General features: G+C 41.8%; 5 protein-coding genes across 7 annotated transcripts; 4 read left to right on the top strand and 1 right to left on the bottom strand.

Moving 5' to 3' along the window:
• The first annotated feature begins 37,742 nt into the window (after positions 1-37,742).
• plekhh1 (pleckstrin homology domain containing, family H (with MyTH4 domain) member 1) lies at positions 37,743-65,984 on the top strand. The gene is made up of 30 exons (XM_041061494.1): positions 37,743-37,968; positions 42,494-42,676; positions 48,866-48,928; positions 49,541-49,690; positions 49,789-49,872; positions 50,145-50,226; positions 50,423-50,605; positions 50,810-51,573; positions 52,128-52,206; positions 53,214-53,305; positions 53,462-53,609; positions 54,128-54,264; positions 54,616-54,726; positions 54,992-55,078; positions 55,515-55,673; positions 57,315-57,395; positions 57,672-57,851; positions 57,971-58,082; positions 58,676-58,788; positions 59,897-60,073; positions 60,252-60,349; positions 60,480-60,657; positions 61,020-61,175; positions 61,646-61,743; positions 62,069-62,210; positions 62,386-62,528; positions 62,774-62,903; positions 63,176-63,259; positions 63,916-64,062; positions 65,073-65,984. Exons 2-30 carry the CDS (start codon positions 42,533-42,535, stop codon positions 65,223-65,225), a joined length of 4,275 nt encoding a protein of 1,424 aa, XP_040917428.1. The 5' UTR covers positions 37,743-37,968; positions 42,494-42,532; the 3' UTR covers positions 65,226-65,984.
• Positions 65,985-68,866: 2,882 nt separating this feature from the next.
• On the top strand, positions 68,867-151,944 carry slc25a21 (solute carrier family 25 member 21). The gene is made up of 11 exons (XM_041061521.1): positions 68,867-69,041; positions 69,173-69,260; positions 123,069-123,117; positions 135,093-135,176; positions 142,382-142,448; positions 143,234-143,293; positions 146,212-146,319; positions 146,447-146,611; positions 148,262-148,443; positions 149,850-149,902; positions 150,491-151,944. The coding sequence occupies exons 2-11, from the start codon at positions 69,191-69,193 to the stop codon at positions 150,550-150,552; spliced, it is 900 nt and encodes a 299-aa protein (XP_040917455.1). The 5' UTR covers positions 68,867-69,041; positions 69,173-69,190; the 3' UTR covers positions 150,553-151,944.
• Positions 151,945-155,276: 3,332 nt separating this feature from the next.
• On the bottom strand, positions 155,277-164,087 carry pax9 (paired box 9). Of its 3 annotated transcripts, none has more exons than XM_041061113.1 (4): positions 163,871-164,087; positions 162,708-163,322; positions 160,347-160,486; positions 155,277-156,346 (listed from the first exon to the last, which is right to left on the bottom strand). In XM_041061113.1, the coding sequence occupies exons 1-4, from the start codon at positions 163,941-163,943 to the stop codon at positions 156,092-156,094; spliced, it is 1,083 nt and encodes a 360-aa protein (XP_040917047.1). In that variant the 5' UTR covers positions 163,944-164,087; the 3' UTR covers positions 155,277-156,091. The 3 variants fall into 3 exon arrangements, with proteins under 3 accessions (XP_040917047.1, XP_040917048.1, XP_040917049.1); XM_041061114.1 differs by having other exon boundaries at positions 163,940-164,087; XM_041061115.1 differs by lacking the exon at positions 160,347-160,486.
• Positions 164,088-178,554: 14,467 nt separating this feature from the next.
• On the top strand, positions 178,555-179,623 carry nkx2.9 (NK2 transcription factor related, locus 9 (Drosophila)). Its single transcript, XM_041061144.1, has 2 exons — positions 178,555-178,714; positions 179,055-179,623. Exons 1-2 carry the CDS (start codon positions 178,555-178,557, stop codon positions 179,621-179,623), a joined length of 729 nt encoding a protein of 242 aa, XP_040917078.1.
• A 7,361-nt stretch (positions 179,624-186,984) lies between these two features.
• On the top strand, positions 186,985-188,793 carry nkx2.1 (NK2 homeobox 1). Its single transcript, XM_041060975.1, has 2 exons — positions 186,985-187,351; positions 188,120-188,793. The coding sequence occupies exons 1-2, from the start codon at positions 186,985-186,987 to the stop codon at positions 188,791-188,793; spliced, it is 1,041 nt and encodes a 346-aa protein (XP_040916909.1).
• Positions 188,794-203,566: the final 14,773 nt, after the last annotated feature.

Below are 203,566 nucleotides of genomic sequence, written 5' to 3'. Positions count from 1 at the left end.
TTTCAAAATCCACTTCCCCATTTTTTTTTCAGAAATAGCAATAATTCAGCACAAGCTCGACTTACTCAAACACTACACTAAAGTGTCAAGTGCTCAATGACTCAAATGAGCATCATGTCTTCATCCTACATGTCTGCAGAGGTTGTTTTTTCATTGAAGTAGTTTAATGAAACATGTTATAAAAACACATTTTTTTTTATTTTTTGGAACTCATAAAGTTTTGTAAACTTTAGATTTTCATGAATGACCAATGCATCCCATTTGAGGAAAACCTTTTTATTTTTCTTTAGGCCTCTTTCGGGAAATGCAGCTGATGATTCATAATTTTTATACACTTTTTATACACTCTCTCTCACTCCCATCATGAAAATATATGACACACGTCTATGACACATTCTTGTTCTTCTCCTGCTTGGTTTCTGGTCTTACTTTGGTTGCAAAAAATGGACTCATCAACACAGGCAGGCCCCCGTGATCTTCTCCAACAAGCCCCTTTCCTCTGTTGCTCACTAACCTCAAACTCCTGTCAATGGTTTCCAGCTGGCCGTGGCATGGCGGCTCTACTGGGAGAGGAGAAGCACTCAGCTGGCTCCAGGCTCTGACTTGTACACCGTCCAAGAGCCTTGTTCAACCCCCCCACACCCCTCTTCTCCCCTTACCCAACTCCACCCCCCTCTTTATTTGTTTAATTTGTGGAAAAACCCATAAACATTTGTGTATGATTTGTGGAAAGCGGCTGATGGGGAGTGTGCAGGCAGAAGGGCTGCGTATGTGTTTGTATTTGTCGTCCAAATTTCACATGCTGATTATGTCCAATGTCTTTAATGATAAGGTGAAGGTTATGAGGTATAAGGGCCTGAACTTGTGTAGTTAGCTTATTATTGTGAGCTGTTTGGTCTCCTACATGAGCTGGGTGATGCATCAGTGGCTGTGACTGAGAAACTGCTGAGAGGGATAACTTAAAGTCAGTTAAGAGAAAAGGGGGTAAGAAGACTCATTTTATGTCTTTCATGTTATTTTGATGAGTGCAGCTTTGGTCTGGTGGTGAGGAACTTCTAAATATAGCTGAGAGCGGTTCAGTAGCAGGGCACTGCTTGCGTCACCTTGGGTAAATATTTCTCTTTTGGCAACAGTTGTGTGCTCTAAACCTCGTTTTTTTTCCTGAACATTCAGCAGAAAAATCGAAGAGTGTTGGCTTTGTTCATGCTTGCAGGTGGCCTGAATTTAGGAAGTTGTTATTTAAAGGGCAGAGTCGATAAAACCAGGGCACATGACAATTTAATAAAAAGCAGGGCAAAGGACAAACCAAAAACCATCCAAATGTTAAAAGAGGTCAGGACACACATGAAACTGAGTATACGTTAACACAAAGATACACACGCACAACTTCAGTGTACTGTTCTGTGTGTTGGCTAGTTTTCTGTGTTTACTTAGCAGGAGTGACGGTGATGACAGTTTGTTGTCATCAAGGTCAGAGGTCAAATGGGGAGGAGGAGTGAGTCCGTGGGCTGCTGATGGAAAGACGTGGTGCTTTGTCACTCCTCGTGTCTGGTCGGAAGACTTAGTGTGTTTGGCTTGGCTTGAGGTGTGTGTGTGTGTGTGTGTGTGTGTGTGTGTGTGTGTGTGTGTGTGTGTGTGTGTGTGTGTGTGTGTGTGTGTGTTTGTGTGTGATTTGAGTTGCATGCATGTCTTTGTGAGTGCCTCTGAGTGTGCATACTCGTGTTTCTTTGCAGCAAGCCAACACAGTGCTGGGAAATGTGTGTTTTTTTTGCTCGTGTGTGTTCTGTGTGTGCGTGTGCACATTATGACTGTACAATGTGACACTGTGCATACTAATGCACAATGTCTGCAACATCAGCATTCATGCCTTCATGTTTGGTCTAATACCAATTTCTTTGATTTAGTGAGTTTATTACCTTGTTTCTTTACAGTTTGTGAACACATAATTGTCAGAGTGAACCATGTGCTTGTATCTCAGACAGCATAATGAATGCACACATCTAAATGTCATCCTTAAACGTCATACACATGACAAATGTCACAAAACCAAAAATGTTGAAATGTCAGTTTAGAAGTGATAAGCACTAATTTAATGTCTGCCTACTTGGAAAAAAAAATGGGAGCGTTTTGTTGATAAGGTGGAGCTGTTGACAAGTTATTTTGCCGTACCTTTCTAATGCTTTTGCCATCAGCTGAACCTCAAGGTTTGCTGAGTGGTTGTGTTCCAGATTCACTCGAGCACAAACATCAGAGCTTTGCATTAACACTGTGGTGCGATGCCTTTAAACTACTGCTTAGTCAGTTGTCCAGAGACCTGGTTTGGCCCAGAGCGAATCTGTGTAAAACCACAGGGTAAACATAAGATCAACCAGAGCAGCTTAGTCAGAGCACTTGTGCTTTACAAGAGCGAGTATTGAGGAGGAACACTGTGTTTTTTGTTACAGTGTCATCTGCCTCAACGTTAAATGACGGTGCAGCTTTGTAGGCCTCTTTTTGTAACGTTATGCTCATGGTGGGGAGTTAAGTCATGGGTAATAACTCAAAATTTGATGACCCACTAAGAATGCAAAAATCTGCCAAAATCCATTTTAAGGCAAGGCAGGTGTATTTGTACAGCAGCTTGCAACAACCTGGTGCTGATAGGCTTAATCATCACTGTGTTAACATTATATCTGACCATCAACTTTGTTTGCATCTACGTAAAACTTGCTAACATCAAGTTGCCATCAAGGCAGAAACATTTGTCATTTGCAGACGTTTACATATTTACCCTGTGTTTGATCTTTAATTGCCTCTTTAACGTGTTGGTGAGATTTGCAGACACAAAGGTGCTAAATCCTGATTCATCCACAGAAATACCTGACATCACCTCTTTTAAACCAAGGACCACCCACTTCAAACCAACACAGAAACTGCTGATGTGAAATAACCACAAATGTTCTAACTTGGGCAGAAGATTGTGAGTTCAAATAAAAACCCATCACTCATTGTGAGACGATGATTGGGAAAACAGGTTTTCAGAGCCAGTGTGTAAAATCACAGTGTATTCTTTGCAGAACAGCGGCCACTGTAGCCACAAGTGGCAATCACAGGGTGTTTGTCACATTGAATTTCCCTTCATTTCCCAGTATATACATTTATATTTTTTCTTTCTTTCTTTCTTTCTTTTTGCATTACCAAGAATCATTTGAGTCAGTTGCTTCAAAGAAAATAGTGGTGAGGTACCTTGTGTTTACTCAGTTTTTTACTTTCATTATACAGCTACCATCTTGCCGGTTACCGGTACTATTCAAAGTAATAATTATTCCTTTAATCTGCAGTTTCGTTTTAGCATAAATGCATTCATTAGTGTACGTGCATTACGTGGTACTTTTCTCACTGTGAATGACCTGAAACAAAGTCTCCATCTATATTAACTAATCTTGAGGCAAATGTAAGCTACACGCAGGGCTTCAGTTAATGATTATTTGCATTATTGATTAATCCCGCGACCGTGTTGTCTTAATATTTCTTGTTCACAGATATTCAGTTTACTGTCATGTGCAACAAAGAAAAGAATCAAATCTTCACATTTGAGAAGCTGGGGCTGACACATTCCTGGCATTTTACTTTGACTAGAATACAGTAATTATATGATTATTAAAATAGTTGCCAACAAATTTTCTGTTGATTGTCTAATCGACTAATCGATTAGTCGTTGCAGTTTTAATTACATGTCGTCAAATGTAAATGAGCTGTAACTCTGAACGTCACCTTCCTCTGAAATCCAGCTGAGATTCATCTCTGTGCACAGATTGTCTCTGTGTGACAGGACTTCTGTCTCCGACGTCAGACAGGTGTCCAACCGGTTGCTCGAGTCGGTTAACCCCGAGCCCCGGGCCTGGCTCTGGTGCCGTAACGCTGGAGGTCAGAGGTTAATGGAGCAGAGTGGCGCCGGCCAGTCATCCCCCAGGATCCTGGGTGGATTTGGTAAACAGTGAAGCTGTCACTACAGATTAATACTGAGAGGAGGTAGAACAGGGCCGAGCACACAGGGGGCTAATGGCTCCCAACTCAGCCATGAAAGTGCCTGTCTTCCCCATTCTCCTCTCTCCCTCACCCCCACAGATAAGCCCTGCAGGCTTAGAGAGCGGGAGGAGGAAGGGGGAGGAGGAGGACAGGGAAGAAAAAGGTGGAAAAGGAGTAAACTCAGAAAAGAGGAACTAACAAGAGGGCAATAATCACGAGTGCACTTGAGCTCTTGTACCACTGAAAAATAAAGAGAAAGGAGAGTAACATTTAAACGCTGTAAGACCTTTTAAAGCACTGAAAAGTTTTTGTCTCTTCCTATTACGTTAATGCAGAGCTCTGCCCCGAGGTCATTCCCCAGTTACAGCTGTAGAGGCACAACCCCAACTGCCAGCTCTCCTCTGTGGGGGATCTTTGGGGACTTTTTTTTTCTCATGAAGCGTATGCAAGCCTTAACACTATGGTCGATCTGTCTTTGCATCTCAGATATGAGGGGACGCCCCCAACACTTCATTTGCAACTTGTGTCAGGAAGGATATTGTATGTCATGTCACTGCAGTGTGCTAGATTGTGGTTACACTCTCGCCACAAGTCGTGCAACAGAGAAAGAGGAATTGAAAGATATGAGCCCTTGTAGGGTCTTATCTTAAAAGACAGTCTGTAATTACACCAGGTAGTAATAATGTCTGTGTGGTTTATTAAAACATGATTAACGCTGTTTTTCCATTTACACGATTTTTGGGGATTTGATCCTTTTCCATTTTTGTTTAATATTTTATTTATACACTAAAAGAAAAAAGTGATTTTTAAAAAGTGGTATTTAAATTATTTTAATTCATAACATGCTATCACATCAACAGACTAATAACTGGATAAATTTAATCAGTTTCGGATTTATTTTGGTGAATACATGTTGGATTCAGGAAATGTAACGTTCCTATTTTGCCTACCTACGCGGTTGGGTGGGTGCACATCCTCCAAACAAACAGGGGGCAGAATATTACCAGCATATCGTAAGAAAAAAGGAAATCCACTCTTTGATGGAAATGAACTCAGTATCACTATCACCTGGGGCTAGCTGGTTAGCAGGCTAACGTCTTTGACAACGTCCAAACTATTATTTCCTCTTTTTACACAGACAACGGATCAAATGACTGTGCATATTGTTAAAATGTTCACTTGCATTGATGAAGCCACAGATTACTGATCACCTGACTCTGTAGGTTCGATCAGCTCTACAGGGCATTTTAGCTTCTTTCAGTTCATTGTTTTGGTTCTCTGGCCCGCAACTTAACTGTTTTGATTCACTCTCTCTGCGCTCATCAGTATTGTTTCTGTGAAAAAACTCTAAAAACCAAGTACGGCATATCAAGTGTATATCAATATAAATTATAGGAGACAGGGGTTGGCCCTGTCACTGGTCATAGGCTCCTAGGAATCATCTACCGAGGCCCTCAGGGAACAGAAGTAGCATTCATTCATAAATATTTTACAACTCCACCACAAAAAGTAAGACCACAGTCATCTGCAAAAACTGATCCCTTGTTTATCAAGGGTAAATTTTTTTCATTTTCTTTTTTTTTTATCTTTGATGTCCATTTTGACCTGAGTCTCTGTCCATTTGTGATCCTGGTATGTGTGCTCATCGATGTGTAACTCTAACTGCCTAAGTGTGTGTGGCCTATCTGAAATAACTGTACTTTACTGTACACGGTTCCACTCATTCCCCCTCCTAGCTAGGATACCCCCTCCTAGCTATGTTGTCAGTTGGCCTTGTGGGGGATGGGGGGTTCAGAGCAGCAGAGGGGGTGTTTTGTCTGAGCATATTCCATGCAATACTCCATTGTACAGTCTTCACAATGGAAACAAGCCTTTGATCTTAGAGGGGTGCACCTCTCTCTCTCCCTCTCTTCCATCTTTCTCATCCTCCTCCTCCTCCTCCTCCTCTTCTGTTTTCTCTGTCTTTCACTTTTTTCCAGTATCAGCCTTGACCCTCCACATACCGCCAAGAGGGCCAAGAAGAGAGAAAGGAAATGAAACACTGATTGAAATGAATGAAAATGTAATGATGTGAAGAGAGTTCTGGAGGACGGAATACAAAGCAAGGAGGGGAAGCAAAAAACCAGTTGTTATATTCTTCTTGTCCTGCCTTATTAAAAGGCCCGGGGGACATACTGAGACAGCTCTTTGACAGATTGTTTGTGGTATATTGTTCAGCCCCCCTCATCTCTTCTCTGACACAGAGCAGGTGCTGTGAGGGTGAGACTTGAGCTGGGGATATGGAGGCTCAGTGATGGGAGGGTTTGGCTTGCTATATGGGCTGAAGGCTGGGAGTTTAGTGAGAGGTAGGGGGTGTGGGTCAAGCAGGACAGTAAAAGCCCCATACATCCCCTGATGGAGTCTGTCAGGTCAATATTTTCTGTTCGTTGTGACTGTACTGCTAATTCTGCTGCACCAATTCAACCATGTTGCCCCACCAGCTTCAGCCTCTGCAGTGCCCCTCTGTGCATGGCTTTGGAAAACAGTGCGCTTACCCCCCCGTCCCTAACCCTCCTTCCCAATAGCCCAATGCTCCAGTGAGCGTCTATAGATCCCTGGTTCTGCACAGCGTTGCATTGTCTCCCTTCCCTGGCCTTCTGCCAACAACCAAGCCAGCTTTGGAAAAGTTGTACTTCACCAGAGCCTAATCTTTTCTTGCTTCGCTTCTTTTCTTGCTCCTCGCCCTCCTCCATTCTTTCTTTTCTTCTCCCTGCTCAGCTATTTTCTTTATGCCAGAAAGCCTGCGAGTATTTACCGATGCACTGGCATTGAGGGTTATTGTGCTCGGGGCTGGATGGAGTGCAAAAGGCGGAGTGGAGGGGTGGTGCTGAGGCTGATGAATAAACAGGGACGTGCATATTGTACAGTAGACATCTGAGATATAGTCAGTACCATATAGTTAGGTAGGTTAAAGGCTGGTTCACTTAGCCATTCTGATCATTTTGGTTTTATTTGCCCAGGTTTTGAGATATCCATGCCTAAAAATTTCCCAATACAGTGGCGGTAAAAAGTTGGTAAACTGTGGCACTAGAAACTTTCAGAGCAACTTCTCTTTTCACAATTGTATGCCTGCTACTTTGGGCATTCCCCAGACCTTACTGTGAACAGTTTACTGGAACCGCTCTACTGAATAAACACCTTTGCAGACTCAACGCAATGAATCATCCAAATGGAAGAGACTATGTTCCTGAGAAAAATAAGAGACTCTGCTCTTTTCAGTAAATGTTCAGATATCCTCAAGTGCCCAAAAAACGCTCGAGTTTATGATTGTGTCGGGAAGGTGACGAAGGTGCCCTGACCCTAACAAAATAGTCACATCAATCTAAGTTTCGAAAGCAGTTACATTTTTGCTGTGGTGATTTGTAAGTTTTGGAAGGAGCTGATAAACTTCAGATCAGAAAACATTTATTTATTTGTTGTTATTCGGGGGGGGGGGGGGGGGGGCAGTCATGCAACAGCTGTAAGGGATTAGGGCACACTGTGAAAAAGAGAGAGCTTGGGAGAGACCCTGCTTCCTCTCTCACCTCTGCACACACCTCACCAAACGCTGCCTGAAGCGGGCATTCTGGTCGGCTTGTCGGGTACGGAAAGTTAAGCCTCGGCTTTGCTTAAAATTGAGTGGGAAAGGTGTAGGGGCAGGCATACTGGGGAAATAGCATCTAGGAAGTGAAGGCAGGAAACTGTGAAAGAGCTATCTCAAAACAAATAAAGGCAAAATGATCTCCATGGTGAGAAATCACACGCGATAAAAGAGAAATGCTTCTTTTCCTAATTAGAACAAATCCTTTAAAAGTCCATTTTCCTGACTTACTGTAACTCACTCCCTTTCTCAGTCACTCATTAACTCATTCTACTTCTTTCTCTCTCTAGGACATGATAAGACTTGTGTTTCCTGAGGGCGGCTCAGAGGAGTAGGCTCAAATCCGCTGGCCTATTCCTGCACTCCTCCACCCTAAGGTTGACCCCCCCCCCCCCCCCCCCCCCCCCAGCCGGCTCACAGTGTCGCCTAGCCCAGCAGCACCCACACCCTTGGGGGGGTTGCACAGAGGCGTGGAGCATCCCATCCCGGCAGCACTCTACATCCCAGACGTAAACACGGGTGACAAATGGGCCATGATATCAGGTATCAGGTGTCGGCGTGGAAGATTTATAAGGTAACAAGACAATGGGAGGGAGACACAAAAGGCCTCTATCTGCCATCAGTGCTGAGAGGGCCGCTTCCCCACCGCAGCAAAACCCACTTTGGTTTCAGCAGCCATGGAGAAAATCATTTCCCCTTTAATCCTCTCAGTTTTCTCATCCATGCGGTGCAGATTAGGTGTTCTCACACAGCTGAATCAGATGTCCGTGGCTCACCAGGACGACGTGTTTTGGAGCGCAGACTGAAGACAGAGGAGTCAGGCACAAATGGACTTGTTGTTATTGTGAAATGAAGGAAGTCCCCACTCATGGAAAAGGGAAGTGCAGGGTCAGGGAAAGCTTGGCCGGGGATGGATGGAGGAGGCAGTTGTCCATGTCATCCTGTTTTATAATCAGCGGCCGATCGACATACAATAGTCTTAACAGGAAACTCACATCTCTGTGTATTAAATCAGCTCTGAGGAGATTTGCACGATTTCGAAAAAACACACATCTTGTTTTTGTCAGTGAATCCTTCATAATAATGCACATGTGATCAGTTTGTGCTTACGTATCAGGAGGCGTGTGCAGGGAAAGAGTTGGAGCAGCAGTCCTCACAGATGCAAACAGTGAGGCAGTGTACAATAAAGTTTAATTTAAAATAGCTGTTACCTACATGCATCTGGTTCACTGTCACTGGCTTTTAGTGTTGATTTCAACACAGCAAGTCCTTTCATATCGTAACTACTGAGGCCACGCTGAGATCATATGTGTTGAATTTGTACTTTATGAGAAGTTAAATGAAATAAAGCAACATTAGTACCACATTTGAACTCCTACTATAGTAGGAGTTAGTATAAAAGTCAAATGACATATCTTCATCTTTAAGTCATTTGCTGAGCACAAACAGAAATTTTACAGATGCACGTTGTCTCATCCATCTATGAGTCATCAAGGTGATGACAGGTGAAAGAGGAGGTGAGTGTGTGTGTGTCGGGGGAGGAAGGGGTCGCAGGCGCCGCATGCCACGAGATCCACACGGATTCTCAAAATGGTGATCCTGACACGTGAAAGTCCTGGATGTAGAGGCCGCTGCAAACACTGCAGGCCCCCCCCCTCCACCCTCTCACGAGACACAATCAACTACCACCTCCACCTACGCAGCTGCCCTCAGAGGACATGAAACTGGAGACACAGTCAGCAGGAGTGAACCTCCCCACTCCCTGTCCTTTGTCTCCTCACAATGTGGAGCGGTACAGTGAGCTCTGACACCTAAAAGATTCCTCACACAGCTCCTCAGGAAAAGACTGGGGCTTTTGTAGATGTGTGTGTGTGTGTGTTTTGGTTTTTAAGTTACAGTCTTTTTGTTTGAAATTTCTTAAGTCAGACTCACCGTGACACACTTTCTTGGCATTTCTGTGCCGATAGGAAGTCAGTTCACCCAAATTAGAAACAGAAATACTCTTGTAATTTTGACTGAATCTATTTCATTGGTAGAAAGTGATACCAAAGAAAACTCCTGACACAGTTCAACAAGTCTGCCATAGTAGTGAAGAATTCAACTCTCAAGTTCCTCTCAGCCCTTCGGAGCGTATAAGCATCTTTTAGTTCATTGTTTTGGTTTTGCAGTCTGCAGCTTTAAAGTTTTGTTTCACTCTCACAGCTCGAATAATTGCTTTCCAGCCACAGCAGGCAGCTGTTTTCTGCGAAAGGCTTTGATAAACCCACTTTACACTACTTTCCCAGCATGAAACGGCAGTCCGACAAACTTAGCAACTAGTTGGTGAACACAGTGAAGCGTTTAGCAGCCAAAGCGCCAGATATTTCCCTTAAGAACTGGTGAAAAACCAAAACAGATTTAAACAGAGTAAATAGGAGACTTACATTTGTTTGTTGGCCAATAACTAACTTACTGCAGGCAATTTTTTTTGAGCTGTTGCCAATACAAATCAGTTTAAGAATGTAATAGAAATCACCCTCTGTGTCTTAAAATAATACAGAAGAAGACGGATCACTGTTGCACAATGCAGAAAAAATGACAGGAGTCAGGTTTATCTCACTACACTGGCAGACTCTTAAGACTCATTCTTGAAATGACTTGATAAGATGGAGATGGTGTGGTGACTATCCAGAATAATCATGACATTCTGTCTGTTAAGATGCAGCTGTTCAGTTATTCCAACCAAATGTCTTTTTTTTTTCTTTTTTTTTCTTTTAATGCTCCACAAACAAATGTTCATCCACCTCCAGGTGAGTGGGGTGACATAAATCTCAAAACTCTGACAAATAAAACTAAAAGTATCTGAACAGCCTGAATACCACAAGTAACAGCTCAGAATTTCTCTTTTTTTGTTTTTTTATTTGCCTTGACCCACCCCTTCACTGAAGTTATTTTAAGTTACAGGACATAAATCAAAGTATAATCCCATAATTGGTTCACTGACAGAATCTGTTTATATTACGTTATTTATTACCGAGGATCATCAGTCTCATCATTGCGCTTCAGTGATAGCCACAGAGCAACAATTTTCCACTGCGGTCTAAACATGGCTTCACACACCGAATTCTCAAGTCCCTTCAGTGGGCGGAGTTTTCCCAGTGGATTGCCGGCGCTTGACCCTGATTGGCTGATAGAGACAGTTGAGTTGAGTGACGGGCTGTCAGAGGGGATCCATCGGGGGGACAATGTGCCCACTGAGGGGCTCAGAGGTCAGCTGGCTAACAACGGCTCCAATGGCGAAGTTTGTTTTCTTGTGAGGAGCCACCCTTTCATGTGTGCCACTCATTATCAGAGCTTGTGCCCCCCGCTGCCCCAAACAAGGCCGTCTGTGTGCACAATTGTACGTGTGTGTGTGTGTGTGTGTGTGTGTGTGTGTGTGTGTGTGTGTGTGTGTGTGTATTTTACGAAAAATCTCTTTATATCTCCTAGTGACCCTGTTTTGCCAGAACTGGAGCGCATACAATTGGGAACCCGACTCAGGTTGACCTGAGCTGATCGAGGCTCGCCCGTGTTTTGTTTGGCATCAGAGAGGGGGCAGGAGGAATGGCAAAATGAATGCCCTTGTCTGTTTTATCTGGACAACCTTTATCACTTACTGTAGTTTTACTCTTGCTTTCCCAAGCCTATAATAACCACAGCCAGCATCTTTTCAGCTATTTCCAGCTGTCTGAGCTCCAAGCTTTTACATAATCAGTGTTGCAAAAGGACATACATCTTGAAAAACGCTGTGCAGATATGGAATAGTTCCTGGAATGTGGCGAACCTTGGGGTGATGTCGACAGGGGCAAATTTTTAGGAGTTGCCCGAGAGCAGTAAAGTCAGCAGAAACAGTGGATGTCCTGTGGTGGAACAGACGAGTGTAGATCAATAGCTTCGGGACCGGAGTGTTACTTTGAGCTGAAGCCAGATAGACACAGGCCTTTTGTGTTACCGATGAGAGAGGGACTAAGAGAGTGTATGAATTCATGGAGCTTGCATGAGACAAAGTGTGTATGTGTGTGTTTCTAATATTGTGTATGCACGTGCAAGAATGGCTGCGTGCAAACACTGTATGTGTAAATGAGGATGTTTGTATGCATTTCTGTGCTTGTGCGTGGTCTTTTTCTCTGGAGAAGAAAGCAGCTCACTGTCCTCATGCTGTCCCGAGTCTGACGTCTAGCCTGGTCCTGTCTGAAACCGGGTCTGCATGGCAGGAGCTCTGTGTCTCTGCATGCTGAAGCCTGGCCTTGTTCCCAGCTGTTTGTTCAGCTGGCCCACCAGCGGGGACACCAGGGTCTCAAAACCCCCCCTCTCGGGCCCAGTCGGACACCTCCGCCGCCGCACCCACCCAGGTCACCAACCTCCTGACCTTCTTGCCTAGGGGTTATTTGCTCTGAGGCCATCGTTTAAGAAGGGCGTTTTGTTCGGCCCTCATTTGGTCCACAGTCTTGGCTTATACTCTTGTCATCAGTGCCATTGATCTGCTCTAAATGAGCTGATTAGGGGGCCTGCAGTTTGTCCTGTTGAGTGGGCCGGCCTAAGCTTGGCTGAGCTGGGCTGAGCTCGGCAGGATGGGGAGGGGGTTATGGGGATGAGGGACAGGGGTCAAAGTGCACACAGAGCAAACACAGTTGGGCATTCACACTCGAAGATGCAACATGAAATTTGTGGTTGTTTGAAGAGGGTTGGATCAAGCCCGTTTGGTTGTGTTTGTTATGTCAGTTCCAGCCCCTGTGGTTTTGGTGATGGTGCAGCGCTCAGATCATTGTTGTCTCTGACAGCGCTCGCTTTGATTTTCACCAGTGGACATCACAAATACCTTTCACTTTGTCCTTTTGCTTTGTCAGGCTTCTTTTTCAGCTTAGCCATAAAGGTTATGCGAAGGTTTCACTGAGTTCATGCATGTCTGAGTGCAAGCATGCATGTGTGTGCATGAGCGTGTACATTCATGCAGTAATGTGTGTTAGCATTAGCTTCTGCTTATCGGTCGAGGGGCCTTATAATTACAGTCTTAGTGAAATCTAACTCTCCCACCACTCCCTGTATAAACTGAGAGTCCTCCCTCTTCTTGGTCAGGGATTAAGAATGAGGCCCTGCTGAATGAACTGCACATTACTCTGAGACATCCTTAACACTTGTCAAGGGGAGACATCAATAATATCAGAGGATTGGGGTTTGTCTAAGGCCCAGAGATAAGGAGAGGGGGGGAAAGCTAATGACAGACAAAGAGGGGTCACCTATAATTACTCACACAATTTGTCCTGGAAGCATAAACAGAGGAGCAGTGATTTGAAATAATGAAGAGTATTGTATATCAGTGTAGTGTGTACACATTGTGCACATGCGTGGTCAGAGACTGTCTTCATATATCTGAACTGAAACCGGCCTGGGAGCTACAATGAGGCCTTTGTTTGCTTGCTTGTTTGCTGCAAGCTGATATTTTCCACAGTTTGAGCAGGTTTATGGTGTGAAAACATTTCTTCCAGTGGGATAGTGAAACTGCTAAATGTGTTGGATGGGGACGTCATGTAATTACCCAGAGCGAACGAAGCCGTACTCTCCTGCCAAAGCTGTCTCTTTCTTAAGCCAGGCCTCTGTGCTATGCTGTGTCACAGGTCAAAGTTTACGGGGTCAGCGTGGACACTATGTCCTCACATCCGTCTTCATTAGAGGTCTGGAAGTACTCAGTGACCAGATCTCCTCCTCCTCCTCCTCCTCTGTATTTTCAAAACTATCTGTCCATTTCTGATAAACAGCCACATCAGAGAGGTCTTAGCAGTGTTAACACAGAGCTGCCTGACACGATCCACCAGTGAGACGCGGTAAACAACGCTTACTCGTTCCAACATGCCGCATCTGCAGTGACCAAAACATTGACTTAATTATTTCTTTAGATTTTCCTTTGTAATTAGTTTATTTTGGCCTGAAACACTTTTAGGTGATGCATCGCTTACATCATTGGAGATAAGTGGCGATGACAGCATACTTGAGCCTTGTTTAAGCCCTGAAATGAACGCACTGCAACTGCCAAGTGTCCATCACCGGCGAGGCAGCACACTGAAACCCTGCCTGCTCACTCAGTATAGGGTGATGTGGATAAAAGAGTCAGTTAAGTACCAGAAGTGTAACTTATAAAGAAAAAAAATTACTCCCCTAAGAGACACAAACTGCAAAGCTTGTCCTTTATTTCACATCAGACTGTAATTTGTGATGGCAAATTAGCGCAGACAAGGAAAATTGCACGGGTCTTAAAGTTTTATACATAACAGACTTTTAAAACTGCCTCTGTCCCTTTAAGTGTTGCAATTCAACACGTATTACAAAAACAACAAACTGTGTAAATGCTGGTCTACATTAGATGTACAGATAAGTGGAAATTGTACACCTTTATGGCAGTATGGCTCTGTGTTTGTGCTGCTAGATCTCTGTTTTCTTCCATGTGTTCGTTATGCTTGCAGTGTTGAGAAAGGTCCTACTAGGTAGGAAATAAGTAAATCTAAATACAGCTACACTAAACTCTGACTGATTATTAGTCGTTTCTTTCTCTAATCTTTGTTTTTTTATAATGCAACACATTGGATAGTTTTACGTCTTTGTAACTCTAAAATCTCTTCAAATGAAACTGAAATGAAATGAAAACCGGTCTTCAACAGCTCATAGGCAGGCACCCTGTAACAAAGGGTTTCAAGTAGACTTTGTATTAAGGGGTCACACGCATAAAAGGTTGGGAATCACTGCATTAAGGGATAACTTTGCAAAATAGAGCCACACAACATAGTTTTTAATAATTTATTAAACAATAGAAGTAGATGGGTGGATTTTGATACCTCCTGACAGAACCTGGCTGGCTGTTTCCCCCTGTTTCCAGTCTTTATGCTCAGCTAAACTAACCAGCTGCCAACTCCACCATCATATTTAATGGACAGATATGAGAGTGGCATCGATCTTCTTATCCAACTCTCTGCAAGAAAGCATATTTCCCAAAATGTCAAACTACGTATTCTTTTGGTCGAAAGTTTTACTTTATCCTGTAGGAAAGAAAAACACAGTGTATTTAATATAAAAAAAAAGTCATGACGTAGAGCAGTTGTTCCACTGTTACATTGGATTTCCAGTCCTGACTGTTACATACTGTAAGTTCAAAACAGCTGCTGTGGAAATAAGATCAAACACACGTCTCATTTTTTGAAATGTCAGAGCAAACCCACCAAATGCAAACTTTATTCTCTCGTCCTTTTCAGAATGACTGGCTGGAACATGATAACTCTTGTCATGTGGCTCCCACTATAGAGAACTGACTGGGTTTCATTCTGAAGTTCAGGAAATCGAGGCCCCGCAGTGGTACATCAAACTGGGCCCAAAACGTGGCTAAATTAGATTGAATCAGACACTCGACCGAGCCAGACCAGACACAACACATGAGAGGGGACTGTCCCTCTTCCTCCCTGAGGTCGTTATCGGTGCAATGACATCACTGTAGCTTTGTCTGTCTGTGTGTGACATTTCCAAATCTGTGGCGAGGCCTGGGGACAGAGAGCAGAGTAGCGATGAAGGGAACGAGCCGCAGAGAGTGTTAAAGACAGAGATAGAAAGAAGGATGCATTTACAGGGACAGCAGCAGCTTCAGAGAGAGGGAGAGAGAGAGACAGAGAGAGAGAGACAGACAGAGAGAGAGAGAGAGAGAGAAGGAATAAGGGAGAGAAAGCCTCGAGCTGTGGCTTGGCTGAACTCACCGTGAACCTCAGCAGATTTATTTTCTCCGGAGCCTGTTGCTTGCTCAAAGGGGGCCAGATTTACATGCCTCTCCCTGGGCTGCTGTGACGTTAGACTAGGGGAGCTGGGATAAGTGGACTGGAGGATTTTTGCGGGTTATAGGGGTGACACAGAGCAGCAGAGGGAATAAGGAAGAGGTTTTCTCATGGAGTCCACTTGCAAGTCCATTACTTGCTGCTTAGTAATCTGGCCTTCAGCTTCATGTGCCCTGGTGGAACATTCTTGCTTACCAGCTTTCCATCCTAATTAGAAACACTCCGTCCATTAACTGGGGTGTTTCATTTTAAACCCTGTCGTTCTTATTGATAGAGTTGGTGTGAGCCGACGGATCCCTGCTCTCGCAGCTCGCTCCCTGCATCCTCCTCTGTGGTGACATATGTGTGTGTTTTTGTTTTCTTACCATGATGGTTATGTAATTTTTTGACACAATCTGGTTTATGTAAGCGGTAACACAATATTCTGTACGCACACTCGTGGAGACACAAACACACTGACGTGGATGCACATGTGAACAAGCACAGGTGTTTCTGGACTGGTGTCATACACAACTCAGGCATTATATTACAGTAAAAATGAAGGTAACTGTGTGATGAAAGTGTGTTTTCCTATTCTCTCTGAGTTACGGTATTTAAAATATAGTTTTAATAACAAAAGATTTTCCACGTATCTAAAACTTCAACAGTAAATGTCAGTCTTTTCTGACAGTATATTACAATCAAAGGCCTCTTTCCAGACATTTTTCACTGATCAGTAACCAGACAGACAATATAAAGCTATACCAGTTACTTTACAGACAATAACCTTGTTAGACCAGAATGCAGTGCAGCCACAAGGAAAAAAGGTCATAATTCCTCAGGAAAAAGTATTTCTGTGCGCATCCCTATCCCTGTCCCAACTGGTCCACATAGGCTATAGTTAATACGACAAAGTCAGGGCCATTTTCTTTTTTTTTTTTCTTTTCATTTTTTAAAGGCATTTTGGGAAATGTGGAAAAAACCAAACACAGAAATATGTCATAGTTGGATTTATCCATAAATCTAAGATGACAGTTATCTCAGATTGGAGCTTGGAGCTTTTAAATTGTGCTACCAGAACACAAATTTATAACAAAATAATGAAAGACGCTGGGTGGATGGATTATGGGGAAATGCAGCCTAGAAGTTAGGATATCTCTAAATCTTTCTCTTGTTAATTCCCCAGCTTCATGGAAGTGCAGTTCTAGATCAGTAGAGTACCCCTTTGGGAAAGCTGGACATGGCATGCAGAGAAACCAGTCTTGTTGCCAGTTCGCTTCAGAAGCGCATTTGTAAAACGTTCACAGGACACCTCCAGCTATTAACAAGAAGGATTAGTTGCTATTCACAGATATTACAATGTAAAAAGTATGGGCAGAGGGAGCAAGGCCATAGACAGAGATGCTAAGGGTTGGTTTATGCTAGAATAGAACTAGTCCATACGATGTACAGCGAAAAGGGTGGAGACGCGATAATCATTTAAAAACCTGGGGTAATCACACATTTTGGAAGACATTCAGTGGTTTTTCACTCGGTTGTAGTGAGCCATAAAGACAGCTGTAAGACAGAAGTTAAAACTCAGCTTACGTTCTACCTCTGCTTGTGAGTTGAGGTGTGAAGAGGGTGTCAGTGTCAGATCGTTGGTTTTGGAATATTATAAAAACATCAGAAAGGTGTGGGGGGTTTCCAAAGCTGTTCCACCATCTAACAAACAATTCTGGTGAAATATACTTAATGATGATGTGCAGTGGACCGCACGAGTGTGGTATCGAGTTCTCATTATGCATCCATGGGCTTACCACCCATGACACTTTCTTAGTTGTTTGGAGCCAGATAATGTAATTTAGAGCAGTGTTATGGATTCTGGGTGGAGCTGAGGTGGGGTGAGGGTACAATAACCAGCAAAAATTGCGTTGTGATAGCCACTTTAGTGTGCAACGCAAACCAATAAAGGCAACCGCACCGCAAAACGATTTCAAAATTGCCACCAAAACACACATTAGAGGAAGTGAAATTACAAATCGCAAGCCTATAATTTGTTGTGAAAATGAATCACTTTGTTTTTCAAGAAAGACTTTGTAAATTTTCCAGTTCCTTCAACACAGCCCTTCCTTTTAGAGCCTGCTTTCAGTGGCCATTAGAGGAACTGCAATCCAAGGTGCAGTGCACTTTTTACACTGGCTGTAACAGTTTAACAAATACCAAACAGAAGTAGATGCCTGATCTTGCAAGCGGAGAAAATTTCCATGTCAGAAACATTAATCGGTATACTAAAAACACCTCTTTAAAACAAAACTCGTGTAATGCAATACATATTGTCTGGTTTTCCATTTAAGGAAACAAAAGAACTAACATATGATGCCTTGGAACGGTGACAGCTCTACATGTTGTTTCCAAAAGTTGACTTCAGCCTAATTTAAACAGGATTTCTACTTTTACTCCAGATGTACCTCGTGCACTGTAAGTGAAGAGGATAATGTTGTATGCAAGCTCACTCTGGAGCCCACTGAGGAAGAAAAGAATTAACTAGCTGTCCTGCACCTCTGACTCAACTCTCTGTGAACTGCTTGTGGGACCACGGGTCAGCGACTCTGGGGTTTCATATCATTTTTCTCCCTCCCACCACACTTCTGTTTTTGCTGGGGGGTGAGTTCAGGAGTGTTTGGGAGGCAGGAAGGCTCTTCTCAGCTCCTGATCCCAGAGCTCGCTGTGTCTGACACGTAACGCTCAACACGCCTGTAGGAGCGGCCCAGCTGTGACCCAGCGAGTGAGGAGGTGTGAGGGCGAAAGGCCAGACACGAGATAGGTGTAAAACATTAAACTTCAGCCCCGTTCGCTTGATTTGAATTTATTTTGCCTGTGTTTTAGCTTTGACAGCTAAGTAAAGGGGATGTGGGGACAAATAAATCCATAAAATGTATTCTCAGTTACTAAACCTGAACTGTGAACTCAACACATTTTCCAACGACGATTTCTTTTTCTTCTGACTGTTCAAATTCTGTCTTCCCTCTTCAGGCATGTTGTGGACTCTATAGAGGAACTATAGCAGATTACAAATGTGCAACGTGCATAGTTTTACTTCTCTAAATGCAAAGTAATCGCTTTGCTAGTAGCAATGCTTTAATATGCTGAGTGAGATGAATTAGCAATAATTTGTAATGTTGTGATTTTCAGCATGTGTTGTGAAATCAAAAAGAGAAGCTTGAGACGAAACTGACCCCTTAACAAGCAGCTGCCTGCTCACGGGGCAATTATTACAAAATCATGTTGTACAGTCAAATGTGGTTCAAACCACAAGAACTTCATTTCAACTTCAAGTGGAGAGGCCACAGTTTTCAAAGATATCAAAGATGCCGGGCTGAATTTTGAGGAAATTTGTATAAAATGATGTACACAACATTTAATTTGTTTCAGCCACACAAAAAACATGGTGTCTTATGGTTTTTATTTGTTTATTTATTTTTGTTTGCCGCCTGGAATCAGCAAAATAAGGGAGGGAAATATGTGTCTCTTTAGCTGCTAAATTCTCAAAGTCTGGGCCCAAACACCAAAACAATGAGCTGAAAGATGTTGAAACACTCTCTAGAGCTGAGAGGAACTGAGAGAGAACGCCGCATTATTACACTCCTACAGACTTCCAAAGTCACCAAAACCACTCATATACTGCACCTACATTGCAAGACACAAATATGTACAGACACATACACTTTTGTGCACACGTAAAGACAGCGTGGTGCTCGTCTTTTGGGTTCTTACCAGAACTACGTGCATACACTCACACACACTCGAGGCAAGAGGTAGGAGGAACAGATCAAAGTAGATGTGGTTAAAAAAGAACACCCAGGGACAGCCACCTCCACATAAACAGGGGATCTCCTTACTAAAAACAAAAAGGCCTGAGCAGCCAGCCCACATCCAGCGGGATGGGGAGGGGTGAAAGGGGCTTCAGAAAAGGGGAGGGGGAGATCAGAAAACATGTTACATGGGCGGAAAGGTAGAGCAAAATCATTCATTACTGTAATTACAACCTGAGCCCACTTACTCTTTCATTCAGCGGGAGGAGAGGAGAAAAGAAAAGAGGGAGAGGAGAGATTAAACGCGCTCACAGTGGTGTTTACCACACATTGGGAGATAACTCGTTCTATTTCTTTATTCAGATAAACACATTAAGGGAAAAGAAGGTACGTAACACACACTGCAGGGGTTCCTTAATCAGTTAGAGTGATGCAGTTTCTGTCAGTAAATTAAATGAGCTATGAAAGGCCTAAGTGTCTTCATCACGGTATTTATTTTCCCTCCCTGCTCTGAGTCATGCTATCCATCCCCACCACCCTTTACTCATTATACTTCTAAGTAGAACAGTGTTTGGACATTTAATATGTTTGACTACCAGATTAACTTATCTGACTTTGTTGTTTTCATCCATATGTGTCAGTCTGGACAGTTTATGACCTCTAAAGGAATAGTTTGACATTTTGGAAAATATGCTTAGGTTTCTTTTTGCTAATATATCATATCATCTTACCTTTATGTAACCGTTAAGGTGGCTGTAATCAGTATTTTTATAATAATAACTTATAAATAACTGTGAAACATTAAAAGGGTTGCCTGTTGCAATGAACCCACAGAGAATAAACATTCAACTCAGCTCAACTCAAATCATTTTAGTGTTTTTTTAAATTAACTGGTTTGATTTTCGGTGACAGTAGGCAGCTGTTTTCAGAAAAGAAAAAAACTCAGATAAACCAACTGTACGCTACCTGTCCAGCACCAAACTGAGGGCAGACAGACAATGTTAGCAATAAGCTAGGGAACATTTAGAAGCTGAAGACAAACATTTTCCTCAGGAGTGAGCAGGGATACTGAAAGCAGAACTAAAAAGAGAGCGAAAATCAGACTAGAATCCGTCATTTAGCCATAAACACAGCTCCAGTGAATACTAATGTTGTTCTGTGACTGATGGATGTGAAAAATAAGCAACTGTTATGCTTATTTGCAAACAAGTCGGTCAGCAGCTAACAAGTTTGCTATATGTCAGTGCAGTGTTTCAGGTGATTTCAGGTGTAAATATGAAGCTAGAGCCAGCAGGTGGTTAGCTTAGCTTAGCACAAAGACTGGAAACGGGGGGAAACAGCTAGCCTGGCTCTAGCCAAATGTTGCAGAATCTGCCTGTTAGTCTCTCTAAAGCTCACGTTAGGTTACAACTTGTTTGTTTAATCCGTTTCTGTAGGTGCAGGCTCTAGTCTCATCTAGCTCTCAGAAAGAAAGCAAACCAGTGTTTCCTGAAATGTCTAAACTATTCCTGTAAGTAGAAAAACAAAGTTGTACATGTATACCCATAAATTGTTCATTTTAGTCATCAAAAGCAGGATGTTACACTATGGCACACCTTTTTTTCTCTGTGCCCTTTAAATTTAAAATGATACACACAAGACCCAAGTAACCTTCTCAAAATAGAATAATGCCTTGCCTTTATCACTTTTATGTGACTGATTTTATGCCCTAAACTACTTCTGAGACTGTTTCGGCAGTAAGCTGACTCACTTTGTGACTGCAGCTTCCAGCCTCTTGTCTTTTTACTGCCTCCCCTCAGTGTGTTTACCTTGCTCTCATCTCCGTGTCCCCCGAGGGCTTCTTAAACACTGCCCCGGGTGTCCCTATAGGGAAACAAATGTGCTGTAGGGAGGAAGGGAATCAGTAGCCTAATACAATCTGAGGACAACAACAACAACAATTCCTGGAAAGTTCACCTAGTGGGGCCACGTTCTGCCGCGGTTTCAGCTGAAACTGTTTCCAGTCGTTCAGGAGTCCTACAGGTGTTTCATCTGTGCCAGGAAAAAAAGCCTTAAGGCATCTGGTAGCATTCATTCAGAAATATGATGCTATGAAAAGTACATAAGGCATGTGACATATATATTTGCATGTCTGTATATACATGTGTGGATGTGTAGAAAAGCAAGAGACAGAGAATATAACACAATACTATAATATTTCTATTTTAATTACGTTTCAAGCTCCAGGGAAGAGTAGACGGTTCTGATGTTTGTATGTGTGTGTGTTAGCAGAGGTCATGAATCTCAGTCTCAGGAAGAAATCAGATTTTTTCCCAGAGCACAAGGTGTAAACTCCTCATCCGGGGAGAGAGAGAGAGAGAGAGAGAGAGAGAGAGGGTGAATCTCTGTTTTCAACCAGTGCAGAGACAGAGCACAAGTGTCACCTAGTGGACAGAAACAGTACTGCATGCTTACTGACAAGGGCAATTCGCAGAAGTGAGGCTCTTCTGGGCAATCTCTCACTAACAGCACATGACCCAAGCAACAGGTCTTACCTCTTAAAGCATGCTCTCTGTACATTATTGTTTTATCTCTTTCTGTGTTAGTTATTAAGTTATTTTCTCAACATCTTATTTCATGCAAACAATCTGCTTATGTGTCAAAAAGAATTCCTCAAAGAGGTCAACATTTCCATTTTTGTGCGCTGGTGCACAAATGAGGAGGACGTAGTGCAGTCGAGCCCTCACTGACACTGACCCCTTACATAATAATGAATCTACATTCAAAGAAAGACAAGTGATGCCTTGAACCAACAACAAACTCATGTCAGTGAGATGACATGACTCATCTCATGACCCTTTTGTTCTCCACGGTCATGTAACAGCCAGACGAGTCTTGTGCTGCAAACGCTGCTCTGCTCCCATGATGTTGTGAGATGTAACAGCCTCATAGATATTACAAAACAAGTCCTAGACTTGGTCCATGAACACCAGGATGAAGTTTGTGGCGTCACTTTGCACCAGATTTCCATAAATTGGAGGTTTTCCTTCTTGAAGATTAGTCCAGTATTACATCATGCATATATCAAGACCTGCTGTTGTGATGTGAGGGCACAGGGCAGACCTACTTTTTTCTTCATTAAGCATTTATATTTATTTATATATTTTTTTACAGAGAGTGTATGTTGTGGACAGAACATCTGCATCCATCTGTGTGTTTGTCTTCCACTGACCTGAAACAGCTCCTCTTCTCTCATAGATGTCGAGCCTCCACGCCTTTCTAAACAGAATCCAGCTCTGAATGGCTGATTGTATCTACTCCTGTGAAGTTACGCCTCTGATCTTCTCTCCTTCCACCCACAAAGCCGCTGCCTCTGCTATGGCCCATTTGGTTACATACATAGACACACGTGCGCGCAGCCTCTATGTAAAAACGAACGTGTGCTCTGTGTAAATATGGATACACACAGTCATCATACGCACAAGCATCCAAGCAGGCATGCAGAACCGTACAGCAGCCTCTCGTCTTTTTTTCTGCTGACAGTACATCTGCAGCCCAGATGTGCAGCGTACTCTGAGGTGCTGCTGAGCGCAGGATGTTTTGCATTCCCTCTGTGGAACATGTGAGGCGTTCCTGTGGGCCATCCGTCTGGCTGCATTAGTCTGTGTGTCATGGGGATCTGTTTGCCTCGGCCCCTTGTTGGCTGGCTCCGGGGGGTTTGGGCACGTCCGTTAGCGTGCTAATTTGGGGCAGATGTGGGGTGCTGAATCAGGTGGTGAGAGGAAACTCCGGCCCTGGCAGGAGGGAAACATTGGCTACCCTGTGTGGTGGACCAGCCCTACGTAACACAATCTTCACAGCCTCACCTCCTCTGCTCCTGCATTTGTCACATCTGATGTAGAGTGTTATTCTACTATGCACTGGAGTGTATTCATTGTTTTAGGTTGTGGCTACCAAACACAATCGTCAGACAGTCACATCTCCAGTTTAGCCAAACTTCTTTGGAAGAGTGAACAGAGCTTAACAGTAATATTATTACAAAACTCTCTGTTCTTAACATCCATTACAGTAAAAACTGACTTTGTGGTTCAGCTTTTTCCTGGGAAATTAGAGATTATTACTAATGTCATGGGGGTACTTATTTTCTGTTAGCTCCAGATAAAGCTGTTTAGATACCCTAGCTAAAATTGTTGGCTTGTTGACAGCCTGTCTGATCATCTGACCGCTCGTGTTTGTTGATCCATCAGACTTTGCCATAACAGCTCCCAGACCTTAGTTATTACACTGGTTGATTGATTGAACGAATGGCTGAATGCTGATGGACTGATTGAATTCTTATGGTGGTTAAAAATACGCAATAGCTCTGCACAGCAGTAGTTACAGTCGCTGAGAATAAAAACACATTAAAGCACTGCATATTTCCAGTGTGGTCCTCCAGCGTACAACAAACAATTCAACACAACAGAAACAACAACGGCAGTCAAGACAAAACAAAAATACAGCGGTGGAGCGGCAAAGCTGGCTTGCTCCAAGTCAGACTACAAATTACTGAGAAGCCATCTTTTTGAGGACATGTTGAATACAGAAGGATTATTCCACTGTACAGCAGCAGAATAAAGACATTTTACCCAGCAAACTCCTTTGAAATGTTATTATAACAGATAAAAACAATGGCCAAAATTAAGATTATATGATAACAATAACACAGAAATATCTGTTAACAGTTAAAATCTCTTCAGAATTTGAAGAGAAAGCTAAAAAACTGTTCAAAATCAAAATCAAGAACTTTATTGTCACTGTGCAAGCGTAACAAAACTGCAGTTGCCTCAACCGCAAATGGTGCATTTGTATTTAACATTCACACATATTAACAACTACTAGTGCCTTCTACCAACTCCACACCGCGTTCCGAGGGGATCTCCACAGATTTCACATATTGAAATCAATTTTCCAGTCACAGGGAGCTTTATTCTGCCAACTGAGAAAACAGTTGCGTAATACACATTTTTTTTTTTAGCTCTGGGGAATCTCTGTCAAGTGTGAGAAAATAACCTAAGTGATTTTAACAGGATTAGATACACAGAAATCCTGTGTTAGAAACTGGGGTTTTGGATCTAATGAAAAGACGCTGCTGAGCTGCAGTGGGAAAAGTGTAGGATCCAGTCTTTCCAGTGACCCACATAAGGGACAAAAAGTCAGTATATCTCAAGGTCAGCTGCTTTGATTTTCAGTATTGTTTTTCTAATTTGACCAACGAACCCCAATTTTGTAAAAGTGCCAACAGTAATATTATTATAAACTCTCTGTTTGAAACAGAGTCCATCCCACATGGGATTACCTCTATTTATCAAACATCAAAAAATATGTAACATGCATCTTCTCATAACACGTATGTAAAACCAAAAGAAATTATATGAGTTAAAACATTAAACACAGAGCAGCAGCAGAAAAAAATTTCATTACCACCCATCTCCCTTATACCATCTGCTTTATGGTTGTCTGTTCATCAGCTCATGTCCCTGTGTCTTTGACACTTTCAACCCAAAGTTAGTCTCACTTTTCCAGCCCCAGCTTGGGACCTTGCACTATCCTGTGATCCAGCTCTGCCTCCCTGACTTAGTCTTTCCCATGTGTCTCTCCATGTATGTCTCCCACCTTGTCCCATGACTAGGCACACAAGTGCACCAGTACTTCACGCCGTTCTTTTTTCTTCCCCTCCTCAGTAGCATTTCTTCAGGCGATCCTTGCCGTTGGCCGGCGTCTCCACAGCTGGCCGAGAACAGATTCCAGCCACACCCGAGCAATTGTGGCCCTCACACCACCTGCTATCGGGTCATGGTCATAGAGTGAGCTGGCTCAGGATGTGTACTGTGTGTGTGTGTGTGTGTGTGTGTGTGTGTGTGTGTGTGTGTGTGTGTGTGTGTGTGTGTGTGTGTGTGTGTATGTTGATACACGTGAGTGCGTGTCTGCTTATAGGGCAGTAGAGGATGCTTTAACACAAACACACATAACTGACACAGCATGAGGCTCCATTGTGTCCTAATCAGTATACCAGGAACTGAATAAGCAGTATGTCCTCCATCCTTCGCTCCAGTTGACTGAGTACGACGAGATAGGAACAGCGAGAGACGGAGAGCTGGAATTCCCCTTTGATCAAAGTGTCCGTTATTCAATGGGATGTGGCGTTGCTGGGGGTGCAGAGCGGGAGGTGGCTGCTGGGGCTGAACGCAGGGAGAGAGTGCTCAATTGTCTTGTCCCTTTCTTTTTTCGGTTTGCTCACCCCCACCAAGAAGCCGATACCGAGGTCGCGACCTTTTGCCCCCCTTTCCTCTGCTGCGACGGGGCTCATATTTGAAGGACGCTTTCCGTCACATGTAACTGCTCAACAACCCCCTCTCAGAAACTTATCCACTCTAACTGTCTTACACAACTACTTGTCTTCCTTTTCACCCTGCTTCATTTTGGACGTGGAGAATGAGGCGTTGGCTGGGGGGGGTTTGGAAGCTTTTTTTTGGGGAGTAGATTAAAGACAAAACTGACAAGAAGTGGACAAAGGACAAATTGACTGTGTCAGTGTGAGTGTGTTTTAGTTATGGCAGCATCTGTTGCTGCAAGTGTGGTGATAGTTTTTTAAAAGGAACCACAAGCGTTTTCTGGGAACTGGAGGAGGGGTGCAGCAGAAGGGAGCTGTTTGTTTCCAGAGTCTGGTGTTATTTACTCTATTGTTATATCTGTGTACAGCCAAGCCATCAAAGACTGTGGAGCAGAACATTTGGTCATTAACACAACTGTTGTGTTTGACAGCTGTATAACACATTTTTCTCTTGGAAATGCCACATTAAGCAACACGCCTGCACAAAAGAAAAGCATCTGTAGTCTGTACAAGAGATGTCCTGAAATATTCGTCTTTTCCATTAACTCACATAGAACGTAACAGTGGAAAAACACAACAGCAGATATCATCAGCATGTGAAAAACATGACGCAGTGTTACCCATTGACATTTAAAAAAAAAAGAAAGAAAATCCGATTACAGCAATTTTTCAAACATGTGAGCTACTCAGAGTCCTTGGCTGACAATAGTGACATTGATTAGTCAGACAGATTAGGCTGGAAGTTGGTCTGCTGGGAAGAAGACAAAAATAACGTCGAACTTAGTCACATAACAACGCTGACATTTCACTGTGTGCAGTCATGTGTAGTTACAGAGGCCAAGGCGAAGCCACATTTAAATTTATAATTGACTTCACATGAATTTCTTGGGAAGATATGCAAACAATAGCGGCTGGAATTCAAATGTTATGCGTCTGAAATTATTGTTTTCAAACTTTGATGTCTCTTGTTAAACAGTATGTATATGTTAAACAACAGCTGCCTCATTTGTTTGTCAGTAAGTCATGTATGCACCACAAAAGCAGAGTATAATCTGTAAAAGGCAACACCTAAACTAGTATCACATCTCTAAACTGGAGCGTCAAACCTGTCTGGTAGTCGTGGTAACTGTGATGGGAGCGAAGTCGGAAGTTTGATGATGTTAAATTCAAGGAGGCTGAATGGACGAAGACTTTAACATGGGAGTCTGCTGTTTGTTAACTGTCAGTGCTGATTTATTTTTTGGACCACAGTCGTTCCCTAACCTTAACCAACTGTTTATTATCATCACTGTGATGACCAGGCTCTCCTAGTCCTTTTAACCCAAGCCACAATGATTCCCTGTATGTCCAAGTAGTTTTTGTGCCTGAACCGAACCAAATCTTAACCACGGCTTTGTCAAATCGTGAAGGAGAATTATTTGTCAGCAGTGATTTGTAATGGTTTTTTAAAGGTACAAGCAAATGATCTGATAATCTTATTATACTAATCTTATTAATGAGCAGGTAGGTAGGATAGGACAGTTCATCAATTTAACAGGAAGTACAAATGGGAACAAATGAATCTCCAGTGGGTATCAGAGATGCTGCAGCTCTGGCGGTCCCTTGTGGTGAAGATGAAAAAAGGATGGTGATAAAGGGCAGTACTTTTATTGTCCAGCAGAGGGCAGCAGCACTGAAATTATAGCATGGCTTGTAATTTTGCAGCTCAAACAAACAGCAAAGTGTGGTCACTCCTCCTGCCTCTTCCCCAGTCTCTGACTCTCAGTCTCTCTTTGCCTTTCACACTTTCCCTCCCTCCTTTATTCCTTTTCATCAGTCACTTTGATGCTCCTTCCTTCAGCTCTGTGGCTCTTTCACCCTCAGCTTCGCTAAAGTTGCTCAGAGACGGACAATACCACACAAGCAGGCGAGGGAAACCATACCATGGTCTGTTTCTTGAGTTGTGTAGCATAGAGCTGTTTTTCCTCTCCTCTCTATCCTTCTGTCTGCTCTGCCTGAGTCTGCTAAAACCATCACTCTGCCCCCCTCTAACCTACGCCCTCTGTTTTTTCTTTCTCCATGAGAACTGTTATTTCCCTCTCTCCTCTACATGTCTTCTCACCCTTTGCCCCACCTCATCTTTTTTCTTTTTTGTCCTCTTCTTCTTCCCATACTTTCTCCTCACTCATTTGTCTTCCCCTGTCACCTTCTCCCACTCCTCCACAGTCTCTGCTTTAATTCCCTCGTCATTCCTCTCCTCCACATCTATCTCCTTCTTCCTCTCTGTGACCAAATGCTGTCGGAGTCATTGACTACATGGGGATGACATCAGCTCCCCGCTCACTGAGATGAAAGACTCCGACATCTGATCTTTCCAGAAAAAAGGAAATCTTGGAGGGAAGAAGTGAAATGTGTGTTTGTGTTGCTCTGGCCCCCTCTTTCACCAGCCGTGATTTTTATTTCTCACACTCATCTGTCGCTTTTCCAGATAGAGGAGGATGCAAGGCTGCCAGGATACAAAGCTCAAACCCTCAGATTCATGTATGTGGTCTCCCCACTAATCTCAGCTTCATTACGTTATTGATTTATACAGTTCTTGATTGTGTTTGCTTGGCATTGTACTTTTACAGAGCTGTTAACGGGAGCGTGGTCAGAACCAATGCCCCATCTCGTTTCTATCATGAGCACAGATTTCCAGACAGTCAGCTGCTTAATGTTGATCTGTTTTTAAATAAACAATAAACACTCAACACAGTTTTTTAGCCATGCAAGTGACATATGTTGAGGTGTGTCAGTGTCCGTCAGTCCACTGCTGTTGTGCAGACAAATTAGTCTGCTAATTTGGTGGCTTGTATTACCGTGAAGACCAACAAGTTGTGTGTGTGTGCTGGGTATAGGTTTACAAACCTGTCATGGCTCTCTCTGCCCTGTTCCTTGTCCCTTGATGTCCTGTGTGGACCTCTGGTGGGTCTCTTTAACAACAAAGCCAGTTTGGTATGTGTTTGCACACAGTCGCCCTCAGTGTCTCCTCTCCTGCTCTGCAGAGGCTGGCTGGCAGATAACAAACACGTCTCAGCGCTGACTGAGCAGGGGATTTATGGCTTCATAAACGTCTGGTTTGGGGATATGGTTAGCAGTTTCCCTCCTGGAGGTCATTTCGTGCTCTTTTCTGCTCTGTCGACACGTCAAACAGCGAGTGACCAGTCTGCGGCAGCAGCATCTGTTGTGTGAATGTGTGGCAAAGATGATGCTCCTTAAACTCGTAGATATTCTTGAACTTCTTCTGATGTGTAAGTGTGCATACGTGATGTTTCCTGGCCAAATCAGACTGTTGTCTGTGTTAACGTGTGTGTGGTACTTGGTTTCATCTTGAAAAAAAACAAGGACGCGTTGGTGCTAATCCCTTTGTGGGGCATTCACACTCTTCCACTTCTTCTTCTTCTGGGGGTAAGAAGACATCACACTTTCAACAGGTGGAACATACAGCAGCAAGGCAGTGTGCTCATAACTTGAATGGAGGTCTGTGTGGGCCTCACACCTTCTCTCTGAACTCACCTCTCACCTCTCGCAACTCAGCACCAACACCAACAGCAGATGTATTCGCACATTCACACAGGCGTCCCCAGGGGACCAGCTGGAGGAAGTGGAGCTGGGGAAAAACAAAACATGTCAAATGAGAAAAAAAAAAGTTTCATTTGCCAGCTGTGACCCTTTGGAGGAGACACAAGGAGTATTTGTACTTTGATACTTAAAGTATCGTTTGTTTTAATAGAGTAGGATTTAGATTGGAGGAATTTTACTTGTCACGTAGTATTTATACATTATTCTGTTAGTTACTTTTATTTGAGGAAAGGATCTGAATACTTCACCACTGGTAAAATCATATAAAGTCTAAAGTTTCTTCACTGTGATGGCACCCAAACCTCACATCCTCTCCGCTTCACATCCTCTCCACTTGTGTCAAATGAGACGCTTATCAAAGCTGGATCTTATCATCTCTGCATGCGAAACACTCTCACTCTGTAGCTGCTGACACCGTGGCTTGTCACAGGGCAGGACCACAGCCAAAATCTCCCCCGGAGGAACGATGCCTTCAGGCCTGAGAGTCCCAGTTTACAATGCTGGGTTTTCTCCATTTCATGCTCTCATACTCTCCATTGTCCTCGAGCTTTCACAGCTCCCCATCCGTATGGTTTCAAAAGATCATGTGACATTGCCTCATCCTCTGTTTGCAAAACGCCCTGCTTCTTCTACCTCCACCCTGTTTTACTGTGTTTTTTCCAAATTTCTAAACACATATTATGCACGCTATCTGGCAGTACACTCTAATTCTATCTCTCACCCCATCGTTCTCTGACTCCGTACACTCTTTCTCACTTGATTCAAGATTTCCCTGTGTAAACAATGAGTGCATTGTGTCCGGACAGATCTTGTCTGTCCTTGGTGTTGGCTGTTTTGTCTGTGGGAATCACCATGATGGATTGCGATCCCGTCGATGTGTGCAAGCAGACATTTCCACTCGCTCTGCCTCACGCTGTTTTGACAGTCTGCAAACATCAATGAAGAGCTCCGGCCCGTCTTCCCCTTCGAGTAAAGACTGAGAATGCAGTGAGAATAACAGGCTCTAGTGGGCTTTTCTACCAAAGATGCGCTGATGTGTGAGTTTGTGGTGGTGACAGTCAGATTCAGTGCAAGAGAAAACTCATACTCCTCTGTACCCTACATACGAAACTACCGCCAGCAGCCAGGTAGCGGAGCTGCTTTCACTTTGCCATTATGCTGCCAAGTTTCAGTCAAGACAGTTTTTTGGACCTCCTAAAGGAATAGTTTGACATTTTAGGAAATGCGGTCATTTGGTTTCTTCCTTTATGCCGAAATATTTCTTGGCTGCTGGTTTCCTGGCAACTGTAATAAAACGGCCAGTTGTTGTTTTCAACCTTGGTTTTTTGTGCAAATTAAATAAACAGGATTTAACATGTTATATTCTTAGTTCTAAGCTAACTAGCTTCTGTATATATGTCAATCTTCTCACTGTGCATCAGAAAGCAAATAATTGTATTTCCTACAATGTTGCACTATTGCTTTAAGCTTTCTGCACTGTAACAGCTGCATAACGTCTTTTTAGGATAGCCTGGGGGTAAATGAGACCACCCCATAGCTGCAGGGTTCGAAGGTTGAATCCCTTCTTCATCAAAATGTCCCTCAGCAAGACACTGAGCTCTTGCCTCTGGTGCACATGTATGTTTTCTTAAAGGGAAGATAATTCCCAATTGCATAATCCAGTAAGGGGATAGAGCTTTAAAAGTATCAGATATGACACTGGAGGCTTGTCAGAGTGAAATCTTTTTTGACTATAGCTGTGAATTTGTGACCGCAGGACGTGAACGTGGCTAGTTTCACAGATCCAGTCAGGGTGAAAAACTATATTCAACAATTGTGGTCTGGTGGTTTGTGGATTGGCTGTGATTTGCACTCCAGCCCATTGTAAACACTCTGGCTGGGCTTACCTATGGTAAATCGCTGTAAAGCATGACCACAGGATTCTGCGTTGTAATTTAGATCTTTACAGGGCTTCGTCTTGCACACACAGAAGCGTACACTCACGTGCAAACACGCATGCTTTTTGTAAACGCAATGCATACCCACTTATGTCTTTTAGAGATACACACACATGCGTGCAATCCCACGTGCAGCTTTATGAAATGAGTGTTATTGTGAAGTGGCTAAACAGTCATCACTCCCTGGACCTGTGATTTAAGGATCACTGTCTGACCACACTCGCACTGTCTGCCTCCAAAGCCACTGTCACTAGGCACACTGCTCTACATCTCACTCACCAGGCGTATTTTCCAATAGCTCCTTAAGTGCCGATGATGTTGACAGTGTGCGCGATGCCAGCCCAAACCCCTGCTTTAATGTCTATTACACATGCCCAGTATTAAGTCACATAGTATGCTCACTAAAAAAATCGACTGGGTTTGAAGCTGGCTCCATTTGGGTCAAAATTCTGACACATCACACACACAACAGTGCAAAAGGACCAATGGGTTGTTTTTACCTGGTGTTAGTCCTGTTTTTGTTTTATATTACTGTTGACTTATTCTTCCAAAGTCAAAGCTTCATTTTGACTGAGTGATATAAACAACAAGCTCAAGTTTCGCCTTGAAGTGGCCGTAATCGACATTTTAATCATAACAGTATATCAAATGGCAGCTTGAATGAATGTGCAGGTCCTCTCGGCTTTAGCTCATTGTTTATCTGTCTAATCCACAGCTTTACCGTTTTGGTTCATTCTCAAAGCTCGTTTTTTTTTGGCCACGGCAGGCGACTGTTTTCGGCAGCAAAGCTCTAAAACCCACTGTTCATTACCTGCTCAGAAGAACAAAAACAACAAACAGAGTTTGTTGTTTTTGTTATCTCTGCTACTCTCTCCTAACCATAACCTAACCTAACCCCAGCAAGGCTATACAGACTTTGACACAAGACTGGCTTTTCACAACTATTAACATTTTTCATTTCCAACATGGTTGAACAACATAAAACAACTGAACTGAACTGAACCTGGCCCATACACTGGGTCAAATTTGGTGCCTTTGGTGGTTTTGTACCCATGGGTACTGGGTAAAGTTTGCCCAGTCATTGCGTTGGCGACCCAATGAGGTGGCCCAATTTTGACAGTGATTTTTAGTGTGTGGCGTTGGAGTGTAAAAACTGGAAGAGGTTCCTTGTATTTCTTTTCACAGCAGCGGCCAAAAAAGAGAGATGACCCCTACCTGCAACACTAGCCTTTGTAAACTTGAAGCCACACTGCAGCTCATCAAGCAGACCACACACAGAGCGAGAGGAAGCACGCCGGTGAAAAGAAATAGAGAGCAAAAAGAGGCAAAGGGGAGAGGAGTTAATGGTCTTGTTATCACAGAGGGGGAAAAAATGAAATGGTGAGTAGTTTTTTCCGCCATAAAAACTCATAATGTATGTTCATCAACTCCCCCCAGTGTCAAACGTGTTATCCTTTACATGTCTCATCCGTGGCACTGTCCTCTCTGTCTCTCACAGCGTTGCTGTTAAAGTGAGTTTGGTTTATTTTCTTTTTATATGGAGTTTCCATCATGCTCCACTCCCTCTGTGGTTCCAGCGCGGCTGGCCAAATGGCAGTAAAATGCTCAAAAGACATCAGAGAGGGAAAAGGAGACCTATTTGTTAGCCTAACAAAATCCTCAGTAGTTAAACAACCAGTCAACATGCGAGAAGAAAGGGGCAATGCTCTGCTTCAGTGCTGTTGTGATGAGCAAGACAAGTGGCGTGACAACAGCCGCAGAGGAGTTTCTAACCACCGTCAGTGTCTTTGTAGGAGATGGGTCAGTAGTCATTCAACCGACCTTTGGCATGTGAATTCAGTCATCTTTATTTATGTTGTGGGGGGATTCTTTTTATATACAAGGTCAATTACAACTCAAGTACAGTGCTGAAAATATGCAAAATACAAGAAAATAGAGTAAACACATAAAAACAAAAGCATAACTCAAACTAAAGAAGTTTTGGTCAAATAAAAAAAAAAAGCATGCAAAGTCATCATAAAAACAACTACTTTCAACTGCTGTGTTTGCTAAAATTACGGCTTTTAAAAGCAAGAGTGGAATGACTGATTGTAGTTTGAGTTTTTCCTGCAGTCCGTTCCATTTGGATGTGAAGTGAATGAAAACTGAAAGCAGATTTTTCCTTGTTTTGTTGTGGCTTATGGAACTAAACTGTCCTGACAAATCTGTGTCAGTGTACCCTCTGACTCTGCCTCTGAAAACTGGTGCACTGTGTGCTGATCCAGTCTGTCACCTGAGATACAACGGGAACCCGCAGGACCCAGAGTCTGATTTTACAGATATGGATCAGACATGGATTTCATAGTCTCATTTCCTATTGTAACAATAAACAAAGGCAACAGCAAATAAACAAGAAAGATCAACAAACTCTCAGCTGACATGTAGCAAAGAGTTATATATCTAAATCCATGGTCAGACCACTAGTCCCAGGAATTACGTCTACATGGGACGACTTTATTCGCTTTTCATTCACCACAACCACAATCTTTCCCCAAACTTGACCATATCTTGCCATGCGACATTCTAGAAAATATTCTGGGTGTAAAAAAAAGCATAATTTAAAGTAAACAGTAAAGAGCAATCAAAGGATGAAGCTATCCATATTCTACTTTATGTTTGTTTCTGTCAACAGATCCTATCAAAAGACCAAAACCAAAAATACTTAATCTGCACTGTCTGTGGCTCTCAGCCTCAAGCCCATTTGCTCCTACTGAAGATGTAAATCTTCAAGAGCTTGTCAGGATTTTATGTTTTAATTTAACTTTAATTCAAAAAATGGTCAATAATTTACTTAAACATCTGGGCAGTGTAGTTTTTAGCAAAAGTTACTTAATAAGACGTACCTTACGTGCATTTGTTAGGGGCTATTTTGAGCTGTGGATGTGTGTGTGCTAATGAGTCTTGCAGCAGTGTATTGGATGGACTTAAATTTAGTTATCGTGACCATGTTCATAGTAAAAAAGGAACATACATGTCAGCCAGTGTAACTTTGTCACTCACTGGTGGGTTTCTAATAGTATTTACACAATACAATGCAGGAGAGAAACAGGCTTAATCAGGCTTTGACCATATGAATAATAATTGCAGGATTCATTTATTGTTGGTTCTGGTGTTTTCACAAGATTTGTTGACAACAAGAAAAACAGAATGTCCTCAGTATTTAAAACTTTGCGTAGGATTTATCTGAATGCACTGTCATCCAGCACCTCATCTCAGCTCTGCCACTGGTATACAATGAGTCAGTTGGATCTCCCAGCTCTGCTCAGTGACCCGGTCACAGTCTGGGTCATCACACAGCTCTGGAGGTTAAATAGCTCTAAGAACACACGTTAATCTGCAAACACTTGGTGAAACTGGCCCTAAGCTCCCTCTCTACTGTCCTGCCTCCCCCTCGCTGCACTGGCAGCCGTGCCCTCGAATCGGCATGTAAACCATGTAGGCCTGACACCAGTTGTTTTGACTGAGAGCACTGAGGCACTGACTTATTGTGCAACACAAGGCACAGCCTTTAGCTTGGCCAGCTATAGCACCGAAATCCCTGCTGTAAACTCACTCCTCCCAGTTACAAATCGACCTCTTCCAGGATGGAATCTGGAAACAGTTTCTTCAGAAAGGTGCAGTTAATTATATCAAGGGGAAAAAAAAGAACTGATACACAAAGCAGAATGTATTTCACAGCATTGTTCCAGTGTTCCTGTGAAAACCCACACCCATTAGAGCCATTTAGTACTTCTGATAGAGACATATCAGCGCTGTGAATCACCACTTAAATCAAAATCATTTTCACTGAAAAGTCAACAATGGAATAAAGCCAGTAAATAGTCTTAAATTAACACTCAAGTTGTCTAAATTATGTGGCACTTCACATATTGTCTGAGCAGATTATGATAAGAGCTGTGATACAGTTTGATCCGAATGTGGGTCAAAAGAGAAAACATAGGCCTCTTTGCAGCTAGCTGGATGACAGTGTCAGCTTGTCGGTCACCACTTTTCGATGGATTTCCATAAAATTATGTTCAGGCATTCATGCTCCTCTGAGGATTAATCCTGTGGTGACACTGTTAATCCCCTGACTTTTAATCTAGCACCACGAGGAGTTTCACTTTTGTGGTTTTTCAGTGAAATGTCAGTAACTATTGGATGGGTTGTCAGGAAATTTGGTACAAACGTTCATGTTCCTCTCAGGATGAACTGTGATAACTCTGGTGTTGCTTCACCGCTCGTCTCAGGAGTCTTATGAAGCGGGTTGAACAGTGCATTTGTGCTGCTAAAGTGTTTTTATGTGAATGTATTTGATCTTGTTTCCATGTCACGCAGCCTCCTGGACCACATTTTGCACAGACCAGCAGCTGAGAAGTTCGTGTGATTATTTGTGTGCGTTCTCTGTCTGTCTGTGTCTGATTCTGTCTTCATGCATGCGCTCTGTATTTGTGCGTTGGGTCTACTTCAGTCAGTGGACGCAGCAGGGTGTGTCACACCACCACATGCTTGTTACATTAACACGCAAACTTAAAAACATCATGCCATCGTTCAGTTTCAGGCCATGTTATAACTACACATTTTAAATGCTTGACTCATACTAAGACCCTTGAAACTCTGTTGCACATCTGTACGACTTCTGATGTTATTTGAATGCAAAAGTAAGTAAGAAATTAAAGTGGATTATTTGGGTGTAACATGCAGCAAAGGCTCAGACAGACATTATAAAATGCTCCAGATGGAGATGTGCAAAGACTGCAGAGAGGAAACCGATCTTCCCACCAGGGCCACAAGTCTGCTTCTCTGATTAGACCCCATTTGTTTCGAAACTACACTGCTGATTAAAGCTGCTTGACTCTGAACTATTTCTGACATTTGAGGGAATCCTTGTGAGGTTTAGGGAATGAAGGCCAGAGCTCTGATGGGGATCTGAGACCTGAGTGCACTTGTGTTTTGTTGGTGTGGTCTCAAACCCCTGCAAATTATCCCCTCACAATTCTTTTACTACCCAGATAATGATTCATTACAGTTGCAAAGCTCCACAAGGTGGTTTAACAACTTTTGATTCCAGTAAAGCCCAGCCTGCAAGCCCTGCCAATAAACAAACATACTGTAATTAGGCTACTTAAAAACCTAAAAGTTGGACGTACCGCTGCTCACCCATGGTGGTCTTTAAATTCATGATTTTTAATCAAAGGTAATATATACAGACTGCTTCAAATTACTTAAACATGCAGCAACTCAAAAATGTTTGAGCTTCACTGTGCAGAATGTGACATATGTGCAGAGTTTGACACTAGATGACTGTTTTCACATTCATCTGCTGAAGGGGGAAAGTTTCTCTGTGTTTACCTTAAATCTAGAGTTTGAGACGTGTATGTACAAGATGATTTTGTGCCATCACTGAGGCTGGATCAACGGACCCAGGGCCCCGGACTCCAGTGGGCCCCAAAAGCTACGTGCTGTAGTAAATATTTAACTGCAGAGCCTTGAGGGTACAGTATTTGCTTTAATAAAGTCCACTAGCAACTTGGCATCATTAGCCTTATTAGGTATAATATTGTGGATGTGTCATGTTGAGGGGCCCCATGTCAAAATCTAGTTTTAACAGTTTTATTATTTTAGTTTTTGTTGAGAACAAATCGTGTAGTTTCCTATATAAAGTCATGTTCAATGAAAACACAAACAAACATGAATTAAGCATCAGCCAGCACAGAAGTAGTGATTGTGCTGGACTTATTGGGAATGTACAAACATATTGCACACAGAGGCAGTGGGGTGTGGGGGGGAGGGGGTTCAGCAGCACATTTTCCCATGGACATCGCAGCTAGTTCAGAAGCTAATCGTGGTCCAGTACACAACTTAAACAACTGTGATGTGGACATTTAAAAAACTCCATCCACCAATCCACCATAAACTCAGAATTAACTTTCCAGTCAAGTAGGAGGCATCTAAACTTCAAAATGAAATGTTGCACTTTTTTTCTATTTCTTCAGGGATATTCATGGATTCTGTCAATGATTTTTTTTAGTTAGGGAGCAGGAGTCGAGCTGTTTTTATGAATTTCTTAGAAATGCTAGCAGAATGGCACCAGGGATGGTAGCATTGATCTGTTGGTCGATCCACCACTTTGGTGCAGACTGAAATATCTCATCATCTATTGGATGGATTTCCATGAAATGTGGTGCAGACAGTCTTGCCCCCCCTCGGGATTAAATTTAAAACTTGTGGTGATTCATTGACTTTTTGTGTAGCATCAGCATCAGGTTAAACTTTCAATTTGTCCATTACTTTGGTTTATGACCATAACCTGTAAAACCAATAGCATTTCTAGATTAGTTTTATTTATATCTCCCCAGTGTGTCAAACTATACATTAAATCTGGTTCTGTGTGAAACTATAGGAGCAACAGACTTTTTCCTTCAGCTCAAAGAAACCCTCACTAGACTGTGTGTTTACATCCTAAAGGGAAAACCCAAGCCAGCCTTAATGCAATATCCTGAGCAGCTCCTGCACATAAGGGGGCCTGACTCCTGGAGAAATTTGATCCCGCATTGGGCCCTTTAAAGGAATATGGGATGAGTCTGTTGAATGGAGCTGTGAGCGAGTCCCGCTGAAGTCTGCGCTCCAGAGAAAGCCAGAGGACAGCAGCGGGGACGGGGGGCGACACGAGACAAGAAAACACCGAAGAGAAATGAATGAGAAGTGAGAGCGAGGAGAAAGTCGACGGAGCGAAGAAGAAGTTATGAGCCGAACTGCGAATTACCGGGGAAGGTGTCCGTGAGCGGAGAAAGCCGACTGAAGGGGGGGGGTAGACAGACAACAAAGTCACAAGGTAAAGTAGCTGTGAGGGGCTCCGCTGTAGGAGCACCGATTTATCTCTTTGCTTTTGCACGTTTACGCACTGATTTTGATGCACATGCCAAAGACGCACCAAAAAAGCACCGCAGCTGTAGCTCTGTATTTTGAGAGATGTCTGATGCTTGAACTGCTTTTTTTTTTTTTTTTGCTGACTTACGGTTTTACGGTTGCTACTATTCTCCTAAGCAGAGCGCGTCCGGCACACCTGTTCCTTGTGGCCTTTTTTGGACAAAATCCTGGCCACCGCTTGCCCTTGGAGGAGCTCTAACAACATTTATTAAAGCTATTTTAAGTCTGTAGTCCGAATTTGAAATGGGACTGGCGCATTTATGCGTGCCACACCTGCACAGCCTCTGGTAACGCGTTAGATTACAGCCCGCAACGTACATTTGTGCATCTGGAGAAGTCTTAATGGTCCGTACTGCTCCATACATCATTCTGACTCCTTCAACAGCAGCCAAAGCTGTTATATAACACCTTCCCTAGATAAAACATGAACAGAAGATATATATACTCTGTCATACTCTGTATGGTTAGGGGTGTCTTTCGCTGTAACTCATGCCATTTTTCCAAAACATATCCTTTCTCCATGCCCTGTAGGAGACTTAAAAGTGTATGTGTGCAGGACAGGAGAGCTGCAGAGGTAGATGTTTACACCTCAGCACAGAGGAATGTCAGGGCCTGTATTTAAAGCTGAGACTGATAATGAGTGTGGTCAGTTTGTTGAGGCCTGTCATTAACCTGCGCTGGGAGAGAGCTGCAGTTTTGTTTGCTGGCAAAGGTGGGAGGAGGAGAGGATGTGGAGGAAAGAAGGAGGGAAGGAAGGGAAGAGGGAGGAGGAGGGTGGGAAAGGTGCTGCAGGAGGAGAGGGAGGATGGAAAGTGAGAAGTGTTGGAGGAGGAGAGGTGAGGCAGATAGAAAGAGGAGGAGGAGTAAGACAAGATAGATAAGAAGATAAATGGGGTGAGGATTAAGATGAGATATTCATAACTTAAAATGTAGGCTGAAGACTTGCATTGGCCTCCATAGTGTTTTAAATGTCTGACCTGAGTAATTGCTCAGTTGAAATTGCCCTTTGAGTTTGAATTATGGCAAGATAACAATAAAAACTAGGGCAAATGTTATTTATAAAGTTTTAAAACATTCTCCTTTTGCACCCATTGACATCAACCTCTGTTTTCTAAGAACAGGGTCAAAGGTTAAGAAATGTGAGGGTGCACTGAAGCTTTCCCTCCTGTATTTATAGGAATATGTCCCAGCTGTAGTTGTAAAATGGAACCAAAATAGTGAGGTACTAATTTAAACAAGTGTGAGGCCTGCTTGACCGGATGGGAGTCGACAGAGGTCCCCCTTTGTTAAACATAAGGGGCCACTGAGGAGTAGATAAAGCAATATTTAACACACCCATACTTGACTCCTCGTGCTCTCAGATAATTTGTCTTGGTCTCCTTTTGTACACACAGAGATCTGCCACGCTGACACGAATCTGCAGCGACTGACCCAGATTTACACACATGCTCCCGTGCTGTCTGATGGGAGTCTTTTTTATTTGAAGTGTGGGTGTGTGTGTGTGTGTGTGTGTGTGTGTGTGTGTGTGTGTGTGTGTGTGTGTGTGTGTGTGTGTGTGTGTGTGTGGGGCGGGGAGGGGGGGTGCCAAAATGGGGGGAAGCCAAGTTGGACCTCAGCAGAGACAACAACAGCGGGGATTTGAAATGTCTGGTGGGGATGATATCACTGAACCACCTAATCACTTACATCACCACAGCTGCATGCTCAGCAGTGTGTCAGTGTGTGTGTGTGTGTGTGCGCGTGCGCACATATGTCTGTTTCCAATCTATTTCTGTGTGTATTGCCATCTGCATCTGTCTGTGCTCTGGTAAGCGAGTGCTGAAGAGTTACGGCTGGACGGGGGAAGAGTGTGTTTGAATACGCGGTGATAAAGGACGTTCTAGTCAATGGAAGGGCTGACTTGAGATTTGAACACGTGCTCCCTGCATCCTCTGAAGAGCAGCACACGCCCTCGATGCTTTTACTGTACGAGAAATGGCAAAGGTGCAGTCGCACAGCTAGAAGAAAAACATCGCACGCCGTACCCTTCCAAACAATTTTATGAAAATCCATGATATCTTCCACATTTTGAATAAAAGCTCTCCGTGCTGGACATCAAATCTCGCTCAGTGTGAGGAATAATGCAGTATAACTGTCAGTGCAGTCAGAGGAGAGCGGTTGTCGGCGGCGGCCGCTGTACAAACTGTCCTGCTGGGATCTTTGCGGTGGTGTTTCCATTCAGTCGTCTTCCCCAGTGTTTGCTCTGGCTGCGGCCGTGTGCAGGCTCTTGCAGCTAGATGGAAGTAGAGAAGCTCTCAGGGCCTTCGTGTCTGTCTGCAGCCAGGACAGGACTCACCGTTACGGGCTTCAGCTCTCTCTTGCACCTCCTCGCCAGCCCGCTTTGGGTGGCCCAAGCATTACCAAACATGGATCTACCATGCCCTGCAGATCCTGGAAAGCTTACTTTTGTTGTCTTCACTTTTTTTTCTTCTCCTCTCCTACCTGAATGTTTCCAACATTGGCATGTAGCAGACAGACAAGGTTTTGCAGAACAGAATAGCATTTATCAGATCATGTATGACAGTAGACCCAGTGGAAAATGGTCTAGGTGGTGTTTCTATAAACCGTCCCAGAGGGTTAGCATCGTCCTACGTTACTCCCACACACACATTCTTGACAGGATGGTGTTTTCAGGGTGGATTTTATCTTTACACACACTGATGCAGTGAGCTGAGAGGAGATTTGGCCTTCTGTAACCTCTGATTGCCTTCCCAGCTCTTCCTGCTCAAAAGAAAGTTTAACTTTGCACTTGCTGATTATTCAGTATTCATTCCTGGCACCGGCTGGCATGAGCTGTTACAACCCCTCCTGTGTCCAACAAGTAGTGAGTGCTAAAGGAATTGTTCCGGGGAGAATCAGCATGGCAGTGCTGAGAGTGTTTAACCAGCAAATGGCTTGTTTACACCCAGCTGTTATAGCTCCTGGTGGAGGGCCTGGCCTCCTCTGTCCTGGCTTGCCCCAGTGTGTCTCAGCAGAGCCTATTCAAACTGACTGGTTTCCCCTCTTCCCCATGCCAGCGTCCTGCTTTACTTGACCTTCATACTCTCCAGTCTGTCCCAGAGAGAGAGGCAGACGTCGGTAGCTGGACCTTGACTGTCCAGCCTGGGTACAGCGGTCGGCTGGCAAAACCTCCACATGCATGACTTCTGTAATTTGTTTGCTAGGCCTGTATTTATGAGCATGCTAATTGTAGGGAGCGCCATGGTGCAGTTATAGTTGCTGGACTTTGAACGTCTGCTGTTCTGCTGACAGTGTCTGGCTGCATTTTGAGTCTGTCTGTCTTTCTGTTTGAGTGCTAAAAGCTTTTCTAACTTCCTTGAACTTGCTTCGGTTTTATTTTAACTTAATGATATGTAAAATTTCTCTCAAAATCTCACAAACGCTCCCGTGAATTATAACCCCAGAGCTGATTGTTATGGCTACTCTTATCTCAGGATAATCAGGTTTTTATTGAGTTCGCACAGTAGGGCCTTAACCTTTGTGAATGAGTATCCTGCCAGAGAAAAATAGCCACTAGTCAATCCTCCTCAGGTAAAAATAACTTCAGCGCCCCAGTTTCCCACATTCAGGCCCTCGGCCCATTCATTCTCACACATTCTTTCCTCCTTTCTTTGCCGAGGCGAGCTGACGGCCCACCTCTCTAGCTGTGATGGGACTGTCATGCAGAAAGACACTATTGTGCCGCTCAGGATCTCGTTTCACTCCTGCCTTGTAATTAAGAAGGGATTGCATGGCTAGCGAGTTGTGGGGGGGGTCGGGGGGTGGGGGCAGGGGATTGGGTTAGTAGGTAATTTGGCTAAAAAGCAGAGCACTGACCTGCTTTGTGGCTGGCAGGCCTGGGAGCCGGCACGCATGAACCCAACTCCCCCACTGACACAGGGCCTCCCCGCTGAGGTTTTGTTCAGTGTGTGTGGGCATGCGGAGAACGCGGGAACTAAAAGGAAAGAAGGTTTCGGGCAGTGGTGAGCTCTCTAAGCTGTGTGTTTGTGTATAAAACGTGTATGTTTGATCAGTTAGTGTTTGCAGAACATGTTTCTCTGTGGTTATGTGTCACAGAGCAGTGCAGAAAGTGAGAGGAAGTTTTCATTAACTTCGTGTTATTGTGGACTCATCATTAGGGTTTGCTTTACTCACATTTCCTGCCTGAATCACGGGAAGTGCGGTCAGCGAGAAGGTTAACTTGTTTTTTTTCTCTTGAGCTATAAATGAAAACAGAAGCTTTATCACTTGAAGAAAGACCATCACAGGATTATTTCTGCATCTGAGGTTATATATAATTGGCTGCCTATTATTGAGATTTACAGTTAAAGTTAATACATTATACTCCTAACAGCAAATGCAAGCCATACAGACATGAAGTTTTAAATAGACTTGTTTTTTCTGTCTTTCAGTCCAGTCTGAGTCCAGAGGCAGAGCTCTGAATCCTCGCCATGGCCGATGTGCTGGAGAGCGGCGGGTCAGGAGCTGTCGGAGCGGTCAGCGTGGATTGGCAGAAGCGCTGCATTGCTCTGGAGATGCAGCTGCTGAGGTTCCGGCTTCAGGCGGGGAAAATCAGAGAGCTGTTGGCAGAGAAGGTAAGAGGGAACAGCGTCACGGGTTGTATAGCGAGCAGAGGCTGAACACTGAAGCTGTGTCTGAAATCACTCATACTTTACGCCATGGTGTGCTGATATTCCAGACAGTTATAAATTCAAAGGCATTTAGCCCTGACAGATGTAGAGTCACGTACTGGAATCCATTAGTGTACATGCCATGGACGTTTCTGTCCCATTGTATGACTTTTCAGGAAGACTATACCTTTACATTTACATTCGATAAGAAAAGCAGGTGCAAAAGCAGCTATATAAAAGAGCTGCCCGACCCTACAACCTCTCGTCTGACCATCAACTTTTCTCCACTGTAATCCTCATCCACAAAACTGGGTCCCCACTTAGATAGATAGAGGGATTTATATGCGAGGATGTGTGGCACGGGTGTATAACACCACACGGGAAAAGAGAAGATGTTTAACTACGCAACGTGTCACATGTTTTGCCTGATGACTTGAGTTGAATATGAGCTGAATGTGTAGCCATTTGAACCATGTTACTACTGTGGAAATTAGATTTAAGCTTGTCATCCTGCTTTCATCTGCAAAATAAGACGTGCCGCTAGATGTTCTGACTAACGGGATTCAGATCTCACTGCCCCATCATCATCATCCTCTTCTTCTTCTTCTGGCAGTGTCTTTAACTGTTTTTTGCATGAGGAAACAATTAAATCATGTGAATCAGTTAGAAATACAGGTGTGGATGACTGTATGTTTACGTGTGTGCGCAAAGACAGATGAGATTACTCAGCTTATTTGGTAAACACTTGGTCCACTCATTCTGTGTCATCAGAGGTTGGATATAGTTTCAGCCAAAATGAATATTTAGGGTTTAACTCATCACTTCTGGTGCTTCCCCTGACGTTGGGGGGAAATAACCGCAAGCCGTCGGCCAAATGCTTGTAAAGTTGTGGCTGTTGTAAAGCCTGACTACCAGACACTTTGGAAAGTAATCAACTGTCATCAGGAAACTCGGTCCAGTTCTGAAGATTTGTTGGTAAAAGAGTGGAAATGTTTGGATTAGAGAGAGGAGGAATGAGCTCAGTAGCAGAAAAACTGTTCTCCTGTCTTGACTTTTCTGCAGTTTTCAGTCGGTTCCTTTGTAACCTTACAAGTGGCCCTGCCTAATAGACTCAAAACAGCTTGGAGCTGCTTTTGTTTGGAGTGTCACAGTGGTTCACTTTCGGTATCATCTCTGGTTCTGGAGCGGTCGAGTGGTTCATTCAGTCAGTCAGCAGGATGTTTACAGTCCAAACATAACCCGGTGGCTGATAAGAGCTGGACGACTCCCTGCTGTGTCCTCTGTCAGGTTCTGTTAGGCCAGTCCATGCAGCACACTTACACTCTCAAACACACACACTCTTACTAATATTTATAACTCTGACAAAGTGAAAGAAAGTAATTGATAAATGGTTCTACTATAATAATCACACAAACAAGGGGATTTTTCACAGACTGGCAGGCTAAAAGCTCTTGTAACTTATTATGGATCTGTAAAATATAAATAAAAGACTTTTCACAGGATAAAGTTGGTGGTGTTTTATGAAACCAAACGAATCCTGCACATGGTCACTGAGAAATAACCCTGAAATCAGCATTTATCTTTGATTATTGTGCAAAACTAAAGATAACTGCTCCTACACTGCTACAGTAACTACTGTAGCAGTGATGAAATGGTGTATGCAGGACGAATGCATCAGTCGCTATTGATTTTATTAGAGGGAAATTATTTAGATGATGTCACCATTATCCCATAACCGCTAATAAAGCCATTAGATGCAGCATTCCATGCCTTATTAAAAAAGGGATGCAAACCTTGTGCGAACACACTGTTAGTGCATACTGTTAGCTCCTCATTTTGAAAATAGACTACTTACTTTTCTTTCTCTCTCTGTAAAAACACACATTAGTACAGATCATACACAATATTTACTGTTAAATGTTCCTTTTGGCCACTTTGCCCAGAACAGTAGATCCAGTTTCTGATTCATCTCTACGTTTTCTTTCACACCATCTCTCATAAACATACATGCAGGCACACTTTCACACTCACAGTGCTGAGCAGGGTTTAAGTGCAGGCCCGTGCTGCTGAGTGTGTATTTTTTTTTTTTTTTTTTGGTTGGGGTGGAGGGGGCGCTGAGTGACTACCATTCCGTCATGTTATTACTGTTTGGAAAGACTGCTTCACGCTCTTCATCTCCTCTCTTGCCAAGTTAGGAGTGTTTTACACATTGACCCACTTTGGTATGGAAAAACATGAAAAAAAAAAAAAGCTGACGTGGTTGCCTGTGACATGGCATTTATCTCCTAGCTGAGTGAGAGTGAGGGAGAGGAGAGAGAGAAGGAGATGCCCCGTTTGCCTTGTGAGGAGTGTAACAGGACGATTACTCTGTTTAGGAATTAGTTTGAGTTTTTACAGTGGGTTGGGAGTGTGGAATCGACGGCTGTCAGCTGTTAGCCTATAAAAGCTGAAACTCCCCCTTATAGAAAAAAACGCTGAAGGGCAGATTGGAAAAGTGACCAGTGAGAATATTTGGTTTACTTTTGGCACAAAACTGACACAACCTGGGGATCACTCATTTTAGCAGGATTCATCCTCTGGGGACCATGAATATGAGATATTTCAGTCTGCACCAAACTGGTGGACCAAAAGCCCAACATTGCCATGCTGCTAGCATGACTAAGATTATACTTGAAATATTTTAAGATGTTTTAAAAGCTTAAAAAGAGGCCACAATACAACAGCACTGCACAAGATTCAATAAACTACACTGACGAGAAAATAATGCCTTTACAGTTACAACCGACTCGCCTCATCACAAAACTAGACAATATTTCAAACAAATGAAAACATCCAGAATCCAGTAAATAACAAATCTAAACCACAGAGGAGAGCGATGAGGTTTACTAGTATCAGAATCAGAGCTTTGTGGAATTAAACCCAGAAACTTTGGTTCAGAGTTTCATTTGCTTTCCCAGAATATAGAAATACCTTATTCAGAGGAATTTTTAAATTGGGTGGTATCCCCACTTCAAGGTTTCCTTTCATTACTTGGCTAATCTAATACTGGACAAATTAGATTAATCTCCTCCATAAGCCTCACGTGGCCCGAGCAGCAAAACACTGCTATTTGACTCAGGCCAGTGGTATCAGTCAGTGACGAAGACTGCAGAAAGATCATTAGGTTCACGTTTGTGTGTATAAATATTTATTTCCATGAGCGGATTTGTTTGGATCAGCTCCTTTTAATAGTTCAACTGCCTAAGTCTGTGTTTCATGTTAAGGCTTTGCGGCTCTTTGTGGTCTTAATTTAACTCTTTAAGCATTTTATTTCTCTTTCCTTCATCTGCTCACTCTTACTTTCATTTTTGACCAGTGGTTTTAAACATTTAATGACTGAAACATTGGATATAAGAGTTAATGATTAAAGTCGAGATGCAGGTGGTTCACTCAGTAAACAGATACTTCCTGTTTCACTTTCTGTACGATGTAAAATAATGCTCTTTGTGACCAGTGTTACTGATGTGTAACATAATCAACCATAATCAAGCCATCAGGAAAATTAGATGTGGGCAATCTGATCAGATCTCAGTCAGCCAGTTTCTGTTAATGACAATAAACAGATATTTAGCTGTGACAGATCTGTTAGCTGCCTGAGAAGCAGATGATCTGCCGTCTGTAGCCTGCTCTCATCTTATCTCTACCTCCCTGGAGACAATCAGTCCCTCTGAAATTCCTCTCTAAAGCAGAGAGAGACAGCACCCTACTTCATTTACAAGATTAGAGCATCAAAAAAAAAATGAAGCCATTCAAATTAAGATTTATTTTTTTTGGGATAACAATCAAGGTCTTTGGAATAGAAGAATAAGCAATGACAGGCTTTAAATACACAGACAATACTTGTTAGTGAGATCAAGTCATTGTTGGTTTCATGGGATTCTTTGAAATAAGAGTTAAGATAGTGTAAAGGCACTTTTATCCTTTAAGGGAACAACTGAAACTGCTGATATGTGGCTCTGCGAAACATGACCCCCATCTCATCCATTTTCAGCCTTCTCAACTGCAGAAGTTAGTGTGTTGCACTGTGCCCTGACAGATGCTGGATAGCAGACATAGTTGTCTCACGCCTGCTCAGCAACTCAGGCCTGAAGAGTTGAACTCTGCAGTGCCTGAACAGCCAGAAACAGACTGACACCACTATCTGATAGCCTGAAGAAGCCATTTTACCATCTGATTGCTCAGACTGAGAAGGAACTCAACTCTACTTTTTGCTTTAAAATGTATATCCACACTATATAGCCATATACTGAGTCATCTGTAATCTGAGCACAACACGCTGTTGAGAGTGTGAGAAAATCAGTTATCAAGAGATCAAAGACATTTTAACAGTTATCTAAAAGTTACAGATTAATGGTCTTTAAATTAAAGATCAGAAATATTTAGGAGCCACTCATATATGTTATTTTCTCATCTTTCTACCCAGCTGCCAAAAAATTGCCTTAATGATCCTCTTTGATCCCTGTTGCAAAGCTAAAGCTGTTCTCCGCATAAAGTTTGCTGGAACAAAGTTTCAAGAGGCCCGATATCACAGCAGTCTCTCTTTTGAACTGAGTGACTTCAAACACTTACGCTGTTCCTTTTAACGTAGTACTCTCACTTTAATGAAGTAAATTTATGACTGTAGGCCCAGCTCCTGGTATACACACCCGCTCTGTTCAGGCTTCTGTTTCGGCCTCACGCTCACAGTGCCGGCTTGCTCACGCTTTAATCCAATGCCTCAAAGTTCAACCACCTCCACCTCCTGACCTCGAGCTCGTCCTCCAAATGAGATATGGCAGCTTTTGAGGCTGTTTGATGGCTTCCTCTGATGACCACTTCTCGCATCTGTCCAACACTGTGACCTCTGAGGCACTTTATATTCACCTAAAGTGCCTGCTTGCCTATTTTTGTTTCTTGAATGAAGAACAAATGGTGTTTGCTCTTCTCTGGCGGAAGCTCGGTAAAACCTTTGACTCACGACAGAAGCTTTTGACCTTGAGGTGAGGAGTCATCCAACCACTTACCATCAGCCTCCGCCCACGCCTGCCCCTGCAGATGCGCTCTGGCTTTAGTGAGTGTTAATCTGGCTGCGAGGCAGCATTCAAATATTGTGAGTAGTGGATTCTGGGAATGACGGGGCCTTTATGGAGGTGACGTGAACGCAGAGAGAAAGACAAAGGAAGAGGAACAAAGATGACAGGAGGAATTCAAATGCATCTCCCAAGCAGAGTGAATCCATTAGTATATTTGCTCTCCTTTCAACTGGGTCACTGAACTCAGAAGGAAGGGCGTCCTGTGTGGAACTGGTGTGTGTGAAAGCATTTGGGGGTATTTTTGCGCATGCACTCATGTCCGTGTGTGTGTGTGTCTGTGCGTGTGCACTTGCAGATGTGTGCATACTTGCAGGATGGGCAGTGTTTGCCTTTGAAAGCATGAGCATGCATGCTTGCACAAAAGGTGACGCAAGCTTGTGCACACACATACGAGCATTCTTCTATCACACTGTTGTTTGACCAGTACTAGTGGGAAAGATGTTCAGCTTGCTCTGAGGGCCTCTCCACTGTGTCTACAGTATCTCTGTGCCCTTCTGCTTAAAGTGCCACTCCTTTTACAGAAGATTATCCTGCTGCTGCTTCTCTCTCTTTCTCTGATTCGGCTGATGTTTGACCCTCTTTTATGGTGAATTCATAATGCCTTTCAGTTTTCTTTCTCAGACACTTTTATTCATGCATTCCTGATTCAGCAACATTTTGTTGATCAGAGAAGTTTTCCTAACACGGCTAGTCTGTTAAAACTTCCCAGTACATTAATCTTTTAAATGTCTTCCCTATGGCAATAGTGATTATGAAGGATTAAGTGTGTCTTCACGTGTGTCTGTAGGTGTGTGTGTGTGTGTTGACAGACTTCTGGCTAGGTGGTCTATCTGTCTAACATGGCCTTTTGTAGTAGGTTAAAGGATGTGTCTTGCCAGGACCTGTAATTCTAAGCTGTATGCGTATTAAATGTAACTGTTGTGGAGCAGAGGGAGTCCAGCAACTTTTAGGAGTTCAGGATTTTCCTATGAGCAACCCCTAACCCCAGCATCCCATACAGAGACTGACTGAACCATGCTAACCTCTTCTGTCTCTGTCACAGATGCAGGAGCTGGAGCAGAGGGTGACAGAGGCTGACCAACGGGCTGAGAGTGCTGAGAAACAGGTAGAGGGCCAGTTCTCACCCTTCCTTCATCCTTTGTTGTAATTGCATTAGTTCATGCTATATACATGTCCCTGTACAAATAAACATTAAACAAATGCCTTAATAAATTAAGGATAATTAGACTTTGTTAAAACGTGGCATTATTTTCATAGCCATTGTTCCTGCTGGGATCAGGGATCTGCAGATTTGGGATCCATAAAGTCACATATATAGTTGGATTTTGTGTTTTTTTTTTTTTTTTTGGATAACTAACCACTAATTAGTCAACCTTTGATGTGCCTTAACAAAAGCAGAGTGCGGTTTGAGGATAAGAAACCTCATACATATCACACATACTCTGTTTCTCTTGCCGCTGGGCTTAATTTCTGATTTGCTGTCATCACTGGCTGTTCCAGGTGTTTACTGTAGGTGGTAATTTAATTTCGCCCTTTCTCTAAAAAAAGAAATACCTAAGGGCTTAGAAACCTTTTTTCTCACCAGAGCTGGCAAAAAGTATCCTCCGTGTTTTCTCCTTGGCTTTGTCTCCTGCCCATCAAAACTAAACGAAGCATGCAAATTTGAGCTGTCTTTTGGCCGTGCTCGTGCATTCACTCCTCTAATTATCCATTTCAGATCCACGTCATGGAAGAAAAGCTGAAGTCTGCAAACGTACAAACCAGCGAATCAGAGAGCTCGTTGTACAGGAAGTATCAAGACCTGACCAATCAGGTTCAAGAAAAAGATGCTGCGATAAAGAGATTAGAGATGCAGCTGGAAAAACAGGTATGGACGGAGCCCTCAGATAAAGAACAGAAATGTCCATTTATGTTCAAAAAATGTAGGTTGAACTGATCCACACACCCTGTTTTCTCTGACTACAGATATTAGTCAGAGCCCAGGAGGCAAAAATTATTGAGGAAAAGGCTGCGAAGATTAAAGACTGGGTCACCTTTAAGCTTAGAGAGGTAAGCTCAAACATGTATAGGTGTTCCCCTGACTGAAGTCAGAGCCTCTGGGAAAGCCCTCACCCTGCTGAGAGACATTATCTATGTTTATATACTTAAGTGTTATCTGCAAAGTGTTGGAGAATATGAAAAGGCTTGTTTATAAATAACAACGTATGCATCTCTGAAACTGAGCAGTCATAAAATAAAAAAAATAATAATTGACGTATATGGATGCTACCGACTGCTCTGGCTTGTGTTTTATTATATATATTGTATGTGCCATGTTGCAGATGGAGCAAGAGAACCAGCAGCTGAAAATGGCCAACTTGAAGCAGACGGAACAGATAATGTTGCTGCAGGACAAACTGCAATGTGAGTACAGTGTTTAGCAAACTACACTATCAACATCATGATTTTATCTGATATAAACTGATCTTCACATCTAACTCTCAATAAGAAAGAAACAAAAAAACATTTTGATTCAAAGGACGAACTCATCACGCACTGGACATTCCCAGTGGTCTGGTTCAAAAGGAACTGAGTTTCTAGTGTTGTCTTTCTCTTCTAGCACTCTTAGAGAAACCTGCATCCTCAGGATCCCCTGCCACCTCCCCTGTAATGGATACCCACCTGGTGCCCAACAGCCCGCTGTTTCCTCCCAGCTGCCCCGGCACACCACCTGCCCAAGATGACAGCTGGAGACAGACAGGTCCGCGTGCTGCCGCCTCTAATATGAAGATCTCGCCAACAGGTGCGCTGCCCTCAGTTCATTTATCTTGGGATGGGTGGCAGGAAGCTTTTGAAGTGATGTTTCAGTCAAGATGGGCTGATCACATGACAGGAACAGAACCAGTAATGAAGGAGTGAACTCAAGGAGTTTTTGTTTGAATATTTCTTAAACATAGGCACATAGGCTGGTTTAAATCTAATTACACCAAATTCTCTCCCCTCTCAGATGTGAAAAGGCCTCCTGAGCAGGTCAGTATAGGGATTTGCCTCGGAGACCTTGATGCTCTCTCTCAGGGCCGGAGCAGGGAGGGTCCCAGCAGCCCTGTTTCCATCAGTAGACCAGAGCTCCCAGTATGCGCAGAGGGTCAGGCGGGTTGCTCAGACAGGGACAACTCCTCTGATGAGCTCAACAGCAAATTCCGCTCTCAGTGCCTTCACTCGTCTTCATCCTCTTCATCTTCATCCTCCGCTTACGAGATGGCCCACGGATCAAGCTCCCAAGAGTCGTCCATCAGAATAACACCCAAAAGCCCGCTTCTGTCGCGCTCCCCCTCTACCAACAACCCCTTCCCCAATCCTCCCCAGCCTCTGGTTCACCAGTCAGGCACCAGCATGACGTTACCCAAAGTACGGACCCCGCTCACCCCCAGAGACAGCATCCAGCTGGTCAAGAAGCACTACAGCCAGCCGCAGCCCAGCCTGGACAGACTTCACCACCTCAATGTTAACATAGACATCATGACACCATCCTCCACCTCCTCCACTCTTAAGAGCACTGGCACTACCACCTCGCCCTTCTCTCAGGTTGTGGAAGAAACAGATATTGATGATGGGCTTCCTGACAGCATGGACGGGGTGGTGGAGGGGTCAGGATCAGAGGAGTCATCCCGGGATGGAGTCTCCTTTGTGGGGCTTGCAGAGGAGCTGGAGCGGTTGGATCCAGAAATTCTCAAGCCACCAACGCCTCCTTTACACCGCTTCCCTTCATGGGTATGAGATACCAAATTTATCAATTCAGCTTCTGCATGTTTCCTGTATTATTTTCTGCTCTTAAAGACTTATCTGTCAGCATGAGCGATTCAGTAGGATCCATTTATCTTTTTTTGTTTCTGTCACTGCCCAAAGCTCAGGTCTTAGAAACCATTAGACATTAAATTAGTTTGACATTTTACATGTATTTGCTTTCTTGGTGAAGGCAAGATGAGAAGATTGGTACTGATCTCACATCTGTAGTAAATATGAGGCTAACACCAACAGCCGCTTAGCTTAGCTAAGCACAAAGACTAAACACAGGGGGAAACAGTTAGCCTGCCGCTGTCCAAAGGTGAAGAAATCCACCTACAACACCTCAGAGAGGAAATCTAATCTAAGAAAGCAAATAAATGTACTTTCCAAAATGTCAAACTACTACTTTAAAGATTTATTTAGCTGAGATCTTGATGCCAAAGTGTTGTACTGTCTAAAAGTGTTTCACAATGATGTTTTTAAGTGAAGTGAAGAGGAAAATTTCTGACTGTGTGTGGGGTTTTTTTTGCTCTCTACAGGAGAGTCGTATCTATGCTGTGGCCAAGTCAGGAATGAGAGTATCAGAGGCCAGTCCTGGAGCCAGGGGCCCTGGACGAGGTGAGTCTCCTGCAGCCAGAAACTAGTCATCCACTACACTAATATTTCTGCTGTTACAATGAAGCAATCAGAATCCAGTTATATTCACTACAGTGCAGCAAGGAAGAGTAAAAAGCCATTTTTTGGTGTGTAAATCTGTGTGTGCGCTCGTCTGTCTGTGTGTGTCCGTGTGAGCCTGGGTGGTGTTGCTTGTGGCGTGGGAGATGAGTCAGTACTGTGAAGTGACATGTCATTCAGCTGATGCTTAAACTGCTGTTGGGGGGTGAGTGTGGTCTGTTTGGATCTGTCATTGCTGCCTTTGATGTCACTTCCTCTGACCCGAGGCTCCACACACCTGTGCAGATGTGGGCTTTTGAGGAGCTGAGGTAGAATATGAGAGGAGGGAGGTTTAGACGAGCAGAGGGAGAGGCTGCTTTTTAATCAGCTGCAATGAAAGGACGTGGTCAGGGTGTAATTACTGCTGTGCTTTCTGTCCCGACATCATCCATTTTGTCAGGTTGCCGACAGTGAGGTTTGACAGCACTCTGACTATCGAATTTCCTGACTGCCAGGTACATGTAGCTCACTGCCTAACGGCTGTTGTGGATTAAGTCATAGCTTGCTCAGCTTATTCAGCTTCCTCTCACATTTGTGCCTTTAGGTGCATCTGTTGTTAAGGGATTTTGATGTCTGGCAAAAATAAATACCGTGAACAAGTTGCACTTTGTTCTTTCGCCAGCAGTTACTTCAAAAGCTGTGGTGCTGTTTCCAGTGTGTGTGAAATTAAAGTGGATTCCTTTTACAAATAAAAACATAAATTTACAGATATCACAGATGTCCTCTGCCTTGTTTGGTCTGGTATGACCAGTAGCTTATGTTGCCTAATGTGAGCTAATATTAGCAAACTTTAGATAAACAACGTTACAGAGTCAGTTTACTGACTGTAAGACTTTTTTTAATTTAAAATTTAAGACTTAACATTATTCTGTAATAATAATTGAATAACTGTTTTCCTGTTTATGTTGCAGGGTCCAATTTACCCCAGTATCCAGCGGCAGGTCCGTTCACCCAGTTGATCTATAAGAATATTAATGTACCAGTCTACACCACACTGAAAGGGGTGAGTGAAATGTTCTTCATTACTGAGAGCAGACGGTGTGGCAGGATCTGTGCTTTTCTTTCCATGCAGCTTGAAGAAAAGCTTGTCATAGCTGTAAACATCAGCCCAGTTTTCGTCTGTTTCGCCTTACTGTACTCTTTGAATTATTTGTCTCAGAAAGCCACTCAGATCAGCAGTGTACCTCTACCCGATGATGACTCTGGGTCAGAGGACGACAGCAGCTCTCTGGCCAGTTTACGGACCTCCATCCTGAGCCCGGACAGGAAGGGCAGCGTCCCTGGCAGCCCGCGTGCCGTCAAGAGAGGTGAGGGTTTTACATTACGGTGTAGGTTCAGAACAATGAAAACAAACTGATATAGCATAGTGTGACAGTAAAACATTAACTATAATTGTTTGGAGGAGCACCGTTCTGTCTGACATTTACCATTCATGCACAGAGAAATCCAGCATAAAAGAGGCAGCAATATGATTTTTTTTCAGTGCAACGTAATGGTATGCAGTTGCAAGTTGCTGCATTATAAGTATAAAAAGTGCCAGCAGAAAAAATAATGATACTGCTAAAGGGAAAGCAAAGCTCAACACTCAGTGACTACAGATACTCAACTCCGAAGCTCACATAAAATAAATGCTGGAATGCCTTGAATATCACATACTGATGTGTAAGAGCCTGGATTTTCCATTTAAGAGCCTTCTGTCTTCAACCACCTGTTGCTTGCTGGCTCTCAAACAAGACATGTACAATTTATTTCCCATGCTTCAACAACTTCCAGTAAGTCTTTCTTACTACACCTTTTTTTTGTGTGCCATCTTCTGTTCACCCAGGTGTGTCCATGTCCTCCATAAGCTCCGAAAGCGACTATGCCATTCCTCCTGATGCCTACTCCCTGGACAGCGATTACTCAGAACCAGAACATAAAGTCCAGCGGACCTCCTCCTACTCCTGTGAAAGCACTGGGCCTGTGAGTAAAGTCCTCTTTGGCCTGTGCTACTCAACAGTCAGAATGGCCAAAGAAAATAATCAGCCAGTTTAAATCCACACAAAATGCAAAAATCTAAATAATAAAGAAATGTTAAAGATGCTCAGATATTACATATAGCTATGGTATGATCTATCTGTGTATATGATTCTATTGCTATATGACTATGTGTTTCTGTGTTAAGCAGTTATTCTATACTTATTGTAGCAGACATGTAATTTCTTATTTCAGATGAAGTAGCTGCACATTCTGATTCAGATTTTTGTTTTAATAAAATGCCTACGGTAATCTAGCATAAATGCAAAAGCTTTTCTGTGCTGTTCGTGTCTGTAGGAGATGCTGGAGAAGTCTGGCTACCTGCTGAAGATGGGTAGTCAGGTAAAAGCCTGGAAACGTCGCTGGTTCATCCTGAGGAATGGAGAGATCCTCTACTACAAATCTCCTGTGAGTGTGTCTCGCCGTGGGTCTGCCTGCCTGTTTCCTTCTAAGGTTTTGCTGCCTGCACAGAAAACATTGCATGAATATTTCTAGATTTTATGTGTGTTTGAGTGCGGGTTAGCTGAAGTAAACGCACAAGTACCACCTCAACTCCCGGCTACTAAAGATGTACATTAACGCATCTCTGATCACTGCGGTTGCATTCTCCAGTGGGATTTTTGTATAATTAAGTAAAATGAAGACTTTTTTGTGTGCAAATGTTTGTTTTCAGAGTGACGTGATCAGGAAGCCTCAGGGTCAGATCGAGCTCAACTCGTCCTGTCGTATAGTACGTGGAGAAGGTGCACAGACATTTCAAGTAAGTGGAAAACATATCTCAGCTAAAGATCCCAAAGGTACTTAACACTGTGTAACAATAGTGAGAGACAAGCAAAGTACAATTTACGCTGCACATAGCGACTACCTTCTTCTACAGGCTATGCAGTGAATTGAAATTGGTAGTTGAGTTTTTATAGATCAACGATTTGAAAGAGTGTGGTATAAAAGAAAATAGAAAAAGACAGCTGTGAGAGTGCATACACAACTACACGCGCACCAACACTCTTATTATAGCTCTGCATCCCAGCAGAGCTTTACTGCTGCATACCAGAGAAGCAGCTTAAGATGACATCAGGTATAGCATTGGACAGGAATGTTTTCCTGGCTCTGATTCTGATCTCCTCTGACACGATGATGCTATCTCAGTCGACCTGGCTTAGCATTTTTCCCATATTTCTGCCTTTTCGTCTAATCAGTTGATTACAGAGAAGAAGACCTTCTATCTGACTGCTGATTCACCCAACATCCTGGAGGAGTGGATCAGGGTCCTGCAGAACATACTCAAAGTCCAGGCCAGCAGCCCGGTCACCGTGGAGACCACTGCCAAGCCCACCGTGAGAGGTTGGCTTACAAAGGTCAGGAGCCAGAAGTCGTGATCTGTCATTTAAACTTATCTTCAAATCTTACAGATTAGCCATTTGGGGAAATTCACTTATTGGCTTTCTGCTGAATGAATCTAAGCTGCTATCTTTAGCTTCGTATTCAACAGACTGGCGACTCTTCTCATCTAACTTTGAAGACATATTTGACATATTTATGTATAATATTAAAAGTTTATTGATAATTGACTGGGTCTATAAAATATTAGAAAACAGTAATAATGAGAATATACACTGACATCTTTAAATTGCTTGTTTAGACTTGGCAACAGTCAAAAACCTGAATGATAACACAGTTTACTATCATAGAAAACAAAGAAGAGCAGCGGGTCTTCACACTACAATAATAATAAGAAAGAGAACTTTATTTGCACAACACTTTTCTAACAAAGTCCTTTTAAAAAAAGACATTAGAAATGAGAGATTGTCTAGGAGATATAAAATCATGGAAGCCAGTTTTAATAGGTGATGTTTTAAAGAAAATATAGAAGAAGTGGTGAAGACTGTGATTATTTCTTTGCCCTGTTTCCTTTGCATAGCTGCAAGAGTTACAGGTTAGCCAGGCTAAGAGGATGCCTGAAATAACTCATTTTCAGGCTTAACGTCCTCTTTCAGACAGATATAGGAGTGTCTGTCACTGACGTGGGGAGGGTTTGACAGAGCACTCTTAAGGCAGATTCTTGAAAACACGTTTTCACGTTGGGACACGGCTTTAAGACCAGAGCTGCTGGAATTCTACAGAGCTCCTTCCCCCCCTTTTTCTCCCCCCGCCTCTCTCCCTGCCTTTCTTTAGCCAATGCCTGCCTGCTGGTAAAGTTAAGACACTTAAACATCTGACGGGTGTGTGTGATGGCTCTCTGACGGATGAGTGACAGCCTCAAGCAGAGATGATGGAGCCCACGTCCTCTCACTAACCCCCCAGCCCTCTTCCTGCGAGTCGCCTTTGATCTGCTGGTTATGACGTGATCTCAGTTCAGACAGGCGCTGCTGTGCCTCTCAGCACAGTTAACCCTGGTGACCCCGTTTGAAGGGATGCACAGCTGGCTTCATGTCGAAGGCATCCCCCTGTTACACCATCTCTCCATTTGTATTTCTAAGACTCTCTCAAAGAAGTCAGGTCCAGAGAGCGTTGCAGATGTTATAATTATCATCTGCGACTGCATTCCTGCTAAAAATGAAGTTGAAAGCAGCAGAAAAATCAGGGGTGGCTGGACTGTTTTCGTTTGGCAGGAATCAGTTGTTGCTTTGCTTTGGGACCCAAAAAAAAAAAAATCCAGCTTGGATTTTTAAACTGTTGTAGAAGTCACTGAAGCTAGTCTGAAATGATTTGCACACCCACACACTCCTGGGACATCTGCTGGTCAGATGTAGAAATCAGAAATTCCCTGACTAACATCTGTCAGGCTGTTTTTAAAAGCTGTCTGGTCTGAGTTTCAAAGAACACACACACACACACACACACACACACACACACACACACACACACACACACACACACACACACAAAATATATATGGTCTCATATTACTACTGTTTTGACAAATAGCCAGTTAGTCTTGGAAATGGTCCTGAAACTTTTCTCATACTTTTTTTTTTGCTGCTGTCTTTCTGTTTCAGGTCAAACACGGACACTCGAAGCTGGTGTGGTGTTCTTTGGTTGGAAAAGTCTTCTACTACTATCGCAACCAGGAAGACAAGGTTTACAAAACAAGTCTCTACCTACTCTTAACATGCTCTCACCTACTTTTAATTTTGTGGTTTTGTTCGCTTTTATTAAGATGTAGAGGCTTTAAAAGCACATTATCCTTAGCTGTTATTTTAATCTGTACAGAATATTAGACTTTTGATAAATAAAGGATGCGCACATACAGCTGTTAGCCAAGAAATAGAGGGATGTGAATTTAATATGTTACTTCATTCAAACACTTAAATTTATCCACATCAATATTTATAGAATTTATTTTTCTGCTTCAGTTGCCCCTGGGTCAGCTACAGATTCGGGAGGCGTCGGTACAGGAGGTGGATCGCTCCTGTGATTCAGATGAGGACTATGAAGCAGGAAGTCGAGGTTTCCTCTCCTCCCACTGCACCTTAGTGGTCCAGCCCAGAGACCAGAGTCCTACATACTTGCTCATTGGCACCAAGCAGGAGAAGGTACAGGAACAGGAAATGTCTTAATTAATCTTGAACTTTTATTCACCAAGAGAAACTGGATTCAAACCTGTTATTTGTTCACTGTTTGTGTCTTAATGAGTGTGTTTTATTCTATGCAGGACACATGGTTGTATCACCTGACTGTAGCAGCCGGCAGCGGTGCAACCTTCAAGGTGGGCACAGAGTGCGAGCAGCTGATTGGTAAACTCCTTGATGCAGAGGGAGACCCAGGTGAGAAATCTATATTCTACAGCAAGGAAGCTTCACTAGTATCCGATAAAGTCAGACCAGACGAGCAAACGTCTCTGGCTGGGCTCAGAACAGGGATCTTACAATTGCACAGCGAGCATCTTAAATCTGGACGTGTCCTATTCTTGCAGTGTCTTTTATAGCAAGCATACTTGCAGTGTGGTTTCTCAAGTAGCAGCATGTTTTTCAGAATTGGATGAATCATGAAAGACATTTTTCAGAAAGTAATTCATACGCCTTTTTTCAGGTAGAAGTACATCTGAGTTTTGATGCTGCATATTCTTTGTTGACAATTCTGAGCATATACATATACAGTGGGTGCATTAACTGAAGGGCTTAAGGCTTGCGAAATCTGTCTATAAGTGGTTGCAAATTTCCTCGGTAGCATGCTACGTGTTATTTTGATCCACAGCGTCTGACAGCCTTAATCCACACTGCAGACAGTGTTTACAGCTGGAGGACCGTGTGTGAATTTTTGTCAGCTGTTGAGTCATTACAACTTTGAAACTTAATCTTTATGTTTTTCTGCGTGTGTGTGTGTGTGTGTGTGTGTGTGCCTCTCCTCCTTTTCCCAGAGTCTGCCTTGTGGAGGAGCGAGGCCTTGAGCTTTTGTAAGGAGGGTCTGCGCTCGCCTCTCACCACTCTGCCCTCTGAAGCTCTGCAGACAGAAGCTCTCAAGCTTTTCAAGGTCAGTGTCTCCAACCCTCACCTCTCTTTCTGTCTCTCTCTCTGTCTCTTTTGTTCCATCCCACTCACTTGTGATTCACTTCTTCCTTTCATCCTCCTCTCTAAATCCCTCTCACCTTTTCCGCCTGCCCTCTCTCACTGCGAGGGTCTGTTCAAGACATCGTCCATCCTACTCCAGTCCCCCCCTCCCTCTTGTCCCCTCCTACTCCTGGATGCGCTCCGTGGCCCCCTTCTTCTCTTCCCTCCTGCCTCTAAACCAGATCAAAGGCTCGAGGACGAGGGCCCCAGCTCATTAAAAGTGTGGAAGAGAGATAATGGCCTTGATTATCTGCTCTGATTGAGGCTAACCGTTCCCCTGGTTTACAGCCAGTGTGAAAGGAGCCCTCTTTTAAGAGAAGACATGGGAGGTCAGGGCCTTCAGAGAGTGGCAGCAATGGATATGGAAGCCATAGGATTGGGGGGGGGGGGGGGGGGGGGGGTAGGATCAGAGCAGAACAGGGACCTTGTAGAAAGATGGCAGATCCTTCTACTCTCTTTTCAACTCTGCAGCCCTTGGTGCGCCCACCCAGGAGCCCCCTCCCTGCTTGACTCACGGTTCACAGCCCCATCAGCTACAGTAGGCCCGTAGGATTGAAGGCTGAATGGATCGGCTCTCTCTTTGAGCAGCCAGCCTTAAAAAACAACCCCAAACACACACAAAGAAAAAGGAATGAATTGAGGTGACATGCTTTTCAGTCTATTCAGTCTACGTTCTACTTCATGTCTTTGAATTATAAATGAATCTGACAAGACTGATGAAAACTGTTAAATTGGTTCTTTGTCTTCATCGATCACCGTGAATGAGGACAAAATAATGAAGTTCACTTTTCTTCCCTCACACCGAGGCTCTTACTGACCTCATGCCATGATATTTTTGTTGTTTTGACCTGAATATTAATATCGAACTGCATTCTGGGCCCTGTGTTCTATTTATTTTGCGACTGATTCACTGACAGTATTCTGTCTCCGCTAAGTTTAAAGTTTCTGGTGTGTGTTTGTCTCCACCTGCTGGTACTTCAGTGGAATTTAGTTACACGCCGAAAAATAAAACGTCTTTCCTTCTCCTTCAGTCCTGCCAGCTCTTCATCAACGTGCTGGTGGAGTCTCCATCTATCGATTACCACACATCGCTGGCCCAGAACGCTTTACAGGTGTGCCTGACCCACCCGGAGCTGCAGAATGAAATATACTGTCAGCTCATCAAGCAGACCAACCACCGGACGCCACACAACTACTCCCTCACACAGGTCAGACGGGCGCACACTAAAGACGAAGATGAAGGGAAAAGTGGAGAGAGAGAAAGAGTGTTTCTGGATTCTGGGCCACTGTTTTCTTATGATAAAAGAATTGTGTTTTTGTTTTAAATGAGATTCTCAATTATCCTGTAACTTAAAGTATTTCTTCTTCTACCACCCCCTCGTGTAGTGCTGGCAGCTGTTGTCTCTCTGTGTGGCTCTGTTCCTTCCTCAACAACATTTCCTCTGGTACCTGAGACAGTACCTACAACGCAACGCCGACCCAAGGTGAACTAACTGAAGCCTGTAGCCTTTCACCAATCCCTCACAGTACAGCCGAAAAACTCCACAAAACCTAAAACCTGTTCTGGCAGTTTTCAGTGCACTGTTTAGAGCTCCATCTCATTTTTCCACACAGGAGTGAAGTAGGGAAGTATGCGGTGTACTGTCAGAGGTCTGTGGAGCGAACCCTGCAGAACGGAGAGCGGGAGGCCAAACCTTCACGTATGGAGATCGTGTCCATCCTGCTGAGGAACCCCTACCACCACTCACTGCCGTTCAGCATCCCAGTCCACTTCATGAACAACACTTATCAGGTAACACATAACCAATGAAATACTCGCGTTCTGAATCTGTCTCGCTTTGATAGATTCTTCGTGAAAGTGCGTCATCTCCCTCATGCAGAGCATTGCTCACATGCTTTTCAGATGTGAAGCTCATCATACCACTGGCTTTTAACTCACTCAAAAGTTCCATCACTCATGTTGAGCAAGCTACAGATGTGATATATGATCTTTGTAAGATCAGTTCTGCATCACCTGTAGTGAAGGAAAGTAAAAGCAGCAGCAGCTTAGATCTGTAGATACCACATGCCGCAACTGGTTGTTACAGCTAAACTATTACTCTCCTTATCAATCGGTGGTTCATTGTGTGTCCTTTGTTTTCTCTCGTGCTATAGGTGGTGGGTTTTGATGGCTCCACCACAGTCGAAGAATTCCTCAACACACTGAACCAGAGGATTGGCATGAGGAAGCCTCAGCTGTCTGGGTTTGCCCTCTTCACTGATGACCCATCTGGCAAAGACCTGGAGCACTGCCTGCAGCCGTCTGCCAAGGTAAGACTGCGGGTCACTGAGCATAAGTGGATGGAGGAAACCTTCCATGCACCACTGAGGCTTTTGGCTTCCTCTGGCGTCTCAAGCCAAATCATTAGTCTCACGTTACCTCGTAATTTAGAGGATCAGTGGTTAAGTTAAGGACTATTTTGACAAATTGAGGCTGTCCAAACCTTTAGTGACTTTTTGATTTTCAGATGTAAGAATATTCCAGCATAAACTGTAATTTAATTCCACTCAATCACGATGAACGTTCCTCTTCATTTTCATTATGGTCAGCGAAACTTTTCCATAATGTTCAACTAGCCCATCAAAGTCAGTGAGTAGGCTACATGCTACGCAAGCAACAAGCCTTATCGGGCCAGTGATCAGATCAGTGCTTTTGGCTTTAGCTGTAGCCGCTGCCTGGGAAAATGAGGTCGAAGCTTCCATATGTCTGACTTGAGACTGACTTGTTTGCCTTTTGTCAGATCTGTGATGTCATTTCCAAGTGGGAACAGGCCCTAAAGGAGTTGCATCCTGGGAAAAACGAGGGGACACGGATTGTTCGACTGACATACAAGAGCAGGTAGGATTTCTATTGTCAGATCTGGGCTTTTCAAGATGGGAACAGGTTGCAACACATATGCACACATTACCTTGGCATTTTTTCTTGTGCGGTCACAAACATCTGTACAGAGAAAGGGCATTTAAAGCAAAATGTGGACCACACAATAAAAGCTGGTGATGTGATATGTGTTCTGCCATTTTCACTTTTTGCAGGAAATTAAAGCTCTGGGGTTGGATTTCCTGCATCTTGGAAATGAAATGAAGCGTGCATAATTTCAGCCTTTACCAGGAAAACAAGTTTCATGACGACTTTTTCTCACTTTTTCTCTTGTGTGCACGTACAGACTGTGTTTCAGATCTCAGGTGAAAGGAGAGACAGAGCGTGAGCGCCTCCTGCTGGCGTACCAGGTGAATGATGAAGTTCAGCAAGGCCACTTCCCTGTGAACAAAGAGCTGGCTCTTGAGGTGGCTGCCCTCATGGCACAGGTCTGTAAAGACTCAAGCTCAAGATACATAACAGGTTTTAGATGTATACATTGAAATCAAACATATTGGACTAAAAACACTTGTATTGTCATCTACAGTGCTGGAGCTTATCAAGAACTTTAAAACCAGCTTTCTCTTTCTGACCCTCTCTCTTCTTTCATTTTTCTTACTCCAGGTTGAACACGGTGACTTGGAGCGATCAGCTGCCTCTTCTCCTGCCAGTTCTTCTCAGCCTAAATCTCAGCTGATTCTCCTGCAGGCCTTGGAGCGCTTCTACCCCAAACGCTACAAGCAGGACTGCAGCTCAGAGCAGCTCAGGTAAAACAAACACTACGGCTATCCAAACAAATGCATCCCCCCACAGTTTCTTATCTACAACCTGAGAACTTGATGTCCTCATACAGATTTGTTTACAAATACAAAGTCTGAAAAACATTGTGGTGGCATGTCAACATGTATGTTAGGCAAGATGAGATCAGACACAGATTCTGTAGGGTGTTATTGTATGAATTCACCATAAAAAAATATATTTAAACCCACCAATGTTCCTTTTCTTCTTGCAGAGACCTTACTGAGCGTCTGGCCACTAAGTGGTCTTTGCTACGTGGGTGCAGTGCATCCGAGTGTGTGAGAATATACCTAACTGTGGCTCGGAAATGGCCCCTGTTTGGAGCCAAACTCTTCAGTGCGAAGGTAAAAAAAAATTTATTCAGTCCACTTGGCTCATTGTTATTTGTTTTCTTTCACAAACCTATTGAAAACAAGCATGGGCTCTTGATACAAACACCATCTTTCATCAAACATAAGCATATGCTTTTCTTGAACCCTGACATATCCCACCCATCATGGTTCTAAGCACAGGTCGCACTGGTTTGAGGCTAGGAAGCAGACCCAGAGAAAAAGATGTGGTGTTTGCTGGTATGACTTACACCTGTAACATGAACCTTTGCTTCCTCTGTCCACAGCCTGTCCCCCCCTCTCCTGTTGAGCAGAGCCAGGTGTGGCTGGCAGTCAATGAGGATGGACTGTGTGTGCTGGACTATACAATGGTGAATTTCAAACTTTGTAGAGCAAATACCTCCGTCAACACTGACCGTTACATAAAATGTGGGGGGAAAAATTTGAAATAATATTTATTTAGAACATTTTAAAGTTTAGAAGATCTGTTATTTCTGATATTTCTGTTTCTTTAGGGGTCAAAAAGTGAGATTCCATTCTACAACTGCAGTGCTCAGCTGGATTGGCCACAGCTTTAAAATTTTGTTGACCCACTGGTCTGGAATGATTTTTATTCTGTGGTGTTTCAAACACCAGAAATCCACAGGAAAATAAAATAGCCAGCCTCCGATTTGACATTCTTGACCCTGACAGATAGCAGTTCCAACATGTAAACAATGTTAAAGTGAGCTCTGTAATTTTCAGCCGCCCGTGTTGATCCATTTCATTTTTGGTCTGGCGGGCAGCGCTGCTCATGTGCTCCCAGAACGTCAGAGGAAAAAAGGCAAAGTGAAAATCACAATAGGTTCTTGGAAATTATATCACGCTTCTTCACACTCAATTTGCTCCTCAAAAAAGCAGAAACCAAAATGATTTCCCCACGTGAATTCCAAGCTCTATTCTGGGATCGCCAATAAAATCTGAACATGATCCCTGTTTAGATCTGTTTTACTACACATTTCACACTGGCCGTGCTTTCGTTTTTCAGCACACGCTGGCCACACACCCCTACCAGTCGGTGATCACTTTCGGTGGCTGCCGTGACGATTTCATGGTGGTCACGAGCCAGCAGAGGGAGCCCGGGGTCGGGAAGAAGAGCGTGGAGAAGCTGGTCTTTGCAATGGCTAAACCAAAGGTACGCCTCCTGTGTGCATCTGCACAAATCTTCAGCCTGACTGATTTATGGGTTTTCAAAACCGGAGCCGAGTTTCTGCTTTGCCTCCATGTGTGAGGTTGTCACTCGTCATTTTGTCAGACGATCTGAAGAGGTGATTCCCAACCAGGCATACTTGCACCCCAGGGAGGGGGACTTCTGCCGCTCGGGGGTGGGGATCTGTGGACAGACTGGAGCAGCTCAACTAATTGGAAAAAAATTGTGATTATTACCTGAACACCACATTTGGCCACCAAGTTAAAATTAAACAGTTAAAAGGATAAATGGTCAAATTAGCTAAAAGTAAAAGGTTAACAATAGAAATAGACAGCTATGGTAATGTTTAAGTTCTTAATATGCGTGGCTAACGGTAACAGACAAAAAGATAAAACAGATGAAGTTCAAGCTTCTGCTGCTAGTAGGACAAATGCAAACTTTATCAAATCAGGCTAAACAGCTGTCTGAGAGAAAACTGTAACAATATCCAGTTTTATATAATTAATAGAGTTAAAAACATCCTGTTAAAAATCAGTTCTAATGAGCATATTTGATGCATGACAGGTGGTGTTGATAAAGGAGTACTTGAGTTCATCTGATAAGGCTGCAGGAGTATGTCTTAACAAAGGGCTGGGAACCACACTAAAGCATCAGCAGCTGAGGCGTAAAGCAAATATGGGTGGTTGGATTGATCGCTCCAGGTGCTGACTCATCCATTTTCACCTGTTTTTACACAACTGAGCGCCAATGGAGAAAACAGGTTGTTTATCTTATTTTATGAGCACAATCTCCATGGAGCTTTAACACAGAGTCACATTACTACTGTAGGTGAAGCTAATGAGTGTAACTTCATTCTCGATTGCAGATCATTTGGGCTTCTCAGGTTTTCACATCCTCTGCGAACAATGCTGGGTCTCCAGCTCCCTGGAATCTAATGAAACACAATCGTACCATAATGTTAAAGCCATTAACCCCTCTCTGATCTGCCGTCTCAGATACTGGAGCTGACTCTGCTCATGGCCAGTTACATTAACCACTGGAACCCCAGCCTCCCGTCTGCCTCGCACCAGCCCCTCGGCCACTGGGACGTAGACAGCAGGCACTTCCCCGCCATGAACTACACCACCAAGGGCCCCACACTACTGTGAATTCTGCAAGTGACAGGAACAGTGAATACTACAGGGAGGCCTGATGACAGCAGTTACCTTTAAGTCTGCACTCACCTGGATTGGGTTGTGTGCGTGTCCAGGTTTCTCATTCTTACAGAACAGGTACTGGGAGATTATTGTTTTTTCTTATGAAGATTTAAATATAGAAATGTTACGGTTCAGTCTCGTTAGGCTATTTATTTCGACAACAAAAGAGTGTTTCTGCTCTGCTTAAATTAGATGTAAGGACACGTTCAAATTCATAGTTGAAAATGGACGTTATTACTGGTTGCCACTCGACACACATCATTCATTTTCCAGCCTTCAAGATCTGAGATTCTTTCAAATAATAAAAAAAACAAAGCTGTTGCCTGAGAGCCTGGCAGGCTGAAATACAGTGTTTGTTTGTCATTGTCATTATTCAGTGAATTTTCACACATACTTGACACTGAACCAGATTCTAAATACATCTAAGAGGTACTGTGCAATTAGAAAGGGACGGATAGGGTATGCAAAATGCTGATTCATAGATTTTAGTGTCTTAATTTGATATAATCCACATCTAATATTACTCTAATTTAGGGCTGCAACTAACACTTTTTTTAATCAATTAATCTGATGATTTATTTTCCCCATTTAACCTATGACTCCTGTAGTCCATAAAATATCAGAAAATAGTAAAATATCCACATTTGATTTGCTGGAACCAGGGAATTTTTGGTATTTCTATTTAAAAAAAAAAAAAAAAGACTTCAACAATAAACAAATTATCATTTTTCTGTCCATTGACTAATCAGTCATTCAACTTTAGCCAAGTACAATTTGATTTTCCTTTTAAAATATGGGGGTAGGGCTGCTATTTTTCCCTAAAGAAGTTAAGGTCATATTTGAGAAACCTTTGATAATCATTTAATATTTTTTTAATGTGAAAGTTAATATTTAGCAGGTCCAAAAAAGTGAACCTATGTGAACAACTTTGCTCAGATCACAAATTAATATTACTGGTACTCAGTGAGGTAATGGGATAGAAAAGGTATATTACAGTGTTATGTGATATACTGTATGCCTAATGCATTTAGCAGTGCATTGTGTTCATGTGTTCATTTTCTCTCAAACCTTAGAGACATAGTGTTTTCATAGTCCGGTCACTCAGTGTTTTAAAAATCAACAGCCGAATAAATACAAAGGTGACCAGTTTTAAAAAGAGCTACCAAAATTTTTAATGACTTGAACTTGTTTTGGATCAAACCACTGTCTTGCTCATGCCCATATTAGTTATTTATTACATTTCCAACATTTTTTGGCTTTTGCTTAAAAGGAAACAGTTGTTTTCCACAACTGTCACATTTCCTTTATGTAGCAGAGTAATTTAAGAGCAGAGTATGTTTGTTACTGTACCTGTAGTAGAATGTGTTACAGATGTTTGAAAGATGGTGTCTTTGTGTTGCCTGTTCTGTCTGTGTGTGTGGTAATAAAATAAACGGTACAATCCTATGATTATTTTTCTCTGATTTTCATTTTCACTCACTTGCCTTATATCTAATCTTATAAAGAAGTAGGGATGGGGCTTTACGCCACCAGCCTTCATTAGTTTTCATTCACAAATCATTATAGTTTCCATCATTCCTCTTCACTCTAAGACGTTATGTAATACAAGAGACCTTGTTGTGATGGGATCACCTGGTTTGACATATTGAATAAATCTTGCACAACTTTCCTGTTTCACCTTCTCTCATGTTGTCTTTTCCATTCACAGTGATTTGGCGTCGCAGCTGTTGTGGTTCATTGTAAGATGGCCTCTAAGGCTGATAATACTCACGTACTTAGGTTAAGTTTTGAATGCAGGACTTGTAATGGAGTATTATTATGGTGTGGTATTACTACTTTTATTTCAGGATCTGTATTTATGTTGCAGGTCTCCTGAAAACAAAGATGAAAGCATGCCTCTTAGTGGTTGCAAAAAATGAAACCACACTTTCATAATACTTCAAAATGTGAAGATCTAAAAATGTGAAGATCAGTCATTTTCTTGGGCTAGAGCAAAACTTTCACTGGCATTCCTTACAGTTTGCATTTTGCCAGTAAATATAATCTGTACAGGAAACACAGGGTTTGTGCAATAGTAACAAACTTAATATTTCATTCAAAGCTCCTCTTGGAGACAAAAAAGAACACTGTTTTCTACACACTATATCACTAAAATACGCCTTCTCTCATTCAACATGTCCATAAACTAAATACTTACCCTCTGTGCTGGTTGTACACAGCCTGCCCAGTCTACATGTTTTACTGGAGCTGAGGTTGTAGGGGTGGAAGCTGTTCTGCTTTTTCTTATCCAGGGGGGTCAAAGTGGTAATGGCATTTTCCTGCCAAATATATGCTGTAAATCCCACATTTTTATAGCTTGTCTGAAACCGTTGTTGTTCCATAGCTGCTCTTATTCAAAATGAAATGCTCGTTATAGGGCTCACTGCTGAAGTTCTGCGTGCCTTCATTGCTCATCAAAAAAGAAAATAACTTCTGTAATTTTTCCATGGTGCAGTTAGGCTCGGACCACATGCTTTATAAGAGTTTAAATCAAATTGAATTTAAAGTAAAAGATTCCAGTGTTGTGGTATAGATGAGACTGTTGTTACCCTCACAGTAAGCCCTTACAGTATTTTACTGGCTGGCTGTGTCACTATGCATGTTGTATGAATTATGAAAGAGGAATGATTTTAAAAACAATATTTACCTTGAATGGTGTGTATAAGGAGGGATGTGTGCGCATAGTTTAAAACTTATTTCAAATCATAAAAAGCCATGTGTTCTTGCTCAGAAGCATCCAGTGTAATGGCTTCTTCCAGAATCATTTCCATCACTAAGATGAATTTACTTATTATTTCAGCTTAGGTTTACTTTTACCTAAATTCCTGTAGAAATACTGAATATTTTGACCTCTGAATGTTTTATATCTTAGTGAGTAAACATTCTCTGCAATGTAACGTAGATGTTTCCTGACTGATAATAGTTGGACAACTTAAAGCTCTTAAAATTTCAAATAAAATTAATTTAATTATGTTTTATTGTATGAGAATTGTCCCTTTAATGATGCTTCCAACTGTGAACAACTGAGAACTGATAAATGAAACATCTTGTTTCATTTAATTTTGTTTTAATGTTATTATTATATGAATCATATTATAGAAATAGTATTACTGATGCTTTAATACATTGGCAACACTGTTGGTTAAGGTGGAATTCATTTTAACTTCTTTATATAGAGTTGAATAGTTAAACCTATAGCCATGTAACATATTTTATAGTTTAAGCTAATCATGTGTACTCAGTACTTGAATAAATGTACTTATTCAATTCACAGTTACATAGGCTAATATCATAAACATGCTATGTTGCTATTTAAGTAATAGTTTTATTCCTTCACTATTTACTGATGAAAATCTTAAGCATCTCTGAAAATAAAAAATGACCTTTGTGCTCATTATGCGACTGTTAGCTTTATATTGATCATTGACCTCAGGTCAGAGTTTATCTTTGTTTTTCTTTTTTTTTTTTTAAACTAACAATATTCAAACATGTCATTGCTGTGAGGCAAAGGGAGGGCAAATTTGAACCAGCACTTTGGTGCTGGGAGGCTAATTGATTCCATACTAGCCTAGCCTAGCTCTGTGAGCACTCGGAGAGATATAAGTGCTGCGCTTTCTCCAGCGTGGGCTGCCGCTACAGGAGCGCACAAACTCAGTGGAGCCTGCCGGACGAGACACAGGCGAGGAACCACCTAACTAACCAACTAACTACAGAGCAGGAAAAGGACAGGTTGGTTGGGTGTTCACCAGCGCTGAAACACACTGTTACTGAGCCTTATTGCAAGATATGATCTAACACGGCCCTGTTTACAGAAATATAAGTGCATGTAACGACTGTATCTCCTATGTCTTCCTTGGCAGGGACCTGAAACAGTCAAAATGTCAACCAAAAAGCCGCAGAGCATGCTCCGGGAAGCCTCTCATCAAATCATTGCCGGTGGATCCGCTGGTAAGTCCAACAATTGTTTCGACTTCGACAGCTTTGAAACTCTCGGTTCAGATTACGCAACAGTTTTCAGAGCTGCATGCTCTCACTCACTGAGTGAGTGTAACGCGGGTACATGTTACCCATTACACAAAGGTATAGAGACGCCCTGCTCAGACTTTCCCACAAAACCCAGGACGAAGTGTTTCTAGTCGTGATCGCACATGCGTGGCCGTGGATCACCTCACCAAAGACTGTACGAGTGTCAACAAGATGACTCCCTCCCTCTCTCTTGCCCTGTTCCATGTGTGCTCCACGATGAACCTCCGGTACAGGAAACTCAGGAGTTTGCGCATGCGTACAACCGAATGATTGATTTATTCATTCGAAATCTTATTTATTTGAATGCAATGAGAGATCACTTTCAGGTGTAAAGCTTTGAAGCAGGGCTTCAGCTGGGCAGGAATAAATATTTCAATATGTGACATAAAAACTATGTTGATAAACTTTTAGCTGTTATATTTACATATTTTAATTACTTGTATAATTTCTGGGTAGTTCCAGCATTTGTTGTCACATCAGACTAATTTTTTCCAGTCTTCAGCTGTCCAGTCTTGGTGAGCCTAAAAAGTTGTACAGGTGTGAGAGGCTTACCTGTATTATAGAGGATATAAGATATAGAAGGTTAGGGGTGAAAAACACTGCAAATATCAGCATCAAATTCACACTGCTATTGTACACCTTGAGTAATATCACAGATGTGCAAAATAGTTTTCAAATTTGCACTGCTGGTGAGGTTTTATTGTACAATTTAATAATTTTTAGATCTTGTATTTTCCATGGTTGGCAATCAGAGAGGACAGTAGGTACAGTTATATAAATGGGACCACTTTTTCACATCAGTGTTATTGCCATATTAGCTGTCGGCCACAGGCGGCAGCACTGAGCACACAAGCAGCTGAGCAGCACAGTAGTCAGTGAGAGAAGAAGAAATGCCGCGCCATTTTTAAAAAATTGTTTGGTCGTTAGCGGAAGACGCTGAAGTTACCTGGATTAACCCCTCCACCGTCTCTCCTTGGATTAATTTTGTTTTTGCGTCGCTTTACACACGTCGCAAGTCTCACAAGTCGCCAAAAGGTCACCTGCCATCTGGTGAGTTTGTATGTTCAATATTTTTCCCTTGGCGAATGTTATGAGAGGCCGAAATGTCCAGAGTTGTGTTCAAGCTAGCAGCAGAAACGCTTTTCACCTGTGTTGGCTTTAAGGTTACCACTGATTCTATGAGTGAACCTGGCAGTTTAGTGGACTTTTGGATATTTTTCTCAGTGAAGCTACTGTTGTAAACCTGATGCATATTTTTTGTGTGGAAGTTGGATGTAAGCTAGCCTCAGTTTTGCTTTGGTTGGGTAGTAGTTACAGTTGCTCAGTTTGTTGCACAGTTTAAGGAGGCAATTACAGAAGGCTGCTCAAAAATAATCTCTACACAGAGACATGATACATATATCTTTGGATTCGGTGTGACTTACACTTTCCCAGGACATAATTAGCGCCACTATTCATCGTAGATTTTTTAAAAAAGGAACTTGCCTGAGAATCATCATGTTTTTAATTTTTCTTCAGTATTAAAGTAATTCATTCATAGTTGTCGGCACATTTAATGGTACATAGACAAAATGAATTGTTAATAGCGAACTCGGCGTACTTCATTTGCCCTAATCTAAACAAATGTACGGAAAAACTGTGCTCCAGTTGTAAACTCCTGTCCTACATTACAGTTTAAAAATAGGGCTGCTCTTACAGCAGGTGGGCGGATTCTGCGCTCTGATTGGGCTGTCAGTCAAATTTGGCGACACTGGGCCAGAGTTCAGACTGAGCTCCATACAGAAAAAACGCCGTGTCTAACCGGGAAGTGAACAGACGTGAACCCTCTCGCTGTTGTGTTTAACTTTGCAACTTTATGCTTCACATGGGAAAAAAAAACTCTTCTCTTCCGTTTCCCACTGTGAGTTAATATTGGATAATATGACACTCTCTGTCTTTACTTTGCTTGTAAAGACAGGGATAGACACAAACAAATATCCTGGCAATTTACCCATGTATACTAATGGAAGTCACGTTAATTGGGCGTTTTTTACATGTTTACGTTGCTCATCTTTGAGCTAGGCTGTGCAAACATGAGTCTTTGTAAGAAGTGTATTTATAAATTATTGTTATCATTTCCCTTGTGTTGTAGGATAAGTGGTTGATAGCTAGCAATTTCCTTTGGGGGGCTCTGGTGGCCAAATCAACTCTTTCTGTTGTTGTCAGAGGTTCTGTTAGTGTGAAAGGTCGCTGGTTTGAGTTTTTGCATGGGTAGTCAGAGCAAATGAGTAATCATTTACACTTCATAAGCAACTACTGTTAACCTTTAGCCTCAGTCCATAACTGGATATGCAGCTCAGTGACCACCGGTACAAGACTTTGGTTGTATGTGTATCTGTGGAATGAATGTGATGCAAGAAAGTGTCTTCTTCTTATTGGGAGAGGGGGGGCGTAACAGAAAATAATTGAGAAGCACTGCTGTAGCCTCATCTAAAACATTTGTGATCAGCAAAGTTACTTTACAATGTCTCTTTATTGTGTCAGTTCTTTTTTTTTTTTTCAAGCTGAACAGGCCAACAGCTGTAACCAATAAGCACCACAAAACATTTACCTCATGTTTGTGTTTCTTGGTGTTGTTGCTGAGCTCACTCACAAAGTTGATCAACACTGAAGAGTGTTTTTTGTCTTTCTGTCCGCAGTGTCTTTCTATCTTCAGTATTTATTGTTTTCATATTTAGAAATCACAATCACACTGTGTAAATCTTTATTTTAGTGAGTGATGTTGGTGATATAGTTTACTTTTGTATGTTTAGGTTTCTCTGTACATACAATTAAATAGGCAGAAGGTATCTCTTTATATTCTCATTGCACAAAGAAGTCAGCTTCCCAACTCTCTTCTTTCTTTCCTTCATTCGTTTCTCTCAGCTGCAGTCTGCTGTAAAAAAGTTAAAGGGATGCTTCAGATCCCATGTCACTGTTGCTGTAGTTTCTGTGGTTACTGATAGAGGCTGATCTTGATCTTATATTGCTTAAATGAGTGCTTCATTCCTAAACTAAAATAGTCATTATCTGCCAGAAATTTGTATGACTCCCAGTTCTAAGTAGCCCGCCAGTACTCTCACATGCTGTTGAAGTTAATGGCGTAATCTTTTTACAGCTCCAAAAAAAAAAAAAAAAAAAAAAAAAATCAGGGAATGTCAAAGGTTTCTCTGAGCAGCTCGTACAGTATATTCCAGGTGTTTTACGACCAAATATTTGGTTCCAAAAGTCCAATATTTACCTCATTCTCTCCAACACTTTGCTCACTCGCAGTGGTTTATTTAAGAAGGAACTAACAGCGGCTTCCAGCATTTGTAAGCAGAGTGTTCTGGCTCTTGTGTAATTGAGTGTGTACAAGTAGAGCACGAAAAGAGATAATGGGCTGACGATCAGACTTTTGGGCACAGACTTCACTTGTTTCAATACAAAACCCTTTTTAATTGTGCTGGTTCAGCAGTACAAAGAAATGTGATGGACATTTTATGTACCGCATGAATGCAGTTCGCTCATTTCATTATTTGCTGATTATGCTTTTGATTGTTTGGTCTATAAAATGTCAGAATTGTCCCTTTCAGTTTCCTAACAATGAAGGTTTTTATCTTTAGATTGTTTGTTTTGTTTGACTGATGGTCCAAAAAAAAAAAAAACCCCCAAAAAACCCAAATCATTTTATTATCCTATAAAATAGAGAAAAGCATCAAATGCTAAGAAAGAAAAGCTGGAACTATGTCTTGGTTAAACAGTAATCAAAAGACGTAGAGGAGTCTTAGTTATAATATTGATTAATGTGCAGATTAGTTTCTTGATTAATTGTCTAAAAAACTGTCAGCAAAACTAGATTTCCCACAGCCCAAGATAATCGTTGTTAATAGCTTGTTTTATTCAACCAAAACCTAGAAATAATCAGTTTACTATCATAAGACTGAGGAAAAATGAATCAGACTGAAGGGGGATCATTGAGTGTAGTCCTTCAAACTTCAGGTGACTGGCAAATATTATATGATTGCAAGTAGCTACTTATAATTTAACAATGAACTTTTCTTTTAGTGCTGTTTTAATAAACAGTAATTGTGAAGTATTCAGGGTGTGACTTGTATCAGGTTGTGTTTGCTGCTTGTCCCTTTCTGTTTATGCGTCACGAGCCCCCTGTGTCTGACAACCTGCTGTCCTGACCCCCATCCAGAGGCTGAGGGGCTCATCTGTCCTCACCAAGGATGATGGGAGCAGAATGACCTCAGTGTTTCTCCTCATCTCCACCTTCCCTCCTATTTTTAAAAAAAATCTAGATTCACTTTTAACGAGGATGGAGAGAGACGGGTCTTAATTTATGTGTGACCTGGTCTTAGACGTGAGAATTAAGGGGGAGAAAGCTGCATTATGCTCTCTGTAAAGTCATCTGAGCACAGTCTGACCCTCTGTCGAGTAAGCTGGCACCAGCTATTTTTTTTCTTCTAACCTTTCTGAGAGATCAGTTTTCTGTCTGGGCTCCACTTCTCTGAAAGGATGGGTTGTGAGGTTTTCTTCCCCTGTGAAGTTGATGATATTGTGTGTGTTATAAGCAGATATGTTTAGTGCCTGTTGGAATACAGTATGTTGATTTTTAGAATACATTTTGTTCTGTTTGTATGCTGAGACAGATTAGGAATGATAATTAGGAATAATAAAGTAAAATTTGAATATTCCACTTTTTTGTTTTATTCTGCAGCACAGATTTATGAAGCATTCGTATTTTAACGTCTATTCATATTTTGTCCACAAGGGGGTAGTAGGTGTACACCGTATGCCTTCTGCTCATGGTAAAGGGATGTTACAACTTTTTAGTGGTTATATTTCAGTTATAACTTTTGCAAACAGGGGGACAGCGGTGATACATGGGTGCTCTGCAGAGTTGGCGGCTTATAAGAAAAAGTGTTCCGTTTTGGGGAAAAAAAAGCCCAAACAAACACATTGCAATTTATGTTCTCTTATGTGAAAAAAGTGACTTTAAAAGATGGAAGTGGAAGCGGAGAATAGTCTTTAAAATAATAATGTCATTATGATTGAATACACAGTGAACCAAATTTAAAAACAGAAAATGAAAATCTATCTAGTTACACGTTGCCTGCTGTAATGTTTTCTCTAAGTCCTTTGTTATTTCCTTGGTAGATGCATTTTTTTTTAAACTCCATGAGTAAATCGATCCGTCTCCAGCAAATGGACTGTAACGACATGAGACAGACGCCCCTGCGTGTGATTACTGCAGCTCTCCCTCCAGACTGTCAGAGCCTCGCTCGGGCTGCACCGCAGCTCTCCTGATTTAATTGGTTTTAAACAGTGAACCTGAAATCAGTCGGGAAAGAACAAATAAAGCCACTTAGCCTAAATGAGGGAGAGGAAGAAAAGAGGAGAGGAGAAATCAAATAAATAAAGTCAAACAAAGTGTATGCATGAATGTGTATGTGTGTCTACTTGCGGGGGGGTATCCATTGACAGAGACTGCAGTTGAGTGTTTTTTCTCCCCCGCGATTCCCGAGTGGCTGCACCAATCACAGGCGAATTAGGCCTAATATTTATTTCCAGAAACAATTGTACATGTTTCAGCGGGGCTTTGATTGAACTCCCGGCGGACATGTTGTAGACAGATGTTTAGATGACCTCATGTTTGAAGTAATGTTGATTCTGGATGGGGTGCTTCTTGGCCTGTTCCTCTAAATCAGCTCCCTTTACCTCCCATCTTTTTTTTTTTTCCTCATCTCGGTTTAGGAGGGTATGCGGAGGCTCACGTCCCTCATATTTTTTGATGTGTGCTTTGGCTCGCATTAAATGGCACCCATTTACATTTTCTGTTCCATCCCTGACAGACACATGTCCGTGCACAGGGGTCGTGGATGGCTTGGTTAAAATGAGCCATGATAGTGCTGAAGGATGGCTACTTAACCGGACACATCTGTGTTTGGTCCCAGTGCTTTTCTTTATGCGTGTCTGTCAGGATTTAACATCGAGGCAGCATTTCGGACAGACTTGTTTACGTTATAGGAAACTGCATCGATTATTAGAAGCACTCCTAACTGAATGATTGCTAATCAATTTCTCGATAGAAGTGATGTCAGACATTAATTTGAGAAAATTTCTACTGTCTTTATGAATAAATTGCACGCTGCGGGGTGAATAATTACAGTAACCCCTCATTTAAAATGGAAAAATTACTACGCACCAAGCATCTCTTAAATAAACACAAAAGATTTATTATCTCCGTCAACTAATTACCGTCCTCGCTGAATGTGAATGATCACAATGTCATAAGAAATTATTTGAATGCGAACAGGCATTAAGTGTAATGACGGTCTAATTAATGCACTACAAATGTCTCGCATCCCAGAATAGAGTTTTATTAAAAAAATAATAATAAAAAATGGTGATGATAAAATAATAATTGCGCCCGTGCACAATTTCTGTGGCTGAGATATTTTAACGCAGTGACATTATTGAACGAGAAGGCCTGAATTATTTGCCGTAGCCGGAGTTACAGTGTGAGGGAGCTTATGTTCATTTTAACATAGGAAAAAATTGTTATGAGTAATGAGTTTTATATATATATGTATATGTGTATATATATGTATATGTATGTATAGATCTCCGAGCAAAAGTATAAACTAAGGCAAAAAATTTAAAGGCCATAAGTTGGTCAGTGGTATGAGCGCACGTTATTACCAACCCCAGGGGGAAATTGCGGTGAATTTATTTATTTATTTTCGTTAGGAACACACGTGAGTAACCTCAGCTCTCGCTTCTGCTTTAAAAGACTTCGGGTGCTGCTGGTGCTATTTGTCTGACTTCCTGTGCTGCAGGCAGCGTAACTAATGACGGCGTTTTGACAGCAGTGTGCCGATGAAGATCCTCAGTCATCCAGGTCGGATAAAGTCAAACAAGAAAACCCTGAAAGCTGCCGTTCCACAAATATTTCAGTACTACTTTTTTTTTTTTTTTAATATAAACATATTTTTTGTTTATTAAAAAAATACAAAATTCATTACAGCAGACTGCGCCCCCCCCCCCCCTCCCCTTTTTAAAAAAATATTTATCCGTTAATCCAAATTTTTATCTTATGTAATGCCAGCAGCAAAATCAAAAACACGCATGAGAAATGGTTCAGCTGTGTCTACAGGTGAGGCCGCTCACAGGCTTTTGGCTGCATGTGAATCATCCTTATTTGACAAGTGTCATTAATTTTCACTGAAATTACCTCTGCTTCGCACTGTGATCCGTCTCTGTCAGATTCTGGGATGTAAGCAAAAGCGAAAGGTAATTGAGACCTCAAATCCTCAGTGACAGATTGTAGCCGAAATAGTCTGTAAAAAAATAAAAAGTAAAGCATGCTCGAAAACAAAAAAATAACGCAAGAAACCATCACACAACCACCCTTTGACTAGTATTGGTTGGCACCTGTAATGATGCTTTTCAGGCGTTCATCTTTGAAGCGACCTGCTTTGACGCAGACGCGGCGCAGGCTGTAGCGGAGCCACGCATCGGCTTCTTTGACGCACTGAGAGCCTGGACAGAAATGAAACCGTGTGTCCCAGTTTAGTCGAGGGCCTGTGATGTGATGTGATGTATGAGACCCAGCCGCGCTGCCGACGTTATCTTAATGACATGATTTATGAAAACGGTTCACTGGCGGAGTTTAGGGGACCGGCGGAGGCCAGGCGTTGGGGGGGAGGGAGACTGAAGCGAGTCCAGGCAAGACGCGACGCGCAATTACCGGGCTTCGCTTGCTCGAGCTCGCGCGGCCACGCGCACGGCTGAACTGCAGCAGTCGGCCAAGCGAGGCCGCGCGCACATGCAGCCACTTCTGAATCAGCTGTTGTTAGTCAGGGACCGGGTCCAGTGGGTTATTGGTTTTAGGTGCCACACTACTGCATCATTAATGACATGATTGCGTTTTTACATAACCCATAATATTACATTATTGCATCAGTTATCGTACTTAATGTCATTAAAAAACTAATAGGCTTGCAAATGTTCAATAAATCTTTGATTTTAATTGATAATAATTGAGCCCACTTAATCATAATAGTTTAATATTAGCTTTCCCACAAAACAAACAGTAGCTATAAACACTGTGGTGCCTCAGCACATACACCTTATAGCTCACTGTAACGCTGTTCAGATCATATGGATTTACATTAAAAATATGAACTGATAATTGGGGGGAAAAAGCTCTTAATGGCTGCTATAATTGGTGAAATATGGGATGTTTTGGTGGACTGATGTCACAAATTGAGTCATGGCAGGAAAGCATGATGATGATGATGCAAGGTTACATAATTTCAGTAGTCCAGACTCCCGATGATCACTTATTGGCCTAATCACACTAATGGATTGTTAATTTTGTAAATGGAAAGTTACCAGTATGCTCAGGTTAATAAATGGTTTATTTGGAATGGCTTTGGAGTAATGATGTTGGGATGTGGGATTCCATCTAGATGAATACAGTCATGGTCAGTATGAGCAGTGATAAGATGAGGCTTCAGCGTATTGGGTATCAGTCGGTGCACCAATAATTTACTAATGTCTTAGTCAAGTCAGAGCTCTCTTTTTTTCCATCACAGCCTCTTGTTAATCTCATGGTCAGGCACGGCAACACACACAGGACATACATGCAAGTTCCTAGAATAATAATAATAATTATGGTGTTATGGCAAGAGTGGATTCAGGAGGATAATTATGATTGCTCAACATGGGAGGCTTTCTCTGGATCATTGCCTCCTATTTAGAGGTACCAATTATTAAAACCAGGACACTACGCTGCGGGACACTCAGCGGAGCTGATTTTAGATTGTGGCACAAAGTATTTCATCGCATCATTGCATGATTTCATACAGCAAACAAAGGTCTTCGGCACCTTTTACCGCAGCGTTCCAGTAGTACAGGTCATGATAATATGTGTGCAGAGGGGTAAATTCACCACAGAAAACATGCTAAATTGGGAAAGAGGACAGATGTAAAGTAAGTGCTGAGATCATTCAGACATTTCAGGGCAGGTATAAAGTAAAAAGTGAAGGCATACATAGTGCAGCACATGGCAACAATAATAAAACTGGGAGGGAGATCAGCTAAACAAGCTATGCTTAATTGAGCACTTAGACTAAGTAGTCAAGGGGCAAAGAAAGAGTGACCCTGTAAGAAACTGAGAGTTTACAGTTGTGCGAATGGTGTGTGTGTGTGTGTATTTTTGCATGCATCTGGGTCATGTATTCGTGCAAAGGAAATGGTTGCGTGTGCGTGCATGGGCTATGTTTTCATGCCACAAAATGGTGAAGTGAACGTGTTTGTTTGTTTGTTTTTGCGTGTATGTGCATCCAAGTGAGAAATTTATGCCGGGAAATTGGATATAATTGTGCATGTTTGTGCTAGACATGCGTGCACATGCATCCAAGGAAATGGATATATTTAAGCGTGTGTGTGTGTGTGTGTGTTCTCTTATGTGTCTGGGTTATGTTTTCTGATTTATGTACATTTTTGAGTCCGGCTCTGTCTTCAACCTCCTAATTAAGTCATAGTTGGAACATGCTCTTCCTCTGGAGAGATACTGTGTCATTTTTGCAGACTTATTATCTCAGTGTGGATGTTTGACAGGACATTTGCTGCGTTCAGGGTTCTATAAATAAAAACAAATTTGAATCACTAAAAACACAAAATATTAATTGTTTAAAAATTTCTGCTTAGCCACTCTTGAGCCTCAGCATGCCTTCTGTTTATCCTCTGCCACGTTCTTCCTCATGAACGTTGACGTGTGTTGAAAAGCCTTGAATTGGGCATTTAACTTCCTGCCCTGTAGCTCGTAGCCACAGTTCAGGTCAGACACATGGGCCTGCTGCACTGCGGTAGAGGTAACCACTGGATGGGTTCCTAATGCTGATTTTTCAGGCTCACCGGTTTTGATCTCTTGTTTAATAGTTTTTTGTTTTGTTTGAGGAAATCTTTGAAAAAAAAAAAAAGTCAAGGCCAAGGCAAACCTCATGTTATTTCAACTGAGTTTGATACACGATTCAAGAGTTCAGATACAGTAATTACAAACCCTCCGTGCTCCTGCTGTAAGCGCTGAAATATAAATAAACATAATAAGTACTGTCAAAAAAACAAAAACAAAACCGGACAAACGAAAAACCCCGAATTACATGGCTGTTTCTGTGTGTATATGCGTGTGTGTGTGTGCGTGCGTGCGTGCGTGCGTGCGTGTATGGATGTGTGCATTGTGTGCACACATCCATGCCCTGTGATTCTCTGGATGAGCTGGAAATTTACAACACAGGTTTTTACAGTAAGCCCCAGCCAAAAACTGTAATTCTTTCTCCCCTTTTAGCTCTGTAGCTGGGAGACGGGCCTGCCCACTTTGGGCTAACTCTATCAAGATGAACAGCATTTGGGCCAGTGCAGTAATCATAATGTAATTTGTTGTGCTCATGGGCCAATTTGTGTCGATTCAGAGGATATGTCCCGTGCCTGGTGGCCATGATCGAGCATGTCCCCGGGGCAAGGCTTTAATTAGGGAGGCTCAAATTTATAGACACTTTGTATTATTTCTGATCTTGAGTGGTTGGAGGATGACATACTTAAGAGAGGGACGTTGGCAGAGGACAAGGAAAAATTTGATAATGAGAAACAAAACTGAATGAAAGGTCATGTTAGGAATTTGTTTACCATTTCATTATCATTTTGAAATCAAAGAGTCCTGCAGTGAAATCAAAGCACTCACAAATGTCACAGTCTGGAAAGAGCTTATAAAGAACAGTTAGAGGTATGCAAGAGTTTCTATAGTTTGTTTGAAACTAGAGTAAGGGATGGAGATGCAAAGGAGCTGCCAGATTCTAGTAAAAAGCAGTGTTTGTGTGTTAATGTTCATCTGTTGGTAAAGCTGCTGCCCTAAGGACGAATGCTCTGCTCCTGCAGTATGTTCTAAATTTATCTGGTTTTGATTTCTGATTAAAAAAAAAAAAAAAGAAAGAAAGAAAGAGAAAGAGTAAAACATATGCGGAAGAAAAAAAATCCAGGCTTTTCAAATTCTGGCATTAATTTGCTGCACAGCTATTTAATGAGGATTAAAATGTTTTGTCTTTAGAGCAGAATCTGATCCAAATATTTCATGAAAATGATGACTCAGACAGAGTGACTAGAGGGCAGGAGAGAGCCATACTGCATTTTGTTAATCCGCCTCTGTAATGTATTGAGTTAAGAGTTTGTACTGTTCCCAGCGGCACATTTAGCAGTAAAGTATGGTGAAGTTAATGGATTTTAAGGTAATACAAAGATGGATAACTTTGCTGATCCCTTTGCATGTATGCACAAATGATTTCACTTAGGCGAAACATACAGCTCTCAAAATATGAGATAATCCCTTCACATCTGTGTTTAGTTTTGCCACAGGTATCACTGGAAATGTTAATATTACCAGCACAAATGACTTAACACAGCAGACGGTGTCCACATTTATTCTGAAAGGCCTCCAAGCTTTCATTCAGTACACTGATTCTTGAAATTGTTTCAGTCCGCACCAAGATCCAAATCATGACTCAGATATGACACAGTCGGTATTTTCTATGGCCTGTGTGAGTTTTAAAACAAGAGTTCACACTGAGATTCGCTCAGTAGAACAGAGACCACACAGGGTGCCGGCCCAGCGTTTGAAGCGGGTCCAGGGGGGAGAGCAGCGGCCGAGAAATGGGACGGAGGAAGGTTAAGTTATCAGCGGTCTGACGGTGCGAGCGCTCAGCTGGGCAGCTCTGTAATCAGAGGCTCTGACAGATGCTTTCTCGATAGGAATCCCCCAAAAGCTTTGGAGGAACACACAGGCGGCCAGCTGTTTCTATAGTGAGGCACTGATGTTGACGTCTTCAAAAGGAGGATGTGAATCCAACAATAACTGCAGCAGTGGATGTCTTTTTCCAACACATGGCACAAGTCTCCCTTGAGTCTGGTGCATATGTATTAGAGCAGGTGAACTTTTTTTCATCACTTCCCCTATTTGTATTCTTGGTGTTTCTTTTTTTTTCTTTTTTTTTTCTCGGCCCGAGTTTGTTTTTTCCAGGTTTGCACATGGTATGTAATAGTTAGAGGGGAGTTATCAGTCAAGAATTTTCCTCTGTCCTTGCCTATACCGCACAAGAAGAAATCTTTCGAGAGCTCCATTGGTGTTCTGGTCTTTCCTGAATTGCGGTACTCACGGGTGTGTTTCATAATAGTACTTGGACCGTTGCAGCCTGATATATCACACCCAGGGGAGAATCTGCGCTCTGCACTAATCTATCAGTCCCGAGCCGGATGAAGGTAGAATGACACGCTCAGGCCTCTGCGATTATGGCCCCCCCCATCATATTCAGAATTTGCTTTAAATTGATGGTATGGCTTTTTTTTTTTTTTTTTCCGTAAAGGAAACGTCATGAGTGATCATACACAGGCCACTGCGGTTTTGCAGATGTTTTTATTGTGATTACTTGAGGAAATGTTTTCTTAGTAAAAATCTTTTCTGTAGGATTATTCAACTGTAGTTCTTCAGTCACTTTGTAAGCTGCTGGGCAAACAGAAGAATGTAAGTTGATCAGTTATTTGACACTTTATGTTAATAGTTCATTGATATTTACATCACTTACAGCTTCTGGTTTAATACATTTATTATTCTAACTGTAATAATTGTTATAAAAATATTACTCATGCTAATTTTAGCAAACTTTACTTTATACTTGATACAATAACACTATGGCTCTTGTTTTTTTCTTAAGTGGAAAGGAGACAAGGTAATTACCCCTGGGGCAATTAGAGAAAGGGGCTGAGGGAGTAGCAAAGTCATTTTCTAACCCAAACATCCTGGTCCAAGGGGCCGGAGCGGCTGGACAGCCTCCTGGAGGCCGCTGGCTGGCTCGCAGGGAGCCGTTCGTGGGGAAGCGGATCAGGGTTTGTTTTCTTTCTCTGGAGGCAGGCCTCTGAAACTTCTGCCAGATGAACAGCACCTGAAACGCAGCAGCTCTCCCCGTCAGTAGAGGGAGTGATTTACTGTACTCGGCCAGGCGTGTTTGTGTGCATGAAATCCTTTAGTCAGCTGCATTACACTATGAGCAGTACAGTAGATCAGGGAGGAGGGAGGTTGTTGTTGGTTGAGGCTTCAAATGTTATTTTTCTGCAGCCTTTTTTTAAGGTGGCTTGAAAGTGTTTGTGTAAACCTATAAACATAACCCACATAATGCTGCCAGCTTAGTATGCTATGTAATATTGATACAAAATGAGGATATATGAATGTGAAAAACAAATGTGGTTTCAGTGGGTTCCAAAAATTTTTAAATGGTTTTGAATTTATACTTTCCTCGGTGGCTTGCTTTTATTTCAGCAAATAGTTAACCTGTAATGAAATTTATGATAATTTTAAAAATTTCAAGTATAAATCAGTTTCCACTAATGGTAATTTTGCTGTTTTAACTACCTGCCAAACAACATTAGTAATTTATCTTTTATGCATGGAAATATCATATGGAACTAATCCCAGAGTTAAAAGAAAAATCTCTGTCTAGCTTATCTGTTTAGCTTAGCTGATAATAGACAAATGTTGGTGTAATAACAAAGGAAGATTACCTCCAAATTTGCTGGAGACACGTGAGCTTTAGAACGATTAGAGTTCAAAGCATTAGTTTATGCACTGATTACTTCAGTATAAAATCAGTATAAAAATTTATCCGGGACTATTTTGATAAACACTCACTTGCTCCAACTTGTCAATCTTGAAAATTGCTCCTTTGTCTGATGTGGTAGAAAATTAAATACCTTTGTCTTTTGGAGTGCTGGTCAGACAAAACAGGCGGTTATTAGACGTCACGTTGGGCTTTAGGAGATGTAGTGGTCATTTTTCACCATTTTCTTAAAGTAACTGTCAGATTAATAAACAATGAAAATAATTATTCCTTGCTGCTCTAATCTCTGTGTTGATTTTTCATGTCATCAGAGAGATGAAGGCTGCACAGTGAAAATTCAGCTGGAATCATGGTTGGAATTGTTGGATGTCAGTTGGTGCGTGTACGGAAGCTGGATTTAAAGTTTGCAAGTACATGATGTAGCTTATTTGCAGCACTACTTCAGTGTCTGCCATTCCCACAGAGGGGAGAAGCGGGCGAAAGATGATGAAAAACGAGCAGAAAGATTTGGGAGTGGCAGCAGAAGAAAGCACTGGCACTGTCCGCCTCTCGTCCTGATCCAGTTGTGCATTCGATCTGAGAATCACTCCGCGAGCTGAGTCACAGCACTGACAGTTCGGGCCAGAGAGCAGTTCAGAAGCTTAATGGCTTGTGAGTGATACCCATCAGGGAAGAAACGGGGTGGAAAGCTCTGCGTAAAAGCCCTACATGAAAAATTGAGCTTTGTGGGAAAGCGAGGGGAGAAATGGGCGTTTCTGCATGTAGGTGAATCAAAATGGCATTTCATCTGAGGCACTGTGAGCTGACCAAATGACAAATCTAATCCATTTATTAGTCATTCTAGTGCAGCCAATCCCTTCCCATCCATACTTTTTATATAATGTAGATCTTTAAATTTGTCCTGTGAAAAAAGCTGCACAGAGAGAGAGAGAAAAAAGAAAGAGGGGGCTCATATTTGCATTCACGACTGGATGCAAATTAGTCTTGGCATCTTGACAAGAATCTCTAATGAGCAAACACTGGATGACATCATTTTGAGGTTTGCAGGGAATTAGCTTGATTAGAATAACCCTCCACTCTCACCTTGGCTCAGGGATCCAGCTCCTCTGCAGTCTGCCTGTCAAAGCCTCTCTCAACTCCTATGGTTTTGGTTTGAGACTTTCTCCCCACACTGTGGTGTGTTTAATGTGGAATAAGTACGTTTAAGGAAGAAAGAAAAATGAGTGCTGGTGCTGACGTTTCGTTTAGCCCAGTTTTGTTATTTTGTTGAACATGTTTAGCTGTTAGCAGAGAGAGGAGAGGCGGGGGGGTCTGGTTTATTTGTCATTGTGAGTTTGCGCAGTTCCTTCTTTGCTGGGATGAGTGAGGCTTGCCATCAGCTCTCTAAAAACAACAAGCCTCTCCTGCCAAACTTCCTAGATAATTAGTGAAGCATTTCACACTCTGCAGAACATCAAGAAGGAAATGGAAAATTGACAAATTAAGCATGGTCCTTGTAGAGTGGTGGTGGTGGTGGTGGTGGGGGGGTTTCTGGAGTGGAGAGTTGGTGGAGCTCCAATTCAGCACATGGTCACTCTAAAACAAGCTTGCTGTATAACTAAGTCCAATTTACACCAATCAACAGTGCTGTGGTTTTTTGTAAATGCCCTGTTTTCATTCTCACAAGACATTTTTTTTTATTCTGAATACATTAGAGCTAATTTATTTACATTTGTTTATGATAGAGGCCTCATAACTGATTATAAGCACTAAGATAAGCGTGAGAAGAATGTGCTAAATTGTATTTTAATGCAACCACAGCATGTCTTGAATGGGATTTTTGGACAGAAAGAATGTTTTTAAATTTGGTTACCGCATTTCCTGGGTGGGTCAGACGGGCTCTTAAAACACAATCAAACACAAAGCCTGAAGTGTGATCAAAAAGGGTTTGGTTTTGTTAAGTGTTGATTGTTTAAACTACTCGTTTGTGTAGTCTGTGCCTACACAGAACGCCAGGCAATTTACATTCATTCTTACTGTTTCTCCTTCATAATGATTGTCTGGCTGAAGTCAGGAAAATCCTGAGCCTGTGTTGTATTTGGTATTTAAAAGGAAGACTGAAAAACCACTCACTGCTGAGACATTTTTTAAGGCGTCCTTCAGTGATATCAAAGCTGGAAATATGAAAATGCTTTCTTGTGTAACTGTGACTTGGTTTTTAGGCATGAAATTAGATAATGTCTCAAGCGACATGGGGATATACTATGTGTGTGTAAAACAGAGTCAGATTAATAGAAGAAGCTATTGGTTTCTGTTATTAATTAATGGAATTCAGAATCTTTTTTTTAATCTCAGGCAACATCTTTTAGTTAGAGCTGCAGTTAGCAATTATTTTCTTTATCAGTCAATCACTTGGTCCATTAAACACAATAAAATAGTCAAAATGCTCCTTATAGTTTCTTAAAGCCCAGAGAGATGGTCTCAAATATTTTTGTTTTGTCCTACCAGCAGTCTAAAACCCAAATATATTCAATTTGTTTTAATGTTAAGATGAAGATGATAATCAGCAAATTTTGACCTTTTGAACCAACAGATATGTGGATTATTTTCTTTAAAAATGGTCTAAACAATTATTGATCATCAAGAAAGTTTCTTTTTAATTTCTGTTCAGTTTAAATTACATTATGGTTAATTTGAGTTCTAATTTTGGTTATTTGTTTTTTCTCTTATCGGATTTTTGTTAGCTGATAATGTTTTAAATGGTCAAAAATCATCTATTGCACATTAAACACATGGACTCATCCTTTAAAAAAATGAGAAAAGCCTTAAAATGTTTTTGTAACCTCAATATACTGATACACTCATGCTTATACAGCTTATGCAAACATAGAAGATAAACACAAGTATGACATGCTTGCACTGACATATAAATACATACATACATACATACATACACACCCTTTCACAAACACTGATCCTGCTTACCACACCCCGTTCCGCCGGTCCTGCCGAGCCAGCAGAGGAAACTGTCACTGTGTCCACCCTGGCACTGTGGAGAGTTGAACTTGACTGAAACATGTGTCTTCAATTTTAATAGCTCTCCATTCCCCCAGATGGCCTGAAGGGGGGGAAGGTTGCCTGAGAAGCTGCGTTTCATGTAAGAATAATTTGTGCTAAGTAGCTGGCCGATCTGTTTGTTACGCTAGAGCTGACAGTTTGTTTATGTTTCTTGAGGAGTATGATGGATGGGGCAGGAGTTGATGCTAATTAGACTAAATTGTTGCGAAGAATGCTGAGGGTCTGCACCGCACTGCTGAGGCCAGTTTCCATTGTTCCTGCGTCTTCGCACTTTGGGCGTAATTGAATGGAGCTTGGGCCCATTCATCATGGTAGTGGGCGTCTAGGGCAAGAAACAAACGAGTGGACCTGGATGTGGAGGTCTGAGGAGAGAGGGACTGTGGGTGACAGAGGGAGAGCTGGTCACCGGTGAAGGAAGATGTCACTTGTTTTTTTTTTTTTTTCTCCAGGCAAATTAGAACAGACACAACCTGAGTCCAACTGGCCATGAAATTAATGTTTATCCAGAGAGTCTTGACCAAGGAAGATTAGCAGCTCTTGAACTCCTCCCCTTCAGCCTGACGGACATGGTCAGCTGCAAAAGATGGCCATTAGGGAAAGTGTCACTGCATGTGCTTTCCTCTAGAAACCGTGTCATGTTCACTCTACTCTCGCTTATACTACAGCTTTTAGTTTGAACAGCAACATTAAAATGTAAAACTTTCACTTAATATTACTATAAATTAAGGAGAATTCTGGCAATATTGATAAACATTAACAGTGGTGTTTTTTTTTCCTGCAATAAGATATAATTGTTCTGTTTCCTTCAGAACAGTTGAGATTTTTGCCTTATTATTGTGCAAATTGATAAAGACAGATTTAATTGACCACTGCTCAATTCTTGAAACAAAAACAAATAAAATGAAAGTTAAAAAGGCTCACTCCAGTGATGGTCGTGTGAGAATTCTACACTGTGGATTAACGATAAAGCATCACGTCCATTAAACTGGGGTTTAATCACACTGAGTAACAGTGTATGGCCGATGTGAGGCGTCCATGTATGTTTGGTTTTCAGGTATTCCCATATTACTAAGTGCCCAGTCAAATATATTGTGTACTATCAGGAAAGTTTCCCGTTCATAACGATGACTTGGATAGTAGTTTTTAGTCTCTAAACCCAAGGGAAAAAAAACATGCCAATGATATCTACATCTATTTATATATTTATATATCTATCTTTTTGACTTTAGAGAGCTTCCTCCAGAGCAGCGAAAGACATTATTATACAGCTGCTGTCACAAAAATCTGCTCCCCAGTGCATCCCAAGGCACCCTTGATCTCTGTTTGTCAGCATCTCTACCAACTGAAGTCCACATCTGAGAATGTGTTGCAGTCTCGTGTGGCTCCTGAGGTCAGCACTTAGTGTTCCTCCCCTCGGTGTCGCTCCCCCACGTTTATTTATTTTTTTCTCATTTGCTGTTTTTCCTGCAGCAGGAACCTTTCAAAAAAAAAAAAAACAGAATAAAAGTTGAGGAAATTAGTTTAAAAATTGATAGGCCTGTAAAGCCTGCCAGCTGTGCATTGGGGCATCCTTTTTACCTTTGCACATACTCATACACTGCCTCAATCTAACACACTTAAAAAATACTCTCTTACACATACAGGTGACTGAGAATTTTAAGGAAGGAGAAGATTATTCCTGCATTGCAGCCAAGTGAACACATGTTCATATTCCATATTGGACCTCATACCAAACATCAGTGCTTAGTGACAAGCTCAGTGTCTGGCATGTTGCACAGAGTCTGACAACACAAAATACATGACCCAAACATGTCCAGTGTTTAACACCCTCACCCTGTTAGTCCCTCGTCCTAGAAACAAACCCAACGCTTCATCTGCTAGTAATTAACCCTTAAACATGTGCAGTACAACAATGCTGTAAACAAAATGGCATTGTCACAGTTTGTACAAGTAAACGTGTGAAGTCCAAGCTAACAGAGAACAGAGCAGGGTCGAACAAGGTGGACCCAGCACATGTTCAGCCTCACACAGGCACACAGGCTTGACAAGGATTTACCCCCCTCCTCCTACTTGTGGCCTAGATCAGCTTGAGTTAACCTCTGAGTACCTCCAGTGGTTCGGCGTGTAAGCAGAGGATTACTGAAAAGTTTCATCCACCACTTTTCCCTATGCTGCATCATTTTATGTCTTGTTAAAACACTGTCTCGGTGTTTGTGCATGTTTAAGCACATCCGTCCTTGTTTATGTGGCTTATCCTTTTTAGGTGTCAGTGTGCATTGGGCAAGAGTCTGACAACACCCTGAAGTGGTACGCATGGTGTAAGCCAGACTAAAACATTCACACCTACAGTCAGTTTAGCATTTCCAGTTCACCTGACCCTCCCGTGTCTTTTGGACGAGTGTTGGAAACATAAGTATACAGAGAAGACCTGTATCAACATGGGGACACTGTGTAAATTTCACACAGAAGGGGCCCCAGCCGGTTCAGACCTTGGTGCTAGGGATCATGTGAACTACTGGGCCACTGGGCACTAAAATTCATTTTCTTTATTGTGTTAGAAATAGCAACATAGTGAAAAAACAAGAACAAAACCCTTTTAAGTTGATTAAAAATGAGTGAGAAATGGAAAAAGGAGCTTAGATAAACCTCTTTTATAATTTAGATAAATCTCAGTTGTCACAAACAGACCATAAAAAGGCCAACCCACCTGATGAAAGTACTGTTCACTGTGAGCAAGGCTTCTGTGTGTAAGGATGCCAAAACTGTCAAGTCAGGGAGTCTGGGTTTTCTTGGCTTGTGAAGAAGACAAGTTGTTATCTCTTGTGTCTACAATGGACTGTGGTTTATTGCGGTTGCCGTCAGTGGAGAAATGATCTCCTCCTCCTCTGTGATTTTTCCCTGTTAGATGGTTAAATGTCAGAGCAAAATGAGGCATCTTAGAAAGATGCTCTCACTCATTAATTCTGAGGGACTGATACCAAAATCTGACATTTGAACTTTTTAATAGCAGAAACATTTCCCTGCAAACCTGGCAAGTGCTTTCGTAGCTGGACTGGAAATAGCTTAATGTTTTTGATATTTTGGCACTTTCACTGGAATATGGAAAATATACAACCAAACAATGAAATGGAGAAGTGCAAGGTGCATTGCCAATGCTTATTTTACTTCAGCAGTGACAGACTGATTTAGGGAGGATTTTTCCTTTAACGGTGTTCATGGAGAATTTAACGTTTAGGGCGGCTGTGTCTGAAGCTACACGTGTGCCCTCGTTGGCCTCGGACTGAAACCTGCCAGACATTGCTCTCCTATGTCTCCTTTCTATTTTCAACTGTCTGAACAAATACGAAGAATTATTAAATGCTACGTGGGCTGATCTCTGTCCCTAAAATATGTACTATTTTAAATCATTTTCATGGTTTGAGATGATAGCATCCCAATAATATCAATTTTGGGAAGTAAAATATTTTAAAAGCTCTTGCCTTTTTCCTTACATGCACATATATCGGAATAGGAACCGATACTGTATGGGTGGGATATGGGTTAAGGATTTTAAGGATGGGGGGTTGAATGAGGGGATAGAGAGAGGAAGCGAGTTAGCCTCGGATGGGCGAGAGTGAAACCTGAGCATGATTGAGTTAGGGGAAAGGAGACAGGAGCCCTGAGGCTGCCAGTCGGATGCTGTGTGTGTGTGTATACACGGCGCTCTTGTCATGTTGCCCTGTTAGCATGGGGAGATTGTGATGGAGTTATCTGGCCTGGCCCTAAAAACGGCTTGTCATCTTGTGTATACACAACGAGGTAGCGTTAGTCTGTGTGTATGCTTGTATGGTGCCAGCAACATTACTCACAGGCCTTTTGGGACACTAGCAAAGCCTCGCCTGGTTCCTTTCCCTCTCAGTGGAAATATACTCATTGCATCCTCTGAATTCTCAGAAGATGAAGGTTATACAAACAGAGATGGAAATTAAGTCTTAGAGGGTTAAGCTGTTACCTTTCTTGTGGGATTCATTCTCACCTGCCTTTCAAATGGTCTGTGACATGGCTGAAAATGGGAATGTATTAAACTGCTCTCCATTTAAAAAAATAATAATAATAATAAATAAAAGAAGATGATAACTAAATAAATAAACAAACTCTTGCCAGTACCAAAGTTACCATTAAGAATATACTCCTTAGGCTTTAGACACTTTTTTTTTTTTTACCCTTCTCAGTGTGCGAGATGCTGTTTAAACTGTGGGAAAAAATGTCCCAAACTGTACACAGTATGGAGCCCCTGCTTCACACTGCACCAGCGCTAAGCAGAAGCAGATGTTATAAAGTTTACAGAAATCAGAACATTATTTTCCTGTTTCCATTGCATTCTTCTAAACACTTAGTGAACAAGCTTTGAAGTCACCCAAGAAATCTAGTCTGCGGGAGAAATGATAGGATCTCCTGGAGCAATGGAGCCGGGCAGAGGGGGTGGGGGGTTCAGAGTGAGGGAAGGGGACGAGGAGGAGCCGTGAAGAGGGGGGAGGGTTTGAAGAAGAATTGGAGGTGCTTGTCAGGTCTAGATTCTGCTTTCCTCATATGAGCTCAGGTTGAAATCATCTGATTGGGACCTGTTCGCACATCTTGAGCTTTCTCTCCGACCTTTTCCCTGGGCTGAATGTGGCCTGGGATGCAGGGGGGGAGATACGCTGTGTTTAGGCAGGTCTGCTGTGGGTCTGATCATAACAGCAGATAAATCCCACTGACTGTGTTAGATAGCCTCACCGCAGGCAGTGTACAGGACTGCCAGGAGCCCACATTATGTCTCTGTAATGCGTAGCCAATTTTATAATAGACCTTCCAACTACATGAGTAATGTGGCTGCCTGGCGGGCATGCTCATTGGAAGCCTTCACACAAGTCCCCTATCATACATCCATCTTGCACCTATCCTGCATTAGTGCTGCCTTAGCGGTGGTTGCAGCCTGTTCTCTCTTAAATGTTCTCAAATGACCGAACAGTCGTGTTGTTGTAACGCAAAACGTGTGTGTTTTGATCAAAGTGGCTGCAACATCATTCCTTACATCCCCAGATAAACAGATACAAGTCTCATTCCCTTAACTTTTTCCTTCGAGGGACAGAGAAGCAACGGAGCAGCGGTGCAGCAAGCTTTCAATAAAACGTGTGACTTCTAAAATGGCTACATCTGCAGTGCATTAGGGTTCAAGCACGCTCTCGCAGGTTAACTAACTCTTCATGTTACCTCGAGTGACTGAGTCTCCTGAGAGGCAAATGGATTGCAGTGGGCTTCGATGCGAAACACGCTTGAAGAGCTTCATCTTGAGATGCATGAGACTTCAGTGTCACCATCACTTGGTTTTGATTTAACTGTGCAAATCACCCTTGTTACCATGTATTACAAGCAGAGGAGGATACAAATGCCTTGTCCCTCTCCTGCAGTGTTCCAAGCCAATCTGCCTCCTCTCAGCCCTTGTTGTACACTAATACAATGTGGCATATGAATCATACACACAATGCATATCTTCATCCGACCTCTACAGACAGGACCTCACAGGACAGCCACTTTGCCGTTTCCTGCTCTCTCATCTTCAAGGCTTAGTAGAGACATGCATCCCCCTTCTCATCACATAATTCAATAGAGAGTATGACAATCACAATTAGGGCGAAGGCAGAGTAGCCTGGCAGCTTTCCTTTTGTAATATGGAATTACAGAGCTGTGCCCAGTTTACCCGCCCACACGTGGTGGGTCCATGCAGTGATGCATCTTTGTTGGGCTTGACCCAAAAGACCCCCCCACTGCAAAACAAAGTGCCTGCAGAGAGCTCTGGAAGATTGCCAGGTTGGATTGCCACTGAAAACCCATGAGAACTTTTCTGAGGCTGTGAGTCTTAAAGATTTCTACATGTGTGTGAGTAGGTAAGGGGTCTACCTCAGAGTCTGATGGGAGGGGAAAGGATGATGTATATGTATAAAGTAGACCTGCAGGTATTTCCGTCCAAGAGGCCTTTTTTTTTCCCCTCTTTGTTTGCCTTGTTTCTTCTCCACATGCTCCATTGTTTTCATTGGCTGCGCAGCCGGTGATGCTGCAATGCTGGAAAACGGCTGGTGTGATTTTTACAGGAGGACAGGGAACATGGGTCATAAAACTCACCTCCATTTTCCACAGTCAGAAAAAAAACTGCCCCCCCCCCCTTAACCTTCCCTGTCAAAGCACAAGACCTCTGTGGGAAGTCTGCATTGGAGGCGTGTGTGGGAGAGCAAGGATGTACACAAGCAGACATACACACACTCACATAAGGCACTTGAAATCATGAGCGACACATATAATGTTATTATCTGAATATTTTTCAGTGAGTCTGGTCGTTTTGGTTCTTTGGTAGACAGTGAGAGGACTCTCACGGGATTGTAGAGCAACAACTAGCCATCCTGGTATCACCTCCCACGGCATTCCTCCCTCAGCAGTGAGATACCTCACCCAGCCAGGCGGGGAGGCTGTCCATCTTCCTGCCCTCCAGAGGCCCTATGACTGACTTGGCAGATGTAGATGGCCTTTGCCGTTGTCTTTTTCAAAACCTGATTGAAACATGATGCTTACCTAAAGGCCCATTCACCCAAATTTTAAGAAATATATCATTTTCTCACTTTTACCAAGAGGCTTCTGTTCATTTATTGTAAAATGATGATTTTGTTAATATTTGCCTGGTAAAATGTAGGGTTCAAGGTTTTTGGAGCTTCAGCTTCTTTCTTTTTTTTTTTTTTTTTTTTTTTTAAGTCTGTCTCATGTGAGTCCCTCAGTTTTAAGAAGGTGCAATACTAACTGCTTTAGAGAGAAGATTCAACATCTCTCTCTAGAATTGGTATCCCTGTTTGCTCTGAGTAATCTTTAGAATACACTGTGAACAGGTAATATAGATGAAATAAGTCTATGAACGCTAAGCACAGCATGTACAAACCACCAGATACCACAAGGGATAAGTAAGAAAATATGTTTTTAAATTGGGGGGAAACTGACTCTTAAAGAATCCAACAGTAAGGCCAGTAGAGGATTCAACCTACTAATAAATGGTTCCACTGTGTAGAAAGAAAACATTATTCAGATCTGTTTTCAAAATACAAGCCATTCCGGTGATATCTATGTTAGTCAAACCTTCTGCAACCACTAAAACGGGATGGTAAGGCAGCTTGCACTCCTTTATGTAAACCCTTAATGTTAAACATTCCCATTTGCTTGACCTTACCCAGAGGTTAGAGTGACCGATGGGGATTTACCATCCTTCTTGAGTGTGTGTATGCTCTAGCCTGTTTTTGGATGTGCATACTAGTCCGGCGGCAGCTTCAGGAAACCCTTTTCGCTGCATGCTGTTTTTGGGTGTGAAGAAGTGGAAAACGTGGGGTGAAAGATGGCCCTGTAGGACCCGAGCCAAACCATGAAAGTTTAAGTAAATACGGAGGAGGGGGGATAACCCTGGTGGTCCGGGGTCCCCTCCTCTCTCAGTTGATGTTTTCTCTCTCCTCTGCCCTTGTTTGGACAACAGTGCAGTGTTGTGCGATGCCCCAGTGGCCCAGTCTTGTAGTTTGCTCTGCTTGAGAATATGCTACTGTATATTCATGATGCACTGGTGTGAATTCGGCTTAATTCCACCTTGTCACAGGTCTACACTTAGAGATGTGGGGCGTGTCTGGAAAAACACAAACTAATGCAGCAGTTTAAAGTCTTGTTTCCAACCTATACATCTTGGTCAACATTTTTTTTGTGTTGTATTTATTAGCCTGTCATGATGTTGGGGACGCTGACTCGTTAAAAGAAAATGAGAGCTGTGTAACAGTCATACACGTTCAGAGAAAATCATGTGCCAGAGCACAGTGGCTGTATAGTTTGTGTCTGTAGCAGTATGTCACGCGTCCAGTGTCAAACTGTTTTTGTCTGTCTTCATCTCTAAAAAAAAAACAACAGTAATGTTCAGTGTTATGTTTTCCACTTTGGTGCACCATTTTCAACTTTTAAAACAGCTCATGCGTGGTAAACATCTGAAATTAGTTGCTGCTGAAGAATCTATTCGCACCCTGCATTCCAGCCTTAATGTCCAACTGCTTTTCTACATAATTAAAAACAGACCAATTTGCTTCTCAAAAACTTCACACCATTTTTTTGGTACTCGTAATTGAGCCTCGGGATCTTTGCTTGTTTCTCCACAAGGCTGAGAGTCATCCCAGGCATCTCCATCCCACTCATTAGTACTATCTTGATTTTCCATTACACTGCTGGACATCTCTAGTATCAGTGAGTCCTAGCACCGAAAGTACTCAGTAATAGAAAACAGCAATATGTTATTGACAATCTATAGGTCCAGCAAATATCTTTCCTGTGTCTTAACTGCTGTGTTAGTACAAATGCAACAGAATAGATGATGTATAAAGTGACTCCGAGGATTTCTTAAGTAATGTAGTGATCCTCTAGTGGGAGGATACTGTACATGCGAATGTACATATGTGCAGATTATCTGGTCGAGGAAACTCGATGAGTCAGTTTGCTTAGTTGCATTACAAATATTGAGGCTTTTACTGTTGATTTAATGAAGGCAACATACGGAGACATAACAGAACTCATTTCACTAAAGTGTAAAAAAAAAAAGACATTGGCAAACATGGAAGATGTCCTAAGACTTTGTGTTTAAATTTGAGCTCCAGTAATTTCTGAATTATTCAAAATCAGATTCTGTTCATTAAAATAAACAGAACTAAGGTAATGCTAAAAAAATTACATCTAAAATAAATTTGCAGTAAAACAATCAATTCTTAGTAATTTAATTTTTGATATTTTTGTTCTACAGTTAGTACACACTGGAAATTATAGCTGTTGATTATTCAGTCAATTTAATTGTTGACTATTTTGATAACTGGTTAATCATTTAAGTACGTTTTCAAGCAAGAAATCTAAATATTCAAGCTTTACCATTGTAAGATTTGGCAGCTTTCCTTTGATAAACTGAATATATTTAGGTTTTAAACTTGTTGGTCAGGCAAAACAAGTCATATTCCACTACATTCTCACGTTTTATAGAAGAAAAAAAAGGAAAAGGAAAATAATCCTAGAATTCTTCTGTGTCCTGCAACTGGACAACTAGATTATCATTCATTATGGTGCAGTATTTCTTTTTACTTTTTTAACATCAGTGCAGGCAGTCATTACGAACCTTTGCAGTGTGAAAATGTTTGTTAGGTAAATTGTATTGAAGCTGTAAATATTATACCAAAATGAAAAATCAACAAAAATCCGAAATTAAAGCTGTCTGTTACATGTCACAGTGTGATGTGGTACCATGAAGGGTGTAACATGGTAGCATGAAGCCTAACAAACCTATTTAGTTACTTCTTCAGGAGACCTGTATTGAAACAGCACCATCTGTTATGCCACTGAGCTGTGCTTAAGATCATTTTGGTCATTCATACACATTTCCATAGATGAAGCTATTTTTGGCTTTGACAGTTACTTTGCATTCTGTCCACCGCAGCCACGTGATTAAAATTCATTGTTGGACTTGTGAAATATCCCTCCCGTGTGGAAATGCTCCGTTGAGCAGGTGTGCATGCCTTGCTGAATCTTTCCCACCGTGATTAAATTGGTATGTTTTAGATTATGGTGTGTTTTTTGGCTCCCCGCCGCGTGGAGGTTCTGTGTGTATTCATTTTGAACTCATTGCTGTTGCTCTTTTCATGTGCTGCTGGGCCGAGTATCTTAGCTGGGAGCTGTAAGGCCTGAAATGTGGCTGCATTCAAGGAGCCAAAGCTGGACTACAGCTGTTCATTCATTATCTTCAATGTGAACTCAGGACACCTTGAATTCATAATGATAGGAACATCTGATAGGATGGTTAAATTAACCAAAAAAATTCTGCTTTTGATTTGAAGGAGGAGATAGGGAAATGTTTTGGGATTCTGCGAGTGGCACGGCATAATATCCTGAAATAACCACAGATAAACGGATAAGCTTCTTGCTGCTTTCTAAAAATGTTGGATAAAAACTACCGTCCTGTTGGCCCATTGTGATTAGACATTCGAGGTGTAGTATGAATTGTGTTGTAGGCTTTTGATTCAGGCCTAGAAAAGTAATGGAAAACGGGAAATATTAAAACGATTTCAGCTAAAGTATTCATGATGTTTAAAGATTTTCTTAAAACCAGTGGAGTATTTTAACATTAGTTTTTGGCTTTTGAAAGGTCAGGTCACCTTTTGAAGGCACAATAAACCAAAGTCACAATTTTTTCATTATTCTTATATGAGTCACAAATCAGTCTGAGAGATCTGAACCAAAAATCTGTCAGAAAATAGCATTTTAGCATAAGCGCGGACATAAATTGGCCATGGAAACTGTACTGTCTCTCCAGAAATAGCAAATCAGAAAGGAAGAGAACATGAATAGCAACCCATAACCCATCCTGAACTCTACCCAATTTTCAGGGTGTTCCTAATGCAGCGAAGGCCCCGAGTCTCTGTAGCAGAGGCCCTGAAACCTCAGCCCTAAATCTGATGGGTGGATGTAAGACGAGACGGACGGTAGAATAACAGAACGTGCACTTTGTTCACCCCCAGCCTGCAGTAAAAAGCTCCGAGAATTACAGAGTGAGAGACAGTTTAACTCCGGGTCGTAAATATGTGTTTGGAACATTTTCGCTTTTTCCCTCCCCGCACGCTTCTCCTTTGACGTCCCTGTTACTGTGCTATATGGAGGCTACAGTGTGTGTGTATGTGTGTGTAGCTAGTTTTTTGAGACAAACTTTTTTTTGTGATATGCCTGTTTTTCTGAAGTCTTTTTATCCATTTCTTCTCATTTCTCTCTCATATTGTGTTTTCATCCACCTGTTTTTATGCACATTTTCAATTTTCACATAAAAAAAACCCCCAGTGGAAACACCAGAAATTCAAACTATTGCAAAGGCATTTTCATACTTGGCTGAAGTGAAAAGGTTGCCTTATTGATAAAAACAAATTCTGACAAAGGGAATAAATTTTGCCGTACATGAAGCATGACTTAAATGTCACTCAGGTTCCACTAAAGAGATGAAACATTGCAGCAGATGAAAACATCAAATATGTGTGGACTGTAATATTTCTCAGATTAATACTTGAATCAAGCACCAGTGCCACAAAAATGCCATATTTTTCACATGGTTTTCATTCATTTAACTTCATTGACTGTGGGTCTTTTAATTGTGCTGTCTCAGCGAAACCTCTTCTTCTACACTGTTTTAACGGCGCCAGACTGGAGAATTAGCACCACCAGCCGTTTATCTCAACGGGCTGAACTTGTAGTATTCAGATAAGAGTAGAAGATGGAAACACACATTCATTCAGATTTTCTTGTGCCGATTTTCTGGAAATTTGGTTAAAATTTGGATGAACTCACATACTGATTCACACCCACACACTGATTTTCCCTCCATCACTTTTCCCTTCAGGCAGTCTCTCTCTCTTTCTGTCCGTCTCTCTTAGATACACACCTAAACAGACTGTGGCTGTGTGTGTGCATGTGTGTATATATTGTGTGTGTGTGTCTAATAGGGAGAGGTCTCCCTCCTTCCTCGTTTCCAGCCTGTGGGAGAGTCCCTACCCAAACCGCAGCAGGGTAATAATCACTTAACCCAAATCAGGCGCAATCAGGATGAGCCGGGCTGCAGCTGGGAGGCACCCAACCCATGGGGGTGAGGGGTGGCAGCGGGTGAGTGGGTGGGTGTGTGAGGGGGGGGGTAGGGGTTTTGCTTGGGATGACGATGTGGACACTGATGACCAGGAGGAAGATCAAGAGCGCCAGCCTTTGTTGTGCCATCCTTGTCCTCATCTGGCTCCAACCGGGAGCAAATCAACGGGGGGAAATTGGGGAAATCAGAGATGAGAATCCCCCTACAGAGTGAAGGTTAAATGCTGTTCCTGTTGTGTGCGTGTGTCTGTGTGTGTGTGTGCACACTAACTGTGTGTTTTGTCTACATGTGATTGTTTCGTTAGTGCTCCCCAGGCCCCTGCTGAGTCACTGAATCTGATCTTGTGTGATCCAGTGATTGTGTTCTGAGCTGTTTTCCTGATGTTTGTGTTGTGATGTAGGTCCTGTCACAGCTGCAGGCCCCACAGGAAGACACACACACAAAGACACAAAACTTAGACACTTTCAGGCATGCACACACATACAGCATACTGATATATGCAGGGCCGTGTCAGTCCTGTCGGAGCTGTACTCCTGTTGGGGTAGACATCTGCAAATAGGCCTAGACATGCACACACACATGCATTCATACAGGGTTGGGTGGAACCATGACAGAGCCTGAAATCCAGGTGATTTATTGGGCTCTGCTCCAGCCAGGCGCTACAGCATGTCAAAGCTGTTTCAGTGTCTTCGTCCTTCCGCCCCTCAAAGCTTATCTCCTCGCCGCTCGCTCCTCTGCGACTTGGCCTGCTCCTAATCAAATGGGGATTACTGCAACGCTGTATCACAGAGATAAATCTGAACAGCGTATGTATTGGCGAGTGTGCAGGCCTGCATGTGTGTCTGCTATTTGTTGCAGCAGCCTTGATGTTGTTAGTAGCCCACCTTGTAGCATCTGCCATTCATTTGGAGTAGAAGACAAACACACTGATGAAAATGACTCAGACCACAGGACTATTTCTGTCTGGATTTGTCTCTTTCTCTTCACTTCCTGACTATTTCCTTTCGCTCTTGCTCTCTTTTCTTTCTTTCTGGGGGGTTACAAAAGTAGCAAACAGCCATTTCCACTCCATTGTATATGTACATATCTACTGCATTTTAAACATATGTTTGTGCAGCACATGGTCCAAATTTCAAACTCCAGCTACATCTCCACAATTGAATTTTACTTTGTTTAAACACACTCTCAGCGGTGCCCCGGCGATGTCGCCAATCTGCACCGAACCCCACTGAAGACTCACATGTATGTAAGTGTGTTTGTAGTGCATCTGTGTTTGATTTCTGTGGGTCTGATGTGGAAACTTAAGGGGGCAAAGATCATAATGCAACTGAAAGGCATTTATCTGTGACTTTCCAGAGCTATTTGTTGTCCATCATCTCCAAAATGAATCAGTAACTGTTTATGCATTTGTTGCACGGTAGTTCAGACAGGGTGGCCTGTCGTAGTTCAAGGAATTGAAAAAGCACCGCTTCAATACCAACAACTCCAGTGTAGTAAAGGAAAGATTCATTTTTAGAAGTCAGGCCTTATTTTATCCTATCAGTTATTTCACAGAAGTTTACTCATTAGTTTTATTTCTAGGGTCACTTCATTATCTATAAACAGACTTTACAAAGGAGCATTAGGGCAGGGAACACGAGACATTCAGACAGACTGAAAACAAATCCCTAGTTTAACTATATTACCTAAACCAAATTATCATCTGTTCGTTTAACTGCTCCTGTTACTACTTCCCCTAATGCACTGTTATGAAGTGTGTCTGATGAGTAAGAAAAAAAAAAATAGAAAGGATGGTCAGAACTCTGAAGGCCAGACACAGGTTTTCCTTAAAACCATGGGAAGCCTCCTGCTGAACTGTAAACACATTCATTTCTCCCACGAGTAGATGAGGAAGTCCACATTTCTAATTACATTCAGTGCGACATGGGAGCTGAAGTACTGTAAACTCAAAACAAAGGAGACAGATTTCTGACCTTACCTGGATTCTTTTATGACATGAGAAGGAGGTGGGCGGACAGTTTGGGAGTTTGTTGGGGGGTGGTGAGGGGGTTAGGTGACAAGGTGTTGAAGTGGAACAACTGACAGATCAGCAGAGTGGACACCTGCCACCGGGAGCAAGTGACCTAGAACCCTCCAAATCCTTTCTCACACAATGAAGGGTTATATACACACACATTCACATGCATCACATTCACACACAAAATGTTTTTCCCCTCTGTTCGCCTACACTTGACCAAATGCTCCTGTCCTTGTAGATTGTGCACTGCACAAACTCACAGTGTTAAAAATGTATCTCCGAAAGTAAATATTTCTCTAACCTTGTATTAATAATATTAAAATAATTAATTATATAAATATAAATATTCCCTACTAAATGATCGACAAAGTTAGAGTTTGGAAGAAGACCTGTTTAGGTGATTGAAAGTTTAATACTTAAACACACAGTTGATCTGCTTCAGGACTGTGTGGGTGTGATTTGATCAGATTTGAGTCACAGCGCTGGCAACATAAGCAAACAGCTCAGTAACTGTCATCAGGTTTTTATTCAGATGTTCCTAAATTCTGATTGGTGCAGAGATGCATGACAGCTCCTTTTTCCACCCGACTTAAAACCAGTGAAAAGAGCAAAAACAGAAACAAATACATAAATCTTTACTGTGAAACAACCGAAACTGTTCAAACTTTGGCAGAATCTTTCATTGTAGTAAAAAGCTGATTTACAAAAATTGTTTTTCCAGGCCTTTTAAAAATGATTAGTCAATCAACAAATTATCATCTGGGAAATTGTGGTATTACCAGACATTTTATAGACAAAATTATCAATCATTTTGTCCAAAAGATATTGACTAATTGAAACTGAAATATTTATTAGTTGCAGCACTACTCAGACTGATTATACCATTATAAATCTATGCATTTGTGACACTTGTTTGCTGACACTGTGTGACTTTGCATTTTTGAAATCTGGTTTTGAAATGGATTTAAAAATGTTTATTTAACTTAAGAAGCAGGGTAATTTTATGAACCCATGAGGGATTACTTAAAGGGTAGGTTCAGTTTCTTTCAAAGTTGTCCTATAACAATACTCACATGCCCAGACCTACTTTGAAATAATTTGCTTGCTGAGCTGTGGTGCGGTTTCGCACAAAAAAAATTGTAACTTTGGAAAGCCTCATATTCGCTTTGGAGAAACACAAGGAACAATTAAACCAACAATGGTTTTAATGTATGATATGGGCATGTAAGTGTTGTTTTAAGACAGGTTTGAACATATGTCCTTTAATCCTTCATTTCATCTTAAATTTTTGTTTTTAAATCACCAAATTTGGAGGTCCATGCAGGAATTGTTTGCACTAATACCAGGCATGTCATAGTTTTCCAAACTGAGTGGTGATTTCCCCCTTTTTATTTACTTCTCAGTTCTCAGGCTTTGATAAGATAATAGGAGCAGTTGCACAGCGAGTGTGTTCTGAAGCACCTGACCCTTAAATAGGTGCGGAGTGGTGGGCCGAGGCTGGGCTGCTGAGACGTGCTCATGCTCTGTTGACTTAAGCATTCAGACTGAGCCATCAATCATCCGAATGTGACGGGTCTGCCCCTGAACCTCAGCCCGCTTTATCTGCCAGAAAAGCCTCCCTGCTCGGTGTGTGCATGTAAAAACCAGCCCTGATTTGAAACAAGTAAATCACATTTTTATCTCTCTGTCTGTTTCACTGACTGTCTTGCAAAATTCAGTTTTTCTCAAAAACACACACACACACACACACACACCTCCTTTTTCTCTCTAATTTCTCCAAGAAGGCTCAGAATTGGTTTTAAATCCTTCCTTCCTACTTTTTCAAAACCACTGAGGCATTTGGAAAAGGTTCTTTGCAATTATATTTAATCATATGCGGCCGTCCCAATCAAGGCCAGCTCTGGTGATCACATTTGCATGGGTTTCAGGTTTTGCCCTTCACGTCAGTGTAGTACCCATGCAGGCTCCGGGGGTAAGGACCACCTGGACGACCCGCAGATCTGCTCTCTCTTTCTGTGCCTTTCTTTTTCCTCTTCTTCTGCCTTTGCCCAGCTCGCACTGCCTAGTATTTTAACTTCACACTGTAAAAGTGGATATATATATTTTTATTGTCATTCAAGCCTTTTCAGTTTAGCTTTCAAGACTTAGGGAAAGTGGAACGGCAAATACCAAGTTTCTGTGAAAATGTGAAAATAGTGATGTAAAAGTGTGTGCATTTGCATGTGCATGCAAAGCGTTTTAGCAGAATTCCCAGATGCGCTGGCCCACTAAGTCCAGCTGACCAGCCCACCCAGCCTGTGAGAGAGTGGGCTTCCATTTTTCTTCTCTCTGTGGACCATAGAGGTCAGTGTGACTGTGTGTGTGTGTGTCTGTGTGTGTGTGTATCAGGCCATCATATGCTTGCCTGCCTATTTTTGTGTGCTTTTTACGGCTACAGAGCGTGTGTGTGCGTGCACATGTGTTTGAGTGCGCACACATGCTCACATGTGTCACAGGAAAGCAACTTCTGTCTGTGATCCCCTGCTCCTCTCATTTTCCCTGGTGAAAGGCTGCATTATAACTGATTTCCATGACCTCAAGCCAGGGCCTTCACTCCCTTCACGGCCTGCGTGTGTGTGTATATATATTTGTGTGTGTGTTTGTGTGCGTGCATTATAACTGCTTTCCATGACCTCCAGCCAGGACCCTCCTCTGCGGCCTGCCTCGCAGCGCTTGTTTAGACAACAGTGGTGCACATGTTGGCTGAAATATGGCTGCTGTGCTCGTTTGCTCGGGTGAATTAAGCTACGGCATGTGTGCTTAAACCCAGACGGCTTGCTGATTTATCCATATATTTAAATGATTGATTTAAGAGTCATCCAGCCAACACTTGTTGAAGCTGTGGATAGGGGCGGGCTTCCAGAGATGAGAGAGAAGAAGGACAGAATTCAAATCAGAGCATACACAGCCTCTCTCACACAGGTAGTGATATTTACGCCATCCATCGCGCGGCTGAGGGACATTATTCACAGAGCTGAAATAAATTATTCACAAGTAAAGCTTTACTTTGCACAAGATGGATACTTTTAACGATGTACTGATTGCTTTTTAACATACTCCATTTTCAAATGAGCTATAAAATTTTGTTTATTATGGTTCAGAACATGACATAGGCAATCTATTTTAATGTCAGGAAAGCCTGGAAGAAAACATATGAAAACACGTCCTCCCGTTTGCTGTGATATGTGTATGTGTGTGTATATGAGGCCGCGTGTGCCAGTGTGTTTTATTACCTGTCTCATTATTAAATGTGTTGGAGGCCAGCTGAGCTGGGACAAAACATTCCAGCTCCTTTAATGTCTCCCTCTCGTCTCCCCCCCGCCCCCCTCACTCCTCTCTTTGATAATACTTTTCCTTATGAGCCCATAAAACCAGACCCTTTCTCAGAGAGCCACCTTTTTCCTCTGTGTACTGCAAAAAAAAAAAAAAAAAAAAAAAAAGGGCATCTTAACTTAGTCTTGTTTTCACTCTTGAAATCAAATATCAAGGTCATAAAAACTAGTTTCACTTGTTTGTAATGCAGTTTCATTCATGGATTTTCTCATATAAATTGCAGTATCCTAAAATGAGGCAGATGGCTCCATTAACTAATAATGTCAATTTAAAGCAAGAAATGTTCAGTTAAAATTGTGGATTTTCAGTATGAGCATTCAGCAAAATACGGCTACAGCTTCTTATGTACATTTGATATCTGGTTAAAATGGTAATATCTTGTAATGTACACGTTAATCCTTTCCGACATGCTTTCTTATCAAGGTGTACATGTATTCTCCGCATAATTTGTAATTTGTACAAGGATCTGTTCCCTTGCCTGCAGGAAAAATACTCCTACTAATTTGCTCCTTTATTTCCTGTCGCATTTTCTCCTCAGTTTTTTTTTTTTCAGTGCCTTCATCTTTATATTCCTGCTTCTCTCCTCCACCCCCTGGTCTCTCCCCTCTTTCCATCCCTCTCCTCTCTCTCCAGCTCTCCATTTCTCTCTTACAGGGTCGAGTTAGGCATAAGCGAATAATTAGGTAATTGCCCCCTTGATTGAGCTCAATAGGAAACATTTCAATTAGGCTAAAACTGCGCGAGGAGGAAGTAGGCTCTTACAAAGGGAAACATTCCTTGTCATGCAACTGTCAGCCCCAGAGCCCACACCATGAGCCAGGATTAACTGGATACTAGGGAAGGAAACGCTGGGGAAGAGGGAGGTCGTTCTGAAAAGCCAGGGGGAAAAACGTCAGGGAATTGGGTATGAGGGGGGCTCGGCGGTGGGGTGGTGGGGAGACTGGAGAAAGTTAGGGGAACGGAGGGTGGGGCCTTTTAGGGCAGGAGGTGGGGGGTTGAAGAGACAGCAAGAAATGATTGCCGCAATTACGGCTATATTTAAACACGCCTTCCCTCTGATATGATTTTCCTGGTGATCCCCTGTCCAGATAAGAGGGAGACCTCTCTGCCTGCCCAGCCGCCTGTAACAAATTACAACCTCCCAGCCATGGAAGAGACGTAGTTCCTGAGTGGGGAGCGGGTGGGGGGGAAAGAAGAGAGCTCAGAGAGAGTCAAAAGAGAAGCCAAAGAGAACAACTCAGTACCTCTGAGAGACCAGGCTGGGTAAAATAGGAGAAAAATGGAAAGCACAGGGAGATTGCCATTTAAAGAAGGGAATATAAATAGCTGCAGAGAAATATGCGGTTAATAAATCATCAAGAAAAATGTGCATCAAAACAATCTTTCCACATTGAAGTTTAGTTTGTGCTCCTCAGAGTCTCCACAAGATCAGTGAACTCCAAACTGTAAATTTACTTGTGTTTTTTTTTTTTTAATGTAAGCAGCCGGTGCTCACAGATTTAACTGAGATGTACAGGGGCGTTCACAAACCATGTCTCCCGCTTGTGTGCACGTGCGCATTAGTGAGTGATAGTCCGTCTGCAGCCGTGCAGCTCGCCTGCCCTTCTGTCATCACATTCACCTTTGCCGCCCTCATACATGGGCCATGAAATTGAGGAGCTGGGCGCTGACCTCTAATAGAATACGGGTGCCTGTAGGTGTTTTATGTAGGTGTTAATGGATAGTGTGTGAATGTCTATGTGGACAGGTGTTAACGTGGAAAGGTGGGGAAGCCAAAGCGAGTGTCACTGTGTGTGTGTGAGAAATTATGTTTATGTCTCAGTGTGATTGAGTGTGTGTGTGTACGCATGCAATGTGTAGATGTTTGTTTAAATATTTTAATATTATGTTTAAATTTGTCTGTGTATGACTTAATTTGTGTGTTTGTGTATCTGCATTTTAATGTGGGCAGGTATATCTCTGTGTTTGCAATATATATTTAAATTATTGTGTGTTTGTCTGTGCAGCTGCCTTGTATATCTGAATTGTTGCTGAATTGAATGTTTGGATTTGTGTGCATGTGTGTGTGTGTGTATATGTGTGTGTGAAGAGGCTTTGGCTTGAGCTTTTTATCCATGTCCCTGTGGGACACACTGTGGTTAGGAGAGTAAACGCTGGTCCATGTTAATACGTTTCCTGTGTCTGGCCCACCGTACCTGCGTGGTTCACCTCGACACACACCCGCTGTACTACAGAGCAAGTCAGACACATACCTATACCTTTTTTTTTAGCAGCACTAAAAGGGATTTAGTTTGAATGTGATAGATAAAGGTGGCTGAAACATTTTGTCCCATGTAGAGCTTATATGGATATTGTTGCTTTAAATATCAGTAACTCTTTAAATCTTACGCTCCAGAATATTAGCATTAATCATGGTAATGGAACAAAGAGAATTGTTGGCCAGTACCCTGCATCTTAACTTGTGTGCCACTTAGTTACTGATAACTAAAAACTGAAAATTTGTGTTTTAAAGCACAAAGTGATGTTTCAAAAACTCTAACAATTTTGTAGTAAGAAGCTGATGGAAAAGTCACCTCCAATTTGCTTATCCTCCTCAGTAAACCTTTCATTAAGAACCAGCATCAGCTTCAACAGGAAGCTGTGAGGTTTGTGTGAGACAGAACCTACTTGTTGTCACCGTGCTGGTCTAATTTGTTGACTGTAACGTAGAGGCACCAGAAGCACTTTTTCTTCACTGTAAAATGCCACTATAATTTCTTGATCACAATCTTTAGTATAAAAACCTTATGGGATCCACATGTTTATGTTAAGAAATAAATGCCGTTGGATGACAACTCAAAAATATTCAATCCACTGATATTAAACAAGAAATAATAGAAAAGTAGCAAATCCTCACATTGGAACTAGTGAATGTTTGGCAATTTTGCTTAGAAAAAAAAAACCCAACAACTTAAAAAGAATTGTTCAGTTTTCAAAATAGCAGCCAATTGATTTGCTTTTGATTGATTACATTTTTATTAAACCACTCATCTCAGTTCTAACTTCTTTCTTCCTTGGTCGGTCACTCAATCAGTCACATTGTGTTTACCCCCAATAAACACCTAACGGCTAGAACAGCAGTCACAAACACTCTGCCCACCTCCTCCACCCTCATGGTGGCCCAGACACCAGCCCTCTGTTATGACAGCTCCCAGCGCTGCCTTGATTTAGCCAAGGCAGGACACACACATCCGCAGTTATAATTCAGTAATTTGTGTTTGTGCATTCTGTGACAATTGTGACAAATGACTGGCCTGGAGTGAAATGCCAACCTGCCCCCTCCCCCCCCTTGTTTCCTGCTCAGGCCGTCGCACGCTTACACTGCTCAGGTGTATACTGAGAGGGCTTGCGTGCTGAGCATGAATAGGCCAGCTGACAAGGGAAATGATTACACGGACATGTTTATTTTAAATGTGATTTTTATTGATGAATCATATCAACTCCGCAGGCTTGTATGATCATGTTTAGCAAGTGGGTGGCATGCTGGCTTTAGTATTTTTTTTTCTTCTTGTGGTGCAATGAAACCCTAAAGGGCTTGTTCACAGAGTTTGTATCCTTGACGGGCAACATGCTCTGCCTGTCCGAACACACATGCTTACTCATAGACAGCAATCATTTCATAGCCAGCCCCCTCATTTACATTTTCCGGGGCATTTTTCATCATAAGCGCGTTCTGTCATCGATATTTGCGGGGGGAAATTGAGGGTTTGCATCGGCGCGGGCCTCAGCAGAACGCGGAACCTATTATGGAAGCCAGGCAGCAACAGGAGGAATCCTGGTAATGTTTTACCCACGAAATGAGTTCCATTCCACTGGAAGTCCTGTGCAGAGTTAGGGATATAATACTCATATGGAGCAGTTTATGAGGATTAAGAGGTTTTATTTAGTCTATGTGGCCAGCGGGCCTCCTCTCTGCAACCCTCCTCCATCACATCCTAGCCTCTCCCTGTTGTCGAGTGGATGACCATCCAGTTAACACGTGGGATGGCGGAGGAGGGCTGTAAGTCTGTAGGAGAATGTGTTTTTGGTGGTGACAGTGTCTGACCTTGTCCAGTCCTGTGTACCATCCACCCTGTTTTCCACCAGACTGGGAGTCAGCAGGCCTGAGCTCTAACACCTGTGGCAGGTGGACCTATGTAGTTTTGGCGCCTGCGGTTGACTTTTGGTATTTTTCCAACTCATTTGTGAATCTTTTGTCTTCCCTTTTTTTTTTTTTTTTTTTTTTTTTTTTTTTTTTGTGTGTGTTATTAAAACGATTTGTGTGTTTTTCGTGTTTCCTTTTCATCTGTTGATATGCATTTGTATGCGCGTATGTGCTTTAGGGTTTGTGTACGTGTGTGGCTTTCCTCCATCTTTTTTCCCAGAAGGAAAAGTCTCATGTTCACTCTCTAACTCGTCCTGGTAGAGGGTCAATTGCAACCAGTTGGCCGCCAGTCTGGTCCAAAGTAAACATTTGGAGAGAGGCGACTGTACAGGCAGGTACCTGGGGGCTCTGTGAGCTGCTCAGCTTTGCTTTTCCCCTTCCTCCCTCTCTCCCCCTCCCTTCTCCTCTTCTACCTCTCCACCTCTACTCCCTCTTGATGCGCGGCGGTGGGCATGCTCCCCAAAGGTTTAGAGATTGCATGGCTTGCTGCTTTTGGATCTAGCTGGCTGGTTGGTTGGGGTTCATTCGATGGTCCATCTCCTGGGACAAGCTCTCTAAAGAGTCTACTTCGTTGGCCCTGTTGGTATTGCCTGCCTGCCTGCTGTGGTCTGGCTAGTTTAAGAGCACTGGAAGATCACAGACAGAGACAAGCCAACCCAGGTCTATTCGATATGTGTATATATGAACACAAAACACAAAGCACATCTCCCTCATTGTATAAGCTATCAGGAATATGGTTTTCATTTAGAGCCGTGAGTGCCAGCTAGATTTATTCAGGTCTGGGGCGGGGGCCTCGTTTGTTTTGTGTGGCAGGAGAGGGAAGGTCTGCTGCAGATTTGCTGTGAAGTGTTGGAGAGCAGTGCAGGCCCGAGAGCCGGCTTTGCAGCTTGCAGCCTTTTGAGCCTGATGGCAGGCGACTCCTTTAACTGGGGCTGGGGAGCAGTCTGCACAGCTCAATTTTGCCCACATTAATCAAACTCACATTTCCTCACATCAGCCCGTGTGCCTATCAGCAGGGCTGGCTTGTTAGCATAATGAATTCAGGTTATTCTACACAGAGGGCCACAGTCTTCTAAAAGTGAATTCAGTATGTTGGAAGGTGAATAAAGCAAGAACTTCATTTTGCTCCTGCTATATTTAGGTTGAAAAGTTAAATTCCAATTATTTTATCTTTTCTTAAGTAAACTTCTTTTAGACTAATCAACATAATTTAAAAAAAATATTTACCTGCCTTCATTAATTTCCACATTTTCATGTAAAATCATGCCACAATCAAGTATTGTATATTTGGTTTGCATGTAAATTTCTTTCACAGCTCCTGAAGGGTGGACTCTACATATAACATCAAAATCTATCATTTCATGGAGAGTTTAAGTTGAAATGTCCTTTTGTGTACGTGGTGAGTTATTTCTTTTCAGGCAGACTTCCTCTTGGTACGAGTGAGGGGGGCAGAGGGTCAGCGAGGAGAGAAGGGGTCGGGCGGGGGGGGGGGGAGTTGAGGAGGCAGTGGGGTGGCTGTCTGAGAGTGAAAGCATGCAGTCAGACAGTGGGAGAGGGCTTTGCTTTGCTGTTCATTCATACAGGTGCTTATAATTTGCAGCATGTGATTAATCATTGTTGTGTTTGGGGGTGACATCTTGTTTAATGGATCTGTCCATCTCCCTTCCTTCACTGTTCTGGGGAGGGAAGGTAGTAAGTAGCATGCATATCCTTACAGACATTTACACATATGCACATATTTAAAATCAAAACTGACTTAGTTGTAATTTAAAGTTCGGCTTTTTTCTTCCACGCTTACTGCTGCACTGACGTTAAAGGCAAAACCTGACTGGCGAACAAAGTAGCCAAATGCAACATGTGTTAGAGCCCACCAGCTGCCACCACACAGAGGCGGTGGTGTTTTCTGTGTGTGTTTGCTTTGGGTGGAGGGCAGGCTGGGCTGGTCAACATGGCTGTAAATCAGAGTCTTCCTGATGGAACCCTGATGGACAGGAACCTAATCTGTCCCCAGTGTGTCATTACGCTCAACCTCCCAGATAGCTACAGATCCTGCTGCTCCTCTCATCTCTTCCTGGCCTCCACGCAGACAAACACAGACACACACACACAGACCCACACATACCTACGTCCACAGTAAACCAGCCAAGGGCAGCCTTCTGGAAACCAGAGACAGTAACGGAGACACACATGTTGAACATAAACCGGTCGAGCCAGTGTCAAGAGTTCATCGTCAGCATCTGTCATAGCAAAGCCGGTGCCCAAAAAGCATTTGCTACTCTCACACCACAGCTCCTCGCTCTTGCTTCAAATGTACACAGGCCATGCAACTACTGTCGCCAAACTGGCCTCAGTGATGGCTTAACATAAGCAAACTGACGGATCCTTTTAGGACATGTTAGGATCTGTCCTAAGGCCCGATTGGCTCCTGCACAGGAGCCCCCACACATTGCAGGGAGTTCGAGCCAAGGTGTCATCTGTTAGTTTTATGAACCTTTACATATCCAAATCCTAAAGAAAATACCGTATTTGATGCGAAAATAAAAGTGATCCCTGAAATTTATAAATCAAGATTTCAACAGCATGTTTAATTTCATTCTTTGAAGATTGCGCTACTTTGTAATTAAATGAAATGGCTTAAAACCCCAGAAATACTATAAACTGTTTGATTTTTACCATTTATTCCATTTTATAAATCTTGTGTTTTCAAATGATGTGTGTCACCTTTTGGAACTCCTCAGTCACCTTTTGATTTTATTAGTCTGGTTACTTTGAGACTTTCCCCCTTTTTTCCCCCAAAACTGCTCCTCATTCATAATTCCCTGCTTGACAGTTTAGACTTACTTCAGCTTTTCTGACAACTAGCAGGATAAAAGCAACCACCACATCCACGCACAGTTCAGCTGGAGTTTGTCCAACGAGGAGATCTTGACCCCTCAATTACAGGATGATGGAGTTATTTCTCTTGCGTGTTGCTGAATTTCATTAAAAAATTCGCATCCACACATGTGGAAGGAACTCAGTGAAGCTCACATTCTTGCTATTTATGGTTTTTTTTTCTCATGTTTGTTGTCTGCAGTGTCCTCTCGTGTTACTGACAAGGATTTTCAAGCAGTGTCCAGTTCTCCTTTAGTGTACACCTGAGGTTGTTGCAAATGGTTCTTTCTAAATGCAGCTTAGCGCATCTGTATTTCTCTGATTATTGGTTCCTTCGGCTACCTTCTGCAACAAGTCTCTCACAAAGCCAGAAACCAGAGAACCGAGGCTATAATCTGATGCCATCACAAGACAAAACATGGATCTGCTCCATTGACAATGAATCGGAGACTTATGGACTCAAAGAATGTTTGCTTGACCTTTGTGAGCATCACCTCGGACGCTGAGTAAGTTCAGAAAGACGGTCTGTCATTCAGTGCCAATGGAGCAGCTCCAGGGTTTGTCTCTTTAATGACAACAACTAGAGAGCATTGCGTCTCATTTCCAGCTTGAGTGACATGTGATCATGTATACAAATCTTTACTTAACTGTCTAAGATTGCAGGAATAATACCATATTTGCTCCGGTTTATGCTGGATTTCCCTAGTTTGACCTCTTTTTTTTCCTGCACTTTATTCATACTCTGCATGAAGACTCACTTTGTCTCTCTCCTGGCCTCTCTCCATCTGTTCCCCTATCTGTAGATCTGTAGTCTGTTTGTATATGACTTTGCAAGCATTGATAGGCTGAGGGTAAAGCCTGTATTGTGATTAAGCCTGAGTATGGTTTCCCCTTGTGCAGGGTGAGCGACATGGCACAGGGCCATCTGCCAAAACAAAAGCAGTCAGATATGCCCTGTCACACACTGCGCCATTAAGCCCGTCTACCCACCCACCCACCTGCGACAATTAATTACCCCAGTTCAAATAATGTTGATAAATCATAGACATAACACAAAGCTGTTCTGCTGATTGCATAATTATTGCATCAAACCACTGCCGTATGTAACATAATCACGGTCTCTCATCAGACCCAAACCACCAGTGTGCATCTGGAACTGCGTTATGCAATGTTTGGAAAGAGACACAGCGTGCTGGCTAACAATATGTGTGAAGCCGGTGTGCTTGTGTTGGGCCTTTACTTGTCCTAGAGTCTTTTATTTTAAGGGGACAAGAAAGGCCTGTTTTGTTTGAACAGGACAGACCTCCTCCCACACCCTACTTTTTTCATGTGCTGGAACATATTTCGACTGTGTTTAAGCAGTGCTGGCTGAGTGCATTTACACTTTGGTAATGGCTTCCTGCCTTTAACTCCCCGGCTTAGGACAAGAGTGAACCGTGCGGGTACTTCCCTTTTGCTGCTGCCGCAGGTCCTGCCCCTGCTACTACTGCAGCCTCGCAGCTCTTCTCCTTTCCCCCCTCTCACGTCCGTCAGCCAACCCAGTACAAAAAGGACGGACCACCCTGTCGGCTTATTCACTCTCTCCTCTACTGTATCACTCCTACCATGGATAGTTTGTGGACCGAAAGATCGTATCACTCTTCAGGAATGTCCGCTGGTTTTTCAGTCCCTGCATCATTTGCATTTATCTACCTTGCAGCTTTTTTCTTTACCCGCAATGATTGTATGTTTGGTGAATGTCTCTACCATGATGCATCCCAAAACGTCAGCCAAAATGGGTTTTTCCCCCAGGTGGCAAGATGCCTGGGCCCACAAGAGATTTCTACCCTGACTCTATATTCAGCCTCAAGCTAGATCTCGAGCTTGTGACGGCTTAGCTGAGATGTCTCCCAGCAGTGTGTTATTATGGCACACAGGTGCTCAGCAGCCTCTTCTCAGTAAAGGTGATGGTCTTTTCTCTTTTTAAAGATGAGTCAGTGGCCCTGTGCCTCAGTGTCCATCCAGCAGCGAGCCATGGGGGGAGCTTCAGCCTATCCATATAGACAGAGGGTGTTAACAACTAATTAAAGAATTTACTGCCTCACTAAAACTCCATTATTGCTGTTCCTTCCCAATTATTGGCTCTATTATCAGCTTTTATGGACTCAGGTGAGCTTCCGGAGAAAGCTGTGCTTATTTTGGTCGAGTGGTCAGCTCGGTCCTTTTATAAAATAACACGATCGTTAATGACAGCGACGAAGAGGCTAGTATCTTTAAAGTTTTTATGGTAAAATAGGATAATCCCATTTTGCAGCTGACTCTAGTGGTGGATAATTTGCATGTCTATTTTTCTTTTTACATAAAGTGAAATATGCTTCTGCAGCTGCTTTCGTTCTTTCTCGGGCATGCAGCCATCTTTTAGTGTGGTTCCCACATGTCTTTTCCATCTTTCTCTCCATCTTACCTCCTTGTGCATTAATCAATCTCTGTCTCCCCGCCGTCCACTAGGTGACAGTAACGACAAAGTTCTCCCCTCTGGGGGTTGGGGATGGCATGAGGTGTAATCTTTGTTTACACAAGGTGCATTGGCTGAAGAATAGAGGTTAAAGGCTGGGTGGGTGTGTCAGCAGCGGCGGTGATGTTATAGTGATGTGGTGACGTGGTGGTGGAGTTAATGATGGTGGTGTCTCCAGTGGGAAGTCCACTTACTACCCATTTACTATTCTGCTTCACATCACTCAGCAGCATCATATAAAGGCCTACCATAATGGGTCATTCCCTGTGCTCTGTGTAAGCTCAAAAAAAGTATCATGCAACAGAGAAACATGTTAGTTTTGATTGTTTTGTAGCTCTGAGGTCATAGTACTAGTATTTTTTTTTTTTTTTTCCACGTCCAGTACCACCAGGTTAACCCTTTTAGCCACAGCTCAAATGCTCAAATGGGAGCTACACACAAGGGGTGGGGTTTTTTTTTGTTGTTGTTGTTGTTTTTTTTAAACAGACTTATGTAACCTCACAGCCCTGTTAGATGTAGCTTCAAGAATTTCCCCATCATGTTCCAGATGTGTTTTTTAACTAATTTAAAATGAACATTACTTAACACTATCAATATGAATATAAAAAGTGAATATCGCAGCAACTTTTTTTCATACAAAACAAAGCAATTCATAGATTGTTGATGTTTAAGTTTGATCCCTTTTGGTCAGATTTTTCCAGCTGCCACCAAAATGCTCTACATACAACGATACCTGTGCACCTCAGCCTCTGTTGCCATGGAGAAGAAACTGAGTCAGACTTGCGGCACATTCAAAACACTTCATCGTTGCCTGTTGGAAACAAAACATAGTGTCATAGCTGCTGAATTCACACAAAACTGATCCAGAGAGTCAAGATGAACTCAAGGTGAAATCAGTTTTCTCTGTGGCGTAATCTTTAGCTTCAGCTCGCTATTATTGTTAAGCATAACAGAATTTCAAGCTCTGTGATTGGACGATTCTTGCCAAAATACACTTTGGGAGGTGACTTCTTCTTGCTGTATAACTACTTTTCGCACACTCTCCTCTTTTGACTATAGTGACAGCAAATATACTTAGGAACAGCCTTGCACCAATTTGTAATATTTGTAATAGTTCATTTAAACACAAATATGTGGTTGAATCATAATTTGTTTTTTGTTTTTTTTAATCAGCAGGCATGAAAAATGCCATCTAACCCATGGTAACAGCAGGAATGCTCCCTGTGGAGTATGTGACTCTGGTTGGAAATTACTTTCATACACTTTTCCCAATAATACTTTGGTTGTAATGTTTACTACTCATTTTCCCTTCCAGTGTCAGTGGTTGACATGACACTTGTCTAATGGTACAGTTATTCAGCGTGTTCAAAGTAGCACAGTGTGGGTTGATAATCACTAAATGATGTGTAATCACTGCATGTACACACAGATCAGCGTACACAAGAACTATTCTGATGAGTAGATGACATTTCCCAACTGCAGTGCAATATTGTGACACAGAGAGCCACTTCTGCGTCATATCTGTTTTGTCAGTTGAAATTCATTGTAACATGACATTACAACTGTAATGCAGGAAAACAAATGTCAATGTTTGTCCGCTACTGTCAGGCAGTTGGAACGCCCTGATTTCAAAACAGGTGATATTAGAGAGGAGGTTGGAGCGGAGACGAGCTATTTGAGTTTCCTTACTGTTCCTTACTGTAATTTCTCTCTATCGAGGACTAAACCTAAGTTGGTTTAAAGTTAAATCTGTCTGCCTGTATAATTGACGTTTTTGTTGTACTTCATTCATTTCCAAAGTATTAAAATAAGGACTTGGGATGTGTTCAAATCTAAATCAGTAAAACATTTTATACATTTCAGTTTTGGTTTCCGATTAAATTTTGTGTGGTGGACTTTAACTTATGACCTCAATATTTCTAAAAATGTAGTCATAGCCTTGCTTGTCCTTGCTTTCTACCAATAATTTCACAAAGAAAATCATAATCATAAACTTTAAAAGATAACAGTTTTTCGTGGATCATCTTCACCGTGTGTGTGCCTTTGATTTGTGAGCAGTTTGTCCAGAAAGAGAAATCAGTGAGTGGTTGTTTGCTTTAGCATAAAAAAAGTAAAACCCCAGTACTTCACAATGATAAAGAAAACATTAAAACATTAAAGCATTAAAATATAAGAAATGAAGATCCTTTTATGTGGCCAAAAGTTTGCTTTTTCTTACTTCCTGTCAAGGTAAATTATTTTGTTACCCCTTCTGGGCTCCTTTGATACTGAAACCTCTGCACAAGTTTTGTAGAGCTATATTTCACTCTGTCCAACCTTTGTTGCAGGATTATACAGCTTATTTAGATGGTGACAGGTGTCCTGCAGGAGTTGGAGACAATTTGTTTAAAAAGCGATCCTGGTAAAAGAAATCAGGCTGAGATGACACGGAGCACTTCCTCTCAAACATCAGTTACACCAGGTTTTGCATCCATTTTGTCCCCTTTTCTTCTCTTCCTGTCACACGCTTCCGTGCTGTTGGTGCAGCCATTTGCATCTGATGTGATGTGTAAAGAAGAAAAAAATTTGACCACAGGTGTCAAGAAAACAGTGACAGTAATGGAGGAGGGAAGCACCGACGGTGCTGTACTGTAGGCACTGTCCACCTGCCAGTCTGTCACTAACTTATCATTAGTCAGCACAGGCAGCGCATACCCTGACCCTGTCAACAGCACACACTCACCTCACACACTCACCTCAAAAACGCCCCTTTACACTTCCATCAACATCACAGAGTTCATCTCAAGTTTGACAGACAGGGACATACCCGAGCTGTCTCTGCCTATAGCCAGTGGGCGAAAACTGCAGCATGATGCATGACTTCCAGCAATAAATCTTAAACTGGAGACGGCACGCTCAACTGAAAAATCTATATATCATTTACTGACAGGCTATATTAGTACATACATCGCGTGATTATTTTAGCTTTTGTTTATTTTTCATTACTTGGCAAAGAGTATAAAATAAAGAAACAAATGAGGTGTTTGATTTTTGAGGGTGTTGGCCAACTGTTATGCAAAAAAGGCAAAAGTATCAGGTAAACGTATGAATAGTCTTCTCCTCCTCCTTTTTTTTTTCCTCGCTCTTTTCATCTCAACTCATGCATTGACAACCATTGACCTGTAAACAGGATACGCTGAGGCTCTGCAGGATATGCGTCCTGATCATTAAGAACTCCGTCAGTTTAGCGTGGAGGACAGTTTCAAAGTGCGTTTCGCTGGGTTGGTGAAAATCCTCTTAACATTCACCGATTTTAAGAGACTTTAAGGGTCAGTATACAAGATTGCTTTCATGGAAAAATGATCGCAGTGCAAACCGTCCACAATGTGCTGGAGTTTGTTTCCTTTACTGTTGAGACCTTCACCAATAATAACTGCAAAAGCATCATCCGCTGGTAGCTAACTCAGGCCTGCAGAATGCTGGGATAACACTAACCCTAACCCATCATCGGGGGGGCTCTCAGTTAAAAAGAAAAAAATCCCCCATTGGAGATGTCATTGGAGATGGGCCTGCTTGTTTTTCTAAGCACCCTTTGAGCTTTTTCAAGTGCAGAATTAGGGACTGTTTGGGGAGTTAACTGGGATGCTCCTTCACGTCCTGAGACAGGAAGCCTGATCGGTGATATCTGTGATTAATTGCGCTCTCTCTCTCTCTTCTTCCAGATGTTTGGAGCCATTATAAGGTCTTACAAATATGTAAATTCCTACATAATGAATTACTCCACACTTGTGTTTGGTTTAGGAGTTGGAGTTAGTATAATGTTCTTCTTTTTCCTGCTGGTTGTGGTTATTTTTTCCCCACTAATTTGCTCAGAATAGATTCATCCACCGCTGACAGAAAAGCAGAGTTGGATAGGGAGCATAAATCATTTTTACTAATGGTTGCCCACTTCTGCATTACTGACATTACTTTTTTTTTTATTTAATTGCCTTTAACATATAGGAATTACAGGCATTTTTTGCCACAGCCCCCCTCTTCCCATGAGGTGATTATACATGTTATTATGACAAATTGCTTGTGCTATAACTGTATCAAAATGGTTTATACTCCATTTCAATTTTAATGTGATCAGTTTGGAATTGTTACACTGGCTGTTTGCTTTAAAAACAGGTTTAGCTCCAAGGCAATATTTCAATACCATAGTGTGCCTCACTTGGTAGTAACTATAGTTTATTGGCCTGACCCAACCCAGTAGGCCTCATGTTATTTGGGTACCTTTATGTTGCATTTATATCATCCACTTCCCAGATGTGCCTTGTTTATGCCAGCCACGAGTGTTTTCTAACAGATACAGTGTGAATTTATCATCACCTGTCATAGTAGGTTTATATTTCAATAAACTAACACAATAAATGCTCCAGGAAAATATAGCCAGACAGGCTTTGATTGTATGTTGCGAAGGATAAACACGTATGGGTATAAAGGTATAAAGTATGTACAGGTCCGGAGGTGAGAATATGCTCTTTGCAATCAAATAAAAAAGCTATTTCTAATTTCTTGTTTGTTGTTGCTCCCAGGAGTTTATAATGTCTACCTTCACATCTTTTTATTTATTGCGCCATTTATCAACAAGACATTCTTCATTCTTTCACCTCTATTTCTGCCCGAGCATTAAAAGAACCTGAAATTAATCAGAGTTTCTAAATCAGAGTGCCCGGCCCAGTTGCTGATGGATATCACGCTGGCTTTGTTACTGCACATGACAAATTGCAGGGGAGCAGCAGCTCACAGGGTTTGTTTAGCATTCCAGATCAGATGTGTTTTGAAAAGTATTAATGGAGGACATGGAGGTATGCGATATCACCTGCAGGTTCAGTCAGGAGCTCTTGTCAAAACCAGAGCGGGCCTGTGAGCTGACGCTCTGTCATCAGGACACTCTTATGCCTCATCTCACGCCTGGAAACCGCAGGACGAGCTATGATTTTCTGCTTTGGCACTCAGTGAGCCAAGATATTTATTGTTTGGCAGCGTTTTTACAAAACAATTAGCAGTAATATAGGTTTATTTAAAAAAAAAAAATTCAACAAACCATTTCTCTTTGAACTCACTTATGTTTTCATGTTGCTGGTTTTATTAACCCTGGGTGAAAAGCACATCTAATCTCCAATTTTGCTATTGCTGTCACTTCTTTCAGACATTGATTATCTCACGCTATAAAGGAAAATTCTTCATTATTTAATGATTGGAATTAAGAAACCATTATTAACATATTTAAGAAAATAGCTAGTAAGCTATCATTAGAGACTGTAGCATTTACTGGGTCAAGTAAGCATGTGAAAGAAGTGGCTGGTATTTCTCTCATATAGTTGTCCATTTAACTGGGGGAGTCTTGCTTCCTGTGGCAGTGACCCTCTCCCCGTGGCTGCTGGGAATTACAGTCATTCCAGTGTGTGTGTGTGTGTGTGTGTATGTGTGTCGGCATGATGGATGACACCTGCACCCGTTGAGCAATCACTCCCTGGTGCACTATTGTTTTTCTTTCTCACTTTTGCGTGGGAGCAAACTGCATGCTTTCCCAAGCCAAAACCAACTCAGATAATAATCTCATCTGCGTGATGTATGATCTTCTCTCATTCAAAGACAAGTCACCAGACGACCTGGAATGTCTTGCCAATATGGTGGCGACAGTAGCAGTGCTACCAGTGAGGCTACCTCTTGGGTTTGTCCCACAGACCTACTGCGCTGTTGACACAAAATCACCCCAGCTGTATAGGGAATGATGCAGCACTTTCTAACGCCCGGCCTCATTGTTTCGGCCATATGGTCTCCTTATCCGATACCCGAAACAAAAGCCAACTTCCACGGCTGTTAAAACGCCGCGCATGACATCAGCTCTGTGCGATAGGAAAACCAGGCGTTGAATCAAAACTATATGTTGTCACAGTATAAAATCAGCATAATATCTTACTGTATCCCTGCAGCTCATTTGTTTCCACTGCACAGTTAGCCTTAATGCTGTGTCTTGGCGCAGACTGCATTTGTGGCAAATAACAGCCTTGTAGTGTATATGTAAGAGTGTGTCTTAATGGCTGTGCTCCAGAAACTCATTTGCCATTAGCACTTGCGCCTAACTGAGTGTGCGTGCTTGTGTGTCTGCAAAGCGCTGGATGACAAGCCCTGTCAGTGCCATTGTGGTTCAGAAACAAAAGAGCCTTCAAATAATGGAATCTCCCAAAATGTCACTCGCTGATGCGTAGCAAAGCCATAAACGTCAACCAGATGGCAGGTCACTGTGATATTATGCCCCCCCCCCCCCCCCCCCCCCCCCCCCCTCCTCACAGCTGGAGGAGGTGGGTTCCTGCAGGAGAAGTTGGAGCCAGGCTTGAAGCAGGGGAAAGGCTGAAGTAGGCATTTCGGTAGCATCGTCCCCTCATTTTGCCCTCACCATGCTCAGAGACTGTGCATCAGAGGCAATGGAGGGGTGTGAAGTGCTCCCAAGAGTGTGTGGGTTCACTACTGCTGTGCTCTATGATTAAACAGTAGTATGTGCTGACAGCTAGAGGGGAAGAGCATGATGCACTGGGGCACAATGGAGTGAGAAGCTGCCTCTCAGCGGTGTTGAGGAAATTACATATTTGGTGTCTTAAGGCTTTGATGCAAAGATGGTTCCATGATGCATCGCCATCAAGCCTGAATCAAAATAAATAACTGTAATGCTTAGCAGGCTTATTGTAACAGTGAATAATTATTACATGCTGCCGGTGCAGCTGGAGCAAAAAAAAAAAGAGCCACCTTCCAAAAAAGGTCAGCAATTAATTGCTCCATTAAGCATAGATCAAAAAGCAACACAGTGACAGGTTGCACCTTTTGTGGATCTGTCAGCTGTCATATGAATGCAACACCCTCTTCTGCAGCTTTTTTTTGTTGTTGTAATTTGAGTGACAAGACAATGAACTGCATTGTTCTCTCTTCATTCTCACTTTTTCTTGACTTGAAAAACTTTTACTGTTGTTCTTTTGCCTATACAGCACAGAGAATCCTTTTGACTTAGGGCATTATAATACACAAAGGAAATCACCAACTAAAGCAGTAGTAAGTATTTCAAATTATACTTTACGGTTTTATCCTGAGCATTTATGGAACTCAACAAGTTGTCCTGTGTGGTACGCCCACTGTCATGCAACACAGACAGAAGTAAACTGCTGTCCAGCACGTCATACAGAGGTCAGTGGAGGATTATGGTTGTAGACTTTCTCCTGTTTAGTTTTTCTTCGAGCCCCTACAGCCTGTCGTCTCATCTGCCATCAGCTGTTCTCAAGGCGTCTCGTCTGCAAGGGCGTCTGACGGATGCTCAAATAAACACAGTCTAGTTTTGCATTTGTACTTGTCATCACTTAATCCTTCCGCAACTGCCATCTTGGAGGTACGACACAACATGCATTGCTAAATGACGTTAGAAGACACTGGTCCATAGATGAATCACACAGTGGGAGCATGTGCTAATTAAAGAGTGTTAACTAACGTTACATTTCTAAGTTACTGAAGCATTTGGAAGCTTGTATCCTTTAGAGTTCCTGTAATATGAGGTTTACGATGAGGCCCAAAATCTAGAGCGGATCATTTTAAGTCAAGTACCCAGATGTGCACAGACACACTGGTCACTTGCAGGTAAAAGTGTAGAAGTGCTCTCTTTTTTGTTATTAATCAAAATATTATTTCATGTATTTTACAGTTAGTTAATGATGGAGATGCAACTTCAGGATTTTCACCATGACAATCAAAAATGTTCAAATACAAGCTCGCTTATGGGTTTTCTGCTGCTGCTGCCCTTTCCAGTCCTACCTCCGTATCTATCATAGTCTACAACTTTGATAGACACATACTTTACTCATAGAAAGAAATGTTTGTACCCTGTAGCTTCAGTAGGAGCAATAAGTAGGGACAAGCACCCCCTCCATTTCTGTGTATGTGAATTTTGTTGCGATAGTCCATCACAGACTTCCAGCTTCGAGTCAGTGGCTGTGCTTGTACTGGGAATAAAAATGTTTCTAAACGAAGCTATACAAATAAATCATGATAATTTTGAGACAAAAACTAAAAACGTTTCTGGGGTGAAATATCAGCTTTCGGTTTCGATATCAGCCTTCAGATTGCATCCTTCAGTATGCTTTTTGAGTCTGTACAGTGATCTAACGGTATTGGTATAATATCCTTTAGATCTTTGAAAAAGCTAATTTGCCTGCAAGTCTAATCAGAACAGATCAGGAGAGATTATAAGACCTGCAAATAGTTACTAGCAAATTATATTTTCCAGTAAGTCCTCCCTCAGAAGATCCCTGCAGGACCTCTGTTATCATGTGAACCCTGCTTGACTTTAATGTGTCTCACACACGCGTTTACAGGGGAATTTTGGAAGATTTAATTTTTCTTTTTTGTCTTGTCTTTGTTTGTCTTACTTAGTAAGTGTCCAAGTGTGCTGTGTGGACGGTATTGTAGAAACCTCTCCTACCACTAGATCACCTGTTGGAGCATGTTCGGTCGCTTCCCAACATCTTTGTGTTTGCACAGGTTGATCAAGCAGACGGGCAGGTTGAGTTTCATCACGTAATCTGATTACCCGCTGAAAGATCTGATGCGACTCGTCTTGTCTGCTGTCCTACTAATAGCAAGGCCTGAAATTGATGTCTCGATTGCAGGCTCGTATTTAACTTTTCAGTGCAGTATCATTTACAATCATTGTCAGATTAACTGAGCCGTGACAGATGGAATTTAGTTTGACTCTTGCCTGCAAGTAGCTTGGTTCAGTAGTTTTCTGGTTCTCCCATTCGTACATTAAGATGCAACTGTAGACAAAGTCATTTTTCGGTGGTATTTCACTTGATAATTACTTCCCTGGAAAAACCCCAGAAGACACACTCTTTTATAGACAATATGTTTAATTGAGCAAATTAGAAAGAGCCCGTATAGCACAGCAGCTGTGTACACACACAGTGGAATCTGCAAGGGAAGCCCTCAGAGCACCAGTAAAGGGATGCAGTGAGAATTGAGAGTTTAAAAAAAAAACAAAAAAAAAAACTGATTGAGTCAGAAGGCCTCCGTGCCAAAGCAGTGGCTTTTCAACACAGATGCACATAGTTAGCATGTGTGTGAAACCTCAGAGTCCCTCACTGATCACCCGGCTGCATTGATTCTCCAGCTGCTGGCACATTGCTGATGTACTGGGTTTGCATGGATGATATGGTCGGTGGCTTCAGCTGTTCAAAATGTCGGGAATTATAGTCACTCACGAAGCTTTTGGAAAGAAGAAGTCTAATTGGAACTCTCATTCAGACCATGTTCTCGCAAGGATGGCACAAAACACCAAGAATTACTGAAGTAGCTGGTATTTAAATTGGGCAGAGTGATAATCATACTGATGATAAGGTTTTGTGGAAGGCTGGCTGTGGCTCAAAACCATTTGGAAGCAGCAAGAAGAGTATCCGCACAAATCTCTAACTTTCGAAGACCTCTTTAAAATGAAAGGGAAAGTATCATATGAACAAACATTCACTGACTTTTGCCCTGATTCACAGTCAGGCAACTTTTTTTTCTTATCAGATTGTTTTAAGGTGAACTGTCAAACTTGGCGCAAACTATCAGATTTATGTTGTTATCTGATCATTTAGTGCTTTAACAGATAAATGCAAGTTCACATTGGGCGAATGGTAGATTGTACGTATGCAGCAACATTGTAATGTGCATACGTTACAGGAAAAACAGGAAGGGTACGAGAAAAATGACGTGACAAAGATGAGATAGGACATTTAAGGACAGAGCAATGAGCAGATGGCTGTTACTAACTGTTGTTTTCATTGTCCATTGATCTGGCAATTGTTTATTGATTGTCTAACAGTAAAAATATGTTGTTTATATCCTACAAAAAAAGGAGTCATACTGTAAACAGGCTTTTATTTTTAGTTTAGTACCAGTTGATGGTACTACCACCAATATGAGACATTTATGTCAATGGGGGTTGATGGGAGGTTATGCAGTGGCTTTGCTTTGTGTTCTGGAAAAGCAGAGGACCACCAAGTCCTCAGCATCAGTAAATTGTAGGAGAAATGTCAAGTAGCCAATCACAGTTTTTGGAAGCCCCCATGTGGCATTTCTGTAGCCACTGTAGTCCTAACATGTAATTACATTTATGAGGAAGCTCCGTCATTACCCCTTAATGCACAAATACTTTACAAATGAATTTGATTTATTAAGTAGGCATATGAACACTAGTGTTCACAACATCAGAAACTGATTAGAAAAGTGTCCTTTAGTTGTCCTGAAAACTGAGAACATAACCAGCATTCACCTGCATGTCAGTGCTTATTCAAGTAACTTATCCTGGCTGTCTTTACCTCTTAGGTCTGGTGGAGATCTGCTTGATGCATCCCCTCGATGTGGTGAAGACAAGGTAAGCTGCACGTTCATCCCGAAAACTCATACATTTGCTCATCTTCTGTGGAACTTTACCGAAGGTTTAAACTACTTACCAGAAAGCAGTTTTAGTTCACATCTGCCTTGAATCCCCTTGGTGGGTATTTGGGTCTGTGCAGTGAAGTTCCGCACATACCAGGTCTTTTTTCCCAGCCCAGCGAGCCTGGCCAGCGCTGCACTCGTTCTCCACACAAATGGGCACTGATGCCAAGAGCCTTAGCCATTTTGTGGAAAATGAAATGCATCATTTACCCGTTCATTCCCCACACAATGTTAACGTTAGATTTTTTTATGATTTTAAATCATTCACATTTTTGACCTTATTAGTTGCTTTAAGACAAAAGGATAAAACATTTTTCTTTTTTCATACCACCTGTGGTTCCTGAGAAAGACGGGGGACTTGCAGAATAAATCAGATGCCACTAAATGCACCCTAAATTTAATGGCTTGTTTTCAGTTAGCATCTCCTGTTTGTGTGTTATGCAAGAGTGGCAGCAGTCTTGAGCTGTAGAGTGATCAAGAGCCTCACACCACAGTGTCTCAGCCAGCCATAAACAGGTCGTGGGCTACTACTAAAGCTTTATAGTCTTTCACAGGCCCAGCCAAGACCTCTGGCTTCGTTCTGAGCCCCCCTGCCCCATTCACTACTTGTCAGTAAATTGTACTGCTTTTTCTGTCATTTACGGCAGCAGTTTCTTGGTAAATAAATTGCCCAGTGTGCCTTTTAAAAAAGTGAGATGCTTGCACTTTGAAGGCAGTACCACCACCAGAACACAGAAGGAAACGCAGGGATAAAAGCCAAGGGTGAGCGGTGTTGTATTAGTCGATATTTGATACTTTGAAGGCACATGGTGTGATTTATGGTCACGTGTAGAAGCTATGGGGGTTTATTACAGGTAAGTCTTGAGCTCTGCCTGTCCGTCCTCACCACAGGGTCAGGGTTAAAAGTGCACTCACTATTTTCTTTGTAATGCTCTTCCTTAAAAAGCGGTAAAAGCTGCTTTAAAACTGGACAGGTTTATCTGTTTGTTTTCTGTTTGCGTCGCCATGTGTTTATGTGGATAAACGTTCTGTTGCTTGGGTTTGTGTAAATTAATTCCTTTTGGTCTTGGCTCAGGGTGTACTATGGCTGTTTTGTTTTTTTCAGCGAAATGCAAGAAATGGCAGAATAGTCTTTCTGTTTATTTTAATTGACATTCAGATGATGTCAAGTGTTTAAACAACAGGAGGTCGGTGTGTACTCTGAATGACAGACTCACAGAAACATACAGCACACGTATAGACGCGTACTGTACGTATACATGTTCACACACTTGTTCACACACTTAATATCCGCACATGAATTCATAAACCAAGCATACATACCAGCTAATTGGGACACTGAGGGAGCTGAAATCTATTAACAGAAACCTTGGAGCCGAGAGTCAGACACAGACACACCTCCACTGGGTCTCTCTCTCTCTCTCTCTCTCTCTCTCTCTCTCTCTCTCTCTCTCGCTGGCATGGCTCTTATTAGGCACTGGCTCCTGCTTTAATGTCCACCGGTCCAAATTGAACAGCAACTGGAGTAAATTTACTTTTTCCACCAAGTCAAAATCAAAGGGATTTTTTTCTTTCTTTCTTTCTTCCTTTTCCTTTTTTTTGGGGGGGGGGGGGGTTAAACTTGACAAAATCTGTACCTGCCTAGGAGCTGATGTTTACCTATTTTCCAGATGAGGGTTTATCTTTCTCCTCTTTCTCTTTCACTGAGGGGAAGAAGGAGGGGGTGGTGAGTTGCAGATTTAGGATTAGCTGCAGCAGTTGGTGTAGCAACACTCCACCAATAGCCAAATAATGTTATGAATCCCAAAAAAAATCAGGAGCATTTGGCAGCTTCTCCCTTTAAACAAATACTGATTCATCTTCTAAGACAACTGCTTTGGCACATAAATGAATAACTGTGATCCAGAGATGTGAAAAAAATTGTGACACGCAACTTTCAGCTTGATTAATAGCACAGAGTTTGGACTACTTGTGAGATATTTTTAAATCAGGGTGGGAAACGCAAAACTATTATGACAAAAATTATCAGCCCAGAACTTCAGGTGAAAACTCTTGTGGGCAAAATGGATTTTGGGTTGTGAAAATATTTGACTTGACCACACTGGACCTTGCTATACATGTGGGACCTAAAAGTGAAAGTCTTGTTAGATGATTCAGAGTGTGTCTTTTTGCCTTTGTTGTTTTGCTTTTACTCCCCGTGGTGCTCTCACTGACCAGTCAAGCCATGACCCCTGTTACTCACCTTTACTAACAAGTACATCTATCTTACATCTGAGGGACTCCTGTGGAGCCCACCTTCCATCAGCCTGACTTACAGCCTCTTTCATCGTGAAACAGTTGAACATATATGAGTTTATATTGGCTCTTTTGAGATAAGCACATGGATGCGTTGCAGGTAGCTGTGCGACAAACAAGCTGATGGAGACTTAATGTCTTTGACAAATTCTTTGACGATACAGCTATACAGTAAAAATTTCTATTAGTACAGTTGGTTGTTGCTTAGAGCTCAAGACGACTTCTTCAGAAGGCTTGTTTTGTGTGACCTACAAATTTAACAACAAAATTAACCTTTCACTTATCCATGACTGGTGTTTTAGCGCTAACAACCACTTTTCTAGCGGCTGGAGTATGGAGACATTACATACTGTTTGTCCAAATTACTGTCTGTGCTAGTTGAGTTTCTTTGAGAATGCACACAGTGGGGGCCAGACCAGCATGTGAGCCTCAATACGAGACATCAGGGGGATTAAGGCAAAATAGCCAAAGTCGTTACAGAGTAAAGCGTGGTATGTTGGAGAAGAGTTCCGACATTTATTGGTTTTTATGAACTATTTGAAGTTCAGGACAACTATTTATTACACATACAACTCCACATCTGCAGCTATGACATTCCTGTTTCTCGTTCTTCTTTTGGTGCTTTTAATACACCCAATCAAAAGATTAAAGGGAATCCAGAAATTCGAACATTCAAACAAGCTCATTGTGAGTCACTCTGGATAATAATCAGCCCAAAATGTAAATGTAGCATACTTCACACAAAGTAAACAGTTAATTGCCCCTGACCCTGACCCCCCCCCACCCTCCCCAGCTTCATGGGTAGGGGCAGGAATGTGGGGGTGAAGATGGGGGGTGTGGCGTGGGTAAGGAGGGCAGTCGTCAGTTTAGCAGAGAGAGACAGTGGGACCGGAGTTACAGCTTTTCATTAACCTGGAAACCACCTAGTTACATGGTTCATGGGCTGGTCTCAGCTCACTTGGAGGTAACAAAGGGTGTCGGGCGGCACTTTCTGCAGGGGGCTGTGCGCTCGGGGCACCCCATCTGACTCTGATCAGGTTCTCCCTCTCATTAGAGACTTGCACTGAGCCCACATTTCCCTTCATGTTGAGATCCTGTTACATGGAGCTCCACCCTTATACACATGCGTGCGCAAACATACTCATGCTCATCTGAAAGAAACTTCCCATCACCCCCCTTTTACCTTCCGCCCAGAGAGTGAAACCACGCCTTCCTCATGTCTGTGTCTGCCTGAGCAACCTCTCCTGTCATTGTGAACTTCCTGCCGTTTCCACAGCGTGCACATGATCTGATGTTTTTACCATAATAAGCCCCAAAGATGTACTTTGTGCAGTAACTTTTGACTGAGCCACTCCTCCTCTGCCTCTGTTCTCTCTCTACACCCGCACTTTCTTCCTCGCTGTTCCTGGCTTTCATGCTCTCCCACTCTGATTTGCTTCTTTCCCCCTGCTCGTCATCTTTTTTTCTCTCTCAGATAACCACTCTTCATCCAGATTTTTAACTCCTCCTGCTGAACGTTAACTCTTTCTACCGTTTTTACGTTCTGTCTTATGTTTTAGTTTTTCAGCGACCATCTTCGTTAGCCTGTTGTTGAGTCAGCCACAACTTTTCTTAATATAAACCTTATTATATAACATCATCAGCATCATGTGGAGTGCATTGTTGAAACTTCTGTCATTACTTCTGAATTTGTAGTTTGTTGAGCGCTTATGTAATGTTTTGTTTTAAATCCCTGTTGTACATATGTTTTAAAAGATTTGTATTGAATTATGCAATTCTGTAAATTGTGTTGTATGACATGCCTGTCAGAGTCATTGCAAACCACTAAGCCTGCCAGTAGCCCGTTTCAAGCCTGATTAGAAAAACCTGGTACTGGCCCTTGCTCGCGGCAGTATCCATGGCAACACTACCTCCATTTGGTCACAGCACGCATGAAAGTGTGCCCCACTTGGGGGGCTTGAAAGTGATCTTTGATGAGAGCTTTGACAGATGACGTCCAGTCTTTTTGGGAACATGACAGCGCCGTGGATGGCCCAAAGGCTTCACCCCTCCTCTCTCCCGCCTCCACCTCTGTTTGCCCCCAACTGCTTGGTGAACCCCATTGCACTTATGGAGGAATCCCTGACACAACCCTCAAACAGCAGGGCACAAAGCAGCAGCAGCCTGATAGCTGATATTTCCTTGTAAAGGACCAGGCAGGTCAGCGGTCGTCAAGCCGGCTCTAAATCCCCCCGGTGCTGTGAGACTGCAGGGCAAGACTTTACTCACAGTGTAAACTCAAACACATGCCGCATGCAAAGAGGACAACCCAAGCTCAGTCAGTGCATCGCTTCAGTGCACAAGGATGAGTGAGTCCCTTGCAAGTTGCAAGTCCCTTTTGAAAGTTAGAGTCTTTTCATGAGCAGAGCTGAGCAGCATATTTGGCAGTATTAAATATGATGCCTTTGCATTCCAGTCATGCTCTCTTGGGTGATGCCTTAATCTTTTGTATGCAAAATATGGCTCAGCTAAATTATTTGTCTATTCAGATGTAAAATTATAAATAATCTGATCATGTGTGAGACGGACAGATGGATAGATGTCATGTTTTCTGTTTAGTGCCAATATGGGAAGCAGTGTGCTGTGTGGCAAGGCAGAAAGTAAGGGTGTGGTGGTTTGAGCAGTTGTATGAGCCAGTGCATCCAGTGATGTGGCAGCTTGCATCCTGCCGTAGACCTACAGACAACTGCAACCATGATTCTTATTGATTCTCAACTTTATTTTAGGTTTCTAACCCACACCTTAACCATATTTTTAACCGTATTGGCCAAAACTGCAGTCTTTCCCTAAACTGAACCATACTTTAGTTGCCATGTGCAGGTATAGATATCGCAAAAAGCAAGTATTTTAAAAACACTGGTTTGGCATAAAAAATACAACAGCCATTTCTTTTTCACCCTCTGTTGACAAACTAAGAGAGACAAAATGCCAGAAAAATAATGTTGTGACAGATGTTGTTGCAGTTACTCACAGACGCTGGAGATGGAACTATCAGTCACAAATGGATTACAGAATTAGAGATTTCAGCCATAGATAGAGGTACACACAAAGAGCAGATGTGCATGTCGGTGTGTGTAGTGTTGGAGCACCTGTAATCATTATCAGTGAAGGGGTTCACATTCCAGCACACTAATTACAGAGTTGAGGCATTGTGTGCTTTGATTTCACTAGACCCTGACTGTGCTGCAACCACAGTGCTTCCCCCCTGCTGCCCCATCTTTTTCTTTCTGACTCTCAAAACTCACACATGCACGTCTGTACATCCTTTATCCAGCCTCTGTCACCTCTTTTCCAACCCCTTGCAAGTAGCATTTGTTTTTTTTTGTTTTTTTGCACTTTTGAATTACTTGGAGAGGCACTTTCAAACTGGGTAAAAATTGCTGTCACCTTGGCACTACTGCTAGAACAGTAGGTGACCGAGCAGCAGTGGATGCAGGAGTAGCATGGCAGCTTCCAGTGTCACAACTCTGTGCTCATTATAAAGTCATTAAAACTTCCTAAGTACGTGAGCTTGCTCTTTCACCAAGTGCTTTGGTGATGCAGTTTTGATCGTATGTACTTGAAGTGTTGAACAGACACTTAAGGGCTCAGCATGGTCCCTGCGCCAAAGTGTGTGCGTTGTGTGCACACTCTCCACAAAATTAACTTGTACTCACATGTGTAGCGGCCTTGTCCTTTGTAGGCGTTGTTGCTGTTGCTTGGTGAAAGGGTGCTGTGAACAAATCCATAACAAGAATGCGAGAAGACCGCTCTGGAGGTTGATGACTGCAGGAAAAGCCGCATGTGATGTCTCTGTGTTAAAATTTTGACAATTGCTGTATGTGGCCATTGCACAGCATGTGTGCTGTTTTCTTCTGCCTGCTTCCTCATTCATCTCACCTTTAACAAAAAAAAAAAAAAAAAAAAAAAAAAGAGTTGAAGCTGGAAGAGAGTTGGCTCCAGGGTGCCGCAGACCAACGAGCCATTCATCAACAATGACCCACACGATCATAATTTTTCCAATTTTGAGAGGCACGTGTTAACACTGAAAGACCAGCGCAAGAACCTTGCTGCAGGCCTTACATTTCCTCCATAGTTCTTCGATCTTAGCCTTAAGGTCCTAGGTCCACTGCTTCTCTATTTCAAGCTTGTTTAAAAACCTTTGCATGGTTGCTGCTTTCGACGGTCTGCATCACTGACTGCAACCATAATACTTTATGTCACTCATGGGAGTGTTATGCACTTAAAAATATCTGGTACAGGATCTGGTTGACATCCAGTCAGTGTGGGTATTGTCTGAACTGGCCGTAAGTTCTTACTCTGTAATACTAGTTGAAGTCAGAGCAGCAGTATTTGTCTGAGAAAGATGTATATGTCAGATAAATGATGAAAGGAAAGCTAAATGGATTATAAAAGACAGAATGATAACATTAGTGGTAGCTTTTCACTTAGATACTGTTATCCATTCATTCTTGTGCAATGGTTTCATTGCATCCTACTGATCAGTCTGCCTTTACAAAACAGTTTTTATATGGTTCTGGTCTAAACATGTCTCATCACACACCCAAAACCCTTCAAGTTACAAATGTTTTTTGGGGTAATTGTTGGCGCCTACAACAGAGTTCTGCGTCTTGGCCTCTCAAGACACAGCTGAGACAAGACAGTGCAATGTAGTAATAGTGACTCTCAGGTTTCTGTCTTGAAGCATGCAGGGCAGTTGTCATCTGTCTGGAGCACTGTGTTATAGCCAGTGGTTACCTGCTGTCAGGGGAGTCTCCAAAATCCTGCAGCATTTCCTCACATCAAAGTGGCTGTTACTGTTGTCAGCCTGGACCAGTCTATCACCAGTTGATCCCGACCTAGCTCATCAGTCATCTGTCATGGCTTCTGTTCTTCTTTACTTCCCAAGTGCCAGCCGTGGGTTGGCATCTTTCTGCTGTGTTTCAATTATGTATAGTTTGGTTACTGTTAAAGAACACATTTCTTGAGGAGTACTCTCAGGTCTGCAGAAAAATTATTTTTCTTTTGGAGAACTACACCAAAAGATTTTTTTATTTTTACTGTTTTATCGTACTATAATTAAAATTACTGCTCCAACATTAGCACCATAATTTCGGTTAACAGCATTTGGCAGAGGTTAAGAGACCCCAATTTAAACACCCAAGAAATCCTTTCTGTTATACAACCACTTACTGGAAATGTCAGTAAGACTGCTCATTTTTTCCACCTATCCACTCCACTTCAGTATTAGTGGCTTTCTAAATTTGCTACAGTCTACTCTAACATATAGAGTGGTCTATCAGTCAAGCAGAAGTCCGTAATGCTCAAAACATCTGAGTCTCAGTCTTGGCCTGGACCTGCCCAGCCTGTCCTCGTGCTGTTTTATGCAGCTCTTTTCCTGCTCTTCCACGGTAACGCAGCCCGATCTCGGGTCACAGAGGTCATAGTATATGAGCAGACATCTGGACCGGCAAACTGGTCCCAACATCACCATAGGGAATCAGAGGAGTCAGTTTTATCGGTGTGAGAAAGAATCCAGAACGACAGAAGGATGTCGCCCTTATAACAGCCAGAGTCACTTTTTCTCCCTTATCCACACCAAAGCCTTATGCCTTAACCTTTGCTGTTCCCAGGTCCAGTGGGTTTCTGTTGCTGGTGAAACCCAACCTGGCCTAGTCCAGATCAAGCTCTGGCAGCCTGCCGTGTCACAAGCGCCAAAGGTTTATCACTTCCCCTCTGCTCGCATCTTGCATCTTCTTCCCCTCGACTTTATTTTCCTACCCCTGCTCTCCAAAGGTTTGTCTTTATTGGCCTCCTTCTGCCATGCTCAAACACTTTATTTGGCAGACACTTTTGTCCAAAATGACTTACAATAGGAGCAAACCATGTAGGAGCAAGAGTCAGTTATCAAAACTTTGGAGAGCATCCCAGATAAATAAAGGCATGTTCGGTGCTACAGTACAAGTGCTTAGACAGCAAGTGTCACACTCCTTGTTTCATATGCTTTTTATTTGCCTGACAGTTTTTACTCAGTGAGAGTCAGTCAGCTTTGTTGTCAACAACAGTGAGTTGTCAAAACAAGTGGCCTTTGGATCCAAAAGAGACCCTTTTATTTTTGGTTACACTCTTTGACCCTGAAGCACGATTGGCCACATTTGCCATGTTGGACCATTTAGGTCGGAAAAGTGCTCTTAACCTCATGTACCAATGCAATGGACTTTTACCATCTTTATGATCCTGCTCATTAAAATTAACTGTCTAGCTGTAAAAAATAGATTTCCCCTTTATGTTGCCTTCTGAATTGTCTTATGCACTTCAGATCTAACATGAGAAATTGCTCAACTCTCATCCCTCCCCCCTCCGGTGATTCAATTCTTCTCTTTCTTCAATCATATTTTGACTTTCTCCTCTTTTTTTTGGTCAAAGCACTTGGCATGAGGGCAGGCATGAGTAGATCAAGGCTCTCACTGTAGCAACCAATCCAAATACACAGCAACACGCATAAATCATAATGTTCATACTTGGAGAAAATCGCACAATTTGAAATATTATAGTGTAAAATACTCTACCGGTCAAAAATTTTAGAACACCCACATTTTTACAGTTTTTATTGAAATTTAAGTCCAGTGAATAACCTTACATGGTACAAAGGTACAAAGCGCTAAACTGCTGAAGGTAGAAAAACAAAACAAAAAACGGTAGAAGTGAAAAACCTAAGAAGTGCAACACAACACAAAAATTCTGAACAATGTTTTATTTCCATTGTAGAAAGAATGTCACAACTGTGTCCATCTGCAGAACAAGTCAAAAATGTTAGATTACATTTAGGGTTTAAGAGTTTGTGATTACTTTTTCAAATGTTATTGTTTATATATTGTTTATATATTTTATGCTTTAAATTCAGAGTACACTCAGACATTACACTGTCGATTTCAGTGACATTGTGGGATGGAGAAATTGATCTGTTGACTGGTAGTGTATAGCTGAAGATAAGTAACTGTTATAGATTAGGTCATTTCTTCTCTATATGCAGTGTTAATTTATACGTCGAGATGTCTGAACAGCCATAAATATAATTTCATATCAGCCCCTTTTAGACCATAAATTTTAAACTGAGCAAGTCATCAAAATCGCCGCGCTTTGAGTGCCACTGAGGGAATACCCCTCATTTAACAGGGCATATTTTTAAGAGATCTCCTAAAAAGCTTGGCCTACCCCTTTTAAAAGTAAGCCCATCAAGTCTCTGCCTTTTGATCAACCTAATAACCCCCCCACCCCTTCCCATAGGCATTTTTTTAACACCATCATTAATGAGCCTCACCTCAACATCTCGTCTTCTGTGAGGTGACAGCCCGTCTTGTTGGACCCCAGTTCGAGCCCATTACCACCGGGGTCTGGGAGCGGACACGGCCTTGCAAGGCCCTCAAACACCGTGCTCCTCTCCATAAAAATACAAAGAATGGGGCTTGAGCCAGCTATTCCACCCTCATTTACCTTTTTGACTTCTCTGCGGACGCCTAGAATTTGTACTTTTATAGGCAGTGGAGGTCAGGTGGACGAGGTCTTCAGGATTATTTACCCCAGAGTGCTTGTCTCGCTCACAGAAGCACCAACCTGCCCTCGCCTTCACCCTCACCTGGGCAGCTCAGGGCCTGTAAAGCACAAACACAGGGAGAATGGGATGTGGGTAAGAAGGGGGGAAAAACTCTTGATGAACTCACAGATTTCATCACCCCTGAGTATACCCTATCTCCAATAGTTCTGGCTGATGATTGAATGAGATGCTCTGAGCGGTGTGTTTTAAAGAAGCCCCAGGGTTTTCCTTGGGTCTTCTGTCAGCAGAGTTTACGATCCGCATGGCTGACTCCAAGGCCAAGTGAATCTGCCAAAGCAATGGAAGCTATCTTTTGCTCTTCTACGGCCAACCACTATATCTCTTTATTCACTGAGGCCTTATTAATAGAAACTAGAGCTTTTTGTCTGTACTAATCCTCTAAAACAGGACATTTAACCAGGACTGCTTTGAGTCTTATTTTCCACTGTTGGTCGCTTTTGAAAAGCAACATTAGCAGCTTCCTAGCCAGGGGCCTGACGGTTCCCCCGCTGCCACAAGTTCTTCTGGTCCTCCCTATTATCTCCCACTCCCTGGGCCATGCTGTTTGGTCCCTGGCTTTTATGGCAGGGTAGGAGAGGGCCATGAGGAAATGAGGTGACCCTGAGGTCACAAGTGGAGTCAGGGGGCTGGAACCGGACCACAGCCCTGGCAACCCCACACTCTCAGGGCCGGTTCGGGTCGGGGCAGGCAGAGCAAAAGGAGACAGGAGGAGACTGGGGACAGGGTCTCTACCATCCTTGACCCCAGCGTCATATGCCTTTAATTAAGCCAGATTTGAATTTGTTTACAAGTCCCAGTAGTCTTAAATCTTCCGGGTCTTTGCCCCCCTCCCTCTGTACCCTTTATTCCACCATCCCCTCATACCTGGAGTCCTTCTTTTCTTCTTCTCTTTAATATGGTGTCAGACATCTATTTATTATGCTGTTTTAACTGGTTTTCAGGAACCAGTTACAAGCTATCTGGGAATCCACCAAATAGGATTTGAGGGACACCCCTCTAAGATGTTAATCTGTTAGCGATATGAAAGGCCGCTCACCCCACTAAACTCCCCCTCCACTGGAGCCCGGGGGCTCTTTATGGCCCCATCAGGCACCCGCATGGACGACTTACTGCTGACCTTGTGACCTGGCAGTTGAAGCCATATGAGGAGGGAATCTTTCTCTTGTCCCTGTTACCTCCTACGCTCTTCACTTCTGTCTCCGTTTCTGCCCTGACATCTCCTCTGTTTGTAAAAAAATATTTTTTAATTATTCAAGCTGTCATGTCTCACATTGTGCTTTTATTTGTTGTACCATTAGTCACTCACTCAAATGATCAAATCTGTAATCACAGTGTAATCTTACCAAGTTTTTTATTTCTTAATTTTATTTATTGATTTATTTATTGGAGTTCAGGATCCATGTCTTAGCCATGTGGCAGTATATAATTAGATCTCTTCTTACCCTCAGTGTACCAATACGTGAAACTCTTCAGCTCTAACAGGCACCATTTATATTCATTCTTTCACCCCCAACTGGTCTCTCATGTAAAAGATTTACACGCAGCTCACCAGCCTTTATTGGGGAGGTACCAGCGTGTTTGCTGTACAACAAAAAGTCCCTCGACTGGCTCCATCATATTAAAAATTTACACGTAACTGAAGAGCTGTTACAATTGGCTTACTAGCATGTTAGCAGCTGAAAAGCTTGCTGCAAAAGGCCTGGTCCTAGGGAGTTGGGTGGCTAATTGGATCGGTTGGGTTAAATAAATGTTTGAGTTCTCCCCTGCGCTGGGGGGGACTTGGTGGTAGGAGCCTTTCATTTTAGCGGAGGAAGGAAAAAGGTGCATAAAAGAGCGAGAGGGGAGGAAAATTAAGGAGAGGTTTGAGCTAATTCATGATAATAAAGATTAGATTTGTTCTGCATGCATTGGTTGAACATAGCACTGATGTTTGCAATATTTATAGTGATGAAAGTTTTAATAAGTACTTAATGTCATTACAGATTCCAGATCCAGAGGGGAACCAGTGACCCCACCAGCTACAAGAGCCTGGGTGATTGCTTCCGGACCATCTTCCGCAATGAAGGGTAGGTTATCCACAAATGTTGTTGCCAACCAAAAAAATACCCACGGCTTAGACATACAGTTTCTTTAGACCATCGGTGACATCTCTTCCTTTTTTGCTTGTGCAGGGGCAGAATAATTTTTTTCTTTTTGCATTTACAAACACAAAAACAATTCATTCACATTCATAAAAACATTTTTATATTACAAAACCGCACAATAAATTAATGGTATTATCTCATGTTTTAGGTTCTATTATAAGGTATTTTATGCTTTTTTTTAATCACAAATAATCTGCTGAGGAAAAGGTATAGTCATGGTTACAATTGCAGGGGCAAAAGTATGTACTCAACAATTTCAGTGACATTTATGAACCAAACATGCTGATTTATTCAGATGTAACTTAAAGGTATGGTGGTAGGGTGATCTTGCGGCTGGAAAGCTAAAGGTGCTGGTTGCTTTAAGGCAACCGGTGTGTCTACAGAAATATCGTGCAGCGAGCCACTGAACATGCCTTATAACTCAGTCCACCTCACGTTGGATAAGAGTACAGCTGTTACTGCCTTAGAACTTAAATGTTATAACTTTAACAAGTAACTGAAGACAGTCATCCTGCCATGCTTCCTCCTCCTCTGCCTGCCTTGTGACAGGTCTGTGAGACAGTGCAGGCGTAAGAGAAAGTGGTTGCCACTCGCTCTGTTTACGGCGAGTCGACAGCTTTACAGCGGATATAAAGTTGATCTGCTGCGAGGTGTGAGCGAGCGCACGGGGAGAGGCCGACTAGTGACAGTTGGAAATCCTCTGTTGGCTGTAGTTCAACAGACACAGCTATCCTCCTACAGTAGCTGTGCCCTCTTCACCCCACGCATACACATACAATCACATGGTGAAATTTAATGCCTGTGTGCCTGCGTGCTTTTTGGGTGTGTCCTTCGGGAGTAGGTCTGCACAATTTTTCAGATTTCAGATAGCACGGCATCCACACCGTCGACTATGACAGCTATTTGACTCCTAAGCCCATGTAACAGAGCCATGGCATGTGTCGGAGAGTCCCCCACAGATGGAAGATTCACTTTTGTGTCAACCAATTATCACTCACAGTATATTTTTGCTGAGCCTGTAATCACTCCCCAGTAGCACACTGAGGATTACCTCCAGGCCAAACCACTTAGTTATAATTTATACAAATAGTGTTAGGCCCCGCTGTTGTAGAATTATTATTAAAAATAAACATCTCCCGTCAGCTCATTGCAGGACCGAGCCAACACCAGGCCTCGCTCTCTCTGAAGCCATGAGGGAGGAAACCTGAGCTCTCAGTTCAAGCTAGGTGATTAAACTGAAGAAAGACATGGAAATGTACACATGTATGACCCCATCTTTTAGTCACTCTAAGGCCTGGACACAATAAACAGACCTATAGGCTTTTTATATTGTAAGATACGTTTTAAACATTTGTAGCCAAGAATTTACAGATTTTTTTCTGTTAAAAACTCAACATTTTACATTAGGTTTTTATTAAATCTGGAAAACCTAGCATTAAATCTTGTAGCTGTGCTCATAAGTGTGTGACAGTGTGAACTATGCTCACGAACACTTGGTTGTGTATTGCCTTACAGGCCGCACTCCTTTTTTTCTGTTGCATGTGGGTGCAGCAGCATGAGCATGTGTTAAGTGTTTCCGTCTGGAGGCAAACAAAAAGACTCTATTCTCAAGCATTCTTTACCAGTGTGGTATCCAGAGACTGGGTCGGGACCCAAAGCACGGCCACAGGATTATTAAAAGGGTCCATGCGTTACAGCAGAGAGCGTTGGACTCTGTACAGTAGATCAATGAGTAATGCCTGGAACTGACAGTGCTGGATTGGTGGGGGTGGGGGTTGACTCCAGCTGGGACCACCCATGCAAAAAAAAGATATACATTCATGCTAGAGTGAAGAAGTGCAGATAAGCAGGAATATGTTTTACCTATGGTGAAACATGCATAGTTTGTTTTGAAGCGACAGTCAGATAAAAGAAATAGTTCAACATTTTAGAAATCTCGCTTATTTGCTTTCATGATGTTTTACATCTCATTGTTTTTTTAGCTTGATGCTAATCATTCAAACAAGAGAGTGGTATCAATCCTCTCATCTAACTAACACATAAAAAATCAAATATTTGTATTTCCCAGAAGGGCATGTCGTGTGCCAAATTTAAAAAATGAGCTTGTTTGTTTGAGTTAAATTCTTTAGAAATATGGCCTCTGGGTGTGAATCACTGCTTTGCTTTAGTACACTGGTGGATTTAACTTTAGTACACTCATGGATTTCACAAATTCAACGAAATGTAATATTATATGAACATTTGATCACCCAAAACATTAAGTAACTCAGCTATAGAAATAAGTTTACTTACTACTAGGTTACTTATTTATATAGCTTCTCACCCTCTCCCTCAATAATGCTTCCAGATTGTCTTGCCTTTAGCAGATTGTGAATAAATATTTTTTATATCAAGATGTACATGGTACACAAGATTAGATGGTTTCTATAATGCAGAAAGTAGAGACACTTGTCACATGTGCCTTTATCCAGGGAGTCCTGGCCACTGGTGGTTATGTTTTATTGTCTGTCTTAGTAACAATGTCAAGGTTACAGTAGACACTGGGAAAGTGCAAATATTTGCAGATGAAGCATGTCGGTTGTTTACATGTTAAAAAGTTCCCTGGGGCAGCTCATATATCTCAAGAATTTCCTCAGTGCAGTGCCATGAAAATTAGCACAAAAGTCTGCTGCAGACAATAATTGTGTACTTGCAAAAAATGCAAATAATCTTTTACTTTTTTCATTCACACATTTATTCTGTTAAGAAGTCAGAATTTGTGTTTGATTGATATTATTGGCCGGTTTTATTTGGTCAAATGTGTTGAATGTTAGTATATAGTTCTGTCAGTGCCACTTTCATCTCCAGATGGATGGAGGCTGTTAAAAAAGGAAAGGTTTATGAAAATGAAAGACAAATCATACACACAAGTTCACACAAACACACACCCATCAATTGCTCCCCCTCTTCCCCCCCATTTGTTTAGGAAAGCCAAAAAGGGACTTAGTGTGTACTTTACATTGGAAATCAAATGAGGATTCAAATGAATGCCACTCACTAGAGGCCATATTTGTTCTGTAACAAATTTCACCCCTCCTTCATCACCTGGTGGCTCCCCAGCTCGACCACACCCGGGAAATCTATGGCCACCATTTGCATGGACAAAGAGAGCAAGGGGAAGGGCCTTCCGTCTGACTGAAATAACTTGTTTACTCAAACGATAGGAGGAATTAATCCTTTGGCTTTCAGTAGCACTTGTGTAATTTGAGGTGTTGATGAAATTGGTCGGCTCTGTCACCTGATGACAAGTGTTATGATAATTAGTTGTGGGTCACTGAAGTTACTGGAAGGCAGCCTCACTCCTGTGAATTCTGTGGAAGTGTAATTGTCTGTCCTTCTCAGGTTGTGTTCAGTGGAAATGTATACCAGGAGTGAAAATATTTACACTTGGACCTAATCAACCAAGATCATCTCTGTTGACTTGTAGAGAATGTTGCCACAACAGAGCTGGTGCTGCTGTTCACAGGATACAGTCGGTCACGCCACATTGTCCTTTTTGTCCACAGAACTGTGTATAATATCAATACGCACTCCCTTCTACTTTCTCTCTCTGTCACCTGCAAGCAACTTAGTTGAAGAGTCGCTTTATTGATCATGTTTTTTTGTGGATAAATTATACATTTTTGCCACTTTGCTTTTGACTTTCATTGTTTTAATATATATTTTTATGACCTTTAGCACATCTTGGGGAAAAAAAGCTGAAACCAGCAGCATGCTAGTCCTTAGTGTTAGTCTTTGTCTCACTAATTTCCGCCCTCTCTACCCTCTCTGTAGCTCTCAGCCCCAAGCCCATTCATTCACAGTGAAGATGTGCATCTTTGAAACAAGTAATGAATATGTACTTTAAATCCCCCGCGTCCATAATAGGGAATAGATACACTGACACTTACATGAAATGTACTCACAGCTTCATACAACTTCCAGTTATCAAATGTTTGTATACTGCTTATAAATACTTTAAAAAACAGTAACATTTTTCCACTTTCAACTTTTTGTGTTATTCAAATTGTGCATTTGCACTTGGGCTACGTCCAGTCACGGATTAATACACGTTTGGTGCTTTAGTTAGTGTTTACATTGACAGAATGTTGTATTTGGAATTGTCTCAAAATAAACTGCAGTGTCAGTGTTCATCATAACAAAGGAACGTGTCACCTGGCAGATCAGCTCATTTCTTTTTGTATTTTTGTTGGATTTGTTGAATTTGTGTCTGAATTCCAACATGTAATTTAATCAAAAGAATTGTTTCTGAGATGTTTGTTCTAAATTCCAAGGAAAAAAAAATAATATTCAACACTCAGGAAGCTTTGAATGGACGTTGTATATTTTGCATTTTCCATGGACAGAATATATGCTCATGGAAAAATTTTCCAATGGTAAAGAAACAAGGAAGTGTGGGAATCTGAAATGCTTTTGACAGCCGGTGACCACAAAAAAAATGTAATCCTCACATGGAAACAGGTTTGTTGACTCTTAACATAATGGTTAGGTGGTCCCTTCAGGCCGTTAGAAATAAATGGACACGTTTGAATACGTTATTCAGTTTGAACTCATTGTTAGACGTGCCTCAAACACTTTATGTTTCTAAAAACAGTGGTTTCACATATTGTAATTCATGTCACAGTTTCACAGTTTGTCAGAACTACTCCCTGTCGTGTTTAGACATAGCATATCGTTCATATTTACCTTGTAAATGGTTAATTATGTTTAAAAATTGTCAAGGGTGGAGATAATTATATAATTGATCCTTACGGTGCGTGGAACATCTGTATCAGTCGCAAAATGTGAGAAGATGATGTTGTGTTTACTGTTGCTCTTGTTTAAATATTTAGACCTGTTTTACCTGTTTCACTTTGTGGCAATCCCTTTAAAGCAACATTTAAGAATGACAGCAGAAGAAAAGGAGTTTGCTGTTGCCAGTAACAGTTTCTCAGCAAAACAACAGATGACTCTGTATTCGATGCTGCAGGTGTGCTCTGAAAATCAGTCAGCTACCTGTATAATTGTCTTTGATTGGCAAGTCATCTGACGGCATCTGCCTGAAACTACACAAGTTCAAACCAATGAACTATTCCACCCATGTTTTCCCTAAATGGAAGAGTGAGGGAAATGCTCATGTATGCACTTCTGAATGTATACGAAACATGCTTTGTGTCGTCTTTGCAAAACAGAAAACAGACTACTGCCTTCTTGCAGGTATATGTCAAGGACTGGTCAAGCAATAGTGGGAATTCATGACTTCCTCTTTTGTTACTCTTCTCTGCTTTGCCTGAATGAGTAAAAACACAATCCTCATATCGAAAAATAAAATATAGCAGTAAACAATTTTTATTTTTAGATAATTTATGGTTTTAAGTGGGTAGAATATGGCTCGACTGAAAGAGTCTGAACACTTCAAAAGGAAGATCATTAAGGCATTTGTGTACAATTTAGAAACCTCAAATAAGCGTGTTTTAGCAGATGCATTAAGCAGGAATTTGCATAAAACTAACAATTTAACCAGACTGCCCATTTACTCTGTAAATATACTTCACAAAATCAATTTATAACAAAATACAGCTTGTGATAAATGTAGGCATACATCTCTATATACATAACTCACTGTATCATTTTATTATTTTTCCAGCTTTAAAGTATGCTTTAAATCATGGCTGGACATATGATTGAGCAAAGGCAAACTACCAAATTGACTAAAATTATACAGCTACCGTCTTGTGAAACATCCAGTACATCAAATGCTCTTAATTCATTTCCTCCACCAGTTCCTGTAGAGGATGTTTACCAAGGTTTGTGGTTTGAAAATATATCTTGGTAGTTGCACTGCCAACCAGCAGCAACATACTTCGTTTCCATTTAGTGAGCTTGGTATTATTCTTGCCGTCCATATTCAGTATTGTCAAAGACTGGACTGATGCAGTAACCATATATCTTTGAGAAAGTGCCGTGTTAAAAGGCCATACCAGGATTTGAGCAAACTTAAGCTCCTTAAAGGTTAACTCCACTTAATTGTTGTCTTTTAAAGGAGCTTTTGTCATGTTTGAGAAAATAACCCTCAGGATGTCATTAAGGTTATTTTAGTTAGGGCTTGTATACAACAACTTTAAAACAGAAAACCTGCATTCTAAACTTAAGATGCACAGTTTATAAGACATAGGTGTTTACCAGGCAGGGAGGGCTTGAAAAGAAGCATTATGGGAAATGTAGGCTCCAGCTTTTTGGAGCTTGACACATTCTTGGAACTGAAAATAAGGCTATGTTGGCCACTGCTGCATTGACTTTGACCATTATTTTCTTTAATCTGTCTCTTGTAAGTCCTCCAACATTACAAAAGTGCAGTTCTAAAAAAGCCAGAATACTCTTTTAACTACAAATGATATATTCTTAACATTTGTGGTGACCACTTCCAGATGCATGCTACACAACAGATTATTAGACACATGTTTCTCACAGTTCCAGGCAGCCGTGAGTTTCCATTCACTTTTATACACCATGAAAGTCACTGAGCAGAATTTGAAACTTGCTTGTGTTGTGTGATCTATTGTGGTAATCAAGTCTGCATTACTTGTACATGTACAATGTAACACCAAAACTACCCTCTTGCCAGTTTATTAAGTCCATCCTATTAACACAGTCTACAATGTTTGTTTTTAGAGATGTGACGACACAGCTTGTATAATTGTTTTGGATGATGTGGCCTATTTAACTAACAATTTTTGTCATTCGATTAATCTGCTTTTATTATTGTGATCAAGGCATTAATTGTACCTACCTGTCTATAAAATATCAGAATATTATGGTGTGTTCAAATAGCTTGTTTGGTCCAGTTCAAAACCCAAAGATATCCAGTTTAATATCAGATATGACAAAGAAAAGCTGTGAATCTTCTTAACTGAATGTAGATAATGTTTGGCATTTTTGCTGTTTATTTTTCTGTCAGTCAGCTTTCAGTTAATCGGCTAATAGTTTCAGCTCTTGACTACATTTTGTTTGCTCCACCTGAAAATACCAGGGGGAGCTTGACAAGTCATCAGGTACGGTCAGCGCTCATCAGTTAAGTTTGATTAACGTTTCGTTTTCTCTCACTACAGCATCTTTGGCTTCTACAAGGGAATCCTACCTCCGATTCTGGCAGAGACACCAAAGAGAGCAGTCAAGGTGAGATAAAGAATGTGCATGTTGGTTCAAAGAAAGCCGCAGAGCTTCTCAGGCTTCCTGGGCAACGCTCAGGCTCTGGTTTCACTGTGAACTGCTCCACTGCCATATGAAAACACCCCAACCGCAGTTGCTCTAACATGGTACACACATGTTGATTAAACACATGACACTCTCCGCCATGCCTGCCTCCTCAGCCACTCCTGTTTGTTCTGTCGGCCCACCAAATATTGACGTACGAGCGTTTGCAACAAGCCTTCCTCTGAGCCCAGTCTTTTGTGTGTCGGGGCACAGAGGCAGCCCGATGGAGCTGCTATGTAACGATATGTCGGAGACAAGGAGGTGTGAACTTTAAAAATAAGCACTCACACTGAGAAGATGGGGTAATCACTCACACAGTGAACAAAGCCGGCTGATGGTGAGAAATGTCTGGGGCGAAGAATTAAAGCAAATTAAAGCTCCGTTTAAAACACCTCTGCTGGCATTTTGCCCTTTGCTCTGATAAACAAATAGGTGGAAGTGTCTCCTTTTGAGAATGTGCATTACGCGTTTCGCTTTCCACAGAGACTGAGATGAAAAATTTAAAGTACAGCTTCACTTCCATGTGCTTATTGAGCTGATGCAATGCTCACCAAAGTCCACGTTTCCTCGTTACTGTTTTTAAGGTAGCTGCTTTCAGTTGTGTGTATCCTTGTGTATATGTGGGTGTGTATGTGTGCAAAGATGTCAGCTTATGAATGCACCGTGACTTTTCTGACAGCTCATTTATCCTGATCTTTCCTCTGCAGTTTTTCACTTTTGAGCAGTACAAGAAGTTGCTGAATTTGACCCCTTTGTCTCCGGGTTTGGTAAGTCTTTGACACGGAACCACCTGAATACTCTCTCACCTGTAAAATAAACACACGCACACAAACACACAGGACTAGGAAGAACATTTGAAAATCAACATCTCAGCTTACCTGTCATAGGCTGATAAAACAAAGGCGAATGCAAAAAATAATTTTACCAGCCCAATGAATTAATGTAAATGTAAACTTTCCCGCCAATTTACAGCCAATTTTTTTTCATTGCTGGTTCATGTACAAATACAGGTGATGCAGAAGAACATTTAGAGAATTTACTCTTTATTTTATATGTTTTTGTTGCTTGAAATTTTTTCAAGTGGGGATTAAGTGAAGAGGGCCTGAAAGGTAACTAATGGCCCATGAACCAACTTAAATCAATAACAACTGGGTGGAATTTAGATTGTATGGCATTTTTTAAAAAATTTACCATCCCAGTCAGAACAAATGGAGTGAACCAGGGAACACATGATTGTGTTGTAGGACTGTAGCTTTAATCATTTGCAATTTGAAGTGTGTCCTTTCAATAGACCATTCTCTTTTGTGACTGAGTTTGTGATGGGTGTGTAGTTGGCACTCTTGGAGATCAGCTGGTCATCAGCTGATCAGCTTGGCACTAATGACTTCATGCCTGAACTTTCACTATATACGCTTCATTCCACACAACAGAGCAGCCACAAAAAAAAAAGGTTAAAAGGGAGAGGTTTGGTTGGTACTACTTTGTGTGAAGCCAGTGTAACTGGCAGCTTGTCAGGAGCCATTTTTATTACAGAGGCTTTGTTTTGTTTTGGTTTTACTGGCTGCCAGTGTGAGAGAATGTATGGTGATTAGCACAAGCAGAATTTGAAAGCAGGAAAAAAAAACGAGCGTAGATAACTAAAATAGTCAAATTTAATCTTTTTAAAACATTACAAGCTAATGCAAATAAAGACTTTTTTTTTTTTTTTTTTACCGGTACAAGGCAGTCTGTACTGTAAATATCAGGGCAGTTTTGTTTAGGATATTTATTCCATCACACTGAATTTGAAATGACACAAAAACTTTACGATCAGAGAGTAGACTTAAACCTGGGCAAACACTGAGAGCAGCCAAAACTTTCTGCACAGCCAAAACCTACAGCGGTTATGCTCACACCGTACAGATCAGTTAACCAACATGTGTGCTCATACTGAACATATAAGCGTGGAATCCCTGGTCGGTTTAATCCATTTAGAATTTCAATAAAGCTTATTCAAACAAGACAGCCGTGTAATCAGCACTGTTGACGAAAAGAGAAAATGGCAGCATTTGTGTAATTCTACTGAACATAAAGTGAGAAGACAAACAGAAAACTAGCCTGATCTGCATGTTCTACAGCAAAGCTCAGTTTTAGCCACAACCCATAAAATACCACTACAGTAATATTAAAACACGCTCACTAATCTTCTGACCGCATGAAATGGCTCAAACTGCCAGACAGCCAAGCAAAATTTCTGACCTGCCAGAAAACCAACTGATCATCTAACAGCCAGATTGCTGATCGTTCAGGCTGCTTATCGGGCATTGCGACCCATTCTACCTGAACGTAAAAAAAAATAGTCAGCGCTCACCAAAAACAGTTTTAGATGAAAAAATACAAATAATAAAATAATTTAACACATAACACTGTCCTAATGAACGGACTGCTCTGTATGTTTGCTTGGCGGTTGTTAATTCTGAAGACTGGTTCCACCACAGGCCATGAATATCAATCCTTCTTGACTAATCTGGTTTCTGTTATATTGAGTCAGAGTTTTAAGCTAGACAGATTTGCCTTGCTGAGGTGCGGTCACCACACACCACCTATTCAGGTGGCAGCCAAGTGTCAGCTGTGATGGATGGCTTACCTGTAACTAAGCGTTGGGGCCGTCCCAATGTGGGGCATATCCTCGGCTTGTTTTTACAGCCATTGGTGGAGAAATGTTTACCTGCCCCATCCATCATGTTCACTTCACCCTCCTCTTCCGCCTCCCTCTCACTATCTTCTTCCTCTTCTTCAAGTGCCTCCAACCCCATTTCCCTCAGAGTCCCCTGCGTATCAAGCACTGTAATCACATCTGATCATTAGTGCAAGTGAATTACAGACTGGTTCTGAATGGCTCTCTCTCTCCTATTCAGCATGGCACAGCTGAATGCCTTCACTCTGATTAATGAGGACACACACAGTAATAACACAAATAAGGAATTAAAATGTGGCTGGCTGGCTGTGTAAACATCGTGAGGCATGTCTGAGAGGATGGGTCCCGGGGCTCTGACAGCAGGATAAAGAGGCAGGAAGAGTAATGAGCTACAGACACGTTCTTGACATGTTCCCATTACGCATCTCTCAAAGCACACATGCACGCACACACGCACATGCAGACATACACAGCCCCATGCAAATACTTGTAGAGTTGCAACATCCAGTCTTAATTACTTGTCATGGATATGCATTTATTAATACCTAGTGAGCTAATTACAACTTGTATCACAGTGGATGTAAGTAAATGAATAAAAGTGTTTTGGTTATTAGAAAATACTTAATTGTTTTATATTTTTTTGACTTCCTTGAATATAATCTTCCACCTCTTTTTACGAGTCTTAAACACCTTGCTACTTCTCTCACATTCTTCCTTCTTTCTTTTGTTTGTTTGCTCTGCTGTCTGTCACCTCGTAACAAGTGCAGGTGTCTTGTGTGTCTTCAAACATTTGTCAAACGATAACAATGACAGTCACGACACAAATTTCCATTTCAGGGGAAACAAAGAGACTAGGTGAACAAGTTTCTGAAAACGAAACTATAACTCAGCAGTCAGCTCTCGAAGCCCGACATATTGGCAGCCTTCCTCATTATCTGTTCTGCTCTCTCTCCACCCAAATATTGTCTCCACATTCTCAGTCCAAAATCATGTCCATCTCCCCTACAGGTGCTGTGTGTTGCAGGGCTTGGCTCAGGCTTGACTGAGGCTGTTGTCGTCAATCCATTCGAAGTGGTGAAAGTCAGTCTCCAGGCCAACAGAGACTCCTTCAAAGAGGTTGATAGAAATAAAATAATCTCTAAACTTTTAAAGTGTTGGTAATGTGCACATTTTTCTAGAGGCCCAGTGGTTTTGTGTCAGCCTTTGACATGTCCTTCTTTTGAATACACTCTCTCCAATACAGCAACCGTCCTCATTCGCTCAAGCCAGACGCATCATTAAGTCTGACGGCTTCGGACTGAAGGGTCTCAATAAAGGATTAACATCAACACTGGGACGCCACGGAGTTTTCAACATGATCTACTTTGGTTTCTACTTCAACGTCAAGGATGCTATTCCCGTCAACCCGGTAATATGCCAGTCAGAATCTATGACCACGCCATGATCCGACCCCCCGGTTCTGTTTTGGTTTTTGCAAACCCCAAGACAAGTGACAGACACACTCTTCAGCTTTGCTTTGTTGTTTGTAACCTTGACTACACCAAGTTTTTTTGCTAACCTCAGGCTATATGATACACACATGTCCCAGCCACCTTGCCCAGTGGGGAATGGCAAGTGTTTGACGGTGTGATTAGTTAGCCTGACTGCCATGGCAAGGAGGAAGCAAAAATCAGAGAGGAGCTTGCACGATCAGTTCCCCTAATACCTCGTCTGTTTGCTCCTCATAACATCCTCAAAGTCTCAGATTACACATCCGGCAGGGCCTGATGGCCCAAACAAAAGTTAATTTTGTTTAATGGAAACGTTACCATACGCCAGTTCCACATGTACAAACTGGAGCATTAGATTAACTCCAATGAACTAATTGGAAGCAGACAACGGTACTATTTTCAAGAGGAGGTTACAGTGAGAGCCCAGGCCCTGCTATATTTTCAACATTTTTCCAGTGACGCATGATGTACAGAGAACCAAGTGGTCATCCTCTGTGAATGATAATTATGTGGCTAGATGACTCAAATAGCTCTCTTCTCAGATTGTGGCCGTCGCTTTTGGGAATGATCCGTCGGTATGTATATTGACGGAATGATCCTGTTTGTGAGAGGCTAACGACGGCCATTGTTGAGGCAGCAGAGGATAAATATTGTGGGCTCCGACAGCTTACAGGCTGAGCTGATAGTGGCATTTCTCCAAAGCCCTTTTGTCAGCAACATGAGCAATGAGCTTGCAACTCAAACATGTCCATACGCAAATCCAGCCGGCCGAGCTCATGCTTCTCTCATGTCGCCATCTGAATAATTCAGAGGAGGCAGATAGTACACTGCCATCGTTCACAAGTGAATGTGTGAGGAGATGTTTGCTTTAGGCTGTTAGGAAGTGGGTTGATGGGTGTGCTTAGGCCGCGGGTACGTTAGCGCCCTTCCCCACATCCCACTTGAAAAAAAAAAAACAGAAGAAGTGGGATTAGCTGTTGATTTACCTCGGCTCTCAGGGTGTCCAGCCGCTTGAGAAAGGCCTGGACCAGAGAGGCTGCTGTCATTTGTAAAAATATCCTGGCCAATTAGCTGTCAGAGCTCTCTGAGTCTGGGCTTCTTTGGTACAGTAATACCCCTGTGCCGAGTCACAGCCCAATTACCCAAATTGTCCCCATATGCCTCCCCAGTCTGCCTGCATGAACCCTGTTTATAAATCCTCTGTCTTGGCTCCCCAAAGAACATGTGCTTCTGCTCAGCCAATCAGAGCACTGCACCACAGTCAGGAAGCACTAATCTGCCCCCCGCTACCATAAAATGATCAGGGCTTTCATGCCAGCTTTGCAATCATATGCACAAGCCCCCTCATCCTCTCCTCACTTTCGCTCTCATACATATACACATAATGTATCACCATTTATTTTGTCAGCTCTGTGATGCTACTTTCTCTTTATTTACATTTTGTGCCAATACATTTAACACCCGGTGCCCACTCTAGAAATGTTTCCACTAAAAATTGTGCTCCTTGAATGCACATGTGCCACACACGAATCCTTTGTTTTAATCCTGTATCTCCTCTTCTTTGCTAGGACCCCACCCTTGAGTTCCTGAGGAAGTTTACTATTGGTCTGGTCTCTGGGACCATCTCCTCCTGCGTGAATATTCCCTTTGACGTAGCCAAGAGCCGCATCCAAGGCCCCCAGCCAGTGCCAGGAGAGATCAAGTACCGCACCTGCTTCCAGACCATGGCACTGGTGTACCGGGAGGAGGGGTATGAACAAAGGGGGGGGTCTGTGGGGGTGGGATAAGTAGGCGATCCTCAGAGACAAAAATTTGAAACACTGTCACTGGGGCATCGGAGAATTAATGAGCCACTTTGTCTGTTTTGTTAGCAAATGATAGTCTGTTATCTTTCAAGCTGTCTGTCAGAGAGGACAAATGTACCAGCTGCAGCTACAAGTTAGCGCAGTTTCATTGTGCAGTGTGAGTTCCCCACACTAACTACAGGGGAAGTGCGTGAATAACTTGATCAAAGCCGTGATCCGATGAATAGGAACCAAAAGGCGATGTTAGATTTCAGGCTGTATTCCCCTCGTGTGACCGCTCATTTCTGCAGTCTGTCAGTTTTACAGTAAATGTTAACATATTTTCAAGCCTCTGAGAATGACAGCTCTAAATGGAAGCTTCAAGGAAAGATCTATGTTATGTTAGCAATTGCCCTAGGCTTTCCACTTTCCCCCATGCAGCTCCACTAGACAAGGGCCAGCGAGATGTTTGTAGTTAGCGGACACAGGAGCCTTGGGGGCTGCTGCAGGAACAGCACTGAAACGCTGTCGTCGCAGGGGTGCGTGGAGGGTGCCCCCTCCGCCACATCCAGTCCCCTGCTCTAACACAACACAGTCCCAGCTAATTAGTGGTCCCTATGGGAGACGTCGTTAAGCAGACCCTAACGAGCCGCGCGGCGCTCCACAGGTCAATCTAATCAGACAGAGGGCCAGGGAGGAAGTGGGTCGAGCCTTATTAACGCCATCAGTGGCGGGGGCAGGGAGCAGGACAGGGAGCACGAGGCGGAGGCAGGCAGCCACTGATCACCTTGAATGCATTAAGGGGCAGGTACTCAGCAGCGCTGGCCCTTAGACTATGTACCTGACTGGGTGAGAGACAAGCAGCCCAGCAGACAGACAGGCAAGCACTAACCTCCACACTCCAGCCTATACACAAAATTACATGCAAGTACAGGAGCACACACATATACAGAAAGGATGTGTGGAAGAATTCTTCTTTTTTTTTTTTTTTTTTTAACTTAAGTAAAAGCAGCAATTCCCCAGTGTGGAAATGTTCTGCTACAAGTCATACATTTGGAATTTGAAAGTAAAATGACGAAAGTAAACACATCAAAGTATATTTAATTTAATTAAATATTTAAGTATACTTAAAGGTACTAATTTTGATTATTGATCCAATAATGTGTACATCGTGTTAATGTTTCAGTTGGTGAAGGTGGGAATAATTTGAATTCTGTATTTAATACTAATTTTAATACTAAGTAAATGTACTTACTCCATCACTGCATACATGGAGTAGCATATCTTATCACATCTTTACATTTTCATATTCTGGATTATAAGAATGGTATTTTATACATGTACAACATTAACGTCCTGTTTCTTTTTATAGATATTTGGCTCTATACAAGGGACTGGTGCCCAAGATAATGAGGCTTGGACCAGGTAACTACAAAAAATGATCCTAATAACCAGATTATCTGTTACATTTGAATAAAGGTTCTTGTTTGAATAATTGGTTTTGAGATTGTCTATTAAACCATTTATCTTTTTCTTTCTTTTGTATTCTTTTTCTAAGGCCCCTGGAACTCAAATTATTAAACTAGACAGAGCTTGCCAAAGCACGTTAGTGCTGTTTTCAACTTTGCATGAGTTTTTCCAAAGAAATGGGGCGAGGACAAGCACTATTTCCCTCTCAGACATATTAATTCTTACTATTTTGCATCATGTTCTCAATAACAAAAAAATAACTCAATGTTTACCTTTTTTTTTTTTTATATGTATTTATGTAATGTTGAAATGGAAATATTGTGAGTTAGAGACACTGTGCCATTTGTACACAGAGGCTGCAAGCTTTTGATGCACTATATTCCTGTGTATTACCGAGAAATTGTACGTGCTGGGGCAGCAAACCATTTGAATGTGGATCACATGACACTGTCAGCTTCTATTGGTTGGGTAGCTGGTACTGCTTCTACTTTACCATGGAAATGCAAGGCTTATTCACTGTGGCTCTCTTATGTGCTGTTGCAGGTGGAGCAGTGATGTTGCTGGTCTATGAATACGTGTCTGGATGGCTACAGAGGAACTGGTAACAAAAAAAAAAAAAAAAAAAAGGAAAGCCATGGCTCAGTGTTAATATCGTTACCTGACCCTGACTCCAGTAACGTCAGACCAAATTAGTTTTCCTTGTTAGTGTGCTGTGAATGCACAGTACTGTTCTTCAAAATACCAAATCAACATTTATGTGTATCTTAGAAAGTAGCTGTCTGAGGAAAAAAACCCACATCTTCATCCAAGTCAGTTTCTCAGGAATTAAAAACAGCTGTAATATTTGAAAACCGACAGTAACATTTCTATATCAAAAATACATTTCTATACATAAAAATAAATAGATCACAAAACATTGGATCAATAGATTTTAAAGGCCCTGAAAACCTGTTTTCTTAATTAGCTACTTGCTATGTGTAATGGGGTTATACATGTGTACAGTATTCTCTTACAAAATATTTTGTGTTTTTGTTGGGGGGGGTGATCATTTGAGGAGATAAAAAAAGGTCACATACTTGTGTGAACCAATCAGAGGTAAGCAATATTTGAATCAAAATCTGGTTACAGTTGAGAAGCTGTTTGCTTATGTTGTCGTCAGTAGTGTCAGTCCTATCAGATCAAACCACACCTACACGGTCCTGATACAGCAGATTATGTGAGTTTTTGAGAATAAAACTCATAACAATAACGAATGATGAACTTTAACTCTAAGTTTTGCTTATTTAGTCATGAATGCTTAATTTTGTAGAGAAATACTTTATATTTGAAATGTAGTTTTTAGGGGCTTTCAAATGAAATTAAGCTCCAAGGACGGAGTGAAGTCATGTTAAAAAAACAAAACTCTAGACCCTCTATAGAGGACTTGACTATATATCATCATTATATCACTGCACACTACATGTTATTTGACAAAACTTGAACGCGAACTGAGTTCAGCTGAGCCTCTTGGACCAACCTGATCAGAGCTCTGCTGGACACAGTGGATCGCCCATCTCCATCAAATTTAACTCGTATCTTAAACTAATCTGCTCATTAAGGAGCAGTTTTTGTCAGCCACAGTGCACACACTCACTACAGCCGTGGAGTGACACACACATGTCCATACGAACACACAAGCACTGTCTGTACGTACACATCTTCGTATATATCACTCATGCAAACTTCAAACAAACCAAATAGTCACAGTAGTGCCTAATAATAACAAGATTTGGTGTGTATATGTGTATATGTTTTTATACACTAATGTTGAGGCCTGTTGCAGAAATTTTTGTATGAGTAATATATTTATGTGCCTTCTATAAATTGGACTCGATGAAATCTTTATTTCTCAAGCTTGTAATGGTAAGAAATTGTGTTAATTTGACTTTTTAAGATATTAGAACTTGTGGAAAGTTACTTGCGTGTATCGGTAACAAATAAAAAGGAATAAAAGTAAACTCCTCACTGGGTTCCTCACTGTGTGTTGGGTGTGGGTTAAGCACTTGTGTGTCCTGTAACTGTAAGTTTGTGTTGTTGCATGTTTGTCTTCTCTGGAAGCGTTTCAGTTTGGCGTAGATATAAGCGTATCACCTTCCTTCAGTTTACCACGTCTTCTCCCTCCTCCTCCTCCTCGTCTTTTCCCCATCAGAGCACTTTGTTGTTTGAGAGCCTGTCAGTCAATAGAAGTCTTATTGGCCAAGCAAGTGTCAGTCTTTTCTCTCTCTGTGGTGGGGAGTCAGTGCCTGAGCATAGCTTTAGTGCAAGCTAAAACAACAAGCTTAAGAAATTCAAATGTGGCTGCAGGACTAGGGGGGTTACCGCACATATTCTCTCCTTCTGCCAGTCTATCTCTTACACAAATATGCACACTCACACATGCAAACACACACACACACACACCTGTTGCACAGCCTTAGGGGTAGTGGCTGTTCTCTAAGAGACTCATCTTAACCTCATCTGGTAGTAGCATATACTGAGCCACGTTGGCATTTGACAGCCGTCATTAATGTGGGAGTCTGTCTCTGCCAAAATGGAACGGCTCCTGGTTTTTTGCCCTTGGGGCCTATGGTGATAGACTAACAACTGTGGCTTGCAGACTGATGGAATTGTAAGCGCTTAACCTGTCCTTTCTGTAATGAAGTGCTGAATGCGCATGTTTGTTTCAGACTTGACATCTTGTAACATGTGCCGCGTGTGTTGCTGGTAGCCAAGCAACAGGGCCACCCTTCACCTGGATTCCCTGCACACCATGCTGATCATAAATCTTCAGCAGCAAAGTCGCCCTCTCCTCATTTTCTTTACACCCTTTCCGTGTATGTCCCAGGTCTTCACCCGTAACATTTCAATCTATTGGCTCCACTAGCCTGCAAGCCTGACAAGCCTGCATGGCTGTACCTGTCTTTCCCCAGTGCAGACATGGTTAATGATTAATATATATTGAAATGTCCAGGATTTGCACTATGTGTAAGAAAAAAAAAAAAAAAAAGATTCATGTCGGCCACATGTGTACATACCATAGACACAGAACCAGACATGTTGTGATTTTTCCGAGCACAGCTGATTTTTTTTTTTTTTTTTTTTTCCCTTTTGGTGCGGTTTTACTCACCTGTCTGCACAACTTTGCTGTTTTAAGGCATTAAGAAAACATTCTGGCTGTTGTCAGGTTCTTTTAAAAATGTTCATTGAGCAGAAACACGCATGAAGTGCCGCGTTCACTCAGTGCTACATACTCTGCTCTGTGTTACTCTGCAAATGGCTGTCTTGTTTCTGATTGCATGTGGAGAAGTAAAGATAACCATATGACACTGAAGTCAGACTCAACATCATTAATTATAAACACGTGTCTGCCCCTATTTTTAAAACTAGGCCTTTTAGACCTCGCTTCCATAAAGCTGACCAACATTAGACTACAAGAGCAAGGATTATTACGCTTTCGAGAAGCTATTCCTCCTGTCTAGAAAACACACTGTTCCTATTTTTTAAATACTGGTGTCAATTAAGACGACCACATTTTAATTCTCTTGTATGAGTCAGAGGAGGCTAACACGACTGTGCTCAGTTCATGTAGCTTAGTTGAAAGGAAAAGTTGTTTGGCCTTGTTGTGTGTAGGCTGAGTTAAAAAACAGAGCATGTTATGACTTCTTCATGCCACTCAGAGAGTTAACTATCATTGGCTTCACGTGATGGATGGTAAAGGGGGTGGCCGTGAGGGCTGGATGGTACAGCCAATGTATGATCATCACGTTCCTGTGATGTGGTTCACGTACGGTCAAAGAAACACTACGATCCCTGAGCAACGGTCCGTGACCACTGGATGCGGGGAAGAGTGCTTTCCAAGTCAAATCAGCCCTCGCGTGGGGAAGACTGTTGACACTGTCACATGGAGGGACTGTTTATGCTGTAACACAGGAGGAATGGAAACATGGGGTTGTAACTAAAGCAGCCACCTCCCTCAGCAGCAGGTAATGCTGTGTGAAAAGAGCAGGTGAGCAATATTATCAAGCTATCAACTCACAGCTTCCGTGTCCATGCTGCAGCCCGGTTTGTTTAAATCTCTGGTTTTCACTGCAGAGCCAGACTTGGCCTGCCAGACTCACTCGTAATTTATTACACTACACTTTCCCCCCTCAAAACTTTCAGAAAGTATTTTTGCATCATTTTGCAAACATGTCATTTGTCAGCTGGCCTGCGTGCTTTTCTTTTGTAATGAACACGTTGAGTTGGCCCTGACAAGCCCTGTTTGGTCCTTTTGTGGCTGGTGAAGGTTCGCGTTTGGGTCGCATGTCTGATGACCTTGGAGACCGCAGTCCAATGAGCCTATTTGTGGCCCTCTGAATCCACATAGACTCCACCTCACCCTAGGAGACTTGGTGTCCTCGGTACACCAAATTGTTATGCAATGATGTTCTAATTTACTGTGTCTTACACACAAGTAAATTTGCAAAATTTTGTGTCACATAAAACTGTTTAAAATTATTGGAAATTATGAAACATGACAGAAAGTCTTTGCTGTTATTTACAAAGCACAGTAGGGATTTAAAAATCGCACCACTTCCTTGTGAGATATTTTCTGAAGGCAGCCTTTTCTATACATTCAAAAGAAAAAAAAACGAGATTAGGAAATGTGTCTCTCTCTCTCTCTCTCTCTCTCTCTCTCTCTCTCTCTCTCTCTCTCTCTCTCTCTCTCTCTCTCTCTCTCACTCTATTTTATTTTATAATTTTGTCACTTCACCCTCAACATAAAATATGTGCTTTGACTAGGTATATTTGAGAAAAATTTGTAAAATATTTTGTGGTCTAATTACTAATAAAAAACATATATAATTTAATTTCTTTGTCACACAGCTAATACTTAGGTATATATATTTATTCTCTTTAATGAAACCAGAAAGGGCCATGTTTAGTGTAAGGAGTTTGAGAAGACACAGATCTGTTCTGTGTTATTTCAGTGGCTGAAATATTTTAAAAGAATGATGTGGTGACAAAGGCTGTGTCCATTCAAAGCATTTCTGATGAGCTTTCCTAGTGAGCTGTGAAACGTGGTAATAGAAAATACACAGCTTGTGTGTGCACGCACATATTTGTTTTTTCTTTTTATGAAAAGCAGTTTCCTGCTAATGTAAAGTAGGCCTGTAGACTCCCATACGCTTTAGCATAGCTCCAGTGCCAGAAAGAGAAAGAGGAAAGATGAATATTTTTAGCTGTGATACTTTCACTTCATCTGTTCTCAGAATAAAAAAAAAAAAGTGTTGAGGATTCCCTCCAAACAACCGGGAAACGTCAGGACCGATAACAGCCAAACAATTTAATAAGATACATTCAATTTCATTGTGCAACATTTGTCAATTGTTAATGCTCTAGACTCCAACATAAGACCGATGCCAATTTTGTCTAAACGTGCGTGGAGATTCCCATGCTGTCTGTAAGGCTAATTGCACTTCATTCAACGTACCTTAATCTAATAAATAAACTTCTCTCTGGAGCTCTCGCGTAGGCTACATTTTTAGAGAAGTGGGAAAACAATGCACCATAGGACAGTTACTTTTATCAAAACATAAACAACAACAACAACAAAAAGCATACAAACATTAAAAAAAAAACAATAGCAATTAATAAGCACCCTGAAACACTAATGCAAAGTTTTTCCCCTCTTCTTTGATTGCTTATTCATGAAGTTATACATTACCCCACTTTGCCCAAAGACATTTGCAGAAGTGTGCAGTAAAGAATCTGAGAGGAATTGTGTTGATGGATGGTGTAGCAGTCATACATCAGTCCTTCAGTACACCTGTCCTGCATGTTCTTTCAGACAACAAGTTTGTGGTGAAAATTGACAGACTTTTTATTCCTTGTGTGTCTTTGGTCTGACTGTGTGTGTCAGGGAGGAGGAGGAGGAGGAGGGGTTGCATACAGAACGGCACAAATATGGGTCCTGGGGCCGAGTCCTTCATAGAAAGGAGGCAGTGGGAATGAAGTGATGCCAGAGGGGACAGTCTTGGTGTCTACTGTCCTCATCATCTCTCACCTCTCCCTCCACCTCTCCCTCCCCCCCCCCCCCCCCCCCCCCCCCGCTGTTCTTTCTCCCATCAATCTGTGGAGATGACTTCACAGCGCCGAGGCGGTGACCGGGTGGATGGCGTCACGGTTGGCCGTCATGCTCTTGAAGGCCAGAGGGGTGGCGATGTCACAGCTGTGGGGAGATAGAGCACTGCCACTGGCCGGCTGCCATGTGGGTCCGGTCACATAGGCCGACGTGGTGGCGCTGTACCCCATGTAGGGTGACACTTGGGTGGGAGGGTGGTAGGGAGGGATGCTGGGTGCTGTGACATAGCTGTTCACTGTGGGCAATCCATTCAGCGTCTGTGAACAGAGGTTAGAAAGGAGAGGATTAGCAGGTGAAGATGTGACTGAAAGGTGACTTAATTTGTTTTCTGGCCTCCCTGTTTGAAGAAGAAAGCATGATTAGTCATTTTCATTATTTGGTTTTCCTCTGAACTGGAAAAAAAAAAAGAAATTGCTTGCCACAGAAAGCCTCTTAAGCAGTCAGTTGAGAAATGAGTGAGAGGTAAGGCATCATATATTTAGTTGTTATTCTGTGATTCCAGCCCAGGTAGACACGCACAAGCAGCTGAGTTGTAATGGAAAAAATCTGGGGCAGGCTGTAGAGAAAGTGAAAGGAAAAGTGACGGTTGAATTATAAACAGCAGAGACTTGAATTCTAACTTTGCAGCCATCACATAAAAAACCCATTTTCCCAATTTTGATGAAAGTATGAATGATCAATTATGCGCTCTCATGCCCCTGGAACATATTAAACATGTATAAAAACCATACATGCATGATTGCCCGCCTGTGTATGGGACTTGTTTTCTACCCCGAAACTGGACTTTTCTCCGGCAGCGCTGATATACCACGCCAGACGATGGGAGACAGGGTGGTTGGGGGCGCCACAAAACAGATGTCATGAAAGATTGAGAGTGAAAGGACAGGAAGAGGGGAAATATGATAGAGAATGAGGCGAGCATAGAGTTTGAAGCATGAATGGGCTTTGCTTCTCTGGCACAGCGACAGGACTTAACTTGAGGAATTCACCAAAGCATTTCAACAGGGAGGCCGAATTTCTGTTCCTGGGTGGTCTGCGACTACTGAGAATTATTTCTACAATTGGGATCTTTTCTGTTCCTCAGACTAATTTTCATAGACTGGCTCGGCTGGCAGGGACACAGGCTATTTTTCTAAAATAGATATGAAAAATTATACTGTAAACTGACATTTGTGGCCATTGTAAAACATAACTATGGAGAGAAAACTGGTTTTGAGAGTGTACACACGCGCCTGTGGGTGTCTGTGGGTCAGTGTTGGGTGGCTGTGGGTGTCTGAGTGGGTGTCTGTGGGTGTTTCCGTGTCCTCACTTGGTTCAAAGGTGCTGCAGTTTATTTCATAAAATGCCAAACTGGCTTTTAGCTGTTTAAAATAATGTTTTGCTTTTCTTTCTTTTTTTTTCTCCATTTAAATCATTTAGTGTAATTAAATATTTTTCCAAAGATTATCACATTGTCCACTAATGAAAAGCACAATATGTAATACGTTCACAGTGAATACACTACAGTGGACACACACACACACACACACAGCGCGTTTACAAAGATAAATATACATACATACTGTACACACACATGCATACACACACAGGCGCTACGGTACCTATACACAAAATAAGAGGAAACACCTTTCAGTATAATGCAATTCACAACCAAAAGGATATCACTGACTACAACCTCAGAAATTTGCACAGACTTGAATCAACACTTGTCTGACACAAAGTCAACAAAATGTAAAAGGTTTACAGAGAGCGTGTTTCTGGCTCCTGTGTCAGATGGCGTCGTTTGTTTAGGTGTACCTGTTATTTTGTCCACCACACATTTTTTTTAAGTTAATGTACTTGTATCTACTTGAATCTTTAAATTTAAGGTTATCTCATGTCTAATTTCAACGTTTAAACGTGATTTATTTAAGCACATATTTTTGAAAATATATTAACTACATAACATAACCTACAGATTTTATCTGTTGCATTTAAAATGGCCTGATAGCCTTTATAATCAATTAGTTTTGCTTTAGTATTCGTTAATGTGACGATGTTAATAATAATAATTGCGTTTGTGTGTTGATGCCTTTTTGAATCACTCTTAAACCCGAACTGAAAAATAAACACTAAAAGCACTGACGCCAAATAATTACAACTCGGATTCACTTTTTTTTATCGCTCTGATCTCATCAAACAAACCATTAAAACGTTTAAATATTCAAACGTATTTTAATCACGGCGAGAGCAAACCTTGATCTGAATTTGACCTATTTGTTGTTATGAAAAGTAAAATTCACTGACTGTTCACTGACTCTTCAGAGCCTTTCGAAACGTTAACGGAGTCAGCTCCGAGCCGCCGCGTGAACTGAGCTCGTGACTTAACCTTAAATTTATCTTCATGATGCTCTTCCTCCTCCTCCTCCTCCTGACAGGGGAAACCCTGAGAGTCCCATGGGCGCATCTGCCCGCTCTGCCCTCTCAGCAGCGCCTATAGACCACAGGATACTTAAACCGCAGCCTTTGGCCTTACACAGAAACGAGTGGATGTGATTTAGGCCTTTTGATATTTGACAAAAAAATATATAGTGTCCCATTTGATTTCACTGTGCACTGATAGTCTTTCTTGGGAAAAATATATTTTTCAAAAAAAAAAAAAAATAGGCCAATAGCAAAAAGACAAATGTGTTAAAAGACGAAATCTCGCTTTGAAATTTGGACTTTTGCGGGTTTGAAAACTTCGGGGTCTTTCTGCCTCCGTGATATTGTAACGCGATCATTGCGTGACACATCTCTCTCACTGCGTCTTTGTGTGTCTCTCAGACACAAATTACAGATCTATTCAACATTAGATCTTAGCAGACTGCAATGTCTGCCTGTGTAAAATAGACAAAGACTCGGTTAATCCCCGGTCTTTTGGTGGGGCAGCGCTTGCTTCACCATTCTTTGTTTTTCATGCAATAAACTCTGTAATTTATAGACTTGTTATTTTCTGCATTTAATGGCTCACTTCTGTTTTTGTATAGCTGCTTGGCTAACCGCTCAGACAGTTAGTGTGTCCGCTCTGTGCTCTGTCTTTGAACGATCCTAATCTCATCGCAGCGACCCCTGTTTTCTGCGTAATGGGCATGAAAACTCCACCGTGATAAAGTGGCAAAATAAATTATGTGGCATAAAAATTTTTTTTCCTACTTTGTCTTTAACGACAATAGCACACCCTGTCAAAATAAGAGGAAAAAAAACAAGCACGCATGCGCGCACACATAGGCTGCCATCATAGCCCTTCATTTGTTACCTACTTTAGAAAACCAAAAAATAAAAGTCTAGGAGGAGACGTTTATATAAACTACCACAGTTAGTTTTGGACAGAAAAGTACAGACAAAAAAAACAAAGAAACAAAAAAAAAAAAAGATAAAAATCTGAGTTGATTTTAGTGATTATCGTGACTGTGATTTATAGCTACGAATTAGAGGTAGGGCGAGTCTTCACCCTTTAATGTTGAGAATTTTATTTTTTAATTAATGTGAATGTGCAAAATTTCTCGTTGGTTTTAGTTAGGGCCATTTTATGTCTGTCTATCTGCTTTAACTTTTTTTTTACTGAGTTGTCCCAAAAATGTAGGCCTGTACGACAGTTGTTTAAAACAAAATATTAATGTATACTTTCACTTTCACAATTAAAAAAAAAAAAAAAAAGTAATAAGACAAAGACTATTCCGTCTATGCAGTTCAGTGTCTTGGCTTAAACCTGACATGGATAACACCTCATTAAAATACTAGAATAGTGTACCAGGGCAACAAAACTAGACTATCTATTAGTTTACTGACTTTTTTTTTTAAGTGTTTCAGTTTCTGAGTGTTAAGCACGCTACAATTCATTTCAAGAGCTCAACAAGCTGGAAAACCAAAAAATCAAGAAAAGAGCTAGGCTACCCAAAACTCTTTAACCTACTAATTACAGAATAATTTACACTGTAATGATTCATAAAAGCACTGACCATGCAGCAGGACCTACAGGAAGTACACCTTGTAAAGCCAAAATAAAATAAAAAATAAGATTTTTTTTTTTTTTTAAATGTCTCCATTACCAGCCTGCCAACAGAAGGAGCGTATTAATGCTGTGAAAGGGGAAATTTCCAGGCCATATAATTATTTATTTTTTTTTTTTTAAAGACTGCAATTAGATGAATAACCTGATTGCCAGAGGTCTGGACAGACTGTTTTTCCTTTTGTTGCATTTGAGGTTACAAAAAATGAGAGGTGTCCATTTTTTACCTGTGTGTATTTTGCTTCAGGTTCTAAATGCGGTTTATCCACGCCATTGACTAGTGGAGAGCTTGCTGGTGGGAAATTAGTCCTGTTTATAGCGCTCCATTCTTCTAGTTTGGCGCTGGAAAAGGATGGACTGTCACTAACTGGTGGGGCAAAAGAGAAAGAGAGAAGAGAAGAGAGGAAAGTCAGAGAGAGGTGTTTTTAAGATTAGGGGAAAAAAAGACCCGCACAGGCCGCTGCTTCTCATACAAACATCAGGCCCAGATTAGCCAGGTTGCATGAGACATAATAAACCCTGTGACATTTTGCACTAAAGCACGGTCATTTGTCATTTCACGCTCAAATCGCTCATTTGTCAATGGGCTTTCGTGTGCGTAAAGTTTTTTGTGAAAAGTTTCTAGTCTTGGACACTTTTACCAAAAATGTTAGTTTTAAAATCTAATACAAAACATGTATGATCTGATACTTGATGTAGATTAGTTTTCTTTCGTATTGCCTGAGAGAGTTTCTCTTGTTTCAGTCATTTTCTTTAACTATTAGCCACTAAACTTGATCAGGCCTCACATTTTTCTCTTCAGGATTCTGATTAAGAACACTGACTGTTGAGGAAAAAAAAGTGAAATTAAATGTCATATTTTTTCACTCTCCTTAAAGAAAGCGTGTTTAGAATGAAACTAAATGTTTTGGTTCGTCCTGGAGATCAGATCAAGGCCCAGTTGAAGCTGGCTATACCAGCAAAACGTCTTCCTGTAAGGGACAAATTAGATTTACTTTCACCGCCTCCCTCCTTTGTGCGTGATGGAAATTATATCATACATGATCCCCAGCTTTTACACTGGGAGAAGGAAGCCCACCAAAGTCAAAACTCGTTAAAGAGTTTTTTTTTTTAAATCTGCGTTTTGAACATATTGATTTTTGATGTATGGTTTTGAATCTATACACCGCATTTAAGTCGTATGTGACCTGCATCGTGTGTTCCCGTAGTACGTCGAGTAATATCTGCAAAAATCACCAACAGGTTAAAATATCCAGCCTGCACATGCTGTCTTTTTTTCTAGCTGTTACCTGTCATTTTCCATAAATTCCCTATGTATTTTGTAAATAATCTGGCTGGTGAAATCACTTCGGTGTAAATGAGCTCTACTTAAAAACTTAACCCAGCATTCAAAAAAACTGCCACAAACATCTGCTAATAATTTGGAAATGCATAAATTGTTTATAAAGGCAGCCTTTCAAAGCACATTCCTCCCCTTGTGATTTCTCGTTGATATCTGCCTTACATTTGTCTTGTTTAGATTGCCGAGTTAAGTTTTCTCATGGCGGTGGAAGTGGAGAGGAGCCGGGGCGTGTTTCTGCATGGTAGCCCTGAATCCTGACAGCAGAACTACTTGAGACGGACTGACAGCACTTCCTCTCCCGCCTTTGGAAAACAAGGTCTCAGAAATTCCCTTTCACAACACCGAGCCGACCATTAACACTGATTTATGCCGGATCCTGTTTCACTGTTTCCAAAACAGTTGTGGCCTTCGTGAATGCAAGCCAAAGTTATCTGGGCCTACCTGCATGTGACACATATACGACAAACACAACACAACACAAATTTATCTTAATGTGAGCTGACTCTTTTAGGCCCAAATCACGGTTAAACCTGCCGAATGCGCTGCGCCTGCACAAAATGTCTGGCTCCGAGTCATGGCAAACATTCAGCACACTTCATGCACTTCATCTCACCGCCTTTCCCTCCGCTGTCCCTCTAATATTCCACATCCGCCTCTTAATTATTACTGCAAGCCGGACCATCTGTTTCTGAACTAAGCTGCCCCCACTTTCAAATCAATATCAGCAGGCCTCATGTGATATCACGGAATGGCGTGTAAATAGCACGCCACTAATAAGGACATTCCGCTTGTCATGTCCACGCATTTTAAGCTTTTCGTGTGTCATTTCACGCTGTTTAAGTTAAGTGAAGGGGTTATGGGTTATGGTTTGGTCAGTGCAGAAAAGACCTGTCGTGAAGTGGCACACGAGAAGCAAAAGAAATTACGAAAACACTGGAAATGACATAAGAAATTGGCGCGTTATTCATGCGCCATTTGGTGATACCAGGCTGCAGCTGGCAGGTCAAATGGCATGAAAGCTCTCTCTCTTTCTCTTTCCATAGAGGCCTGTGAGTTTATAACGTCCCAATAGTTACTTTTGGATGCCTATAAAAAACAATTAGAGCAAGTCAAAGGAAAAAAAATAAACGCCCTCTCCCTCTCAAACACACAAGCATTCGCACTCCTGCGCGCAAAACCCCTTCAAAAGTTGGATAAATGCAGTGCAATAAACAAATGTAACCGCCCTCCATGCAGCCATGCTTACTTTGTTGCTCTGTAATAGACCGTATCCCCAGAATATCTGTTACAGAGTGCGAGGAAGGCCATATCCTGTGCATGGCCATGTGTCCGGGAAGGGTGGGCATGCCAGGGGGAGTGGGCACTTTGGAGGTCGGGTATGAGTATAAGTGGTTGTAGGGTAACGTTGGTTGTGGGGGTGGATGAGGCGCCTGCTTGCCCGACTCGTACTGGCTCTGCTGGGACAGATTCCCGATCTTGTTGCGGAGGATCCGACTGATGGAGCTGACAGAGGGAAGGTTGAACTTATCGCAAACCCCGTCGGCGAGTAGCCTGTCCCGGATCTCCCAGGCAAAAATCCCCGGGTCTCTCTGCTTGTATGTCCGTATGTGTTTGACCACGGTGGGTGTGGTGACCCGCGGCTTGCTGCCTCCGATGGCCCCCGGGAGGATGGAGCCGGTCTCGTTGTAGCGGGCCAGGATCTTGCTGACGCAGCCGTGGGAGACGCGCAGCTGCCTGCTAATGTCACAGGGTCGAATCCCGAGCTGGGCCAGCTCCACAATCCTGAGCCGAATGGCGTTGGGGAGCGGCCTGCCGTTCACGAAAACACCGCCGAGCTGGTTCACCTCACCGAAGGCTGGCTCTGATGTCAAAACCAAACACACAAAAGACCAGGACAATGAGACAGCGATTAGGCCCACCACAGATTTCTATAACCCGGTTTAAAACACATTATTCATACGGTCTTATATTTCATACCATGGATATAATTAACAGTCCAATTGTGCTTTTTTTAAACTGCGTTTTAATCTAGTTGTGTCAAGTTTATGTCATTTACAAGATCAGTGTGAGCAAACTTTCTTTAATGCTTATTTATAGTGGACTTAAAACCCTATCTTTACGCAAATGTGCGTCTTCTAGAGCTTAAAGTGATTTTACTAAAGACGTGTGCACTCCAAAACATAACTTTATTGCTCTGAATAATGTAGAATGTTTGGGTGAAAACTAATAGCTGACTGATAGCTGTTGTGCACACAGGCTAAACTTCACACCGATGTCCAGTAGTCACTTCCAAAACTCGTGCGTAACCGACACAATAACTCAGTCTGCTGATTTGTTCCCACTGGATTAACGGCTACACTCACCAGTCAAAACATCACATACAGACAATATCTCGCCATATTTGCCCACCTTGCCGCAGGACGTTGGACCATTCGCTGCATCCCTGACAAGAAAAAACCGATCCAACACTGAACTCACCCATCGTGTTAAAACCGCAAATGAAGAATACGGTGTCCGGTTTGTGCCTCCTGCGTGGATCCTGCTCCGCGTCCAGCGTGTCCACTGTCCAAAACCGCGTCCAAGAAAATCTTCTTGTGCGATAGGGAACAAGAGAGACAAAATTCTCGATCTGTTTCCTGACGGCGCTGGAGACAGGCTTACATTTCAATCTGTTGAAATCAGGAGGCTGGACTTCCAACGCTTCTCTCCCGCTGATTGGCTCGGCTCTCCAATAGACTTTCGAGATTGCACAGATCCGAGTTGCCATTGGTCCAAAAGTTTGACATGACAAGTCCACAGAGATCGCCCCCCGCCTCCACCAGTCCTCCTCCTCGTCCTGCTCTCTCCCATCAGAAAGCAAAACTGGGGATATACCACCATGAAAGCGTTTGTTATTGAGACAGACAGGGTGAGTAGAATACAATATCAAGATTTTGGATTAGATCTTCACCTTTTCAACTTAGACGTGCCAGTAAATAAAGAGACGCGCCAAACACTCCAGAGGGTGACAGTCACAAGGAAATATCACCTGAAAAAAAATTAATATTCCCAGAAAAGCGCATAAATGTGAGCGTTTTAGCCCCACGTTTAGCTGCCATTAATTGCATTTGTGCTCGTGTTCTAAAACAAGGATTAATCCTTTCAAAATAAAAATACGTGCCCAAGTCTACTATGAAAACTAAAAGGTGGAAAACCTGACTTTGGCTTTACGCTCCACCACACTAGCCTTCAGCTCAACCTTTTAAATGGCATCATTAGGGAAATGGGAGGAAATGAATGATTGGTTTTGAGTAATGTAATTGGCTGGGTGATGTTGGTAAATTGTGTCTCCATGCACTAGAGGATTATCACACTTTTTCTGATTTGCCGCCCACGTTTTTACTCTCCTTTACGCATCAAGCATCGACTGATACACTATGTAAAACACACCCAAAACAAATCCTTCACTGGATGCTGTTTTGTTGAAAATGAGGCGATCACAAGGAAAACATGTTTATCTTGTTGCAAAGAATCTGTCTGGTCATGTAGTTTGAAAATAAATGACAGAATTAAACCACTGCCAGATTTAACTCTTGTGCCAATTTAAAATTAAATATTATTTGATTTATTTAGACGTGTGAAACGAACATTACAATTTAAGGTTTTATTGTAACTCCGTAATTTGATATTTACCATTTCGGACTATTAGTTAATTTGATTTGCGTTAAGGCTTTGCGCCGGACAGGCAAAATACTGCCTTTTTGCCAATTGCGCACAGCAAGCGTTAAGGATATGCAAGTCTTTTGTGTGATAAAGAAATTACCCCTTATGTTCTAACCTTTACATAATTACCCATGAGGCTCATAGTTTGCAGAACAATATCTTTAAAAGGGATTATTTTTAACTTTACAACCCCTGCACACATGGACCGGCTGTACAGAAACCCCACTTGCAAGCAATAAGAAAGATTTGTTGCTTCCCGACACGAAAAACAAACACACACCATAACTTTGCGCCTTCACTCTCTCCCCATTTTGACACATGCTTTGGGTTTTCTCGTGTCATATTTTTCTTTAAAAAGGCCACGACGCATGACTGACCTTCATCTCTGAACAACCTAAAGGGATCAACGTGCATGTAAACATCAAACGGCGCTCCTATGCAGCCGTGCAATTAGGAATATTGTTGAAAACCTCTGCTGACATTAAACACCGAGGCTGCTGCGAGGGGCCAAAATGTACACAAAGTATTTGTTTCAGCACGCTCAGCTTTGTGGGCTGGATAACGGAGAGTAAACCTACTATCCCTACATTTTATTTAGTTTTCCCACCTTCTCAGGTTGGGATAAATCCCTGAAACTGCACCGGTTACAGTGTGCGCCTTAACAGTAATACAAGTCAGTTAGAGGGGTCTTTTAAGGAGGCGTAAATTGACGCTTTTCTACAGATATTTTGTTTACATGAAGGGTTATTTGCCTTAAGACGAGCAACTTGGGGGTCTTAGTTGACTTTTTTTTTCTCAAATTCACCATCATTTACCCTGCTTGTGCCCCCACCTGCCCACCCTGCTCAGCTCCCAGGCCACTAATGCGTCAAGGATAATGTTTACCGTGGGGAAACGTGCTCAGCTTGTTTCCACTGAGGTGCCTCTGGTGGCTGAAATAACAGAAGGTCAGCAGTGATGGGATCAAAGGTGTCCGCGCACTGCTCCATCTTCTGCCCTTTTCAGACTGAACGGACACGCACCTTCCTCCTTTCTCTGTGAGATAGTAGAAAAAGGATACTGAGGCACAGCATCACACAGAAACCGGGAACTGTCAAGATTAAATCGCTGGTTGAAATTAACGATTGCTGATTATTGAAATCACGGTTGAAAATTTCCATAAAGTCAAAGAATGTAATAATAATAATAATTTATATCAAATAGGGGCTGTTAAGGGGGAGGGGAGCAAAGAAGCCTCACGTGTTTGTCATTATCTCGTCAAGATACAGTAAGATGCCCTTACAGTGGATGGAGTGTTTAACATATGTGTATTCCATGTGCAGTTCAAACAATCTTTAATAAATAACTATCAGGGCTAGTGATTTTTTTATTCTACTGAAAACCTCTTTTTTTTTCGTTTTCTTTTTTAATTTTTCGTCCGTCCGTCCGTGAACGCAACGCCAGTGCTAACAGGCCTCCACGCATGATTTCCAGACTCTACATGGCTGTCACATGCCTGTACTGTTCACAAGCCCAAAATCGTCCGTGTCGAATTGAGTTGTTCATACCGTGTGTGAAGGAAACGCATCACTTGTCAGACAAATTGTGTAACGACAGACTCAAAGCTTCGACAGCAGTTCTCTCCGGGGGACAGTGGGTGGACTTATTTCCTCATCTCATACTGTTCCTGTGGATTTACAGATGGATGGCAGTGCAGGCTTATCCTCCTGCACATTATCTGCTATGTGTCAGCTGGTCTTTACACTGTAAATCTTGCATTTTGACCCCTACTGCTGTGTCACTGTTCATATTTGCAACGTGAGATGAAGATGCATCCACATACAGTGATTAAATACCATTGAATTTTTGGCTGCACCCTGCAGGACATAACATGGATTTTCTTTTTATATGCAGCAGGCAGTTGACTTGAATACTCGACCTTTTAAAACACACACAGTCCTGCTGTGTGTCTGGCGCTTTCACGGTTTATGTGCAAAAAAAAAAAAAAAAAAAATCTGCAACGCACCGCTTCCATGACACAGTCTCTGTGTGTCGATAATCTGTAATTTAATGCTCGAGGGACATTTTGTAAATAACATCATATTGACACATACCTGAGTTTCTTGAACTTTCTCTGGCTTGTTTGCAGCAGATTGACCTGCAGCCTCTGCGGAGCCTCCAACCAACACCACCAGCTTTCTCCTCTTCATTAAGCTAAATTACATTTAATCAACGTGCACAAATAATTCAAATTATGCAGTTGAACTTGTTTCATATCAAGATCATGTCACCTAATTTTATGCGATTCAACTTTTGTGCGAATAATCCGAGACAGCGTATCATAATATTTCGTTTACTGTTTCTCAAATCGGATGATTTGTATTCATGTTAATTATTTATTTTTCTTCTCCTCTTGTTTACAGATTTGTTCCTCTATTTACCTTTTGTGGAATCTATGCAGCAAACATAACCCCCTGTCCCAGCTGGACGGTGAAGCTGAATACACCGTGTCTCTGCTGCCTGGAAGTTTGCACTTGTACCTGTTTATATCACAGCTTTCTTTCATGTGAAAGTTTTTGTTTTCATGGCTGGAAAATTCTAATTGACTCAAGATGATGGAGGAAGTGTGAAGGCCAAATTTATTTTTGTGTTGCTCCTATTTTTCTTTTTCTTTCTTTCTTTCTTTCTGTTAGGAAAATCCCCGTGTGTTCCACTAAGGTCATGACCATCCCGAAAGGTTTTAAAAGGAAAGGAGGCGAAACCAAAATCAGTTCATCAACACTTCAGACTGGCAGACATTTGCAGGTACATATGTAAGTTGTGCATAACTGAAATGCAAAATAATGGAGGAAAACGTACTGATTTGTCTTCATAACTGTAATGATCGCCTGCCACAGGTTCACAGTGCACTTATCAGTGATGAACATCTTCATCCGCTCTTAAGGAAAATTAGGAATCATGTTCAGGCTTTTCGCAGAAAACTGTTTGATCTTGTTAAAATGCCAAAATATCCACAACTGTAAATCACGTGGCAGCTTCAGTCTCGCACTCCTCTCTAGCCCCGCAAAGACTTTAGTAGAGGAGAGACGAGTCCTGTGCCAGGAAACTGCACCGATCCACCTGAGTTTGTTTACCTCTCGATATTGTACTTGAAAAACAGCTATAAAGGGTGATGACACAGGCACTCCCACCTCAGCTATCTCCTTCATGTGAGAGCAAAGTCACTTAACCGCCTTTTGTTTTTAATTTCCACATGTTCAACAAGTGAAGGCACGAGGAACCGTTTCTTTTTCCACAGCAGTTGTCACCGCAAGGAAAGACACGGTGCACCACAGACAAAATAGACTATACCTGTCTTGGTTTCTAAGGCTGCGAGCTGTTTGGTATCCAAACAACAAACAAAACAAAACAAAACAAAACAACAACAAAAAAATGCTGATAGCAGCAGGATTGCAATGAACTCTGATCGAAATAGCATAAAGGACAGTCCGTATATTATTGTACCCACACATTTTTCTTGTCTTACTCCACCCCCCACCCCCACCCCCTCCTCCACTGGAGTTCAGTATGATCCATGATCTAATGGTGAACAAGAAGTGTCTGATCTCTTCTTCCTCATTACAGTCAATCGCATCCAAAAATACAATCTCTGTTCTCCAATTCTTGTAGTTAAAATATCTTCATCAGTAACCGAATCAGCGCAAACGTGCGACGAGATCAACGTGGTGAATAAAAATAACGTTGCTTTCTCATCTTGGTCTAAAAAGTCACTCTCGAAATATTTCGCGAGGATTGAAACGTTAAACCCTGAGATGAAAGTTTGATTTAATGTTTTATTTTGTATTTCTGTTCAGCGCCTGTCAGAAGCTGTTCTTTGTAGAATGATCATGATGATGATGATGATGATGGAGGGGGGTAAATTCCGCCTTCTCCAGCCTACACGTCAGTACGCCTTTAATCCAATTAATTTCAAGCACCTCGCAAATATTATTCTTTCATTAGTTTTATTTAATGTATACAGTACACGTTAATTATTATTTCTGAGCTACCAAACCTTTTCTTTTCGCGCCTTAATCTCTCAGTCAGATTATTATCTTCATTTTGAGGAGCTGCCGGAAGCTGAATTAAAGTCTGAGACTAAATCACTGCAGAGCAAATCACTCTAATTACCAAGTCGATAACAGCTTAAGTACATGAAAGCAGTGGTGGAAATGAAATGAGTGCGTTTACTCAAGTGGAATTTTATACTTTGAGTTTTTCCTTTTTCCGCCACTTCACTGTCTCACTGCAGTTCAGAAGCAAATATTTCACTTTTTGCTGAGCTGCATTTATTTGATAACTAATTATGACAGGTTATTAAAGGTCAAGATAAGACTTCACTGATCCCGGATTGAAATTCACAGGCTACTCAGAGGTATGATAAGTTATAAAAAATTAACCTCACATTTACCAGCTGCAGCATCAACCTGATGCGCCCCTGAATGCATCAGTATTTATAATCCAGTGTGATGATGCACGTTATTCTGAAACGAAACATTCAACATAATGAACACTTTTACTTTTGGTACTTTATATTTTTGGTGCTTATACTTTTGTACTTTTACTTTCTATTTTTAGTGCATGACTTTACTTGTAGCAGAGTATTTCTACACTGCGGTGTTGTTACTTGTACTGAGGTGAAGGATCTGAGGTTTTCGTCCTCCACTGCATGAGAAGGCTTAAAAAACTGTCTAAATAACACATCATTTCAGAGGTTAAAATAATTTTGTTTATTTTATGTAATAGGCTTCCGTGTGAACTAAAAGGATAATGTCCATCATCCGTCGCGGAAATTGTGGAAAGTTAAGTTGTTTTTTAACTGTAAATTTATGGCAAATAAAATTTTTAATCGAAGCAACAAATTTAACAACTCAGCTGGACAGTTTAAAATAAAAGATGTAATTTCTGATATTAATATCTGTTATTAAATATTATCAGTAAAACCCCAATATTATATTATATTATTATTATTCTTCACCTCCTCATTGTTATCATTGTTATTGTTATTATTACTGTAAGGGTTATTATTATTATTATTATTATTATTATTATTATTATTATTATTATTATTATTATGTAGACCACGGCCACAGCTGTCCAGACTATTTTTCCATGCAGTGCTTTGTTGTTAATAATCAGATCCATCCCCGTAAAATTCATTGCAACTTGATATCACACATGATTTTGCATCACTGGACCTGAACTTCAAAACTTCAGAACACATCTCCTGAGAGAGACAAGAAACTCAAATTAGAGTGAGACGCCGTGACTGTAATCCGCTACCGATTCCCCTTTGTGGTAAAAAGAAAAAAAAGAAAAGTTAAGTTAGTGCAATGAGGCGGATTTTCATATCTGTAGCACACTGACACAGAGCAGAATGTGCAGCTCAGATTATCCGTGCAGAAAGCAGCAGAGCGGGGAAAAAATGTTCCCAGTTCCCGGTTTACTGTTCCCAGTAAGATCCTGCGGGAAATCCAGGCCACCACTAATAGGTTATTATGGGGACACGCAGTGATTTCTTGTCTCACAGAGGGGGTCGGAGGTCTGTCATCTCATACTAACTGTCCCCAAACTGACTGACATCTGCAATAAGATACACACGTGCGGAGAGTTATAGTGTGTGTGTGTGTGTGTGTGTGTGTGTTTTGCTTTGAGAAACAAGGCCCAGCAGTTTGTCACCCAAAAGCGCCACTAATCCGGGTTATTTAGGCGGAGAGGGAAGTGGTGTCGCCTCCAGCTGTTTGATACAAATAAGATAAGACTATATGGAGCTTTAACGTGTGGAGGCTGCAGCTTTCCTTTGGGGGGAAACACCGTCGCTTGAGCGCCTTTAAAATAACCTGCACTGATGACTGTAACCTTTGCAGCCTAGACGATGGTGACACCATTAAAGTCTTTCTGCAGGTTAGCACTTCTCCCGGGCCGAGTGGCGCGGTAACTTTAGTGCGGCCTTAATGAGGACGAACGCGGGTTAACGACGTATGTAGTCGTGTTTCAGAGGCCAGGCCTGGGTTTCAGCAGAGAGGGACAAAAAGAAACAATATTTACGACACTTTTAAGCATACATCACTTTGACATCTGTTCGTCTGGCACCTGGCATCCATTAGTATTAAATATTTCATTCCACCCTAATTTGGAGCTCTCTTTGTCCCCGAACCAAGGACACTGGGGGGGAGAAATAGTGGAGAGCTCTACCTTTGGTGCGCTTTTACGCGGCGTTTCCTTTGTGCAGAAAAGTGCAAATGGGGTGTTGATACAGACCACACCGCCGTGTTATGCGCCAGACCCGAGGAATCGTTGAGTCATACCTGGATTGGGCTTATATTAAATTTCCTCATCCATTAAGATCCTTGCATAAGCGCAGAAACATTCCTGTAATTAATCAGGTTTGGGTACACCAGCGTCAGATATTTTTTTTACACAGTGTTATTAGATTACTGAGTTTTCAGTATCCTCATAAACAGAGGCCGAAAAGGTTTAAATGCATAATGTCGGCAGTAAGAATTGTGACAAAGTACAAGTCGTCTGATATTTTTTTGTTATTTAATTTGGAGCCAGGCGCCAAAAAAATATAATAATAAAACGAATAAAACTTAGGAATCAGAGGAATTATAATAACTTCTTGTTGTAACCTACAGCTGAATTTTTTGAGGTGTGATTCTTTCTGCTTCATGAAGGCGTGAACACTTCATAGGATAAAATCAGCACCGAGGCCTCCTTTAATCCATTCGGCATGCAGCCTGGTGACACTCCTGTCATGCAAATAAGGTGAGGCTGCAGCATTTGATTGCACAATTTAATGACAAGTTGCACGAGTGAGTGGCACTTCAATAAGCGGGGACATTGTTGAGCAACATACGATCCGAACCAGTCAGACAGTGATCTGTAAATCTCTCCAAATGCTTCCGGGTAGCAGTAATTGTGAATAAGAGCAAAAGCCTGAAGCATCAGTTAAAATTTTCTGAGTGTCCCTGTTGGTCACACTGTCTTCACGGGGTCACTGATGCTGCTGGTACAGTGCCAACACAAGCTATAACCCCTCGGCCTTTTTATTCCAAATACAGTGGCGCCATCTGATGGACATTTAGGAAATAAATGGCAGTCATCACTTTATTGGTATTTTCCTACAGTAACTACCTAATACCATCTACCATTCACTGGTGTTTAAAAGTCTGTATAATATCTAAATATATTTTATTTGTCTGACTGGTTCATAGCTATAAATGCTCAGTGGGATTATTGGTAGTGAAATTATTATTACACTCAGCCCCTTTTTCCGTTTTAAAACTGAACCTTGTTTTTGTTTTAAATACTTGCTTACTTTTATTTTAAATATTAACTTGTCTGTTCAGTTTTTATACCTACAGTATAAAACTAAACAGTATTGTGCAAGAGTTTTAGGCACCAGTTCTCCTCTGTACACCTGCACGCAGTTTTTCAAAGTACTTGGCAGGTAGGTTGTTCCAAGCACCTTGGAGAACTTGCCACAGTCCATCTGTGGATTAAGTCTTCCTCTGAGTTCATGTGATCTCAGACTGACAACATGACACTGACATTAGGAGCCACACCATGTGTTGCAGAGCTCCTTGTTCCTCTCGTCTCTGATGACACTCCTATATATTCTTTATGCCTCTGGCTGTAAGTTTTGGCTTGTTGCCGTGCTGCAGAGTGAACGAGAGATCGATCAGACACCTCGCCATGAGTATTACATGAAAGATAAAACCCCAAACATCTAAAGTGCCTAAAACGACTTAATTTAATCTCCATTTTTGTGCACATTCCTCCTGCTTATATTTGTCATTCTTCTTGTTTATGAAAAAGTGCTGAGTGAAGTTTTCCTCATCAATCAAACTTGCCTTCACTTGTGAGACACTTTAAAATGCATCAACCCAAATGAAAGGTCCGACCATATTAAATGAATGATTGATTGGTCCAATATTGAAAATGCCTGCAGGCTACAGCCTTGTGCAGCCTCAGTGAGTGCACCTTTGCCTGTTCATGCACAGGTCTGCATGGTGGGGGGAGGGGGGTAAAAAGCATGAGGGCAGTGGACTCAACAAGAGCTCCCTCAACAGCTACAGAGCCCTTCAGTAAGGCAGTGAACTCTAACTGCAACACAGCAGAGGACCAGCAGTCTGTTTCATCAGTCTGCATATTGCTCACCTTCTGCATTCTGAGTTCACTGATCTTCCCTTAGTTACACAACAGGCTGCTGAGAATGAGGATCAACAGATACAAACACTGTTTCCCACAAATGCAATCACGTAAAACACACCTGAGAAACTGTCCTATCTGTTTCCCAGCAGAGGTGATTGTGTAGTCATGTTGTGTTTACAGTGCTGAAACCACATTTCCCTTTAGGTTTTTAATAAAGGCTGAAGAGAACTGAACTCCAGCCACAGGGGTGTGTGGTTTGTAGCACGTTTTTTGGGTTGGAGGGTGGGTGGATGGGGGGTGGGGGTGGGGGGGGGCTGTCAGTGTCAATGTATGTCCTGTAGAGGGCAACCAAGTATCATACATGGCTGTGCAGAGTCTTAAGATGTTCATTCATTCATCTTCTATACCGCTTGATCCGTCTGGGTCTCGGGGTCTTAAGATGTTTTTGCACAGAATTAATTAATATATTATGTTTTATGTTCAGGAAGAGACAAGAATTATCACTGAGCGAAAATTATGTTTAGTTTCTTTCAAACTGACGTATACCACTTTGCTTTGTTCCCACAGTGCATTTCACGAAAACACGACTGGGACAACCTCGTGTGAGCCTCAAGTCTGCAGAGTGTAACACGTATCCCTGTAACTGAAACTGTTTCTGCAGTGCCTCAAAATACAGACGGCTGCACATTCGTCTTTTTCAGAGCCTTGCAAAACAAACACAGCAGATTTTTCTGGTCGTCAGATATTTTCAGGAAGAAAATCTGAAGGTTCATTGTTGTAACTGTTTAATAATGTTGTTACTTTTAAAACAGTATTGATTCATGATTGATGCTGCTGCTGTTGCAGAATGTAAACACTAACCGTTAATCTGAGCTGCAGGAGCTGCCTGTTTTTGATGCATGTAAGTGAACTCACATTTTCTTAGTTCAAAGCTTTTCTGTAACAGACACAAGAAGAAAAAACTATTGAATATATTGAATCAATAGTATTTTTGTTTTCCATTACAGAGATCACATCACCTAATATACTGGGATTCATGTCAGCAATGATTGACTGTGGTGACGGCAGGTGTGGAAACAACTCAGCTAAAAAGTAAGTGTTATTTCATTATTTTTGAGAGACTGTTTTATGTTTGCATGTGTTAATAAAGTAAATTCAAAGCCTAATGGACAGTCCAAATCAACAATATAATTGTGCTTTTGGTTTCCTTAAGACTGTGAAATAATTAGAACTTTACGCTCCTCTTTAAAAGTGGTAGTATTAATTGGATTTTCCCAGCGTGTAACATGGTGTTTTACATGTGTTTATTCTTAATTTGTACATTCAAACACATTTTATTTCAATGATGACATAATGTTTCTGTTGATGGTCCAGGATGTGTCTCCCTTTTCCCCCTGTTTGGTAACTTCTTCTGTGAAAACCCCATTGGTAAACACTGGTTTTTGTGTTTTAAAGCACCTTCTAAACAAACCTGACTTTTTGACACACTTTCACTGAACAGCAAACACACAGCTGCTGCTTGGTCAAGCAGCCTCACAAGACCCCAGTTTACTGCAGAGAGAGTCATGTGGCGGCCAAGTAATTATCCCCCGCAGCCCCTCTCCGAAATGCTAATGGCATTTACAGGACAGGGAGAGGAGAGAGAGGACGCCAGCGGCAGGTGCAGCTGCTGGAGCATGATGCTGTGCTGAGGAGCAACAGAGGAGTCATTGTGGCTGTTAAGGTGACGTATTATCAGTCAGACTGGAATCAGATAAACATGATTCTCAGTCAAACTGGAATCAGATAAGCATCTCATGGATTTATCTCTTTCACCTGTTTCCCTGCAAGGTCACAGTATTAGCACTGATATTAACTGTTAAAGGGATACTCCACCGATTTTTACACATAAAGTTCGGTTTATCCGTCATAAAAAAGTACAACTCAGTTGTACAGCGTCTTCTGTTGCTGAAAAAAATAACTCTGACGGCTTCATCATTATTTCAGCTTTGGCTTGAAACTTAAAATGTTAAATGTAAAGTCATAGACTGAAGGTGTGGAGTTTGAAAGAAGCTGTTTGGCCGTTTAAGAGGCATGGGTTTTGTGTGTGTTTTGTTTTTTGTTTTCCTACGAAGGTAGACAGAGACTTTTGTTTTTTTGTTTTTGGGTCGGGTCACCCAACCGCACAATACAAAATTCCAAAGTACTCCCTGAATATCACTTTCCAAAACTAAAATTCCAAAATGCTTCACAATAAAAGCAGTTAGGCACAAATGATCAAATAAACATGAAACACAGGAACATCAGATAGAGAAAAGCAAAGAAGGTCCTGAGAGACCTTAGGTTACAACATGTACTCAGGGACTTCACCATGCATTGCCTCAGCTGAAGACATTTCCACTTGGAAGAATAATTTTAATCTGATAGGGTTTTTTTCCACAAAATATGATCAATTGTTAAAAAAATCTTTAAATTATATCTACTCCTTCTGCTTCAATGAAAAATTCAGAATATACAAAAGAGCATGAAGTTTAAATTTCAAAAGTTTAACTGCTGGACACCAGATGTCTCCTGGTTTCATGAAAAGTCCATTGTCAGCGTAGGTGCAAGAATAAGCAAAACAAGAGAGGGACTTCAATAACTAGAATTTTGCACATACATGTATAACAGGCTGTTCAGTCTGCAAAACATTCATTGAAGTTCCCTGGTTTTTCAGGTCTAAAATGCTAAAACTGTCAGTTCAGCTGCGAACTCCAGAACCATGTGAGAAAAATCCGCATTTGGCTGAGGAGGGATTGGGAATGGAGAGCTGAACAACAGAGTAAATATTTGGCAGTGGAGAGCTCTTGGGAGCTGCAGAGGACCCTCTCTGGCTGAAGCCTGTGGGTGTTAAATAGATTAAGGGGCTGCTGGGTCATTGTGGACAGAGAAAATTCCCGCTCTTTGGACATGACTTTTCTTTGCCTTTGCGTGTTTTTGCTCTCCAATCGAGTGCTCTCTGTAAACTATCCACTCCAGCAAACCTGCAGTACTGTAATCCGCTGGTGTTTGTCAACCACTGGGAGGCCGATGTGTACACAGAACTGATGCTTGACGGAGGGTTTAGTCCTCTCTGTTTTTGCTGATAGTAAATTCTATCTTAAAAGTTGCCTAATATAGTTTGTTTTCCAAGGAAACAGTTGTGCGTAATGTGCGTAAAGGTTTTTAATTGGAAGAAAAGGAGGAGAGATAAAGGCTAATTTCGGAGCCTGTTGGGCTTATAATACAGGTCACCGACTTCGCTGAGCTCTGAAAATCTAAAAGGAATTTAATACGTCCTGAATCACACATGTAATATTGCTCTGGACTATAGACTTGGCGGCCGTAGACGCAGAGCAGTAGATAGTGTCCCAGATCCTATTCAGCTCCATTCAAAACCATGACAACACGGAACAAGCTCGGATTTATCCTGCAAAGTTAAAGGACATTGTGCCGGGGCGTCAATCAGGCATTATTGCGGGACTGAACAAATGCAAAATCTTGACTGGAACAAATGCTTCCAACGGGTCTCGGACGCGGGGCTACATTTTCCCCTTTTGTTCCCCTCCTCTGGTTGGCATGTATTTGTGTTCCCTCTCGTCCGACCACCCAGGACGACTGGGGAGGCATGTCCACCACGTCTCTCCTCCCCGGCCTCATGCACCTCGCTGAAGTGGTTAAGGGCCGATATCAATATCAAATACGACTGAGAAAGAGAGAAAACAGCCCCCCACATAAGGCTGAATTCATGCTTTGCATTTAATGCGTTTTATATGTCTGGATGAGAAAAAAAAGAGCCTGTAGGCGTCAGTTCGAATCGAGGACGATCGGATGTTTTCTACATGAAGGAATCGCTTTTTAAACGTTATACTATTAAACTGAAGAGATAAAAAAAACCGATTTTAAAAAAACGCATCGATCGCATGCCACGGTGATCCATCTGTGCGTGAAGCATGATTAATTATCGATCATTTATCTTGATTACAAATTACTAAAATCTTGTCAGAGATGGCCAGTCATGGCTTCACTTTGTCAGAAACTGAATAAGGCAGGTTTGCAACACGACGTTAGGCATAAAAAGTCTTTGTTGTGCAATTAATTTGCCTCTGCAGTGCAATTATTATTTTAACAACAATTAACAATTTACTTTATCCCACCGTTTAACATTTATAAGCCCTTTTCAGACATTTGGTAAATGGTTTATAACAATCTGTAATGTAGTCGTAAGGACATTTTTGAGTGTTTACTAATGTCCAGTACTTGTCAACAATATCTTCTGATGACATATTTTATAGAAGTACAGCTGTGTTTTACTGTGTTTTCATTCATTATCTGTTTATATGTCAGCTTCTTCTTATTGGTGCCCAGAGGATGAGTTTTAGCTTTAAACACCCATATCTGCTTACAAATACATTATAACTACATCTTTATTTATTTTGAAATGTTAAAATAAATTTAAAGTAAGTTTTTTTTTCTTTAAACAAATATAACATTAAATCATTCAAAAGTTAAAAAAAAAAAAAGGAAGGTCTTCCTGTTTAAAATCCCCTGTACAGGGCATGGGAAGTTTCTGGAACATGTTTCCTCCTCCATCCATAAAGGTCGAAATTTCTCACGCCTGCAATTAATACGCCGCTAATGGACGTATTAGTTAAACCAACTCGCAGGCATCAGGCTAATTGCTCACTTTGTATGCAAATATTGGACACGTTGTTTGGGCTGGAGGAGGGAGGGAGGGAGAGTGGAGAGGGGGTGGTGGGGGGGGGGGGGGGGGGGGTTGATGATGGGACGGGCTCTGTTGTCAGTTGCCACCCAAGACGTGATTCAGCTCCAACAATTACCATTATCTGTTTCCCAGTTTGACGATACGGGACGAATCTGTAATGATGACGAGTGTTTCCTTCGCTCATTGTTGAAGCGCTGAGTTTTTTTTTTTCCTCTGTGCCTCCACACCTACCATCATTGGGTGGCAGCACTCGAGCCATTCAGGTACTCAGCGGAGGAGGGGGCTTTATAAGTGAACAGCCGTGTGTTCGTAGCGTATGGAGTGCTGTTTGTGTAAACACTGAGCCCGGTGCACACTGAGCTGGTGTTTGGACAGTGCGTAAAGTGGAGAGGATCCGCTGCGGGGTTTTTCCTTCCTCCTCCTTGGGACAAACGTATTTCGAGTGCTTGTTTATTTCTGCGCAAAGCAAAACCGTATTTCGCGCAAGGACGCGATGGCCGCACCGACCAAGTTCAGTTTTTCCGTCAGGAGCATCCTGGATTTGCCCGAGCAGGATGCGGAGGCAGTGCCGCAGTCCTCCCCTGTGTACTCCTCCTGCTCCTCCAGCTCGCCTTACACCTCCTGGATGGATTGCGACCGGAGCCCTTGCATCTGTAAGTGCATGTTTGATGTTGGATCTGATGAACCGACTGTGCCCGTATTGTATTATTATTATTATTATTATTATTATTATTATTATTATTATTATTATTAATTTTAACCAGCTTTATTTTGAAATTACAAGGAACCTTTATCTATATAAGAAGATTATGCTCCCTTTGGAAGATAGATAGATAGATAGACAGATAGATAGATAGATAGATAGGTCCTGAGGAGAATTGAGGCTAAATAAATGTTATCACATTACTTCAATAGATCACATTACTTCACATTACTTCTATACACATTACTTCTATAGACACTTGGACTAACCTGTTTTATTAATATCTGCAGCTTCCGATGAAGGCAGTCTGGAGGCCTCCCCCGACTCAACCAAGCCGGATGACTCGTCCCTGGACTCGGAGCCCGGCAAGAGCAAAAAGAGCAAGAAGCGCCGGGTTCTGTTCTCCAAGGCCCAGACCCTGGAGCTGGAGAGACGCTTCCGCCAGCAGCGCTACCTGTCCGGCCCGGAGAGGGAGCAGCTGGCCCGGCTCCTCAGCCTCACCCCGACCCAGGTGAAGATCTGGTTCCAGAACCACCGCTACAAGATGAAGAGAGGCCGGGCAGAAGGAGCGCTGCAGGACGTGGAGATAGGTCAGCCTCCAGTGCTGCGCAGGCTTGTCGTTCCCATCCTGGTGCGGGATGGGAAACCTTATCACACCTGCTTACTTGACACGGAGAAAGCTGCCTGTTTACCTCCTTCTTCTCAGGCGGTACATTTCCCCTTGGCCTACCCGTCTCTTCAGCATCCCTCCCCGGTCGCTCTTCCTCCCAGGTACCAGCACTTTCCCACCGCGGCGGCCTCCAGATTCGCCTGGAGAGACTTTTGGAGCGACTCGGTCCACTTTAACAGTTTCAAATGAAAGCCTCGTTTCAGCGCACAGACTCATTTAGAATTGCATCAAATGTTTTCTGAATGTTTAGCAAATTTTCGAGCAACTTAAACATTTAGATTTTTCACTATAGGACAAAAGGTATTTTGCACATTTTAATTTGATATTTTTTAAAATGCTGATAGTATTTTCTCATACACAGGCTTACTGGTGTAGCCTGTATTTTTAATTATTCGCTGAGATAATGTATGTGTATGTTTTTGAAGCCGTAAACATAAGATTTGTATAAATAACTTGTTGTTGTTGAAGGCAAATAATGTACAGTAGGCTGCATTAGGCGGTGATAGAAGAGGTAGCAGCAAAGCTATTATTACAGCCTGAATGTCTGAAGGAAAAATAATGTTATTTGTTGTCTTTAAGGAGACTTTCTTTAAAGGTTTTACCTGTTTAAACTTTTTTCTATTTGTGAGCAAAATTATTAATAAAATCTTTCACATATTTTGTATGATACATTTTAACATTGTAATGTGCTTTCTTTTAAACTTTCTTTTAAACTTTTTGGGGGCAAGTTTAGCCCCCAAAAAGTTTATGATCAACTTCTGTTTCTGAAAACAAATGTTTTCAGAAACAGAAACAAAAACAAAATCAAACAAATGGATGCAAAAAATGAACAAAACTTGGTTTTATTAACACTTTGAACATTCACTTTTAAAATCATAATGTGTAGACTAAAATATATTTAATTTAAAATCTAAAATATGTAGCAGGTCATGACAGGCGCCCAGAGGCTTTTATAATGTTAAAAGAAACTAATTATGCACCCAAAAGCTGAGCAAACATTACTCCTAAAGGGACTGGATTTGCTTAAGCATAAGAATACCCAGTAAACATTACAGCCTCTCTCACTATAGCACCCTGTTGTCGTCTGGGCCCATGGGCTGCTTTTCACTTTTATACAATTAACTTTTGTTATTCTGAGGCAAGTGGGGTAAATACGGCTATTAGCTTTATCTGGAAATCTGGGTTTGTGTACTGTAAGTCTGAAGAGAATACGATTTTCAAGGATGCGAAAGGCCGATTTAAAAGCAGATGACTGACTCTCTTTAGGTGCAGACGTTAAATATTTTACTGGGTATCTTAACAGGTGCAGCTGAGGAGCAAGTTGCTTTTTACAGTCACAAAAAGACAAGAAGAAGAAGAGCTTTTATGGATGTTTTAGATGTATATTACTACACAAGGCACTTTTTTTTTAATTACAGTGATGTGTGCACTCAGACATCCCTTCAAAACTGTCCTCAACTGTGAATTACCTCCATAAAGTGTGAAGAAACACTGACTACAGTGTTAATTTTCATGTTCTTAGATGTTCTCAAATGTACTCGACTCATTTCCATGACTCATTGTCACCTCACTGAAGCATTTTCAGTCCCATTTGAGTATTTTATAATGAAAAATATGCTTCAGTGTTTAAAATCATGTCAGTATTTCATCCGTGATGAGGGGGGTCTTCTGCTTTCACGCCCCCTATAATGTTGTTTGCTCGTCCTGTGACCCTGCAACCCATCGTCCCTGTCACCTGGCCCTTTGTCCCCCTCGCTGGGGCCACCTTGTATCACATATGGAGGGGACTGGCCGAACCCCTCAGCTCGCTGCATCTCCCCTTAAACACTCTTTTTGTCTGTGTGTCTCCCTGTGAATGGACCATTGTCCCTCATCCAAAAGGGACCGAGACAAAATCTTTAGTGTTTCAATTCCCGTGATGTTTAATCAGTCCCTGCGACAAATTTATGAGGTTTAACTGCACAATGGTGTTTTAGAGCATCTTGGGGTTTAAGGGTGACAAAGACAGGCTTTTAGAGGTTGCCATTGGTTTTTTAAGTTGGTCAGAAGAATTGTCTGAAAAGGATGGGCTTGTATTAGCCTGCCCATCCTATAGTTTTACTCACTGGCCTGGCCCGGGGCCCCTTAGAGGAAAGTTATAAGGTCCACATAAACTAGGCCACAGGAGGAGTTTCGTTAACTTGCTGCAAGTAACATTTAATGCATATTTGGTTTTAATGGCCTCAAACTTAGAAACACTGATGCTATGCTGACATACTGATTCAGATTTTAGCACAAATCATTTACTGACAAGTTTTTTGCTGTCAGAAATGCACTTTGAACGTCTGTAGCATGAGTCTTTGTTGGGACTCTGTTGTGCTTGGTTGTTTAATACAAGAAATGGAACAAAAGTTGAACTGATGTTGTTGATATTTGCTTTGATTTTATATTTTAATTTGAACTATCTCAGTGATGTCCCGAGTGTTGGAAAAGCCTATTAACAGGAGCCATTTCTCAGCCTTTCTGTGTTGTGATGCTTTTGTAAAAGTATAGTCTTACATGCACCTCATCAAAGTTTGCACACGTCTAAAAGCTGTGACCAAACAGGATTTTACTTTTTTCTAATGTGAAATTTTAGGGCATTTAGACGTTTAGATGTCAGAAGAGGTAAAATGACCTGGTATCTCACTAACATTAGACAAAAATAAGAAAATTTAGACATTATCTTGTACAGAGGAAATGTCCTCTGCAGTAAGTGATAGTTGAGAACCGTGTTAGATGCATGACAGCTTTGTGCCTTACACATTGAAGACAGTAGCTTTTAATAACTGTAAACATTTACTATTCTTAACTACAGTGAGTCAGAAAGAATAAAACTATGACATTATCAAAAACAGACAACAGCTGTCCTTAGCCCCAGGTTTACGCAGTTAACTTCCTGTTTTGAAACCTATCAGATTAAATGTGAAACTTCCTCAAAGTTCCCCTGCAGACACGTAAACGAGTAAAAACATATAGTTTGTTTCTAAAGTTTAATTGCTGGACAAAAGACATCTCCTTCTTCTTTTTAGTGGAGCAAGAAAAAAGAATCACATTTTTGAGTAGAAGGGGATGTTTTAGACCTAATTAAGTGTCATTTAAAGGCAGGTTAACTAGTGTTTAACAGTAAACTATATACAGTCTTACCGTGGTCCATTGTACTTCAGTCTCAACACACTTCAGTCTCATGTGATGCATTTTAAAAACATAAAAACTTCGGAACTTTTTCTGAATGTTTGCCGAGGTCAAAGGTCAGACCAAAGGTAGAGCTACGATAAATGTGAAACTCTGTTAATGCCCCACATGGCAAAATGCATAGTCTAATGCACAGTCTTCAGCTGTCCTATAATAATATTATGAGTAATGATCGTTAAACGTTTGTACATTTTATAGAGATACTTGTGTCAGTTTTCTTGCATTTTGTGTTCCTTTCAGCTTTGTGCTTTGTTAAATGGACAAAATGAGAAGTCAGACCTGAGTGACAGACCCAGACAGCTGAGTGTGTGCTGAAAAACAAAAAAGTCCCGTGCATGTGGGATATGGACAGTTTAAACGGTGTTAAAGACAAAAATGATCACAGAGAATGTCGGCAAAAAAAAAAGAACCAAACTGACCCCAGAGGGTCAAGCTGTTCATTTCAGTGACATGTTAATAACGGTCCCATTTTATGCAGATTGTGAGATAAGGTCCCTGGCGTTTATGATCCGGCTTCTCCACTAGATGGCGGAATAAGACACAGTATAAGTTTGGAGACCATGTCCCACACCTGTGGTTATAATGTGGCCGAAGTCTGAGTGTGTTGCTTTGGATGAAGACAGGCGGTAGATCCACTAGGGGCCGTGCTTCACTGAAAAACACCACGCTCTGCCCTTTGAGCCCCCTCTAGTGTGTCGGTGTGCAGCTGCTGATTGGGTGCGGAAATATGGCCGCCCTCAGTGACGTGTGGCTGCTCGGACTGACGCCATGCATCAGTGTTTGCTCTAAGGCTGTGTTTCAGCGCTTCAGAGTCACTTGCCCCAACTCACAACATGCCCTGCTCCTCTGACCGTGATGTTTAGTTCACCCCGCTTCCCCCCGTTTTTTGGATTGGCTCGGCTGATGATGAAGGAAGAGAAATGGTCGTTATTAATTAGTGTAACCTCCTGTGGTTCACACGAAAGCTGGAAATTAGAGAGAGGATCAGTGACAGATATAAAATAGTCACGGTGTCACCATCAGTTGGCTTCTTATGTGTGATGGTGAATCACACCAAGTGTCCAAATTTCTCCTTCTCAGCGTGTCTTATTTCCTGCAGCTCATTTCCTGGTGGATGAAAAGCAGTGAGAGCTGTCGTGGAGGAAAACGGGGGGAAGTCAGAAAAAGTTCTGAGCAGAGAAAAAATCCTCAGGAGAATCAGAGCAACAGGAGGAGGCAGCCCCGTCTGATCTGGGCTGCTAGTTAAAATTAGACTGAATAGTTTCTGTTTGGGCTGCAGACATAATAAGATATTTAACATAAGTCTTTGTATTACTTGTATAAGAGGACATCAAATGTTTTATGCTTTTTAAACATAAATTAGCTCAAACATAAAATAACTATAATGAGCTGTTTCATTTAGGCTTCCAGTTGGAGATTTGTGCAGTGGAGAGAAGTGTGCGGGTGTTTTGATCTTTGTTCATACACCACTGGAGATAAATTTGAGATTCATTAATATTACTCCTATCGATGTGTATTTAAGAATATTTTCGCACTTGTATCTCACTCCTCAGTGTCTCTGTAGCTATGCATTTGTGTGCAATTTGCAGTGATTTGGTTTTCTTTTATTTTTTTTTATCTTTATAAGCAAATTAATTATTGGTTTGTATTTATTTCAATTGGACATAGTAACAATAAGAAACTTGCTTTTTACTTTTCATTGCACTACTTATTTGTTCCCGGTCTAGAAGTTGCTCTCTGGATTATATCATGCACCAATCAGTTCAAAGACAACAACCTGAAGCCTCGATAACAAAAGGCTCGATAGCCCCATACCCTCCACTTCAAAGTGTCCTCATTATTCTGAGGAATTAGCCTGAACATTTGGACTAATTACCGCTAATTGGCCGTAATTGCCGTGTGCCAGAACAGGGAAAAGGTTCTGATTTAGATGATTAAGAATGTCTTGCGAAATTCCGTAATTAAGGAAGGCATACGCAAGATTTACCTTGGATGCAGAAACATGCTGTAATTTTAATTGCCTGCGATTATATGGCCTGTGAATTATACACCTCGCACCTCGGCTATCATCCAAACAATTTACTTTAGCTGTAATATTTAGCCTTGGACTACATGACAATATTGCTTCATTAAAGATAATTGTAAGGCAGTAGGAGGATATGGATTGCTGTGATGTGTACAGGGATCCTCAACTTGGACCAGTGCATCTGCATCCTGCGCTGAAAATAGCGCACAGATGATCCTGCTGTAACGCGCAGGCAGCCGTGAAATATGCAGAACTGTGGCTCATGAGCCCCGTGACAAACTGTCAGTGATCCGCATGTCACTGCTGTAATGGGACTTTACTCCACACACACACACAGTTCTGACAGGTTGTTGCTGAAGGTGCATCATTATTAATTTGAGTAAAAACAAGCAAACAAACTATAAAACTAGTTTTAAAAAACCCATGGTTGTTTTTAAAAGTGAAAGAAGAAACACGGGTTTTAAGTCAGTAAGGAAAAAAACAGTTCACACACTGTTACACCTGAGTGCGTCTGCCACCAGAAGACGCTGTGTTTCTTTAATTCCTGTATAAGGAGACATCGTTTCAACCTGCAGGCACAGACTTCTGTTAGGAGCTGGTGGCATCTGCTGCTGCTGCTGCTGCAAGACTGACGTTAGACCTCCAGACAAGACCTTTTTAAATAATACTTGCTTTATTAAATTTTTTTTTTTTTTTTTTTTTGCAGTAGCCATAGTGTCAGCTCCGGTATGATCCTGACATCCACAGATTGTGTAAGTTAGAAGTTATTGCATCGATTTGAATTCTTCACTGCTTATTTTCTAATGTTGTATGTCAGTAATTTTTGAAGCTGGAGAGCAGGAGACAGGACAAATTGGTAGCCGAATGATGACTTGCAGTAAAGGCTATAGCTTTTTACTGAAACATTCAGTAATGTGTAAAATAATATGCCATTGCATATTATTTCAACAAGCTGTGTGCACATGTTAAAAAGTGACCTACCGATGGTAATATCCTGCTAGACTTCCAATAAATAATCAGTAATATTAATAATCATAACGATGATCATAACAATAACAATAATGATGTTGAACAAATAAGTTAAAAATTTTTGCTCTAAAATCATTATTCTGATTTATATTTTTGTTTTTTAAAAAAGCGCAGGAAAAGCCACCTAAAAGCTTTGTGTAAAAAAAAAAAAGAACTTTTGATCGAAAGCAAAACACAGAAAACTATTTCTTGGCTTCAAAGCTGGTTGGGGGGGAGACAGAATCTTTCCTTATGCGTCCGCGAAAAATTTTAGAACTGAGATATGATTGAGTTAAACTGTTATGGCTCCTTGAGCATTAAGGCAAGATGCTACTGAGGGCTACCTGGCGTTGTGCTGCAGGAGAGTACTTGAACGCCGTTAACTTCACATGAGAGCCTCTCCTCCTCCAGACTCTATTTTGTTTTTGTTTTTTTGTTTTTTTTTCTGTTTCGGTTTCTTTCTCTCTCTCTTTTTTCTTACCAGGGTTCTTTAGACAAGTGTGTGCATGTGAATTTAGGTAACACACTGTTTGCGTCCAATGATATCAAAAGAAAAAAAAAACACGGGGGTTAATCATTTACGCAGCCACTTAACACGCGGATGTGTATTTATTTACTTATCAGTATCAGTCAATTTCCCTCCCCGCAAGTGCACTTTTGCATGTCTGAGTACGATAAGGCATAACACAAACAATCCTGCAATCACTGGAGGCCTCTCATGGCCATTAAAAGTCAGTAGTTCAACTGAGGAGTGGTTCTCCAACTCTCAAGTCCATATAGGCCTCCTTTCATCAAGAGGCCCTCGTAAACATCACTACAGTTAATAAAGTGTATTGTGGTCACTGCAATCCCAAGGTGCAGCCGCGTGTTTATCAGCGACGGCAACAAGTCACAAACTCCAAATGCAGCAGCTGCAGCGGGTCCGGACACCGCCCGCAGCCGCCGGGACGAACATTTATGACCATGTACAGCGCTTATGTTATTGTTAGTGAGAGGGGAGCACATGTCTTGTAAGTGAAATTACGCTCGGCGAAAGGAGGCTAGAACTGTTTTGTATTGTTGCCGATGCCCCGCCTCTGATGGTAGCCTTAAACCTGGCACCCAGCTAAAACAAACCAAAGCCAGCACAGAGCTCCCACTCAATCCAATTAAGGCGGACTTGAGGCGCTCTCCTACGTGTTCATCTACCAGGATCGACGTTGAGACAACAGGAACCAGAGGGGCTTTGGCCAAAAAAAAAAGGGAAAAAAAGAGAAGGAGAGATTGCCTTGCCTCTAATTTCTCCCTCTCCAGCCCCAGAACAATGTCGATGAGCCCTAAGCATACGACTCCTTTTTCTGTTTCCGATATCTTGAGTCCCCTTGAGGAGAGCTATAAGAAATTAAGTATGGAGAATAACAACTTGGGGGCACCTCTCACTTCTTACCGGCAGCCGCAGGTTTCTCAGGCGGCGATGCAGCAGCACCACATGGGCCATAATGGGACTGTGTCTGCGGCTTACCATATGACTGCGGCAGGTGTTTCTCAGCTGTCACACACGGCCATGGGGGGCTACTGTAACGGCAACCTGGGCAACATGGGCGACCTGCCGTCCTACCAGGACGGCATGCGGGGCAGCGCCACGGCCACCGGCTGGTATGGAGCCAACCCAGACCCGCGCTTCTCCACCAGTGAGTATCTCGCACCTGTACTTTGACTGCAGCTCTGAGTTGAGACATCCAGGCTTCGGTTACTTGCTTCGTATTCATGCCGTATTTAAAGCTTATTGTAACTGTCTCTGTTAACTGTGCATGTTTGTGCGCAAAGGTGGGCACCTTCCATATCTTTCTAGTTTGGATTTCCTCGGTTTTATTATTAAGTAGGGTTTTAAAAAAAAACAACAACAATAAAGCAAAAATAACCGTACATTTATTTCACGGCGTCCAACACCTGGAAAAAGTCTCACCAGAGAAGCAGGAAAGCTTTCCCTGAAAGCTTTGCGCGTTTATTTAAGATCATTTATTAACCAGTGTCGACTCTTTCATCGCATCAGTCCAACAATAACGTGCTGTCAGTTGTGATCTTTCGCTCCACTCGTTAGTTCACACAATTTAACAGTTTGGTTATTTATGAATACGGACTTTGACTCGCATCCTGGGTTTGGGATTCGTGGCTGAGGGCACCTGCTTGTTCCTGAATCATTTTGAGACTCGGCTCAGCTGTTTGTCAAAATGCAGATGTTGTTGTGTTGCACTTTTTTTTGACCTGCTATGAAAATAATTATCAGGGTTATAATTATATGGCTTAATGAAATTATCACCCATCGTTTTATCCATTAAACATCAATCTGTGTTTTCTGTTGGGTTTTCCACATAAACTGATTTGTGTTTCATCGTTTAACAGTTGTTGCAAGTAAAATCGGTAAATTAATTGTATTTATGTTCTTTTTTTGTTCTTAGTTTCTCGTTTCATGGGCTCGTCGTCGGGCATGAACATGGGCAGTATGGGCAGCCTCAGCTCCCTGGCAGACGTGGGCAAAAGCATGGGCTCTCTGTCCAGTACCCCACGGAGAAAGAGGCGAGTGCTGTTCTCCCAGGCGCAGGTCTACGAACTGGAGCGACGCTTTAAGCAGCAGAAATACCTGTCGGCACCGGAGAGGGAGCACCTGGCAAGTATGATCCACCTCACCCCGACCCAGGTGAAAATCTGGTTTCAGAATCACCGGTATAAGATGAAGAGGCAGGCCAAAGACAAGGTGTCCCAGCAGCAGATGCAACAGGAGAGCGGCTCCTGTCAGCAGCAGCAGCAGTCCCCGCGGAGGGTGGCCGTGCCGGTGCTGGTGAAGGACGGGAAGCCGTGCCAAGGCACCGGCCACACGCCCACATCCTCCGCACAGACGCACCATCAGCAAGGGGGCAATGTCATGATCATGTCCAACAACACGTCCGGCCTGGGGCAGCATCAGAACCAGCAGGTGGGAAGCACAGGTCACTCTCCAGATTTGGCGCCTCACTCCTCCAGTCCGCCGTCACTGCAGGGCCAAGTGGCCGGCCTCTCCCACCTCAACTCCCCCGGCTCAGAGTACGGCTCGGCCCTGCAGTGTTCAGCCCTGTTATACGGCAGGACGTGGTGACAAGAGGCGCCGGCTTTGATTTAACCCTTCCTCTATATTTAAAGAAAACAGACATTTTTTTTCTGTCAAGACTTCGACAAGTTTCACTGTAAATGTGCGCATTTGAACAAGAACCGAGTGAAATTCGGCGCAGCTCTTCTTGAATTTTCACCTTTTGGAAGGAAGTGTGACTTATAATGGAAGAAACACTTGACCAGAAACTGCGGATGTGAAAGTCTTGGGATTTATTTATGTAAATTATATTGAGACAAAAGAGGAATCAGCAGTCAAATAGGCCGCGTTAGTTGGGAAAAGGTGAACCTGAGCAGGGAGGCGCATAGAGCACAGGACTGCTGAGTATGGGTGCTGTTAAATTCCCTTTCAAAAGCACACAAACAAACACACGAGACGACTCTGATTTATAATAGAATTTAATGTAAGCCGTAGATCTAGCTTGTATATTTCTGTAAAAGGTTTGAATTTTAGCTATCTGTTGTACAAAGTTTTTGACGCTATTGCCGGTTTGTTGTCGTTTCATTGGTATTTGTACGTTTTATTTCTTTGTAACTTATATAGATATTTGACTTACTACAAAACAGTCCTATCAATAAATTATGGAAACATGACAGTTAATTTTTTTTTTTTTTTTTTTTTTTTTGTGAAATATGTCAACATATGCGGTGTTACACGGCGGAAATAGGTATTTGGAGAAATCAGCAAATAGACTAAAACAGTGCGTTATTATTATTATTATTATTATTAGTTCTTTTACTGCGAGATTTTTTCTTTTTTGTTTTAGAGAAGGTGATGTTTTATTTTTTGTTTTTTCGTTGTGTGAAATCAGGCTGTGAATTTTAACTTAAAAAAACGGTCACCTGTAGAACCAGGTTTGGCAAACTGACAAAACTAAATACTATATCAACACTCAGGCTCTTATTGTGACACGACAATTAAATACTGGAGCCTATTTTTCTGTTTTATTCTCTGACAAATCACACACCTCTCAGGCTTATCGTTCAACGCTGCAGCTCACACAAGCATGCCCTGCAGAGTAAACTGAGCCTTTATGAGCTTTTTTTTCCCTTTTCTCTGCGTGTGTATTTGAAACGATGGTGCGTGTGTGTGTTTTATTTTCTGTGTGAGTCAGAAAGGTGAGGTCTCTCGGCTCCCAACATCAAACACATGCGCTGCTCAAAGGGCAGCTTATCGATGAAAATCCCTGACCAAACAGCGCGGTATTCTTCTCAAATAACTCGCGAGGCAAACTGTCGGCGCTGGGCTATCAGCTGCTTTATCAATAATCAATCAGGGAATTGAAAGGGAAACGGAGAAAGGCTGTTTGTGTCCGGCGTCGATAACAAACCAGCACAAGTCTCCCCAAACATTTTTTTTTAAATGAAGACAGACTAAACAAAACAATGTTTGGTACAAAAAGAAATTCAAACGGCCGCAATAACGAACACACACACACACACACACACATACAAACACACAACCAGTAATTTATTTTTCTGTAGGTGTATGCTCTGTAAATAAAAGGTATAATAATCATTAGGGACTATTCTCCCGCCACCTAATAGAGCTATAGGTGTTAAACGGTAAATAATGTGGTTGCTAAGCGACGGAGGTAACGACAGGTGATTTTCGTTTAAGGGCGCATTAAATAAGTTGTTTTCAATCCGCTGTTGTCACATGTCCTATAGCTGTAATTTCGAATAGTCTCGGTCTGTATAAGACACAATCCAAGGTGACTGAACTGAATTTATGTGGCGCTAAAGTGTGACATAAAAGCTATTATTTTACTTTCATCTTTAGACCTTTAGCTTTAACTCCGTTTCTGTCAGGGATTAAGGTTAGGTCATACTTTAGGTGAGGATTTAAAGTTTTGTCCGTTTTTATTTCTGTTCATGGCACAATTTTGTAAACTTGTTCGCTGTTTATAGGCGATGTGGTCCACGTGTTTCCGAAGACGACTTGTTTTGGGAAACAAGTCGTCTTTAATTCAGATCTAAAATCAGAATGCAAACGTCCCTATAACTGTTCAACAACTGTTACAAGTTTAATGGCAAAAAAAAAAAAAAAAGAATCCACCGCGAATGTGCGCACTTTTTAAGCCACAAGGAAAAAATACACGCTGTGTATTATCCAAAAGATCCGTCGATCACCGCTCACATGCAGCTGCATTAATGCTGCTGGTCTGGTTTGCACCTGACTCCTGTTTCCCCACCTAATGTCTGTATCTTACATGGGATCACTGGTTTTGATAGAGGGGTTTATTGCTCATTATCCTCTCTCTCTCTGTTTCCTGGCCTTTACAGTTTCCAGGCTGCGAGACCGAAAAACCACGCATCTTCAGCCATGACTGTAAGACATTATGATGTAAAATTATATTGGGCCTGTTGCTTTATTTTAAATGTGTGGAAGGTTTGGTTATTGTGGCTTTAGTTAGAACTCAGCAGCACCTTTTAGCTCATACACTGTGAGTGTAGTTTACTACTAAGAGCATGTGGACTTATTTTTATGGAATGAATAATTTCGGTTTTATCTTCAAATAAGCAACTTTTAAAAAACTTTTTTTTTTTTGTTCTCAAATAATATTTAGGAAATGTGACTTTCACTAAATTAGGCGACTAAACTCACGCTTCTCTTTTTGTGTTTATCATTTTAAGTCCTGGTTTTGGGCCACCAAGCAGCCCCCCTCACCCCACCCCATAATCCTTCTGGAGACTTTTAAGAGAAATCTTTCCAGCATCAGAAACTATCTTCTATTAGGTATTTTGCAGAGCTGGTTTTGTTCGGGAGAGAAGTGAGAACTTTGGGATTACATTAACATGTCTTTGGCGCCGTGTGTGGTCTTTGTGTGCTGCTTGTAGCTGTTGAGAATGACTTGTTGGAAGCGTGTGTGCTCTCATCGCTCTCTTTTGTAGAAACCCACAGTGCAACTCCCCAAGTCCTCCTGGCTTTATGGTGGGCTGGTCTCCATGAACCCCAAGCAATTAGTCGCTAATCTCAAGGTAATCATATTTGAGTTAGTGACTAGCTGGTGAATTTTATTCGCCTGTTTAGCTTCAGTGTCACTTCTGGGATAATATTTATCATCCAGAACGTCTGCTTTATATATCAGCGGAATGAATATACAGCTTAAGAGAATATCAAGGATTTGTGCGTCTTAAAATCGAGGCTGCAATAAATTACACCAGAAAGTAAACAAATGTTTTATTTTCTTAACGAAAATTATAAATTGTACGTTTGTTTTCACTGCGAATTTAGTGACTAAGTAAAACTTGAATGGTACATTTGGGCAAGATAACATACGCATATTCAAAGCAAATGATATTTAAAAAGACTACAGTACAGGATGCATATCCAGACGTTAATGTCAGACCTACAACAAGTAAACAAAACTATGCGTATTCGTTGATTTCGTTTTAAGTTTTAAGTTTTTTGTCTTCTTAGAGATGTGAAAGGATGAATCTGGTGCTGTCCACGGTGCTGAAATAGATAAGTAAATAGAAATCAGCTCAAAGACCAGTATTTTTAACATATATGTATAGTCAGGTAGTATTTAGACTAGGACAAATCTAACAGTGTTTTATTATTCTATAACTACACACTCGGCAGAACTATTTTCCATATGAATTTATAGGTTGATAACCGTGTTTAGAGAAATAAAATAGTGCACTTTCTTCTTTTAAAATACAGCTACTCTCCTTCTTCTCTCTTAAGTTCCTAAACATTTCATTGCAGCAGGCCTGAGCATTCATGTGCATTACAAACAGGACAATTACACGGCAACTGCAATCACCCCCTTTGGTAAATGTTATTGTCAGCTAGCAGCAAAAATCTTTAATTGTCCAACGTTTATCTGGTTCTTCAATCCATTGTGCAAAGAGCGCAAACGAGGGTCATTTGTGAACTGAAATACTTTGCATGCAAAGCGGAGCACAAGATGCTGTAATACTTGACCTTTCAGCATAATTGTTGCAGGCATGAAATGCAGCATTCAGAGCTCGCTGAGTGGAGTCTTTTCTCTCTCCCTCCCTCTGATGAACAAAGCGCATTTTATACATCTTCGGCGTTCATTTGGCTTTGTTTCTTTTGAAGAAAATTTCTCTGGGACTGGCTGCAATTTATCTTCATTTTAATAATACTACTGAGTTGAAGAAAGGCCCCAAATCACAAGATTTCTCAATTCAAGACTTGAGAATGGACTTCATGCTTAGCTTAAATGCCAGAAAACTTGTAAATGGATGTGTTTGTCATTTTGACATGACAAGCCCTTGGCTAAGAGATACTGGACGGCAGGTTTTCCCTGAAGCCAGCTAATGCAACATCCTAATGTTTTTTTAGTGTCAAAATATAAAATGCGGACTATAAAATAGTGTAATTTTCCCGACTCAGAATTTAATTTAGTTAGTACTTTCATATCTGCAATGACCTAGAAAACGTCTATTGAAGTGACCTATCACCTGCTTATTTATTTCTGACTTGTGCTTTAGAATCACTCACATTCCCGCAATCAAAGGCTGCAGGAAACACACTTCCAAACCATAGAAAAATTCAATTAAAAATAAATTATAAGAGACAAATAAGGAAACAGTATTGCATTTATTTTACCTCATAAAGGTAAAAGAGCACATATCTGAAGAAAGTAAGTACAAGTGGTTGATAATGTGCCAGATTCTTGGGTTTGTTCACTAAAATGACTAGAAAAATGCTAATCTGTAAACAAGCGTGGAAGAACACTGGTGAAAACAAGAATAAATTATGGATAATGGAGTTGTCCATAAGATGGAGTTTTGAAAAAGCCTACTTTCAGATTTGTTAAAGTGAATTTGTTGGTTAAATGTTTTAAGGAGGGTATCATCTGCATAGAAGTTAATGTCACAGTGAAAAAGAATATAGCGTCTACCATTATCTGTGACCTATGTCCGAGTGAAACAGAATGTGTGGTAGCTTTATGTTAGGGATTTAAATCAAGTTGTAAACATGTGATTTGATTGCTAAAAAAGTGGGTATGACTTAGCACACACCTCCTACTAAAATATTGCTCTAAGAAAGATCCCTGTGGCACCCCATGTTTGCTAAAGTTGATCATAAGCTACCAGCAGCACCAAAGATTAATCAATGGCAAACCTGCGAGATTTAGTCTTGGAACATGGCTAGGATCTTTTTATTCCACCCCCACCCCCCTTCAGTGAACCAAATGTGCAACCTGGTTTATGTCAGAGCCATGTTTGAGGTTAACTTTCCTAAGATCATTTGGTTAAAAAAAAAAAATTAATTAAAAACTAAAGGAAACTCATCAAATAAAAATAAATAACCAGAACAATTACTCTTCCCATTCAGACCAAACACCTCCCTTACACTTGACACCCATTTGTGAAAATGATGTTCTGTTGTAGGCAGAGATTTTTGTGCAGAATTACTCTTTAACACTGACAGTGCTGCTGTAGTTTGTACTTGTTGGACCAGTGAATACCTATAATTATTTTCTGACTCAAACCATACACATTTTTCTCAGAGTCAAAGTTGATGTAAATGTCAACCAGTTTCTTGATCCTGACCAGTTATTTAATGCATAAAGTTGAATGGTAAAGGAGGATTTCAAATCAAGAAGGGTAGCAATTTCTGAATATTATAACATGCCTTACTTCTAGTTTTTCTTGACAGGTTGAACACAAACCTGCATTTTTTTGATGAATGCGTACCACAGGAACTGAGCAAAAACACCAGCATGTGTCCACAAATCCTTTGTAATCTGAAGTTTATTTGCGTCAACTACAGCATTATTAATGACATTATTACTGAAACAGAAATCGAAATCTTTTAAGCTGACCGAGGGATAGGTTTTGAGATATGACAAACAGTGAGGGTTGTGCATCAAATGAAGCATCACTTGTGTACAACAATACAGTAATCTCCTCTATGAGGTCTGGCAGTGTTGGCAGTCATACTCAAACCATTTCAGTCAGTTGTTGATAGGCTCTCTTCCTCTAAACTAATGAAGTACTTTCCTGGCTGTGCCCAACTAAACTAATGCATGTGCTTACATAGTCATTATTCAGTTCTCTGTGTGTCTGTTGTTGTACAATTTGTCCTCAGAAGACCCAGGTTGAGTTTCAGATTAAGAAAAATGGTAAATTTAAGATCATTTAAAGTGAGTTTTTGATGACAGAGCCAGTTCCGATTTAAATAGAGTATAGAATTAGTTAAATTTGTTTAAACCTGAGTAACATAGAAAGTCCCCAGAAGCATAGAAATCCAAGAATTTGTGTCTGTCTGTCTGTCTGTGTGTGTGTGTGTGTGTGTGTGTGTGTGTGTGTGTGTGTGTGTGTGTGTGTGTGTGTGTGTGTGTGTGTGTGTGTGTGTGTGTGTCGGCGCGTGTGTGCGTGCTGGCGTTAAACATGCCAATTAAAGAAGGCCGGACCAAAGCGGAGTTGTCATGTCTGTGTACAGTACCAGCATGAGTCCTTTAGAAACCAACGAGCCATCACTAACCCCGTTAACACCAAACCCTCCAGACCGACCCTGGTCCCCGCTGCTCGCTCTAAAGGCCTGCAGCAGTAACTTCTCCTCCGTTTAATGAAGGTTTGAATAGCCCGAAGCTGCCTCTTTCAAATGTCGAGACCTAAAGTGAATTCAAATAAATGTGCATGCAGCACAACGGCACTTAAAATACTCATACTCATATACTCATAGTATATTTTTAAACAATCACAGGGATATAGGATAGTTTACTTGAGTATTTCCCCTTTTGCTACTTTATACTTCTACTCCACTAATTTTCAGAGGGAAACATTCAACTTTTTCACTCCACTGTCATTTATTTGACAGCTATAGTTACTAGTTTCTTTACAAATTAGGAAAGGGATAATTCTGCACAATGAGCACTTTTACATATTAAGCACATTTTGTTGCTAACACTTCTGTACTTTCACTTATAGAAAATTTTGAATGCAGGACTTTTACTTGTTTTTATGGTCAAGAGGATACTGTAGTGATAATGTAGGGTAAAAAAACACGCTATAACTATAACATCAATAATAATATTCTGTTATATAATTTTTTTTCTTCATTTTTTGAGTCGCTGCTAAAATAAATAACAACTTTACACAGGTCCCAGTAAAGTGGGAAAACTTGAGGAAACCATCCTATATCCAGTGGTCCACCCGTCAGTCCATTCTTCAGTGTGAGTGAATAGTGGGGTGCGTCTCTTTGCAGACTAAAAAAAAAGAAAAAAAAGAAAGAAAAAAATTCCTTGAATGTTGCTACACAATAAGCAATCAAGATCCCAAGGCCTAGACATTTGACAGCTTAATGAGTTCAGGCTGCAATCACTTTAAGAAAAGGCCTGGTCCATTATAACCCGAGCAAAGCCTATATGAGCTGAGCTGAGAAAAGGCACGGCTCGTCCATTTAACTCACAGTAAAGACGCACATAACTACAGGTTAATAAAAATACAGGGTGGAGGTGGATGTAAATAGGTCCTGTATATTAGGACCTGTTGAGACTTGCATGTTTTGTTCGGCAACCAGGAGGAGGGGTGATATTTGCCCCCCTAATGAAATATGTCATTACGAGGAATTCATGTGACACAAAAGGGGCGACAGTCAAAAATTGCCCCACTGCTGTTCAGTAATTATATAGTTTGCCCTGGCAGCGCCTTCAGGCAGGTGGCTGGTCCATCATGCAAATGGCTTGGCTGTGCCGACATAATTAGCCACTGCGAGCCGCTTAAATTAACAATTAGCTAACATGCAATTCTGTTCACAACGCCGTAGTTCTCTTTTTAGGCCAATTGTCAGTGTATGTTATTCCGGTTGCTGAATTGCTCAGTAGGATATAGCCTATGTGATTTCTTACTTGGTCAATTTACAGGCTAAATGAACGGAAATCGACAGAATAAGGGTTTATATCCTAATCCCCCAAAGAGCAGCTATGTGCCTTCACAGAAGAAGGCACATTTATGTCGAACACTTGCTCCTGCCGTCAAAAGTCTATAACACGCATCTCAGGGATGTCAGGCTGACAGGCAGCTCAATGAAGGGGGGGTGGGGTGGGGGTGTCAGGTGTTGATAGTAAAATGGCAGTTTAACAGAAAACAGCGGCGTAAGTGAGAGTGAATCGGACTCTGAGGCCACATGCTGCGCCTCAGCCAGCCCAAAAGGTTCTGCTTTTCTAACCTCTCCACTGATCCCCTTGCAGCCGGCGTCCTAAACACTATTGCCTTACTGCAGGCCAATCATGGCCCACCCACTCTCTCATTATTCTCGCTGCCCTCCGACATGACACGGGAACAAAGTAGACATTAAGCAACATTAAACCCAGGGATGGGAGTAATCAGGAACCCGTTATCTCTTAATGAAGGAAAACACATGCGGGGCGATACACATAGCGGGTAATCAATAGAGACGCCGGACAAAGAGAATCGGAGCGCCCAAAAAAAAAAAAAAAAGGGAAATGCAAATCAATTAGAATCGTTGTTTGCTTTGAAACCGTTCAGTCTATTTCCATTAATTACATGTTCATTAAAAGTAATTCGTCTAGGCTACACAGCAACAACAGTTGTCTCCCCCCTTTTCCTTTTTTTAAGGAGTGATGGACAAGACACTGGCTGGGGTCCAACTCCCTTTTTAGCATTTAATCTCACTCAGGCTGAGACTTTTTGGAACAAGATGAGTTTGAGGCAAGCTGGCCTGCACTATTTATCTGCTAAACTGTCTGTATTTGGGTTAGAATATCCATAAAGTCACGCTCGAGTCCATTTTAAACTACTTAAAATCTCCATGTTGTCCATTCTTACCATTAAAAAGCAATTTGTGCAACACTTTTTTAAAAAATTTGTGTTAGACTGCCTACTTGGTTTTTTAAAAAAAAAATCCTGATCTCTGTTGTTTAACCGAGTGTTATGTTAAAATGTCATGTTGTACCATCATGATCAGCATGCTATCTTATCTCCTTTTTACACAATCAGAGTTGCTTTTACCAAAGGCCCACAACCTCTTGTTGGTTGCTATAGCATTTTCAAGCACCATTCTGCTAAATCCCAACCCCCACATAGACCTGCTCTGCACACTTGTAATAAATTATTCTCAAGTGAAACGACTAAAAACGAGCTGGACCAAAGCTGGACAGGGCCACTTTACTGAATCATACCTCATAAACATTTTCATTTTTGTGTGACTTGACCCCCAAAGCTTTTATACAGTCAATGCATGCGTCTGGGTCTTTCAGTGCAAATCCTCTAAACCTTGCCAACTCTATGGGCCTACTGTTATTGCAGCTCTTATCTGCCTGTTAATGACTGATGTTATGCAATCACATTTTGCAACAGCAGTAGACAAAATCTGTAGGCGGCTGGATGCATCTCATGCAGAGCCTCCTCCTTATCCTACAGCCTGAAGTGCAAACATATGCGTCTGGAACACCAGTGAGAAGAGCTCTGATTTGTTGATTAATTAAACGTGCTCCCCCAAAAATGCCCCCTAAAAGCACACGTTCACAATGCCGTACCACCAAGTTTAGTGGTGAACAAGTGGAAATTTGAATCAGGCTCTTTATTCTATGAGCCCCATCTTTGCCAAATTGAATGCAGATTGAAAATAATTTTTCAGCTCTTGACTTCAGCTTTTCACGGCTCTCTGAATTGGTTTTGCTACTGTCACACTGCCACACAAATGTAAATAAAAGCATTTAAGTCTTGAGCAAATCCTTCAAAATGACTGTGGCTGTCATTTGAAGGATACTGTCAAATGTGCGCAGAAAAACCAAAATTACAGTGTTAAGTTGCTGTAAATAAATTATGTTGAATAAATCATAAAATCTTTGATAAATTCTCAGTTTTAAAAATCTATGTAGTGTAGTGTAACACTACCATTAATGATTAACATCAGAGCATCTCTGCATCTTATATTTTGTAGAATCAGACTGCAGAAACCACTGCAGCTTTATGATTTTAACAAACACTTTGTGCTTAAATACTAAATACTTTTATATTTGTACATATCAGTGTCTGCAACAAACTCCCTTAGCGCTCACCTCCTCCAGTGGTTTCCCAGAGCAGGACCAGTGCCTGCTGTGTTTTGGCAGGAAATCAATACAGGAGGGAAAATCTGTTCTAATCATCTGTACATTTTCCATCACAATCAACAATCAAAGCCAAGACCTGAATCTTTATTTGTAGGCCTGAACTGAACAATTTTCCCACTGTGAAAGGCAAGCTAAATTAGAACCCTTGGTTCCTGTTAGTAGCTCTTAATGGCTCTGATTTGTGAACTGCTAAATGAGGTTATGTAAATTGATCCTGAATGTAGGCAGAGGCCCCCAGGTGACAGGTGCAGTCGGATGAAGGTGGGGGCAGGGACGGTGTCATGAAATGAGGAGGGGGGGAGTAATATAGCAAGATGTGTTCGTAGGGCCACCGAGGCAGATTTTCAGACTGAGGTAAGACAGATTGTCTGTGGGCTGAGAGAAAAGTTAAACAAATTCCTAGAAAAAATTAAAACTGTTTTTTACATTTCAATATTATTAAGCATTACATTACAAGGATTTAACTCTGCATACACCGAATACCAGCATTGGAAACGTATGTTTGCTCTAGTACAGTTTTGAACCAGTTGTTTACTTCACCATTTCCGTTTTACTTTATATTTCTACTGCATTGCATTTACTACAGAAGCAGAATTAGTACTTTTACTCCACAATGTAATATAACAGTTGTAATTATATAGAAACGTCTTTATAGGGGAAATTACGATTGTTGAAAATGTTTTGTATTAATAAACATTAATATCTGCTTATAACTACATGAATCTAAAGCATCACTAGATATTACTTATTTTGAAAAATCAAAGTCAAAATCAAAGTTAAACATAAAATGCCATCATTGTATATAACATGATGCCTTTTTAGAAAATGAACTACACATATAGATATTTTAAAACACAGATTACAAAGTAATTTATTAGAAAAAAAATCCAGTTTATCTAATATAACACTGTGACCTGGGCTATTCTGCTCCATACATTTACTTTTGATACCTTAAGTACATCTTGCTGATACATTTGAACCTCTTATGAATGCAGGACTTTTTACTCTTATTGCCATAGTTTTACTATATTTACTTCTTCATGTATTTTCAGTGTTTCTGCTAAAACTACTGCTGCTGCTCAGAAAGGATTCCCATCCTCAGCACATAATATTGCTTTTATTCATGGTTTGTCATTACGCATCACAAATATTTCATGTCCTCAGCAGTATATCTGGTGCTGGCAGACGGCCATGTTTCAGACGAGTCTCCATAGTTCTGACTGAGGGAACTATCAACATACAGCCTCCCAGGGAAAGACTGCTGAGTGATTGGAGCACTCTGACTCACTGCACTTCACTTCGGCCATTTAGGCTCTGCTGGTTACTGTCTCAGATGCAGGGAGGACAACACAGGAGGACTAACTTGTCTCCAGTGACCGGGTCAGTCTTTGCTGAAGCTCTCAGAGCTAACCACTAGTGGAAGAAAAATATTTAATTTAGTTCATCTAATTTTAGCTTGTACTTACATGTAATTTCATACTTCTGCTCCATTACATTATTAAAGGAAATGTTAATTTCTACAATTATCACCTATTACATATCAGGTGTTCATGGCAGATTGTAATTGTAATTTTTTTTAGATTATCCTTAAGTCAGACTTATTCAAACTTGCACTAATGGATTTTTTTTGGCCACTTGGGGGCAGCGGAAACAAACACCAAACTCAACAATGACATAATATCACCATTTAAGTTGAGTGAACTTGTTGGTAAACAGTTGCTTATTTAAGCATAAAGCAATTATGGAGCAACAGTGGCATTCAATAGCATTCAGTCATGTTTCTGGCCAATGTGCAAGTGTAACTCCAATATTCACCCTCCCTTTTGCTTGGTTTTGCTCTCCATCAGCTCCAGAGCAGGTAGCATACAATGGGCTCTTAGAGCCTTATCTGATAACAGCTGCCTGTTCCCTTGCTGATGAGACTGAACCAAAGCTGTAGAGCTATGAGTCATAGCTCTGGGTCATAGCTCTACAGGTCCATAACCAAAACAGTGAGCTGAAAGACACTAAACGCTTACCTGGGTTCATCACTAGCAGCGATTCCTGTCACAGACGCATACTTATTTGATCCGTTGTTACTACAAAAGTACTGGTTATTGCAACGTTAAGCTAAAAACGTAAAGTAAAAATGAATGTAGTGTTTTAGACTGGATTTACACCTTTAAAGAACATTTATAGCTAACATAATTGAACAGTTGAATGAATGGATGAAATGTGAAGTTCAGGTTCCTTTTAAAATTAAATTAAATTAAAAAAATTAAGTTCTGCTTCCCCTTAAAAATGTGTTAACTGCACTTTTTTGAAGTTATGAGTCAAGTTAAATAGTTCAAAGTCATTTTATGAGTTAAGCTAATTGAACTTGAGAAAACAAGCCAACGAAAAACTTAAGATATTAAGTTGACTCAACTGTTCAGTCACATGGACTATCACACATTTGTTTTCCTTTTGCACTTTCTCAGTTTAGTAGTTTAGTTGTTTTGTCAGCTGCTGTTTATAATGTCAAGAATGGCCCTTTAACCGCAGTTTAAAATAACATGTATCTTGATGCACTCAGAGGAGAACATTTTAAATTTGACCATCCTGAGTTTCAAGAAAACTGGACAAACTTTATTATTTTTATTCGAGATATTGAAGCTCAGCGACAGCTACAAGATGGACCTGTCTGTTTTCCTGATTTCTGAGCAGTTCTTTCACAACCAGTGCTTGTGTTAGCTCCCCAGTGTCACAGTGCTGTTATGTGATTTTTGCCTGCGGTGTGATGTGTTTTGTGGTCTTGTCAGATATGAGTTGACTAAAACAGAAACATGATTTACAGGCAGTCAGAGGCATGTAATGGAAAACCATCTGAACACGGGTCAGGCAGTGAGACCTCTTGAATCGCTGCATACGTGCAAGGGAACCTGTATTAAGCTGATTAAGCGATTGCACATGGAAGGGCTGGAGTGCCGGTGGCCGTGCATCTTCCTCTTGCTGATTGGAAATGTGGCAGGAACAGCAGTGTGCAGCGGTAAAAGCCAGTTAATAACTTTATGAGGATCCTTAGCGCTTTGTCCATATCATTAATGCTCTTCACAGTCAGAAGTGGCTTAAAGCAATAACCTGCCTGTCTACCCTCGTGGCTAACTTTCAGTGGAGGCTGCATTGCACAGGAGTGTGGTGTTTTCCCATTACTGATTTCACATTAATTCACTCAGAGCTTGGGTTTGCCTCTGTGTGAGCAGTAAAATAACCGTGGACATTTTCATGTCTGGCTTTGGTCATCGTTGGCTTTTCATCCATGCCAGTGGCCGTGGCTCTGTGGATGGTATTGTTGGTCTGTTATCTATGGCTGAGTGGGGTGATTGACCACTTTGCTCCAAACTGAAATATTTCAACTACTGGATCGATTGTGATGAGGTTTTGTTGATACATTCGTGTTACCCAGAGAATGAACCCTTCTCATTTTGGTGATCCCTTGACTTTTCCTCTAGCGCCACCATGAGGTTGACATTTCTGGTTTTGAGTGAAAGATCTCAACAACAATAGAATGGTTTGAAGTTTGGGACAGATGTTCATATCTCCCTCAAGATTAGATTAAAATATATTAGATCGTAATAACTACAGTTATTACTGTAGTTTCTGACAAAATTTCTGCAAAACTAAAGACTAAACAGTGTCACAGAGCTGCTAGCATGGATGTAGTTTGGCAAAATATGCTGAGATTCCTGGTTATTTCACATATTTAACAATTCTACTTTCTGTGACATTTTCTTGGTTCGCGGTGAACAAGAGGTTCTCTTCTCAAAATACAACGTGGTAGTTAAAAACAGCAGCAAAAAGCAACATTTCTACATGTTCAGCTGCCGTAGGGAGCTCAGTCCTAAGCCCACAGGAAGGGAGTACGTTTAATTATTCCCCTCTTAGTAGAACAAGACAAAACCTTCCCACTGCAATCCACTTGCCTCTCTACATTGTGCTTCCTCTTTCTCCTGACCCTCCCGTCTGGCCTTTACTCTGTCTCATGCTCTGTCAACATCATCTGCCGCCGTGGAGCAGACAGGCTCAAAAGCGAACCTTTTTACTTTCCTGCAGGTGGCTGATGTGACTGAGGCAAGAGGCAGCAACAATCCCTCTTCACTCACTTTCCTCCTCCACCACCACCACCACCACCACCATCACTACTACTGTGTTTCCTGTATAACACAAACTCCCTTTCTCTGCCAAGACCACATTCTTGGAAACCAAAGTAGAACATTTTCTTGTTAAGTTACATGGAAAACACAAAGGTAGCAGCGTATCAACAGTTAATAAATGGTTTATATCCTATAACCCATATCCTTTATTCTAAGAGATCAGATTTGAGTTTTGCAGACATATGCACTCTTTGAATTTCTCTTTATGCTCTTGCATCTCAAAGCTTTCAAGAGGATAATAACTCCAGACTTTAAACTCTCATGAATGTTTTGCCTTTTGTTTGTCTTTTGAATATCTTTTCTATATAAAGAAAATGTTTAAAAAGGAGATACTGGTGACACTTTACACAAACCCCGTTTTGCGTTTATCAGCAGTATATAAACACTAAATAAATGATCTATCATACATTATAAATGTAATTTTAAGTAGATATGAAGTGATACTGAAACATATTTTCAAACACTAAGACATGGTTTAAATACCTAGCCACATGTTCTCGACTTGTTGAGATCAGTTTTATGGTGCATT

This window comes from Toxotes jaculatrix, chromosome 17 (assembly GCF_017976425.1).
Source record: "Toxotes jaculatrix isolate fToxJac2 chromosome 17, fToxJac2.pri, whole genome shotgun sequence".
Classification (NCBI taxonomy): Eukaryota; Metazoa; Chordata; class Actinopteri; family Toxotidae; genus Toxotes; species Toxotes jaculatrix.
The sequence above is the reverse complement of the archived record's forward strand: the minus strand, read 5'-3'. Positions and strand labels throughout refer to the sequence as shown.

Excerpts from the sequence above, each read along its gene's own strand:
- plekhh1 (XM_041061494.1), top strand. The coding sequence starts at position 42,533 with ATGGCCGATGTGCTGGAGAGCGGCGGGTCAGGAGCTGTCGGAGCGGTC. Across the intron at positions 51,574-52,127 it reads TACACCGCTTCCCTTCATGG|GAGAGTCGTATCTATGCTGT; the intron begins GTATGAGATACC and ends TGCTCTCTACAG. Across the intron at positions 61,744-62,068 it reads CGACTGACATACAAGAGCAG|ACTGTGTTTCAGATCTCAGG; the intron begins GTAGGATTTCTA and ends GTGCACGTACAG.
- slc25a21 (XM_041061521.1), top strand. The coding sequence starts at position 69,191 with ATGTCAACCAAAAAGCCGCAGAGCATGCTCCGGGAAGCCTCTCATCAA. Across the intron at positions 135,177-142,381 it reads ACCATCTTCCGCAATGAAGG|CATCTTTGGCTTCTACAAGG; the intron begins GTAGGTTATCCA and ends CTCTCACTACAG. Across the intron at positions 146,612-148,261 it reads ATGCTATTCCCGTCAACCCG|GACCCCACCCTTGAGTTCCT; the intron begins GTAATATGCCAG and ends CTTCTTTGCTAG.
- nkx2.1 (XM_041060975.1), top strand. The coding sequence starts at position 186,985 with ATGTCGATGAGCCCTAAGCATACGACTCCTTTTTCTGTTTCCGATATC. Across the intron at positions 187,352-188,119 it reads AGACCCGCGCTTCTCCACCA|TTTCTCGTTTCATGGGCTCG; the intron begins GTGAGTATCTCG and ends TTTTGTTCTTAG.
- nkx2.9 (XM_041061144.1), top strand. The coding sequence starts at position 178,555 with ATGGCCGCACCGACCAAGTTCAGTTTTTCCGTCAGGAGCATCCTGGAT. Across the intron at positions 178,715-179,054 it reads CGACCGGAGCCCTTGCATCT|CTTCCGATGAAGGCAGTCTG; the intron begins GTAAGTGCATGT and ends TAATATCTGCAG.
- pax9 (XM_041061113.1), bottom strand. The coding sequence starts at position 163,943 with ATGGGTGAGTTCAGTGTTGGATCGGTTTTTTCTTGTCAGGGATGCAGC. Across the intron at positions 163,323-163,870 it reads GTCCAACGTCCTGCGGCAAG|AGCCAGCCTTCGGTGAGGTG; the intron begins GTGGGCAAATAT and ends TTTTGACATCAG. Across the intron at positions 160,487-162,707 it reads GTCTATTACAGAGCAACAAA|TTAGTGACAGTCCATCCTTT; the intron begins GTAAGCATGGCT and ends TTGCCCCACCAG.